Here is a 275,242-nt window from a genome sequence, read left to right on the forward strand (position 1 = left end):
CCATTGAATCAGGCCAAATCTCTGCCAAATCGAATCAGCAACCACAGCTTCGCACACAGCCCTAGTAAGCAGCCTTAAATATTAACATAATTGTGTCCGCACTTGGGCTTTTGGCAACTTAAACACTCTAGTATATAGGATATTCTACAAATATACTTCCCAACTGAAATAATTAAAGCTGTATAACAAATTCTGTGTAGGCCTGAGTTTGAATTCACCACTCCTTCATTCAAAACACAGGCATGTCACTGAAATGCCTAAGCTGGACACTTCACCCACAATCATAAACTCTCCTCATTGATTAGCTTGTCAGTCGGTACAGAGAACTGGGGCAGAATGAGCCCCATTAGCAGGGACTGAGAGTTGCTGCAGGGGAAGGAAATGCCATGCAAAGAAAAGAGGAGAAATGAAACAGGGAGAAATGGAGCACAGAGGAGGAGAAGCAAAGGACAGGAATACAGCCTAAGGTAGAACAGATTTTCCCACTGAGTGAAGTTGAAGGCAGTTGAATAAAGTTATTATAAAACGCAATGTCAGTTAACCCAGAAAGTCCCTATGCTCCTCTTGATTTTGTGTAGTACTTTCCTTGACACCATGGAGTTCATTACCCTGCACTGAGGTGATGCCCCATCCAAACTTCAGGCTTCGGCACGGAAACCATAGTTGAAAGCAGAATGCAGCCCTTTCCTGTGTCCCTTCCTCCTGCATTTATAAAAAAAGGAAAACTATTGATGCAAAAGATTGCGGTCCGTTTCTTGGAGGCCACTAAAATCACAGACACACACTCATTAGATGGCACAAAAGGTGTATTTGCAAATAGGGTCAGAGCAGAGTCAAAAACTCAGATTACTCTGAACCCACCAAGGAATTTTGCAGGCTGTATTTATCTTTTTCCTCCTGGGCACGTGTGCAGAAACAGGAACTCTTACAGCTCATTTCCGTTTCATACAAACATACATGTGGTTACATCACTACATCCATCGCATGTATATTATAATTAACTACTTAAGTATGCAGGGCGGAGAGGTAAATATGCATCAGCTAACTGAGCATGCTCAGAAAGTACTATAGGTCACCAAGAGTTTAAACCCCCCCCCTTTCAAGGACACAGTCAGTTGAATTCCAGCTTCTGTAATCTGCATGAGAAAGGCTAGGGAGAAGCTGGGGGAGAGTCTGCAATTTAGTATAAGAAGAGCTGTGGCAAGGCTGGCCAAGGAAAAAAGTCCTTGGCAGTGTTTCTTTCTTATCAGGTACAAGATGCAAGCTGTGCATTTCTAACAATACTCCATTTCTAACAATATTCCATTTCTAACACTATGACAGGTTTCTGACAGAAAGGATAAAATAACTGCAGAGCATTTTGTCCCCTCAATTTGGTATAATAACACTCCCAACTCTATAGTAGGTCCAATAAAAGATATTACCAGACAAATCTTTTGGCGTTTGTACACGCCACGGGGGTCTACTTTGGCTTAATTCTCCTAAATTGAAGCGGTGGGTCTTTAAAAACAATGCTTCAATTTAAGGCAAAGTAAACCCACGTGGCGTGTACACAGAGGTCAGGCCCGACCCTTACCTGCCCTCCAGTGGTGGGGAGGGAAGTGCGAGCTGCTAGCAGGACGAGCGGTCCCTGAGCGGAGAAGGAGCTCATGTTTCCCTCCATGGCAGCAGCAGCACCCCCAAAGTGGCATCCGCTTGCAAGCACCCAGCCTGAGCAGGCCTGGCGGGCACCACAGCTGTGGAGGGAAGCACCAGGCCTCCACACAGCTCAGGCAGGGGAGAAAAAAATTAAAAGATCAGGCTTGCCACTTTGTTTTTTTTTCCTCAAGTGGAGCCTGCCTGCAAAGGCTGCTGCCAGGCTGCCTACACAGACTGCCTGCACAGCCCCTGAGATGCACGGGGCCCAGTGCTTTCCTCCACAGCAAACTAAACCGCCTTGGAGAGCTTTCATTTTGCTGCGTCCAAAGTCATTATGCCCAGGTGCAAACAGCCCGCCATTAAAGCGCATTATGCCACCGACATGTGCAAACAGCTGCACCATCAAAGCAGTGCAAATGGCATTAAATCACTTTAAAGGCCAATTTTGTGGCATGTACAAACGGCCTTGCCTCTCACCTATTCTCTGGACCATCGCAGCTGTGACACCATCTGAGCAGTAATGGCATTCTGAGGAACATACAGCAGGTGGTGCTGTGGCACTATTCAAACCATCCTCTCAGTGCAATTACTGGTATTTTGAATTTACATTGATTTCTCTTGACAATGTAATTTTATATTAAGTCTTGAACAGCAAGAATTGTTTCCTTATGTGGAACTATAATGAGCTGATGACAGTTCCAACAGTACACCAATACTGACAAGCTACTATTATTGGCTAATGCTTCCTGTAATGCAGTAATAAGTGCAAATAATAAGGCCATGGGTTTATTTGAGGCTAGCCCCATGTGGTGCTTGGGTGTAAACCCCTTCCTTAATAGCCTGTGAAAAGGGGAATTCACCTGGGGTTCCTTGTATCTAATGGCCATAATTATCAAATGGTGACAATGCTGCTAGAAACCCCAAAGGAAGTCAGGCCATGGTAGGGCTCTCCCACTGCCTGCAGTAATTAGGCCTAAGTAATTTGTAATGTTCTCTGATGGGACATCTCTTTGCTCTGCCCATCAGTCTTGGTCTTGGCTGTAGAAGCATTTTGAGCATCTTCTAGAGGTAACTCTTACACAAGGAAACGTCTTTTGAACAGCATGTAGTCCAGAACAAGTTAGGCATATCCCTGTTCAGAACATGAGAAATGAATCATGGTAAAGTGCATTAGCAGTATTTCAGGCCTCTGTTATTCCTTAGGAAAAAAACAAACCTTTACAACCCTGTCGTATTTATACAATGCTTTGAGATCATTGGCAGAAAGGCTTCTAAAAAAACAAAGTATATTTCAATATGTATGTAAGCTTCATAATTCAAGAAGGGCAAAGGATGTCATTAAGTATGCTAAATTATTCATGGATTGATTTCAACCCTTTGCTTGCTATTGCATCACCTCTCTTGACTTGTGCATGCCAATTAATAAACAGGCAAACCCAACTGAAACTGACTGCAAGAAGGTCTGAATCCAAAGCTCTTGCAGAGACATGAAGTTTGGAACGTGTTGCATTTTCTGGGTAGGTACTCGTGTCTGAACAGTCCTGCCATGCCTTTAAACAATGAAAAATATACTTGAAGTCAAAAGGTGGTAACAATTTTGCAAGAGACAGCTCTTGAGATTCTAACTTTGGGTCCTCTCCAATTCATATTCAAATCAAAGGGAGCGCTTTCAGAATGGTTATGCAGGCATCATGCAGGTCAAAGCACAAGCTGTCAATCTCGGTTTAAGAGCTACTTACATTTTGGTGGCAGTTGTTCTTCTGTAATATATTGCCATTTCTATCTACCACAGGTTGTACTTCACAAGCTGTTTGGCTCCAAGGAGAAGCCAAATTTTTACAGTGAAGCTGTAGAGAGTACAGTATGTGATCAGGAGAAAATGTGATTAATAGGACCACACTGTAGTCTACAGCAGTGTCTGAGACAACATTTGGGATGCAGAGATTTGGCACTGACCTGGTTTACTGCATGTCAGCTGCAGAAGCAGAAGGTTGAATATAGTCTATGCAGTATCTATATGCTCCCAGCAAAAGGATATTTCCCACCATAAAATGCCCACAAATGGTGGGGAATTAGGCCTTCCTTGTACATGGACTACACAATTCAGACACTGAATGAAGCACACGTCTGTTGGACTCCGGCTCTGAATTAATACTGAACAACAAAGAGTGAACAGTAAGTAGTAACAGATCTTTCTTTGAAGACTGTACTAGTCCTAGCAAAGGTCCATCGTGACTGGAAAGAACTAAGTCGAACCTGAATTTAACAACAGTTTGTAGGAACATCAGTCATAGAGAATACTATGGTCCAATTTAGCTTTGTGACCTAGCATGTGATAAAGTCATTTGTATATACAATTGTAAACTCCAAACTTTGCCCAAAGCAAGCCCTCTGCCAAATAGAATCAGTAATTTCGCTTGCACTTGCACAAACATTCACAACAAACAAACACTACAAGTGTGGGTTGTCATCTCCACTTTACATGTGGGTGAATGGAGGCACAGAATACCAAAAGCAGCCTTGCCATAACTAGTACAACTCCAAATGAAGGCAATGGGAGTTAAATGGGTTTACAGCAGGGCTGAATTTACCCCACAAAAAGACACAAAGTGATATGACCAAGGTGATTCACTGACAGACCCAGGAATGGAGCCATGAATTCCTGGTTCCTAATCCCATACTAGTCAAACAACTGCCCCTTCCCGCAAAGACACAAAAACCTCCTGAGTTTCTGATAGGTTAGGTAGGAAAGACATTTTGAATGTAGTTAGGTACAGATTCCATACCCTTCATATTGAAGAGCTACTCAAGACTGCCTGCATCTTCAGTGAGTTCTGAATCAGTCCCAAAATATCGTGAGTCTTGAGACCACCTTGTGAATGATGCAGAAAAAGAACTGCTCATACAGAAGAGACATATGCAGTGCTTTTATTATTTTACCAGACAGAGCAACTTCAATATCAGTCTGAAAGGAGAATGATGCATTCCAAATGCAGTTAATGATGCAGGGCTTGCTCCAAAATGCCTTCATCTACCACGTGTGGGAGAGTCACCTTCAGTTTCCCATTTTCATCCATCGCTTGGCAGATGGTTTCATAAGCATAAGTATTGCCTGACCAACAGCGTCTGGCTACCTGTCAGAGCAAAGCAGCATTAAAATAAACAAGTGCCAGAATGGCAACTCTCTCCCCCCACACATCTGATCCCACATGTGTGTGTACATGCATATACACACACACATGCACACACAAACATGCATGTTATAACAACAACTTTGTCAAACTCATCTAGCTCCTAGTATTTTACTGTGGTAGGATGTTAGTTTTGTAACATCTAGCTCCTGCATCCCAAGCATATTTTTCAAATTGCTTTTGGATGAACTTGACACATTTGAGTCCTATAAAATATAATTAAGCTGACAGCGCTGGTTAGAGCCAGGTACACTATAAACAGGTGCTTTGCATATCTCCCTCATAAAGAAATCTTAATGCACCTCAGCCCAAATGCAGCTGCTGTTTCAGACGGAGGGTTGTTTTAAGCAATCACTGCATTTACAACGGGAGAAGGGAGGAGATTGACATCACTGCACATATTTTCAAACTGAAACTCTGGTAAAGTGCAAAAACCAAGGGCAAATGTCTCAGCTAGAAAAATTCATCTGAAGTCAAAGAAGCTGCATGCATCCATTTCCAATAGCAGAGGACTCAACTCATTGTCTCTAGAAGCAAAAGGCTAAGAGTGCCTACAGAACAGGTATGTCCAAAATAGAATACTAGCTCTGACTCCTGCTTAAAGATGTAAAAGAAATGCTACTACCATGGTGGATTCCCATTACAAAATAGGGCTGTGAAAAATGGCACTGTTCCACTTGCGTTTCAAGGTTTTGACAGAACAGCATTTCATTTCAAATTTTGTTTCGATTTGAAACTGCTGTTCCGTTTCATTTAATCCAAACAGTGATGCTGTTTCAGTACTGTTTTGACGTTTCACCCATAGGCTATAATGGGGAAGCTCGAAATAGCCTCTCTCACCTGGCAGGCAGATAAGGGCCCAACCCTGGGAGGGCTGCGGAGGTTGTGCCAGTCCTCCTGGGGTTGCAGGCCCCCATCTGAGGGAGGGATGCCACCTGGGATCGGGGAGCTGGGGAAGGGAACTGAGCCCCATCACTCAGTTCCCCTCCTCAGTGCTGGGATCAATCAGGGAAAGGGACGGTCTGAGCTGAGCACTAGCATCGGGCTGGGGAAAGGAACTCAGCCCAGCTGAGCTGAGTTCCCCTCCCCAGTGTGACCATCACCGGACTGAGTTAGTTTCCCCAGCCCAATGGTCGCGCTGGGGGGGAACTCAGCTCAGCTGGGCTAAGTTGCCTTCCCCAGCGTGATTGTAGGGCTGGGGAGGGGAACTGAACCATTGGACTCAGTTTCCTTCCCCAGCCCGATTGCAGCACTGGGGAGGGGAACTGAGCTGGGGCTCAGTTCTCTTCCCTTGTGCTGTTATTGGCTTCCTGCAGCCCAGCCACAGAAGATGGGGAGAGCCACAGCTGCGCTCCCCACCTGGCTGAACCTGGAGCCGCTGGGAGTGCAGCCCTAGTTTGTGCAAGGGACTGGGTTGTCATGGGCGGCTTCAATTACCCGGACATAGATTGGGAGGAACACTTGACTAGGTCAGATCAGTCATGTAGCTTCTTAACTATAATCAATGAGCTCTTTCTGACCCAGGAAGTGCAAGGGCCAACCAGAGGTACCACTCTCCTAGACTTGATCTTGGCTAAAGGAGATGGTTTGGTGTGTAGCTTGAACGTTGAGGGTAGCCTGAGTGACAGTGACCTTGAGCTCATCGGGTTCATTGTTTGCTGCAAGGTTGACAAAACAAGGAGCAGGATTGAAGTCCTGGACTTCGAAAATACTGACTTCAACTGGCTCAGGGCATTAGTAGGGGAGGCAATGGGGGACCAAGGATGTCCAGCAAATGGGGTGCATGAAAAGTGGTCATTCCTCAAGGACACACTCCTTCAAAGCACAAAAGAAAACCATTCCCATGATGAGGAAAGGTAGCAGAAGGCCTGGGAAGCCCTTCTGGCTTAATAGTGACATCGCAGTCCTCTTGAAAAAGAAAAAAGAGGTGTACACACAGTAGAAGCTAGGGATAGTCCTCAAGGAGGACTATACAACAGTCTTTGGTATTTCACCGGACCAAGGGGAAAGGCAAGCAAGATAAGGATTTCAGGGGGTATGGTGGGAATAATAGCCTTCCCACTGTGAGCTGGTGCAAAACCAACTAGAAAAGCTAGACATTTATAAGTCAGCAGGACCAGATGGACTCCATCTGAGAGTGCTGATGGAGCTGGCTGGGGTCATCGCGGAACCCCTGGCAAAGCTCTTTCAGAAATCATGGCATACAGGGGATGTCCCTGAGGACTGGAAGAGGGCCAACATCGTGCCCAACTTCAAGAAGGGGAAGAGGGAGGACCTGGGCAACTATAGGCCAATCAGCCTAACCTCTATCCCAGGGAATATCCTGGAAAAACTCATCAAAGAATCTATGTGCAATACGCTCGCTGAGGGTAAGATTCTGAATGACAGCCAGCACGGCTTCATCATGGGTACGTCTTGTCTTACCAATCTCATCTCCTTCTATGAACAGGTCTTACACGACCTGGACATGGGGGAGAAGGTTGACATTATATACTTAGACTTCCAAAAGGCTTTTGATATAGTATCCCATGATATCCTCATGGAAAAACTGGAAGATTGTGGGCTTAACTGTTCAACAGTTCAGTGGGTAGAAAACTGGCTGCAAGGTAAGACCCAAAGAGTTCTCATGAATGGATCTGTGCCATCCTGGCGAGAAGTGGCCATTGGTGTCCCTCAGGGGTCCATGCTTGGACTGGTGCTTTTCAACATCTTTATCAATGATTTGGATGTGGGAGTGAAAAGCTTGCCAAGTTTGTGGTTGACACCAAGTTATGAGGGAGCGTGGTCATGCCAGAAGATAGGTTGCAGATACAGGCATACCTGGACAGGTTGGAGAGTTGGGCAGACTGGAAGCAGATGAAGTTCAACACTCAGAAGTGTAAGGTGCTCCATCTGGGGGCAAACAATCCCCAACATACCTACAGGCTCGGTGGCAACAATTTGACTTGCACCATGACCAAAAGGGACCTAGGGGTAGCGATCGAACATCACATGAACATGAGACGGCAGTGCAATGCTGTGGCCAGCAGGACAAACAACACACTGGCATGCATTAACCATTGCACCTCATGCAAAACTAAGGAAGTGTACTCTGCACTGGTGAGACTGCAGCTGGAGTACTGCATCCAGTTCTGGGCGCTGCACTTCAACAAGGATGTGGAAAAACTTGAGAGGGTCTAGAGAAGAGCCACCCGTATGATCAGGGACTTGCAAGACAAGCCAGACTAGGAGAGGTGGAGGGACTTGGGCCTCTTCAGCCTACAGAAAAGAAGGCTGAGAGGGGACTTGGTAGCAGCTTACCACTACGTCAGGAGAGTACATCAAGAACTCGGTGAACAGCTGTTCACCAGGGCACCCCTGGGGAAGACCAGGAGCAATGGATACAAAGTCTTGGAAGGCCTCTTCAGGTTCAATTACGGGAAAAAACTCCATCACAGTCAGGGTGTCCAGACTGTGGAATAAACTCCCCCAAGTGGTGATGCAGTCACCTACCCCGGAAATCTTCAAAAGGAGAGTGGACAGTCACCTTGCTGGTGTCACTTGACCCCAGTTGTCTTTTCCTGCCTAGTGCAGGGGGACTGGACCGGATGATATACAAGGTCCCTTCCAGTCCCTAACAATCTATAAATCTATGAATCTGACTCAGACCTTAAATAGGCAAAACTCTCAGAGTGAGTATAGATCTCAGGTAATAAATACTTCCTTCTATTCAACAGGCTTGAAAGCTTGTTTTATTATGTGTTACAAATCTGTGTCTGTGGTATTTGCTCAAGCTTAAAGCTGTTAAAATAAGTGAATGTTTAAGGTCCCAATTTAACAAACTATTTGAGCTTCTGCTTAACATTGGAGTAATACATTTCTAGGATCATAGAAATAAAAGCTGGAAATGATCTATTAAGTCCGCTAGTTAATTTCCAATGCTACTCATGTATGATATTTCCAGGACTATATTTTCTAAAGTGTAGTCCAATTCCTCTCCATTCTTGGATGTAATATAGGTGACATTTTAAGACAATTTTTAAACACAGTGCACCAGGAATTGTGTTTTTCCTTGCAATAAATAACAGTGGCACAATTTTTAAACACAGTGCACCAGGAATTGTGTTTTCCCTTGCAATAAATAACAGTGGCACAAGTTTTACTTGCAGACTGTTGTTTTATAGGCTGTCTCAGAGAAATTATGCTTGTTAAGGGTCTGCCTCCAAGACACAAGCCTAGAAATTCATTTATTCTTCCTCCCTCTTCCCTGATAATTTACCTAGGTCTTCTGTTATATCTAGTACAGGGAATAAATATGAATAATTCTTCCCACTTCTTTTTTCTTTCCCTTTTTTTGCCGGGGGGAGTGGGGAGAGGAGAGTGGGACAGAGGGAGGGAGGTCCCAACCTCTCTGGAGATAAAGTAGTTTCAGTCCTAACGGAAGGCAACATAAATTGCCAAATTCTTATGAAAAGGAAAAGAAACCAGACCATATCCAAACTGGGAAGAAATAGCATAGGTCTGCATGAGACATCAAATCATTGTGAGCAGGACAAGTCTTCTTGAAGATCCATGAGTTTTGACCTTTATAATCATGCTGCATATAATTACACCCTGTAGCTGATTTGTCTGCAGGGTTTGAACAAGGACCTCTGGATCTAAAAAACACAAGCCACATCTGCTTGATCTAAATTAACAGAAATATTGACTCTGAGGCAGGAGCAGAGTCATAAATATGGTCTATGCAATAAAGGAAGACAAAGACATACAGTGTAATAGCCTGGGTAACACTCCCCCAAGCCAGGGAGTCTCAGCCCTAGCTTGCAGTCTGTGGCAATTCAGATCCCCATACAAACCAGTATTTCGTGATGCAGGTCAACATAAATAATGTGATCTCTGTTGCATCTCACAGGGTGTATCTACATGTGAAATTAGTGTGCTTGAATAAATTCTGGTGCAATTTGAAAAGGAGTTTATTTTTTCATGGGCACAGCATTTACACACACCATGTGTGCCCGGGAGTGCAGCACATTGAGCTGGGGTGGCACAGCCCCAGCTGTCAGAGGGTCCAGGAGGTCAGCCTGCCAGCCTGGAGCTGCTCCAACCAAGCTCAACATGCTCTGGAGGGGCTGGCTAGGGCACGAGGTATGGGGCTAGCCAGCAGGCACTGTAGCATCCTCGTGCCCCAGCCAGCCCTAGTCACCAGCTACACATACATTGTGATGAACTAAACTCCATTATAGGATAGTACTTGTGTCAGGCAGTACTATCCTACAGCAGAGTTAATTAGTTTACTGTGGCCTAATACTGCTGCACATGTAGACAGTGACACTTTACCGCAGAACGAATTAGTCAACTCCGCAGTAAAGCACATGTGCAGATGCACTCACAGAAGCTTAATAGTAACATCTGGATTGAAGGGTCTACAACATTTGAAAGGTATAAACCCTATTACATATTTGTGGCAGCAGATGCCAATTTTAACGGTAGCTTGGGCTTACTTCTCTTTCTGCAGTTAACGAAGGCAAAACACTCCTTGACAAACACAGTCCATGTTTAGGCACTTTATGCTTTTTGAGTGCAAGAGCAATTGCTGGTACTCCAGGCTAAATAAGATCCCCAAGTGCCTTGATTTATTGGGCCTCTCTTTTCAGCATGATCAAAGGCCCACTGAAGTGGATAGAAAGACTCGCTTGATTTCAGCAGGTTTTGGATCAAGCCCATAACCAGTACTTAACAGAAAAGCTGACAAGAATTTTCTTACTGCACACTTAGCTGTGTCTGCCTGCTCCTGGGACACCAAGCACTTCATATTATGAAGCAGAAAAGCTGCATTTAAAATAAATTCATAAAGGAAATTTTGCTTACTCCGTTGGAAACATCCCAGCTGAGCATCATCTTAGCTCGCTTCTCAGCCTCTGAAGATCCATCCAGAACAAGGCCAAATCCTCCATTTATCACTTCACCCCTTAAAAATACAAATATTTATATATTCAAGAAGAATAGCTAATCCAAATCTATCCAATAAACTCCCTCCTCAGTTTGATGGAGAAAAGGAAAAATCTATATTAGGCCTGGAAAATATTGTTGTAATGGGACAAAGGACACAATCAATGCCTTTTTATATTTAAAAGATGGGAAACTAGCAGTTCAGGAAGCCAAAGTCTTAGTCTGGAATAGGATAAGAAGCCCATGCTGTACTTTCCCACACTGCTTAGCCATGAAGCCCATATATGACTCATGTGGCAGTACCAGAAGTTAAGCCTACTAGAAGTCTCCTGAGTACAACAATATCTGTAGAGCATTTGCTTTAAACTTTCTTATATTTAAAGAAAGTTCAAGATCCTTGATGACTGAAAAATTAAAATGACTGGATTTCTTATGGATCAAGGCATTCATGTTTACTACATTCATTACTTCAGTGACAGAATCATAGAAAATTAGGGTTGGAAGGGACCTCAGGAGGTCATCTAGTTCATCCCCCCGCTCCAGGCAGGACCATCACCAAAGGGCCATACAGATAAGTAGACAGAGGGGTACACTACTTGTTCTCTGGAAACTAAAGAGAAAGAGTGTGTTTAAGAGATAAAAAGTATTCATGATTGATATTACATGCATTTGTCATTCCACAATCAGAAAATTATTTTTAAGTTAGGTACATAGATGTTCAAAGCCAACAGAGCTGAATTTTCAGGATGTGGCTTGAAATTGGCTAAAGGATGTCTTTGCAGAAGCACCAGTTTGGTTGTAATGAAATGGGAAAAAACAGTTTGCTGTTTTTTTGGTTTTTTCCCTGGAAAAAAGACTATAAAAGCACCCAGCAAAATTCCAATCTCAATCAAAACCCATTCAGGTTCAGCATCTAGCCTTTCATGGCTTGACACCAGATTCAGGCTCTTGTCTTGTCTGTTAGGCTTTTTTGTGAATCTATGCATGAGATAAAAGGTATAGTCTACTCTCAGTTACACCCATGTAACTTGAATGAGCATAATGGGCATGCTATGCTACTCGACTGTGGCCAAGAATCAAGCCCCAGTCCATCTTCCTTAGCCAGGGTAGTATTGTTCTTTACTCTAGATTTTCTAGTGCTTGGTCTAGTTTTAAATGTTCCAAGAAATAGAGCTTCCACAACAGTCCTGGGGAGACAATGTAATTGCCCTGTAGAGATCTAAAGTATTTGCCAGTAGTCTGTCTAAATTTTCTTACTTTTAATGTAATCTCATTACTTCTACTTATTTCCTTGTATCATCCTTAATAATTCCTCTTTTTCCTTGATATTTATTTATGCCCTTGAGGTATTTATATGTCAAGTTACCTTTTGTTATCATATATCTGAGGTAGGCATATTTAAATCTAATCTTTCCTGGTCAAATCAATCCCTCTACCCGCATCATCATTTTTCTTGCTGTTCTCTGAACACCCTCTAGTTTATCATTACTACAGGTGGTCAAACTTTGTTGATGAAAAAAGTTTCCTAAAGAGATAAGGGATTTCCGAGAAGTTGACATTTTCACAGGAAACTATCACTTGATAAAAATGTTCTGATCTTTTAATGGGAACCTTTCAAAAGAAATCTTGCTTTGAATTGTTATTTTAAAAATGCAAAAAGTATCAACCTTTCAAAATGAAGTATTTTGTTTCACTTGTTAGTGTCAGTATTTTGCTCATTTCCAAATAACTTTCTTCAGGATTTTTTATTCACTGAAGAATTCCAGTATTTCATCTTTCGGTTTCATCTGAGTCTAAAAATAAATCGCAAAAAATTATAATTCCCCAAAAAGGCATATTCTATTTTCTGAATAGCTGTAATCAATTTCTTCTCAGAATGAGGTGACCAGAACTGAATATGATGTTACAGGTGCCATTACAATTATCTCGCAACTTCACGATGCCTTTAGTAGTCCAAATTTGCACTGGTCATGTACATATGGTAATGTATTGCACTGAATAATCATGCCCAGTGTGTTGTCTGCCATATGATCTTTTAGGGAAGTCTTCTAGAACTAGGCACCCAGGCTTGAAGTTAAGCAAGACAAGTACCAGAGGTTAGCACTACTGTGAATTAACAGGTTTATGAAGGTTACTTGTTTAAATATACTTTTTTTAAATAAAAAGGGACAGGAAAGGTCTCAGTTAGGAATGAAGTTGTTCAGGATTCATACAAGTCCAGAAATAGGCCTCTGAACCTGGACCTCAGACTAAATTCTGGTGTCAGTTGTACAAATTTAAATAAGAAATAATTCCATTTGTTTCCATCTGGGTCAAATCCACCAGAGATGCAACTAGTAGTGAATGTGAAATTGGTAGAAGATGTAAATCCAGAATAATGGATAATTTGGCCCACTATCTAAAAAAATGTATAAATTAAACTCAAAACAAGTCAGATTTGTTAGGGTGGATTTTCTGACAAAACCTCTCACTTTTAAAGGGGAGCACCCTGCCTTCATTAGCATCAGGTCAGATTTTCAGGTAATTAAAGAAACGTGTGACATTTTGACCTACGCTACCTCCTATAATTTCCAGATGTCTCCTTCTAAGGTGATCAAAGAAAACAAGGCCCCTCTCACAATCAAGATGTCACACTGTCAACTGTGTAGTTCAATTCTTAAATTACCACTGCCTTTTTGTTACTATAGGTTACTCAGGCTTTGTGCTAATGCATATTCTCATGTAAATAAACAGGGTTAGAGAAACAAATGGCATTCAGTTGTGGTAGCTACGGTCAAGCCACATCTGAACCCACCTCAACACTGCATATGATGCAGATCCAGCTAAATAAATACTAATCTTGCTTTTCTGTTTGCATTATAAGGTTATAGCTCAATAAATCAAAACACATGAAATACATTTTTTAGCTTCATAAGGAAGAAGCAACAGATCTGTCAACAATTCAGCTGAAAATGAAACATCTGCAAATGAGTTTGGCTGCCAAACACAGTGCGATTGTCATTTTTTAATTCTCTAAATGGAAACATTCCAGCGTCAGCTTGAGTGCGTGTGTGTGTGTGTATGTGTAAAATAAATTATATGAACAAAAAAAAATCTACATTGAGATAGAGAAGATCTTCTCCATGCATAAGGAGACATCTCTGTTGCAAGGCCAGCTGACTTGCCTCTGCAGTGGTCTTTTGGCTTTTTAATTTTTAGAAAATCTTCAAATTATCCTTCCCTTTCTCCCAAGAAGCAATAGAGGAGCAAAGGAGGATATGGTTTTAACTAGCTTGGATGTTATCTATGATTAGTTAAATGGAACAAAGCCACCTGTAGTGTCATGAGCTTTGAGAAGGCTCTCCAGATGGCAACATCTAGTGATATTTCATTGTTACAACATCTGAGCCTCAGCACGGTAGCTTAATAAGCTTGGGCAGAGATGGACAGTTTTCAGTCTCAGCCTTCTATACTGAAGCCAGACTGTTTCATCACATAAGTCCAGGACTACCCAATATGGCTTAGCTGAGCAAGATTTAGCCCATCAAGTACTGGACCAAATGATACATGGCATCTGGTAGATATATTCTCAGATATATTCTGATATATCTCAGATATATTCTGATTTTCCACTTGCTTATTTTTGGTACATATTGCAAGTACTTTCTCTGTACTACCCATTCCGCTCCACTTAAGTGTATCCATCAGATTTATATACAGTAACTGACTTTACAACTCAACCCATGCGAGTTTTCCAAAAGAAGTAATGGAAGTTTCCTCACTTAATATATTTTTCTAGACTGATCAAAAATCTAAAAAGATACAATAGGCAACTGTTCTGCCCTGGCCTTGAAGAGATGATTGGGTCTACAGCTTTTATTTTGACTATTTATCATCAATACATTGAATCAACAATTCTTACAGATATTAATCGCATACCTTTGAATAACAAATACATGTGAGAAAGTCTAAAATGAGGCACAAGTCAGGGCAGAGACATTTTCAACCTTTTTAGACTCAAGGCATTCCTTGGAAAATGCCAGCTCTTAGCTTTCACTCATTTTTTGAGTACTGAAAAAAAAGAGCAATTCTGCTTCTGCAAAGACCTCAGAAGAACCACGACAGGTCAGAATGTTTGATTCCCACTTGAAGCCCTGAGTTTATCTTGTTTGCGTACTAACAGTGCTAATATTATATGACATACGTAAAAGGATCTCACATCACGAATCACTGCTATAGACTGAAATATGTTTGAGGTCATGCTTTTTCATGGATATTCCCTGAGCAAATAAGGCTAAATTCAGCACATAAATGGCCTATTATGAATTATTCACTTAGAGCTAGAATTTTTTCCACTTTTAACCTCTAAGATCGAGAAAACCAAAGCAGTTAAGAGGTTCAGGCATATCTCTTTTTTAAATGGATGGGAATTATGGATGAAATCCTGGATGCAATGTGAGTTTTTCCATTAGTTTCAACAGAACTAGGATTTTACCCTCAGTATCTGACTATTTCCTCTGCCTATGGGCCCGACTAGTTTCACGTAGGGTGGATTAATACTGCATCCATAAAAGTGACCACAGCATAGAGTAGAGATACCTGAATGAGCTTTAAATTAGCTCAGGCACCCATAACAGTCTAGCTGCAGCAGCCCAGAGCTCCTGCGAAGAATGTGCCTGAAGTGTAGGTTGTAGCCGTGTTGGTCTAAGGATATAGGCAGACAAGGTTCTTTGGGTAGATGTGATATCTTTAATTAGACATATTCAATATTTGTAAAAATTGTTCCTTGGGCACAAAAAAAGCTTTTGGGCGCAAACACCCTTCTTCAGGCAAAGGGAGAGTCAATACAACTGCAAACTCTCCTTCTGCCTGAAGAAGGGTATTTGTGCCTAAAAGCTTCCAAAGAACAATTTTTCTAACTATTGAATTGGTCTAATAAAAGCAATCAGATTTACCCAAAGAACCCTGTCTGCCTGAAGTGTAGACATTCCTTTCACTGCAGTCATCGGTAACTCCACTGAAATCCCTGGAGTCAGAATAAAGAGGAAAGAATGATCCATCTGACCAGGACAGGAAAACATTTTGGATCCAATTAACAGGGCCACGTTGTAGTCAGGATATCTCTGGATAATGTCTACTTGCAAATTCTTCAATTCTGGTTTGCTCCTTCTGAAGTATTTCAGAAAAGCTGTAGAAACAAGGATTCTTTATAGCATTTAACAGTTCTTTCACCCTGTTAACAACCAGCTGTTCCCAAGTTATACAGTAGGATGGGAGTAGCTACACAAGAAAATGAAGAACGAATGGTAGCAGATGTAGCCCTAGAACTGCTTTGAGGAGTAAGTCAAAAAGAACTTTATTACATGCAGGACAGAAAAAGGAGAACAAATTTTTACTAATGTGCAATGGTATAATTGAAAGCCCCTAAGTGTACTATAAAAGCTGTAAAAAATGCCATATCATAATGACACAATCTTTCTCTAAATAGTTAGGCAGGACCCATCTTTGCAGTAAGTAGGGCCCATCCAGCAAAGCATGTACTCAACTTTAAGTATTTCCACTGAAATCAACAGGAATTCTACCAAGCTTAAGCTGTCTACTATATCAAGACCCAGGTTGAAGAGCCGTGATGTGGTCTGGCCCTGTTTAATCCATCTTTTGCATCTTCAGAAGAAATGTAACTAACCAGTCTAGAAGAATTATTTTTGCACAGGTGGGTGGAAAGATCTCTTCCTAATACCCTGAAAAGTGAAAAATCAATAGTCCTTATCATTTTGCCCTTCCTTTTTCTTTTCTTGAAGTAGAAGTATGAGAAGCAAGTATACTGAATCATCTTTAGTACACTAAACAGCGAAATAAATACCTTTCCCTCCAAATATTTGATTAGTCTTCTTTTATCTATTTAGGCCTTTCTACCTGAGGCAAATAGATAACATGATGAAAAACACTGTGGACAGAATCAAAATCTTAGAAAAATGTTGATTCAGGGTGAACACTTTAAGTAGTTACTCTGGGCTTCCACTGTTATATCTAGGATCAGAATCTGATCTCTGAGAGTTAAATACTTCTACCATTGTGCATCTTCCTCTTCCCTTAGGACAATCACTTTTTCCTGCTCCTCACATTAAAAATGCCAGCTAGTTCAAATTTAATGTGAAGAAGGGTCCTGTTGTTTAAAGAAATGCTTTCACTGCTTCTACCTTTTATGCTGGCAGGCACAAGCATGGGAAGAATTCAAGGAAGGGCAGGGGGAGTTTATAGGCACCTGAGCTGTTTTGTATCAATAACCCCTTGCTGCACTTCAACACATGGGCATGTTATATTGGGGTCCTAAGGTCACTGATTTAAATGTAGCTTCGGGGAAAACCTAAACACAATCCATCCACTGACACTCTGATTGTGCTTGTGTGAGGACAACGCTGGAAGTGGGGTCTGTTCAAACAGACTAACATGGTTTGTCCTTGCCTGACTAATTTAGTTTCCCAAATAGTGCCACAGCCAATGTCTAAAACACTTTTTCTTAATCTATAGACAGTAATTAATAAAGCCCAACAACTTATACAATACCGTTCTTCAACCTATAAGATACCCTTTGAGCCTTCCCTGCCTACATTTAGCTCCATCCTTCCCATAGACACAGCCTTTTACTGCTGCCATTGTGCCGACTGAATTTTCTTCCCTCACATACACCAATATTAACTGGATAGGCTTTATTTTCCCTTCAGATAGAGCCAAGTTCTCCTTACCAGCCAACTCCACCACCATTGTGTAAGGCAACCCATGTGGCTCCTCTAAAGGCATCTCCCACAAAATTCTGTACTGCCATATCTAGGAAGAAAGGAGATGAGTTATTGCAGTGCTGAAATGTGTTATTTGGTCTATGTAATGCCTGTAATTACATCTCTGCTTTTTTTCCTCAGTCAGTAGCAAAACCATCTTTATTCCTGTGTCTTATATAATAATGACATTGTTGGGGACAGCAAGGGGAAGAGAGATTTTTTTTACTATCCCCTGTCTTTCTACAAAGGAAGCACATGCCAACCTCACAAGATGCTTTGACCTCTTGCGATTCTGATACCATCTATACATGTGGAAATTGGAGATTTTAAACGAGAGACCTGCCCAAGGACAACTGGAAAACTAAGAGGAAAAGAGGTAAGCATTCATTAGGATGGATAAGACTGCATAGATGGACTAAAAAGATGGACTAAAAGTAAAAAGATGATGTAATATAATTCTTAGTGGGCACATCTACATGAGATATTTACTGCAGAGCTGACTAATTAGCTCTGCAGTAAAGCATCAGCATCTACACGTGCAGTGCTATTAGGCTGACATAAACTAATTTACTCTGCCATAAGATAGTACTGCCCAACACAAATACTATGCTATGGTGGACTTATTTACTCCATTGCAACACATGTGTAGATGCTGACTGCAGCTATCTGGGGGCACAAGCGTGCTATAGTCAGTCCCTCCATAGCAGATTGAGCCGAGTTGGAGCAGCCCCAGGCTGGCAGGCTGACCTCTGGAATCCTTTGCCAACCACGGTGCTCTGCCACAACTCTTCCAAGGTTGCTAAAGAGCACTGCTGCTGGGAATGGTACATTTACCGCATAGATGTGGCCTTAGAATAAAATGTAGCCCTTGACATCACATCAAATTTGTTACAAGGTCATACATGGGACTTAAGTAGTGCAATCAGGTTTGCCTTGACTCTGCACAGGACTGAATTTTACCCTGAACACTTCCAAACCGCAGAATTTACTCCAGCTGTTTAAAAGGAGCAAGAACAAACAAAAAATATAAATCCGGGAGCCTGATTGTCTCTGCAGGACCTCCACTGAAATGCACATAACTATTGCATGCACACAGATGTACATTTATCTGTCCAACTGGGGGTACCAACACTGGCATGCTGCATACTTCTGAACTCTTAACCGTGTGCACAATCTTCAGACCATAAAAGTGCACATGAACTGGGTTCAAGTGGGAAAAATCGCATGCAGCAGAAGGTAATGGATTAGGCCCTGCAGCCAACCTTACTCAAGGTTTTAAGTCATTTGCTAAGGATTTACAAGCAAAAACAGAACCTACAGAAACAGATAAACACATCTGCAGAATTACATTTGAAGTGTGGCAAATACTGCATTTTCATATAAAAGCCAACTTATGATGCCACTGATCCATGTTAAAACCCTGTCAAAAAAGCTCTCATTATGGCATCATTTTGTCTGGCATTATGTCACTTTAATAGCCCAGTTAACATAATTATAACTCTATCAGGTGGCAATGAGGATAGAGGCAATAAAAGTGTACATACTAAAAATGTAAAATCTTCCTTCTCCTTCTCAGCCATTTGTTTCAGAAGTGTCAAGGTTAGAGGGATGTGTGGCAGGTGGATTAATGCTGTAATAACTAGCAAGACCTCTGCTTTGGAAAAGGTGACTAATTGAACAAATGTCTGTGCCACAATGCACTTTCCTCCACAACCTCTGCCTGGACAGAGATGACCCATTTTCTAAAGATCAAGCACTTTATGCAAAGCTACAACAGATGAGCTAAAGCTTTGGAACAATCTAATGTGCTGCAAGTGGTCGAATTAAAACAGGAGAGCTCTGCGCTTGCAATACTGGAATTGGTTAAAAAGAAAACAGCAAATAAGGAGCCCTAAAATTTCTCCATCCTCTCTCCAGAAACTCATCTTTAGGAGCATCTTTAGGGTTTGATTTACAGACCACTGAAATCAGGGAAAGGATTCCCCTTACATTCAGGGGATCTAGAGAAGGGCCCTGTTTTTCATACAATTCAAGAAAGGTTAAAGTAGTAGTAGAAATCACTTCCATTTTTTAAAATAAGCCAGGATTTGCCCACCGTATGAACTGCTGGATTTCCCTCTTATAATAAAAGTATTTTTTTTGAGATCTGGAAGTCTGCTAATAGTACTTCACAAACCGCAATAAGTGATACCTGGCAACACCACTGGGATATACACGTTGTTATGATTTATGTCCATTATATGGATGGGAAACTGAGGCATAGAGAGATTCATGTTAACATTTTCCAAAGTACTCACTGATTCTTACTGCCTCTGTTTTTGAGTGCTTAGTGCTGTGTCTACCAGTTCTGTATAGAGCACTTTCATACATACAGGATGTGATTTTGATCACGTTTAACCAGTTAATACTTCTGTAACTCAACTGAGATCATGCCTTTCATTTATACAGGTGCATTGCATACAATATACCATCCAGTGGGACACATGCTGTTCTTGAATTATACTGGATCTATTATTGAATTATACTTGAATTATACTGGATCTATATTTAAGGCTAGAATTAGACATTGCCAAATGAAGTGGATCAGGGATGTGTATGAGGAGAAAGATGAGCAGGTGCTCCAGGGTCTTAAGGGGCCCAATCCTGTATGGAAATTCCCAGGATGTGCAGGATTGCACCCCTCAATCCCCTGGAGTACCTGCTCAGGACAGCTGGAGAGTGTGGGCAGCTCTGGGCTGCTTGCGCTCTTCTGCCACAAAGGAAATAGATGTCTACTACTAAACAGTGGCACAAATGAATATAATCTTCATTGCAGCAACAAATTTTGGCCACAGATGGTGCAACAAGGGGCACAGTTATCTGTTGGCTTACTCTTTGTGCCACCATAAAAAATTTTGGGATAGCACAAAGGTGATGAAAGGCAACACCAGTTTCCACCCTGGATCTCCTCTGAATCTGCAGTGTTGCTCCAGATGGATAAATGTTATCAAGAGCCCATTTCTGTATCATAACTAATCATAAAGTCCTAGTGTCAAGTTAACAGGGAATCTGATTAATTGGAAGTAAAGAGTTAAACAAAACCATTTATTTTAAAAAAAGTCCTATTCAAGACATTTATCTTTTTAAGCAATTTCTTTGCCTGGACAAACAAGTCTGTGCTGCTCTGCTAACCTGCACAAAAGGCCGATCCATCATAAATGTTTGACGTCTCTCTGTAAGGACTGTCGGTCCCACTCACATCATGGTGATCTCGACTAAGGACAACAGGTGCCTGCAAAAGCCAAGGACAAGGAAGTGGAGTCCTACATGGACTGTCAGATCTGTCAGTCAAAGAATGTTTTCCACTGATTTTACCTCCACCTCATTGTTTTGTCTCTCTTTTCAAATCTCATCTGAAAATAACTTTTCTCTATAATTTTACCTTCTTGATTTCCTTCTCTTTCTGTTATTATTCTTATAACTGGTAAGAAACCCTAACTTGTGTGAAAATCACCATCATTTCAAAACCAAAAAATGACAAGGATTTTTTTTCTTAAATCCCTGAAATTGCTATTGTCACAGGGAAAAAAGAAAAGGAAAAGGAAAGAAATACAATTATTTTATGAAAATTGATTTTTCTCTAAAATTTCAGACTTTTACATTCTAAGGTAGTCTTCATTCAAAAATATCTCTGCTTCTGAACAACAAAAGCAAATACAGTCTTTTGTAAGGGATTTTTTCAAGAAGTAGGAATATTTTTGAAAATGTTAAATTAATTTGAAATCTGAGGCTTTAAATAGATTTTTAAATACATTCCTCTCTACAGTTTAACATTGTAACTTTGTCAGTCTTAGCATAACCAAATGAAACAGAATAAAACTGAAATTTTGTCTTTTCCCACAAAACAGAACAAAACAAAAAATCTTGCTTAGTGTCAAAGTAACATTTTATGTAGCCCTTTCCAAACTTTCTGAGTCTCCTGAGTTACTTGAGGCACCACCAATACACCTGCCAGGGGAACCTGGAAGTCCCGGGAACTCCAGCTCTGAGACAGTCAGATCCTGAAAACCCTGGAAAGAGGACAAACTAGTAGGCATCCTAATGGGAGCCCTCCTGGTAACCTGTGCTCTGTCAGAAATCTGGCTGGTTTCCATCAGAATTTCATCCAAATGGCCATGTTCCCATGGTTTCCTTCAAGTTATGAGGACTGGCATTTTTCTGACAGAAAACTATTCCATCAGAAAAGATCCAACCCATTCAAAGAGGTGACAATAAAAAATGAGGGATAAGGGAACACTGAATATTAATAATCATGGACAGCTAAAGCAAGTCGTTTTCTGACCTGCACATACCTCCATTAGCTGAAAAGGCCTGAATTTCCTTTTATTTGCACATGCTTTACCCCAAAGTATCTCCATTTTCTTAGAATCATTTAGAGCTGGGGTGTCAAACACATGCCTCACAGGTCAAATCCAGCCCATATTGCTGTTTCATTCAGCCTGCAGGGCTCTGAGAGGGGCTGGAAATTTGGGGTGGTGCAAGCAGGGGTGGGTCCTGCTGCAAAAAACTAGGGCCTAGAGCCCCAGTGCACATATTTGTCAGTGGATGAGCAAAGACTGTACTCAGGGGCAGAGCCTGGGGGGAGGTGGGGCATGATGCAATTGCACCTCACTTGGGGTCTTTAAAACAAACTTCCTGGCAGTGGCAGTGGCATTTCTATTCAGGCAGCAGTGAAGGAGTCACTTAACTTCACAGCTCACTATAATCTACTCTACAGGTGTTAATGACAATTTCTCCTTTTTAATGGTCTTAATGTTCCACTATTCAGACTACACTTTCTTCTACAATTTTGCTTTGTTAGACTTTGCCAGTAATGTTTCACTTCTGTTTGACAGCCCTGCAGACTGTTGTTAGCTCTAGCTAAAAACCTTAACTCAGGCATAGAAATGACTGACAGCAAAGTACTGGAGGCATGATGAAAGCACTCAAGAAGGCAAGATTTTTTTTTTTACAAATCTGAACAAGAAATGTACATTTCATATAATGAGTACAGGACTAATGAAACAATATCTTTTGACTATTTTTGCCTGGCTTATTGTGTTTTTTATGGATTGACTATATAATCTAGTAAATCAGTGCACGCTTTAATACATTTATATTTGTTTTTGCTTTTATCTTAAACCGAGCAATACAGTGCTAGAACCCCAGCATATTAATAATGCTTCCAGTTTCCATTTAATCACAGAAACAAATTTCTGTTGTTATATGACATGCTGCACCATCTGAACCACTTTTTCCAAAATCCTAGATCTGCCCATGGCTATGTTAACCCCCATACTGGCACTACTGAGCCCAGTTTTGACCTGGGAAGTTTGTTGCCATTCACACCCAGCCCAGGAAAGCCCTGCAGTCCAGGTCCAGCCTGGAAGCACAGGTGAGTTTGACACCTCTGATCCAGAGTCAATCTGCTCACTCTGCTTCGAATAGCTTGGAAAGGACCTTTGCTTCTCGCTTTCCCAAGTGGCTGAAGAGGGGGAAGTGAGACTCCAAACGGATGAAAAAGAGACAGAACAGCATCTGAAAAGTGTGGGAGCTGGACCGTGTCATTCATAGCGCTGAGGGTTAGCTCTGTCTGGTCGGGCTCATTTTTTAAGACTGGCTTGCAATGACATTCAGTTTGAATCCCAAGAAGATGGGAATTATGTGGACTTTTTTAATAAACATTTTCTCAGTAACACAACCCAGACATTCCTCAGTTGACAATCACATCACGTGAAATTGATTCTTTATAAAGATAATAATACAGCTCTGACAGTGGAAAGGGGGTGAATGATTTAACATGTTTCGGCCCAATTCTGATGCACTGACAGAAACAGGAATCCAGAGTAGTTCTAGTGGAAAACCTGCCCCTGTGAAAGAGGAATCAGGCCTTCTGATTCTCTGAACAGCAAAACCAGATAACAGGTTTGAATGAAAGGAATAAATCTGAGCAGCTGCCTTGCTGGGTGGATGTGGGGGGTTGGAAATTGAGCTGGAGATCTGACGCTTGAGGCTCAGATCTATTATAAGTACATGACCTGGTTTATCTTACTCTTGCACACAAAAGTGTGCACACGCAAGCCTGTCACACCAGAATACAGGAAAACAAATGCCACAATGTGTATCATTTAAATACTCATGAGAATAACATGGATGCATGTATTCATTCAGTTCAACCAAGCATTTGTCTTCTGCATAGTTTTAGCATGCTGGGAGAGTCTCTCATATATATGTGCCAGCTAAGCCCAACCTGAATAACACAAGAGATGCCAAACTGGGTCAAGCCATGGGTCCACCAAGCCCAGTATCCTAACTCTCACAGGGGAGAACAGATGCTAAGGGGAAGAGTATTTAAGCAGATCAAACTGATCCACCCTGATGAGATCAGGACTGGCGAAGCAGATCAGGCTGATCCAACTCTCCTTACATCAGTTCATCTTCATGGATGTCAATGGGTGTGTTCTGACATCACAAGGGAGCAGAGTTTGCCTCTACCTTGGACAACAGAATTTTGGATCTGCATTTTTATTAACATTAGTTGAATCTTTTTGCTTTTCCCATTCTACCCTCATGTTAAAACACAATTACCAAACTGTATTGAGGGGAAAAAGCCATACCTTAATCCTTCCTTCAGCAATAGCTTGATTAATAGCCACTGCTATAGACACACGACCCTTCTGATCAGAATACAAGATTCTGGCCTGAGAGCCAACAACCTAGAAAATGAAAATGTCAGAGTGATAAGGTTCCCTGTGCAAGTAGCTTATCTCTGGGGCCCAGATAAATGCAGCAGTAGAACTGTCCCCCTCCATAGGAGAAGGCAAGATTATTAATTTGCAAACATCCAGCTTCTATAAATAAGACCTTAAACCTCTGATTGAACTGAGTTTTATCTACACACAGCACAATCAATAAGATTTATTTTTGCATTTAGCTTCTACAGTCCAATAAATCCCACTTTTTAAATCAACCTCATTGCCAGGACACTATCCCATATCAACAATCCCTTTATTGACAGCTGAGGGACAGGGTGGGGAGCTGGCGATGGAAGGCTGCAGGAGAGGGGAAATCTGGAGACAAAGAATGGCAAATGCCATCTGTGTTGCAAAGCTGTACTCCCAGCCCTCCCTCACACTCCAGACTTCAGTCTGGCTTCCTGCTGCCTGTGCCAGGGTTGAGACTTGAAGTGCTGTTTGGTATTTATGTTCCATAGTATAAGCCTGATTGAAACAAACTGCCCAGTTTCACCTGGTGCAATAGGTTGAAAAATTCCTTTTGCTCTTCACTCATTCATTCCAAGCAGGGTGCAGGAACTGTATGGAATACCCACGGCAGGACAGCTCCTTCAAGGTGAGCTTTTTAGCTTGGTAATCAAGGAAAGCCAATTATGAATCTGGTGCACTAACACAGACTTAACCCACAAAAAATTGGGCCTAGATTCAGTTTTTGAACCCCTCAAATAGGGACATCAGGTTGTTGCTGAATGAGAGGTGGGATCTAACGCTACTAAGCACCTCTAGGTGGAAGAGGTGTTTAGAACCAGAGTCTTCATTCGGGCCCTTTCCTGCAGGGGGGCCGTCAGGAAGGCCAAGGCAGAGATGGGACTGGGACTAGCTTCCCAGATCAAGGACAACAAGAAGTCCTTTTTTAAATACACAGGGGGCAAAAAGAAGGTACCGGGTTACGTGGGGCCCCTGCAAGACATGATAGGAAATCTGGTCACCACACCAGATGACAAAGCTAACCTATTTAACGACTTCTTTGCCTCCTTTTCCTCAGCAGGGACCAGATCAACCCCCCCACCGGGACCCCCTTCGACCCCAGCGGAGGTGCACCCAGGCCAAGGGTCAGTGAGGATCTAGTCAGGGAACTTCTGGAAGGACTGGATGTATTCAAGTCAGCTGGTCTGAACAATCTCCACCCCAGAGCACTGAGGGAATTAGCTGGGGTCCTTGCGGGACCCCTGGCGTGGCTGTACGAGCACTCGTGGTACTCTGGTGGGGTGCCAGAGGGCTGGAAGAGGGCCAGCGTGATTCCTATCTTCAAAAAAGGGAGGAAGGAGGACCCAGGAAACTATAGGCCAGTTAGTCTTACCTCGATCCTGGGTAAGCTTTCTGAGAGAATTATTCTGGCACATGTCCACGAGGGACCAGCGGGGGAGGTCATGCTTAGGGGCAACCAACACGGGTTCATTAGAAGCAGGTCCTGTCAGACCAAGCTGGTGGCCTTCTATGACCAGGTCACCAAATCCTTAGATGCAGGGGTAGCAGTCGATGTCGTCTTCCTGGACTTTGGGAAGGCCTTCGACACTGTCTCTCACCCCGTTCTCATTAAGAAACTGGGGGGCTGTGGTGTCGACACCCACACAGTCAAATGGGTCACCAACTGGCTGGAGGGCCGCACCCAGAGGGTGGTGGTAGATGGGTCATTTTCAGCCTGGAGGGATGTGGGCAGTGGGGTCCCCCAGGGCTCGGTCCTCGGGCCCACACTGTTCAACATCTTCATCAGTGACTTGGATGAGGGGGTAAAAAGCACCCTGTTCAAATTTGCTGATGACACTAAGATGTGGGGGGATGTGGAGACGCTAGAAGGAAGGAATAGGCTACAATCGGACCGAGGCAAGTTACAGGGTGGGCAGACGAGAATAGGATGGGATTCAACACTGACAAGTGCAAGGTGCTGCACCTGGGGAGGAAGAACCAGCACCATACCTGCAGGCTGGGGAACTCCCCTCTTGTCAGTGCAGAGGCAGAAAAGGATCTTGGAGTCATCAATGATGCCAGGATGAACATGGGCCGGCAGTGTGGGGAGGCAGTCAGGAAGGCCAACCATACTTTGTCGTGCATCCACAGATGCATCTCAAGCAGGTCCAGGGAGGTGATCCTCCCCCTCTATGCGGCACTGGTCAGGCTGCAGCTGGAGTACTGCGTCCCGTTTTGGGCACCACACTTCAGGAGAGATGTGGACAACATGGAGAGGGTCCAGAGGAGGCCACTCGCATGATCAGGGGACAGCAGGGCAGGCCCTATGAGGAGAGGCTACGGGACCTGAACCTGTTCAGCCTCCACAAGAGAAGGCTGAGGGGGGATCTAGTGGCCTGTTACAAACTAGTCAGGGGGGACCAGCAGGCATTGGGGGAGTCCCTGTTCCCCCAAGCACTACTAGGAGTGACTAGGAATAATGGTCACAAGCTGGCAGAGGGTAAATTTAGGCTAGGTATCAGGAGGTGCTACTTCATGGTCAGGGCGGCTAGGATCTGGAACCAACTTCCAAGAGAAGTGGTGTTGGCTCCTGCCCTGGGGGTCTTTAAGACAAAGCTAGACAATCACCTTGCTGGGTTCATTTGACCCCATACTCTTTCCTGCCATGGCAGGGGGTCGGACTTGATGATCTGCTCAGGTCCCTTCCGACCCTACTAACTATGAAACTATGAAACCTTCTGAATGACAGAGCAGAAGGTGTAAGGTCATGAGTGAAGAAGGAGGCTGTGCATTTACCAAGCTATGCCTCCCAGCTTCCTGAATCCAGCGGATATTGTCATGATACTGCTGCTTTACAGATGTGCTCACTGCAAGAAAAAAAAAATAAAAGGGTTTAGAAAATGACGGCCTGTTTTGGTTTGCACTTTCCATTTAGGTGTTCCTACAGATACATCGTTCCTTCCATCCCTTCATTACATTTCAATTATTTGCATACTTGCTGAATGCCTAGACTGTCTAAAACATACAACTTTATGGTTCTCAAACATTTCCAGACCTATATTCCACTGAGCAGAGAGAAGGACTAAATATACTGCTAAAAAGAAATGTAAAAAATGTTCTTTCTTGCAAAGGAAGGATACAATACTTGGGCTCACATGAGTAGTCAGACAGCAGCAAGATGGTTTTTATGATCTCTGAGGAAGTTTCAGTGCTTTATGGGTTGGCTATGAGAGCATCTAAATTGTGCGGTGGGGATTAATATGTCAGCTCTTATAATCACACAGAGTAAAGGCTGAAACATCTGCTTTCACTCTCCATTCCTAGGAGGGATGTATGGCATTTCAAAACCCTCGTGGAAACATCTTATAGAAGTTAATAGGTATGGAACCTGTAGGGTGCTGTAGACATTTTATAGAGGTTTCTAGAAGTTATGCTAGAGAATTTGATGGAGAATGAGATTTTTTTTTACTTATTTAAAAGGATCATATAGAAGAACATTTTCTATTATGTTCAAGGGTTTATAAACTCATTGAAAAAAGCACATTCTCCAATTAATCCTAAAGGATTTTTCCATAGAAAATGCCAAATTAAAAAAATCCATTATTCAACAAGGCTGTAGGAACATATGGCAACTGAACAGACCCCACTGCACCAAACAACTCATTGTGTGATCAGGATCCCTGTCCTAAATCCGGTGTTTCCAAAGTTGATTTCATGCTGGGGAGATGCGGGATCCTCCCTGCTCATTTAGTCTGATCTCCTTGAATCAAAAGCTCCAGCTAAAAGAACTGCTACTCAGCCTTGGCTCAACTCCATGTGTCTCTCTAACCTGTTGCTGCCTCTAAACTGCTGCTTGTGGGGATATGTTAAAGTTTAGCATCAGACAAGCTACTGTCTTGCTCCTGGATTGACAAATCTCATCTTTATTTGGGCTTTAAAAGATACTAATGCACATTGTGAGCACACAAAAGTAATCCCCATGAGCAAGGAAGCTGACTCCCTCTCTTGTTGAGAGATTATTTTTTTCTGCCCAAGCCTACCAAACTAACTGTCACTAGGTGGGTGAGCACATTCCTCATCTAAACTCGTTAATGCTTCCTTACTCCCACTACGGCCCTGATCCAAAGAAGCTGGCATTCTCAGTGCATATCTCAAGCACTGAACAGTTCAAGAATGTAAGTGGAACACCGTGAAGCAAAGTCTTTAGAAGATTTTAAAACTCTCTCCCTCTTAGTTGTAAGTTTGGTGGGGTTTAAGCAGCAAGCCCATCCTCACAGAAAGGGAAGAAATAGTTAAAATTGGAAATACGCCCAGCCTGGAAGTCCTACTCAGGATTGGGAACACCCCAAAGTTCTGGCTCTGGAGTATACTTCAACTATGGCAATGTCAGAGTCCATTTGTAGAGGTCAAATTGGGCTTCAGCTTTTGAATACCCTCAAAGTGCAGGGATGTCCAAATCCAAGGATGCAGATCAAGTATGAATACAGTGACTCTGGCTAAACAGCAAGTGGAATAACAAGAATATGAAACCATGAGAGGCTGTGTTGATTAGATGCCTTTTTCCTCCAAGTTCAATTTTCATTTCTCTTTGAATTCCCCTGCCCATTGCTCTGCCAAGCACAACAGCAAATCCAATAATAGAGCTGCCCCTAAACCCACTCCACTCAAATCTGCTGACTTTTAAAATAACCACATACAAATGCAAAAATTTACATGTCCAGTGCCTTGGTTCCCTAAGAGATGTGCTTTCCCCAGACCTCTCCCGGCCTTAAGATAAATAGCCTGTACATTTTACATACATGCAACAAAGAACATTCAAATGCTACATGTCAGCTCATTCTTGAATAGAAAAAAAAAAGAATGGATCATATGCCAAAGTGCGCCAAATAAGTAGTTGTGTATTTATGCAGCCCCTGTACAAAATACAGTGCCAGACATCACTCTATTTTAACAAATATGATAGGTCACATTTTAAAAAAATGTAACCATTAAAAATAATTAGAGCTTCTGAATCACTGCACTACAAAATACTGAAAACAGCCCACCCTTACTCTGCTCCTCCAAGGTTCTGAGTCCTCTCAACTCCTACTGAAGTCAAAGTGTGTTGAGAGCACTTGGCATCATACAAAACATGCCCTAATCAATCATTCATGCCTACAAAGGCCGGATAGGGCTATAACATGGGGGGAGGGGGTGTTTAGGGGAGATAGTAATTGTTCTGTTCCTCTATCTAGGGTGCTTATGCTATGTTTAAACACACCTGAAATAAAAATGGTAGAAAGTTTGTAGATCCTTGCCCAGAAACCCTGCTCTAGAAAGGTAACCAAGTGAGAGGAGTTTTCTAATTATCCATTTTCTGATTATGTTTCATTGGTGGTTTGCATGCACAAAGCACAAAAGCTCCCTTTCTCCCTCCAACAGCCTAAGGCCTATAAAATATATGTTGAGTTTTTGAATGAGTTGCTGCCTGGATGCTAGTCTTGGCATTGTTCAGTGATAACAGCTTGCCCTTAAGCAAAGCAAAGCTGAAAGCAGGATTCTGAATCCAGTATCAGAAGAATGGTGTGGGCAGCACTTAGGCATTGGGGCCATTTTTATAATGACAAAGACAAATCAGCACTTAGCTGACCACTAGGTGCAGTAAGGTGGGTAGTGTGGAAACAGGAGAGCAGGGGATGCTGAAGCTTGCTGAAGCTTCAGTTGCCGACTCTGCACTTCCACAAGTGTCAACGGGCCTCATTCCCTATCTGGTAATAAAGAGGTACTTCCCACCACCAAAATCTCTTTACTTCAGTTTGAAAGGGCAAAACATGCCCATGCCCCAGAGCTCTGGGCTCCGTGACATTAATTGCATCACACACTATATAATTCATGTTCCACACAGTGCACTCGCCCTCCAGCCCAAAGCACTAGTCTTCCCCTCCTTACTGTGGTCCAGTTCACAGCCCCCCTCCAAATTTCTCCTATGGGAGAAATATGGATGCTGGAGTCTTCCCAGGGGTTTAGAAAGTCTGGGACCAAGCAGACCAAGAAGGGGCAGGGGAACTGCACAGCTGATGGGCGTCTATGGAGAACGCCCCAGAAGGAGCAACCTTCTTGATTAAATGGAGGGAGCTCTCAGTTTGAGCACAGCTGATGTCAGCTGTCACCTCAGCCAGGAGCTGAGCAATAGTCTCTGAAGCAAGTGCAACTAGGCTAGTTCGTGCTTTATAGCCAATACCCTGATTTCCACAGGCAGCCACTGCACCTTCCAAAGCTCGGAGACCCTTCCTAATAAGCAAAGTGAGTCACTGCACCAGCATTGCAGTGCATTACACAATTATTAGACTGAGCACGGGCCAGAGGAACCTGGGTTTGCTTACTTTGTTATTGGTCCGCTGAGTGACTTTGAGCAAATCATTTCATTGCTCTGTGCCTCAGTTTCCCCATCAGCAAAACTGGGACAATTATACTTACCTCCTTTGCAAAGCACAACTGTGAAAAGACAAAGGCTGGGCAGGTCCACAAAGATTTATACTGACTTCAGATGGAAGAAGCACTCTTAGTCACCGCTGTAATTTAGGCATCTAACAGCAGCCTTAAAAGGTGCCCTTGAGCCATAAATAGTGGTTGTGCTCCTTGTCTGGTGTGTAGAAGGGGATTTCTAATGCCCATATGGAGAAGATAGGAGCTTGGCTTTAAGGTCTCACCCAAAAGACATGATAATTTGCCTAGGTGCCAGTTTTTCTGCACTGTCCTTCACAAAGCCTGCACCTTTCATGATGGCAAATGGGATGACATCCTACCTCCCTGATGTATAGCATCTTCCAGCACAGATGCGGCGATTAAGTCAGTGGTAGAGAGATCCTGTGGGTCACCTGAGGTACACACCCAGCGGAATGGCCCAAATCCCAGGGAAAAAATGTCTCTGGGAAGAAAACATACTTCATTAAGGGATGGCTGAAATTCTTGCCCTATTTATCCTGGCTGTGAGCAATGCTTTTCTTTCATTAACTGAAGACGGAAGAATTCCAAACATTTTGAACTAATCTAAACAGAAAGGACTTGGGATCAGTATTTCAGAATTTAAACAATGCTGCCTCGTGAAGACGTCAGCCGGGGTGCGTGAAATCACTACCACACCTGCAGCCTTTGAAAGAAAAAACAAGGCCATTTAGTCAAACAAGCTAATGTACAAACTAATCCCAGATGGCTTGCGCTGGCTTTCACACAACAAGGCCACAGGTGCCCGATTCCCCTCTTCCTTGCAGCAAAGTAACTCAATGGGCATGAATGAAGTTATGCCTGATTTACACCACTGTCAGTGGAGCCTCATTTTTTACTGTTCCCAAAGGAACCTGCTTTTACAGACCGAGGGCCTGTTTCAGCCCTTCTCTCACATCTGTGGACAAGGAAAAGGAGGGCAAGGTGGGTATATATGCAAAGTAAGTGAATAGAGGATTCCCTTTTAGTAGTCCTTTATCCTACTATGCACTCACAGGGCCGGAGAATGCAGCTCCTTTGTCTTCTACTGAGGCACGACAGAATGAGTCTCCCTACAAAGTAGCGGCACTTGGCCAATCTGTCTGCAAATTGCTGCAGTGTCAGCTCTGCTTTCCATACACACAGACTTTCCAGAATTACCAAACTCTTTGGGAGCCAAGTCCTGCTTGTATTCATCAGGGCAGATGTACTTTTGGGTCTGATTTTGATCTCTCCTACACTGATATACATGAGGAATAACACCACTAAATTTAGAGCCAACAGGCCAGTTCTTCAGCCCTGTCTGGTTGTTTTGCATTGTTCCAGCCCCCGGACACCTTCTTAGCTACACTAGGTGCATATACATGTTCAATCCATGCCCGGGCAATGATAGTATACCCAAGGGTAGAACTGGGACCTGATGGTCCTAGAAATCCTGTGTAAATCCTAGCTTCCACACCATTGCCTTTTACTTGTCTATGGGATTATGCAGGAATTTCCCCAGAAAAGTGGAATCTCCTAACTATTTATTTTCTGATCCTTCTTTGAAGCAACCCAGTTTATGGGTCTGAATCTATAGTACACAAAAAGAGATTCTAGCTCCAAGTGCCCCGCTCTCTCCAACTTACCCCATGATGTGCTGAACGTAGGAAGGGTATCGGAATTCAGTTTTATTGGCTCCTCCTTTCCCAACATCAGCACCTGCAAAAGAAATTGAAATGCAGATTATTTGAGGAGAAAAGCTATAAGTTCAAGGCTAGACTGTGCCCTTAGCTCATATGCAAAGAGGTTCTTCCCTGCCCAGATCAATGCCTGCCACACAGACATCTACTTGACAGCCCCTTCCTTCTCCATGTTCCTTCTCACAGTATGCCACTTAGAGAGAGGAGCAGGGACTAGGCGGACCACGGGAGGGCAGCAGGTGGTCAAATAATGACAGAGAATGGGGCCAGCTGCACCCGCAGGGCTATACTACAGAGTTATGATCAAGACCATCCTTCCCTACTTCGTCAGAGAGCAGGAGACCTGAAACTCTCTCAAAGTCCACCAAACTGAATCACCTGAGAGAGAGATCAAACCTCTAGAGGCTCTCTCCTCTTCTCCTTTGCTATGGTATTTACCACAAAGCGAACAGTACAGGCTGATCACAGCCTAGAGCTGTGTTGCTCAACCTTTTGTAGACTCAGTGCACCCCTTGGAAAACACCAGCTCTTTCCTTTCGGTGATTCGAATCACTGTCCCAAATGGATTCAGCCAAATCTGATTCGGAGATTTGGCTGCTGCCAAATCAGCCAAATCTCTGAATCACATAGGCCCCATCCCCCGTCTGCTCTCAATGGCTGCCCCAACCTCCCCAGCTCCCGGCACTTTGGGAAAAAAAAGCCGGCACTCACCAGGTGCTACCAAGTGACGGGGGAGTGATCCCCACAGCCCCCCGCTGCCCAAAGCTGCATGGGGAACTCTGTCACAAGCCCCCTGAACCCCCCCATCATCCCCCCCCATGGCTGCCCCTCTTGCCCCAGCTCCCAGCCCTTTAAAAAAAAAAACAACAACAAAAAACTCTGAACTCACTGGCTTCTGCCAGGTGGGGGGGGCGATCCCCGCTGCCCCCCGCTACCCTGTGATGCATGGGGGGCTCTGCCGCATGCCCCCAGCAGCCCCAAGGCTGCTGCAGCAGCCGGTGAGTGCAGGGTTTTTGTTGTTGTTTTTTTAAAGGACTGGGAGCTAGGGCGGGCAAGGCAGCCATGGTGAGGCTCGGACAGTGGGCGGGAGTCGGGGGGAGCCACGGCAGAGCCTCCCATGCAGAATGGGGCAGTAGGGGGCAGTGGAGATCAACCCCCTCCCCCCGGCAGCAGCTGGTGAGTGGGGGCTTTTTTTAAAGCACCAGGAGCTGGGGTGGGCAGGGCAGCCATGGAGGGGGGAGGTGCTGGGGGAGCAGGCAGGGGTTGGGGTTTGGCAGGGGTTCCCCCATGCTCCCTCCTCCTCCAGCCCTCCCGTCCCCCAGCCCCTACTTACCAGCTCAGAGCCGGGTCCAGTTCCCTGCTGCAGCGGGCGGGGACTGCCTGAATCACCGAAGCTCTCCGAAACTTTCCCGAATCTGTTCGGAGAGCTTCAAATCGATTCATACCTTTTAACTGGTCCCCGGATTTGATTCAGATTCAGAGATTCAGCCACCAAATTGGGCCGCATCTCCTCTGAATTGAATCAGCACCCAAAGCTTTGCACAGCCCTGGTATTTTGGTTGAGAATCACTGCACTAAGGGACCGAACTGACACACTGCCAGAACCATCTTCCCCTCCTGAGAAATGCTGGGAAACCTTAAATGTAACACTGAGGGCTTTTACCATTGCTTTTATTTTTTTAAAATCACTCTTGTCAGAAGAACGAAAATTAGGAACAAAAGCATGGCAGCAACAGCTGAATTCAGCCAAACAAAGTCACAGCAGACAACAGGGGTGGTCACTGGGAGAAGCCATCTCAAGCCAACCTCCGCTCCTTCTTGTAAGCTGCTTTTTTGATCATTCTGTTCTGTAGATCTAAAATGTCAGCTGGTAAAAGAAAACAATCCTGCCTTTTCCAAGCCACACAAGGAAGTCCTAAACATGATCCAAAACCCAGATTGTGCTGCACAGCAAACTTCAGCCCCAGGAACAGGAGGGTAAGGATGGCTTTAAGCCACCATCCAGCTCTCCTAGTTCATTATCATGAGGCCAGAAGCTGTCCCTGCCCTCAGCAGGGAGGAAAAGGTGGGCTGGCCACATACCTACAATTTGTTCTGTAACCCAGAGCTGCCTTGCATGCTTGTTCCTCGGCCCCGATTCTGCAAACATCTTTCTGCAGGCCCCCCTGTGCCCACACACAGTTTTATGAACTAAAGGGATCCCCATGCACAGAGGAAGCTACAAGATCAGGACTTTATTTTGCAGAACAAAAGGTGAAGGTATCCAGATTGAATTCCAGTTCAGTTGCTGGTACAAGTTGTGCCAGCAGAAAGCTGCGTTCTCTGTGGAAAGCTTGGCCACTGGTGTTTACTGTTTGTGCTATGCACACAACTAAGTGCAAAGTGGCATTTAGCCCATGTCTAATATGCTTCACTCACAGAAGAAGAGAGAACTTGACACAGTTTAATCTAGGAAAGCCAGCATCTATCTACTCACCAGCTCTCTGAGCTTCCAAGAGGAAGGCATTGCCATAGTCCCAAAAAAACATGCCCTTATCAGACAGTTTGTTTATAGCAGCTACTTGTCTCCTCAAACTGAAAATAAAAAATGAAAAAAATAGCTTTGAAACGTACATAATGGGTTAATGGCATGACAATGCCATGCAAACACAGGGATTTGGGCTCTGAAATGGGTGGGGAGGAACAGCTGGATTTCAACCCATTGTCTAAATCCACCAGCCTTCACAAAACATCTTTCCATCTTTGTAGCTCATGTTTTCCCAGGTTCTCACAGCAGATTATAGACATGGAGCAAACTTCAGGGCATTGTTCTGAGCTAGGATAAGTAATCTACAGGGGTAAATTCCTCTCCCTAAAAATGTAGCCAGCTCTGTTTTGGAGCAGGACAGTGATTTAACATCAAATATCAACATTGCTCTCTGGCTTAGGAGAGGATGTAAAGAATAGCACCATAACTAACTGAAACTACAGAGGTGAATTCAGAGAAGGAAACGGTGGGTATTGCAGCTCATTAAAAATATGGCCATGGCAACATGACAAAAAAACTTGTAGGGCTTGTGGCTTTGCTCCCTCACTTAGATTTCTTTTTTTTTTCTCTTCCTTTGTCTTTTCACATGTCTGGCAACCTGGTTGTCAAGGCCTCCATGACCTATCTCAGGTAGGAGGGGGAGGATCGAACGTCTCCATTGTTCTCAGTTCTGGCCACACGACATGGGGGCTTGGCTTTAGCTAACGTCACTCCAATAGATAACGCTGATGCTTTTCAAATTGATTGGTCAACATCAAATAACCCCTGTCTCTGACTGGGTCCAGGTGATGAGGTCAGTAGGGCTATTTAAGAGGGTCCCTCTGTGTTGGGGGGGCAGACATCTTCTGGACTCAGAGAATCAAGCTATGTGCCTCCAGCCTCTTCTGGACGCTGCTGCGAATAACATATCTTTATTGTAGCCGGTAACATAAATACAAGTGTTCTAGACACATACAACAAGGACCAACAAGCCACTTACACTGTTTTGCTCAAGGCTGTTTTCTTTCAGAAGTCTTTTTAGTTTGTATTCCTTCCCTGTGCCTTCCCTCTCCAAGGAATAAAACTATCTATTATAGCAAGCCTGGCTGTAAATGTTTGAGAGGGATTGGGCAAGCCTTTTTGCTCCCTTTGCTCGGCTGACTAAGGGAGTCCACTTTCTATGCTTCAGGCTATAAGAAGCACCCAAATATATCCTGCTGGGGCTAAGCAACCCCTAGGTCTTCAGGGCCTGTGTACCCCAAGTGGCACAGAGCCCTAACAGAGACTGGAGCTTGGGTGGTGGCAACGGTTACCCTAGGCTTGTGGGTGTGCTCCAGGAAGGGGGTTAGCCAGGAGTTGGAGCCCCTGGGGAAGCATCCAAAACTTGGTTTTGGTTGGGCGCAGTGAGGTGGGCAGCTTGGCCCCTACTGGCCCACCATAGGCAACACCAAGACTATTATAAAAATTGCCAATGGATCTTCAATGACTGCAAGTGCATTTATCTGAAAAAAGACCTCCTGTAGCAGCACAACGGAACCTAGCAACAAGGTGAGGTACTGCTTAAATACTGGCCCAAAGAAGCATTACTTACTGAATTACTAACACAACTGCCCATAGGTTTCTCATCCCAATACAGAGTCAGCTCAGTTCCCTAAGATCTGAGACATAACCTCAAAGCTAGTACTGCTACTGCCTTCCTCTTGTAACACAGCTGGAAGCTCTCACTGGTGAAGATGCCAGGCATCTCTATACTGTCATCACACTTCCTTTCCCCTATTTTTGATCAGAGATCTGAAATCTTCACGAGAAGAGGAGCTAGCCCTGTCAATCTTTATAACATCATTCTGTAATTTCTAGTTCTGGTGATTATAGACTACAAAACCTTAGCTATTGGCTGAGGGTCAAAATCAATACAGCTGGGACTCTTACATTTGTAATGTACTCAAAAATAAAATCCACTTCTTGTAAAGCCATTTGCTAACTTGGTTCTAGATCAAAATTCAAAAAATTAATGAAACAGATTCTTCTCCCTCTGACTTCCCTCTTTCCTAGGACATCTTTGCAGGTTTCCACTCTGTTGCCTTTATGCTAAACCATGAAAACACACCTTTCTACTTTGAACTAGCTGCAATTTCCTCCTGTTTCTTGGATTAAAATACAGGTCTCACAGCAGATTTGCAACAGCAGGGTAGTTACAGTGTCTTATTAGAGTTCTAGAGGTGTGGGTACGTTCCTGGCTCTGGATTTATGCTAAAGGCCGTCCTCCAGCTGTAAATGGGTGGCTTGTGATTAGGCAGAGGAGTCAAATGCAATTCAGTGTGAGACTGGCCACATCACTCCCTTGTGCACTGCTGGCTACCAAAACTGGCATGCTTTACCCACATCAGCCTGATGAGCTGCTAAGCTTGAGTGGGCCTTTGACCTCACATGCTAGGTAATCTGTGTAACTGAATTACAGCAGATATGTTCAGACCTTAGTCTTTATACAACAGTGTGTCATGGTATAGTAGCAGAGAAAGGGACCAGGCTACATGATAGAATCCGTCCCACAGAATCTGAGTCTGAGTGTGAATGCACAGCTGCTCTACAGGAAATATCAGGATTACATCAGTGTAGATTAAATGACAGTACTCCAGATCTGCACTGACATCACTGACAGCAGAATCTGGCTACTGATGCTGTGCATCATATGGAAAAGACCAACCATCTGGTGACTCCAATAGGAAATAAGGTCCACCATTTACCTCTCCTGCACCAAGGCACGGAACGTCCCTGGATCAGCAGACATGAGCTGGTTTGCTTCCCCAAAGGAGAGCTGCACAGGGTAGTATCCTCCACTGAATGGATTGTGGCATGAGGTTTGGTCAGACCCTAGATCAACTAGCAGTTCTCCTGTTGTATCAAGTTCATAGACAAGCCTTTCCCTGTGTGTAGAAAAGATAAGACATAAAACACTTAGCTGGTGTCTGCCACTGCCAGACAGATCTACCTCTCCTCATTCTAGGTCTCAGAGGCACCGAAAGTACCAGTTAGGAGTTCCCACTAGTAGCTCTAAAGATTCCCTACATCATTATAAGTATGCCCCGAGAGTGGCCAAAGTCTTTTGTTTTATGGCTCTTGGCATGGCACTTGCCATATTAGCATCAATACCTGGGAGTCTCAAGCACTGAATCATCTTCAATGGCACCGTGATGCCTGGCAAGGCATCAGTCATTTCAAGCAAACTCACCTCACTATGGAGAAGGATAGATGAAAGAGATAATGGGAAAGAGCTGTGACCTGACATCACCAGGATCTACTCCCTCCCAGAACTATCTGCCACGGTCTGCAGTCAATTACAGGAATCTCAGATGAGTCTTCTCAATCATCTACGGACTCACCAATGACTTCCCTATTTAGTGGAAGACTGTCATCCTCGTATCAAGGGACTGCTGCCACCACTGACAACAAGAGCAGAAGAATTTTCTGTTTTCCAAAAACTAAGCATTCATCTTCTATTAAGACACTGGCTAATGTCATTTTTTAATTAGTTGTGTTCAAAACTAAAGCCATGTTCTTCATATAAGAACAGTAAAGGTTTAGAAGGGAAAAGGAAGAAATTCCTTATCCAGTGGTGGCTGCAGAGAGTATATTGTTTGGCAAAATGTAATTCTGTTATTTGTAATCTGGACACCAATGTTACTATGCCTCCTATGGCAAAACGAACAGTGGGATTTTTGATGATCAACAAGAGTAAAGGTCTTGATTTAACATCTGATTGGAAAGTCATGCCCTTTATGCTCCAGGTCTGGGAATTGATTCCATGCTAACTAGCCAGGAAAAATGCCATATACTAAAGTGTCTACCATTTGGTACTTACCAAAGATCTACCACATTCCCATGGTAACCCAGGCTAAGGGAGGTTTTGTTCTTTCGTGCATTTCTATAATTGAATAAAAATGGATGAGGTGAAGAAAATTCATCATCTGCATAGTTGTAGTTTACAAACCATATATACACAACCAAAGCAGTGGCTCAAATAACAGAGAAAATATATGTGGTCAAAATAAATTATGGACACTGCTGAACAGAAACTAAACAGGATTCTGATTTTAGAAGGGGGTTAATAACAATACTAGGAATTTATGTGCCGAATTTCTAAAATATGGGTCTGATTCTCCTTCATTTACCCTGGTACTAATCAGAACTCCAAATGGCAGCTTTGGAGTAACAAAGAGACTGGATATATTGAGTCAACAGGTAGTATACTGAAATTGCTCTGTTTTCCCTGCTGTAAGGGCACCAGTCTAGAAGGCTTGAGTAACTTCTCAAATTTAATGTTATTTGTAATTGCCTTATGCACAGTAATGAATCTAAATAAAGATCAGTTTCACATATTGCAATGCAGATTATAAGGGGCATTAGTGCAATTGTATTTACTACTGATGACAGCTGCTGGAACAAGTCATAGATGAAGGCATCACATATTTAACAGCAGAAGAAGGCTGAGGACAGATATCCTACAATTCTTCTCCATCCCCCTGCACACAGCTCATGAGCATTTAGAGAACCCAGAAGATCCCAACGGATCAGTAAAGTGCCATACCTGACCAGAGCAATGCAGTGGTCCAAGCTATCTGTGATTTCCATCAGCCATCCTTGCTTGTATCGCTTCAAAAGAGCAGCTTCATCAACCTGAGACAAATTGCAGAACGATTTAACACGGTTTGTTTGGTGCTCTTTTACTGAACCAACTGTATATCCTGGATTGGCCTCATCAGCCGTCTTTGGACCCACAGGTAAGACATTCATGGAAGACAATCATCCTCACCTGTGAGGGACTGCTGAAGAAGAAGTTAGGAGAGATGTTGGACAAGCTTTGGAGCACAAAGTGCCCTTCTTTTGTGCCCAGTAGTTTGTCTAACAATTTCCTAACTGTACAGCTGGTCCAATAAAAAATATTTCCACGCAAACATTCCTTCTCACATATCTCCTGGATCATCACAGTTACAACAGACTGACCCTTCTGCAAAGATTTAGGACTATTACATTCCCCAAAGAACTTCACCATTCCAGTTTTCCATTTAACACTAGTCAAGATGTACTAACACTAGCAAATCCACCTTGCAAAATAAGCCTGCATTAGCCTCAAGGAGAAAGACTGGATGACCCATGGTTGTTTCCACTTCTAACTTCCATGGTTTTATCAGTTCTGTTTTCTATTGCTTCAGACTCCGAATCGGACAAGAGAGGAATCCTTTGGCCCAATCACCTGCTCTCAAACCAGAACAGATTTTAGAAAGCAAACTCCTGATTAGAGTTAGTCAGGAAATAGTTCACCCCCCCACCCCTCAAGATTATTTGTATTAAAGCTGTTTCCCCATTTTTACTGAATGATTTATGATTTCATTGAAAATTATGAAAACCAAAAATGTCCCTGTTTTCAGATTTTTTAATGAAAACCCAAGCATGGAAAATTCTCATGGAAATTAAAGAAAAAAACAACAACAAACAAACTAGTGGTGGCAATTTTTCTGCCAGCTTCATATCTGAGTAATTGAGATTTGGTTAAAGCAAAACCAACACCAGATTTCCTCTTGTAGAACTGGCTGGGAATTAAAAAAAAAACTCAGCCAACGTTAATAAAAAAAATGAGCAAGGGCTCATTCCTGGCCTTCTTCTGCCTCCAAGAGAGAAAGAAATGGGTCAAACTTAGATCCATGTATCCTCATTTTGACATGGAGGTCCCGGTAAGCTGAATTCCAACTCTGAATGTTGCACCACTCATAGTTTTTTAACATATTTGTGTTGACATGCATGGGATGAAGGCACACACATGCAGATGGACAGTTACAAGCCCCGTCTTTCCCAATTATTTTAGTGCAGGAAACGTTCCATCAATTCCCATGGCGCTGATGAGAGATATTGTTCAAAAACCCCAGTCTGCAGTGACATCAATGGAATCACACAGCAAGATCTCAGGTACATAAAAGCCTGTTTCTTTTTGTGTCTTGTTTTGCAACTAAGGTAAATCAACACAGGTGAAGAAGAGAACATAGAGCGTCACCTAACAAATGGACTCGGCTATCACAATTAAGAGTCTGGGTGTAAATCCCCTGCATTACTTGCTTTGCACATCACCACACTTCAGATCTGCCTTGACAGGGTTACAGAACTTTCTCATCATCCCACCAGCACGCCTAAAGATATTAACTTCCTTTGTACCAGACTCTAGACAAACATTTATGCTCTTTGATCAGTGAGCCAGCAGTGTTTAAAATGGCATTACCATTAACAGACAAACATTACCTCGGGTGCAAGTCCAGTGACTCCGGGGAGTTACACCATGAATCACTTTATCCCCTCAGCAAGTGCAACTAAAAATAGGATTCTGCTTCATGTTACACTTAGGAGGAAAGAGAGCTTCCGCTTTAATTCCTCCTGTCTCAACTTCAGAAGCCAGGGCTGACAAAATGATGTCTCCTGTACAATCCGTCAATGTATCTGCATAAATAGTTCCTTAAAATATATAGAGAGATATATATAGCTGCTATTCATGTGCATTCCTGAAACTCATTTCTGACAGGGACCATCCCACAGCAGATAAAAAACAGGTGACAATTAGTCTTCTGAACAAAATCATCTGGAGCAGTAGAGATGAAAAGGACAAGGAAGTGATGTGGGTAGCATCCCCTCAAAACCATTCTTCACTGAGTAAAACTTAAACAATCAAGATGACAAAGTGGAGGTATGGATACAAAATAATTTATTAATTTAAGCTAGCTTTCCTCACCTAGAAAGCTACCTGAAGAGTTCATCGAATTGATCCAACGTTGCTAAGACTTTAGCATTAGGGATGGGACCCTGCAAGACTGATGACATTCTAGCCTTTTAAAACTGGATCTCAAATCCAGATGCAGTGGGTCAGATTTACTGTGTCCCATGTGGGCAGTTTGATTGACCTAGGCTTTCAGATTCAGAAGTGGCATGGCCTACTTTGTTCTCCAGAGAGCTTTGCATGCAAAAGACAGGTGACCTACTAAACGCCAGCCCTCTCCACTGCTTGATCCTGAAAATGTTTCACTGTTTAGGAGCAAAGGCTTCCTGAGTACTGGTAATTCACTGACAAAGTCACCTTGTGGTCACTCCTGCAACTAGATCATCAACAATGTGCAACTAGATCATCAACAATGTTTTTTCCACAAACAGAATTTAGTGTTATCCTCACGGAAGAGACTAATATACACCTACTAAAATTATCAAAAAGTTGCTAAGCAAAATTGGTGACTAATTGGGGGAGGGTGGAATTGTAATTTTTTTATTTGATCTTGCTTTGCTTGATTTGTTGCAATATGATATTTTTTGGTTGCACAGAATTTCAGGGGAATGAGTTTGACTGATGTGCAGCCAGATCTCGATATCCTTTAGCATCTTGGGTTGAGACTATACAAGTAATTCCATGGAAGTCATATACTAAGGCCCCTGATAGACGTTGTACTTAAGACATGATTAACCAGTTAATTATATCTTAAGTAGTAACCCAGCCGCACATGAATGTAATAAAGGTGTGATAAAACAGGCTATAAGCCATGACATTATTACACAAAAAACATGTAATAACTTTGGGACTGATTCCCACTGTGACTCAAATTGAATGTGTGGCCAGGCTGATCAGCTGATCAGCCTTGACTCCAGTGTGCTGCTGAGGTTGGAAGCACCAATCACCTGACTGTTTTGCTACTTGCTGATCCATGATTCTGGGCTTCCCCTGTGCTGGCAATATGGCACAATTGGGAATTGGTCCATGACCCTATAATCACATCTCCTGCCCTACACATGTAGCATGGCAAGCAGCACAATTGCTGGGGGTGTAGATCAGATCCCATCATGCCTTTAATTGAATGTCTGACAGGGGCCTAAAATACAACAGGTGCATCTACATGTGCAAATAATGCGACATGATAAATGCCGGCACACTTTGTGCCAGAGTCAGCTGCTCCCAGGTACAGTATCTACATGTGCACCTGGGACCACAGCACTTTGAGCCAGGGCAGAGCAGCACCGGGGTGGCAGAAGGCACAGGTGGGTCAGCCTCAGGCTCTGGATGGCAGCATTGAGTGGCATGGGGCAGGAGTGCTAAAGTGCATGGGGCTGGCTGGGGCAGGAGTGCTAAAGTGCAGGGTTAGGTGGCAGGTAGCCCCACACTGTAGCATCCTTGTGCCCCAGTCACCCCCTGTCACCACCTACATGCGCGTTTTGGCAGTTAAGTACTCTATCACAAGATAGTACTGTGCTGGACAGTCTATGTTATGGCACAGGTAATTATTTTACTGTGCCCTAATACTAGCGCATGTGTAGACTGTGACGCTTTACTGGGGAGCTACTTAGTCAACTCTGCAGTGAAGCGCACGTGTAGATGCACCCAGGATGAATAAGAGCATCAGAATCTGGTTCTTTTTAATTATTAAACTTCAGCATACTACAGAGCAAGCAGCCTTCATGCTGCCTAGCAAATCAGCATGAAACTAACTTGAAAGGTTGCAATTAGTGATATATTGTACAAGATGCTATTAAAAAACTTTAGGACACAGCATCCATAAAACACTGCAACTGCTACCAGGTCATAGTTCAAAACAACTCCCCAGGAATGTATTTTATTGGCCAAGCAAAATATAATGTGTTCTTAAACCATTTAAAACTTCAATTACAATCCCTTCAATGAACTGTAAAAATTTATCAAATATTTTCTGAATGGTTTCATCTGCTCCCTTGAATAATGTAATTATTTTTAAGTAGTGTTTAAAAGAAAAATCAGAACTTTTATCCACATTGTTTCTATTTAAATTGTTTCAAATCTTGTCTGAGCTAATCTGGTGGAGAAATATAATGAATTGGATTTATTTGGAAACTAGGCTTTAAACCTAATGTAGAGATGAGATGTCAGGGATCATCTTTTCAGAACAATAAGCCATGTTGGTAGGATTTAGAGAGCTAAGTCAAGAAGCTTTGTGATTGTTGGACTTTGGATTCAATATTGCTAAATCACTTATACCTACCAGAGCAACTCTCTAAAACCCTAATTCAGAAGAAGAATTAGACATTTCAATGGATCTTTAAACACATACTTGATACTAATCATGTGTTTAAGTGTTTTGCTGAATAAATTAAAAAGGAAAATCAATGGATCTTCAAAGTGTTCAATGGGGCCAGAACTGTGTTTATATTTTTTTAGCAAAAGAATAAATGAATGCTTGTCTAACAAAACAGCTCGAATAATCCCAGATGATGCCTAACATTACATTTTGCAACATAGAAAACATTAAAGTTACGCAATTTAAACAGCTGGGGATCCATTCTGGTCTGAAATCAAACAAAACTTTAGAAGAAGTGAACATATAAATAGCATTAGAACATGAAAAATGCAAGCATTAAAAGATCTAAATGTTTTAAAATTATATTTCAAATCAAGTGGATTTAATTTTGATCTTATGAGTACACAGGTTTGTATACAAGCTTGTTAAGGTACACATGTTTTAGTAGTGTATTTTGTCACATACAACACACCCTGGAATACTCACCTTGCTTTCAAAAGGCAGAATGAAGAAACAAAAGATTTTTCCAGCATTATGGATGCATAGAGCAGGGAGGAGGCCTAATGTTCAGGTAACTCACTCTCCTTTTCCTGTTTAACTAAAGCTGAAATCTTAGCTGTTTCTAAGACTGGTGTCTCAGGGTGGATCTATGATTTTGAAAACAACTAAAGTTATCTCCAAGGCTGTGAAACAGGAAAAGGGAGACCAGAAGCAGCTAGCAGACAACACAATTGCCATAAGAAAGTTTAACCTGATTAGTAAAATATCAAGACCATTGAAAAGAGAGACAATAGTTAACCCCTTTGGACTGAAGAATAAGTCATTTAGGTAACTGATACCCTCAGCTGCCTGACTTGGTAATATACCAGCTGTTGCATGGTGGAGCAGGAATCAGAACAAGGTACTTCTATCCTGGTCATCAAATCAGCTTCCCCTGCTTAATATATACACTCCAATTTTAGGAGGCTGAGTTTTGGGAAAAAGGTGCAAGAAAATATGGTACTAGCATTTAGTACTAGGTGTGTTGCTTATGTCTTACATAAACATGATGGTCCCCTAACAATTATACTGATTGCTGATACATTCATGGTACTTAGCTCAGAGAGAGAAAATGGCTAATAGTTAATAAGCTATCATTAAAACTGATTTAAGTGGGGCTATGGGGAAAGACTGTTGCCATACACTCATTTTTTTAAGAAGACTGCTGTTGAACTATTTTCCTGTAGGGCTCAAATGTATGGCTCATTTGGGCAGACTTTGAACAGGCAAATATCACACCGGATCAAAGAGCAAACCCCCAAATTCACAACACCTTGGTAATACATGGTGAGTAGACGAGAGAATGGTCCCACAGAAATTCCCCAGTCAGTATAATTTCTCCCTCAGGGTCATTTACAAATTGGTGTGATTTGGAGCAATTCTGAGGCTGCGCTAAGATATGTTTAGGGATGAAATTGCAGAGGACTGCCCCCAGGATCCATTCAGGTGCATAGGAAGGTGCATTGAAGCCTATTCTCTTCAGTGTAGGACCAGGCTCGGGCTGTTCAAAGTGCTGATGCAGAATGAAGTGCCTCAAAGCTTTGTGAACCTAAATTAGCTCTCCGGAAAAGAACTAAGCAGAACTTTCCTGGCTGGTCAATTATCATCGATCAGGAAAGCCAGGATAAATGGTCTTCATCTGATCTGATCTATGACTCTAAGGTCAATAGATGCTGAGGCCTTGTTGCTTAAGGGAAGACTTTTCCAAAGTGCTGGCCATTGGCTTAACTCTGCTGCCATTGCAGTCAGCAGTAAAACTCAGTGATTTCAACTTCCGATGACCTTAGTGAGAGCCCAGTTAGCCCAATGCTGAGTACTTATGAAAACCCCACCTAAATGACTAGTACATTCCAACATTTCCATTAGGCATGCTTATAATTTGATGAGGCTGCCAGAGGCATTAACCACTAATCCTATTAAAATCACCCCTGTTTGAACAGCATTGGTCAAAATCATTCCTGGCGTAAGACTGCACAATTTTTCCTGAAGTATGTAGGAGTTACAGCTATTTACAGCAATGCTGAATTCAGCCTACACAGTCAAACCTGCCCACTCCACTGTGCCACTCCACTGATTTATTACTTATATAGCACCACGCAAGTAGCTGGCACTTTACAAACACAGAAAGACATGGTCTATAGTTTGAGGTCTAATACAATGAACTGGTAACAGTCAGACCACAGTGCTGGAGGAAAAGAAGGAGAGATTATAATAAGCAATGACAAAGATGTACAGTTCTGTGGAGAAAATATTGTTAATGAGTTCCAATAAGCTGTATGTTTTATATACTTAATAGAGTTTTGAAGATTGTAAATGACCAAGCAAATGAGCAGGAGAAGATGCAGCCAGAGTGGGGTTTGGCAAGGGAAGGCCAACCAGACAGAGAAAACAAGACATGCCTCAGCAGAGCAGAGAAATCTGAGACAGGACACAGAGCAACAGAAAGATCAAGTGACAATAAGGAGGTGCTGGTCTTACCTCAGCAATGATCCCAACGCATCCAACAATAACTGCAGCTTTAGCCTGGGCCCCACTCATCCCACCAAGGCCAGAGGTGACAAACACTTTTCCAGCCAGGTCCTCCACACCCAAATAGCGACGACCTGCATTCAGCACAGTCAGCTAAAGCACAGCACGCAATAAAGTAATGATTAGAGGCTCCTTTTCTTAAAAATCCTCCAGTTACTTTTATTTAATATGTCCATAACACTACTGCACTCTCACATTTGCGTGGAAGCTACATGTGTTTGTAAGTGGAATTTGTTATGGTGCCATAAGGCATTGGTCATTTTAGAAGGACCAAATGGTCCACCCTTTACAAGAAGTTTGGAATACAATGAAATCAAATTATGAAATTATTAACGCTCAGTGTCAGGAGAAACTATTGGGAGTGTCAGACAAGACAGCAAGTTGCTGAGTTCCACTCCAGAGTCATCACTTCTGATTATACTTGGGCCCCGCTACAGTGGAGGCCACTTGGACAAGATGATCTTTGGAAGTCTCTTCCAGCCCTCCATTTCTACGCTTGTAAGATAGTCAAGGTCAAAGACACTCTCACCAACAGCTTAGAGATGCCTGAATCAACCCTGCTATGAAGCCAAAGCAGGGAATGTGTGTTGATAAATGTTTCTTTAAATCCAAAAGGACTCAGTGGATACACTTTTGTTTACAGAAATCATACACAGAAGTCTTGAGACAGGACTTAAAGATGCTATACAAGAAGCACCTGGTAAAAAAAAACCAGCTAGTTTGTAGCTCTCCTGTTTTACCTAGACATCAACCCAACAGTCTCAAACTTGGAATGGGGGCCAGAGCTGTAGCTTGGAGGAGAACCACACATTTATTAATGTGGCAGCCAAATTAATTTCCTTTTATAGTCAGGAGCACCCTGATAACAGCAAGTAGAACAGCCCCGGCTAGTGGCCATCTCTAGGAGGGAGAGTTGCTGCTCCAAAATCTCTTACCACTGTTCCATGAACTATTCCCTGTGGTCCAATGTAGCAATAGCTCCCTGCCGTCATCTGGCCATACCTGGCAATAACAGCAAACTCAATGATATCACTTTTACCCAACTCAAAATAAAATTGCAATAAGAGCATTTTATATGGCTATATAATCTGTTATTAGCAGGCATCGTATTATCCCCACTTAACTGAATTGTTTCTGAATTAAAATTAAAAAATTGCCCATAAACATAAAAAGCAGGTTGCCCTTTCAATACCCCACCATTGGTTCAAGTGCTGAACTCCCACATTAAGCAAAGGGAGTTTCACATATGTCACTTATAATAGCACAATTGTGGTGCAAACACATACAATGGAAGCATGTGTTTATTTGGCTCCCAGGCAGTCCCAACCATTATATCTGACTCAACAATGTGAATGTCCAACTTGAGCTGGAAGTCCAGGAGCACTGGACAGTAAGATTTTTAAAAGCACTCTGGTTAAATGGTTGCCCTTATCCAAATGGTTTAAAAAATGCTACCCTGAGTGCCTACCCATGTGAAGTTCTTGAAAAATCCCAGCCTCCATGTTCACCCTCTATATTTACTCTCTTCCACATGCTCACAGCTCCTTATTTATGAACCTCTAATTCTCCATGGCTTTTAACAACCCTACAGCCATTCATTCTCTCACCAGCATGAACACTCATATAACTGGGTGGACAATCCCCTGCTCCATAAACTAAATGAACATGAAAAAAAAAATCAACTGAATAATTAATTCCAGAAATATAGCAAAAATCATGACAACTTCAGTTCTGCTTCAAGGTCCATGATTATGACTTTAGGACTCAGTGGCAAAGCCCTTACCTAAATGCTTAACTTCAAATGCCAGCATCACTGAAATTCATACTTATGCGCTTTGCAGACTATGAATGGGATAATTCATGCTCTTAAAGTTAAGCTTGGATTTAATGCTTTACCGAATCAGGGCCTTGATTCAGCTATGAAACCCAGTTAAAAGAAATTCTAATCAAATGAAAACTAGTCCCTGACTCCGTTCTAGCTAAGGTAAGACTGCAAATCTATACATTTGCAAACCTGGATTAGTAGTGAATATATATCTTACATTGTGACTCCCATTGCAAACATTTTCTCATATTCATCTCTGGAGGAATAGTTGGGTACAACCTAAAGAAAAAAATATGGAATTTAACCATTCTTTTCCACAGGCTGAAACCTGGAATTCTATTCACACAAAGGTAGCAAATCAATGGAAATCAGTAAGGCGAGTAGGTTTAAATCCCTATGTTCTAAAAGCACGGGAGAAGTGCCTAATCTGCCATGTAACTGTCTTTCAAATCTTAGATAAGGTAACTATCTATCCACAAGAAATGAAGTGATGTGTACTGATGGCTCAGGGGACTAGCAATGACATCCTTAATTTTTAGGTTCGTTGATTGTAGCTGACATTTACCTGAAGAACTTTGCCTGCCTTTCATCTCTAAAGCATTCATTCGATCTTCCCTGGGTAGGTAATGACAAAAGATTACTAGCATTGCAGGCTCCTACTGTCAGTGATCCTAATGGAGGCTTAAAGATATAGAAGGGGTTGCACTAGAATAAATGTGGGAATTTGGACCGATACATGTGTTCTAGTTGTGTTGCAATAAATTCAAATGATGAGAAAGCTCTAAGAAGGAATACATTTAAAAGGTAGGGTGCAGACAACAGAATGTGATGTGAATACCTACCATACCATTAGTGATGACTAAGCGAGGTGCATGCAGATGGCTGGGGAACAGGCCCAAAGGATGCCCACTGTACATCACTAACGTTTGCTCTTCAGTCACCTCGGACAAATACTGCATCACCAACCAGAACTGAAGGTTAAAGCAAAGGAAAACTAGTGAAGCTGTTTCCATCTCACATCGATCTTTCTTCACAGAGCTTTCAAGTTCCTAGTACAAAAACAGCTACGTGGAAAAATAGCAGGTTTTTTATATAGAACAGCAACCAGAGCCTTCACCACATTCTTCCTTTTAATAAGGCCCATTAAAAGGACATTGCATAGCAGGAAATACATAAATTACTACTGAGCAAAAGCCTGAATGAGATCCAGAAAGCAAAGCAAAAACAAAAATGTGCCTTTTCTCCCCCACTACAAAACCCAGAAACAACTTGCTAGCATTTTAACGAATCATTTTTAGAATTGTTCTAATTTTAACTTGAACTGGCAGTTTTCTGGCAAATTTCCCAAAGCCAAATGCTAAAAATTCTTCTTTAGAGTAACAATGTTGAAACGCCCACATAAACTATTGATCCTAACCTGAAAAAGGATATTTTAGTGTGGTTTTTCAGCTTGGAAATACATGAAGGTTACAATTTGCACTTGAAAAGGAAAGAATTGTTTGTCACAAACAGAAATCATCTTCTTCATGGATGAAAGAAAATGCAAAGCTTGGTGCACCCAGAAACAGAAAATTCCCCAAAAAACTTATAAAATTCAATAGTGGTTTGGGATTTATACCAGGGAGTAGAACTGAGCTGTTAGTATCTAAATTGGCTGCAAAAGTTGACTCAAGTCCATTGTTTCTCAATAGAGAGGAGTCCATATTATTTTGCACACTTTATTACTGTCCTAATTATACATGGTGAGGAATTTTCTGACAAAATGTTTCATTTTTTGTTGTTGTAACATGTCCTATGGGAATGTACATGCTAGTTTCAACAGCTTGTTTCAACTGCTCTCAGACAGGAAAAAAAGCTTCACCCATTTAGAACAGCAAGCAGCCCAGAGGTTAAGAGTATTTACCTTGAATTTGGGAGCTGGCAAGAAAAGGTACTACATTTTTGGTCTCTCACATCCTGGGTGGGTGCCCCAACTACTGGACTATTGACTATTCTGATTGACTATTCTGGGTGGATAAGGTTCTCTTTTTCCCTGTTTCCCCACCTTATAAAGACCTTTGAAAGGCTACAATTTTATCCCAGTGCAGAACAGGAAAATATTTGAAACCCTCAAAACTTCCACGGAGTGGGAAAATTATTTCCCATGTATCTCTAGTACTAAAGAACTGAAAACTCTCTAAATAGTTAAATCTTACTGTATTTCATGTCTTGTATTTCGTATGTGTGTGTGCACGTCTTTAATTAGTCAGAAGGATCAATGTAGATATCAGTGTTAGACATATATATGTATATATACTTACATACATATACCTATATACATACATATACACGTACATACATACATACACACACACACACACACACACACACACACACACACCAGCAGCAGCAGCATTTTCAAGAGAAATTTCACAATGACTTTTTTAAAAATGCACTTTTTAGGACAACACTACAGAGAACAGAGTGTACCCATCATAGCTGGATCAGTTATGCAATTGCTACTCAGTAATAATCAGTAACAAAAAGTTATTGTTTGTTCTGCAATGAAGACTGGCAGACCACAGCTCTATCTAACTTGGACAAGACTGCTGGAACTGGAAATGTATCCACATTTTATCCATTTTTACCTTGTAGTTCAGCATCTGCCCCAAGGACTGTCAGCCTTCTAAAGCAAATGCATGCAGCTGATCTAATTGCAGGTGCTGTCCACATTAAATCTGCTGTATGATCTATATGGAACAGGGTCCTTAAATGTGCAGTGCATTTTCACAGCACCTTTCCTTCAAGGTCTCAAAGGATTTTACAAATGAATTATGGTTTTTAAAAAAGGTCCAAAAGAGAGGTAAGAATTACCACTGCTATTTTACAGAGTAGGAAATGGGGGGCATACAAATTGTCCCATAGCCACATGTGGCGCTTGTAGTAGGACTGGAAACAAAACTCCAGCCTGATATCTCTCAGCCTTGTGCTATAGTCACAAGACCATTCATCTTCTCTGATCAGGAGGGCAGTCGAAGAATTTCTTTTAAAACTAAGAAAAGGATAACTTCACCAAAGCTGAACAGGGATATCTGGTATAAAGCATGTTTGTCTGAAAAGCACTTTCTGGTATAAATGGCCTTAGAATAACATGTAGAATCATACCAGGCCAGGAGACGCTCTGGGAGGGAGGCAGAGAGCTAGGAGGCCTTTAGACTTCCTCAGCCCTGAGACTCTCTATCTTGAAGGGGGTCTAGCCCTTTTTTCCTCTGCACATCTGTCCTGCTCTGCCAGCAACAAACAAGGACCCCAGCCCTAATTCATCCTTTCACTGCTCTGCAGCCTTTGGCATGTCTTGTGCCTCAGAGGTTGGACGGAGGGATGAATTCCAATGCCTGAAAAGACTGCATCTGGACACAGCTGTCCAGAGGGCCCTAGAACAGCTTTTCCCTTTTGTCAGTGCTTCCCAGACCATAGACAATCTGGTTCTGAGTGAACAGAATAGAAAGCAATGGATTAACCCTATAATTAATGCCAGTGACTTCCTTGAAATGTTTTCTGAAGGTAAATTTTAGTGTTGTATAACATGAGACAGCTACATTGCAATAAATCTTATTTTTGGATGGAATAGGGAGAACATACAGCAGTGGTTTCCAAACTGTGGGTCGCAACTCCAAATGGGGCCGCAACATCAGTGGATGGGGTCGTGGCGTGGTGCTTTCTTCCACGCCAGGTCTCACCCACTGAGCTGCAGAGGCCCAGAGGAAGGGCAGCAGGGTGGGGAGCCCCAAGCCCACAGTGGGCAGCCCACAACCTTCCCCTCCCCCCAACCCCAGGCTCTGCTCTGGCCGTGCTGCCTGCAGGAGAGGGGACAGAGGCAGGGAGACAGGGAGCTGGGCTGTGGGCTCCAGCCTCAGCAGCTGCTGCTTCCTGTGGGTGGCAGCTGAGGCCCAGGTGTGCTGGGGTGGAGGAAAGGGGGCTGCGGGCCCTGGCCCTGGGGCACCTGGGGAGATTGGGGGACTGCAGATTGGGAGTGAAGGGCACTAGCAGTGTTGGGGACTGTGAGTTGGGAATGAGGGGCCATATTGAGGAAATGGGGTCATAAATGGGGTCATGCTGAGGAAAAGTTTGGGAAAGACTGACATACAATATGCAGAGGAAGTTGCATGAAAAAAGTTTATGATGTATTGAACATTCTGGCCCTGGGTTTACATTCAAATCTCTACTCACTCTTTGCCACTATAAGAAAATCTAAATAATATTAACCAAACTGAAATTACAGCCTACAAAGAGCTAGAAGGTCACCTGGTACTTAATACTTATGTCTTTGGCTAATCTTTAACTCAGTTGGAAACAAATTCAAGACCATGGTTTCTAAGTCAAGCCCAACACTGTTAATATGTTGCATTTTGTGCAAGCTACTGTGAAATCATTAGAAACAACAAAACAAATATATATTCTTGCTTCTTAGGATTCAGTTTGCCTCTAAAAATAGCTGTACATACCACAGGCGTATGCATATTTACAACAGGAAAATACAGAATTGGTTTTAAAATACACAATGGGTGTGTCTACACATGCATTTATGCCAGCTTAAATTTATTGTGCAGTAAATTACCATGCAGTAAGCAAGAATAGGCTGGCATCTACACATGCAGGAGTTAAAACATATTAACGATGTGTAGACTGTTCTCACACACAGTGTTACTGTGCAGTAAGGTATCTATATGTGCATTACTGTGCAGTAACTAATTGAGTGTAAATTTACTACCTGAATCATGCAGGTATCGAATTTATGCTCAAGTAGGCATAAGTTGCCATATTTACTGCATAGCACAGGCATGCACATATAGACATGTGTCCCTACTGTGCAGTAATTTTAGTTACTGTGCAGTAAATGCACACATGTAGATATGTCCAGTTATCCGCTGCTTGCCACTTTTATGTTGCAATACTCCTATTGGCAGCATTTGTTCTTTTCATTAAATAAAACTATGTATATCTTTGAAGTTTATAACTTAGCATTCATTGCTCCAGATAGGATGTTTTGAAATATTATGAGACCAAGACTGCCAAAAAATTGTCACCGTCTCTGTCTACACAGAATGGTTTTGGATGGCTGAAGTGTAAATCTGATCAATCTTTTCACAACAGTGAAGATGTACCAATGCCATACCTGAGCCCAGTTGCTGAAGACTTGTCCATTTCCTCCATAAGTTACAAGTTCCTGTGGAAACTGAGAAAGGTACATTTCAATAATTTTTAATGAAGTGTTTTCCTAAAACATTTTGGAATGGCTCCCTGCTACCTCTCAAAACTCTGTAGTCCCTCAACCCACCCCTAGACAGGAAATATAATCTCCATTGGTTCATCTTGCTGTGTTTGTTTGGACCATTGCCCTCTACCATAGTTGTCTCCTTGCCCAGGGACTATATTTTTTCTATATTTACTGACACAAAAAGAGACCTATTAAATTTGCACTACCAACACCCCAGGCTCAATAAAACTAAATAATTTGGGTCTTTATATACCCCTATTCCAGTCTTCATTAATAGCAGACCTCTGTAAGAAAGGCTGAGTAGCTAAAGGAATCTAGTAGTCACCATCTACACTTCAGAATGATTTAAAGGGTGTTGGACTTGTGACAGAAATGTCCTGGTTGGTACTGAAGCCTTCAACAAAAGCAAGGCAATGTCCTTTACCATATAAAAGAGCCCTCTAGCATGCATGACTCCCATCAAAGTCAATAGGAGTGAAGCAACTGGGACTGAAGAACTGAACCATACATAGGACATAGTCCTGAGAAACATGACATTCCCTCAACCCTTACTAAGACATAACACAACATAGATTTCCCTCAGTCCTCCAAAGATATCAGCTCCTTGGATACTATATGGATACCCTTCTGAAGATATTGAAAATTAACTGGTTGTGTGCTTTAATGCACATTAGCCTATTTTAATGCACATTAAAGCATCTTTAAAAAATGTACTTTTTAGTTAACATGCATTAAAATAGGCTAATGTGCCTTTTTCTAGTACCTCACAATGGAGGTACCAGATTTAATGCTCAATCCTAGAGCACATAAGTGAACATGCAGATGTGCCCAACCGATACATAGAGCAATTCACCTTTGTGCAAAGGGCCAGTGTAAGGCTCATGCACTAGTTAAAACCCATTTAACCATTATATTGAGCATCATCTGCGCAGAGATCCATTTCATTGTAAGTGTCTGCACTGCTCAGTTTATAGGTGAGCACATGCAGGAAGTGACCTGCAGAGCTGCTCCTGTTCTGTGAACAGTTTTGAGACCTTTATTTTCATTGTGCCATACCTGTGCTACTGAGGGATCCAAGTTATTCATGATCATGTGCATGATTGCAGCAGCTGATTTGATCTTGCAAGGATATTCCTCTATGGGGTAGGCTCTGAAACAAACAAACACCCAAAGGATTTTTCTTTCAAGCATGTTTTAAAAAAAAAGGGGTGGGGGACACTGAACAAAACCTGAATTGCCACCAAACTTCCTAGAATTGCACATTCGTAAGAGAAGAATAAAAAATAAAATAATGATTCCTGCTAATTAACAGACAAAGCCTTTTTTGATACGTATCAGAGCTAATTAAAGACTGTTTAGGAACACTCTTATTCAGCCCGTTTCTCCTGTCAATTGCTGAGGTCATGAATCATGAACGGGTACTAAGCTGAGTGACAAAAACAAGTTGTTCTTATTTCTCTTCCATCCTAGCTTTGCAAAGCCAATGCAATGAACTGACAGCTGGATTCTTCCTGGAGCACCATCACCTTGTTTGATTACTCAGTTCCAGCTATACTGGATGCAATGGGTATGTAGAGACTGGCTCCGCCCTGAACTGAAGAGCACCACTGAGAAACATGCCCTACCCATTCATTCCTACCCCATTCATTCCTACTCTGTGTAGGCCAAACCCTGGAAATGGTGCAATGTAGCTGCCTTACAGCAACTCTGAGAATGCACCCCAGTGCCAATCTCAGGCTCTCCATCTTGAGCTGCACTGCTCTAAGGTAGCTTTGTTGCCTTGGTGAACAGAGTAGGGGGTATGCTTCAGGGCAGCACTCTCAACGAAATGGTAGAAATGTCCGGTGGGGTTTCACAAATATCACTGAGGGCACAGTTTGACCTGCACAATGCTGGTTACTAATGATGATTCTTGAAAAGGAAAGAACCCAGTTTGATTCAAGGCAGTTTCATACACCAAGGCTAACTTGTGAAATAATCTCATTGTGACCTTGTGTTCCCCCATCTACTTGTCATATCAACATGTCCTATGACTTCTAGTCTTACAGTTATATCGCAGGCTCTTTAAGGCAGGGATGATCTCTTTGTTATGTGCCTGTACACAGCCCACCACAAAAGTGCTAGGGACTCTTTGGTCTATCATCATCATCTTCACAGTAGAGCATAACCATGTTAAAAAGATTTCACTATATTGCTTCCTCTATACTGAAAGCAGAAAAGTTATGGCCATTTAAAGTTACTTCAGGTAGACCAGACAATTCATGTTTCTTCATTAGCATGCACTCTCCCAAAAGTCAGAGATTTGTTTCATATGGAAGGACATTTCTGGAAAAGTGAGGATAAAGACTGACAATTGTAACAATTATTCATCTGCTGGCCCAGGATTTGAAATGTATATTGTATTGATTTAGCAGCTGGTCTCATCCCATAGGCACATATCCTTTAACTTATCTGTTTTCTGCAGGATAAAGATGAAAATGTATCATGGTCTTTGTCAAAGCAGGAGGAAATTCATTTTTAGTGGGCTTATCTACATCTTACCCTATGTGGCCGTAGCACGTTGCTACATCACCATGGCATGTCTCTATTTGCTGTAGTGCATTGCTATGGCAATGGAGGGCGATGTGGGTTTACACGTGAGTGGCAGCTACTTTACCAAAGCAGCACGCTTCCCCATTTTAGTGCACCACTATGGTAAAGTAGCAACGAAACCTATCCATGCGCCATGCGCATGGCGCAGTACAGGCAGTTACTGCGCTGTGCTTTAGTACTTCCTTTTGGTACTTCCAAAACAAAGTACTAAAGCACAGCACAGTAACAACAGCACCACAGGGTGACGTGTAGACACACCCAGTGGGATTTTTTATTTTTTATTGTTGTTTTGCTTTGTTTCATTTGCAGGGGTAACAAAATAACAATATATGGGAAAACTGATGCCAATTTATAGGACTAAGCAACTTTAGAATCTTAATTAAAATGTAAGATTAATGAAAGCAAAAGCAACTTTACAAAGCACATTCTTAGGTATCTCTTAGCACAAAGCATATTGACACATACATATTGATATTAATGGAACACAACCAAACTCGAATATGTTCCACAGGAAATACACAACAAACCACAATCAAATCTTAGAAGACGGAAAAGAAACATTTTGGGTTTTATTCCTGAGATTCTGAGAGAGTGTTAAAAATGTTGAAAAAGAAAAATACACAAACTTTTAGAAGTAGCAGTATAATCACAGATTCATTCACATCAGAGGTGACCTGCTGAGTCACCTACTCCAACCCAGTCAGTGGAAGTCTGTTCTCAACATATTACTCAAAGCTACATTCTACTGAAAACCCAACTTTTCTATTCAGACAACACTTCTGCTCTCTTTAAAGAAAGTGTTTGGTTTATCTAGGCCCCAATTTAATGTTGAGAGCTTAGAAACAGTTGTCTACACAAATCTGAGTGATTTATTGTTATTTGTCTTATTTATTTAGATTTCTATTCAGATATTAAACAGGCCCTTGTTTGATGCAAGAAGCAATTTATCAGACTCAAAAAAGAGCAGATAACACTCAACAAAACTGCTCTGCTCCAAAAACCTATGTGCCATCAGATCTGTCCCCCAAACCATAAGGAAAACCTTGAGGCATGCTCCAACAATCAATCAGCAGGCCCAGCATATTTCAGACTGGGGTCACAGTGGGTAGGCTACACAGATCAGAGCTGCTTATGGGGAATACTCTTTGTCCCTTTAAAATCGGTTCAAATGCCTCCCCTCTGTGACATGAAGACTGACTTTCTTAAACAGAAAGGTCTCGTGTCATTCAGGGCCTCTGAGCAATCCTTGATTTACCAATTGTGGGCCTCAATATTACAGCAGTGTATGGATATCTCAGACCCAGCGGCTGGGTCGAAATCTCAGGTCTATAAATACAACAGGGTAGTTATGACAGCACACAGAATAGAGGAGAGCAGCTTTCATTTGAGGAGAGCAGTGTAATGGTAGAAAGAAAAGGGAAGGGCCAATAGCCACCAACAAGGGTGTACAATATTTTCCTCATGGATCAGGTTACTAATGTCGAGGTAATAAGTAATTAGTAATAATTACTAATAATTAATAATAACTAATAATTAATTAGTAATTAGTATTAATGGTCACTAATGATGAGGAATTTCATGTGGCCAGAAAGCAGTAAAGAGACTGAAGCATGAAGAAATTCTGCTATGTGGCTTACGGACTTCCCAAAACTATACCCAGGACTCAGGACAATCAGGCACTGTTTTATAATCCCACACAAAAAACCACTATATTCACTCATTTCACTAATGAGTCTTGACACAATTTCCAGAAAAGCTAAAGTAGGGCTTTAGTGGTGCACAGGTCTCAAGCTACCTCTATATCCAGAGGTGATTTTCATGCCCAAAGTGGAATTAGTATGTAAGTGGTTGCTGCCTGGAAATTTTGAAGCACACATCCCAAACCTTACCTCATCTCAATGTGCGGATAGAATCTATACATGTAAATATGTCCATAGCGCCTAAGCTCATCTTCAAATTCGGATGCCAGCAGTTGGTGTAATTCAGGTGGGAAATAACGCAAGGAGTTCTGCAGAGCCAGCTGATGGGAAAAAAAAGGCATGAGTAAAATGAAGTGAGCAGCTACCACACCCATGATCTATACTGCACTCCATGGGAAACCTGCCCAGATTATGAGTATTCAAGGATGCTGACCTTAGAAGAGTAAGGACCCAGCAAGTGAGAGAGACAGCACTTCTGGTGAAACTTCTTTATCCTAATTCTTGCACAAGCCAAAGTACTCAAACCCAGTTTCTATGATGTACCTAATTTCCACTGTGCACAGCAAGAGAGGTCAAAAAAGGAGCCGGTGGAGGGTAACTGGAGTATGTTAGCACTCTGGCCACTCCTTTCATGCCTCCAACACGTTCCTCCAACTGGTTCAGGAGGGCAGTGATGAACAATTACGCCCTGGCCACGTCTACACAAGGTGCTGACTGCGCAGTAGCTCGTGACTACTGCACAGCAGCACCATGTGGCACGATGCATGATGCAACGCTACTGCGCAGTAGTATCGAGCTACGGCACAGTCAGCATCACTAAACAGCCATTTGGGGACGCTACTGCACACTGACTCTGGTTACTGCTCAGTCATTTAGCACTTGTGTATGCAGTAACAACTGCGCAGTCAGCACCTTGCATAGACCTGGCCCACCCCTGATGCCCCTAGCTATGGAGATATAGCCAGTTTATGGTCTCTCTGAAGCACTAAAATTGCACATGGGAGCTAAAGAGGACCAGAGAATCTGGCCTTCTGAGAAGTTTATTGAGCAATGCTCTGTGATAAAGAGTAACATGACTTTCTGCTCAAGCTTCAGGGCAGTGACCAAGTCTTCAGTGTTTCAATGAAGCACTGTGCATTAGGTGCTACCTCCTTACTAGTGTAATGCACAGTATGTCATTCATAGTCTGGGGTGATTTCTAGTGATTTTTTTATCTTCTTAATGTGCCTACATAATTCCTATTAATGCAAGTAAGATATGTGAATCTAGGATCAAGCATAAATGTGATGTGCCTGGTTATTTTTAAAAGTGTTTGCCTGTCATTTCTAATCCCTTGCAAAGAAATATTCTCCTAATCTTTGTTCTTAGTGAAGAATTTTTAGAAACAATCCTATGAAGGGAATTAAAATCAAGGAGACATGTGGCATTTGATTATGTGCAAAATTTGCTTATGTGCAAAAAGTTCACTCCAGATAGAATTTATATGGGATTTAAGTGATAGATAGGCCTTCTGGCTCTCTACCTCAGCATAAATTTTACTCAAAGAGTACACTCATAATATACGATGACACTTGGTAATCTGTGCTTGTCAGATCATTCCCATATAAAGTATTATTACAAGATTAAAATTCAAGGGTTTTTTTTTTATATTCCTTACAACTTGAAAAATCAATGAGTTTTTAAAGAAAATCTTGTTATCTTGCACATTATTCAGCCAAAACCAAGATGAATGTCAGCTAAAAATGGGTCAGCTTTTGAGAAAAGAAAAGAAAAAACAAGTCTATTTTCTAGTAGAGAAAAGCATGAAATACATAAAACAGGCAACATTTAAAAACTTTACAATTCTTGATTTGGATATTAAAAGCCATTTTTATCCAGTGTTGGCCACACCTAAATGTCTGCTTATGAGTGACCGACAGAAATAATAAAAATGCTGTTTATTTTACCTGAAATTTTTAATTGTCCAAATGGTCAGTAGTAGATATCATTTTGGGTAAAATATGTAGTTTTTCATGTATATATAATTGTTCTGCCAGCGGGGAACACAACTAGCATTTCTAAGATTATTTCAAGCGGTATAAAAATGTAAGCTATTTTACTAGCATCGCCAGCTCTTTCACCCAGGTCATGTTCTGCAGGAGATTTGGTAGGCAGTGGTCTTTCCTGCAAGCCAGCACTGAACCAGTTCCTTATTGCTGCAGTAAGGGGGCACTGTGCCTCCAAGGGTGATGCTATTCAGAACCACTAACGTGAGATTTCCTGAAACTTTCATTAAGATCAAAGGTTTTCACTGCTGTATCATAAGCAAGTATACACGACATGCTACCAGGCCAAACTTCTTCCAACCCAGGTTCAAGCTGGCTAAGAATACTTGTCCTTTTGTGTCCTACGCCATTGAATAGGGTATTGCTGTGCATCATTAGCAGTTATAGCGTTTCTCCCTTTCCGTATTAAAGTGATTATTGTGTACTGCAGGCTGCACTGGGCCACTGCTTTCAAAGATGCTGCCCACAGCATGCAAAGCATTTTGGTATCCTTTTGGATGAACAATGATATACATGTGTCATTAACTTTAGTCACTTTTTAAGTCATATACCAAAAACGTATTTCCCTTTCCACTCTATTAGCACCATACAAGAGTAAAGAGTGTACAACCTTTACAAAGCTAATTGCCTGCAAAGATCACCAAAAAGATTTTCCATTTGCATTATAAATGGCAGCACTATCCATGCTGCTTTCCACTGAAGATATTTCGAATAACTTCCTCTAGTTGTTTTGTGAGGTTTCGAGATATAGTTTGCTTTACTTTGAAGAGAGCCCAATAAGCCACCATGCAGGTTTGGAGAGGACTCAGTGCTGCAAATATACCCTGCGCTTGTAGCACCCTCTGGTGGCTGTACAGGGGAGCCACGGATGCAGTTATTTTGCAGAAAACTGGGATTAACGGCACCCAGAATACTGTGGGGAAAACACATGGCCCCCCTCATTCTTGATGAATTTAGCATAGGTCCTTCTCTGAAGAGAAACCACTTTAGCAAGAACCTTGAAAGCCATATAAAGCCCAAGTCCTGGCCCAGTCTAGTTGGCTTCAATGGGGCCACGGTTTGACTCTTATGGCTGGAATTTTTCAGCTATCTCATCATTTGTGCCCCCAAATTTTCCACATGCAAAACTCCCTCTGCCATCCGTAGGGTCTTCCAGAAGAGTCAAAATGAATGCAGTGCAGTTGTGAACAGATCACCTAACCATGAAAGGAAGTGGTACTGGCATAGCCATGCTTGGTATTGAGCCCAAGGGGTCAAATCTCCTTGAAGTCAATAGTCGTCCTGATTCACACCAGCTGAAGATCTGGCCAATAATCTGGAAGCTGGGACCCTCATTGAGAGTATGAAAAAGAAACAAGAAAACATCCATTTTGGGGGATGTTAGAAATGCAAATTCCTTTTCAACTGCCACCCATTTCTTCAGCATCTTGATAAGCGGTTGCTTCTCAAGAGCTTGTTAGCTAATGCAAAAGCCCAGCTATCATTAACATGGGATGGAATCTGAGGTTTTTTGTTATTGGACATCTCAGCTGCAATAAGGCATAAATACAACAATCAGGATCTGAAGAATATCTAAAAAGAGGATAAATCTGCCTCGCACTGCTTAAAAATAAAACATAGTCAGGGTTAAAAATCCATGTGGGAAAAAATTTTTGTGAAACACAAAAAGACAAAATGTTGCAATATTTGAAGTCATGGCTGTATTCTCCCATGGGAATTGGAATGCAGTAGGAATGAAAATATTATGTTTCTAACCTGCTTTGAGTGACCCCATGTTGTCCAATAAATACTCTGCATAATTTGTAGCATAATGGCATTGCTTGGGGATATTTTTAACTTCTTCTATAAATACAAACAGTAAAATGGGCAAGCTAGTATTACAGCTGGGTAAACAGTGCATGTGCTTTTTCTAAATATCGATTTGGATTTTTAAGTAAAATTCACTTGCACTGAGCTTATGCCCCATTTACTTTCCCTGCCACTGGGAGACCGAGCTTTGCTGATGCAAACATTCGTGGAAATGAATGTCAAAGTTTTATGAAGGTCTAGAAGAAGGGATACCAGAATGATCAGCAGAGCAAAAAACTTACCATATTAGAGGGCATCAAAGAAACTTGACTCATTTAGCCTAGCAAGTGCAGGATGACAAGAGATATAACTATGAATTTAGCAGAAGAGTAAATACCAGTTAAAAGAAGAGCTATTCAAGCTAAAAGACAACACTGATATGAGAACAAATGGATATAAACCAGCCGTGAATAAATCTAGGTTGGTGTTTAGAAAAAGGTTCCTCACCATCAGAGGAGTATGGTTCTGGGGGCCACCAGTAAAAGTTTTGGGGGCTAAAAAAACTAGCTAGTTTTAAGGTGGAGCTTGTTTAGTTCCTGACATGGTTGCCTGTAAGAACAGGGGACTGATGACCCGGAAAGTCCCTGCAAAACCTATGTCCATGTTCCTGGGAACCAAATTGAATTGAAAGGATTGATACCAATACCATAAGTTCACCAGTATGTTCAATCATGAACGAGAAACAAAACTATCAGGTGTGCCTGACCAATTGCTACAAAGGAGTGTAACTTTAATTTTGTATCTATTCACTATTGATTATTCAGCAAATCCTTTAGTATTAGTGATGGAATTCAGCCCCTTGTAGAGGGAAAATACAAGATCTATGTGACATCTAAGGTCTCATAAACTCATTAGAATACAGGGCCTTGTGCTGATCTTGGAGTAGGAGTAAGTTTTATCCCAAATGAACAGATCCCAGAGAAACAGTCTCCTTGTGGATACTCTGCAAGCAGAAGAAGAGAAGGTGACCCTCACAGCGCTTGTATTCTTTGAATGCTTTGTATTCATACCAACTATAGTTACGGGTGCTTAGCATTTCTAAAAATCAGGCTCTGACTACACTTGAGGGTAGAACTGGAAAGTTTACCCGAATCACTTAGGCTTTTGTGAAAATCCCACCTAGAAAGAACTATTCATGTGTTTTTCTCATTTCAACTTGTACTTGATACAAAATGCTTCTGGTGGATCAGAACTAACATTTCTCTACCATTTTTAGCATACTTCTTGTTTCTTGCTCAATAGAACTAGTAGGGCTGTTACATTCAAAGCAATGCTTGGCCCTGACTTCAGAGGGGAGCAGGATGCAGCCAAAAGAATGCAGTAAATCCCACTACACTTCATCAGCTACTTATATCTTTGTCATGGGACGCTTGAGAAACCAGAAATATCAGAGCTTTTGTTTCTTTAAATGAGTTTCCTTACCTCTCTCCTTAAAACCATTGACTGGGTCAGGATTCATATGAAAGGACTCAATTCCATTTTATAACAATGCTATCAGACCTTTCCATTTGAGGGTCTCAAAGCACTTTACAAACATAAAAAAGAAGCTTCACAGCCCTAATTTATTTGTAGGAAACTGAGGCACACACAGGGGAACTGACTGTCCCAAAGGCACAATGATTCCTTCAGTCCCTGTTTTGTACTTTTAACAACAAGATGAACATTTAATCTGTCCCATCTGTCTTCTTTTGTCTAGTGATTCTAAGGCTAAGAATTTTTAGTGGAACTGGTCTCCGAAAAGGGATTGTAAAAATGAAATTGTCTTTTTTTAAATGATCCTCCTTCAGTAACATTCAATTCAGATGATCTCAGTTTAGGAGTAAAAGAAGATCTTTCTGCCTGTCCATTGATGTACATGAGCTCTCAAAGTCTAACTGGGTTCTTTGTGGCCAGGACTTTCAAAGCCATCTGCCTAGAGTGAGCGTCCTCAATCCATATTAGGATGTAACATCAGAAGCCTGATTTTCAAAAGTGCCAGCAGCTACCAGAGCTACATGTCTTCCTTCTCCTGCCCTAGGCTCAATGAGAGCTGCTAGATACCCAGCAATTTTGCAAAGGTGTCCTTTAGGCTTCTATTCTTGACATTTTTGGCTCATGCCCTTTTATGTTGAAACCTCTAGCAAAAATAGCCCAGCTAGAAGTTAGCTGATGATGTCAAAGCATAACTCTGAATAGAAATCCATCTTGCTCTCCTCTAGCTGCATTAACACAATCACAAAAAGTTAGTATCACTTGTTCTTGTCAGCGGCCCGTGCACATGTGATTCAAGGGAACAGAAGGGCAAATTCCCTGAGTAAGAGGAAGAACGTGCCAGTTCATATATTCTCTCCTCTGATTCTAAGCAACACCGATGGGCATATTTTCTCCCCTGAGTGGATAGATATAGCCTCTCACAACTTAACTGGAATCTGTGAATGCCTTTAGCATGCAAAACACTTTTGAATACACACAATTAATGCAAGTTTTAGGGGCATCCTAATTTGCAAAATATTCAGGTCAAGAAATGGATGCTGAAAAACAGAAAGCTTGAGGTTCCTGAGATGGAGAGGAAAGACAGAGGATAAGGCTCTCTCAAGCCATAGGCAATGGAAGTGGAAGAAGAGAACTCAGGAAACTTACAGATGAAATAGGTTTTCAAAAATGGTTTGGTTGATCCAAGGAGATTAATGATGACATGGCATACAGAATTGCATATCTCTTCAGCAAGCCCCCAAATACCTGGATCTTTATAAATCTTACTTCATACATTTACATTATTACCAGAAACAGAGGCACAACAAAAACTAAACAATGAAATGGCTGAGAATTATTACTGCAAATACAGAAAAATTAGAGCAAAGGGATATGAACATACAAGACCAGATTCTCAGCTGGTGAAAATCAACAGAGTCCCACTAATTTTGCCCCAGCTGAGGATTTGGCATAACCTATTTTTTACTTCGCTCATTATCCATTTAAATTACATAATCCTATATACAGAAAAAAAATCTCCCAAAAGTTTTAGCATTATGCATTGCTGATCAAAGCCAAAACATAGTCTCAAGGTTTTGAAAACTCTGTGTAGACTTAGCATAGAAGGCATCTTAAAAAGAGATTTGGATTTTTAGATATAAAATAAATACCAGCTGGAACTTTAAACCTGCTAAGACTTTAAGGTGGAGGATTAAGAATAAAATAAAATCAGAAAGGAAGCTTTTAAGTCTTTAACAGGCCAATAAAAAAAATACCTTTACAACCAGCATGACCTTTTATTACATGTGGTTGATAAGGAGGGAAGAGTGGGCTGCTCAAAACCAAACAGGGTCTAAGACAGTTTCTACAACATGTCTGGTCTAGGAAAATGCTGTGGAGAACACAATTGATGTTCTTCTCCTTGTGGGATTATAGCGGGCAAGAAACTGCATGAGCAGTATATTCCTTACCGTTTCACAAGGAAGAAAGGGAGAGGACTCTCTCATGCTAGAGTGAGGGGGGTTAGCCCCTCTCTAGGTTCACACACTCATTTTAGAATAGCTGCAGATTGTTTATGTCTCTGCACAGCTGTGCTGTTGCTTTTCCCTTTACATGAAGCAGGGGTCTTTCAAGCAATACTGCCATTCACTTCCATAAGGCTGTGCTTTAATAGCCAGAGAGGACTCATCAGCAGTGGCTGATCCATAGAGCAACATTAAATCCTCATTGGCTATAGCTCATGGCAGTGCCCCTCTTGCTAAGCAAGTGCCCATGGAGTCCCAGTCTGTAAAAGTGGGGGTTCCCATCCCATGGAGTGGGGATGGGGACATGACAAAGAGTTTAGTTTTATGCACCCTCAGCCCTGAAGGGTTTAACTATTGTGGCTCCTCTTAGCTTGACTCCACATGCCAACTCATCACTGCCATAAGCACAATATGATTCCACTGGTGCCAATGGAGGGTGCCACCTAGTCATGAATATGTCCCTACACATCCCCATGTGGGGGGAAAAGTACCATCTTCTATTGTGATTGCTAACATTATCTGATGAAACACAGCTTTTCAAACCACTCAGGAACCTATCTTGCTGCCCTTGTCTTAGATTCCTAGTAACTTTGCCCTTTGACCCTTCATTTTTAATTTAACCTTTTGGTGTTAAAATTAAAAACAAAAATAAAAAATCTCAACGATGAACCAGGAGTCATGATTACTTAACAGTATAGCATGCCTGGTCAAACAATGGACATTGCCCAACCACAAACAAATAATTAACTCAAAGTCTTGAGGTCTGTGTCCCCATGCCATCCTGTTTCTGACTACATTTTCACAGGTATTTTCCCCTGTCAAGTCTTATAAGCAAAAAATAAAATATATCCATGGCAGAGATTTGTAGCAAGGTGTTGACTTTCCCTACTTTATGCTGGGCTAGCCTGTTCTTAACAGAGTGCTAGGTGAAAGGTGCTGGGTAGACAGTGATGGAGCCTAAAGTCCCAGTTTAGGCACCAAAGTGTCTGACCCGATCTTTGGGGAAGGATTCCTGGAATAAAAAGCAGAAGAGCCTCCATGGCTGTGTCCCTCTGCCATGTCAGAGATATTATATTTATTCAATTGCCAAGAGCTTAGGTAGCTCACACCTGGAGAAGCATTTGGGGCACCAGCTCTGCTGCTTTGACCAGAGAGGATCTGAGGGAGATGGGAGGCCTAGCCCTGCAGACAGCTGCATTACCTTCTCCTCCTGAGCGGTGAGGTTGGGGGTCCTCACAGGCGCATGTGGAATTCCTCTCTTTCGACCTCTGTTTTCAGGCACGGGGTGCAGTGGGAGGCCACTGCAGATTTCCTTCAGGCTGGACATACCTGCTGGGGAGACAAGAGATGGAGGAAAAGTGGGTTCAGGAGAGTGAGGAGGAAGCAGTACTTGGGAACAGCAGCAGCTCCGAGAGGATCTCCAACGAAACAACCCGCCTGCTGGCTTCTGCAAACAGGTCTCCCCAGCTGTGAGCACAGACAGGACAGGTGACACACCTCCTCACGCTGGGCTGTCCCATTGGCTCTTCCGTCCCCCCTGGAGATGAATCATTCACAGTTGTGCTGTTTATTCTCTGGATGCTTTTTCAGCTGCCTCTGGGCTGAAATATTGGGCTCAGGCCTCCATTACTTTCACACCCCAACTTCAGTGTCACCTGGGGCCCAAGACTTGTGTAGGAGTCTTGCATGAATAATGATTGCAAGCTCTGCCTTTTACAGTTCCAGGAGGTAATACCTGAACACTGGAGCTCTCTCTCTGACAGTCGGATAGGCACCATACCTCAATCCTGACCATCTTGCCTTTCCAATAGGAACTGTTGCCAAGGATAATGGTAAGAATAGCACCCCAAATACATTCTTGTTACTGTATGTACTGGCGTGCTATCTGATTTACACTGAGAGTATACCTGTTTGTTAGATACTGGCATCAGTTTGCTCTATTGTGCAAAAAAGAAAGCCTCCACACATTAATGGCTTTTGTCCACTGTGATTAACAGCAACCAAAATGTCTTAGGTTCCTCCCATTCAGGCAGTAGAAGCAAATAAATATGCTGACCTTGACATTCCACTTAAGTTGCAACATGAACTTTAATCTCAGGTTTGAGCCTCTGCATAAATTATGTAGGAGTTTTTCAATCCTTGATAGATACATGGTGCCACAGTCAGAGTCCAGGGGATTTTCTCCTGAAAGAAACGTAAGGCTGCTGAAGTCAATTGGGAGAATTATCTGCATTTGGACTCTGTTATTGAGTCCATAATCTGAGGAGAGAGGGGATGTAACAGTAATGTGAAATGCAAACCTCTCTATATCTAAGTCCAATAAATTTATTCTTTTAGAAAGGCCTATGTGATAAGAGGGAAGTCTACTGGATTGTAAAGAAATTTAATGCAATTCTATAGAAATTACTTTAAACATTTATGGAATGTCAAAAAAACTAGCAACATAAACCCGCAAGGGCCTTCCCAGGGCATTTAGCCCAGGGATTCCACAAGATCATCCAATCCAATGCCCCCAGCACACCACAGACACAAAATGAGTATAAAATAAGAGAGAGAAAAATCTACAGTGTGCCACAAGTAAAAGACAGGGAGATCAGGGCACTACCTATGGGGTACAAGGGCAGGGAATGTGTTAGGTTAACATTGATTCAGGTTATAGGTTAGGTTAACATAGGTCCAAGGAAGAGGCCCATGCCCCATGCTATAGGCAAAAAAGAAACAAACCCCACAATTGCCAATCTGACCTTGCAGGAAATTTCTTTCCTCGCCCCAAACCTGGCATCCCTTTCTCAAAGGTTTTCACAAGCAATCCTCCAGAATCCTATAGCAGGGATATCAAGGATGTATTTGGTAGCCATGTTGGTCTGAGACAAAAAGAAAGACAAAAAGCAAACTCTACAATTCTTGATTCAGAGATGATATCTTTTATTAGGCCAACTAACTAATCACACACACAAAAAATCTTTTTCTGCAAGCTTTCGGGCACACTCACCCATCCTCAGGCTCAGGGAAAATTAAAAGTGGCAAAAAGTCCCCATAGATAGAAAATAAACTTCATTTCTGCACAGAGGAAGCTTAAGGTGGACGTCTGTTTCTATGAAGATTGACAGGAGGGTTGTACATTTTCAAGACTGATAGGGCTGTTCCCTAAGGCAGCAATACACAAACACTGGCAACAGTAAAGAGCTCTTTGGTGCAGAGCTTCAGCATAGGAGTGTGACGTAATCTCAGCTTGCACAGAAGACACAGAATTGGAGTTGAGGATGCCCAGAGTCCCATAGGACTTGTACACTCTGCAGAGTCTGGCCTGAGGACAGTCCTTAACATGGCTTATAACAGCAGGATAGCGGCATGTTGCATAAGGATTATGCAATATTGGAATGGTTTTAAAATAAGCATGAAAAACAGAAATAAGACAACACCTTGTCTCCCTCTTCATTTACAGGTATTTATTAAGTTTTCTTTATTAGAAACAAGACAAGTGGCAGGTAAGGATCAAGAGAGGAAAATCCCCATTTGTGTGACAATCGTCTGTACACACACACGTGGCATATACAATTTGCTTCCTCCTGTCAGCTGTCTGGTGTGACCCATCTTCTTGTTTTTCTGCTTTTGGCCCTAGTCTTGCAAACACTGAAGCACAAGTGGCTTATGTCATGCTTCCATTCTCATTGAAGGGGCTTTAGTTTCACCTCCATTTAAAATCAAGAATATCTCTGGAGATGCTGATCCAGTTGCACAGCTGTAAAGCTGAAGTAAGAGAGATCAGAGCCAGGCCCACCGGGAGAGAAGGCTAGGCAAGAACAGTCATCCAAGAAGAGTCATTCATGCCTTTGTGTGTCCGATGGAGCCTTAAAGAGCAATGAGAGTCATAGTAAGACTTCCAGTTACCAGTGCAGAGTCCCAGTGAGGTCAGCAGAGCCCTGTGCTACCAGGCACCTACTGCAGGAAGGCGCCCGGAGCTTGTAGGCGCTTTGGGGTAGGGGCTGCCTCAGGTTGTGCCCGGTGCAACACAGAGTGGGCATGCTGCAACATCATCTTGTTTCAGACTCCTGGGAGCCCATAAGTCCCTTTGCAGCCTGAGTTGCCTCTACTCAGGAAAAGAAAGGGATCACCCAGCTGGGCTCCCAGGCTGGCTGCACTTCGATTTAAAAGCCCCTTTTAAACCAAACTTTCCAGCTGCAGAAAGACATGCATGCCGGTAGCAGAACACTTTAACCTCTCAGGATACTACGTCCTGGGATGGGGGCTTTATTGGACAGCAAGCTGTTCAGAATGGATCTGAATAGGAGAAATTGCAGAACAAGAAATTGCCCACAGACTGGATTGTGTTAAGCATGGTTTAAACAGGGACCAGGGATTCATAACACATTACTTGTGTTTCTAGGGGGTTACCGCTTGTTTGCTTGTCTCTCCCAGCACCACCCCCTTTCCCCTCTCATCTCTTTCTCCCCCATTCCTTGTCTTTTTTAGACAAATGCCCACCTCCTTCTTGCACTCTGCTTTCTGCTCCTCCTTTCACAGCATCTGATGAAGCCAGCTCCAGCTCAGGAAAGCTTGTGCCAAATCCTTGATCTTCAAGGCAAGTCTCCTTTCACCAGAAAGCTGGAGGTGTCTTATTCTAAACACATTAGGGCATTTGCCATGGGGGAACACCTCCCGGAGTTATTAATGTAATACACGACAGCCAGTGCCATGGCAAGGAAGTTTGGCACCGGGGCAAAGCCCCCAGTGGCAGCTCACCCTTGCCCCATGCACAGATCTGGGGGGCACATGTCCCTGGGAATGCCTGCAGTGCTGGGAGCCACCTTCCTCCCATCCCTGCGCCCCCTCCAACAAGTCACTCACGGCTCCATCCCTGGCTGGGCAGCGCCTGTTGGCACCCCTTCGCTTCGGCACCCGGGGCAGTCTCCCTGCACACCCCTCCCCCCCACCCTCCTCTGGCACTGGCGATGGCTTTCTAAATCACAGAAGGTCAGCATCATTTGCTCTCGTCAGCGGTCCATGCACGTGTGATTCAAAGGAACAGAAGGGCAAATTCCCTGAGTAAGAGGAGGAAGAACGTGCCTGTTCATGTATTCTCTCCTCTGACTCTAAGCAACACCGATGGGCATGTTTTCTCCCCTGAGTGGATCGATGGAGACTCTCACAACTTACCTGGAACCTGTGAATGCCTTTAGCATGCAAAAACCCACTTCTGAATATACACAATGGGTGCAAGATTTTATTTTCACAGCCTAAAACATAGGGCATCTCCATCCTTGGAGGTTTTTAAGAGCCTCGCGTGGGATGATCTCATCGGGGCAGGCCCTGCTTTGAGCAAGGGGGGTGGACTAGATGCGAGGCCCCTTCCAGCCCTAACTTTCTCCGGTTAGTCTACAAGGTGCAAACCTGCCCCGCCCCCTGCTGCACAGCGCCCCCAGCGGCAGGCCCGGCGGCAGGCGCCGCTTCCCCGCGGGCCGACAGAGGGCGCTGCACGCAGCCGGCTCCGGGCGGCGGCGCCGGGCATTTCACTTAAAGGGCCAGGACTGCAATTGAGCCGCCTGCCGCGCCCGGCCGGCGGCCCCCGGCTCCGGCGGCAGAGGGGGGAGCGCCTGGCAGCCCCACGTGCCCAGCTGCCAGGGGGTGCAAACTACCCCGCCTTTAAAAAAAAAAAAAAAAAGGAGCAGGGGCATGATCACATGTCACGCTCATCCCTGCCTGCAGCCAGCCTGGAGGGCAGCGAGCGCGGGGTGTGCCAGCCGCTGGCAGGGAGCGGGGCGTCGGGGGCCCCCGGGCCTGGCAGGGAAGGAGGGCGCTGACTGCCCCCCTTGCACTGCGGGCGGGAGGGGGTCCCTCCAGGCTCCCCCCTCCCACCCCACGCCCCAAGCCCCTCCCTGGTCCCGGCCCCAGCGCCTCGTGCCCGGGACGCGGCGAGTGGATCCGCTGCAGCCGGTGCGCGGAGCCGGAGCCGGAGCCTGCGCGGCCGGGCTGGGCTGTGCGGGGTCCCCGGTCCGCCCCCGCTAGCCGCGGAGGGAGGGCGAGGGGGCAAGACCTGGGGAAGGGGGGAGAAAAGGGCAAGCCCCCCCCCCCCCGAACAAAGTGCAAGAGAAAGTTTCTTTGTAAAACAAGAGCATCTAGCCCCAGCGCGGGGCAGAGAGGAGAAGCTGGGCCAGAGAGGTGAGCTTCACCTACTGAAGGGGGAAACGCCACTCGCTTCCCGGGGAGCGATGGGCGAGTGACTCCCACCCTGGAGCCAGCAGAGACCAGGAAAGAGGTCTGGATTTTTTTTTTTTTTAAACAAAAGCAAGCAACCAAAAAGCCTCCCCAACCAGATCAGAAGCATGAGGCACCAGCCGCTGCTCTTGCCCTAAGAAGAAGGTGAGAAAGAAGGCAGGAAACGGGAGCTATGCAGGCACCAGACCTGTAGATGCATGAGATTCTCCTTGCACCTTGAGGACGGGGGTGATTTGTTTGCCTGACAGCCATGCAGCATAAAGGCATCACGCTGATCGTCTTCTTGGAGTACATCGTTGCTGGCCAAGGTGAGGCAGGTAAGTCGAAATCAGTCAACCAATCAGTCAATATTGCCAGGCACCAGACAGCTAAACCTGACTCCTAAAACAGAGCAAGGGGAGGAAGGGTGGAAACCAGGTATTTGAAAGTCTCTTGCATGCTTTCTTTTCTTTCGGTATTTTATACTGTACAGTCAGAAGACTATGAGCTATATGAGATGCATATGTAGTCTTCCCCCAATACAGAGCTCTGCAGTACTACTCCCCTGTGAACACTACTCCCCTGTGAAATAAAACACTTTAGTAGGTTATGCTGTTAAAAGGACACAGCATCCTGTCAGTGTGCATTAATATAAAGGAAGAAGGACCAGCTGGTGGGAGGGCAAGAACTGAGATATTCAGAGAGTTTGTTTGGCTGGACAAGACTTTCTTTCTAGATAGGATAAGATTCAGAAGTCAGATTCGTGGGACAGTATTGCTGAAAATAATTGCCTCATCCTGGGCTGGGATTTATTTTTCTTCAGTGAAGGAAAGATTTTATGCAGGAACTTTCTGCCTCAGCTAGATTATCTATCCTATTGTATAAAGAGGACTTGTATTTATTGCACTGCCTAACTATCTTAATGGTCAGGATTTGATGGGCAAGGCTAAATGAAAATTATTCATCTTAGAGGATCAATAAGATGGGAAGTAGAGCGTAGAAAGTGGTTACTTGTAATGAATATTAGACTAAGCTGCAATGGTATTTATAGTGAATTCTAAAAAGCACCTTTTTATTATGACTGAGGTTGGCTCCCCTTCAGTGGTGGAAGTGGGGCAGTGGAGGAACAGGCTTAAATCATCTTTTAAGGTCAGAAAGGGAAAAGAAGAGGCTCATCTCTGAGGAACTTTAGTGACTGGGTCAGAAAAAAAAATGAAGACAGCATCAATAAACCAGGACTAGGTTACCAATGGGTTGATTCGTATGCTGTTTCTTATCAGAGTATAGGCTTGTGATCTCTTCCTTTAGATGGGAGGTTTAAATTTCACCTGCATGCGCAGAGTATTAGGATAACTTTCGCCTGACAGTGACTTGCAGGATACTCAAGTTTTCTGCCGCTGCACAATCTCTATTAAACACAGCAAAGTAGCTTCAGCTCAGGTTATTCCTTGGCTAGAATTGAATTTGGAACATAATTAGGCATTCAACATAGCTTCAGATATATTTTTCTTAAGTAAAAAGAACAAAATAAACTGAAATCAGAGTAAGCAGAAAGCTATCCCCCAGTGGTTTATCCTGAATCAAATCAAAATCACAGCATTATTGGGGAAAGTTATGAGGAGGGGCACTGTACCTCACTTGCCTGAAGTCATTTATCCCAAGCATTAGCTGGTTTCCCTGATTGAGACTATCTTGTCGGATAGGACCCATGTGGTTGATGTACAGTGCAGAAAATATATGGAGGTATCGCCAGTCATGTTCTTGATCCCAACTAGGAAAAATGTGATGCATCCAAAGTAGAATTTAAGTGTATACAATTTGCACAGCCAAGGTGCAACCGTATGGAGATGCACCTTGTAGCACTCTACTAAAAAATTCTGAAATTGTTTGCTTTTTCATGTATTGACTTATACACACTCAGAGTTAGGGTTTGAGACATAACAATTAAAGGACATCACAAGGATGGTGCATCCCCTGAAAGTTAAGCCTGATCAAGCTAAGGAGCTGCTAAATTTTATACAATTTCCCTGCTTTTATTTAAATAATAAAATACTGACCCAATAACCCACAAGAGCTGCATGCTCCTTCTTGATTTGTTTTCTTTTTAAGTGTTTTCTAATTTCAAATATCAAAGTAAGTTCAATTACAGCCTGAGTGCATAGTGACCTGAACATGATACCAACTGTTTGATGGCTACGGGATGTCCTCTGTAAAATGAGTTCCCAGGTTCAGCCTTCTTCAGAGATGGTGGGTGCTAATGTCAGAGGATTTTATATATATCTAACTTGGCCCATGCAATGAACTCCCTCTTGTCCCTGGAGCTGGTCTCTCCTGGTCTCTCTCATAGGGCATTGATGGGGCATGGTGGATGCATGAGATGTATCTGCTGGTGCCATGCTTGATCTGTGGTGAAAGCAATAGAGTCTCCAGGACTGTGAAGCCTGACTCCCTAGGCCATTACAAATAATATAAAGAATAACAGTAAAATAAAATAAAGCCAGGACGATGAATGGCAGGTGTCAGGTTGCTCTTGTGAAGCTCATGTTATCCAGCACTGCTGTCAGTTCGGACTCAGGGCCTTATTCTCTTTGCACATCAGCACTGGAAACTGCCGTGGACTTACGAGGCTGACAGCAGCTGGTGCTTTAATGTCAGCTTTCTGCCCTTTCTCCCTCCAGAGGGCATGGTTCTGCCTGGCTGTGCCTCTTAATGGCAGATCTCCAAAAAGGGGTGTGGTTTTGCCAAAAATAGCCATTTCTAACACCAAACTTAAAATCAGTTGTGAACTCTTCTTTCAAAAAATCATCAAAACCTGATGTTGGGTAATTATCTGCCAGTCCTTCACTGGGCAGTGCCCAGAACTATAGATTTTTCTGTGTTCTGTCTTTGACATTGGACACAACTGGCCTGAATTATTAGAGGGTGCCCAGCTTCTATGGGATCCAGTACCTCTGAAAATCAGGCCACAGGTGTGTGAACAAAGTGTGGCTACAGAAGAGATGCAGACAGATGGAATGCAATTAGCCAAGTTGGCATATAGCCAGGACACTGAGCCTGATTGATTCTCATGTGACTTCTTTTTTTTTGCCTGGGTTAGCGCACCTCTGATCTGAGGTGGAGTGGGATTGCCCAGAGGAGTTTGAAACAGTTTTTGGTTTCCACAATTCGTTCGATTTCAGCCTTTCTGATCAGAGACCGAAAGGAGGAACTGTTTGTACCAGCTGTAGAAAGGCTTTTGTGATGTGGGTGTGAAGGTGCTGGCAAATGGACCGAGACTTGCCAAACTCACTGCACATTGGCGAGTGACCACTTGAAAAATGCCATAACATTTTGACTACTAGTAATGCGAAAGAGTAAGAGGCGGTGTATCTCATTAATATACCCTTGAGCCCAATACCATACCTGGACAACAGAAAAAGCATTAAAAATTTTGGACCCCCTTTCTGTCCTGGCCCCAGGCAGCCACCCAGTTCACCCATACCTGTGTCCAGGTCTGCTTGAGCCCTCTACCTCCCAACCACAGTCATCGTTAAAACATGCACATTTAACATTTTTCAGTAAACAGATAAAACAAGTGAAATACACCCACACCTATACGCACTCCATGGACATTGGGTGGGACAGGCTTATTATAATGCCAGCTGAAGTGAAACACTACCATGGGGGTGAGGGGCCAAGACAACCCAAAAGCTTTTCAGGTGTCCAAAATATGGATCACTACCTCTTGCAGTGAAAGAGCCTGAAGATGCGGTTCCACGATCGTGTGCATCCAGAACAAGCAAAGGGCCTGGTCCAAATCTCATTACACTCAATGGGATTGTCTTTCTGTTGGCTGCACTGGGCTTTTAGATCAGGCCCCAGATGAACATCCCACTGCCATTCCTTCTGCTTCAGCCTCTAATGAGGGTGATAAATGGGCCTTTTAATATTTAATAAGGCTTTGGATAACATTTGTCAGGCCCTGGTGTGTAATGAGGATCTGAAATTAGCCATCACTTGTCTGAACAGTCATCCAGTGCAACCTTCCAGTTGCGTGACCCATCTCAAATTGAATGGGTCTCTAATCGACAGACAAGCCTGTCGTTGGCCAGCCGTGCACCGGGAAACTGCTGTCTCGCCACACAGCTCTGAAGGAGCCCTAAATAAATAAATATGTGGCTTCTTGGGCCGAGCCATCTATCATCAAGCCAAAGTTAATCAGCCTCAAGAACGTGCAGCCCCCTGTGCACCATTCCGATTGTTTAGCCCTTGATGAATTATTCAGCGAGCCCCTCCTGGCGTTCAGGGATAGTCGCTGGCTGCCTGGCTGGTGTTTTCTCTCCTCAGCGATGCCCTGCCGCTCCCATTCCACGTTGCGCGTTGTAGCCAAGAGATGGATCAGCTGTGTTATCTGGAGGCTGAGCCATCTTCTCCCGATTGATTCCTTTAAAGGCAAATCAACTGCAGATTCCCCCCTCCTTCCCTCAGCCACCCCACAGCTAATTTGCACATTGTTCTTCTCCCCTTTTCCTAATGACACAGCAGTTCAGACAGGAACTCTTTATTGATGTTGCTGCATTAGCAGGCTAGGCAGATAAACCTCCTTGTCAGGGCTGATCCTAAGGGCAACTGTGTCCTTCCTTGTTTAACATGTTCCATTAAATGCAGCTAGAAAATTTGATGGAAGACTGATTGCCCCTCCTTGGGGACCAAAAGGAACAGCTGTTTCCTTTAAAGTGTGTTGCTTATCTTAATTTTCTCTCTTACTTGTCTTGAGCGGCTTCTTCCCTGCCATTTTCTATGCTTACGTTTTCCCTCTCATCCTTTTCTTAGGTACCAGTTGACCTGGATCTGTTCCTTCAGTTCTTTCCTTCTATGTGATTTCTTTCCACGATGCAATGATATGTGCACAGCTTTATAAATGGACCTTCCTCTAGTCAGATGCTTCACTGTATGCTTCAGTGGTATTTTCAACTTAATGCTTGATTCTGCTCAGTAAGAAGGGACAGTCCCAAATCAACCTTCCAAGTGCCTAAATAGGAGTCAGAGTTAAGTTGCAAAGTGTGATCTAAATCCGTGCTATTCAGTGGGCACATCTACATGAGACATTTACTGCGGAGTAAACTAATTACCTCCACAGTAAATGGCTTGCATCTATATGTGCACCCTTATTAAGTTGGAGTAAACTAATTAATTCTAATTAATTCTACAGCAAGGTAGTATTTGTAAATACAAATACTAGCCCATTGCAGATTTTTTACTTTTGCATGTGGAGATGCTGATGCGGCTGGCTGGGGCATGAGGGCACATCAGTGTGAGGGTTACCTGCCAGCTAGCCCCACGCTGGAGCACCCTTGTGCCCCAGCCAGCCCCTCCACAGTATGCTGAGCCGGGTTGGAACAGCCCAGGAATGGCAGGCTGATCCCTGCCGGCCAGGGCTGTTCTGACCTGGCTCAATGTGCTACAGTCTTGGGTGCATGTGTAGATGTGGCACTTGGGAGCAATAAACTGTGGCGCAATAAGCACTGGACTTTATTGCGTCACCTTAATAAACACATGTAGATGCACCCAGTGGCTGCAAAACTACTTAGGTGCCTCCATTTTGGCTTGTAAAGATCCCAAAGTACGTAGACTTGTGCTTATTCTGCATCTTTTGGAGTGACCCAGAACAGCCACCTACACACTTAGCTCTTACCTTGCAGTCCAGTTTGCTGGTGGGAGGTGCCTGAACTGTGCTGAAGTCCTTGATTCCTTATGTCAGGTCAGAGCATGGTTAGCAACTGTATGATGCTAAGAGCAGACATGCTGCTCAATGCAAACACAGCTGCTGGAGGAGGGGCTCACATTTTGTCAAGCAGCAAAAGCACTGACGCAGAAAGTCAGAGACCTTGGTTCTAGGCCCTGACAGGATTCAAACCCTCAGCACCCTTTTCCCAAGAGAATGTGCCTCAACACCAGGCTATGGGCTAGCTTGGATAGAGTCCCCCCGCTTTCCCAGTGGCAGCACTTCATCAGGTAGCCAGGAATGTAATAGTCACCGGGCCAGAGGGAGAGCGTGTGATTTTGTAGCCCATTAGTTATAGCACGGGGAAGTGGGTGGAGATTATTTCCATGTTGTTTTTTTAGCTGATGACTGTAAAATGCTCAGGCAGTCCAAGAAGCCAGCAAGAGGCAGTGTGGCTCTGTGGCCCAGTGAGGAGGTTATTCCCAGGGGCAGCCCTAAGTTCTGTCCAGGACTGTTTCTGCATTATCCTGGGAACAGGAAGATGTGAATTTAAATCCTTCATGATAAGATGGGCCCGACACCTTCTGGGCAAATGTTCTTGCCATTGGGCTAATAGGCTAAGAGGCCCATCCCTAAGCCATTCAAGGTCAGACTCAAAGCTAAGACTGGACAAAGATCTACACAACTTTCTGTAGCCACAGCAGCCTATCAGCAGTAACCAAGAAGTATCAAGCAAGGCATGGGACAGAATCCCTCCTTCTGTCATGGTCAGAAATGACCATGCTAGCTGCAATCAGGGACTAGCAGGCAGGGTGAGAGCCCCTGTGCTGCGTGAAGGCGGTGCAGACAGATCTGACCACTGAGTTAAGAGCTAGTGGCCTAACCATGGCATCTTCTAGCTAATGGCAGGATGCAACCAGATTACCCTTCCAGCCAAGGGCAAGCAGCAATTCAGGGGCTAGCAACACAATCATAGTTCTCTACCCAATTTGGAACAAGGTGCAGACACAACAAGGTGCAGAGCCTCAGGAAGTTACTGGTTACCTGGACAATCTCCCAATGTTATTCCGTAGCCAGCCCAGACAGCAGTTCTTCAGATGTGTTCCATGCTCCAGCCTTATTAGCCTTGAGTTCTGATCATTAGGACATTTGCTGCTGGTTATGTAAATAATGTAATGAATATCAGTCAAAATGCAAATTAGGTTCAATCACACACATCAAACCACCCATGGGCACTATACGCAGCACAGACTGTGGATTGGCTGGAGCAGGCGCTGTGTGTGACATGTCCTGGACCAGCTGGGGCAGGGAAGGGGATGCTGTGCCCCCCATAATGTGGATCCTGGGGTGCATGCTATGTAGTCTGTCCTGGGCCCTGCATGGGGCTGGTGATCCGATGTGCACTGCATGAGTCAGCTCAGACCCAGCAGCACCACCAGGGGCTGGCTGACAGGACTTCATGGGGTGCACCTGGCCCATGGGCCATATATTTGACACCCCTGCTTTAAGCAGCTCTTGATTTTGAATTGGCAATGAAAAAATGCTAATTTTCTTTACTTTGCACTGTTGCACTCTGTCAGAAGTCCATCAGTACTAATTCTAACTTCATTTTAGTTAGAGGATTGGCTTGGTTCAGCATTAAGCAAAGATCCTACCTTTCACCTCATCCTTCATGAGCCTATCAGAAAAGAGGTCTGAGCTGGTTACAGGGCCCATATTAAGCCATGCACATGACTCTGACAATAGAGGTCACTTTGTTCCTCAGGACAAACAGTGAACATACACCTTGAAATGGCTTCAAAATCCATCAAACTTGTCTGCCTTTGAAGAATTGAGATATTAGGAAAACTCTTGAGAAAAAGACCTGACTTTTGGACTCTGAGGCATTAGAATGACAGTGGGCCTGGCATGTAGCTTCCTCTGTGGTACTAATAGGATATAATTTCATACTGTTTGGAGCAGGCTATGGAGCTGGGCTGACATCTTTTAAGCTGCCCTTGGTTAGTTTAATGTCAGGCAGGAGCTCAGCTCTCTGACACCTACAGCAGAGTATGATGCTGCACAGATGCGAGGCAAAATGTGGGACAAAGACGCACAGGGTCAGAACATGCGAGACCCTTTCTCAGCCAGGCCAAGATGGAAGGCTGCAGAAGAATCCTCCCATAAAACAGTCTGAAAAGAAGTGAGGGATCTTCTTCCTCACCCTGCAAGGTTATGATAGAGCATAGGCCCCACACCTTCTCTGCCCAATGGGGTTGAGACACTGAATAGGACAGGTTGCACATGTACATGGAGGAGCTCCAGACCGATTGTGCCTGCCCACGGGTTTGAGATGACCTGTCCAGGACACCTCCCAAAATATCCTAAGCACCCCTGCTCAGGGTTTCAGCCATGAAGTCACCATCTATCTCAAATGCAGGGCAGAAGAGAAAGAGGAACAAAGCTACACAAGCCAAGTGCATTTCTGTCACTGTAAATACTGGTCCAATTTTTTTAATGTCTTGGTGCAGTGTTTATGCTTGTGTTCATTTTACAAGGCCACATCATGAAGTCTTTTCTCAAGTCTCCCTTGGCTTCAAAGAAAGCTTTGCCTGAATGAAAACTGAAGGAAAAAAGACTTCAGATTTGGTCCTTGATTTGCTAAATTTTGAATGAATAGTAAGCTGCTGGACAGCTCCCAGACTAAGAATTGGTGGTCCTATCATGTGTTCCTGGAAGGGTCATTTCCTGTAGGACTTGCAAGTGAAATCCTAGGATCCTATACAACACTGTGGATTAGATCAGGGACCTTCTAAGGTCAACCTTTAGCACCTTCAAGACTTAAGAAATGACAGCCACGTTATATATCATTAGGACAGTGATTCTCCTCAGTTTGTTCATAAGGTCTTGAGGCTGACCTTTTACTCTGTCACAAGGCACAAATGATTTCAAAACAAATGCACATCTCAGGATTTTTAGGGCCCCCAAAATGTTTTTATCTTGTAAGGTGACACACGTATCAATAGAAGAACTTAACAATTTAAAAAAAAATATGAGTGGTTGCAAACTTGGCTGCCTTGAAGTTGCCTTTTGACTTTTTCTTTAAGTGCTTAGACAAGAGACCTGTTGAGTATCCACAGTTCCAGCTCATCTTAATCAGAGTGGTAGGTGCTCAACACATTTGGAAATCAGGCCAACAACATGATACCCAGATATGAACGTAAGTGCCTGACACTGAGATGTGAACATACTGATCTTAATTTGGGGGTCAGAAACTGTCTTTTTTAAAAATGTTTCTATAGCACTTGTGACAATGGGCCCAAATATGAGTGGAGTTTCTAACTACTGCAATGCAGTTGCATACTGTAAGTGTATCTGTCCTTAGATATGGAGATTCACTAGAGTATAATAAAAGCAAGAAAGCACAAGGTTTTCTATGGTTAAACACATATAAATGCACATGTAGAGGGACTCTAAATACATAAAGGATGGCTGTACATAGGACAGTGGTAGATTTTCTCTGTGGTGGCAGGGCACGGGACAAAAAGTAACAGTCTACAATTACAACAAGGGAAATTTAGGTTGGCTATTAGGAAGAACTTTCTGAATCTGAGGGTGGCTAAGCACTGGAATAGTGTATCTAGAGAGACAGTGGAATCTCTATCCCTTGACGTTTGTAAGAGCAGATTAGACCACTGATTCTCAACCAGAGTAATGTGGCATCCTGGGGTGCCTTAAGCTCCTTTCAAGTGTGCCACGGGTTGCTATTCAGTGTTAGCACTGTTAGGTGTGCAAATGTGGTTTACAAAATAAATCCAGAGAATTCCAATAGAAATCCATAGTGTTAAAAACATTCTGACCATTTGTGGTCTTTCAGAGTTCTTTGCAACAGAAGAATTGCTCTATTATTTTTCTGCAGTCAAAAAAAAAAAAAGAGTGAAAACGAAGAGGTGGAATTTTCCAAGGAGTGCCTTGAGTCTTTTGAAGAGTGCCTCAGGTCTTTCAAGGGGTACTTCAAGTCTAAAAAGGCTGAGAACCATTGGGTTAGACAGATACTTGAATAAAACTATTTAGTCAGGGATAATCCTTCCATGGACTGGATGACCTGAAAGCAGAGCTGCCTTTCTAAAAGATATCAGGGCTCGATCCACCCATAATTAGAGGCACATTTTCAAAAGATACCAGCTCCCAACAGGTACTCAAAATAAGGGCCAAATTCACTGAAAAATTCCCATTGGGACACTGAGCTCAAATTCTTAAGAAGGTTTATTACCCCACCTGCAGAGCTGAGCTTGCTTGACAATATGTATGTAACCTTCGGGGGCTGAGAGTACTAAAAGTTGCTAACAGGAGTGGGCAGGTAGCTGTCTCCATCATGGCGTAGGCTATGAGAAGTTTATCTTGCCTCATGTTGAGAATGGTCTGAGAAATCCTTGGTTCTGTTTCGCTTGCCCGTATTTCAGATCCGGTGAAGCTCCGATCCTTCCGCTGCGACGGCCATGCCTGCAATCCTCCTGTGGGGGATCTAGCAACAGGCAGGACTCCAGTCACTCTTACCACTTGCGGGCAGAACAGCACCGAACTTTACTGCTTCTATCCAGACCAGAACCTCCTCCATCAGGCTTCCCAAGGCTGCGGGCAGCCGAGATGCACGAAATGCAATGCCAATCAGCCCGACAATTCCCACCTTCCTGCTGATATGACAGACGATTTCTTTCTGAACCCTGTCTCCTGGTGGCAGTCTGCACAAGGAGTTCACAGAGAGGAAATTAGGCTGGACTTCGAAACGGAGGTCTACCTGACCCACGTCATAGTAGTGTTCAAGTCGCCTCGCCCGGCCGCGATGGTGCTGGAAAGGTCCCAGGACTACGGTCAGACTTGGAGGCCCTATAAATATTTTTCGGTCAACTGTACAGCCACTTTTGGGCTCCAAGATGACATCATTGAGGAGGGCTCAATGTGCACTTCCAGGTATTCAGACGCAGTTCCTTGCACCAGAGGTGAGGTAAGTGGTAACAGGTTTGGACAGTTAAAAAGTTATTTAAAACTGGGAACTAAGAGTTCAGATACATAAATAAATAATAAATAAACATGACAGGGAAATGGTGTTGTATTTAAGTCAAATGTTCTTGACTGTGTTCTGTATAGCTGCTCCTTTTGTACCTGTCAAAATGGTATGTAGGCATGTCTAGGCATTTTCTAGCACCTTCTGATCCAGTATCTTGAAATACATTCCACAGTCCAACAAGCTGCACTTCTCTGTAAGTCTTGCTATGACCATTTTACAGCTGGAGAAACTGAGGTACAGAAACATGAGGCGGTTTGCTTGTAGTCACACAGGAAGATTTTGGTGGAGTTAGGAACAAAATCCAGGTTTCCTGATCATAGGCTTCTGCCTTAACCACAAAACCATACTTCCTTCCCCAGTATAAAAACCTTTGCCTCTGTAGCATATTGGGTTATGCTTACGTTTGTATTTAACCTTGGGGAATATCATTAAGAACATGTGTTGCTGATTAAATAAATCTGGGACGTGGATGGCAGAAAATCAAAAAAATAAAACATTCGCTCAATACAAGCCTCCGCAGTTATAAATGTCGAAACAATTCTGTCAATTTGTACAGCAAATAAATTTGTTAGTATACAGTTCAGTGATATATAGTATGACAGTACATGCTAGAAGTAAGATAATTAAGAATGATATGCTTATAGATCAGACCTTTGAGTAAACCAAGTAGTTTTATACAATGATAAACAACCTAAATACCTACACTGTCTCCCACCACTGAAGTACGGCCATCTCAGCGATGCCATGCAGCAGCTTAGCAGAGAACAGTAACAATACTTTTCTGCAGCACTCTTAATCTCAAAGGAGCCTGGCATTCTAGACAGATTGACAGAGACCACTTAATATTTTGGTGACATGTAGTTATGGATGGAGTGCAAACACATGACCAATTTTGGACCAGCAATTCACAACACCGCTGATCTTGGTTCCAGTGAACCATAGGGAAGCAGCAGGTAGTTACCTAAAAGGTGAACTTTGAGCAGAATGCTTGAGCTAACACTATGGGGTCTTACTGGATCGGAAACTCCGTTTTACGTCTTATGCCAAAAATGCCACCTACATCGATTGGCAAAGTATCTTCTGGGCACAGATGCTATATTGATTCAGAAGGGAGCACATCGCCTACAGAATCCCCAGGGCCACCTCCTGCTACATCCTCTGCTTTTGGTCACCTCCCAGTTCATCCGACTGCTGAAGCTAAGTTTGTCGGGGCTCATGCTACAAGGTGGTAACCTTTCAGAAATGATCAAACTCATTTCCCATTGAAATGCTAATGATTGTTAGGATGGTTATGATGCTAGTACTACCTGTCCCAGTTGACCCACACAGTTAACTAGTATTGAAGGATTTGTAGGATCAGGATGTTTCTACTAGGAAGGGAAATCAATGACGTCAGTTTTTCCTCAGTGCAGTCTGGTTTATTTATGGAGCAAGTACAATTCCTATTTCCATGAACATAGGCAGGTGATACCAGGACTAAGCCTAAGATTATGCAAACAGACTGTTTGAGGAGGCTTCAGAAGGCAGGACCACGCCATAGCTTGTTCTGAGAATCTGTGAGCTTAGCTGGGAAAGCCTGAGGGTGGGAGAATAGCAACAGCAACAAGCCAGTTGTAGAGCAGTAGGGCTGGAAGGGACCTCCAGAGGTCTAGTCCAACCCTCTGCCTGAGGCTATCCACCCATCCCGTACACACCATAATCTAAACTCTACATGGGACTACCCTCAACCCTGACAAAACACAGACCTAACACCCTAACTTGTTACAGGTAAAACAGGGGAACAAGGGCAGCCAATGTCCTACTTCTATGAAACATTGTCAGTATATGTTCAAGAGGACCCAGGTAGAGGGTCCTGCTACAGAAGAAGACAACCCCCCACAGTCAGTGTTTCCTTTAAACTGTGTGGTGTGTGCAGGCATGCCTGGCAGCGCGGCATGAGCGAGCCTGCACGGCCACACATGACACACAGCTTAGAGGGAACGCTGCCCACTGTCCGCGCCAATCTGGCCATGGGGTAAAATTCCTTCTTGACCCCAAATATGGTGATGGGTCTGACCCCAAGTGGAGGGGCAAGACCCTCTAGCCAGGAACCTCTTTGTAGTAGTTTTATTCAGCTCACATTTTTCCAATTTGTTTATGAAACAATCACATGGGACCTTGTCAAAAGCCTTGCTGAAATCCAGGTACATTTTATCCACAACAATCTCTTCATTTTCCTGTCCAAGAAGGAGATAAAGTTGGTTTGACATTATTTGTTTGTCACAAATCCATGCTGGCTGCTTGCAATCAGCCCTTCTTCCTTCAGATGCTTGCAAATGGCCTTCTTTAGGGTATGTTCCAGTAACTTTCCAGGTATTGAGGTGGCAATAACTGGTCTATAGTTCCCTGGGTCCTCCTTCTTGCCTTTTTTAATGAGGGGTGCTATATTGGCCCTTTTCCAGTCATCTGCTACCTGGCCTGTCTCCCACAACTTCATGAAGGTCATTGCCAAGGGCTCTGAGACCTCCTCTGCCAGTTCCTTCAGGACCCTGGGATGCAGCTCATCCAGCCCTGCTAACTTGAATTCTTCCGACCTAACAGAAGCTCTCTGACCGTCTCTTTTGTTATCTCCCCCTGCAGCTTGCCCCCTTCCTTATCCAGATAATCCTTATTAAATGTCTGGCTGCAGCTTAATTTTTTTGTGAAGACTGAGGCAAAGTAGCTGTTGAATTAGCTCCCCCACCTTCTTTCTATCTTCAGTTAGGAGTTGCCCCCAGCTTGTTAATAGAGGGCCCACAGCTTCCTTGGTCCTTCTTTTCTCGCTGACATACTTATACAACTTCATCTTATTGTCCTTAACCTCCTTTGCCAGATGCAGCTCACTCTTTATCTTTGCCTTCCCGATTTTGGTCCTGCAGGTCAGAGACGACCCAAGCAGGGTGCGGGGCCCGAGGCAAATCAGCCATTGTGGGGCCCTGCCCCTTGATGCGAGGAAGCCAGCGGTGGATTTGGCAGCAAGGGCAGGGGGGTTGGATGTGAAGCTGGCAGCACCATGGATTTGCTGCGGCCATTCTGCCTGGGCCCGCGGGAGCCCCCTAAGCTTGGGGCCCAGGGCGGTCACCCCGATTGGGCCCTCACCCTAGGGATGGCCCTGCTGCAGGTTCTTGCTACTTCCTGGTATGCTTTCTTGGTGACCTTCCCATTCTTCTATTGCCTGTATGCTTTCCTTGTGTATCTGAGGCATTTTAGAAGCTCCTTGTGCAGCCGCATTCATCTCTTGCCATTCTTCTTGTGCTTCCATCAAGTCAGGACAGTTTCTTCTTGGGCTTAGAAGCTCCCAGCCCTCCTGGTGCCTTTATCCTTCAACCTATCCTCCCAAGACACTATGCCTATTAGATCCTTGAATCGGATTAAACTCAGCTTTTTAAAATCTAGCATCCTAATTTTGCTGGTCTCATGCTTTTCCCTGCCTCAGGATCTGGAATTCTATCATATGATCGCTTCCACCCAAGTTACCCATCACTTTCATATTCTCCACTAGTTTTTCCCTGTTGGTTAGGATAATAACTGAGATAAATGATCCCTTAGTTGTATCCTCCACTTTCTGGAGGAGAAAGTTGTCCTCCACACAATTTAGGAACTGGCCTGACATCTTATGGTTGGCTGGATTGTTCTTCCAGCAGATGTCTGGAAAACTAAAGACTCCCATCAGTACCATCCCATAGCCCTTGGATAGATTTGTCAACTGCCTGGAGAGTGCTTCATCCACCTTCTCTTCCTGATTTGGTGGCCTATAATAAATCCCCACCATTATATTGGAACTGCATTTCTCACTTTTCATCTTCTCCCAAACGCATTCTGATTTCCCATCCTCTTCCTCCTGAACCAAGGAACAAGTACCTGTGCTTCTGACATACAAGCCAAGACCACCACTTTTTCTCCCAATCCTGTCTGTCTGAAACAGAGTGTAGCCCTTCCTGTTGATGTTCCAGTCATAAGAGCTGTCCCACCAGGTCTTGGTGATGCCAGTCAGATTGTAGTTCTTTTCACAGGCTGCAACTTCTAGCTCATCTTGTTTATTCCTCATACTTCTTGCATTTGTCTCATGTATTGTATGTAGTTTGCATTTTGACCTTCTTGCTTCCTTTTTGTGCCACTTGTTGCAGTCCTGTAGCTCTGGGGCCCTTTTCCCAAGTTGAATTGCTTCTTTGAGTTATTTCCCCTCTGGACTGTGTGCTCTGTTGCTGGACAGTTTTGATCACCCTTCCTTGTGGCACCTAGTTTAAAGCCCTCCTTACTAGGCTGGCTGGATAATGCCCAAAAATGCTCTTTCTGTTCTTATCAGATGGATCCCATCTCACGGTAGCAGTCGTCCTCTCAAGAACATCTGTCCATTGTCAGAGAAGCGGAAGCCTTCATGTCAGTACCACTGCCTCAGACATGCGTTCACTTCCAGGATGTGAGGGTCTCTGTCTGGACCTTGGCCCTCCATAGGAAAAATCAATGAGAACAGCACTTGTGCTCCAAGGTCCTTAATCCTCCTTCCAAGACTCTCATAGTCACCTCTGATCTGCTCAGTGTCATTCCTGGCCATACCATTGGTGGAGAAGCAGGAAGGAGTACGGTGGTCCAAGGACGGATGAGCTTTGGTAGACTCTCTGTGACATCCTGCACTCAAGCTCCAGGCAGGCAGCACAGCTCCCAGGCCCCCAAATCTGGATGACAAATTGTCTCCCACAAAATGGAGTCACCAACCACCATCACTCTTCTCTTCCTTCTTGGCGCAGTGGTCCTGGAGCCCCTGTCCCTGAGGCCTTGCACTTCCTGCTCTCTTAGCTGCTGCCTCCTCTGCCTCGTGCCTGCAGCTGTCCTCTCCACTGCCTCCTTCTCAGCAGCTCCACGGCTGGGTGCTTGGAAGCAGTTGCTGACTTCAGTCAGCTCCTCTTCAATCCTGGGGGCCCTCCTTCTCTGAGTAGTCACATGCTGCCACTTCTCCTCATTGCCCTTTGGTCCCTCTAGCACCAGCTTCTCTTAACTCACCAAAAGCATCCGGGAATGTCTCCTAGCTAAAAGGGAGGCGCTCACCCAATGGGAAGGAGGGGCCAGCACCAGGGAGGACTATACTGTGGTTGCTCAGGGATGCAGGGGGCGGTCGGGAAGGCCAAGGCGGAGATGGGACTGGGCCTAGCTTCCCAGATCAAGGCCAACAAGAAGTCCTTTTTTAAATACACAGGGGGCAAAAAGAAGGTTCCGGGTAACGTGGGGCCCCTGCAGGCCACGCTAGGAAATTTGGTCGTCACACCAGACGACAAAGCCAACCTATTTAACGACTTCTTTGCCTCCATTTTCCTGAGCAGGGACTGGAACAGCCATCCCCCCACCCGGCCCCCCTCAGGCTGGGGAACTCCCTTCTCGTCAGGGCAGAGGCAGAAAAGGATCTCGGAGTCATCACTGATCCCAAGATGAGCATGGGCCAGCAGTGTGGGGAGGCAGTCAGGAAGGCCAACCGTACCCTGTCATGCATCCACAGATGCATCTCAGGCAGGTCCAGGGAGGTGATCCTCCCCCTCTGTGCGGCTCTGGTCAGGCCGCAGCTGGAGTACTGCGTCTGGTTTTGGGCACCGCACTTCAGGAGGGATGTGGACAACATGGAGAGGGTCCAGAGGAGGCCACTCACATGATCAGGGGTAGCAGGGCAGGCCCTACGAGGAGAGGCTACGGGACCTGAACCTGTTCAGCCTCCACAAGAGAAGACTGAGGGGGGGACTGAGTGGGGATCTAGTGGCCTGTTACAAACTAGTCAGGGGGGACCAGCAGGCATTGGGGGAGTCCCTGTTCCCCTGAGCACCGCCAGGAGTGACTAGATATAATGGTCACAAGCTGGCAGAGGGTAAATTTAGGTTAGACATCAGGAGGCGCTACTTCGCTGTCAGGGTGGCTAGGATCTGGACATCAGGTGCTGGCTCCTACCCTGGGGGTCTTTAAGAGGAGGTTGGATGAACACCTTGCTGGGGTCGTTTGACCCCAGTACTCTTTCCTGCCATGGCGGGGGGTCAGACTCGATGATCTGCTCAGGTCCCTTCCAACCCTAGAAACTATGAACTCTTGTCCTAGCAATCTTCCTGGTCCTGGATGCAATGCAGTATGGAGACCCATGCTTCCAATTTGTGAATCATCTCTTCCAAGGCAGATACCAGCTTACACTTCATAGATTCATAGATTCATAGATGCTAGGGTCGGAAGGGACCTCAATAGATCATCGAGTCCGACCCCCTGCATAAGCAGGAAAGAGTGCTGGGCCTACATTACCCCAGCTAGATACACATCCAACCTTCTCTTGAATACCCCCAGGGTAGGGGAGAGCACCACCTCCCTTGGGAGCCTGTTCCAGACCTTGGCCACTCGAACTGTGAAGAAGTTCCTCCTAATATCCAATCTAAATCTGCTCTCCTCTAGCTTGTGGCCATTATTTCTTGTAACCCCCGGGGGCGCCTTGGTGAATAAATACTCACCAATTCCCTTCTGTGCCCCCCTGACGAACTTATAGGCAGCCACCAGGTCGCCTCTCAACCTTCTCTTGCGGAGGCTGAAAAGGTCCAGTTTCTCTAATCTCTCCTCGTAGGGCTTGGCCTGCAGGCCCTTAACCATACGAGTGGCCCTTCTCTGGACCCTCTCCAGGTTATCCGCATCCTTCTTGAAGTGCGGCGCCCAGAATTGCACGCAGTACTCCAGCTGCGGTCTGACCAGCGCCCGATAGAGGGGAAGTATCACCTCCTTGGACCTATTTGTCATGCATCTGCTGATGCACGATAAAGTGCCATTGGCTTTTCTGATGGTTTCGTCACACTGCCGACTCATGTTCATCTTGGAGTCCACTAGGACTCCAAGATCCCTTTCCACTTCCGTGCCACCCAGCAGGTCATTTCCTAGGCTGTAGGTGTGCTGGACATTTTTCCTCCCTAGATGCAGCACTTTGCATTTCTCCTTGTTGAACTGCATTCTGTTGTTTTCTGCCCACTTGTCTAACCTGTCCAGGTCTGCTTGCAGCTGTTCCCTGCCCTCCGGCGTGTCCACTTCGCCCCATAGCTTAGTGTCATCTGCAAACTTGGACAGAGTACATTTCACCCCCTCGTCCAAGTCGCTGATGAAGACATTAAAGAGTATCGGTCCAAGCACCGAGCCCTGCGGGACCCCACTGCCCACACTCTTCCAGGTTGAAACCGACCCATCCACCACAACTCTCTGGGTTCGACCCTCCAGCCAATTCTCCACCCACCGGACTGTGCAGTAATCCAAGTCACAGCCCCTTAACTTGTTCACCAGTATGGGGTGGGATACCGTATCAAAGGCCTTCCTGAAGTCCAAGTATACGACATCCACCCCTCCTCCTGCGTCGAGGCGTTTTGTGACCTGGTCATAAAAAGAGACTAGATTGGTCAGGCACGATCTACCTGCCACGAACCCGTGCTGGTTTCCCCTCAGCATAATTTGTCCTGCCGGGCTCTCACAAATGTGAGCCTTGATGATTTTCTCAAAGATTTTGCCAAGGATGGAGGTGAGACTGACTGGCCTATAGTTACCCGGGTCCTCCTTCCTCCCCTTCTTGAAAATGGGAACCACATTGGCCCTTTTCCAGTCCTCCGGGACTTGACCCGTGCGCCACGAGCATTCAAATATTCCCGCCAGTGGCTCTGCAATGATGTCGGCCAGTGCCTTCAGTACCCTCGGATGGAGCTCATCCGGGCCTGCCGACTTAAAGGCATCCAGTTCCTCCAAGTGACCCTGCACCACCTCAGGGTCCACGCATGGAAGTCTGGTGCCTTGCTGCTGCCTCCCTACACTCCCAGTGAGAGACTTGTCATGCCTCTCACTTAGGAACACTGAGGCGAAGAACTCGTTGAGGAGTTCAGCCTTGTCCCCTCTGTCCGTCACCAATTGTTTCTGCCCATTTAGCAGGGGTCCTATTCCTCCCTGTGCCTTCCTTTTACTCCCTATATATCTAAAAAACAATTTCTTATTGTCTTTTACTTGGGTTGCCATCCTCAGCTCCATGGTAGCTTTGGCCTGTCTAACTGCCTCCCTACAAGCACGAGCAGAAGAGGTATATTCCTCTTTGGTGATCTCTCCCTGTTTCCACTTTTTATGTGCTCCCCTTTTGGCCCTTAGTCTGCCCTGGATTTCTCTGGTCAGCCAGGGAAGCCTCCTGGCCCCTTTCCCTCTTTTACCTCGCACGGGGATCGTCTCGCTTTGTGCGAGAAGGATAGCTTCCTTAAGGCACAGCCACCCTTCTTGGGCTCCCATCATTTCAAAACTACTACTCTGCAGTGCATCCTTCACTAATCGCCTGAGTTCGCTGAAATCAGCTTTCCTAAAGTCCAGCACGTTCACCCTACTGGTTACCTTACCCACTCGACGCCTTATGTTGAATTGTACTTTTAGGTGATCACTGTCCCCCAGATGGCTACCGATCTGTAGGTCCCCTACTATGTCATCCCCCGTTGCCAATACCAGATCCAGTAAGGCATTCCCCCTAGTGGGACCATGTACCTCCTGCGTCAGGTGGAGGTCCTGTACACAGGTTAGAAACCTGCGTGAGCGGTGGGACTTTGCTGTCTGTGTCTCCCAGCAGATGTCCGGGTAGTTTAGGTCCCCCATGACCACCGCCTCTTTAGCTTTTATGGTCTCTGAGAGTTGCCTCAGGAGCCCCAAATCTATTTCTTCCCCTTGATGTGGGGGTCTGTAGCAGACCCCTACCACCAAATCCTTTTCTCCTTGCCCTCCATGTAGCCTAACCCACAGTCCTTCTACTTCCTCATCCTTTGATTCTGTCTTGATGAGGGTTGATGTATATTGCTCCTTAACATAGAGCGCAACCCCTCCCCCCCTTTTCCCCACTCTGTCCTTTCTGTACAATCTATAGCCCTCAATATGTACCGCCCAGTCGTGGGATGGATCCCACCAGGTTTCCGTCAGCCCCACTAAGTCGTAGTCATTTAGTGCAACCAGGAGCGCTAGTTCATCCTGCTTGTTCCCCATGCTCCTAGCATTAGTATATAGGCACTTGAGCCCTGTGACTGGTGCTTTTGCTACCCCCTCGCTCCAAGTCCTAAAGGGCTTTTTGTCTCTAACCTTCCCGTTCCTTACCTGTGCCGTATTGCTGTCCACCCCCTGTCTTTCACGTTCCCAAAGCTCTCTTTCTTCAGGCTGGGCTGTCCTTGTGGGTGCCACCTGGTTTGGTGGTCCACAGCCTCCCCCACCCTCATCTTCCCCTCCCCCCGACGAGCCTAGTTTAAAGCCCGCCGGAGGAGATCCGCCAACCTGGAAGAAAACACACGCTTACCTTTGGGGGACAGGTGAAGCCCATCCCAGCTGAGCATGTCCCTCGTTGTAATGTGTGGGTCATTGTCCAGGAAGCCGAAGCCTGCCTTGAGACACCAATTCCGAAGCCGCCAGTTGGTCTCTCGGATGCAGTTCTCATGCCGTCTTCCGCGTCCGTTCACTGGTAGGATGGAAGAGAATACCACCTGTGCACCAAATTCCCTCAGCACGCCGCCCAGAGCCTGGTAGTCCGCCATAAGGTGATCGGGGGTTCTCCTGGCCGCATCATTAGTACCCACATGGACAAGGACCATGGGGTAGTAATCGGTGGGCTTGATCCTGGCCTGGATTACCTCCGTCACATCCTGAATCTTAGCTCCAGGCAGGCAGTAGACCTCTCGTGCTGAAGGGTCCTGGCGACAAATGGGCCCTTCCGTACCTCTCAGGATGGAATCACCTATGACGAGCACGCGTCTCCTCCTCTTCTGGGTCCTCTCGGATCTCTTGATCTGTTTGGAGTGTGAAGAATGTGGCATTTCCTCCTGCCCAAGGGTTTCCTCCTCCCTTTCCATCTCCTGCAGAGTCGCCAAGGCCTCGTACCTGTTCTCCAGTCGAACTGGAGAAGCTTGTACCTGCTCGCTGCGAGCCGCTCCGGTCCTGGCTGTGACCGTCTGCCACTCTGCTGTGGAGGTCCTTCCCTGGGCTGCTTCTTCCTTGATACAGGCAAAGTGCTTCTGCCCCTCCGGGAGGAACATAATCATGGCACATCGCGTTCAAGTCATAACAGCTGACTCAGACTCCATTTGTGCTCCCTTTGGTGCCTGGAGAGTGCCTATGCTATAAATAGGGAGAGGGGTAGAGGGAAAAGATACACCACAGGAACCTGCAGGGCAAGCACCTGCACTAGGGCCCTTGTCCACACACATGAACAGAGTCTCTTGCTACTGGCTCCCTCCTGGGTGAACTCCCTAAGCCAGCTCCCTCTCTGTTTGCTGCGCCCACGATTCGCTAGGAGCTGTCTTTTTTATAAGGCTGCCTAACCTAGCTGCACCCCTCAATTACCTAAACCAGCCCCAGCCAGAGCAAGCCCTGTTACTCCAGAAGGGGGAAGGGGAAAAAAAAGAGAGAGAGGGAGAGAGAGAGAGAGACAGTAGGGATGCACCAAAAAAGATTTTCTCAGCAGATACCAATAGCCAATTATTAACTGCCCATATCGGCAAATACTAATCTGATAGCTGATACTTAGTAATAAAGCTCATTGAACAAGCTTTAGTTCAAGTGCTCCCACCACCATACAGGAGACATGATGGCACTTTAATTAGAGCAGCTCTTGGAGCCATGCTAATTAAAGCGCTGCGCCTCCACTCCCAAATCACATGTAAAAGTGGCCCATGCCTGTTGCAGCCCCTGCCCTTCAACAACAGCCTAAGGGCAGCTGCCTGAGCCTGAGACTGCCAAGGGCTGGGGGTGTCTCTGGGCACTTTAATTAGAGCGACTCTTGGAATCGCTCTAATTAAAGCGCCGCCCCCTCCACTCTCAGAGGCTTTCTTCCCACCAGGAGCATGCAGCAGGAGGGAGCGGTTGTCCCAGCTCCTGGGCCACAGACCGTGCTGGGTCCCCCTGGGGTGTGTGATTGTTGTGTTGGGTTTTTTTCCTTTCTCTTTCTTCCCTGGGGAAACCCCCCAAATACACAGACCAGGCACTAAGCAAATGCTGTAACACCAAGCAGCCACCCCAAGTCACTAGTACAGAAAAAAGCCTCTTCAAGGCAGTCTCACACCTGAGCTGCTTATCCCAGAGCCACTGCTCTCTGCTTCCTGCTCAGCTTACTTCATTAAATCAAAGTAGGATCAGAAAGAACCGTGTGAATCCACAGCAATGCACTCACTTCACAGACATACTGCTGTGTAGTGCCCCTCTCATCTTAGGAGGACCTTTCTCTGCAACACAAGCATCACATTTCCTGCACCAGTTTTCTGCCTCCCACCTACATTATACCCAACAGCAATTTGCTCTCAGCATGGCTAAGGTTTTGGGAGCCAAGTGTCCAGCGCTTTTAAAATCATGACATAACCTCAGAAATTCCTTTTTCAGTGTATCCAGTAAAACCAGCCAATCCCCACAGGTGTCGCTGACTATTTTTTTCACCATCGCTTATACAAAATTTCATCCTTATGTTCCAAACTATCCAGAGAACTTTTAAAGTTGTACGTGATCGCTACACTTGAAGGTGGCTGTGTTTGCCAAATGATTTTCCAATTCTGATATCAAGATCCTCTCTTCTGGAAGCTGTTTAGCTGCTCTGGTGGCTATTCCTGCAACCCTACATTAGCTTTTCAAATGGATGAACTAGAACATTTGCAATGATACAAACTATGAGAAGAGAGAAGACATCTATCTTTTCCTTCGTGCAGTCAGTCTCCTGAGCAACTAATTCTTTGCTCTGCTGCTTAGGGCAGTGTTTGCAATTAGTGTCCTAACAAAGCCAACTGGACAAGGTATCAGCATTACCACATTGTGTGGCTGGGGAATCATAGCACTTTGTTTTTGCCAATGACTTGGCAAGCTGTTCCTCCTGGATCTAAAGAACTACTGCAGGGATATCCAGGCCCCATGTTCACACATATAGGTGATGGTGAAAGTGTCCTTTAGATTTAATCACTGCTAGAACCACTTGTCAGGAGCTGCAAAAAATCTGTCTGGAGAATTCAGACTTCTGATGTAATAAGCCGCCTTCCTCTCGAGTCCTTTGGATTCTTGTGTCAGTGTCCCAAATTCTGTTCGTGAACATCTGTGTCCAATCAGAAAGGGACTTTTAAATATGAGTAGATCAAGATAGGAGCTGTTACAAGAGCCTTTTTCAACTCTGAAAATGCTAAATCACATTCAGCTGATCACTGAAATGTTTTTCTTTTCTCACCCAACCTATGCGAGCAGTTTGCAATGTGACAAGCACACAAATAAATCTTCTCCAGTATGAGTGGAGTCTTACAATACTCTGCATATCTATGAGCCTCCGAGGATTTGGCCTATTCTGTACAGCCTTCGTTTCTTTTTTCTCAGTCAAAATCCTCCCTTCACTGATTGCCTGCCCGAGATAAATTATCTCTTTTTGGAACAGCTCACATTTCATTTGGGTTTGGCTTCAGACTGGCAGCCATGGGCTTATCACAGAACATTTCTAAATGCATCAGTTCCTGTTCAAAGTTTGAGCATGCCTGAGGGTATCCCCTGAGTGCAACAGAGAAGCTGATAGTGGCATCCCATGCAATACCGTGTCATTTAGCCTCTCAAATATGACTGGGGGGCTACAGGAGCCAAGAGCCATTTCTTTAAATTGCCACAGCCCTCGTTCTGCTCTGAAAGCATCTTTTCCCCCTGCCTTTTGGATCGTGCCTACAACCACTTTTAGGATCTAGGATGGAAAACTAGATTCAACTTACTACAGCATCCAGGTAATTGTCTCTTCACTGTAATAAATGAACTTATTTTAAAGGGTTTTTATTTCAGTTTTCTGTAGTCCACAAATACTCTTGTGCTGCATGCTTTTTTGTTCACCAAAATGAGAGATGAGGCCCAAGGACCAACTGAAGGCTCAATGATACCTTCCTGATGCATTTTCTCAACAGCCTATAAACAGCACTCCTGTCTTTGCTACTGGTGAGGCTGCAGTTTAAAGGGCTGACGTTCTCCCCATCTCAATTTTGTGGTGGACCACAGCAGTTCAATATGCATCATTGTTGGTCTGGGAAAACATCTTGTGGTTTCTAACCAAAGTCTTTTACGGTGCGTTTACACTAGAGAAGCAGCATGTTCCTGCAAGGATACCCTTGAACACATCCCACCTATCCACTCTTGCTTGCACCTGTCAATCCTAGAAATATGCCGGTGAGGCCACTGTGAGTTCTTCACATGTTGGAGACTGAGGTCTCCAAACCAGTGGATTACCTCTTTAGATTCTTGCCGCATCTCATCTCTGTTAGTGGGTTCCAAGTTGACCAGAACACTTCTTATCTTCCTTAGTTTGTGGAAAAGCTTCTGGTGTACGGCAGTTGAGTGGTCACTGATCACTCCTTTGATTTGTCCTGCCATTCCAGATGGGGAGTGTTGTCACTGGGCTTCCCAGTCTGCTTGGCCACATTCTAGGGGCTGCCTCAATGACTCCATCCTTCCTGCACATCATCCCTTATCCTTTCCCAGGAAACCTCTAGAGGCAGCTTTACTTCCTTTCCTATAGTCTCCAATTCTTGTTCTATTTTAATTCGATTGGGCCTTTCTTGATTCCAATCTTCGTTCCATTGTGGTACAGCACTAGTGTCACTTTCCTTGGTGACTGTGATCCCACTGCTAGGATCTGTACCACCCTTTTAGACTCAACTGTTTAGCCAATATTGAGTCATTTCTATTAGGAGAGGAAACTGATGAAGGAAACAGATTTTTCTTTGATGCAGCTCTATTTATTTACAAGAAACATCCTACTTCCCCTGAAAACAATAGGAATCAAACAACAAGAGCGATTTTTTTCTTGGTCAATAAACCAAGTTTCTTTTTCCAGCCAGCACTCTACTCAAAAGGCACTCTTTTTCTAAGCTTTCTCAAGGTCATACTACAAGTGTTTCTGTGGGCCTTGGCTTTCTTGCTACAGTGCCTGCCACTTAATAGAATGACACTGGGCAGAGCACTTTTGGTTCTAGTAAGCGGTGGCAAACACATGTTTAGTTGACACTGGGTGCGTCTACATGAGACACTTAATGTGCATTGGATTAATTCTACTGCACATCAGCACAGCTGGCAAAAACCGTGCTACTATGCTAATGCAAAGTAGATTAGTTCAGTGGGCATTAAGTGTCACACAAAAAGCATTCATCTGTGCTAATAAGTAGTAGGTTTACTCCAATGGGCATTAAGCATCACTTAAAAAGCATTCATCTGTACTAATGCACAGCAGCACCAATTACAGAACGCTAAGTTAGAAACTGTTACTATAGGTACTATAGGTACTAACTTAATGTGCTGTAATTACAATGCATTAATGAATGTGTAGACGTACCTACTGGCTGCTACATAGAACCTAAGTGTGCATCAAATGCAGGCACAAGATCTGATTCTAATAGCCAAAAGCTTGTATGCATATGGTGCAGTTTCAGCTTCTCATGCTAGTAAGTAGCTATTTCAATTAAATGAAAATCTAATAATAAGGAGAAAATGCCTATGGTGTAATGATTTTAGCATTTGGTTTCTGAGTTTTGATGCTAATATGTGGCTAGTTCTATTATGTGAAATTCTAATAACCAGTGTACACCATACCCTGTCTGGCCACTTCTGTGGTGTTTCTCTCTGTCACACATCTGTAACTGTACCATAACAGTATCCAGCCCCACGTGTTTGTATTCAGCCCTAAACAAAATCTCTCAATCCATGTAGCTCAGTTCCTTGCAAGTCTTGCATGGGCTTTATATATGGCACTTTTACATGTGCTCCGGAGGTGAAGGGGGCGGTGCTTTAATTAGAGTGGCTCCAAGAGCCTGTCTAATTAAAGTGCCACTGTGTCTTGTATATCTGTGTACCCGCGCTTAAAAATGGCCGCGAGGGTGCTTGAACTAAAGCTTGTTTGATGAGCTTTAGATAAAGTGCCCCCTCTGCCATTTTTAAGTGTAGGGAGGTCGATACATGAAATGCAGGAGGCTGCCAGAGCACAGCAATTGCCATGCTCCAGCAGACTTGATTAATTGAGTCTTAATCGAGTCTGCTCCGACACGCTGGAATTCCAGCACGTTGGAGCAGCCTCCGTGCTCGTGTATAGGCGCCCACATGTTTTGGGTGCTACTTGCTGTTGCTACAGCTCATTGTACTCAAAAGGAGTCTGCCCACGCCTTACACGTATCCTAAACGAAGGGCAGCTAGTATGATCACATGCTTTTAAAAGAAGTTCTGGTCAGTCACTGACATAACTCTATGGAATAGTTTTTTTATAAAGGTCTATTCAAAAACATTTTTCTACAATAAATGCTTCTCTCCAGCATTAAGCATTAGTTCTCATCTACCTGTCTACAGGTCTGTATTTCAAATGGGGCAATCACTATTGTATGTGGTCTTGAGGGTCAGCATTAACTTTAGGCCCAGACAGATTCAACTGAAGATAATGCCAAACCTTAAAGCTAAATTACTGCAACGTTGACTTAAGTTTGCCCAGAACTTGGGGCGCGAATCCTGTGTGGTGCAGATAAAGGTGGCAGTGTGAACATTTGCCTCTGGGCAGTGTGCATTTTTTGGAGCGCTTTCTTTGAGGTGAAGGACACCCTCTTAACAAATTAGAGTATCTGGAAATAAAAATGAATGTTGTTTGTCGAATAATACATTTGCATAAAAGCAAGGCATTGACATGCAGAATCTCTATCACAGCATCCCATGTATTGCCCCAGGGGCTAATGACCAGAAATAGGACCCTTCTAGTAATGGATCTGAATAGTGGAAGTGAGCTTTAAATCAAAGACCTGTTCATTTATGTGAGTGCCTGTGTGACAGATGACACCAGTGAAGTGTGATATAATAAGTCCATTACTGGAATTCACTGGGGGAGAGGAATTGTGTATGCCTGAATAAGGTAACTGGTTCCTATGGCAACATGCTAAATGTGTCTTGCTCAGAAGACCTGTTCCCGCTCCATTGTCTAGTCCAGGGTGACCTCTTTAGGGATGGATGTGCCCAGCTCTGCCTTTCTGTCAAAGATGAGTGGAGTCACTTTGTAGTTAAAGGACTTTTAATTATTCCTGTCAAAACTCCCCAAGCAGACCTGGAGTAATTAGATGGAGCACTGTGGACTCCAGGAGCGACCCATCTGCTCTAGTGGGAGCCATGGCCATCTCCATAGCAGCTATGTGAATGTGCTCAAAAGTTAAAGTCCTTTTGTGGGGAGCAATAGCTGGGACAGGGCTGTGTGCAATGACTCACAGAGGTCCCTGCTCAAAGTCCAGAGAAGAGGACAGTGCTGCAAAGATGTGGAAAAAGGGATAATCCATACACTCACATTTTTTGCCTGGTGCTCCCTTAGGCTAAATCCCAGTTAACTTCCTGCAAATGCCCTTTAAGAAAAGATATTTAGCAGCAATATACCTGTATAATTTGCAAGGATTTCACCAAGGTGCAAGTGCTTTCTGAAGGTCTGACTCGGCCAAACACTGCCAGATGAGCAGATTCAGCCTCTAATAGCTGTGACACAAGGACAGCATTCAGTCCTGGTGAAATGCCCAGCAGATCTGCAGCAGGCCTGGTAATAAGGCTCAGCACGATACATGGGTTATTCCAACTTTCAGCTGGAAAGGATTTGACGAGGGATTAATCACTCCTGAAGGCAGGCACCCAAATGTTATGACTAGGGCTGTCTGTTCAGCATTTAGTTTAACTTGAGCTGCAGAAGAGATAAAATACAGAGGCAGGTTGATGGAAAGCAGTTAGCACTGGCAGGATAAACAAGCGGAGAGCACTGCCAGGCCTGCTTCTCCAGCTGAAAAGCTCAGGGAGACACAAGGGTTTGTGTGTGAAGGTGACGAGCCTGGAAGAAACAGGCGGCATAGAGGGGGGACAGGGCTGGGGCCTTCCTTCCTGGCACATACACTGTAGGGGGGCACAGAAAGTCTTCTTCTGCCCATACTTACAAAGTAACAATCCAGGGACACTTTTCTGCCATCTCAACAACTTGGTAGGAAAACATACCTTTTTTTTCCTACACCATTATTTCTCCAATTCCTAGCATGCTGTGCAGCGGATTCCGAATAGAAATCTTATCTTTGCATTGCTATATAAAAAATTGGTGAAACTGCCCCTTAGCTTTTCATATGCAAATCTGCACGTGAAATTTTTAATCTGATGGACTCATGTTTGGCGTTTTTGAACTCCATGCAAAAGTTAGTGTGTTGGTTTTTCAGGGGTCATGTGTTTGTTACTGTTATAATGGGGCCTGTGGCAGCTTAGATTTTTCTTTTGTAGATTTGTTCTTCTGAAAACTTTCTACCATTTGGAAAATGGTGACAGGACAGGGAAGAAATGGAGTCAGTGAGGGGATATGGAGCCTTTCCCATCAGAATCCAGTCTAGATTATCAATTCCAATTTAGCCAGTGACTGGAAGTTGTTTGGTCGTGACTGGAAGTTACTTTTCAATGGCTGTTGAGCTACTGCCAGCGTGAAAAGAGATTGATTGTTCTCAGTCCAGTTTCTTCTAGCCAGGTGTCTGCATCATAAGGAGCCTACATGCTGCTATTTGTGATTTGTATTTCAGAACAAACTCAGTGCATTGAGTGGAAATAGGTTCTGTTGCAGTGTGATGGCACTTGGAAAAATGTTCTTGGGGCCTTGGGAATTACTGCAATCACATGATGATGCTTAAGCCTGATGGCAGTTGTGGGGGGGGAGGGTCAGTTGACCTGCCATCCTTGCCTGAAGGATGTGGGAATGAACTGAAGAAATTGGTGTGATGTGGCAAAACGTGAGACAAGTGCCAACTCAGCACTCGCTGGCATGCTCAGCAGAAGGACCAAAGATCCAACGGACTGTAGATGCTCAACATCACCTCTGCTTGTTCTTGTTACCCATTCCCGGCCTACCTCTACTTCTACTGCACCCTTCATGAGAAGGTGACTGAAACCAAATGCCCTATATCAGGGCAAGGCATGCCATTCAGGTCATAGAACAGAATGGTAATTTATCTGAACAACAGAAGTTCTGGGGGAGGCACAATAGACAAAGAGGAATTTTTTTAGGAGACACAGAAACTTGTGTTGGAGGGTAACTTGAATCTGGAGAAAACACCAGCAACAGAGGAAAGGAGAGAACAGTATACGACTTTTCAGTTTTGTCTCTCTCTAACCTTAATCACTTGGGGAGTTTTCCCATTATCTCCTAATCAGTAATTTATTCCTTCAAGATCTACCAGCAACCAGTGGAGAAAGTTGCTCTGACCAGTTATTTGAATTGCCCTACATGGGTATGCTTCATGGACTCCTGACAAATTGCTATTGTGGCCCAAATTTTGGATATTCTTTCTATAGTGCCTTATACATTATTTGCTTGTATACCACCTTTTCCTCAAAAATCAGCCCTCCAAAATGGGGATGCATGTCATGGGCAGGAAAGCTGATTTCTGCACCAGAACAGAAACATGCAGACACTGAAGTAGTTGCTATGCTTCTCACCTAGCCAGCTGCATGGAGGGAGGGACATAATCTACTTTTCAGCATCGCAGCCACAGATTAACCCTTTTATAGCTGCTGCTGAATTAGCAGCAGATTTGGCTGAGCAGAAAATGGAGGGTGCGTGAGTTAAAAACTATACTCTGCCTCTTCTCCATGTGGTCAGAATTGAGCCACGGCTCTGGAAAAGTCTTCTTTTCTTCATTCTGCCTTCCCAAAACAAGGTGTGTATCTATTTGGCAGTGCATGGCATGCAAGTATATATGGTCATTTTTTTCACCATATGGAACGTAACTCTTTGAAGGACTGGCATAACACCCTGTGGTTCTCAAGACTATTCCCCTGAATGAGAATTCTTGGATAATACAGGGATCATGGATATTTTATATCAAATTAGAGGGTCTATTCAGAGGACCAGATTGACGGCAGTGCCTAAATGTTGAATGCCAAATTTGGCCACTGAATTAGACCAAAGCAAATGTAAACTGTATCAACTCGTCTCTGTTGTGGAAAGACTGGAACTAATCCAATATGTCACTGTACTGATAATAGTAGCCATGTTTCCAAGTGTCGCTTACTGTGCAGTAGCTTGTTACTACTGCATAGTAGTGTTGTGGGGCACAAACCATAACACAAGACTACTGTGCAGTAGTAACAAGCTACTGTGCAGTCAGCGTCACCATAAAGCCATGCAGGGATGCTAGTGCGCAGTAATGCTGGTTACTGTGCAGTCATTTAGTACTTGGGTATGCAAGGAATAAATGACTCCACGGTAACAACTGCACAGTCAGCGCCTCGTGTAGACACAGCCAGTGGGTCTTAACCAGGTCAAGGATGAAAACTTGCATGGGTTTTTATTTAATAAACTGCCATATCCTGTACTAAAGTTGCTTCTCACTTTTACAGTCCATCATAAGAGGATTAAAATGCAGTGGTTTTGGAGCAAACTTTACAGTAAAACAGCAAGATGAATGTCCATAGGGCTAAGGGGGAAAAGTGGACATTATTTGTATTACTAACAATGTCCTGAAGCAGTAAAAACACTCTTCGTTCTTGTACTATAGGACAAAATATTTCTTTTAGCACTGCAGTTCCATCAGACTGATCAAACGGATAGGAAAATATGTGAGGTGAAAATGTTTAGCCACTCCCTTACGAACAAAATCAATTTAAAAGTAATCTATTATCAAAGGCAATGTTGGTCTGATATGATTTTTTTAGTATAGCTTTCTTTAAAGGGGTCCACCATGAGTACAAGGACATATCTGACTCCATTAACATGATCAGCATATCTTAGGGATGATTTGTAATATCAAATTCTTGTTATGCATCAGGATCTTCTTTTGTAGGAGGCCATGCATAGGAACTGCCCTGCATTCATGATTCATTCTCCTTGACCTGAGGCAATGAGCTTGCAATAGGGGGAGTCTTTGTTGTGTCCACATCTTTTCTGACTACTGCAGGCTGGGAGATCAGGTTAAAAAAACAGAATTATCTGCATCAAGGATGGAGAACCAAACATGGACCCAGTGAATGGCAGGAAATCAAAAATCTGAGACATTGTCTCTGGAATGAAGATGACCCTTTTGACTGGAAATAAAATAGCCAGTATGAAGTTACGCCAGCTGATGAACAGAAAAACACTTCCCTTAAGGGTGGTTTTTTTTAGTTGTTCAGTTACAGGGTTCTCCTACGTTTTTGCTGTTAGAAAGGTCAGAGCAGGTCAGGACAATGTCCATCTTTGTGAACCATAGCTGAGTGACTTTTGAAAATGAGAGTGGAAGGGGTGAAGTGACAAATATGCACTTGATAGCAGATATGCTGATAAGCATGAATGTCCTTACTAAGCATTCAGCCCCATTGTCAGCTTCTGATTATAAGGGTAAATCAGGACATAGGATGTACTGCTGCAAGGGGCTGGGAGCCTCTATGGAGATGCTGAATACTCTTAATTGCCACTGAATTCAGTGAAAATTGAAACCTTTTTTGTAGTGCTCTGGAGTTGCTCAGTACTAAGTAGAGGGCAATGTTTAATGAGCACTGGGAAGGAGACTTTCTTCTCTTGTTATTCACCTATAACTTCACCTAAAACTACACATTAATATTGGGGAAAGATATTCAGAATATTAGGGCAGGAGTATGGTAGCAGAAAGCCTCAAATACCACGTTATAAGGACTTAATAGAATAGCCATATGGTAAGTATCACCAGGAAGCCATCTTTGGATCATCCAGATCAAGAGTTGGCATCACAACAATAAGAACAATGCAATTACTTGTTCATTACATTTGATTGACCCTTTTGCAGGAACATAATTGGGAACAACAAATTTGCAACTGACCCATGGAAAACTAAGAAATTGGTATGATTTTTTTTCTTAAGCTAAACCAAAGGTAAAGGGCAAATGTCTATGTGTATGCCAAGAATCTGCCTTGTACGATTCAGAATGTGCAACACAGCCCATAAACTAACAAGTAGATCAGATCTCAGACCACCAGATAATTTAGTGAGAGCTGTAAGTGTAGAGTGTCTCTTTCCAGAGCTTATGACATTAGAAGTTTATTATGCCTTGGATCTATTTCTAATCATGATATCTCAAACCACCAACATAGAAGTGGTCTAGAGGGATGTCATTTTAATTTTAACTACTATCATTATTTTTAATAATGTGCACTTGTATAGCATATTCTATTTGGAATCCAAAGCCAGTAATGGATTCATACCCTTGTCCTTCAATGAAGTAGCTAAGTATTCACATCCCCACTTTACCAATGGGTAAACAGACACACACAATGATTGAGGATCTAATCCTGTTCTGGTTAAAAACACTGGAAAAATTCCTGCTGAAGTAACAGGAGCAGGACTTAAGTGACTTGTCCAGGGTCACTCTGAATATCTGGCAGGGCACTGAATAAACCCCAGACCTCCTAAATCAGATTTAACCACAATAACATCTCTCCCGTTTTTGATGTTCCTTGTACAATAATAAGTAAATAACTGAAGTTATTGTAATACCTTCCTTTGTCACAAAATGCGTATTTATACACCATGCGAATTTAGGTACAATCATCAAAAACATCTGGCTTCTGAGAGCTTAATTCCCTCCTACTGAATGAAGTAAACAAATTAAGGCATTAATTACTTTTTTTTATTAAAAAGGTTTTAGTAGACTGCTATAGTTAGGAATAAATATTTCAGGGACATTGTCACTGGCAGGTGTTGTAAGGCTTCGGCCTCTTCTTGCTGGGCGCCTTGCCCCCAGGCGACGTCAGGGTGAGGCTTAGGCTCGGGTGCCACATAGATTATATGGGTGCTGCTCCTACTCGCCTGCCACGTCTTCAGTGTTCTTTGTTGGGGAGGCAGGTCCCTTCAGGTGGCCCCCAAGGATGAAGAAGTCTCAATCCCCATTCTTTCTTCATGGGGCTCCAAACCTCCCCTTTATCCCACCCTTACCACTTCCACAGCCCGGATGAACTCTGCAGGTCTTCCCTTGGACGATTTTTCCTTTTCTCCCAGCTCATCCAGTTCAGAATAGGTTGGGCCTTCCCAGTCAATTCACCCTTCACCGCAGCTGGTTCCTTGACTTCAGGCCAGCTGGGACATGTAAGCTCCTGGCCTGTCTTCGGGCTAGCTAGGGTTTTCAATGACCTCAACCGAAAACAGCATCCGGGCCTCCACTGAAGGATCCCTGGGATCCCGTTTACTAGTGCCCCTTTTATAACTCAAAAAAAAATAAAACAGAAGGAAAGGACAAGGGACCTACTTGTCCCTGCACCCCGGCTGACTAAGCGGGCAGGCTACCGTCCCATGCCCCACCCTGGTCCGACTCCTTAGTTTGGCCCCGGCTGACCTAGAGTCACTCCCCATCTTCCCCCGACTGGTAGGGTGCATAGTTCCCACACCAGGTTGCTTGTGCCTCCCCACTGTGCCTCTTGTAGGGGGTAACCACTCCCTGCTGGCGCCTCCCGCCACCATACCTCAATTCCCTGAAGAGGTTGCAGTATCATTCCTGGGAGATTCTTGTTTCCCCTGGCTAGGGCTTCCTCCCTGCTGTGCCAGAGCCCTCTGCTTCCCCTCTCTTGTCTTTAGCTGGGCGATCTTCCTCCTTGCCGCCAGCGTTTCCAGGTCGGTGTCCTCTTCTCCCGCCGCCGGCACCTCTGGGTCGGTGTCCTCTTCTCCCACCACCGGCCCTGCAGCTGTTTTCCCAGCTGCTATTTGAGCAGCCTGCGGTTCTCAGAGGATCTGCCCATATCCCTCACCGATCCGCAGCTGCAGGCAGCTCCAGAACCGTGGAGCCGATGCCCACGATTCCTCCCGGCTGCCACTCATCAGGATCCCTGTGGTAAGTATCGGGGCGCATGGGTTGGGGGTCTGGGACCCCTTAGAGGGGCTTTTGCTGCCCCTCTCACGGACATTATCAGTGGGGAAGGCAGATCTCTTTTAAAAGCTCTCATTTGGGATCCAGTCCTGCAATTGTGTGAGTACATGCATGAGTAAGGCCTGTTTAGGTATCTTGTGGATTGAAAAACTGACAGGGAATAAATATTGTAAATGATGCCTATGGGCCTTCATTGTAACCTGTATAAAGCAATTGATTAGATAATGAAAAGCAAGAGAGCAACAATGACACCACACGTTCATTTGTGGCTAGTCAGTGTCATCAGCAGCACTTCAAGGACTGTGTTTCCTTGAGCAAGGAGGAAAAATTGCTGAAAAATTGAATTTCTGGTTCTGTTCTCATGAGGGAAGCCTGTACTGGGGCTGCTAAGCTGACTCAACCACCCAAGTAAGCACACTGGACTGGTGCAAAACAGGGCTTGCACTAATGCAACTTTCTCCGGACACTGGTACATGCCTACAGGACTCTGATAGAATATCAGACTTCCCTTTCAGCCTATCCCAGAGTAAGTCATATTAGTTCAAACCTTATTTTGCATCACAAAATGCTACACATCTATCTTAGCTATGGCAATATACATTTTCCTAGGGCAGTTAGGGCTTTGGTTTCTTTAATTCTTAGGATCATAAGAAAATATGACTGGAAGGGACCTCACAACGTCATCTGGCTTAGCCCCTTGCTCAAGGCAGGCCCATCCCTGACTAAATTATCCCAGCCAAGTGTTTGCTAACTTGTTCTTGAAAACATCCAAGGAGAGATTCCTTAACTTCTCTATTCTTGTACGATGAAGGCTTGATTCTTGTCAAGTTAAGGTTAACAAGAAACCAGAGGTTGCTGAGTTCAAGAAGAACATGAATACCCCAAAAGACTCCATCATTCTTATGTCACTGGAGCCACATTTTTAATGCTATACAAGTCTTGCTGTGGGAGAGACTAGGATAAACACACCAACCTCACCACTGAACTGATTCTAAGGAGCAGAAATGCATCATCAATTAATCATAAAAGGAAATCCTTGTGTCTCAAATGGCATGGAATATCACCTGTTCCATAAAAGGATGCCAGGATCCCTATGGGACTTGCAGCCTATTAACATCTCTGCTGATGGCTAGAGGCTCCGAGTTCTAAGAGGAACTGGAAATGTCAAAGCAACTCCCCTGAAGAGATGCAAGGCCTGAAATGGAAATATTTGCAAAACATTAAACCCACAGGAGGCCTGAGCATTTTCTAAGCTGTCAAGTGAAGAAAGGAAATCCAATACACCTTCATGATAGCAGATGGCGCTGTGCCAATAGCCAAACTCTGCAGCTGTTCTTTAAGCCTAAAGATCTCATTGCTAGTTGGGATACATGTAGAAAGGACAGGTAATTAACACGTCACAAACCCTACCTGAAAACGTTAGCTCACACTATCTATAATAGGCTTGTAATATTACTAGAGACAGGAGCTAATTCACTGGTAGCATAATCCAATGCAATTCCACTTATATCAGTTAGAAATACGATCCAAAGTACATAGTAAAAATACTAAAAATCTGGCTCCAGTGATATAATACTGGTGGAATCTTTTGGGGAACGTGTGTGTGTGCGTGTGTGTGTGTGTGTGCGCGCGCGCGCGCGCGCGCGCACGCAGGCACACAAAGGGAGGAAGACAGGAAGGCATCTAATCCAACCCCTTGCTCAAAGCAGTACCATCCTCAACTAGATCATCCCAACCAAGACTTCATCTAGCCAGGTCTTAAAAACCTCCAAGGATGGAAAGTCCACCACCTCTTTGGGTAACCTCTTCTAGTGCTGTTCTACCGTCTTAATGAGAAAGTTTTTCCTGATATTCAACCTAAACTTCCCTTGCTGCAACTTGAGACCATTGCTCCTTATTTCTGTCATCTGCCACCTCTGAGAACAGTCCAGCTCCATCCTCTTTGGAACCTCCCCTTAGGTAGTTGAAGACTTATTAAACCTACTGTCTTCTTTTCTCCAGACTAACTAAGCTCAGTTCCCTCCACCTTTCCTTATAAGTCATGTTCCCCAGCCGTCTAACCATTTTTGTTGCCCTTGCTGACTCGCTCCAATTTGTCCACATCCTTTCTGTAGTGGGGGCCCAAAACTGGACACAGTACTCCAGATGTGACCTCACCAGTGCTGGATAGAGGGGAATAATCATGTCCCTCATCTGCTGGCAACATTCCTACTAATGCATAGACAGACAGACAGATTCTTTTCTTCTGAAGATCTGCAAGCTTTCTACAAACATGAGTGAATTAAGTCTGTCCAACCCTCCTAGTGAAGTAGATCCATATTATGATCCCCCATTTTACAGCTGGGGAATCTGAGGCAAGGGAAATTAAATGCCGTGCTCAAATATGTACAGGATGGCAGAGGCACAAGTGGCACTAGAATCCAGGTCTGCACGGTTATAGACTCACACCTGTCATATTTTTCCAACTGACTTGGAGCAAAATGCTTCTAAGGCACCTTTTCTTCAAGTTTGTAGTGTCTCTGTGAAATTGGGAGTGAGTGTAAAAGACAGGGCATTCTTAGTGTACACTTTGTGGAGGCCTTGGACAGTAATTGCTAGTGGCTGGCTGGAGAGTATGAAAATCGAGCTTGTATAAGGAATACAAGAATGTGAATTAAATAGGCTGCGTTAACCTTTTGGTCTCTGTTATCCTGTGCCCTTTCTGCAAACCATGGAGGAATACTTTAAGGCTTAATTTCTTAGGTGTTTTTTTTTTTAACTTGCTTTGAAATCCTTTTGATTGAATGTCTTTGTGGAGTGCCCTGGATTATTTTTGCATATGGTATAATTGAGAAAGGGAGCTGGGAAGTGAAGAGGCCAGTCCTTACCCACATGGCTCTATCAGTCTAAAAGGGTTGATCTTTGGATCGATCAGACTCTTCTGACTGGCTTTGGCTCCATCAATAAGGGAATGTAGGCTCCTGGAGAGACTAGAATTGGTCATTGCTCCATTGGCCAGGGGAGCTGAGCACCTGTACTACATAGAATAGGTCATTTGCTTATGGTTGTATTGATATGGGGAATGTAGACATCTGGGCAGAAGGGACTAGGCTGTTTTCTCATGGGTCCCTCGGTCAGGGGAATGTAGGCACCTGGGTTGCCCTGGCTGGGCAATCTGCCCACAGCTCCACTGAACATGGGAATGTGGACACTTCTGGCCTGAACAGATGGGCCCACTTGCAACTGTGTGAATATCTGCCTGGATTAAGGAAAGGGAATAAAACAGGGAAATAGAAAAGGCTGTGGCAAGGCACAAAGTGTGCCGCCCGCTATGCAGCACTGCACTGTCAGGTGGAGGTCTGCTACTAAAGCTGGCAGCTGACGCTGTTATTTTAAGGGGTTTATCTCCCATGTGCCATCGACATGCAGCAGAGTTATCTGTCAGGCACCAACCACAGGCCCCTGCAAACAAAGAGGGGCAGAAGAAATGTTCTACACGCAGCAAGTATTTAAACTCGCCTGTCCATTAAAATTTTTACAAATCCAGAGACGGAGAGGGGGGAAAGGGAATCCCTATGGAAACAAAGCTTTCACTCCACTAATAGAGTTAGTCAGACAGAGACTGTCACTGCTCATAAAGCAGGGCCAAAGAACCCCGAGGGCAAGTACCTCTGCTATGATGGCAAAACTCAGCCAGAGGAGAAAATAGCTCTCAAATCAGAGTTAGCACATCCATAAAGGGAATCTAAGCCTGGGAACTAATGTGACCAGCTCTCTCATTTGCTGGCACAAAGTACAATGCGCCTCTCTATGACCACATCCCCCCCTCACCAGAAAAACAAACAAAGAGAAAATGAACAGTGGTTTACAAGGAAAAATAAAATATATTACTTCAGCCTTTGTTAAACACTGCACTGATACCAGAAAATAAATTATTATCCCATTGAGATACCGTAATCTGTCACAGGGACAGCCTCTGACCAACCCAGAAACTCCAAACAAATAACCCTGCCTCTTATGTCCAGTAAATATAAAGTGTGTCTTAACCATTTGGCCACTACAAGGAATCTCCACTCTCTCCATTTCTAATGAATAATTTGGCCCAGTTTTAAAAAAGATATGCTAATTCTAATCCCTAATAGCCCTCCAACAAGCTATCATTTGGAGCATTTAGTTTAGGTTACTGACTTAGTGCTCCTGAGTTTTATTTTAATCTCAGACCCATTGGAGCAGGCTGCTTCAGCACTCTGTGCCTCGGTTTACCTCATTCCAATATCTGTCTCGGTGGGGGGTAAGAAGCTTGCATTAATGTGCTTAGAATACTTTGCTCTCCTCAGATATTGAGGACTCAGTAGGGCAATGAACAATATGAATGTTGCATTTACTAATTTGATTTGTCTCACAGTGCCTTGTGCCTTACACTTGTCAGATGGTTTTTGAGGAGATTCCCAGATAGTGATGCTTTCCTGAGCATCGCCTGTTTGCTTGAGCTCTGCATGTCCATGCTACATCCAAGCTGCTTCTCCTCATGGAAGTGTTTTCTGTTTGCTCCCCAGGTGATTTATCGTGCTTTAACTCCAGCCAACAAGATTGAAGATCCATATAGTCCTGAGGCCCAGGACCTCCTGAAACTAACCAACCTGCGCCTCCTTTTATTAAAAAGGCAAGATTGTCCCTGCCCTGGTGTGGGGTTGCTGGAGAAACCTCAGAGATTTGCCCACTATGCTGTTTATGACCTGATTGTCCGAGGAAGCTGCTTTTGCAATGGGCATGCAGAAGACTGTGAGCTTGTCTACGGGAAGGGGAACATGGAAAATGTGGTGAGTTTCTGAAAACCAGTAGTTAGATTTGTACCTGAGGGCCCTTCTTAAGTCTAACAGAGACTTCCTCATAAGACCCTACATACCCAAAATAGTTTTACAAAGGGTAGCACTGTTAATCTGTCAGTGGACATGTCTACACATGCACTTTAATGTGCAGTAGCCTATTTTACTGTGCATTAAAGTGTCACATCAAAAACCATACGATCACACTAATGCACAGTAAAATAGGCTACTGCAAGCGTCACTTGAAAACTATGCACATTCATTACTGCACAGTAAGGCAGCCTAATGCGCATTTCTTTAGTACCTAATATTGGAGGTACTAAATTTAATGTGCATTAGAAAAAGTACCTTAATGCACATGTAAATGTGCCCAGTGAAACTTAAACCTGTGCAGCTTATTAGTGTGGAAAAGGTTTATATAACCGTAACAGCTGTTCTATAAATATTCAGTGTCAGAGTTTGGTCCAAACCCAAATTCTAGTATCTGAATAGGACTCCAACTCCAAATATAGCATGACTGATGCCCATCTATATCTCAACACAGCACTGAACTAAAACCTGGGATCTAAACATTTGCCATGAACCCTCCAGAACGTCAATCCAGATCTCTGAATCTGTTGTTATTACTTATCTTAAATCATGTAAGGAAATCTCTGTTCAAACATTTCAAAGGATCTGATCTGCCACAAGCTGGAACATGGAAAAGTATAGGTCAAAACACCACCATTTGCCCTCCACTGTTTTAAAAACCATAAAGTAGCTGAGCTCCTCATCCCCAGTGGAGGCTCCTGATTTGGCTAGGCATGAGCAACTGCGTCATGGTTAGGATTTCAGCCTTTTATTCTGAATTTCCTGGGTTTTGTTCATTTAATTAAATGCTAAGCATTATTGGTGGGAAAAAGGGATTGTGTGGGTGGCTTATACACAGAGTCCTACAGCCAAATTCAGAACCGTGCAGAATTCCAATGGAAATTCAGCTTGGTTATGTACTACAGAGCGTGACCCAGAGAGACCAGAGTAAGGATAAAGAGATATCATGGGTTCTGTAGTTCTTTCTCTTCTGTGCTTTTGGTTTTTTAAACAGTTTTAGGTTGACTCATTACTTCTAATCTTTCTTCTAAAATTTAATGGGCTTATGTACAAATAGTTGGTTACTCATTTAGGCTCTTAATAGAGAAGGCTCTCTATAAAAAAGGAACCAACAAGCTAAAAGAGGGGCTGATACGAAGATAACATTGTTGGCAGTACACATCCCTGTGTACACACATTTTATGGGCGAATTTTAGAAGCTGTTGATTCAAAATGTAGCCCTATAAAAGAGATTTGTTTGTAATGAACATCTATTACTGTTGAACAGCTGAGAAGAAGACTTATATCTCAACCTAAAACAAAGCAACAGACTGAGCACCTATTTACAGAGTTTCTGCTTTTTTTTGTTACCTATTTTGCTCTGTACATGTGAAACAGGCTTCAGGCCACAGAGCTAATTTTCTATCCTCTTCCAGGCTTTATACTTAGCTATGGTTAGGCTAAAAACAACTGTGCCGTGATAAGTACACTCTTGAATGCTATAAAGCTTTAATTCCCTTCCAAGTTTCCTAGTGCCTTTTATCTGGACATGATCCCAATTCACCGTAAGTTTTGGTTTATAGGAAACTAAATTAGTTTACATTACTGATATTCATGCCAGGTATAGCCAGCAGGGTGAACCGTCCATTTTACCAAACGTAGCAATTCAATTACCTCTTACTATGTTGGTGGCACATGAATTGATTGAGCAGTAAAAAGATTAATAGCTGCTTTAACCACATGCTTAAACTGAAATATACAAATTGCTTTCATAACATGGGACTTTAAAGCTCATTGATGGTGTTTGTACAGTGTTCAAATGCTGCTCTTTAGATTTAACCAGCAATGAGTGACGTTCACCAAATATAGCAAGTTCTTCAGGGCGTCTAAAAGGATGCATCCCAGACACAATCCAAAACATTTAATATGGAAAATTGATTCTAGTCAATAACTCTTTGGGGCCCCATAAAATTGTCTTTCTCTGTAATTAGATCTGAAAGCTGTATGAGGCCTAAACACTTTAGTAATAGGGTACTCAGATATTGCAGACTCAAGAAATGCTTCCTTAGCTAGTTTCCTGTTCCTTTAGATGATGATACATTTAGATTATGATACATTTGACATTTTTTCTTCTGGAATTGATCTTTCTTGCCTTAAGATATTTCTTGTTTTATGTTTGCAAAAGATACAAATTATTCAGTTAATAAAGATCACATGACTGTCACAATATTTTTAAATTTTTCTGAATAAGTTCCAGCCATAGTTTAACTCTAAGATTCCTTTACTGTATTCTGCCATTGGCTGATAGCATGGTCCACCCACTATAAATATGGACCTACTTAAGATATAACAATGGAGGAGAAGAGCTGTTTAAAGAATACATTTTCCCCCTTGCAAGCTATGAAGTATAATTGTGGCAAAACAGAATAGGGAAATAACATGTTAAATGAATGCAGCTGGTAGAAAAATAAACAGTCTGCCCATCAAAAGGGAAAACACGGTATTGTGCATGTCACTGGCACAATAATTGTAAACTATGACCGGATTTCTCTTCTTTACTTTTTCCATTAGTTGCAAAGAAACAGGAATTTTGTGCCATTAAATGACTTCACGGGGCAGAGGTGAAATAGTTCTGTGAAATAAAATTCATGCCCCAGGAGACAACCGGAAGTACGCAGCCCAATATTTATACAGAAACAGGTATCAGGGAGTGTTAGGGAACAAGGACTCATTTTCAGTAAGAATTGAGAAAGACCTTCAAAGGCAGTGAACAGCTGACCTCATAATTAGGGAATCACAGAAATGAAGGGCTGTAAATGATTTCAAAAGACTGTCCAGTCCAACCCCATGCACTGAGGCAGGATCAGCTACACCTAAAGCGTCCCCAACAGATATTTGTCTAACCATTTCTCAAAGTTTCCAATGAAGCAGTGCTCGTGACAAGCCTCGGCAGTTGATTCCAGGGTTTCAGAATCCTAACAGTTAGAAAGCTTTTCCTAATATCCAACTTGAATCATTCTTATTGCAAATTATGCTGAATTCTTCTTGTCCTTTCTCTAGTGGCTATGGAGGACAACTGATTACGATCTTCCCTGTAACAGTGTCACACACACACAAACACGCATGCACAAACACACCATCTATATATAAAGACAGTTATCAGGTCACCCCTTAGTCTTCTCTTTTGTAGACTAACCCAACGCAACTCCATCAACCTTTCCTCACAGGTCATGTTTTCTGAATCACTTATCATTCCAGGCATAGTGCATGTAATCAATACACTATGAGCAGTATGTAATCAATTAAGAAATAAGAGGTTATAAAATGGTTCAAATGACATCATCTGTTACAAGAACAGAGCTTAAGAGATTTGGTCACCACATTCCTACAAAAGAATCTTCTTGTACTAAATGCTAGAGGGGTAGCGTGAACGTGTTACAAGGTTCAGATCTTAACAAATAAAAGTTTTCCAAATTGGAAACACGTATGTAAAAATCCATCTCACTAGAGAGAACTCTTCAGTGCTGTAGATATTGTTTTATGGTACAGGTTTGCTTTTCAAATTGTAAATATACCTGCTGATTCTTAATTGTCCTTTTCCATAAGTGTTAGTTAGTATTTGTATTGCAAATCATATTACAGACATTACATTAGTATTACAAGGATTTGGGTCATTGCAGGCGCAATTATGCATGGATATTTTTGCATGTTTAGTTGCATGCACGCAATTATGAAAACTCTCCCCATTGTTACAAGATCTTGATACACACACACACACCTGCATCTATGTAAAGAAGATGGGTTCATCATCAAAATGTATACATTACAGACAATACTAACAGTGTTTTGCAGGATCATGGCATCAGAGATAACCACAGCTTTCTGGATCTGCTACAATATACAGTGAAATCAGTGCTATGTATTTCCCTGGTTTTAGTAAATACTTTCCGATTCTCTGGTATACTCCATCCAAGTACATCTGAAACATCTAATTAATGAAACACACCTTTGAGATCTGTAAGGTTATTATATGTGTTGTGCAGCACAATAATCAGCACAACAAATTATAATTAACAAATTCAAATTTAGAGATTTAAGATCAGGTACCAATATCCACATTTATAGCTACTTGTTTAGCTGTCTACAGATGGATTTTGGTGTACAAGCTTAGGTATTCCAGTTTGAAATGTTAGCTCATGTATTGAGTCCATATAACCGGTTATGGTGTCCTGATCCTCCCTGCTATGGTTTAAGCATTATAACATGACTGCACTTCCACTATGCTGAAAATTCATTTCTGCAAAAGCCAGTTCCTTTGGTTCTTTTCTAATTTTTTTATTGATCTTTACTTAGATTAAACTCTCATTGGTTTAAGTGGAGTGCATTTAGGTAAAGAGCTCAGGATTTATTCCCATGTGTTGGCATTGATGAACTTAGGTAAGTATATTATTTTGTGTTTTAGAATCGGGAAGCTTAGGGTCATGAAGAAGGGGAAGGCCTCCCTTGCTGGGTTGTAAGGTCCAATTCTGTTTCATGTTAGATGTGTTACATCTCAGTGCAAATCTTTTATAGTCTCACAAATCCTCTTTCTTGGCATCGACTCAGCTGTTACTCCATTTTCATTTACACCAAAGAATAGAGTATGTGTGTGAAGAGGGACATTAACAATGAGCCTACTATGTTCACAAATAATCTACTTCACTCTCTTGGCCACATCCAATAGTTAAGTGTACACATGTGTAGAGCAGATACCAAGATATGGAACTTTTCATGTAGACAATGTGGGTGTTATCAAGGCGTGATGACCAAAACAGTCTCGTATTTACTTTCAGGCAGTTAAACAAAATGCGGCAAGAATTCAGACAGTAAAGGGGGGAAAAAGAAAGAAAGAAAAAGAAAAGCTTAGAAATACATTAGAGGATTTTCAGTTTCTTTGGAATTCAGAGTGCTCACAAAGTGATATTCGTTCCTGTATCTAACAAAAACACACCCATGTAGAAAACAAGCAGAATTACTGGTATTTATAATGGGACTGGCCCAAAAAGTGAGATCATTCAGCACTTGAGACATGCAAGAGAAGGAATTTGTGCTAATTTGCAATGCTGCTCTTCTCATTCTTCTAGTTAGTCTGTTCCACATGTAACATTTTTTAAAGGTGTCAGATTGATATGATATGGGGATTGAAAAATAGAGAATGTCAGAGCAAGCCTCTTCACACCATTTCACCAGCATGTTTCAATCCTATTCTGGAGGGATTACCTCTAAAGTTTATCGGATAGTCATGAGTCATGCAGTTATTGGCATCTTTGCTAATAATAGAAAAAGGTGGTGCAGATTGTTGTGTGTGAAGGGATGTTACAGAGCCATAAAATCACAAAGGGTATCACTGAAAGGACCTCAAAAATCATTTAATCCACCCACCCACCCTGAGGCAGGATCAAGTATTCTCAAACCACTCCTAACAGATATTTATCTAACCTGTTCTTGTGAGTCTCCAATGAAGGAGAATTCACAGCTTCCCCTGGTACTTGCTTCTGCAGTTCACTTCCCTTATAGGCAGAACTTTTTCCCTTTAATAGATTACCTAAATCTTTGCTAGAAATTAAAGCAGTTTCTTCTTGTTCTACTCCCAGATTGCGTTCATATGAGTGCAGGTATGCAGTATGTGGCACCTCAGACCTGTCTGCGGCACTACACACTGCACATGCAGATGTTCACTATGCTGCTACCTTGCAGCGCGGGAGGGAGGAGGGGTGACCCTAGGAGATCCATGCCAAAAAAAAAGCAGGACAGTGCACACAGTGGCAGCACACATCACCCAAAACTGGGGACTGGCTGGCCAGAGCCATGCTCCAACTGCTGGCCAGGCTCCCAGCTGCAGGAGCACTGTGGCTGCAGCTCCCTGAGGCCCCAGGACCCCAGGTAAGGCTTCTGGGGCCAGCACAGTTGCTGGCTGCAGCCTTCCTTACCCCACCCAGGTAACCTGCCACTTGCCGGAGGGCATGTGACACAGGCATTCCCCAGGGACGAGTAGCAGCAGCACAAGGTGTGCCACTACTACCTGTCTCCAGGGAAAGAAGCATCCGTACTCGTGTGGACACGGCCCCAGTAGCCATGGAAAACAAGTAATCAAATCCTCCTTACTATAACTGTTACACATTACCTTTGCTTTACAATCTTTTAGGTCAACTTTTCTAAACCTCCTATAATTCATGTTTTATCTTCTCTTTGCCTGCATCTTTCTTGAAGTGCACTGCCAAAAACTAGACACATTACTCCACCTGGGGCCTCATCAGCACCAAGGAGAGCAGAATAATTACCTCCTATATTTTATATACAACCCTCCTATATTTTAAATACATCCCAGAATGAGATTTGTCTTTTTTGCCACAGTGTCACATTGTTGACTCATATTTGATTTGTGAGCTACTACAAGCTCCATACCATTTTCTGAACTATTTCATCTTGTTAATTATACTTAATTCCTCTAATTTATCATTTTGAATTTTGACCCTGCCCTTGAAAGTGCTTGCAACTACATCCCATTTGGTGTCATCTGAAATATTATAAGTATACTCTCTGTTCATTCATCTTGATCATAAGTGAAAATACCAGAAAGAATTGGGCCCAGAATAGGAACTATAAGTGCCTTCATAGTTTGACAGCAAGTCTTATGTAGCAATTTTTTTCAATTAGTTGTGCACCCACCTTATGGCAATTCCATCTAGGCTCTATTATCTAATTTGCTTATAAGAAAGTCAAGTGGGAGACTATATCAGAAGTTTTTATCATCTCATCCTGACAATGGATATTGCAGCTATTCTACTGAATGGTGGGGCATTACCTCTTGCGGCTGTAGAGACCAATGTTAGAATTACAGGTCCTGCCACAGTGGTCACAGGTGTACATGGCATTGGGTCAGGGCTACTAAGCCCATGACTGCCCCCTTCTGTGTTGTGCCCGTTCAAGGAGCAAAGATGGAGTATCCTCTCCATTGAATGTTGGCTGCAATAGCCTGGGCAGTTGATGTGGAGACACTTGAGTTGCCCATATATCAACGTCCCCCTCTTGACCTAGCTGGTTGATCAGAAAGGAAAGGCAGAAAAGCCAGTACATTTGGAGCCAGCTTGGCTGCAGGAGCTGCCAGTATGAAAAAGATCTTCAATCTGTCCACCTTTTGGGACTCCACTCCTAGACTGGTTGCCAATCAAGGCTGGAGAGCCCAGTCTACCATGGCATTCACCTTTTGGTGGCATTTCCTCCACCAGGAGTAAGGACTAGTACCCCACCTCTAGGTTGCTCCTCCACCCAAAGCCATTGGCACCTGAGAGGTTGCTAGGATATTTCCTGCCACTCAGCATCGACAGCTGCAGGTAGTACCATTTATTGTCATAGAGGTAGCAGACCTCACCTGGTGTGACCTGACCCTGCTTGTCCTCCAGAGGCTTATAAATTGATGATTTATTAATTTGCACATGTATCGTTTCAAGAATTACAGCCAACTAATCAATTATTCCTTCTTCCACTCTAAAGAAATGTGCTACTTGCTCTTCTTTAATTCCTGACCTCCATGTTTCTTGAAAACAATCACTAATGGTTCAGAGGTTCTTTTGACTAGTTCTTTAAGTACTCCAGGGTGAATTTCATCAAGCCTCCTCACTTGAATGCATATGTAAATATTCTTTAACCTTTTCTTTCCCTATTCTGGCCAACACTCCTGTTCTCTTTTTAAAAGAAGCCCGTTCCCTCTGTTGAAACCTGATCTTTTGAAGCCCATAATGATGCTGTTCTTTAGAATAGGAAAGTTTATAAGTGTATGATTGCTTTCATCTAAATTACTTTCCATCTTGTGTGATTTTTAACCATCATCAGAAGAGTAAATTCCTCAAAAAAGCTGTCCCCATTCCAAATTGTCCAACACATATCAAGAACTTGATGGACTCTCTATGTCCTGCTGCCAAATTAGTTTTTCAGCAGCTACCTGGGCAATTGAAGCTCACCACAATCACCAGGTCCTGTCTTTTGGATGCTTCTGTTAATTGTTCAAGAAGCCTTAGCCACCTCCTTTTAATTAGGTGGTCTCCAATAGACTGCTCTTTGGAACCCTTTCAGAGAATTATAGAAAATGAGGGTTGGAAGGGACCTCAGGAGGTCATCTAGTTTAACCCTCTGCTCAAAGTAGGCCCATCCCCAACTAGATCATCCCAGTCAAAGCTTTGTCTACCCAGGTCTTAAAAACCTTTAAGGATGGAGATTCCACAACTTCTCTGGGTAATGTATTCCAGTGCTTTTCTACCCTCCTAGTGAGAAAGACTTTCCTAATATCTAACCTAAACTTCCCTTGCTGCAACTTGATGTAAGGATAAAAAAGAGATAAGGGATAAGAGATAAGAAATCCTTGGGCAAACATGTTTCAAACGTGAGGGTTTCTTGCTGGTAGCAATGACTAGGATCTTGCTGTGAGGCCCTGTCTAGAAACAGCACTCAAATTTAGGTTGCAATTTGATAATATATGCTGGGTAAGCCCAGTCTTTTTTCCTCCAATACTTCTGGAACATGCAGCACTGCTTATAGAATATAGAGAACACCGTCTCTGAGAGAGAGAGAGAAAGTGAGTGAGTGAGAGTGTGTGTGTGTGTGCGTGCATGTGTGTGTATGTGTGCATGTGTGTGTGTGTGTGTACAAGATTTATAAAGCCCAGATCAAATCCATTGGCTGTTGCCAAGTTGGGGTGGGGAGAGTTATTTGTTTACTTGTTGGCTTTGGTCCCCTCATTCCTACTAAAGTCATACAAATTGCTTTGGAAATTTTCTCTTTTATTATCTTATTTATGGAGAAAATATGTAATCTTCTTTCTGGCCCTGATCTCACACAACTGAAGCAAATGCAAAAAAATGCTGTCAACTCAAACAGGAGCAGGCTCTGGCCATAAAAGCAGTTTCTTGTCTGGGGCATAGGAGAGTTGAGACATGGGTTACATAAGGTAAACCTTGTTTTCCTACAGCAGTCTTCTTGGTGACTTGGCTGTTGTTCCCTTTGCAAATATTATCTCCTGTCAAAATACCTTGTGCTGTTCCTCTGATAATCCCCCAACTAAGTTTCCACACTATCTGATCCAAGCTGTGCCAGTCTGTGTGACCTAGAAGGCTCAGAGCTGCCAGGAGCTGCTCTCTGTTGTAGTTGGCAATTCAAAGAGCAGGTTTTTGTTAGGAGAAAAAAAACTAGCTTGTCTGTATCAGCTAGGTGCCTAACATCAGAAAACTTAAAGCGATGTACAACAGTGGCTTGTCAATCCATGCTGAATAAAACTAGGACCAGATTTCCTTACTGTTTTTCCAAAGTAAGACTGGTATAAAGAATTCAGGATCTGGCCCTAGTGAGTTGGAAAGACAAGAAGGGATCACAGACACTGCAGAGCAATAAGGAGGTTGTTTCTGAGAATGTGGCCTCTGCAAGCCCTTGTTACACAGAAGTTTTTTTTTTTCCCCAGAATACTTTGCTGGGAAACTGGATAAGGAAGGATGGCAAAGTTTCAGTTACTGCCTGAGAAAGCAGCTCTTATCAGCTGCCACAGCTGACTACTCGGTTAGGCTCTCTTGGATTAGCTCAGGATAGATGGTGGGGAAGCAGAGGATTCCTTTTAAACACAGTCAGTTCCAACTACAGGTGAGAATGGCTTCTGTGATGCAGACCCAAGTGAGCCGAACTCAGTGGGAGAATAATGACTGAATAATAACCAAAATAGTGACCACATGATAGTGGAATAAGGGCCTCAGGACACAGACCGAGTTTTGCCATTGTCCCTTGTTGAGAAATATTCACATGTTAAGGTGACCTCTCTCTCGTTGCCAGGAGCTGAAGAGGGATACAAATGAAAACTCAGCCTTTATTATACGTACAGATTCAAGCACATCTCAGCTTTCAGGCTTGAATCCATCCCCAGTGCCACAGCAAGGGGGGGGCAAGTGGGGCGGGCACCCCGGCTGCCAAAGTGAAGAGGCACCAACAGGTGCCGCCCAGCGAGGGTGGGGTGTAGGACAGAGCCGTGCGCGGCTTGTTTGGGGGTGGGGTGCAGGAATGGGAGAAGGGCAGCTCCCACTGCTGTGTGCACTCCTGGGCCTGTGCCCCCCCAGATCTGTGTGCGGGGCGAGGGCAGGCTGATGCTGTGGGCTTTGCTCAGGCACCAGACTTTATTGCTATGGCACTGTCCATCGCTGTCCGGAACATGCACGGAAAAACTATGTGGATTTACTGTGGACTATTCCAATACTACATCCAGCAGCACTGGAAGGGCTTGTTTTCTGTAGACATAGGATAAGCAGATCACAAAGGTTTCAGAGGCTCACTTCAGTTCAGATAAGGATTCAAACCTTTGGGTGCTTCTCCAAAGATTTTCTGTAATCTCGGAAATTCCTTGTTCTCCAAAACTGAACTCAGAATCTCAAAAGAACCAGTGCATAGAATATGCACTACTTTCCATTCCTAGACAACACCATGAGAAGTATATCCTTCATGGTTTTTTCACACATAAGTCCCAGCTAGAATTTTACAGATATTTTAAAATCATAGCAAATGAGGGTTGGAAGGGACTTCAAGAGGTCATCTGGTCCAACCCCCTGCTCAAAACAGGCCCATCCCCAACGAGACCATCCCGGCCAAAATTCTGTCTACCCAGGTCTTAAAAACCTCCACGGATGGAGATGCCACAGCCTCTCTGGGTAAATTGTTGCAGTGCTTTTCTACCTCCCTAATGAGAGAGTTTTTTTCCTAATATCTAACCTAAACTTCCCTTGCAATCAACAGTAATGAATTAAGTAGTTGGCCAGACTTTTTAGACTCAACATTTGGGTTTGCATTCTGACTGAAGATTCAAGCTAATTCTTTATCCAAACTGGTTCTCATATACTCCAAAATGTTGGGACACAGCCAGTGCACTATTGAGGTCTGAAATGAAATAAAGTGTTAATGCTTTTCTTCTGATAAAAGAAAGCTAACTTGCTGTATTTGCTCTGATATCCTTCACTGTGCCTTTCTATGTGTGTATATGATCTTGTTATAATCAGAATGATTCAATCAGGACTCATGGGCCCTGACTACTACCATGCAGTGGATGTTCTCCAGTAGCTTTAGTATAAATCAGGAGCATCTGATTGCTATATATGATGTCAGTATGAAGTTCTGATTGGCTGTTGTGTGCAGCCTAGCAACAAACATGATCAGGCACTTGGTGACCATGTAATCATAAAAGGGAGCATAAATTCCAAACTTAGCAATGCACATAAATTGTACACTCAAGTAAATTGTACTATACATCATTGCTGTTTTATAAATCTCTTTTACTGAAGATTAAGGTCCGAACAGGAAAACATGCCCATTTAGAAATGGTGTTTAAGTACAGGCTTCACTGCCTTCTTAATATATATATATATACACACACACACACACATGACCACATATGAACATAAACACATCAACCATGGCGCGGTTGCCTTCTCTCTCAAAATATTGATTGCAGGAAGCAAAATGTATTTTCCATTATTTTGATTTGAAATTGTTTTGTGGGATGGGATAACAAACATACTTCCTATCTCAGACTATTAACTTTTAAACACAGCCTTTTATTAAAAGTAATGGTTATGAATGAAGGGTAAGCCATTTAAAAATAGTTTAATTTTATTCCTTAATTCCTTCATTAATGGTGTTCTTTTGTTACTTTAATCACTTAATTGCTGCTTTCTGCTACTTTCATCTTTTGTGAAAGAACCACACTAATCCTGGCAGTACAGACCATTGATTGGAAACACTTGTAAATGCACTTAGGGGTGGTGAAATGGTTTAATGTGCCTTGTACTTCCTTCAGGGGATTGTTTTTCATTTTAAAGATTAGGGAAGGAACAAAGAAAATAATCAACTCAGTTGAAAACTATCAAAGTCCATTTGATATCATGATCTCTCCAGTCTTAAGTACAGCAAATTTCAGAAGCTAACTTTTGGCTTCCAGCCAGTAAAAGCTGCCCTGCTTCCCTAAATTAGACTTGATTCAACCATTGATATACAATGAAATACAGGCTGTCCTTGACTTACACTGTTTTGAGTTACAACATTTTGCACTCACAACGTTTCTAAATTGACACCCTGTTTCAACTTTCTGATGTCACTTTTGACTTTACAATGCTTGATCTGATGCCAAGCCACGCCAGTGAACAAGTTCACTGTGTCACTCATGTCCCTGGAGAACATCTGTCCAAACTTCCTTGGACACTTTCTTCAAGAAAGCAGATGAGACTCCAGAAAAAACAGCTAAGACTCCTGAGAAGACTCCAGCCATGAACCTTTCAAAAAGCCCAACCAAGAGCCCTTCAAAACATCCAGCAAAATCTCCTCAAAGAAGTCCTTCCAAATCAGTATGATTGCTATTTACAATATAAATACATTAATGTAGCTATATTACTCATCTATAATTGACTGAGTACAAAATTCTGGGTTATTTTTGGTGAAAAAGGGGTATCGGGCCTTGGTTCAGGAGCCAATCTCCCATTTATAACATTGTTTCCTATGGGAAAATTGGTTCCAAGTTACAACATTTTGACTTAAGACATGGTTTTCAGGAACCAGTTGTGTCATAAGTAGGAGGACTGCCTGTATCAGTGTCCAGGTGTCTTAGCCCTGGTAGAGCTCCCCCTAATTGAACACTCTCCAACTGCTATGTTGGGTCTCGTACACTAGCCACCTGCGTTCTTAACCTTCTCTGTGAATGAATAAATTGTTGTACCATTTCTTACTTTATCTCCACTACATATTTCCTAGGTAGAGGCTAGGAACCAGGAAGGCCAGCTACCCTGGGCTTTGGAAACAGTGGTAACTCTACAGATTAAGCCCGCAACTTCACTTCTGTGCACTCTGGGTTTGCATTTGAGTCCTCCAAAGGGGTAGATGTATGTTCCCCATCTGAATTTTTCAAAGGAATCCAAAGCAAGCAACTCTTACATAGTCCAGAAAGTAAACAGACCCAAACAAAAAATAAAATCCCAGTTGCATTTTCCTGCACTAGTCTCTTCACAATTCTGGGACGATGCTGTGGGTTTAGCTTGGGGTCCTCTAAGGAGTCTAGAACCCTTTTCCTGCAGCGCATGAGTCTTGCCAAATCAAGGAGTCTCTCTCTCTCTCGTGCTCCAGTACAGCTGCTTCCTTTGACTTTGGCTGACCTTGCAGTTACATAGGACTTTGCTATGAGACCATGTCATTTTATTCTTCCCTGCCCAAGGCTTCCTGTGTGCCCCTGTAAGCCCCCTAGGCCATCCAGTCTTTGTGATTTTGAAAAGCTACCATCAGTACTTTGGTTCTCTGTTCTCAGTTTGCAAATGTTCTGCTCTCCAAAATCTATTCCTCAGAGAAGCTAAAGACAAATACTTTTCCCCTGGGTTCCTGCTACACCCATGTCCTAAGGTGCTTCCTCCTGAATGTAGGACCCAGTCATTCTGTCACTTTGGTGTCACCAAAAAATGCAAGTAAAAAAACTGCAGAAAAGGCAGCTAGCCCCACATTCAAAATGTAACCTGGGGTCGGACACACACACAAAGAGAGTTAGTCACTAATACCAGTCAGAACTACATAATGAGACTCCCAAATTTTCACCTGCAACAACTTTTCTTGACAGGTGAATATCTACATTAAGGAGATAGGTATTTAGGCCAGCTGGTGAGTTCTCTGTTCCCTGCTAAAGGAGTCTCAAACTGCAATTAAATATAGCAATATCACCTAGAACAGTGGTTTTCAGCCTGCGGTCTGTGGACTCCTGGGGGTCCACAGACTATGTTGAAGGGGTCTGCAAAAGTACATGAATACCCACATTTAGAATTCAAAGGGGTCTGAATCTCCATTTGCTATTTCCAAAGGGGTCTCACCTCCATTCAAAATTTTTAGGGGTCTGCAAATGCAAGAAGGTTGAAAACCCCTTACCTAGAATATATGTTAACTTTTACCTTTCCCATTAGTTAATATCAACACAGATCAACTAAAGAAATTATAGCTGCAAAAACTGGACTAACTATTGCAAATCCCAACTCGTTCTCTTATAGTCAGTGAAATTAGCTAAATATATATTAGTGTAAGTGACAGGAGAATCTGGCCCATCATTGAATAAATGATAGTCAAGCTTCTTTATTACAGAGATTATCCCATACACTTTAGTGCTAACCCACTGTGTCTGATCTGTAAAAGCAAAGAGATCTGTGGGCAAGTCTACATGTGTGCTTTAATGAATATTAGCTTATTTTAATGTGGATTAAAATGTCACAAAAACCATGCTCTTTAGCTAATGCACATTAAAATAGTCTAATGCATGTTTTTTAGTGCCTAGATACTAGATTTAATGTGCATTACCTAAAATGTATTAATGAATGTGTAGATGTGCCCAGTAGGGGTGTGCAAAATGGGCCTATTTGATTTGGATTCGGCCCAAATCATGGAGAGTGATTTGGTTCATTGATTTGGAACACTGTCCCTGATTCAATTCAGCCAAATCCAAATCCGAAGATTCGATGCTGATTCAAAGAATCAGCAATTCAGACATAGACACAGCTTTACATGTTTTTTCTACATACCTCGAGGTACCAGCATGGCTTGTGAATGCTGCAGTGCTGGGGCACATGGAGTGTCGGGGGCACCCTCCACGTGGTTAGTGGTAAATCCAGAAGTGAACCAGAAGTATTTCTGGTCTACTTCCAGGTCTGCTGCCGAGCACACTGGGGAGTCCCTCGTGCTCCTGTGGGAACACTCCATGCACCCCAGCACTGCAGCGTTCATAGATTTCATATACAGTAGGGGCTGGAAGGGACCTCATAAGATCATCAGCCTCCACCACCATAGGCAGGTATTTTAGATAAGACCAGTGGCTGTTCTGGGAACAGTTTGCATCTGTTTACAATCAGTTAATAAGAACAAATCTTTTTCCTCCTCATTTCCTTTTCTCATTACTCCCCGACTACTCTGTGGTCTCTGTGAAGTACAGGGCACATCTACACATGCCCCTGAATGCACACTTGGTATACGGCACAGTCATTTAGTATTTGCCTTAGCAGTTCTGGCAGTGCACAGTTATTTTTAGATGGTCAGTTGCCATAGCGATGAGCTAAGGTGACCTAGCTCATTGGTACAGCAATGTATCATCCGTATCACAGTTTGTGTCCACTGGTGCTATGTCATCATAGTGTCTCATGTAGATGTGCCCAAACAGTGTGTTCAGGTTGATGCCTGTGCCTGGAAAGAAGAATCTCACCACCTGTAAGGCAAACCCTGAATACTAAAACAGGGTGGCCAACCTGTACCACACCTGCCACCAGTGGCATGGGCGGTCTCTGCTGATACACTGGACCTCCCTTCTCTTCCTCCCTTGAAATAATAGGCTATCCACTATTCATTCCTGGAGCAATTATCAGCACCTGGTGAGCAGCTCCATGCCAGCAAGCTGTGAACTATAATGCCCTGTTTTCTTCAAGCTGTATGTCAACTCAGCAGCTCTTATTTATAAGCTACTTGTTATGTTCTGACAATATGCTTGGTGCTACAGAAGGCAAAAGAGTCCAGCCTGTCTTAAAAAACACAGAAAATGTACTGAGAGAGAAAGCAATAAGAAAACAACAGGAACAAGCAGCAGTCCTGCAAAATTCAGTATTGTGGGGTTGGAGTATTGGGGTTGGAGTGTTGTTGTAACCAGGATAGTTCAGGAAATGTACAGGAAGCAAGGATTTGTTGTGACACCTTGTATTGCACCAGCTGTATAATCAGGAGAGCTGTTGGACACATTTTCAGGCACCAAGTGCTCTTCTTCGGGCCTAAACTAGTTATTGGCATCTACCCCTGTGTTGGTCCCTCAATTCTGATTTACAGTAAAGGCAACCAGCTGTTAGAGGTTTTTGTAATGGGGGCTAAGACCAAGAACTTATTTCACTAGACTAACATATAACTCTAATAGCAACTTCAATGGCTTTCAATCATTCCCAAACTAATAAGGATTAAGACAACTAGCCTATATGTGGAAGGCACCCCAATTCATTACTAATCCCCTGCACCATCCTGGGACTCTGCAAGGTCAAAAACATTGAAATAGTCTTTTTATTTAACCACACAAAATGATTGAAGAAAGTCATAACATGTTCCTCTTAGGGCCAAATGTTGAAGTTCTTATCACAAATCACAGATATATGATATTTCTGCAAGTTGTCTTCTGGAACTACAGAACATACCTGATTATATGTACCCCAACGCTGCATTTGATGTCATCGAACAGGAGACAGCAAAGGGGTAGATGAGTCACTGTGTCCCACGAGAGCTGCTACAACAATCCATGAAGAGTCCCCTTCCAAGAAGCATGTCAGCAACTTGTTGCACATGTCATTTTAGACTGCTGCATCCAAAACAGCTCTGGCGACACTACAAAGCAAATACACAGCCTGAAGACAAACATTTTCTGCAAATCAGCAACAGTTGCTTAGTTCTGGAAGGCTTCCAGACTTAATCTTCCTTCAGTAGGAAAAAAACCCCCAAAACATGCTGACAGTAGCCAAGGAGAAGTAGTGGCAGCAGCAACAACAACAACAACAACAACAATTACTGAAAGGACACGGGATAAAGGCGCCCAACTGGACACAGGGCAAACAAAAGGAGTGAGGTATTCTGTGAAGTCAAATGGAAAGATGACGCATGTTCTGCTTTTTAAGCATTCCAGCCATTCAGAGAGTTCTTTCTTTTAAAGACTGCTTTGAATGCTTTATTAATCATTTGATCTGTTAACATCAGATATGTATGGCTGGGGCTCAGGAATCAAAGAATCACAGGAATCAGAGGTGGGTAGGATGTTCGGGTTTATATAGAATCGTAGAAAAGTAGGCATGGACAGGACCTCGTGAGGTCATCTAATCCAACCTCCTGCTCAAGGTAAGATCGTTCTTGACTTAAACCATCCCGCTCAAGATATGGTCAACCATTTCTCCTGAGAGCCTGTTCCAATGCTTGACCATCCTCGTAGTGAGATTTTTCCAAATCTCTAACCCACATTTCTTCTGCTGCAATGTGAGGATCCATTATAAAATTATTTTACATTTCAGTCGCTTATAACTATGCCAGACTTTAACAGTTTACAGTGAAATATTTTGAGCCAGTGCCGCACTTGATAAACCAGATTCTATCCCTGCTCCTGCCACAGCCTCCCTGAATTGAGCTACCCATATGCAGCCATTCTGGGTCCCTCATTTGAATCACCTGGCGGCAGACTGACAGATGCACTAAGCATTCGCTCCTGTATCTGAAGTCAGGGTGAGCTATGTGCTGGACAAAGAAAGTGCTGAACAGTACTAAATCCTCTGAACAATTGGGCCTCTGATATCTTAAACTGGGCACCAACAATTAACATACACTATTGGCATTAATGCCTACGTTCTCCATTTGTAAAACAGGAAAATTATGCTGGCACACATCCAGGAGGGGCCAGCAGGGGACTGCATGCTTAGGGGCAACCAACACTGGTTCATCAGTGGCAGGTCCTGTCAGACCAACCTGGTGGCCTTTTACGATCAGATCACCAGCTCATTAGACGCAGGGGTAGCAGTGGATATAATCTTCCTGGACTTCCGGAAGGCTTTTGACACTGTCTCTCACCCCGTTCTCATTAAGAAACTGGGGGGCTGTGGTGTAGACACTCACACAGTCAGATGGGTTGCCAACTGGCTGGAGGGCCGCACCCAGAGGGTGGTGGTGGATGGGTCCTTCTCAACCTGGAAGGACATGGGCAGTGGGGTCCCCCAGGGCTCGGTCCTCGGGCCCGCACTATTCAACATATTCATCAGTGATTTGGACAAGGGGGTAAAAAGCACCCTGTTCAAATTTGCTGATGACACTAAGATGTGGGGGGATGGGGGCACACTGGAAGGGTACAACAGGCTACAATCAGACCTAGACAGGTTACAAGGGTGGGCGGATGAGAGTAGGATGGGGTTTAACACTGATAAGTGCAAGGTGCTGCACCTGGGGAGGAAGAACCAGCACCATACCTACAGGTTGGGGAACTCCCCTCTTGTTAGCATGGAGGCGGAAAAGGATCTTGGGGTCGTCATTGACTCCAAGATGAACATGGGCCGGCACTGTGGGGATGCAGTCAGGAAGGCCAACCGTACCTTGTCATGCATCCACAGATATATCTCGAGCAGGTCCAAAGAGGTGATCCTCCCCCTCTATGCAGCACTGGTCAGGCTGTAGCTGGAGTACTGCATCCAGTTCTGGGCACCGCACTTCAGGAGGGATGTGGACAACATGGAGAGGGTCCAGAGGAGGCCACTCGCATGATCAGGGGGCAGCAGGGCAGGCCCTACGAGCAGAGGCTACGGGACCTGAACCTGTTCAGCCTCCAAAAGAGAAGGCTGAGGGGGGATCTTGTGGCCTGTTATAAACTAGTCAGGAGGATCAGCAAGCACTGGGGAAGTCCCTGTTCCCCCGAGCACCGCCAGGAGTGACCAGGAATAACGGTCACAAGCTGGCAGAGGGCAGGTTTAGGTTAGATATCAGGAGGCGCTACTTCACGGTCAGGGCGGCTAGGGTCTGGAACCAACTTCCAAGGGAAGTGGTGCTGGCTCCTACCCTGGGGGTCTTTAAGACAAGGCTAGATGTACACCTTGCTGGGATTGTTTGACCCCAGTACTCTTTCCTGCCATGGCAGCGGGTCGGACTTGATGATCTGCTCAGGTCCCTTCCGACCCTAGAAACTATGAAACTGTAAGAATAATAGTTATAATACCTTACTTCATAGAGACATTGTGAAGATAAAATGATTTAAATTTATGAAGCCCTCAGCTATCACAGTAATGGGCATCCTAGGAAAGCCCATAAGGAAATAAGAAATGTTGTAGCCAGCAAATGGTATGAAGGGTATATGGCAGGGATGGGCAATTAGTTTGGGCAGAGGGCCACTTACTAAGTTTTGGCGAGCCATTGAGGGCCACATGACAGGCAGCCCAGGGCAGATAAATATCAATTTTCTAAATTTTTAGGGGCCCTGTGGGCCAGATAGAATGGCCTGGTGGGCCACATCTGGCTCCCAGGCCGCATTTTGCCCTCCCTTGGTATATGGTAAGTAGTGCATAAGGCCACACACTCGACAATGGGAATAAAAAGAAATATTAGAGAACAAGACTGGATGAGACCTCCTTTGTCCTCAACATCATAAGCTGAAGGAGTTTCAAAAGTATTACTCCCAGTGGATGTTTGTTCCCAGCAACTGACTCCAATTATAGTTAAAAATCTTCTACTTTTCAGCATAAATAAATTCATTACTAGTTTATGTCCATTTGTTCTTGTTCTAATGTTATCCTGTAGCTTAAATAGTCATTTTCCCTTCTTGATTTTTATTTCCTTGATATATTTTTAGAGCTATCATACCATCTTTTGGCCGTTGTTTGGCAAAGCTAAATAAACCAAGCTCTTTTCATCTCCTCTCATAAGGTAGATTCACCGCTTTCTTGCTCACCCTCATAGCCCTTCCTTGTATCTGTTCTAATATAAATTTCTGTCTCTTGAACAAGGATGAGAGATCTACTGAGAATTCTATATGCAGTCTCATGCGAGTCTTTTCCAATGACATTAATATTTCCTTATCACTCCATCAAGTACCTTAGCTGCTAGGATGGCCTTTACCTTTTTCACTGCCGGTTGTTCATAGTTTTCCTGTGAGTAATTATTGGTAATACACCCGGTCTTTCTCTTCCTCTGTCCTTTTCTTCTAATGTGCTCTTCTGTAGTCCTATAATAACAATGTAGACTTTAGAGTTTTATTGAAAGTCCTTGCTACCAGGCCTGCAAGCTCACATGCTAATGTAGTTTAGATGAAAGCTCTACATATTAGTCTTCTTAGTCCTGCCAGTCTCAGTCTAAAAAATCCAGTGACTCCATCTGTCAAGAGAGTCCTCTTCTCTGAGATGCCTCCCAATGGTCAAATATCCCTAAGCCTTCCTCGTATCATCGACCCTTGAACCATCTATTCATCTTTGTCATCTTGTTTTGCCTTCATCATCCCCTCTTGGGAGCCAGAAAAGCTCTAGAGAAGATCACTTGTGCCTCCACCTTTTCCTAGCTTAGTGATCAAGAATAGATTCTTGATCTATTCCCAGGGAAATCTATAGTGTCATCTGTCTCAGCATGAATGATCAATGGATTCTTCCTCATGCCTGTTGGGATCCTTTGCAGCGTTATGTCCATATACTGGCTCCTGACAGACCACATACCTTCCCATTGTTTGGGCCTACTCTGGTGAGATGTCTGCTGAGTCCTCTTAAAATGGAGTTGCCAGTCACAGAAACCATGGGACCGGGGTGGCATGGTTGACAGCCCTGAGGTCACAAGTTTTTGTTCATGACGCAGGCCTGTTAGAGTCCAACAAAACTGCAAAATCTGCTACATACCTTGTCAAAAGGACATGAAAAGGAAGAAAGGGTCACACAGACCTGCTTCTTCCTGGCACTGCTGTGAATGACCAGTTCTTTCTTCTGTCTGGAGATCATCCTCTCTCATAATCTCCTAAATATCAGCCTTGTTCCTTCCTTTTGTTGGGATAGTTATTCCTTTTGTCTATGCTACCCATCTTCTGAATCTGTCTGTTTCTCCTCCTCATTCTCCAGTGAGCAAACCTGTTCCTCAACTCAATTTCTTCTCTACTAGACAGTTTTTTCCTCTGTTTTTTCTTTGTGGATAGCAGCTTCTATGAATCACCCTTTTTGTCTACTGGTTTACCATCCAGGTTCTCCTCTTCGGCAGGATCTGCAAATATTGAGTAATCTCTGTAGCCTCCTTTCTTCCAAAATGTCTTTAAAATCCTTGTCTGAAGTCCACAATCATTTCCAGATGCATCTCTAGTGCTGAGATCTTCACATGACACTTCTTGCATATACAGGCAGCTCTTGACTTACAACGCTTTGAGTTACAACGTCTTGCACTTACAGCATTTCTAAATTGACACCCCATTTTGACTTTCTGACTTCAGTTTCAACTTTACAACACTTGATCTGATGTGACGCCATGATGGTGAACAATTTGCCATGTCACCCATCTCCCTAGAGACCATCTGTCCAAACTTCCTTGGACACTTTCTTCAAGAAAGCAGATGAGACTCCAGAAAAACCTGCAGCCAAGACTCTTGAGAAGACTCCAGTCAAGGGCCCTTCAAAAAGTCCAACCAAGAGCCTTTCAAAACATCCAGCAAAGTCACCTCAAAGACTTCCAAATCAATATGATTGCTCTTTACAATAGAAATACATTAATGTAGCTATACTACTCATCTACAATTGATTGAGTACAAAATTTTGGGTTATTTTTGGTGAAAACAGGATATTGGGCCTTGGTTCAGGAACCAATCCCCCATTTATAACATTGTTTCCTATGGAAAAATCAGTTCTGAGTTACAACGTTTCAACTTAAGATGCCATTTTCAGGAACCAATTGTGTCATAAGTCCAAGAACTGCCTGTATAACATCCCACAGGTTCCCAGTCACGAATAAGGTATATCCTGAAACTTCAACCTTGAGCCATCTTCAGTGCTTCCTCCATGCTTAGCATCTCCTGCACTGCTGTTCCAACAACGTCTTCTCTTCATGGTCTCTATCCTTAAAGAAAAGATGGAAAATGCCCTTGCTCTCCAGATACCCTGTAAAAAATTTTATGCAAATTGTTTTCTGTTCACTGGCTCTGCTGGTCACTGGCTGCTCTCCTTTATAAGCCTTTTGGCTAGGTCGCTCCTGCCCCTGTGTTTAGGCTTAGCGGTTATAATGGCTCATTAGCCATGAACAATGACCGGAACCCTCTGTCATGCCCACCTCTATCCAACTTACAACACAACCACCAAGCAGTCTAAAAACAACAAATGGCAGTAAAATTACAGAACCCAAACACTAGCAATTGCAACCAAGCCTAATATCAAGAAACAGGTAACCAAATAAATGAACTTACCTCCCCCTTTCCTGAACAAGGACTTGCTTCCTCCACACCAAAGACAAATCCCATGCAGAATCCTCTCCTTACTCTTCTCTATTGGAATAACAGAGGATGCTTCTACATGTGCAATTAATGTGCCTGATTTTGTGCACAGAAAATTCCCAGTCCAGGGCTGCTCCTGCTGTGCCCTACCTCCTGCAGCCGCCGGGGGAGCTCCAGGCTCCCCTTAGGTGCAGGGCTTAGCCCCGAGCTCTGGTGGGTGGGAAGAGCTGACCCAGCTCAGTGGGTAGCTGTGTCCCAGATGGGGGCAGATTGGGTTGGCCCCAAATGGGGGAGCAGGGGATGTGGAGATGTCTCGCTGAGCAGGTAGCTGCCTCCCTGCCCCATGGAGATTGAGACCCAATCTGCACAGGGTAGGGAAGCAGCATCCCACCGAGCCAGAGTGGCTCTCACCACCCCCTGTGGCCCCCTGCTGCCTAGGCTGACTGGGAGCAAATTGCTCCCCGTCAGTGTCTACATGTGCAATACAGCACATTTGTTAATGCAGTGTTATTCTAGTACCTGTATCTACAAGTACTAGAAAATGGCACACTAGACTAATGTACTGTGCAGTAATTGTGTGTGCACATGTAGACAGTGATGCTTTACTGAACATTAGTAATGTGCAGTGAAGTGTCCCGTGTAGATGTACTTAGTGAGTATCATCCATCCTGTGTATTGAATGAGGCAGGAAAAACATAGTATGTGAGTATTTAACTGAAGTCCATAATATAATGGACCGCGGCTTTTTAGACTGGACATTAGGAAGAACTTCTTCACAGTTAGAGTGGCCAATATCTGGAATGGGCTCCCAAGGGAGGTGGTGCTCTCCTTTACACCAGGGGTCTTCAAGAGGAGGTTAAATAGGCTTCTGGCTGGGGTCATCTGAACCCAGCACACTTTCCTGCCTATGCAGGGGGTCGGACTCAATGATCTATTGAGGTCCCTTCCGACCCTAGCATCTATGAATCTATAATACATACCCACTATGAAGCCAAAGTTAATGTTGCCTGGACCAGATTAATTCTAGCAGTTTCTAACTTCTGTGCCCTAGACCTAGACAAATTAATAGTCTTTTAAGGTCATTTTCTACACATCATAAACATGGTGTCTTCAAAAATCTTACACCTGTTCAAAAAGGACATGGACCCAATATACATGGTTTGCATCTAGATCCAGTAGTATTTTCCCAAACTCCGGGAAGGACTAGTTTTAGGATTTGGGTTCAGAAAAGCTGGAAAAACTGGGGAAGGCCAGTGTGCGGTTTTGGGAACAGTTTGGATATGTTTACAATCAATTAATAAGAACAAACCTTTTTCCTCCTCCTTTTTTCTTCTCAATACTTCCCCACTACTGTGTGGTCTCTATGAAGTACAGATTGCACTTAGGTTGATGCCTGTGCCTGGAGACGAGAATCTCACCACCTGTAAGGCAAACCCTGAATACTAAAACAGGGCTGGCCAACCTGTACCACATCTGCCACCAGTGACACGGGCAGTCTCTGAATAGCATGTGTCAGACTGGGGAGGGAACAGGAAGCCTGGTGACAGATATGGCAGGGAGCAGAGAGCATAACAGCAGATTGGGCTGGAGAAGAGCTTAATTTGTGTCACTTCAGCCAAAAAGGCTGGCCCCCTCTGTACTAAAAGGACCTCATCCCCTGCAAAGTATTTAATTAACTCTTTCTGTATTTGTAGCTCTTTAATTTGTAATTAGGTAGTAAGGTTTGGAATATACATGGCTGCTGGTCCAGTGAGGCACCACATAATATGCTATGTAATGCAGCCCTCTGAGGTTTCCTGGTGCTGACTTTTGAGAGAGAAATGCATACCCTGAAGTCTGTGTTCATTCTTCCGTGAGGAGGCAGCCAACCGCTCTGTGCAGCAGCAATCTGCCAGCTGGCCAGAGAGGAGCAGTGGCATCAGTTGCAAGCTGGCCTCTTTGCTAGCTACGTGAAATATCTAGTGTGAGAGGATTAGCAACCTGAGCAGAGGGGAGCAAATTGGTGCAGAGAGTTGGGGTTGGGGTGGAGGAAAATGTTAAGGTACCTATTATTTATAACGTTCTTCTTCTGATCCCAGGTTGCCCATAATGAGGTGGGAGGAACTGGAAGTTCAAATACAAAGTCTGACTTGCAGAAAGGTCCATGGAGAAATATTACTTACATTACGGGGGAGAGTAAGGCTCAGCTTAGAGTCACACTCCAGTCAAAATGAAAATTGTAACTCCCCCCTGCGTCACATGCACTGGGTCTGAGTTGAGCAACTGCAGAGCTTGGCCTACTCAACGATGCATGTGAAGGGAGGGCAATCTTCAGTTCTTGTTTTCTTTGCACTGCCTGCTCGGCTGCTAAGAATCTGTCTTGTGATGTGCACGCTCCTGACCTGCAACCACTACTCTGATAGTCACCTGTGAGCTTTCCTTCCCCAAGGCTTGATATCAGGCAACTTCCTGCTAGAGATACATTCTTCCCAAGTAATTCTCTTCCTTTGCAAGACCTGTAGGCAAAGATTCTGGAAGTCCTTATGTAAAATATCCCCCTACGTCTGCTGGCATGAGAGGTTTAGCACATGCTCAGACACTACAGAAACTCATGCACTAAACAGCAACTTGTAATGCAGGGGTGTCAAACAGACGAGCCAGCCATATCATCCGCCCCCGTATTCGAACTGTGGCTCTTGGAATGACCCACAGGCAGCATACAGGATGTGCTGAATGACCCCCTGCAATGCTTGCTGAGTGGTGGAGCAGCTGCCATGTGCAGCACAGCCCTTCTGCACACAGCTCCAGGACTGTGTTGCACACAGTAGCCACTCCAGGGCCATGCAGCACAGCCCTGCAGCAGCCACAGCGCACCAGAATGTGGGGGTGGTCTGTGGGTTCAGTCCAGCCCATGGGCCAGCAGTCGTCTGGCCCATGGGGCCGGGTGACTTTGATACCTCTGCTGTAATGGAAACCTGTGGATCATCATCCTCATCCCCCTCAATATCCTGAAGTATGAAATACTTGGATTTCAAGGTTGCTACGTGTTTCTGGAAATACCCTACCATATTATTTAAAATCCATTCTTTCTGGAATTGTTTGTAACAGCAAAAGGTGAGCACAAAAATATTCTCAGGAAGGGACATAAACTTCTCTAAAGAGTCAGGTGAATAGTCACAGGAAAAACTTTGCAGTAACTCTACCCTCTTGCACCAGTAAATAATTTCTCTTCCATTCCAATGTTTACTCCATCAAATATTTTATGGGGTGTTATCACATTCCACCTTAGCAGTACTGAGTTTGCATACCTCCTTCTTGTAATGTGCCCTCATTCTTTGGTCCTGCCAGCCTTCTACCTGGTTTTGTTGAACATTCTCCAATTTCTCAATGTTTATCTCATAACAAGACGTTCAGAACTGAATACAGCATTACAGGTACAATATAATCCTCTCACCATCACATAGCATGAGACCCCCATCCCCCTACAGCATCTTTAGAAAGTGTTTCCTTGGAATAGATCTTTGAGTACTTCTGTGGCTGAGCAAAGCTGCTCAGGTACTCTCTAATCAGTTGGCACTTACGGGCTCTTTTACTTTCTGTTCACCTGATAGTTGTGAATCTTGTGATAACCTAGTAGTGAACCTGCCATCTCAGCAAAGAGAATGAGAGTTTTATTGACACCCCAGATTTGGCAAAATGACATGAAGACAGAAGAAGAACCCATTAGAGGTTGCACACAGAGATGAAGAGACTGTAGACTGTGTGGGTTTCTTGAAAGTGCTGGGTAACCGTGAGGAGGAGTTGTGTAGAAACACCCCCCTTCATTATGAGGTTGTTCTATGTTCAGTCTTCCTACTGATTCATTCATCTGCTTGAATGTATTCTCTTTCCCCTGACAGGTCCATGGGAAGTGTGTGTGCAGACACAACACAGCAGGGGACCACTGTGAGAGGTGTGCGCCATTATACAATGACCAGCTTTGGAAGCCAGGAGATGGAAAAACTGGTGCATCAAATGAATGCAGAAGTAAGTGGGAGGGAGTTTAATCATCCAAGGTCTCAGGACAATAAATCAGTGTTTAAGTAAAAGTTCTATAATACATAATTCATCCAGTCTAGATTTATGGTGCTCTTGCAACAGATGGGGAATGAACTGCTAAGCAACTGATTGAAAGTCCTTTCAATCAGTGCCGTTTTTTTAATATAATTGAACGATTTGATCTGAAATACTGAACTTACAAGACAGAATGCTGCTCTTCAAAGAAACACATCCCTTCATTCATTTCCCTACTCTACAGAACTGTAGTATGCTAATATGGCATAAGGAAATAAATGTCATGGTACAAAAGAAGATTCAGTGATCTGTCTTTAGTATGTGTGTAGGAACAAGGTTTCAACAACTTTTCAAATGAGTTGATTCCAAGTTCGTATTAATTATGACACAAAATTATCATTTGTCATTGTATGTATTTATTAACAAGTAAGTTATGTGGTCATAGAAGAGAGTCATAATCAAAAGCTAGATCTGGATTTAACAGATGACCCCTCTATCTGCAGTGGTCAGAAACAACACCCATGGTTGCCGATCTGAAATCGTAATTTCATGACATCCTTATATCTCTATAAAGGAATCAACTAAAAACATGGATCCAAATGCCCCATAGTTTGGAAGTATTCAAAATCTGTGTCCTTCTGTTTCTTACCACTTAGCAAAGTGCAAAACATAGCATAGAAAACTGCTGATTAAAACAATTCACAGTGGGTGCATCTACACCTGCATTGATGTCCCTTTGCTACTGTGTGTTGGGTGTTGTACCTCTAATATGAGGTACTACATAAACATGCAGGGGTGACGTGTAGGGTGTGCACACGGGTGCACATGTACCCCCTGCATGTGGCAGTGCACCCCCTACAAAAAGGCAGTGCCAACACTGTGGGCGGTGCCTGCTGGCAATCACTGCTCACCACCCCGCCGCCAGCACCACCGGCGCTGTCTGCAGGCGGTCCATTATCGCCCCTGGCCGCCACCAGTCACCGACCCGTGGTTGGCGCTCACCAACCCCCCCTGCAAAAAGTGCCGGCAGCATCTGCAGGAGCTCCCCACTGCCAGGGTCCTGCCACCATGCTCCTGCCACCGCTGGCGCAGCTGTGTCCCCCCCCGCCACTGGGGGCATGCACCATTCATGTAAAGGTGAATTAGCTCAGACTAATGTGCGGTAGCAAAGGCAAATTTTTTGTGATGCTTAATACGTGCTTGATTAATTCTACTGCACATTAGCATGATTTTTGCCACGATGTGCTAATGAAGTAGAATAGGTTAATGCGCATTACTGCATCTTGTAGACATGTGCCTGGTATGACTTAGGGAGAAAAAAAAATATCCAGTCTTTCATAGTATGAAGCTTAAATTGGGAGCAAAACAGTCAGCATTAATCAAGCTGAGCAAATGGTGTGCCCTTTTAAAGAAAGATCTGGAGAGGTTTGCCAATGATGGCGACAGCTTTGTTGTGGGATCAGCTTGCCTGCTTCAGGGTAGATTTTCAAGACACTGAAATGTCCCCAAAAATCTGTTTCTTTGTCATTATATCTGCTTTGCAAAAGCAACAGCTTAACAAATGACTAGAACTAGTTGGACTAGATGACCTCTTGGGATCCCTTCCAGCCCCAATTTTCTACAATTCTGTGAATGCAAATAATAATAGCAGGGGTTGTGCTGAGAAGTTTGATGGGCCACAAAAATAAATAAATAAATAACCCGTGAAATATATATTTTTCCAAAAAAACTCTCAGCCCAAATCAGAGGCTCATTTTGGATCTCTCATGACCCCTGTGTCCTCCTTGATCAAACTGTGTTTCCCCAGATGTAGTGGGATCTCCCCTTTTGTTGATGGATGGTGGTATATGCTGGGAGTCACAAGGCCACAGTACACTGGGAAATCTGATGCAACTGGAAACCAGCTGTAACCAGTGTATAGAGGGGAACAGGGGCAAGAGGTAACCAAACTGTACTGTCCACAAGGTGCTGAATTAAAGTTTGGGCCAACATATTATAGTTTTCAGGTGTGTCTGCTGAAAATATACGTATATAAGCAGACACTCTGAAAAAAACTGGTTGTATTGAAAATCAAAGCTGTCTGCCCAAAATCACTGTTGCCAAGAAATATCCCACCATCCCTAATGGAGGTTTATCTGGTATGACCCAAAAACTTATGTCTCACAGGTTATAAATAGGAGGACAATAGTGGAAGGAGACATGTTCTAGTGTTTAGATCTGGGCTTGAATATGAACTTTTACAAAATTAGACAGTTTTCAGATGCAGGGTTTTGGTTCAGGCTCATCTGTCAGTGGAATTTTGAGGCTAAGGTAATCTCTACAGTTTGGGACAACTGTTTTTTTCATTTGATCATCCAAGCCTGCTGGTCATTACCAGAAGCCTCCTTTGCTTTGAGATTTTTAGTTATTTTTCTGCACTGAGGAAGCTGGACAGAAGCAAAACATAGGAACAAATTAATTTATGGAAAAATTCCCTGCAGCAAAACTTTGTCACTTGAATGGGATCATACACTGTAAGCATTATAAAAGTGAATGAGCAGCGTGGTTTCTTGCTCCCTAACAGGGTGCCGCTGTCACAACCATACGGATAGCTGCCACTTTGACCTGAGTGTTTGGCTGGCATCAGGAAAACGCAGTGGTGGAGTCTGTGACAACTGCAAACATAACACAGAGGGGCATCGGTGTCAAAGGTGCAAACCTGGGTTTTACCGAGATAAGGAGAAACCTATGTCTTCTCCTGAAGCCTGCAGACGTAAGTAACTCCAGTACATGCACCATGGGCCCAATGAGTGGCAAAAGTTTTTTGGGGTTTGAACATTATATATTGAACTGAGCTGATCCAAACCATTAAAGTTAGCTACAGCTACCTGTGGAAACAGCTCATAAAACAGTTCCTTTCCTCCTGTTATCAAATGAATGCTCTGATTTTCTTAACTTGATTCTCTGAAGCCATTTAATCTTTAAGGAAGGTTTCACTCTTGCTACATTTGAATTTAAAATGCTGCTGCTCCTATCTTAGTGAGTCCAATTTTTCATTTAGCTCTACCCCAAAGAGGTTTACAATGTGTACTGTATATATAGATTCCAACTACTGTGAGGGTCCAGTAAGCCACAGTTTGATTTTACATCCTCTGTGCAAGCAAACGTAAAATATTGACTGTCAGGGGTGGGGAAAGAGTCTGAGGCTCTGGACTTCCTGCCAGATCTTAGACCTTTGATTCCATTTAATCTCAGGGTAGAAGATTTAAACATTTGGTAACAATTCATCTTTTTGTTTCCCCCTTTGGACAGTTTCCCTCCGGTGTTTCTAAGTGAAGCTCTTTTTCTCATCTCTGAAATTATTTTTCATCCCACTCCTGACATGGGTTGCTGACATAGAGGAACTTTCTCCTTTGTGACCTGTATTAATTCCTGTCATTATCCATTGTGCAATGTGTCCCTTTGATAGCTCTGGTCAAGCATACTCTAGACAAATTGGGTAGACCCCCTCTTGTTTCTGATCTTCAGTATCACATGTACCTTATTTATAATATTTTCTATGCATCTGCTCTTTCACATTCATGTTTCTTTGGATCTTACTGCCAGCTTACACCTTGACATTCCCTGCAGTTTTTCTCTCTGATAACATAACTGTGCCTCGAGACTCATTAGTTGTGAGAGATGGGGAAGGAAGCTTCCTGGCTGACCTACCATGTGCCCAATTCTCTTTTGTTATGATGAGCTTTCCAGATAACTCATTTAGCTCATTCCTGCTTTGAGAGGAAGTACTGTAAGCAAAGTTTTGTCATAAGCATGAATGGTTGTTCCAGTAGATTAGATTTCAGTCCCATGGTACCTGAAAGTATCTGGGTACAAACTCTGGTATTTGACAGCAGGGTGATGGTGAGGTAACTAGCATCATGTGTAATATTAGATAATCATTAAAGTCAAGGAGCACTGGAGAGTACAAGAAAATAAAAAATGTTGTTTAAAAATACAGCTCATCTTGGAAGAAACCCTAGAACAGGCTGCCAGGGTGAAATCAGAGCTTGGTCTTACCTCTGCTTCTTTTGTCTGGTCTGGTTACCATCCTCTCTGTACATCTTGCCAGTACTCTACAAAAGAAAAAAGAAAACATTTCAGTGGGATACAGTCTAATAAGCAAAAATATATCCTTTTCAAATAGTTGTGCTTCTTGTGCCAGCACTGTAAGGAATAGAAATTTTTTACCCAACATGATAGATGCTGCATAGAAAGGCTCCCAAAGGCAAACACAAAAGGTTTTTTTTTTCCTACCAGGTACAGCTTCCACACTAAGATTCAAATTCGACATAGCACTAAGTGTGGACTTGTCTTGAAGCATGGATGGGACCCCTTGCAGGCCTGAAGTCACACTTTGAGTTTGAGTATTTACTGGTATGAGGCCTAAGAAAAGGTCACACGTTTTTATTTAGAGAAAATAAATGGTAAATATGTGCCACCCTTTTAGTTGAATGGAACAGGGAGGGACATTCAGTGTTTGGTCAGCCTCTTCAGAGGGACATACTTTTAATGGGTATAATAGTTTATGCCTTTTTCCACCTTACTGACAGATGAGGAGGGCAATTCCCACCATGACATTTAGCTGATTACCTAAATAGGATGACTTCCTGTATATTGAGAAGACTGAGTTGCAGAAATTATCTTGAAAAAGAGAGAGAGAGAGAGAGAGAGAGTATGCACATATGTGCAATGCTGCATTTACATGGCAGGAAATCTCCCTGTGTTTTACTCTGTCTGGGGCAGCACCAGCAGTGATTGCAACCTCACAAGCACTAGGACAGGCAGGGCCTTGAAGCTCTAGGGTTGTGGGAAGGAAGAAATTATATTAAGTAGAGCAGGAATAGGTTTTTTGAGGGAAAGATTTCATCCCCTTGACCACCATAAAGCACCCTCATTCTTATGTCAAATGCATGCGCTCAATCTGGAAGATTGAGAATTTGTCCGTGAGTGACATTTAACCCATGCATGTGCGTTTTACCACACCTCAGTCTACTGATCACTGGAAGAACTGCTACGGCTGGGAGAATAAGTTTGTGGGGGTTTGGATATGGCAGGTGGTACACTTCAGCTTGGTTTGCCTAAGGAAAGCATGGAGATAGTACCAGATTATGAAAACTAAATACATAATCCCAGCATTTGATGATCCTGGCAAATGACAGAGAGCAATAGTGAATTGGACACAGCAGATCATACAGATGTTTTTGGTGTGAGCAACTTGTTTCTCAGCTTCATATTTGCAGGGAAAGGAGAAAAGCCCCCCCAGGGAATCCAAACTCATCCTGTGTGTACACTAGATGCTGAGTTAGGAAAGGGAACCTGATGAAAAAGCTGAATGAAATGCTGCATTAATCCTGTCGAGAAAGCACGCTTGAAGAGTGCTCTTCCATCCAGAGCAAAGTCTAGGTTTTGCTGTGACAGCCCCCTCGGGCTCCTGACGAGTTAACGGGACTCTGCCAGGCTCAGAAGGAATCTTTAGGCATTAGTCATAATAATCAGCAGCATTCTCTCTTAATCACAGCTAGGAAAAAAAGGGGGAGAGGGGGTTGTATAACAATGGGATACACTGGTACTATCCAAATCCCTTGTCACTGACTTTCCATTTATAAGACTGCAAAGACAGTCCCTTAAAAAAAATCCCAGCTGAGATTTAACACATAAATATGAGTCTGCCATTCCTTTTCATCTGGAGAGCTCGCCCGTCTCTGACCTCTTTGCTTCTCCTGTTCCTAGCAGCTGGGGATGAATGAGAGCCAGGTCATGCGCAGAGCTTTGTTTTGACACTGCTTAGATAAAAACAAAGTAAAGGACTTGAAAAGAGCCACAGAGCACAGCACACACCTGCTTGTTATTGGGGGTGACAATGCAGGATTAAACGGGCTGAATATAGACTTGTAAGGGAGCTTTGACTCGGAAGCCTTGCGAAGCCTAATTGTTTCCTAACCAATGGTTAGAAAAGCTGCTGTATCCTTGGCTCTTTCCTGTGGCTTATTTGGAGGCTTAAAGGATACTTCTAAATCGACACCATCTTTTGTACTTGCTCATTGCTTATGTAAAAAAATGCAGGCTTTTTCTAAGCCCAGAGTTTGAACATTAAAATGTGCACATGCGTGCATGTACACACACACTCAAGGAAGCTGTTCCTTTCCTTCCTCTTTACCCCACTTAAAGCAACAAAGCTTTTACTTGTAATATTTGGTGGGCTCAATGACATCTTTGTCAGAATCAGTCTCTTCTTCATCAGCCACCAATGTGGTGACCACCTACAACTGAATATCTGTTGTCCTTGTTGCAAGGGGCATTTGTGTAGGGCATTCAGCCCCAAACCTGACCTGCATCAAAAACCACTGTGATTTGCCAGGGAATATGCATCACACTCCAAGGACTTTGTTTTGTTTTTTAAAAAATGGCAGTTTTTCATGAAACTGTTTGAATCTGCACTTCACTGTGTCTTGCACAGTACTTTTAAGCAGCAGTGACAGGCTAGCTGTCTCTGAGTCCATTGCACAGGTGTGGAGCACCTGCTATTTTCCTATTGCTTGGGACCATCCTGTTGCAACCAATATTGTGCCTTCCACTTGTGTCTATTTAAGCCTGGAAACAGCTGTGCTGAGAGCAGACAGATTTATTTGGAAGCTGAGCAGCGGGGACTTTATTACTCACTCCCCACCCCTTTCATTACTTGGTTCTCTCTTTAACAGTAGCATCCTAACAAAAATCTTATGACAGCAGCTGTCAGGAAAAATCCATGTGGTTGCTTTGTGTTACTTCGGTGACTATCAGCATGTACCTCTAATACACAGCCATGTCATATTGTGCTGTGTTGCTGCTGCAGTGGGGGGAACCATCTCTGACTGGCCATCTCTGAGCCAGAACTGTCTGCACGCTGTGCCTAACATCACTGATGATGCCTTTGACAAATAAAGCCATTGTCGTGTTGGTTTGTGTTTTGTCAGAATGGGAAGCGGATGGGGAGAAAACTAGTGTTTGCCAAGAGGAAAAGAGCAAAAATCAGCAGGGAAAGACATTGTATTGTCAAATGCTGGGAGCTTAGCGGTTAGGAACTTGCTTATGTCCCTTTATTCATGAGATTTATCAGCAAATCTATGATTAGATAAAACCTGGGTCGTCAACAGCTGCCCTTTAGCGTGTGACATTCAGATTCATGTTTTGGGCATTACCTGGAGGTACATAATTAGAAGTTTGGATACAACAGCCTGGAAGCTAGACAGTGCATACACCCAAGCTGAAACATTAAGTAAATTCAGGCTGAGGAGAGCATTCGCAAGCCTCTTGTATAATTCATCTGAAAGTGTCAGGTATTTATTTGACTTTGCTTTTCAGCCCAGCAAGGGATGCCAAGACTTTTAATTGGGGGCAATGCCCACTTTCTGTTATGCAAATCCTCATCTTACAAGAAAACCTATGCACCTTTTCTTTACCTCCCTTCAGTTACCCATTGCAGCACTTTCCCCTTGGCTGGAATAATGGACCCCACACTTTATGACTCAGGGCTCCTGGTCTCAACTGGTGTTACCTAGTACAGCTGCATTGCTGCTACACAAATTTGCATCAGCGGATGTCTAACACCAGCTGTTACAACCTGGGAAGAGGAAAGGAGATGGAGCAATTTGCAAACTAGAGACATATCCAAGCTAGAACCCTGGATCCAAATGCTAGTGAATTTTGGCAAATGTCAGGTATGAACTGGGCAGCTGGATTCTAATTATACAGGTATTTAGGGGAAATAAAGAGCTTGGATTCAAATAATTCCAGGTTTGTGGCTCAGACATATCTGTAGTACAGTAAACGCTAACTTCCCATATTCCAAAGCCCATGACAGCATTGTCAAATACATCAGATTTTATCAGATGCTTCTGTTTTTGGCATGGTGAGTACTCAGGCCTCCTGAAAATCAGGGCCAGGATGTCTCAAGTTGAGCCCTAAAAAACAGAAGCCAGTTATGAAATTTCTGATCCATATGTGCACTGTGAGGTTACACAGGACCCCTATGTCCTGGGGAGCAAAAACCATGGGATGATTTCAAAACTCAAGACTCCTGCAGGGCAACAGCAGGAGAGACTGTTGCTACTGTACCACCAGCTAATTGGTTCATTGTGTCAAATACGCTGCTTATTATGGCACGCTTACTCTCTGGCCTGAGGCTATTGTGGTAGCATTCTCTTAAAAACAACTGAATCTACAGCACGGTATAATAATATTATTAAAAATACTGCATCGAAGAATACAGAGTGAAAAAATAATCTAATGGCAGATCACAAGAAAAATACCCGTTACACAAACCACATCAATGCTGCTTTTTCACTTATTAATGTTCCCAAAAGATATTTTCTTTTCTGAATGATAAATGTGATGATGTGCGTAAAAGTGAATCCATCACCCCAGCAGTTATCATTCCTCATCATCAGACTCCCCCACTCTTGGAAAGCAATGTGTGGAATCAGTGTGTTCATTAGGTCTCTTATCTGTGAACTCATGAAGAAAAGTAGTTTGATGAGAAGCATTGAGGAGAGAACTTCAAAAGCATTGGAGTTCATATTTGGTTGAGATAAGCATCCATAAGGCTGGCTCTTGATCCAAGCTGTTTGGACATCCTGGGTGTCCAACATTTGACTGGAAATTTCTGCTACGGCAGGTCTTGCCAATGGGATTTTTGTTCCTTTCTGCCTCCAGATGATGGAAATAATGATGTGTTGGCACTTAAGGTTCTGGTACCAGCACAAGCCAGAAGGTACCACAATTTTCAATGATGAAAAGGAGTAAAAATGTAGATGCTGAGCTTGAATTTTGGGCAGAGATTCAGCTTTGTTTGCCACATCTCCAAACCTGTTCTAGCAACACAAATCAATGGGCCAGAGTTTCTGTGCTCCAGTCCTGTAGGATCATTCTGGCAGCATAAAGAAGATGACAAGATGCCAGGCTGTCCCAGCTTAGAATCCCCCTCCTGGGGAGATGTCCAAGCTCTTATTCAGCCAGGCTAGTCAGCTTTGTATGGCCTTCTCCCAACTCCATAATGCCCCTAGGATAGGGAGCATGTTGCTAGCATGGCTAGCATTGTACTGGGCTCCAGATTGTGTCTGCTAGTGAAATGGTTCCTGAGAGCTGTAACAAGCTGGTCCAGTTTTCAGCAGTCCCCAAATTGTTCCTAAGTACCCCAGAGCTGGTGTTGAAATGGGAGCAGACTTTGGAAGCCGCACTTGGCTCTTCCACCCCATCTCCAGCTGTACAAAGAGAACAGCTGTTGTAGCTGAGAATATTTCTAGTGGGTTTGGAGATCTCTTCTCATTCTCTTCCTTCTTGTAATAAACCCACAGATGTAGCATGCTCAGTAACTCTACTGCATGTAAATAACATTGGAAAGAGAACATGGACTTCTACCACTCAAACTAAAAAAATCGTGGGCTAGAGAGATGGAAAACACATCTAGTCATCTTATCCATCTGCCATGAACATTTGCTAAAGAACTGTTTTCCTTGTTCTCCTTTTATTAACGTTTCACCCTGTTTAATTTTAATTCTACTAGGCAATAGGGATTCCATCATATTCCTGGGATATTATTCTACAGAATAATAGAGCTCATGGCTGGAATTTCTGTCCTGATGTTCAGCTGATTTTTTTCTCCTCCTTGTTTTCATTTCATTGCTTTGGGTAATTCTCCCCAAGTATTACACTGACAATCAAGGATTTCTTAGGGTGATATCTTTTATTGGACCAAGTGTGTAGTTGGGATTAAGTTAGATGAACAATCAAAAATTACACTAACAACTCCTCTCTGGGTGCATCTACACAAGATGCTTTAAGGCACATTAGCCTAAATTTAAGGTGCATTAGGGTGCACATCTACATGTCTGCACCCTTAATTCACTTAAAAAAATGGTGGTTTGGGGCTAACTGAGCTTAAATTTGATACCTGCAAATGCAGGTATCAAATTTAAGTGTGAATAGAGAAAGTGCATTAATGCAAATGTAGAGGATTTGGCTGTTAGTAGATGGGGTGAGCACACACGTGGGTCTCAGATAGATTCTGTTTTAATCTACTGCTCTGCTGAATGAGGGAAAAATGTCTCACCAGGATTGCAAAATACCACTTCCAGGTTGAACCACACCTGCGAATGCAATGCTTATCAGTACTGCTGAGTGTCAGGAGTGAGTGGAGTCCTGGGGTTTATCAGCCTTGCAGAAATATCACCTAAACAGCTAACCCTCTGGCACATAATCTCGGTTGTTTCTTATCATATCTCTTCAGCTTGCTCCTGTCAACCTACGGGCTCAGCCAATGCCACTGTCAGCAGAAGCTGGCGGTGCCACCCGAAGACTGGATTCTGTTACTGCAAGCCAGGCGTGGCAGGCCCGAACTGTGACAGATGCCTCATGGGATACTGGGGGTTTGGAGAAAATGGCTGTCGTCCTTGTGATTGTGCCAGAGACTGTGACCAGCACACTGGAAACTGTTTCAATGGGTAAAGGAGCTCCTTTTTATGGCAAGCTAATGTTTTGAGTTGCTTGGGAGTCTTTAAGATTAAGCTAATATTAACCTTTGGAGGCCTGCACACAGTTGAAGGTGTGGATAAAGCACTGGGGGAACAAAACAAGTTTCTGCATCCATAGTCCTTGTGGTAGGTCATACAGAAAGTTACAGAGTGGCTTCCTGGCCATTAGCATGGTTGGACATTCAAAGTACCATCTAAAAGCAGTTCTGAAAGGCAAAGCCCTCCAGGATTCTGTTCAGCTTCTTTGACTGCTTCACTTGCTTTCGAAATAAATTGAAGCACCTGAAGAACTTGTGTTGGTCTGTGTCTTTAGTGAAGCAAGGGGCAGAGTCTTATTTTAGTTCCTGGGTGGCATGAACCCATGTCACAAAAAGCACCCCCAGGGACTAAATGGCTCCTGTGGTGGCTGTTTCAAGAAAGCAGCGAAGGCCTGAAAAGGCCACTGAGGCTGAACTATTCCTTTGCCCAACATGATGGCCCCTTTAGATCAGGGGTGATGTGGGGAAGCTTCAACAGATGTGGTAGCTGTATGTTTCCTATGGAAAATTAGAAGACCTGAATCTCCAGAAAAACCACCAGTACCAATCCAGGGAGGTACTGAGTAGCTAAGCTCCCACTAATTTTGGTGGGTCTGATCTTGTGGGTACCTGCGGTCATCATGATTTTAGTAAGTGCTGAGTAAATTGCAAGTATTTAGTTCAGTCATTTTAAAGAAATTATAGATACTAAACTATTAAAGAAGCTAACCTCTTTGATAAACATTGCATACCCTAATGGGAGATGGTTCTTCTGTTTCTACCCCTAGTTATGACAGTAAGCCATTTTTCAATGTCCCCCTTGGTGGACGAATCCCAGACCTCATTCACACACCCGCCAATGAAAGTGAAGATGAATGGAAATGGAACGATCATGAGCAGGGATTTTCTGCATTGAGACATCCAGGTACCATTTAGAGTTCTACAAAACCTTGCACTCAGTGCTAATTATTGCTTGCTTAATTAATGTTAGGCCATAGGCAGTCTGGCCAAGTGGTTAAGCCATGGAGGAAAGGCAGGGGTCAGGGCCTGGGTCAGAGTTTGGAAGCCAAATTATCAGGTCTAAAGAGAAATCCAGGAGCAGAGTCCAAAACACAGACCAGGGTCAGAGTCCAGGAATCAGATGTCAAGTTACCACGTCCAAGGGATAATCCACAGGTCAAAGTTTGAGAACAGAGCCGAACCAGGGTCAGGAACCAGGAAAGCCAGAGAGCACAGGAACCAGGAGGCTTGCCAAAGCAGACCAGGGTCAAAGCTGTTGGCTAAGCTGGGGTTAAATGGAGAGGCAACACTTCCAGCAGCCACTCAGGAAGCTAGCCAGCTAATTAGCTAGGGGCCCGCCTGTCAAACAGATACTCAAGGCAAGTGTGGTTGCCTAGGCAATTAACTCAGGCCTGGCTGCCTGATTAGGTTCCCTGACATTTAATACCTGTAGAGTGCCATGAATACACCTGGCTTTTGCTAGGATATGCGAATTTAATTTCTACACTATTTATTTATTCAAATTTCTAGAATGCTATTACACGTATCTCTCCACTGAAGGTCTATCTCATAAACTAAAGATCATAACATGAATAAAGATGAGAAGGTCCATCCAAGCTTAACAGCCCACTGTGCCAGCATGATTAAGGCACATCATCACTTTCTCAGCCACTAGTACACAAGGGAGTGGTGCCAGTATTAGCATGATGCCCAGCCACTTATGCCCTTTGACTAGGTGCCCATTTGCAGCTCTGGCAACTCATGCCTCTAGTCACAGCAAGATATTTGCTCCATTTGACCACCGCACCACTCAATATAAACAAAGGACTGTCCATAAATATAAATTTATCCATCTTCTCAATAGCCTTAGTAAAGTGAGTAAAAAATGGACAGTCCATTCTCTGTCCCAGAGAGCTTCCAGTCTTAACACAGAAGAATACATAGGATATCAGCCCAGGATAGGATGGAGATACAGAAGGGCAAGACTACTGTTTCATCTTATGCTCTGCAGAGTCCTGCTACAGCTCCCCCCTACAGAAAGCTGGCAAGTAAAAAATCACATAGATTGTCCAGACTGATTCTTTACACTGTCACATAACTGCTCCCAGTCATGTCTTACCAAAACTTCTCCTGTATTACCGGGAAGGTATTTTGAAAACAGCACATGGTCACATTACACAATAGCTCAGGAGAAGTAAAGCATACTGCAAACAGATAAAGTAACAAGTATATTGGGCCAGCAGAATGATAGAGCTGTTGGTGTTTAGAAGTGGTCAAGGCCTCAGTTTTAGATACCATGTGAAAGACAGAACCTATTGGCATCCTTGGTTGTATAACAACTTGAAGGAAGGGGGGAAACTACTGAATCACCAGCACTTTTTCCAGGAAGCACCTTGAGAGGTTTCTTATCTGAGTACTGAAAAGGGTCAACACTCCTGAGCTCATGAGGTCTAACAAGAGCATGAGTCACACATTTATATCCAGATCTGATTCTGACCTATTTCTGTGTTGGCATCAGTTTATTAATGTGTGAGGAACTCCCATTTTGGAGCTCTTCCTACTCAGTTTTCAGATCCTTTTTGCTAGCAAGTTTGGCAAATAACTGAGCTCATTCTACTTTTACTTTTGCTTATCCATGTTACTGGAGTAACATGAACATATAACAGTATATATGAACATCACCTGATTTTCTTTCCTCTTTCCTGTTTTGGCCCTATTTCAACCCCTTGTGCTTTGTGGTCTCCCACTAGAAAAGTGCGTGTGCAAAGAAAAAGTGCTTGGAAGCGTTACCGATTTCTGCCAAATGAAATATGCGTATGGTAAGTGGCCGATGTTCCTTCAAGGTATGATAAATCCATAGTGTTGTCTACAAAGCTGCTAGATGGACCCTGTGAAGCGTGGGCTGGTTAAGTCGTGAAATCAGAGATAGATTTTTCTTCTTCCTCTTTTTGTCCAGAGACTCCTCTTAGTCCAGGGTCGCTCAGAGAACAACATCCTATAATGGCTTCTTCAGTGCTGAGCACAAGCAGCCTGGGCTTCTTGAGTTCAATGCATGTACTTCCACCTCTCTGTGTATGGGTGCATCCTGCAACAGTTCTTAGCTTTTTTCCATACTAGGAGTCCTTTTTTCTTCTGGAAACTCTCATTTAGCAAACCTCCCACTTAACAACAAGGGAAAAACATATTTATCCCCATGGTATATAAGCACCTGTATCCTGTCATCCCAAGATGGAAGGGACATGGCCACCAAAAACTGCTATGGGGTTTGACTTGGCACAACCATAACATAGCACAATACAGCTTGTTTGTGAGACCAGACTTTGATCCTGCAAAACCAAGAGGAATGCCAGCTCTGTCAGAGCAACCATATGTCAGGCCAAAAGGCTAAGTAGCTTCTTCCAGTTTCTTGTTATCATCACAGGATGGTTGTAGCCATGGGACACTCTTGCAGTCCTGTAGGAGATCTCCTGCCTTGGGGTGAATTCCACCATGTGACACTGAGTTCTTGTAGAGAAGCCTTGTTTCTACAGAAGAAGACAAATTTTAAGGGGTGAGGATGGTTGCTGTACAAATCCACTACAAGCCTTCTGATTTTCAAACACATCTGCCATGGCCCTGAATCAATGTGCTTAAGTTCAGACTGTTGGCTGTTGTGTTATCTTTTGGTTTTCTTTTTTATGGAAGTCCTATATACTCCCAGTTGTCTCCAAGCTGTTGGTGGAGACTAGCTGATAAATAACACAGAGAAGAGATTAGTTATTTACTTAAAATGAAGAAATCCAATTTTCCTTCCCCTGATTTGTTTAAACGGGAACAATGACTGAAGTGCACAAGCATGTGCATGCCCTTTTGTCCCTGTCCAAATGCCAAAATCCTGGCATCATCCTTCAGGTCTTGTCCAAAGGCCCTGATACTCTAGCCCTTCAGCAGTGTAAAAAAGGTATTACAGTATATGTGGAAATCATTTTTGATTTGTGTTGATGCATGTTTGTTTTCTGGCAGTGATAAAAGCACGAATTCTATCAGCTCATGACAAAGGAACCCATGCAGAAGTTGTTGTGAAGGTGAAGAAGATTTTGAAATCAGGCAAAGTGAAAATTGCTCGGAGTAACAGGAGTATCTACCCGGAGTCCTGGACCCATAGGGGATGCACATGTCCTATTCTCAATCCTGGTAAGTATTCCATGCTTAGGGCACCCATTCTATAGGAAACCAGCTGCTCGGGCTGCTATGGTATTAATGATGAAACAGCATCTTTATGTTGCTTGGGATGATATTAATCAGAAATAAGTCTATTGACGACAGTGAAATTGAGCGGATATGAAACTCATAAGAATAATCCTTTGTCGGAAAGCAGGTCCAGTTATTATAATGGATAGAATAGCAGGATAAACCTGGTTCTGTTACTTAAGTAGTAGAGAGAGATCATACATAACTAAGAAAGCCTTGATTCAGAGGTTGAAGCTTGATCCATATACTACTATGTGGTGAATGCCATAAAGAGGACTGAGCACAGAGAACCATTTTCTTTCTGTTGTCCAACCGTCTGTATGAAGACCAGCAAAATCTGTCTTCCACAGCTGGGCAGCACAAGAGTGACTACAATTCAAGTAAATTTTTCTTCAAGACGGATAATCAGGTATTGTCAAAAAGGATTTTTTTCCAGGAGAATTTTCATTTCCAATTGCATTATTTTCCAAAAAAGGAAAATATTCTTCTCAGATTTGGGGGAGGGGGATAACTCCTAGATATTGCATTTTAAAACAATATTCTCCTCCCACTGTACCATGCTTTCATACTGTTTTTGCAATTCAAAAACATTAAGAAACATTAAGAAGATATGACCTGATTTGTTATTATTTGGAATAACAGGTTTCTACCTGTTTTCCTACACTTTTTTCACTCCTTCTAATTGTAATGAGTAGTAAAATATAGGGAAAGGAGGAAAAACAACTAAATTTCTCATGCCTTTTTTACCCTTTCCTCCTCTGTTTCTAATGGTTTATAGAAACAAAGCAAAATGCTGCAGGTCTAAATGAAAAAAAAAAAGTTTCTAAATAGTACCTCTTGTAAAAAGTCTTGTGGGAAAACAAAATATTTGGACTCACAAATGTCAAAAAGATTTATTTTAACCAGCTCTACACATTATACTTCATTTCATATGGCCAGTATATCATATTTAAATATTTTTGTGAAACATGTTTTGCCCCAGTTTATTTTAATAGGACTTGTATTTTTTGGATACATGAACAAATACCTAGGTCTTTAACATGATTATAACATGTCTTTTCTTTTTGCTTAAATGGGCCTGAAGGAATCACAACAGAGTTAAAAAACAAATTGGCTTCAAGGCTGTTTATGGATGGTGTAGAGACAGGTTTAAATTTATTCTCAGACTGGTAACCTCAGTCTAATAGTTCCCCTACCTTTTGCCCATGAATCTGTAAATTATGTCATTGTATTTGTGAACACATGTATGTGCTGTCTGCTTATATGCATACTGGGCATGTACAGAGGACTTCTGTGATTCCATGGCTATTTTACAGAATTATGCTCCAGAATCTAAGTTTTCATTCTGTTTTAAAAACTATTTTTAGTCCTCATGGCTGCACTGACAGAGCCATAAGAATGTAAACCATATGTAAACTGTGACTTTCTGAATTTGTAAATAGCTTGAACAAAATAGCTGGGAGGTCTGAATTGCTCCATGCATCTTAATTGTTCCTTTGAAGCCTAAAGCTGACAACCAGCAATATGTGGAAGGCTGATAATGTATTTAAAAAATTTAATTTAATATCAAAAGAATAAGATGGGGACTTCTTTACAGATAAGATTCTTCATTTTTAGATTTAATTCAAAACAACCCTCTTTTTCAAATATTTATCTGTAACCAACACAGAATTCCCACCAGCCAGCCACAGACTCTAGGGTCATATTGATATGGTGTATTTGTTTTGTATATACCCCCATATAAAAAAATGGAAATGTAACCTCAAGTGTTAGCTATAATGTAGCTCTATAAATTACATCAATTCCATATAACATGTCGACTCATTACAGTTCTAAACTAGATTTATGCTTATGAGATATACAGTTCTGATAAGAGACAAACAGGGGAAGTGAGTGAGGCCAGAACACCTTGAGTCCTCATCCTCTCTCATCCCGAGACCCTCTGCAGCAGTGAGAAAACTGCCTCTCCTCCCTGGCACAGCTTTTCCATCTGTAAATGGGAGATAATATTTATTCGTTAGGGGACTTCAGTGATTAATTAATTGGGGCATAACTGTGAGCCTTCTGTGTATTGCAAAGGAGAGTTAGGGGGGCTCTTTATGCACCCAGGCTCCCTTGTGTGAATTACTCCTGCACTGTGAGGAGAGCAGCTACTGCCAAGCAACTCCTCTCTCTTCCAGGTAGGCAGAAACTTGGCTCCCATAGCCCTTCATTTAACCTGCTAGGAAGGGAGTGTAATGATCTGTACAAACAAAAAGGCTGGTATATATTACAGTACTTCAGCAGCACAAACAGGGAAAGAGGAACCAAGTCATGTCTTGGAGTTGCAGCTTTATTCCTTTCTTATTCCTAAGGCAGACAGTCAAATGCTACACCTTACCTGGCTTGGACTGGAAGGTTACAATCCAGTCCTCAGTGTTTGCCATACACTTTGAAAGTACCCAGGAACACATTGGTGCTATGTAATAATATATGAGTAGCTGGGTGGAGGGGTTTTTCACCACAGTCTTCACTATAGCTTTCTTTCTATCAGATAATTTAGCAGCCTGAAAATTGTATGTGGGTAATATGGAGAGATGTGCAATAAATCCAATGCAAACATGCTCTCAACTCAACTCTTGAGCTTGGAAGGGTCTTGTGAACTCTGCTCTTTCTTTCATCCCAGTGGGCGGTGAAGGCCTGATCCTGATAGGGATTAGCATCTGCAGCCTCCTTGTACCTGGGGATCAAGTTTCATTAGGATGATCCAACCCGTATCTCCAAGGATCACATTTCAGATTTAGTGCCATGCACCCTGCAGAACGGAGACTTACCCGCATCCTAAAAGCAACACTTGTTAGATAAGTTATGCCATGGTTTTTCCTCTGAATAGATTATATATACATCCGCACAGAGTGAAGGGAACTCCTTGTGCTTTGCTTGAAATCTAAGGCTTAGCCTAACCTCTAAGGCAAGTTCTCATCTCAAATCAGCCACACACAAAAGACAGAGTTGTTCTGGGATAGGCTGAATCACAGAAAATCAAATGTAAATTCTTCCTGTCAGTCCAAAACAAACTGCAAACGTTCAAAAATGAGGAATATGTTGCATCTTCTGCATCCCCGAGGGAGAAACTGAGTTTGAGTTTGCGGGGATGCAGGACTCAGTTCCTGAAAGCTGTATCTCAGCAGTGTAACTCTGGCTAGGGCCAAGTTATTCTACTGAAGGTAGTCCAAATGGATACGGCATTCTCCTTCTCTTCCTGTCTTGAACTTAGTAGGCAAACAACTTTCATGCTCTTTCCTCAGCAAGGTAGCTGTAGATTGGAGTGAGGTCAAGTATTTGTATAATACAGAGTTAGATTGTGTCTGGCTCTGTCTAACATCTGAAGCAGGACTTGGAATATAACCCCCCGCCCCCCGGTTGCCCTTTAGCAGACAGGAGTACAGGAGCTTTCAAACAGAGCTGGGCAGTTCTGATGCCAGCCAGAGGTGGGCAGTGGCACATCTGCACCCAAGCCAGTTCTTCATCCTGCAACAAGCTTTTAAAGGAGACCCACATCAAATCCTAAACTGGTGCAAATCGCTGGAGTGCTATCGATTTCAGTACCTCAGCTGAGATGAACCCACCGAGGGTCTCACTGTCTATGCTCTCTCATGACCATGCCTTTAGTCACAGCTTTTATGCACCCCTTCCTCCTTCTTCTCCATGCAGGTTAGCTACTGCTTCCCAGCACTTTGCGTTCTGCAAGGAGAGCGCTGATGGCGAGGGAAGGGAGAGCAGGAGGTAGCAAAGGGATATGCAGCAGCCACCAATGCCAGCCCAAACTGCCACTGTGATCAGCAGGGCTTTCTGCTGTGCAGGGTGATCTGGCTTCCTGCCCAACTGTCTCTGTAGCATTGTATTGTATGTTCTTCCCTGGCTGATGACAGGAAGTCCATCTTTAATCCCACGGCCTTTAGAGTTGAATCGTAAAACTTTACTTATGGAGCTGCAAATGGATTTTCTGTGTGGCTACCTTCCTGCTTTCCACATTAGTGACGCCCGCCAGGATACACTATTGAACTGCCCTCAGTTTTGCACATGAACTGGCATTAAAAAAAAAGAAAAAAACCCCCTAAGAAACTTCTGAATTTTAAAGCTTGAGAATTAAATGCTTTCCTCTCTTCCATCTCTGACTGCAGACAGCAATTCTTGCTGTGGTGCTGGTGGATTTGCATTGCAGATGGCACACAGCCAGATGTGGGAGCAAAGAGGAGGAAGGCAAGGACTGCTGCTACTAGCTAGAGTCCCTCTCCCACAGCAAGGATTCAGCCCCAGGAACTGGTAGTGCAGCAGGGGGGTGGCTGAATAGGCCGCCTAGAGCAGTGGTCTCCAAAGTGAGGTGCGCAAGACAATCCATTGGGGTGCGGGAAGAAAATATTAGAACTTCTATTTATATTTATTTTTTATCTAAAAAAATAAGAAAGCAATTAAGCTTTACTAATATTTAATATATGGATTGACACTGGCGCCCTCACTCGGTCCGCATGTCAGATGGTCACGTGTCACTAACAGTACATGAGTAGTGCATGTATATAATTTATAAATAAATAAATATACATATACTGGGGGTATGTGCTCAAAATTTTTTTACTGATAGGGGTGCGTGATCAAAAAAGTTTGGAGACCACTGGCCTAGAGAATGTGTAATGCTTCAGTCTCCTTGGGGTGGGTGTAGGGGGGTGAGGGGTCACGGCCCTGTGTTTTCAATGTCCTTTATAGCCTGTCTGCCTGCATAATAACTCATTAGCAGTATGTGCCTAGTGCTGATGAAGTGATCACACCCTAGGGTGTCGCATCCTGCAGGGATGAGGTGGTTACGTTTCCTGGAGTTGCCCGAGCTGCTGTAAAAGATCCTTATTGTGAGAGGGGGACGTGCATTGTTTGTAGCAGAAGAATACATGGTTGGCAGTTGTGTTCAGCAGCCATTTAGCTGAGCTGTGTGGCTCTCACAGATTAATCTGGCCCTTTACACTGCTCACCAGCCAATCAGCAGCTGACTCTGTTCAGGCCCTTTAATAAACTGTGTTTATTTTGTTCCTCACCAGAAAACACTGGCTGACAAAGTGGTCTTTCTTTTCGTGCAGGTTTCCGCTATGAGAGGGGAGGGAGGGCAAGATCCCTAACATTTTCCCTCCCTTGTCTCCGATCCAAAAGTTTCGTTCCACATATTGAACCCAAAGAATTAAACTGGGGAAGTTAGCAGGGTGCATATAAAAAGGCTGCCTGTCTCCCACCAGGATGGATGTGCAAGCTTCATTTGAATTAGAAGTCAAACAAACAAGTACACACAAATAATGCAAATGCATGTACAAGACATGGGATACACCAACACTAAGAGCCTGACAGCAGGCATATGCAAGATCAAACACAGACCTGTAAACATGGGCAAACCCTTCCCCTCCCCACTTGCTATGGAAAGTAAGTCAGTGTAAATTGTCAGTCACAAGTCTAGTCAACCTTTTTCATGTGGGAAACTGTGTTCCTTCATTGTGTTTCAATGGCAGTAGAATATGCATCTTCCATCTGTTTTCTGTGTTACTTAGGAAGCCAGCTAAATCAAAGAGAAGGTAAGGACCCAGAGCCCTGTTCATAACTTGCCCAATAAATGTCTGTCATGAGACTTAGAACAATGGAGTGATGTTACACTCCAGACTTATACTACAAAAATACCACATTGTTACGACAGATTAACCTCATTTTCAGTGAAGTTTCTGTCTCACCTTTACTAGTAGGTATACACTTTTTTGTGCACAAACACTTATGCATACATTTCGGTACAATCATTTTCAACACACTAACACCTGCATCTGCAAATGAAAATGTAAGAGTGGGTTGAAATTTTTCACATATAAAACCAGCTCCTGCATATCTTATGACCTGATTCTGCTGTCCCCAGAAACAGCCACAAGCAACTCTGCTGAAGCCTGGAAAAGCGCGGGCTCAGGCGTGACCTGGTAAAAGCCTATAAATACACTGGGGTGTGTATCAGGATCTGGGGGAACGCCTGTTCACCAGAGCACCCCAAGGGATGACAAGGACCAATGATCACGAACTCCTCCAAGACCATTTCAGGCTGGACATAAGGAAAAACTTCTTTACTGTCCAAACCCCCAAAGCCTGGAACAGGCTCCCTCCAGAGGTGGTGCAAGCACCTACTCTGGACTCCTTTAAGAAGCATTTGGATGCTTACTTTGCTGGGATCCTTTGACCCCAGCTGACTTCCTGCCCTTGGGGCAGGGGACTAGACTTGATGATCTCCTGAGGTCCCTTCCAGCCCTAATGTCTATGAAATGTATGACATGCATGTAATTACATTATCTAAAATGTCAGGGAAATGAAAAGCCAGCCCAACTACTTGTGTGTGCAAGTCTTAGAATTTGGGATATATGGGATTTGTGAGCGAAGGCGCATGCATATCTTACAAAGCACAACCTATATGCATAGGCATGAGTGTCCAGAAAGTGTACACACAAGTGTACATACACATGCAAGTGTGTGCACACAAACAGATCATTTAAACATTGCTAAAGCAGGCAAAAGAACTAGACTTTTGTTCGGTGGAGATGGAGGCACTTAGTGTTTAGTCCAGTATTTTATTTATTTATGCAATTATTATTTCTTTTTTTACCAGGTACAGACTACCTTATAGCAGGCCAAGAGGACTCAAGAACTGGCAAACTGCTTGTGAATATGAACAGCCTGGTAAAACCCTGGAAGGCATACTTAGGCAAACAAGCAGCAGACATTCTTCGAACTGGGTGTAGATAATTTTTCCTTCAGAAATTAAAGTGATGAACTTTACCTTTACATTACAATGCAGTGAAAGGCCTAGTTAGCTCATATATTACCATTCAGCACATTCTTAGCTCAAGGAAGGAAAATGGACGTAAACCTTCCTTTCCCCTACCTGCTTAAGCCAGGAACATTTGGGCATGACTTCAAAAAAATGCATCCCATCTTATTATATGGAATTAACCACTGCATCACATGTAGCTTACAAGTCACAGTTCTTAGCTTCAGCCCAATTCCACAGAACCCAAAGAATCTACAAGGCAAAAAGTTGAAACTATGGGTTATGTGTTTCCACAGTTCAGGACTGAGCCTGATATTAATAAGTATAAGCTGCTTCCATAGTGCATTCTTTACTTGGGTGTCATTTCCTTTATTTGAGTAACCATTAACTGGCAAAAATGTTCAGCTTTTACCGGTGGCAAAATACTAAACAATATGTCAAATGACACTTGATTTTGTTTTAGAAGAGCTCAGTTACTTTTATTCACCAGGCAAACTGCAGTTAGATCAATGTAAGACATGTTACTTTCTTCCGTAATATATTGTTGCTGCACAAAGACAAACTAACATTGGAATTATATCCAGTGAGGTCCTCTATAGATGTGCCTTGTCCATGTCAGTGCAGAAATGCTGTTGCAGACAGAACTTCTGGACCAATGTGAACTCTTGGTACCATGCCATTTTTCCTGTCACAGCTCTGTGCTGCAGCACTTCTGTCCATAATGTCATTTAACATCAGGTTTCAGAAGGATAGCTACCAAGGAGCCTTGTACCAGGAAAGTGTTGTGAGCCTTGTACCAGGAGAGTGTTATGTTAAGCCACAGCTCCTTTATGGAGGTGTTGGAAGCTGGTCCAGTTTTAGTACGTGACATTACAAAAGCAAAAAGGCAGAGGTATGAGGGAGCTTTCCTAATCTGTGGAGGTCTCATTAACTGCTGGGACAGTCATCTGGTTATTCTGTTCTTTGCTCTGTATGCCATACGCAGTATTTGATTGCAGGTAGCCTTTTTCATACCATTCTTTTATAGTAGCTCAACTTTTTTCAAGTTAAGTTGCCTTCCAATTGTGTTTGAGGTTTGTTCAGGGTGATGGGTATGGGTGATGGTATCTCCACTCTGAGTAAAGTACATCTCTTCTGCAGAAGGATTTCCTATGGATTAATTTTAGTTTGTTCTGTAGCAAGTAAGAAACCAGTGGGACTGAAAATTCCTCAGACTACTATGGGAGAAAGCAATGATTTCTTTGTTATCTGTGCCCAGGTGACAGGAAAATTATAACCAAACCAAGTTGGTTGAGGAGTACCATCTGTTCCATTAATAAGTAAAGCATAAATCAGAAGTCTGCTTCATATATGCTCCTTATGTACATCTTTGATTTATGCCCCAAGGACAGGAAAAGAAGGGGAAGGGATTTGCTGTGTATGCTGGTATCTCAGTGCCACATAAGGGGACCTAGAAAAACCCCAGGGCAATGAAAAGAGGCTGTAGGTCTGGGTTATAGAGTGTCTAATGTGAAATTGAGATAAGTGGTCAGACAGTCCAGATCCGTGACTGGTACCTGACCCCTGGGGATGCTGAAAAGCCTAGGCTTCTTGTTTTCATCCCATTGTGTGTCACCCTTTGTTTTGTTCAGGGGCTGATGCACATCAGAACATCCGAAGGTCACATTTCAGATCGTTTTCAGCCATTCACAGCTTTGGGTGAAATGCTGTATTGAAGATCAACTTGACTAAGTGATTGTTGTTTTTCATAAGCAACCCCCTCAAACTCCAAATGTATTATATTCTATTATATTGTCTCATCCCAATGTCCTCTATTTTGCTATGAACTTAAGGAATGTTCAGCTAGGTAAATGGTTGGACTGACCAAATGTTCACAAATCTATCACCGCTCCTAAGAGGTCTGATTGTTAGAAACTTTGTGCCTGCAATTTTGTGAGTACAAGTAAATTAAGGTATAGTCGATTTTGCCTAAATATCTTCTACTTGATTGCAGATAGCATTAATAGCACTTCTGAATTTGCAGGCACAAAAGAGGGAAGGAACAGAGTCTCTTTACAAAATTAGGTCCATATGGTATATTGGTTCATGTACCAATGGATCGAAGTGCCCTTGGATTGTTCCAATTAGCTATACCTCAGTTTTAGCTTTAAAATTGTCCTGTGGGAAAGGAAGCTTTCCATAGTTATTTTAACTGTTTATGTGCTGCTAAATAAATTTGCATGATGCCTCAAGGGTCCTTTTATTTGTATTAGAACTAGGATTTTTCAAAGGAGCCTAACGGAGTTCGGCACTCAGCTCCCTTTGAAATTCCTCGGGACATGCATGCCTAATCACTTCAGGACCCTTTGCAAATCCCAGCCAAGCAAGGTGTTTTATTCATGACTGAGCTAGCATAGAACCTCTCCTCTCTGCTTTATAGGTCACAACCAGAATTGTGCCCCAGACATATTATGATATATTGAGAGGTTCCCATCTGGATATGATATACATTTACAACAACACAGGCGATTTTCACCCTATCTAAAGCACATAAATACTGTGCTTGCTTGTTTCCTAATATGCCAGGAAAAACCCCACTATTATCTATTTGTTGCTATCGAAAGCAGTAACCAAGAATTTGGCATTTCCAACAAGAGATTTAATTAACATAGTAAAATACTTTGCACTGGTGAAATATCTTTCTTGAAAATGCCAGCTCATAAAATTAGGAGACAGCAATCAAGCAATACTGTGTTCATTGCTGCCTCTATAAATAGATGAAGTCATAGTCTTTTAAAGACCATAAAAAATAAAGCTGTGTTTAGGTAAATTTATAGCCTGTGAAATAATAAAATAAAATAAAGCCTGAGGTAAGAAAATATGCTAACGAATGCATTTTGACAAACCCATTCATAGGGACAGTTTTTTTGTGTGCTTCTAATCAACTGAGAGCCACAGGCCACCCCAGCTTGCAGGCAGTATTATCTCACTGAGGTTAGTGGGATTGCATGGGGGTGTCTGTCAGTCACTGGACTTAACATTATTTCTCAAATCTTCTGCTTTCCAAGAGAAACCTACTCTTTGGTGGAAGGCTGAGATGGAAACACCTTGTGAAACTATTTCAGGAATCATGCCTTCTGCCTTTCCACTCTGCAGATCCACCTAGTCCTAACATTTTTCTTCTCATCTCCTACCAATGCTTTCTTCTGTGCCACATTATTTGGAACCGGACAGAGTCCACTCACCCCGTGCGGTGCTGCTGAAGTACGTGGGGAATCCCAGCTCCCAGTGCTCTGTGCTGGTCTCCCCGAAGGGAATAGGAATTCCACCCCTAGACAGGGCTGATACATAGTTAAGACATACATCTTTGTAATTCACCTTAATGCCAACCTTCAACCAGGTGTTTCAATCACTTTTTCCAGACTGCCTGTTCTGTGATGTGAACAAAAGCCTATATGAAACCAGACTGGGACCAAAACATTTATTTCACTAATTTTCAAGTTAGCAAGTTCTTTTAACCAGATCTCTCTTTGCAGATCACTGTGAAAAGCATGCAGTTATGGTCCATCTCAGAGCAAACTGACTTTGTGTTGCCATTACTATTAGCTTCCAGGAAATCCTTTGCCTAAATAACCTGAGAAGAAAATAAAAAGTGAGGATGGCAAATGGGGAAGAAAGAAGAGAGAGGCCTTTTTTTTTGATATCTTAATGCCTCAGCAAAAATGAGTGACAGACAATGCAATACTGCATAAATGCTTCCCAGAAGTAACTGCTATGCATTTCCTATGAGTAGAACAAACAAGGCCCCCAAAACCTAAGAAAAGCTGCCAAAGATAGGCCTATTGAAAAGGCTCCTTGAGGAGAATCTGCCTTTTGTTTGTATTTGTAGAGCATCTAGCATAAGGGCATCCTGGTCCAGGACTAGGGCTCCCAGGGATTACAGTAATACAACCAATAACATGGGAAAATAGCTGAGTCCAAGGGTGACTGAATATGACAATCCAGGATTCCTAACATGGGCCCCATACTGAAAATGTTCAGATATCCAACCCTACTTATGTTGTACTTTACAAATTGGCTGATCAGAAGATGTTCTTAAACAGAAGCAAAGATACAACCATCTTGTAAGTGCAGTTGAAAGATGGAAAAATAGTGTTCTGTCCCCAAGACAAGACGACTGGAAAGTAGCAGGAGAGTAACAACGGGGCAGGCAAGTGAGCAGACAATTGTTATACGCAGCAGCATGTATAGAAGAGAGGCAGCAGTAACAATAGGAAAATTGCAGGCCAAAGCCTGCGTCTGTGCAGCTTAAGTGTTGGCTACAATATAGCTACTCCAGCCTAATCTTTGTAGAGACCTTTAACAGATCAAGTTAGTTCACTAAATAGCCATTGTGAGTGCTGAACCCTACTGACAGTGTAACACAACCTTGCATATCATTGCTCATGCTCCCACTCATACGCACAGGTACACCAAGCAGCTAGAAAGAAGCAGGCAGAAGGAAACTGAATCATGTACAACACTGTGTTGCTCTTGCAAGAGTGGCTCATTATTAGAACTGCTCCAAGAACAAGTTTTCTCAGTAGTGTTCTCCATCTGCATAGCTCATCACGTTTCCATGCCGCTTGATGTAAGCTTGCCTTGAGTTTATATAATTCACACAACATGCTCGCCAGAGTCCCTCAGACCTGGGAAAGTTATTGTGTTATTTGTTATGTGTTGTAGCACATTTTCTTTTTTGTACTTAAACTTCAATTAAAAATACTCAAAGACATTTGAATTGCTCCGTTGTCTAAAATCGACACTTTGCATTATAAACAACGTGGTCCCTACGCCACACTTGTACTAATTCTTTTAAAGTTGATAAACTGCAAACATTCGTAATTGGCAGATATTGGAAAGAGTCCAATGGAGAGCAACAAAAATGATTGGAAGCCTGGAAAGCAAGATGTACTGGGCAAGGCTGAAAGAACAAGAGTTATTTAGTTTGGAGAAGAGAAGACTGAAGGGAGGATTTGATAAGTCTTCAAATACCTGAAGGGTGATTATAGAAAACACAGAGATGGGCTTTTCTCTGTGGCCACAGGAGACAGGACTAGGAGCAATGACTTCAAGCAGCAGCAGAATAAATTTAGGTTGGAAACTAGGAGGAACGTTCTGACTATGTGGGTGGTCAAGCATTGGAACAGGCTATGTAGAGTAGTTGCAGAATCTCCATCCCTGCAATTTTTCAAGAGCAGGTTGGACAGACACTTGGCTGGAATAGCTAGTTGGCCTTGAGTCTGGATTAGATAACCTCATGAGGTCCTTTGCAGCCCTACTTTCCTATGATCCAAGTGCAAAGTGTGTGGGATTGAGAACTCAAGTTTCCCCACTACATTCCAAATATTACTCTATTAGGCTTTGATACCTTGCAGGACACCAGGCACAATAATAGGTGTTCAGAGTAAGGAAGAGAAGCCTTGACTGTAAAGGCCCAAAGCTTGCAAAAGTTTAAAATGACCATTTTTTAAAAACATAATTACTTCTGCTTTGAGAAGAATATATTAACACATCATAGAGATTCAGCCCTGTAACTTGGAGCAAATGGCATGGGAGTTCTTTGGGGCACCCATGAATCTTTAGCATTTTGTGTCGTTCCACTGAAATGGTTGCGCCTCCAAATTGGGAGTGGCTTACTCTGCAGGCAGATTTATTAACTTAATACATAATAGCACTGAGTCTTCAATCCACGACTTATTGCCATGCATTATTAGGATGTGTCAATTAGGTGAATTTTCAGTTCTAAGCTACAGTCCACATTTTTACCAGTGCAGAATTTAGCAGTAGGAGTTGTGCCTGCATCTCTGACACGAGTTCTTTATTGTCTATACTACCTTAAACTGAGTAGTGTTATAGGGTTCCTACCCTTTTAACTGCAGTAGTCCCTTACATCAGTTGTGCAAATTGATGACTTTCTTTCTTTGTTAGGTGAACTGCAATTACAAAAACAATGTGGTAAAGTGCACAGAAATTCATCATTATTTAAAAAAAAAAAAAAGGACCCAGTCTTCCTACTCTCAACATTCTTGAATTTGAGGAAACATCAGATCTGGCTCTGAACATTATAGCTCAAGCCCATCTCAGCTGGATATATTTGTAACGTGCTTTTTAAACTGAGAGTAAAGCTCAAAGACATTTCAATTTCTGACCAATATTTGTCACTAGCCCAGCTACAATAATAATAATGCTTATGTTTTGGGATGTAAAATGCTCATATAGGAGTGCAGGAATAAATATCTTCCTCCACATGCAACAATATTACAAAGGTTGAAGGGAATCAGTTGAGCTATTTTTCCCCCACACCTTTTAATGATGCCTGTCACTTTAGAATTAGGATATCAAACTTGCTGGACCAATGATCAGATGTGGCATAGCAAATCCTATGCCCACTTTCCCTTCACATCCCTGCTGTGGGATCTGAGTTAATCTGCAGTGTGCAGTCACTACAAATCTTCCTATGCTCTTTGTGTTGGCTGTGACAGGGCCTTCATGAGCTGTCTGCTCACTGATATATCAAAGCTGATCTGTAACATACTTTTCTTTTTTGCACATTTACTCTTTAGAGACTGCTCTCCCTTTGCTCTCTTTATGTGCTGCTTCTGAGCAGGGTTTATGTTAAAAGTATGGAATTCATGCCAGGGGGGAAAAAAAAAGAAAGGAAAAAAAAAGAAAGCCAATTCTAGAGGAAAATAAAGTTAATAACAGAAAGAAGATGCTGACAGTTCTCCAACAGGCCGCCACCACCACACGTTTCCCCCTTGACACCACTTGTGGAACGCTGCCAACTCCAAGTTTATTTTCTTTGAATAGCAAAAAGATTTAAAAAAAAAAGCCACAACACTGCACTCACCACAACTAACAGGACAAAAGGCCCTTTATTAACGATTTCAATTAAATCAGCAAATGACAGGAAATAAAGCAACATTCCAAGCATTTCAATGGGCTGCACGGGCTTCTTCCGTGGCTCAGAATGCAGGAAAGGGCTGCTCCAACTTGAACTGTTGTTGGCTAAACGCTTCTGCGATGGTGCAAGAAGCACCCACTGCAGCCTTTTACTGGTGTGCAACGTATAAACAGCAGCCGGAACGTTTAAAAGCCTCCTGGTAAAAAAAGAAACCAACAACCATGCTTCCTATGTGCTTACTTCACAGTATTCCAGAAGGAGGCTATACTCTCCCCTGCCCCATAACTTCCAACAATACAATAACATTCACATGAAGAAAGGTGGGCGCTCCTCTCTCTATTCCAGTAATGTAACTGGGATTGGGGGTGAGCGGGACACCAGCACCTGGTGCTAAGTTAGAGAGGGCACTAGTATGACCCCCTCCCTTCAGAAGTCCTTATCACAGCAGGGGTAGCTCTGCACTGCCCAGCCCTGTGCTTTTTAGTGTATCTCCGGGGGACACTTTGTCACGGGAAGCACAGACCTATGCCTGGAGAGGGGAAGGAAGCTAATGGGGCACATGGAGGAGCTCCAGAGAACCTGATTTCTGCCTAACCCCCCTGCTCTCTATGCACTGGTCAGTATAATTCACTCCTACTTCCACCTTTTTCCCAGGCATTTAAAGGGCTTGCTATACCCCTGCTTTATTCTAAGCATCAACCATAAATACATCTAGAAGCACCCAATTTCCAAGCAATCTTATTCCAAATAGCTATAAAAAAATAGCTCAGAGCAGGAGAGAGATCACTGTGGAATCAGCCAACGGAAGCTCCCAGCCTGCTGCTCCGTAGATCTAACACCTTATACTCTCAACGCATTAAAAATCACTCAAACTGAGGTGGAGGTAAAATCTGGCTGAGCTTCTTATAATCATTTTCCTCCAAAGACAGCACACCGCTAGTACACATTTTGGATGAGCTACGTGTTAAAGTGCCCAAGAGGATTTCAAAGCATTGAGGTTTTGATCTATTCAGCTTCATCTCTTGTACTTACATAAGGCTCCTTCTCAAAATTTCCCACCGTTAGCATAACTTCAGATCCAACGCTGGTCTCATCAGTGGAAACACTAGTGTGACAGGCTGCTGGTGTTTAGTGCAATGTGTTGCCTAGTCCTATTCAGAACAGGGAGAGAGGATTAAGATGCTGGCTGACTCTGCATGAGCAGTCTCCATCATTGCTAGGTGCTAAGACTGAAATGGCAGCTGAACTCTAGAGAAATTTTAAAGGGAAAAAGGTATAGCAGGACCAGAGTGAATGGCTCCAGATTATTTAGGCAACCAATCTCCTTCCCTAATTCTCTAATGGTTATGAGATGATGATGTATTTAAATCAGGGAGTCTTAGCTGCATCTGTATCTAATAGCCACCTTTCAGAACAAAATGTAGGTTTTTGTTTCCAACCTGAACATGCCAGTGCTCAGAGAGGATGGTCCTGAAGCTGAGCAAAATCTGCATGTCTTTACAGACTTTGCTGGGTAATTAGGGAAGCAGAGGGAGGAGACAGGAAATAAAAAGAGACTAAGATTAGGAACCATAGGGGTGGTCATATTTCTAGCAAAATTTATTTAATGCTACTCCATTTGAAGTCTCTGACATGCAGTTAAAGTACAGATTAAGTATGCAAGGGAAGGGAAAGTAACTCTGTATACTCAGATGTAATACTCTTCTTCCTAACATGGAGCTTTTAATCCAGTGGTGCCCAATCTTTTTGCCCAGTGGGCCAGATGGGCAGTGCCCAGTCCATCTGTGGGCTAGATCCAACAGGTAGTCCCAATCTGGTGCCCAGGGTGGATGTGGCAGGGCCCCAACCCATCCAGTCATACAGGAGAAGGGGGCATGGCCAAGCCTCAACCCCAACATGCAGAAGGGAGGGGTGTTTCATTTCATCAGAGTGCAACATACGCCATGGAGATGATAAGGGGTTTAAAACCCAAACACAAGTTTTTATTGAGTCCTATTTCTGCTGCATTGGCAGAGTCCACATACCATGATGACAAGGGCACTGTAAGGATTTAACTGGAAGACAGAATGAACTGGATTCTTTATTCTGGCTTGTAAAACAATCTAAGAAATTAAGACCACTTTTTAACAAGCTTTTGATAATGCATGAGGCAGGAGGAACACAGCTCAACTCTCAGATTTCAAGTGCAGTTTACACAGCTGGCAGAAACAGAAAAATGGAGTTCAACTGATCTGTAAGTCAGAAGCGTAAAAGTATCACTTAACAATTCTACTTTAAAAGTCACTTCAGAGTATGAGGGCTTTGAAAGAAATGGATGATGTCTCAATTATGAACTCCTAACAGAAAATTGAGAAGGGTGAAATGGTTTCTCGTTCTAGTTTCTAGCAGTTAGTATCTCTTAATGAGTGCATCAGCTCCTGCAACCCTGGAATTCCAGTTTTATAAAATACTCATGGTGTAGTTGACTTTCTAGACTTCTTCTCATGAGAGCATGTGATTATTTTTACGCATATATAAATAATAATATTTATGTAAAAAATTATGAAAGCTGCTTTATATACATCAAACATTTTGTATTTGTACAGCATCTACTTGGACTCCTGGTTTCGGACTGGGGCTATTAAGGCACTAAACACAACAGTAATTCTTTCCACAAATAAACGAACAGTGAATGAACTATAAGTTGTAGGTAAAGGAACCTCTTTCCTCCATCAGGGTATTGTAATTATTTCTTGGTAAAACATGGGAAGCTATTCAAGAAAAGAATCTGGGACAGAGAAGCAAAAATACTGTTTTCAGTTTATATCATAGGTAGCAATATACTTTAGTATAGAGTACCAATCTGGTACCAATAGCAGGACCAGAGTACCAATCTGGTCTTATATGGATATTTTATCATAGATGTGTGTCATTTTGAGTAGAACTCATCAAAACTAAGAAAATTTTTTAAAAAAGTAAGCTTTTTGGACAGGACTCTTTCTTTCCTGCATTTGGACAGCAAAAAGGAGGTATTGCCATTAGTAAATAATGATTTTTCCCAGTATGGACTACGCCGATCAAAGATTTAAGTACAGATTCAGGTCTTGCATAAATACATGACTAGCCCTCTTGCATTCTACAGTCAGTTCACAGATGTCAAAAAACACTCTCAGATAATAAATCCTAAAGCTTCAAAACAAGGCAGCGTGGGAAAGAAAAGCACAGAAGAAAAGCACAACAGGCAAGCAGTTCTTAGAACAGAGATCTCCTTCACCCTGTTTCTTCCTTTGACAGACATTAAGTTGGGTTTCCACCCAAAAAAGACAATGATTCAGGTAAATACAGGGATGTGTGTGTGTCTCTATTATATATACATATATTGGTGCCCAGCATTTATCTGATGGCCTGAGATTATTTCCCTGGCCCAACTGCCCAGGCGCCAAGGTTTTATCGCGCTGTCGCTTTTGTGCCCGCTTACTCAGGTTGTTAACTTGGCATTTGTTTTGTTCACTGCTTCATGCAAAGACTGAGAGGCTTTGTCACACTTGCTTCTTTGAAAACGTAAAGTCTGTTCTGAGTACCTGCCACCATCCCCCTAGAATTGAGCTAGTGCCAGTTACTTAATTCCATCTCCTTCCCCACTTTTCCACGAAGATCCAATCACTAGACTAAAATTCAAAGAGCTCATTTCTTAAAAGTCAACAGAAAAGAATAGAAGTGGGTTCCTTCAGATTTAAATAACTTAATAAGCATACACCAATATGCCAAAGTATGAATACAGAGCACTGGCAACGTTGAATGGTGGAGACAAAAGCCTGTGGATGCCAAGAAAGGTAAGAAGATAAATATTGCCACACACTCTAGGACAGTGGTCACCAACCAGTGGATTGAGATCCACCGGTAAATCTTGGGGCCTCTTGCAGTAGATCTCGGAGCCTCTTCGAGTCAATCTGAGGCTGGGGTGGGGGACTGAGTGCCCGCATGCGCTCACCCAGCCCAGCCCAGCCCAGCCTGTCAGTCCGTGGGGGGAGGGAACAGGCGGGGGACTAGATTGAGGCCCCCATGATGAGGAGAAGCGCTGCAGAAGCAGGAGCTTGGGTAAGTTGAGTGGTGCCCTGGCCGGGTTGGACTTACCTGTTGGGGAGGCGCAGCCCCAAATAATTTTTTCCCCCTCTGTCTAGATCTGCCCCCCACTTCCCTCCCCACAGACTTCCTTGCTGGGTGGAGGGGTGGGGGAGATGGCAGCAACACACAGTAGATCTAGGGTTGCTTTTAAATGCCAACTGTGATCTGCTTTAAAAAGTTTGGAGACCACTGCTCTAGGGTAAGTGATTATGCCATAATTTTACTTTGCTATATTTTGGAAACATCTGGCTAATATGCTAAAAAAACAGGCAATAATGGACAATTACTTACACCATGGTAACATACCAATCATGAAGCATGTTACAATGGCAGTCAGGGCTAGGTTTTTATTAATAGAAAGAACTCAAATGTAACATCCTCCTTGCCTGCAAGCAGTAATCCTATAATCCATAATTATGCTGAGGAATTTTGGTGCCTATATTTACCCACTCTTACCTCTGGTGGTGCTTTACATTGTCCATGGCTCCTCAAGGAGGACAGGAATAAATCCTGTACATAGAAGCTGAAAGCAGTTAATTGAACAGACATTTCAGATGAGTTCACAATCTCTTTACAATGCAAGAGAATGCCATGTGCCTCACACCAAGCAAGGAGAGGTAACCAAAAAGAGAGAGAGATAAGAGCTTTAAATCAAGGTAAAAAGATTTTCATTGTTTAATATGCACAAGTCACAGTATCTGCTCTGAGATTGTTACTCTGGGTAACACTTCAAGTTTATTGTCAAAACTATATTGTTAGAATATAACCATACAGGAGGAGCAGGCAGTAACAGAGGGACCTGAAAAGCAGTGCTTTCAGAAAAAACAAGTACCACAGTGATCACTATTTTTCCCATTCACTTAAAGCTTAAATCATAGGTTACTCAACAGAATTTTCAAAATGCAACAATAATTAAATTATAAAAAAAGCCAAATATTTTAGCATTTTTTTCAGAAAGTTTTTACCTGGGATCAGTAGCAAATGCAACCGGTATCTAACTGTGCCAGTAGAAATTAGAGTTTGCACTTTCTAAACGGATCATGTCAGCATTCTTGGACCACTCCAACAGAGAAGGTAAGGAAAAACAACTTACGCAATTTCTATCAACAGCACAGAATACATTAAACAGGAGCAACTACTGATCAAAATACAGTGAAATGGATATAGACCTGATATACTGGCTAAAGAATTTCTCAGTTTAAAGAAATGTTTTGTACATTTGGAGGCAAATTGAGTACTAGAGAGAAAAAAAATATATTGTTAAAGCAGTGGTGGTGTCCACCAACACATTACATGGTACATACATCTACTTGCTCTTTCTGCAGTGCTTACTATTAAGACCATAGGGCTGAGGTCTCCTCTCCTGTAATAAGTTAATTCATAGGATACAGTGTTTAGAACATTAATGGTAAAACGCTTCGTGAAGAATCAAAGACAGACTCTTTGCAAAAGTTCATTGTTCTAAATTCAGAGAGCGGAGACACTAGCCTCCTTGCATCTTCATTAGCTAGATCCCTTCACTTCTTCAGTTACAGTGGCCTCCGTAGAAACAGCTTCTAGATCTTTGCTTGGCTTTTCTTTCTCTTCATCATCATCTTCTTGGGGATAAAGGTCTGGAAACTTTTGCATGCACTCCTGCATGGCACGGAACTGGTCCACACAGTCTGATCCTTTTATTTCTTCTGTGCTATGGTGGAAACAGGAAAAGGCCAATTTGAACTGCTCTCCACAGGGACCACTAGCCATTCCACCAAGGCATGGACAATTCCAATTGATATCTCCATTAGGCAATATCAATCCTGAACAAACACAAGAGACAGAAGAAAAATTAGGTGTTCCATAGAGGTAATTTTGTTTTAAAGTTGCATCAAAGTTGCTGGGTCACAGCATCACAGACTGGACTCTGTTATAACCACAAAACCAGAACAGCATGGACAGTGGCAGAGCAAACCAGCCTCTTCAGTGTAGTTAGCGATCCTCAGCCCTGACCTGCCTGACCCATTACCATGGAAGAGATCCTAGTTTAATATGCATGGCCCATTTCAGCCTGTGAGGGAAGGAGAGAAGGCAATGTACAAAGCTGAAGATGAACAATTAAATCATCATAGGGAAAAGAAACTTGGATCTTGTCTGGGTATGACAACAAAGAGAGGGAAGGTAATCTGTACTATTAAATCTAACATTATTATTAATAATTAACACTATTATTTTAGCTCTTTAACTTGCAGGGACAGGAGTGGCACAAATATGGTACACAGCTTTAGCAGATGGAGTCCTTAGATGATTTTCTCATACTTACCTCATATTTTCTCGTATGTAAAAACTTATATTTAAATTGTTGCATGTGTAATATCTACAGCATACTAAGGTGGCCTATTCACTGTAACTCCAACATGAAAGTAATCACTGGCCAACCTAGAATAGCTTCTTTTGGCTTTCCTTAGTTTATCATAGGCTCCCCCTCACCTCTTAACAGCTAGAAATTTTCCCCACTTTGCCCTTCAGTGATAAGTTTGCTGTTCCATGCAGTGCTGGATGCTGGATGTGTATCACTGCAGTAGAAGTCCTTTCCTTTTGAAAGCAGCTTTTCTTACCAGTTATGAGATGACTAGCAACCATGGAAGAGATCAAATGCCGTCAATGCTGATTTCCAGAATTAAACTCTTTATGAGACTCTAAATCGCTCTGACCCAATTTAAATTCAACTGAAACACTCCTATTGTCTGCATGGGGTTTGGATCATGCTTGGTGTCTCCTGTGCCCTATGATCATGAAGGCACATCAAAGTGCCACTTTCCAACTAGTATCAGTTCAAGCTTCCAGGATGAAAATGGCTGTTTAGCTGAGTATTAAGAACTTCTATTGACATGGGACAGCAGCCTACTGAAGAATTTCATTGATTGGTGCCTCCAATTCATTTAAGCAAGAAAACAGCAGGAACAAGAAAAGCCAACTGTTGAGTGAAATACACACTCACTTTTTATATTCACACTTTTCCCCTCAGGAATCTCATGAATTTCCAGAACTCAGTTTAACTTACTCAAACCAGACGATGAAAAAAGGGTCTTAGAGGATGAAGCAAAGTGGGTGTAAAAAGCACTGAGTTATGACCATCTGCATTATAACACTATGCCTCATAGCAAGTTGAAGAATTGACGTTAATATCATTTGCATTTGAAGAACTTCTGTCCAGACTCAAATACCAAACTCAACTGAACAAAATGAGTTTTATAAGAGTTTACAAACCCCGTTTGTGACAGTATTTTATTGACAAAATATAACTAGTGGAGTGCATTGTGGCAATTCTGGCATAACTTGGCAGGTTCCCGAGAGAAAAACAAGAGGTACTGAGACAAGGATATGGATGGCCAATTTCAGGATCTTTATTACTAGGGATAACATGAAACAAAGTGCAAAAAGTTCACCTGCAGTGTAAAAGAAACATGCCTTTGCTTTGTAAATTGAGCAAACTAGATTCTAAGTCACCGAGGGAAACTATCAAACATCAACCAGGCATTTTAGCAGATGTTTTTCTAGCACTTAAAACCAACACAGGAAGTTTTGAAATACTAGAATGAGGGCACTATGGCACTGCAATTCCTTGCTGAATAATCCTCTTAAACCAGAGGTAATCAACCTGTGCCCCCAGGCCAGAACTGGCCCCCTGAGCTGTATCATCCAGCCTGCAGACTCCCCATGGGTCTGAAAGCCTGGCATCAGGGGAGCAGTGGCAGTGTTAATTGCCATTCCCCTACTGCTAAGTTTCTGGCATCCATGGGGAGCTGCATGGGCCTGGTAGCCCAGTCCTGTTAGCTAGGTCAGACATGCAGTGGGGAAGGGGGGCTGATTTCAGCATGTTGTGTGGTACAGCACGCTAGGGATCGCTTCCCATGTGCAGGGGCAGCAGAGCACCAGAGCCTAATCCAAGCATCAGGGCCAGGCGACGGCAGAGCAGGGCCCGACCCTGGGAGGTGGAGCCCAATCCAGCCAGCAGACCAGCCCTGTGGGGCCAAAAGGCTGAGCACTACCAAAGCAGAAGTTGCACTGATAGAGCTTTTTGGGGCCAATACTGATAGCTGATTTTTAACGATGCATATCAGCTGATACTGATCTGATTTCCGATACGCAGCCTGGCAGCTTGAAGAGTTGTGTCCAGCTGGTAAGTCTGTTGTGGTGGAAGGGGTGAGGGGGGCAGATCGAGGCCTGTGCAGTGAGAGAGGGAGTGGGGCAGGGGCTGGGGCAGGCACTGCCCAGGTGGGGCGTGGGGTGGAGCTGCGGGGAGTGGGGGGTGGCTCCCACTGCTGCGCACATCCCAGGAGGGTGTGTCCCCCAGATCTGCATGGGGCAGGGTGGCTACTTCTGGGGCTGGTTATGGGCTCTTCCTGGCACGGGCTGGGCTGCGCTTGGGGCAGGCAGTGGCGGTGCTGGAAGCGGGGCTACAGTGGGGTGCTGCAGCCACCCCAAAATTCGCTGTAACTCCCCCCAACCTCCCTCCCTGCACTGCTGCTGCCCACCCTTAGTGCAGCCTGGCCCAGCTCCTGCTGGGAAGAGCTCTGCACTGACCCCAGCCCACAGTGGCAGCTGCCCTGCCCCACCCTGTGCGGATCCAGGGGGTATGCGCCTCCCCATGTCCTCTTGGGGTATGCACAGCAGTGGGAGCCACTGCCCGCCCCCCGTGGCCCTCTGGATGAGCTGCGGCTCCATCCCGTGTCCCGCCCTGTCCTGCATGCTCCAGCCCCACTCACTCCCTCACTGTGGGGGACTCAACTCTGTGAAATGAGGGACTCAAAGACAGCACCTGGGTTACCTAGTTTATCATATGAAACAATGCAGGTAAGTAGAGTGCTCTTTTTAAAATCTCTGAACTACGCTGTGTATTGATTTTTTTTCAGGTGCACCCCAGGAATCCTTCCAGTCAAGCTATATTTTATATTGTACTTTGAAGTCACTTGCAATATGCATCAAGACAAATAAAGGGCCTAGATTGGTGAGTTATATAAACTGGTAAATTTATCAAGCGCCAGATTAAGTAGTAGTAGAAAAGAAGGTTGTTTTTTTTTTAAATCCGTGACTCCTACAGGCAGGCTTTTCCTTCCTTCTAGCCTAAATTTATCCATGACTTTTTATAACCAATTTGTTTTCAGAACACTAACAAGTTATCTTGCATGCACAACATCATGCAAATCCATTACATATAGTCAATATGTTTTTACATACATCACAAGTGATAGGACCCATTTCTCACTGAGGATTAAACCACCCTAAAAAATTTCCAAGTTCCTGAAATCCATCTGTTTGCACTGTGTAAACAAGAAGTAATGCTTCAAATAGGCAGAGTATCTGTCCATGTTTGTAATTCCAAACTGGATGAATGGATCCTAAACTTGCTTGCTGCCCCAGCTCCCAATGGAAAAGGGGCTTAAGGAAATAAAGAATCCCACTGTAAGTACAGCCTTTGTGATACCTAATGCAATAATTTAGATCCGTCCTCCCTTGTTTATCAACCCAATTAGTGTTGAATCATCTGGCAGCTTTCCCTATTGTATTTGTTTTACTACATCTAGATTGGAAAGCGGTGTCTAGATTTTCTCATTTGGACAACATAAACTGAAGCCTCACAACTGACAATACAGAAAGGGGAGGAAAATTAACATAGCTATATTCCCACACCCCCCTCGCCTCACAGTGAAGTGCAATAATTGGGGTTTTGCTAAACAAGCTAATCAATTAATGACTTAAATTCCTTTATTATGTAAAGGCTATCCTGAAAAAATAATTAAACTTCATTTTAATGCCAAGGATCAAGAAGGGCCCCAAAATAATCATATTTCGAATAAATTTGAAAAGTTTAAATTGTATAAAGACTTGATACAGATAATCACACATTTATATAATACTCTTCCTCATATATGTGAAAACTCTTTATATAACATAGCAAAAAGATCAAAGGGCTTTTTACTGAGAGTTATTATACAGCAGCTGAACACTGGAAACCTAAGTCTGCTACTTTAAGTAGAAGCTAAATTAAAATAGCCTGTATGTTACTTCATGAATGGCATGCCTTTTCCAATGTTCTTTTAAATACAAACCACACAAGGAACCAGAGCTCTGCCTGTACATCCTTCTCTGCCCACAAATTTCCCTCCCCTTAGATGCAGAAGTAATCTGTAATAAGTGGATTGTCTCTCTGTTTTGATTTACTGTGTTATAGCTTGAGATGACTGAAGTGAGAACCTTTTAAGTGAAACAGCATGTGAAGAAAAGCTTAACATGGTATTTAATGCAAAAGCAATCTTAATGTTGGATCATATACACCTTTAATAGAAATAAGGTCTCTTTTGCTTGGCAAAGTTTTCCCCAACCCATCTGGCCTCCTTATTCCACCCTTCACATCTCTCACTCCATAACAAGTCAAATCAAGCTTATAAATATAATGCTGATACCTAACTGGCGGCCTAAAGTGTTGGAATTACTGTACTGCAGAGAAGATGCTTGTCTTTCACCCTTTCACACTTAAACATAAGTATGTCATTGCTCTGGCCCTTCTAAAAGACTTTCTCTTGGCTGCCTTGAAATTTGGCTTGTGCTGCCCAATTGGAAAAGGAAACACTGCAAAACGCTGATCCCCTTTATGAAACCAATAAGACGACTGGCAGAGAAGAATCACAAAGCAACCCCTTCGTATATGTCCTAAGAGGAACTGGAAGGTTCATTATTCACATTCCAATTCCTTGCATGACTGCTCTGAGCCACACTAAAACCAAGACAGACATCCTTTTCTTCCCTCATTTTATATCATAACTAACTGATTTGCTTACTGGATTACAATTTTTTAATATTATCTGAAATATCAATAACCCTCTTGCTCAGTTGCAGGGAAATGACTGTTAATTAGTACATCAGCTATACATCCATGTTCCATCACTAGAAAAGTTCCTTTTGTTAAAGGTATAAGATGATTCCTAGAGCTGAAAACTAGACACATTCCAAGACTGTCTGTATAATTTAGAATGAAACATTTCTAAGACTTGAAGCAAGCTTACATAACCCAAGCCAGTATGAATATACAAATTTGCCAATGTAAGCAACAGTCCCAGCAGTCAGCTTTGTTCAGTTATATATTACACAAGGTGACTTACCATGCATTGAACTGTTAAATGTATTGTAAGATCTCCAAGGACATGTACGTTCTCCAGATGCAGCATTCTGCAATGCTACCTTTATTCCTTTTATTTTAAGGCACAGCCTCTAGTTTTGCAGAGGAAAAGAAAGAGCCCAGATTCCAGAGAAAGTCAGGCTCTCCATCATCTAATTAAAATGACTATACAAAGACTATTACTACTACATATTGGAAAAAAGCTGCTTTTATAAAATTTGGAAGACCTGATTTTGCTCTTAGTTTTCTAGGGGAAATTTTACATTAAACAGGTTACTCAGATTAAACAAAGTTTAAAAAACAACTGATAAATGCTGATAATGTGCCTGTATTAAGTATGAACTTTATTAAAATTATCTGTAGATTCTATTCTCTACACTTCTAACTATAGTTGGAAAGTTATAGATACAGACAAACTGGAAAAAAAATTCCATATGAATGCAGTTTGTATTGCACAGCCAGCAGAGGGCTCTATCTGAAGCATTTAGCAGCTGATGCATTGCTCACAGTGAGGATGCTGACAAATCCGAATGCGCAGACTGTTCTCACCAAATACACAGTCTGAGCACTGGCTCTTAGCTAGTAATGTTCTGCCGGAAAATACGAGAGGTAAAAGAACTGAGAGATACCAAATTTTAGATTTTGCTTCTCTGTTCTGCAATAAAACACAGACACCAGGAAGTTTGAGGGGTGGAACCAGACTGATTCTTTTCATCTCAGAACGGGGATAAGCTTAACATCCATTACCATTAAGTCAATCAGTAACAATTATTGGAAAGGCTAGCAAAACTTTTGTTTTTAAATTAAAGTAGCTGAGGAGCATTAGCAAATAGAGTACATTTCTAACTGCTAACTACAGTGAAGCCATTTATGTTTAGTCAACCTAGTTTTCATAAGAATTTCCCATCTTAGCTCTTAACTAATACTACTGCCTTGTGTTAGTAGATACTGTACCAATGTTAGCAACTTGTTGGGGCAAATAATTTCAGACATTTAAACCTCATGCTCTTTCTTGCACACAAATGCTTTCATAACATCAGGAAATGGCTCAGAAAAATACATCGCTTCATTTCTAGGATTTTAGTAGCCTTAAAGGGCAGGGGAGAGACAGGACTGTGAACAGAGTGTTCACCTAAAAACACAGCTATACAGACAACCTCACACCATACTGCCCTAAACTTCAAAAGTAACTTAGGAAGACAAATGAAGCTTGGAGAAGCTATGGATCTGAAAAATTACTGTACTATGAAAAAATTCATTACAGCTAACAAACACAGGCAACTAAAATTAAAGGATTTTTTTTTAAATCCTTCTTCACTCTTTTTATTTAGGTCACTGCAAAACCTAGAGGACGTGATGCTGTCCAGAGAAGTGCGTGTTCTGATACTTCTGCTGATTCTGCACGCTGCTGTAATCAGGCTCTGAATCTGATGCAAACAGCTAGTGCAAGCTCGTTTTAATATAAAACCACATATAAAACAAAGAAACTCATTTAAGAAAAGATACAGTTCAAATAAGACCACACACTGCAAATCTGTTAATACCCCAATGTACTTTTCTGGGTGTTAAATGACACATGAATACTGCCCCCTAGAGATTAAGAAGCCAGTTACATTTTAGCCAATTACCTGACCTTTAACAAATATTCTGCAGAGAAAGCAGAAGTGATTTTGAACTAGGTCACCAAAGTTCTGCAAACTGAAGTAAATACTAAAGCCAAGTTTTAAACCTGAATTCCTGAATGGAAGCACCTAAAAATGTCACTCAGTTTTCAGAGCTGCAGATCATCCTAAACTCTAATTAATTTCAGTAAGAGTTGCGAGTTACCAGCACCTCTAAAAAGAAAAAAAGTCATTTTTATTTAGAAGCCTAATTTCAGGCATTCACATTTGAAAATTCTGACTTATAGGTTTGGTGAATACAGAACTGAGCTAATAAATTCCTCATTTAGTCTTAAAAATCTTAATGAGAATTCATTAACATAGGCAAAAAAAAATCTACTCACTTAGCCTTTACTCTGATGATGAACTAGGATGCTTTAATTTACCCATTTAAAAAAAACTGTGCTAAGCAACCAGAACTTTTATGAGGCCTAATACCATACTATTCTGCCTCATAAAATATAATAAGTAGGAATAGTAAAAATGGAAAATTCATGCAATCAGTACTGTTCAGCATCAGTACTGCATGATAATGTGGCAAACGTAAATCCCAAATTGAAGCTCCTTGTCTCTTAAATCAGCAGGTGTGGCTGAGAACTGTATCTTTGTGAAGCTGGCACTATGCAAGGTTTAGGGGCAAGAAAGCAGTTTTAGATTCCCAATCCTTACTAAAAAGTTAGGTAGCCAACTCCCATTACCTTCCTTAGACTCTTTTAAAAATGCCAGACACTGGTATTAGGAGTGACTATACAGGAGACAAAAAAACAATACACAAATGCAAAACCTAAGGATTTCTGTGACTCAAGTTTTGACCATGTTAACACAGAGAATAAAGGTGGGGGGAAAGGGCGGAGCCTGGACTACAAGTGCAACACACAGCACACATAACAATGGCTTACAGAGTTTTACAGCAGTGTTGGACTGCTGTAGGTAAAAATCAAGATCATTAGGGAGCTTGCAGTACATAAAGTTAGAGATTTACTCTCCTCCTCTATGGGGTTCAGCAACATTAATCCCTCCTCTAACTGGTATCACAGACAGATCTAGAAGTCCTTGGTTTTTATGTTAAGCTTATAATATGGAGCTGCACAAAGCCCAGGACTTCATCAAATGGCAAGGACATGAAGGTGACACCTGAGTTATATGAAGTCCAATTTCCAGTGCTACTAACTGAGGTTTTAAGGATTCATTGAGGATGTGCTCTTGTTCTATCAACTTGAATAGAGATGGTAGCTATTAGACTTTTAAACATAAAAAAAATTCCTCCTCCCCCCAGCAATCTGTCAAAAAATACTGACCTTGGTCTTCATAGGGGTCATTGGGGTCATCTGCAACTAGCTCAGCGTTGCTTGGTGTCGCATGGTCCTCTTTGGTTGCAAATATAATTTTGTCTTTTCCTAATGTTAAAGAATAAAAAAAAGCAACTATTCAGAGAAAATATAAGCTGAGATAAATCATACCACTTATAAAACCACTGCCCTACACAATCCTTTGAACTGTTAAAATGAATGTATCCATTTACTGTCAGGGCGGCTAGGATCCGGAACCAACTTCCAAGCAAAGTGGTGCTGGCTCCCTACCCTGGGGGTCTTTAAGACAAGGCTTGACAATCACCTTGCTGGGGTCGTTTGACCCCAGTACTCTGTCCCGCCATGGCAGGGGGTCGGACTTGATGATCTGCTCAGGTCCCTTCCGACCCGACCAACTATGAAACATGCAAAAAAGCTAATGATTCTTCTCTACTCAGTTATGGTTGCCCTTTCAATTGGAACAGCAATTGGCCTGGGGGGCAGCACATTGAAAAGAGATTATGACAAATTGTTCAGAGGAAACTTATTAAAAATGATCAAAAAATTTGAAACCAAGGCTTGTAAGAGAAGGTTAAAAGAACCAGGCTGCTTAATCTAGAGAAAAAGATGACTGAGGCGAGACAGGAAAACTGTCTACAAATATATAAAAGAATGGTTTGAAGAGGACAGGGTTCAAATATGCTCATTAGTCAACAAGACAGAACAAGACATAATGAGCTGAAGATGCAGCAGGGCAATTTAGGATAAATGTTAACAACTTTAATAAGAGGAGTTGGGCCCTTGAACGAGATGCCAGGAAAGATGTGTAGGGATTCAGCATTACAATAGGTATTTCTCAGGGACACTGGAATCAACTGCCAAGATTCAAGTGCTTGGGATTGGAAAGGACTGTAGCCGTCTATTACTGTACTGCAACAGCTCTTAGGAAATTCTGTTATGAGAAAATACTTCAGGTTTAGTATTCAGATCACCGGGATCCAAGTTTTCCATTTGCTGTGGAAAAAACACGGATTTTCTCCTTTAAAGGACAAAAACTTGGGAAACTGCAGGTTTCCTCTTGCAGGCTGGCTGAGCTCCAGCCTGCACAGGGCTAGGACACAGGGGGCAGGGAGTGCCACATGCATGTGCAGAGGCATGTGGCAGCCAGGAAGAGCAGCTCCCTCTAGATAAGTGTGGGGGAGTGGGGTGGATATAGGCAATGCATGGGGAGGGATGTGTGCCCCCAGAACCCACAGCAGGCTACAGGGCTGCAGCCTGGCTGGACCAGCTCTGGGCAGAAGCTGCCTCCCTAGCCCAATGGTCAGGACCCGGAATGGGAGGGAGTGCTGCACCACCAGGGTAAGCCATCCCCTGCCCACCTGGCAGCAGTGGGGTGCACAACTTCATGCTGCCATGCCTCACCTTGGTGGCCATGGCAGCAGAGCACTCCCTCCTATGCCCAGTCATGCCCACTGGGCCATGGAGGCAGCTCCTGCCCAGAGCTGGTCCTGGCAGCTGTGGGCACAGAAGTCTGGAGGGGGCACATGCCCCTCCCACATCACCTGTGGTCCCCTACCCCAACACGTTGCCTGTGCTCACAACCCTCTTCACCACACCCCCTCCTTTATTCTCACACTCGGGGGCTGGGGGCAGTGGATTGGGAGTGAGGGACACCAACAGGGTTTGGGGGGTTGGGTTCTATGGGTTGGGAGTGAGGGGCAACAGGATGGGCAGGGGCAGCTTAGCATCAAAGCAGAGGGTGGGGAGGGAGACGGGATAGGCTCAGTTGGCCCCACATCCTGGCAATGGGAGCCATGATTTTCCATGATAAAAAAACCAAAATCAAAAGCCCTAATATACAGGTATTTATAATTTATTTTGTTTTAATAATGACTGAGGCATTGGTAGGCTTCCAAATTGCTTTAAAATTGTAAATATATCAATGAAACACTGTTTTCAAATGACAAACACACACAGTGGAAGAAATACAGATTTTGGGTGTTTAATGAGAGAATTTGGATTTTTTTTTAAATCAGACAATTTTGGATTCATAAACAGAGAAAAACAGGATTTGTGCAGATCAACAGGAAAGGCAAAGAAAACAATGTTCTACTGATGCTGCACACAGGCACAATTTCAGCTAGGATATGTTAAGATTAGAGGTGCGCCAATATATCAGTCCATATCAGATTAGCACCAATAAAAACAAAAATTTACATTTTTGGCAATTGGCTACACCGGCTTTTCTGGCTGGTGTCTCTAATAACGTCACCGAGAAATGCTGTGTGCATGTGTGCAGCTGCAGCCTGCACGCAGTCAGGAATGCAGCCAGGCAGCGTGGAGAGCAGCATCTGGCTTGTAAGCCTGTAGTGGGGAAGGGGTGTGTGTGGGGGGGAGGGGGACAGATCAAGGCCCCCCACAGTGAGGGAGGGAGTGGGGCTGGGGCAGGGTGGGGCACAGGGCAGGGCCACAGGTGGCTCGCTGTGGGGCACTGGAGGGGCAGCTCCCTGCTGCTGCATGCACCCCTGGGGGAAGCATGTGAGGCCTGTGCCCCACAGATTTGTGTGCAAGGTGAGGGCAGGCTGCCCGCTGCTGGCTCAGGGCCAGGGGCTGCCCCAACCTCTTCCTGGCAGGAGGCTGAGCCAGGGCTGTGCTCAGGGCAGGCTCAGTTGCACAAGGTGGGCAACAATGGTGGCGGGAGGGGTGGCTATGGAGAACTTTGGGGTAACCATAGCTCCTTGGGCCCAACACTGCCCCTCCCAATGCTGCTGCCCACGCTGTGCAGCTGAGTCCATCCTGCCACCACCCCTAGCCTCTCCTGCCCTGACCACAGCCCCGGCCCAGTCCTCCTACTGGAAAGTGGCCAGCATAGCCCTTAGCCCTGACCTTGCAGCCTGCCTTCACCCCGCACACAAACGCAGGGGGCACGCAGTACCCCAAACGGTACACGCCGGGTTGGGGAGCTGCTCCCTCCCCTGGATAAGCTGCTTGCAGCTCCACCCTGTGCCCTGCCCCGCCCCAGTTAGGCAATGCCTGCCCCTGCCCCACTTTCTCCCTCACCATGGGGGTGTCAATCTGCACCCCCCACTCCTTCCCCAGCACAGGCTTACCGGCCAGGCTGCACATTGACTATTGGATCAGTATCAGCCAATATAGCTGATTAATAATTGTCCATCAGTATGAGCCAAAAAAAATCTTTTTCGCTGCACCGCTAGGTAGGATAGCTAAAAGAAATTTAAAATTTCAAGTGTATTTACTTCAGTCAATTTAACGTGAATTTTAAAGGTTGAAGTCATATTAAAAACAGCATGTGCTCATTAAAACATCTATTGCTGATTACACCTACCAAGGGAACTCTACTCAAGGGAAGAGAACCAGGTTTCAGTGGCTGATCTTTCACATAAAAAAGTAAGTTGTTGATTTTTTTCTGAACTCTCTTCCAAAAAGTTAGCCAACATAGCGTAAAGTTTAGAATGCAAAACCCCACCCTCCCAAAACACACCTAACATTTCTTACAAATTAGCTGATGTATCACATCACATCATTTACCTTGTCCAATATTCTTTTGCAGGAGAAAGCTAAGTCCCATAACATATCTAATTGGTTGCAGCCGTGTTCCCACATCACAACAGACAAGTTACACAAATCCGAACACAGAAGCTAAGAACGCAAGTCCGGAGGGAGCATAATTTTGCAGTAAAGCATCTATTTGATTAACTTCATCATGCATGCCATTGTCAAGGTCATCTAAAGGAATTAGTGCCCTTCAAGGGACAACTGTCTTTTTTTAGCAAATATCTTCCCTATATGGTAATTAATCTAAAATACTTTTCAGCAGTCTTAACTGTTACTTGTCAAAACTGTAAAAATGATTTATTTTCATAGTTTAGCTATCTGTGGAACTAGAGCTGAAGTTCGGCCTCTAGTGCTCACAATAACATCCTGCTGTGACCCAAGGACAAAGCTCACATCACTGAGGAACAGGGATCTGAGGATGCAAACACTACACAGAAAGCAGAATTAAGATAGTTCAAGGCTATGTAAAGTGAAGAAATTCTCCTGATCTAAATGTAACATGCAATTCACTAGTTAATTGACCGATAGTTATTATAGCATGGCTGCTCTAAACTCATTGTGCGAGTCACCAATTAAATTATGCAATAATTACTAATCACTTGTGGCATGGGCAGTCTTACTTTCTGCATGGGGCCGGGCTACATTTATAGCACGATTCACCTACTAATGGTGTGATAACTGGTTGGCGCTCGGGGCTAGTCTTACCTTGTACGTGTGTCCGGGCTACATTTATAGCGCGAGTCCCCTATTAATGGTGTGATCATTACTTGACGCTCAGGGCTAGTCTTACTTTATACATGTGCCTGGGCTACGCTTATAGCGTGATTCACCAGCGAATCGTGCAATGTGGGTTACATGCAGTCGCAGCCCCCTGCTAGGCGGGCAAGCTAGACCTGGGGAGCCTCCAGCGATAAAGGCACCGTGTCTCCTCGAGCTCTCTCCGTCCGAGCCGGCGGCACCACTCACAGCGCCCTTGCGCGCGCAGCCGGGCCAGGACACACGTTACATGTAACGCGCCACGAAGGACCGCGAGAGCACGGACGGGAACGAGGCTGCCCCCGGCGCCTTCCCCCCACCGGGACTCACCTTCCTGCCGGCAGTAGGACATGGTGAGGGACTCGCGCGCCCGGCACCGCCTGACCCCGCCGGTGCCCAGTGCGCCCGGTCTCCACGCTGCGAGAGAAAGGCCCCCGGGCTGCCCCCGCACTGCCTGCTGGCAAGCAGCGAGAGTGGGGGGCACGAGGTGCTGCGGGGACACCCTGGGGAGCACCCCGCTCCTACCCGCTGAGCGCCGTTCCGGGGGAGTTCAGCCGGCAGCCAAGCGCAGGCACCTCCGTGGCCACCCTCGGCTGCAAACGGCCCTTCCCAGCATGCCTTGCGTGGGCCGCGCCTCTCCCCCGCCCGCGCCAGGATTCGATTTCCCGGCACGCCCCGCAGCCCGCCTGGCACCCGGCGTGCCTCGCGGCCACGAAACTACAATTCCCGGCATGCCCCGCGCCATCGTGCAGTGCCCGCGCCCGGGAGAATGTCGCGGAACGTAAGTGCTGCCCCGCGGCGAAGGCCCCGGGTGTCCGCCTCTCCCTGGGGGCGATACTGGGAGCGGAAAGCAGAGCGGCGGGTCGGGCTGGGGGCACAGGGCAGGAAGCAGAGCAGCAGGGCTGGGCCAGGCGCTGGGAGTGCAGGGCAGAGCTGCAGGGTCTGGCTGGGAGCAGAAAGAGCAGCAGGTCAAGTTGGAGGCGGGGAGCACAAGACAGAGGCAAGTTAGGTTGTGGGCTCAGGACTGAGGACACAGGGGCAGAGCAGCAGGTCGGACCCGTGTGGAAAGTGGAGCAGCAGGTCAGGGAGCAGAAAGCCGAGTGGCAGGTCAGGCTGGGAACACAGGGCAGAGCTGCAGAACAGGCAGAGGAAGGGGCTGGAGCGCTGCTTGGGGATGACTCGGTGGCCCTCGCCCTCCTGCCAGAAAGGTTGACCGCGCTGCTCCATTCACTGCAAAGTCAAATGTGATCTCTTGTCCACAGCTCCACTTATCTGCAGTACAGGCTCCAGGAGCACAACTTGCTCTAGGACTAGAGAAGGGCAGCAAGGATGATTAGCCATGTGGAGGGGCTTCCGTATGAGGAGAGACTAAAGAGATGACGTCTAGTCAGCTTAGAAAAGAGATGCTTATGAAATACTAGACAGTGAAGAGAAGGATTTATTATTTACTCTCTCTCAGTACAAGAGCTAGGGATCACAGAATGAAATTGGTCAGTAGTAAGTTGAAAACTAACAAAAGCTTTTTCACGGAGCGCATCATTAAAATGTGGAACTCGTTGCTATCTGATGTTGTGGAAGGTGACAGTTTAGCTACATTCAAAAAGGGATTGGACAGATCCTTAGAGGAAAGGGGCATCAGTAGCTACTGAGCATGGGACTGAGGGGCACAGCCTCTGAATCAGAACTTGCTGGACCTTAAATGCTGGAGGCTGCAAGTGAGGGGGGAACAGGGGGAAAAGACCTTTGTCAGGCCCAGTTCACTCTTCCTTTTAGTCTCCACTCTCTGCCACTATGCCACAGGAGACTGATATACGTTACTTCTGATATACATACAAAAATGTAACGAAAACAAGATAATGCAATAGTTAACAGAGAGAGTCTAAACCAGCGGGTGCCTCATTTTAAACTAAAAGTCTGATCCTTCCCCAAGTGCTTTTGTGGTGGTAGGAATTACAATATATCATGTTATACTGATAATCATTAGAAATTTCGTACATGTTTCTTGATGGATCATCCCATGTATACATGCCAGTTCGCTGTCTCTAACATTTCATTTTTGTTTTCCATTAACAGGTCTCTGACGCAAGCAGCAAAAAAGAACATGTTAAAATTACCAGTGAGCCCAAACCAGGGTTCCTGGAGCGGCTCAGTGAGACATCGGGGGGGATGCTGATTGGTTTTGTGTCATTTTCCCTTTCTTTCTACGTGCTTTTTACCAATGAGGTATGTGAAGCAGCGCTGGCATGCAAATTGCATGTCAAGTCAATGTTTTCCTGTATGTCTCGAGTCTATGGCACTTCAAGTCAAACTTTCTCTTACTTGAGTGTTTGTAATGTCAATTGCAAAGTATTCGGGCTGTCCCCTAAGCTTTGTTATTAATTCATATGCAAGAAAGGTGGAACATATGGGAAGAGCCTGAATCCTATTGCTGGTTGAGTTGGAGACATAATAGAAGACTAGGATTTTTGGATAGGAGAGCTGTTTGAGAGTTTTTCAGAACTGACTGTGAAGGGAAGTGACGGGAACATCCAGAGTAAGCAATGGAGTATGGGGAAGAAAGAATAAATACTAGGTGGCAAGTGGAACTGGAAGAGCATTACATGGACTTGCACATGCCTTTTTTGTACAAATGCCTCTTGTGTAAGTCATTTCCTCCTTTTGTACAACAAAGGGAGTTAATCATTCTGTTGTACTATTGCATAGGGGGAGGCTATAGACTTAGTACTCTAGTTGACTTGCTTCACTTGTATCAAAACAAACAATAGCCACAAGTAAGCAAGCAACCATATTCCTAAAACCTTGTTTTTACGTTCCCATCTTTCCCATACTTGCTCAGAAAACTTAGAACTTATCTGAACTATATTGTAAGTGTGTAAAACTAGTTTAATCTCCACAAAACTGAGTAATTAGCTATACTAGAGGTTATTTAATACTGTAGTCTCAAACTGTTTGTTTTAATTTGAGGCTAATTTTAGTTCTGATTCTGCAGATACTTGGGCGCTCAACTTTACTACTCGTAATACAGCTTCCAGAATTAAATGAGCTACTCATGTTAGTAAACCTAAGTATGTGCATAAGAGTTTGCAGGATTAAGGCCTTCTTTTATCTTGAAGGTATTTTTAGTCCGATCTGACTGGAAATCTTGGAGCGGAGGCAGAATTTGGTGAAATTTTAGAGCTTCATCCAGAAAACAAAAAGCTTCTAGCATGCTACATAAAGGAAGAAAAAGAATTCTTGTTATCTCAAACAAAAGTGTGTAGCATAAAGAGCAATAACCTGAAGTTAAGGAAGGGAATATTATCAACCAATCAAAATAATTGTATGGTAAAATAACACCACAGTAGCATCCATACTATCATTAGTAAGTATGGTGAAAAGGAAGAAAATAATTTTAGGGTATCATGGTAAGAAAAATGTGCTGGTGAGTATGTACATTAACTTTAGTTGTTAAGTTGCATGAAGAAGTATTGTTCTTTTGAGTAAAAATTGGGCATTAAGATTAAAACAACAAAGTACAGAAGTTTTATGCCATGTGCCTGATTGTGCTAGCATTTTGTGGAATCTGTTACATAGTCTCCTGGTTGGTTCATTGGTTAATTCAAGATTCTTCCTCATTTTTTTTCATTGTATTCTCTTTTAATTGACTGCAGGGACGAGCTTTGAAGACAGCCACCTCTCTTGAAGAGGGCTTGTCTCTTGTAATTCCTCTTGACAACATACACACCGTGTCTCAGCAGAATGAGGGGAAACTAGTGCATTTGTCTGGTGCCCTTGCAACATCAAAGGCAAGTAAAAAAAATAGTGGCCAAAAATTAGAGCATAAATTGAAGGAATGGAAAGCTCTTCTGCCAGTTAAAACCAGGCATACTTGATGTGCAGAAATACTTTGGAATCTAAACATGCCCTACCTGAGTGTGTTGATGTTTTCAGTTCTTCCTCACATCTGTACTGTATGTTTGGGAGTTGTCATTGCATTCAGAAAGATGCAAAGACTTGAGGATCTGATGTGGAAACTGCATCATCTTCTTGTTATATCAGATATAATTATCTTGTGGTCAGTGCTTTTTGCAAGGCATGTCATGATGAAATAATGACAAGCAGAGAAGACAAAGGGTTCATTTTAAATCTGTCCAAGCATGGTTGAATGCCTGGAGTAAGGGATGGTGAGCCAGAACACCTGGTGTCCTTTCCACAAACTGGTCACAGTTTCTTCAGGCCAAATTTATCACTGCGCTAAATAGATATCATGCACTCCCTCCTGTGCCAAGGCTTTTTATACCGCATCCATTGCTGGTATATCAGTAACTTCATGGTATTTCATCATTTGTACCAGAGTGAAATTTGATTACCTGCCCAATGTGCACATTTCCTTTTATTCACGTGGCTTTGGAAAGTATAATTAACATAAATAGAGGTCTTAAAAATTCTCTGAAAAAAGATACACAGCAGTAGTGTAGAATTATACTGTTTCTAATGCACTGCTTCCTTACTCCATTTTTTTAAAATTAACTTTGGGTCTTGAGAGTTTTGTTCTTTTTTCTTTTCTAACATTTTGAAGTGAAAACATTTCCATGAAATCCCTTTCGTGGCCTAATGAAGTATGATTTCCCCAACATAAATGTGAACAGATCAACTTTGCTAGCAAAAATATGCAGGTATTTTTTATGCTGAATTGTGTGTGTTTGTATTTTAACAGCCTTTGTTCGATCCCAGCTATGGGCTTTCTATCCAGGCTGTCAAGCTCAAACGTAATGTAGAAATGTACCAGTGGGTAGAATATGAAGACTCCAAGTAAGTCGCTGCTGCTTTAAGGCTCCGTTCTGAACTTTTTGACTTTACCAACATACTGCTTAAAATTAAGGAAGATAGACTGGTTGATGGATAAACTTTTTCATGGAACTTATTTGTTATGTGACAGTCTTGGGATTTAACCTTGGGATTTTGCTTTATTTGCTCTGTGACCCTTGGAATTTCACAACCTTTTGTTTAGTTTTCTGTGCAGGTTTCTTTTTGGGTTTTTTACTATGACCCCAGATTTGTGCAGGTGAATCCCCTTGCAGGGTCAGAACACAATGAACAAACCCTTCTAACATCACCCACCCACCCCCTGACCTCCAAGAGGATGTAAAAACTTACAGCCACTGCCTTACCTCATTTAGCTCTATTTCAGCCTGCTTAAAAGCCACAGCTGCAGCTCAGCCTTTACCTTTTGTCTCCATCACTGTTCTGTTACAGGCAGTGTCAAGAGAATCCAGAGCCTTAAATTTTCATAATAGTCCACAAATCTGTTGAATTGACTCCATCATATGCTGTGAGCTCTGCTCCATCTAAGTATTTTACTTTCTTTTTTTAATAAATAAAATATTTAAAATTTAAACAAAAACATAAATCCATGGGCCAGTCGCTTTCTTAGAAGACTAAATAAACTGTACAGTATAAAATGGGAAATCTATAATAAGTACCAGTATTAAATCCAAACTGTCCAGCTAGTAGTACCTGTTACCTAATAGAAATGGAAATGTTTTGAAGTAGTGTTTACACTGTTGCAGTTAATGACCTACAGCTTGGAACAGACGCATGGATTCTATTCTCAGATCTGCCAACAGCCAGTAAGTTGGTATGTGACTTTGGACAAATCTTTAATTTTCTCGGTATTTCTGCATTCATGTGTATAAAACTCCTGTACAATGGGGAGGGAAAAAGTACCTAATTTGTGGATAATCCATTAGCATTTTGTTTTGTTTTTTCCTTGCTTTCCCTTCCCCCACAAATAGTGTTAAAATAATTTCTAACAATTTCAGTTGCCTGGACGTTTTGGGGTACCCCAGCAACATTGAGCCAATTGAAGTTTACCTGTAGTCTTCCAAGTGCCTGTCTTCCTTCCTTGGGACCAAGAGTTTTAATCGACTCTTACTTGTTTGATTGACAGGTGTAATATAACAGCAAAATATTATTTGCCTTTACTGTTTGTTTTAAGTTAGTATAATTAGTAAACATGGATCCACAGGCATTCGCATAATTTTTAGAAGGTTATAGGTAAACTTCAGTGTTGCTGCCTCCAACTTTCAGACAGTTGGAATTGATGAAAATCAAAATTTTTTTTCTATTTTTTTGGAGGAGGATGAAGAGAAGAAAAATACCACATAATTGTTCTCTACACATGTAAGCAGAAGGACAAAGAAAATTAATTGATGGTTTTCTTTTTCTTGGAAGAGGTCACATCAAAATTCAGTTTTCCAAGCTGCATTGTATCCTAGTGCACACACAGACTTTCTCTGGCGAATAATAAAGATGCAGAAAACAGCTTTCCAATTTTTAATTTGCTTATGTTAATAGCAGGCTTCCTGGTTTAAAAAAAAATTTCTCCATCACTTTCACCCCAGTCTACTTCAGACTTGCCTTCTCTTCAGTAATATGGTACAAGAAAAGATGGTTGCCATCCAAAATGTTTGTAACCTTTCCCTCGTGCTCTTAGAACTACAACCTGTTCATTAAGAATTCAAGGCTTAGGGAAAGTTTAATTCCATTCAAGATATAACCATTTGCATTTTACTTGGTTTTCTCTGAGCTCTGTGCAAAGTTATTGACCTCTTTGCTATTTTTCTTCTCTCTTCTGCAGAGAATATGAGGAGAATGGTGAAATTAAGAAAGAAACAAGGTATTCATATAGTAAGTTAATCATTACTTGATACAAAATCAGTTGTTTCTTTTGAAGTGGAAACTGGGTTTCCATGCTGATTTGAAAGCGAGTTCTATGTTGGTCTGCCCAGAAGAGTGAAAACACATTTGGAGGAATGGGCAGTGCTGGAGCAAGGGGAGGGCGAGCAGGGCAACTGCCCCAGGCACTTAAGTGAAGGGGCACCAACAGGTGCTGCCCAGCTGGGGCGGGGCACAGGATGGGGAGCCACAAGCGGCTTGTCTGGGTGGCGTGGGGATGGAGGGAAGGCAGCTCCCATCACTGTGCACTCCCAGGCAATCATGGAAGGGTCCCCCAGATCTGTGTGCGGGGCAAGGGTGAGCTGCCACTGCAGGCTTTGCCCCAGGTACCAAACTTCCTTGCCATGGCACTGGGAATGGGAGAAGGGTTCTAAGCCATGCTCCCTTGGCAGGCCTTTGCTCCTTAAGACAGTTGAGATTGGAGCAGAACTAGCCCATTCAAGAGTAAATGCAAAATCAAATCTTTGTGTTAGGAATTCAAGATCACCCAAGGTCTTCAGTCTTGTATAATTGTAGGGAAGAGACCTGGGAGAAGTGGCATGTGTGCTTCCACCCATATGAGCAAGTAAATATTGTTCAGGTACCAGGATGAACAGTTGAAATACCAGTGTCTTGAATGCCTTTGTATTTTGATATGTGTTGTGCTTTTTGCCAAATGCTTTTCTGGCAGCAGCAGAAGAGAGGATTATTTTGATCTACCCAGTGGCAGAAAACAAATGCTCTGAGTCATCGCATCTCTGTAGATTAGCCTCTGGGCCTCACTTATCCCTGATTGCATGCCCACATTACATGCCTGTGTGCTTTAACAATCCATGGGTATAATTATAAAAATGCCATCAGCTCAATGGAATACAGGGCTCTGTAGCATGGAAATGTATTGGGAACAGAACTGGTGGCTGTGAGCTAACAGAGCAGTTCTGCAGTAAAAGCGAATACAAAAGCCCATAGGACTGATAGAGTATGCCCTGCTAGCATCATCGCTCTGCCCCTAAAAAAGATACCTGCCATTGTCTGTGTCTGTCCAGGGAAGCATGTACAGCTCTTACTTTGCAGGTGAACTGCATGAAGAGGATGTGTATCATAAAGAAGCTGCTGGAACCCATATTGAGAATCTCAAGAGGTTCCCCTGTGTGGTGAAGGCAGCAGTAAAACATTGCAGTACATACAGCAGCAAACATCTGTCTGCTGCTTCACCACATTGAGCCATCTGGTTTCAACAAAACTTGTATCTCACCCTCAGCCAGGTGTAACTCGTTCACTGAGGAGCACCAGCGGTAAAGTCCAAAACTCCCACTGAACTCAGTGCAGCCAGAATTTCACTCCATCATTCTTTCCCTAGACTCCCACCCCCCATGAGACAACAGTTGAAGTGTACTTTAAGCACCCTTTAAAACATGCATATGATATAAAGTGCATGTCTGCAAGTGTAAGTTCGGTTTAAAATGTCTCTCTCTCTTTCTGCTGGTTAAGTAGAACCTGTCTAATTCGGCATTCGTTTTTTCTTCTCTCCAACCTCTGTCTTTTCCTTAGACACTGAATGGAGATTGGAAGTCGTGAACAGTAAAAACTTTGATCGAGAGATTGGACATAAAAATCCAAGGTAATTCACCCCAAAACAAATTCAACCCAACTCCTGTAATACAATATCTTTGATCAGATAACGTGTGGGTGGGGGGTGATGGAGGCGCTAACTAATCCTTGTAGCATGGTGAGATAGAGAATACATTGTTTCTACAGGAGTTTCTTTCAGTTTTCACTCTGAGGAAGCACAAACGGGAAGTGCTCAGAAATGAACCAGTAATGCAGCCAAGATTAAGTTTGTATATTAATTACAGTTAGCAAGTGGCATCTTTCTCCCTTCTAGTCATAAATCTTGTGCTTCTGGACTGTACTGCCTCCAAGTGTGAAAACCAAGAAGTCCTTTTCTAACTTTCCTAATCCATCAGTGCGATTAGGAACTATTAAAAGTACAAAAACAGAATGGCACCCTTTGCAATTGTCACACCAGATGCATTGTGTGCTCATATCTCTTGACAAGAGTGTATGCCAGATCATGGATTTGAATGTGTTGGCCTCTCCAAAATGTAATTTAGTAACTTAATTACTCCCCACTGTTGTATTTTGACTACAATAGAATAATAATAGAAAAAATACAGATTTTTACTGCCACTCACCATAGTATTTGAGTATTTTACAGTGGCATGTCAAAGAATGCAATGAAGATTTGCCTTGTGTAAGTAAGATCAGTGGAAGGACAGAGATCAGGTTGTAGAACAAGAGAATTTTGGAATTTGCAGGACCTTTTAGATCCTTAGGTGTTTTTTTTGGGGGGGGGGTTCCCCTCAGGGCTTTAGGGCTTTCACATAACTAGAACTTTGTTTTAAAAAATGTTGTGTATTTCTAACTAATAATGCTCTGGGCAATAAAAATAATCAAATACCTGGTCAGAAAACAAGACAAAACAAATCAAAATGCATTTTTTCCCTTATTAGAGCTAATGTGTACAAGAGATCCCTAAAAGCTGGGTGACAGTTTGTGTGAAAGATAAGACCCTCTAAACTAATATATGCAAATATTAGTTTATCTTGCGATTTGATCCTGCAAATGTTTTTGCATGTGATTTACTGCTGTGTGTAATCAATAAGATTACTTGTGACAGTAAAATTTAAGTATGGGTTTAAAGTTTGCAGAACTAGGACTTTAGTAACTTGATCATGGGCTAGAAATGGCTTCATGGGGTAAAGATTTACAATGGAGAGCACTTTAATTTAGCAAAAGCAAACAAGTTCTAGTGTTTAACAGCTGACATTAAACACTTTGAGAACTAAAAGAAATATACAATTGTTTCTAGCAATGGGGATAATTTAGCCAGTGATGCAACTTACTTAGGAATGTGAGTGATTTTAATTATCATATGTGGTCTTTACATTGAGGTTGGATAACTTTCTGAACTCTAGCAGAACTAGATCTGTGACTCCTTCATGAAGCTTATAATAAAAATACTAGGCCAGTATTATGCAGAAGGCCAGACTAGATGTTTATAGTGGTCCTTTTTATTCATCCAAGTCCATTGCTGGCACCTTTAACATAGAATGCGAGTCCCTGGTATTTTTTACATTGCACCAGCTATTTAACTTTTTGGTACTCTTGCACTCAGATTTGCATCACTACTTCATTGATCTTTTATTATCTGTTATTGATCACAAATATGTCCATAATGCTAGAATTTTTATAGAAACCATTTCTGTCCCCCAGTGCTATGGCTGTGGAATCTTTCACTGTGACTGCTCCTGATGTCCAGATGGGCAAGTTCTTTCTTTCCAAAGGTAAGAAATGTGTGCATGGCTTTGTATGTGAATGATATGAGCAAGACTGGGTGGTCTCGGGTATAATAACTTTCATAGATGTTAGGGTTGGAAGGGACCTCAGTAGATCATTGAGTCTGACCCCCCTCCTCTGGACGCACTACTCCAACTCTGGCCTGACCAATGCCGCATAAAGGGGGAAGTATCACCTCCCTGGACCTGTTCATCATGCGCCTGCCAATGCATGATAAAGTGCGGTTAGCTTTACTGATCATTTTGTCGCACTGACAACTCATGTTTGTGAGTGCTTTGTGCTCACAGGTCCCGAATCGGGTGAGTTTTGCTCATTACCTTTTGGAATGGCAGTCCCTAAATTGGCCATGAAGAGAGAGTGAAATGGAATGTAGGTTAATGTGCTACTTGAGACTTAGTCTTGCTTCTTTATTCTGTTCAGGTCTTATTGACAAAATAGACAACTTCAAGCAGATGAGCCTGTCAAACCTGGAAGATCCACATGCAGATGTTACCCGAGGAGGCAATTACTTTTACCATAGCGAGAACCCCAGGCGTCCAGAAGTAAGATGAAGGGGTTTTGCCTTGGTTTTTCTTTGCTGCAATTGAAATCTGCTCGACAGACTTAAAATGAAAGGCATAGCCTTGCAAGTTTCCTAGAAATGTCATATCCATAAAAAGTAGAAGGTGGGAGAGCTGAGCAGTCGTACAGGATCCAACCTCTTGCTGAAAGGCTAATGCTGGTGATTCGTTTTTGTATAGCTAAGAAACTTATGGGCACTTTTATACATGCTCCAGGGTGGGGGGGTGCGCTGCACTTTAGAGTGGCTCTGAGAGCTGCTCTAATTAAGTGGCACTACAACTCGTGTATCAGCTTTCCCACGCTTAAAAAATGGCAGCAGGGGTGCTTGAACTGAGCCTTGTTTGAGCCTTAGTTCAAGTACCCCCGCTGCCATTTTTGAGCACAGAGATGCTGATATATGAAAGGCAGGAGGCTGCTGGAACACGGCAATTGCCATGCTCCAGCAGACTCAATGAAGTCTGCTCTGACGGGCTGGAATTCAAGCATGTCAGAGCAGCATCAGCGCTCGTGCACAGGCACCCTCTGATTCTTCCTTTACTGTCCTTGAGCATCTTTTTTTACATATTAGATTGGCAGGCTAGTAAATAAAAAGAAATGGGACTTGTGCTACTGCTGTTCTAGCAGAAGTGGGTTTCATCTGTGCCTCACTGGTCTGTGCAAGTTTCAAGGTCTGTTCCAAGCAGCTGAGTAGATTATAGCAGAAAAATAAGCCAAGGCTCTGTTAGCTCACGCAGTTCTCCTTAATGAAAGGGAAGTGAGGTGGAACACTCCTGGCATTGCTGGACTTCCATACTTATGGTGGGATTGCTGAAAAATGGGTCAGGGTGCACTCTCATTTTGAGACTTGTGCTGTGCTGTACACCCCTCAGCCTGGGGGGAAAAAACATTCAGGAATCCTATATAAACATCTCTTTTGGCAGTACAAAACTTTTAGGCAGTGTTGCAACCTGGAAATGCCTCATAAAGAATAGTTTCATAGGGAATCTTCTCAAAGTGATTCTGCTATTAACTTCTGGTGGTTTTTCCCTTGTTTCCAGGTGGGAGACCTTCGAGTTTCATTCTTCTATGCAGGTCTGAGTGGAGATGACCCTCACATGGGCCCAGCAGATACGGTAAAACTTCAGATTCTCCCCTAATTTGCCCATCGATGCCCTGGTGCTGGCACGCACAAAGCTCTTTAACTTTTTTTCTGCCTCTTTTATAAGGTAACTGTGATTGCTCGTCAGCGAGGGGAGCAGTTGGTTCCATATCAGACCAAGTCTGGAGATGTCCTGCAAATTCTATATGTTGGGGATCTCTCTGCTGAGGTGAGTTACTTATGACACTAGCTAACTCTGAAATAAGAGAGGACAGCAACAAGCTGGGCAGTAAGTTGCCTTTCCCTTAGTTTTTCATTGCACAGGAGAAATTGGGTAGCATGTATCTTCCTCCTTCAGTCCTCCCACTGGATGAGGAAATCTGGCCCGAGTACTGCCTCTCCTGCCTCTAATTTTATTGTTCAAGGGAAAGATGCTATAGCCTACCTTAAATTGTGAGCCTGTTACCCACCTTCTTAATCCCCAAGTGGTTGAATATGCCTATTATGTCTCAGCAGAATGTAAATCCTGTCTGTTTACATTTGCGGTACCCAGTTGGACTGTTTAATCCCTGCTCATTTTTTCATTAAAGCATGATTTGTAGCTAAAGTTACTATGCAAAATAACTTCCTTCTGCTACTGACTCTCATCTCTCTCTTGAGTATGAAAGACTTTTTTGGCAGGCTCTGATTGTGTCATGATCCCTCAAATACTTTCTAAAGGTTACATTTTAAAAAGTTAGTTTTTAATTAAGCAAAGCCTGGGATTCTTCTCTCTCCACCCTTTATTACAGACCTAAGGGTTTGAAATGCATTTATTGCTAGTCTAGCTGACTGGTGAACCCTAAGGCAACTTAAATGCACTCTAATATATCCTGCATGCTCTGACAACTTGGTGATTCATTTACTTTCTTGGCAAGTTGGTTGTCATTAGTGATTGTTTCATGCCCTGCTGTGAAGATTCTGGATGTCAGGAATTCACTTGAGTTCCCAAGAGCAGTTGAACTGGCTCTTGTTTGCAGGCTATACTGGAAAGAGAGGAGAAAAAGTATTGACTTTTGTTTTGGGGCAGGCTCTGAACCGTAAAATTTTTAATGTATGGAGTCCCAGTTTCCAATGGGGCAATGTAGTTTAGAGCAATTTTACCTAGACTTTAATTTGTGTAACTTGCAAGGGCAGTTTCTCATAAGACGTTTCACTGAGGCATTTTAACCAGACCCAGGCATCTAAACAATTTTGTGAATGTAATCTACTAATGGTGTACACACACAGATCTGTAAAATCTTCTTTACTTGAAAGCAAAATCTTTGCTTTATTTGGGTCCAAATGCAGATCCAGTAAAGCATACACACATCTTTATTATACAAAAAAGTTTGGCTTATCTGATCCCTGCTATAGCACTGCTGTTACTTACTGTACCACATTCATTCTGATAAGGAATGCGAACACAGCAACTTATTCATAGGTGTTACACTTATTTTTAAGGAAATAGTGTTTTCTTGAATCTGAAAAGTAAAGGTTTTGGAGTGTTTGCTCAGCAGCGAAACTGAGCACTTCCCACTTGTCCTTACATTGCAAAGGGTGACATAATGTTTTGTGATGAACAGAAGCACTCTTGACCTTTTTTGCTGCGTTTTGGATTCTTTGGTAACCTATTGGGCTGCTTGTGTGGTAACTGATAACCCATAGATCTGTGAATCACTGAAAGTGCTGTAAACATGCATGTAGCTGTTCAAAAGCATTGCATTCTGAACAGGAGAGGCACATTTAAGGCCCTAGAAACAGCAGGAGTGGAAACCTGAAGGAAAATTAGAAACTAGATATGTGTAACTATGTTTGTATTTCAGGAGGTCTTTCAGAAAGAACATGAGAGTAACATCATGAAGACCTGGGGCCTTCGTGCAGCAGGCTGGCTTGCCATGTTTGTTGGCATCAACCTCATGACCCGAATTCTTTATACCTTGGGTATGTTTTTTTTTTCAATTAACAATTGGTTTAAAGGTAAGACCTAAATCCAAACCCTTGGGGCCAAATGACGATCATTACATGGCAAATGGATTCTGGGGGGTTGGAATTTGGATCTGAATCTGAATTTTGCAGTTGGCCTCTACATCTACAGAGCTTAGGACCAAAATCGAGATCTGAATGCTTGCTTAATGGACAGGTGAATTCTGAGCGAAGTCTTGCAGTGTACACCCGTCTGCTTTTAAATTCTGGCCTAAGTCATGTTTCAGTCTAGCCCCCAGTGGACCCTGGCCACGCACTTACTAAAGCTAGAAACTGAGAGCACAGCTGGTGCAGATGATTAGAAGTCCTACCCCATGCTGCAAAGTCTGACTAGCTGCTATCTGCATACAGAGCTGCCATGTACCTTAAGTCTTTCATTATTTGTATTGCAGTGTCTAGAGCCCCCATTCCTGAACCACGTGGACCACAGGACTATTGTACTGGGTGGGTGCAGTACAGACAACAAAAACAGGACTTCCAAGTTGCTTTTAGCTTAGGCTGAGGAAAGTGATGCAATAAGTTTGGTGAAAGCTGGTTGTTGCATCAAATTTGCATCAACTTGAGTCCAAAGTTACTTGTTCTGAAATAGACTCTCTGGAAAAATATTACACTATGAGAGATGTCTGCAGAATTGGACTGAATTTTCCATAAAACAAATAGTTTCTGGTCTGGAGCGAAATGTGAACACTTTGAAACCTTTTCTTGCCTTCTGTAACCCTTTCATGCATGTTTATTGTCCATCAGCACAAGGGTTATCTTTAGTTATAATGGAACAGGCCTTGTGGAAATCACAGTTGGGTTCCAGCTCTCTTGCACAAGGCACTGAACTTGTCTTTGTCCCACTCTTCAGCTAGCAGGTGAGTCAGTGCTCCTTGCTTGCCTCCCTGAGAAGTGGAGTCTTGTTTCAGTAATGCCTGAAGTGATTTGAGATCTTATGTAGGCACTGTCTAGTATTAGCTGATGTTAATGGGAGTCTTTCCATCCACCTAGAATTGATAATTTTGGGTGTCATTTCCCAGTCTTTTGGCAATATAAAATCTTACAAATGATAGCATTGTCACATGCTTCTTTCTTTGTTTTCTTCCCTACCACAGTGGATTGGTTTCCTGTTGTCAGAGATCTGGTTAATATTGGCCTGAAAGCCTTTGCCTTCTGCGTAGCCACCTCTCTGTCCCTGCTGACCATCTCCGTGGGGTGGCTCTTCTACCGTCCTCTGTGGGCTTTGATGATTGCATTGCTGTCTGCAGTTCCTATTGTAATTGCCAAATCCCGAGTTCGAGCAAAAAAACACCAGTGAAGATGGAAGAGCTCCTTTTTGCTCTCTTTGCACTGGAGTCTGTAAAGCCTAGTGCAAGAAGTTTCAAGCTATTACAACTTGCTTAAGGCACATCACCAAAGAGCTCAGTTGGGTGTAATTGTTTATTCACTTAACACATAAGCACAAAAAAATGCAATTCTACAGGCTACTGCTTTGTAGTAAGCCAGTGAAATTGAATTAAAAAGTCTGGAGTGGGTGAGAAGCAGTATTTGCCTCTAAACAAGTGTTTGCTGGCCTCTTTAAATGAGGCAGAGGTGAGTATAATCTCCCAATGGACAAGTTTTATCATGTAATCTACAACTTGCAGTCTTTAGCGTGTTTGTGTACCTTCCTATCTCGCTTTCTCACGTAGGTCTATACATTGCAAAAAAAAGGTGTGTTAATATACAAAAGCAACTTTGCGTACATATGAAAGCTGTTAGACTCTTGGTTTTCAGTAATTAGAGAAAAAATAGGCATAAGGCTTGCTTGAACCAAGGGTTTTTAAAAAATATAAATTGGATCCTGGCCAGTCAGCTGAGAGAACTTTTAAAGGTACCTGATTTTCAGAACATGCTGGACAAGGTCCTTTCCAAAGTCAGGACCCTAGACAGACTAAATGGTCTCAGCTTTTGTACCCAAGATCACTAATATCTTTTTGTGGGGAGAGGATGGAGCTTGAAAGTAATTTTAAATTCCATCTGTTAATGTCCTCCACCTCTTTATTGGAGGAAGTGGGGAAAGGGTTAGAAACCTAAGATCCTGAAGCAAAACTTGTCAAACTTAGTATGTACTCCTACACGTTGTTTGCAACTTTATACAGTAAGCGCGTGCTGTGTATTTTACTTAGTGAAGGCAATGAAAACACTCCATTTCACTTTATGTTATGTCATGAAAGCCAAAATCTGGATTAAAGAGTTAAACACCTCACCACTGCATTTGTAAAGCAAACAGATAACTTCTTCCTTGAGATTTTAAATCCTTCAAAGTAATCCTGCTTAATCTTTAAATCTTGTAAACCTAAATAACTTAAATCACGAGTTTTATTTCATGGTGGGACACAAAATAACTCCATATTTAACCTCATGTTCATGTTTACAGTTTTCTGCTTTTAAAAGTACTTGTGATTAGAAACAATTCTATACTATTTTTAAAGAGGGTATAAAGCTCCAAATGGTTTGCCTGGCTTTTTGGCTGTGGCCATATCTGCTTCCTTCTTTGCACAAAAATGGTATTAAAAAGTAAAGGAAGAGTTTAGGAAATGGGCTTTCCCCAAGTGTCTTGAATAAATTTTAGTTAAGGAGCATCCTTCTATTTTTGTAGGCATTCAAACATTGTCAGTTCAATTTCAGATTCCCAGGGCCTTATTCTGTCCCAGTGAAAGAGGCATTTGTACATGTGCTCGGGGGTAGAGAAAGGAGGGGCACTTTAATTAGAGTGGCTCCAAGAGCCGCTTTAATTAAAGCATCCAGGGCACCACATGTATCAGCATCCCTGCACTGAAAAATGGTGGCTTTAGTTAAAGCATCCACTTCTTCCAGCATGATAATTACTACGCTCCAGCAGACTCAATCGATCAGATTCGCTCCAACACACTGTAACTGGAGTAGCTTCGCTGCATGTGTATAGGCACCCTTGGATGGGCAGCCTCTTGCTAAGGTTGTTGTTGATATGCAAATAGTCAAAGTAGAAACTATGGAGCTATAAAGAGACTTGAGGAATTCATGCCTGTCCCTGAACCTCTGGAGCATGTCTTTCAGTGTGTCTAATGGAGAGTTGTGTCTCTCTCTGGGGAAAAAATGTGTTTCTGCTTTCCAAACTTGAGAAAACACTAGCATTCATGTACTGTAAATCAGGGCCGGTGGGGGGGAGGGGAGTTGGAATCCTTTTTCTATGGAAGAATTGGTCTTTTGTATATGCCATTAAACTTTTTTCAAATGATTGTGGTTTTTTGTTCCAGCTTTGCCAGATCCTTTCCTTCACAGCTTTTATGAATTCCAGAGGTAGCATTTTTAATGCAATTGTTCAGAGCTTCTTAACCAACTTGTTACATCATTGCACTTTATATCTCTATAATAGCAAGTTTACAGTTACTATTATTTCAGTTCCTAGCAAGAGGTAAGGTCATAACAACTGATTTGCTAGAATGTGAGGTAATGTACTGTTGAAGAGGCAGTTTGGCAGTGCCTGAACTAGAAGTTGGGGTAGACATGCTGCATAAGCCTCACTGAGCAAGCCATTTATTTAACTCTTTTTTTTGCCCAAGTTACATTTTGACTAAAGGTAACATGCTGGTCTCCACAAAGTTTCTTGGAAAGCACTAAGACAGAATATTCACCCCCTGGTCAACTTACCAGATCCAGCCTCTAAGCTGTAGCCCTGCATGTTATATCAGGCATGTACGGTTGGCCCTTTTCCTGATATCAGTCTCATGCCCCTCATCTGATCCACAGGGCCAAAAGATTGTGCCCCACTACACTAAACCTTTGTTATTCTTCTTCCAGTAAGTACAGTATATTTTTTGAAAGAGGCCTCAAAGTTGTCGTGATTCCATAAAATGTAAGTAGCTGGCCTGTGGCTTGTTTTGAATATATAAATGGTTTGAAAGCGAAACTTCTTTCATACAAAAGAATTTCCACATCTCCCCAGTGTAGGCAATAGTCAGAATTCATAGTTTCCTACACACAAATGAAGTTTCTATAGTAACCACTGCAGCAGTAATATTTCTGTTATTTGGTCTGTATAGAATTGAGGCCTCCAGTGCCCTGCCAGACCCCAAAACTGCATAGGAGCTTGTTCTACAAACATGCACCTGACTGCACCAGAATGCCTCTCTTGACAGGGTGCTATCATTTTAGGGTTAGATCTACCACCCAGTTAAGTAAATGAAGACTTGATAACTTACGTAGGAGCCTGATTCAGGCTCTTAATTCAGATACGTACAAGGACAGAATTAACAGCAAGGCTGCTGTCATTACAGCAGTATTGATAACTCCTGCAAGTTTCCCTTGAAGCCTCACCTACAGCCCAATGTCAGAGCTGTGAAATAAAAAATACACCTTTGTTTCTTATAATAGTATTACCCTGGAAACAAATGCAAAAAAGCTAAATCAGCAAAGTGAAAATGGTGAACTTTTTTTTTTTAAAGTAGGGGCTTTCTGTTCAATACCAGGTCTTACAGTGTTTTGAAACATGAATTATTAATTATAAAACACAGATACGTCACTAAAAGTCATCCCTCTAAAAAAGAGGAATAACAGTACTTTATTTATTTATTCTACTTTATTTATTCCAAAGTCCAGTACAAAAATAATTACTTTTTTCCTATATTTCTAATCTTCCTTTTCCATATATTACAATGAAGATAAGAAAAAAATAAGGTTACTCTAAAGGGATACAGTCAGGTCAATATAGGTATTCCAAAAACAATTGTGAAAACCAGACTGAATATTTCCATTTAAAACTCTATGAAAACAGTTTCTGTGGATTTAAATTCCTTTACACTATTTGAAACACAAGTTTCAGTGCTGGGAAAGATCCAGAATGTGAAACTTGATAAAGATAACGAGAACATTCACCAAATTGCTAAAACCCTACACTTAATTTGATTCATGACAACAGCACTTAGCCTATCTTGCAAATCCTTAAGTAGCATACTCTAATCTACTTTCATTATCAAAACTGTGACCTGAACGAAGAGTGAATAAGCAGCAGAGGTACAGTTACTGTACTTCTGAATGAGTTAAAATGACATAACTCTTCCCTCCAAAACTTAAGAATTACAACATGATAGTATCCAAAAGTGAAGACAAGGCTCAAACATGAGGTACTTTTTCTTTTCCCACAAAAGATCTGAAGGAAGGGATGATTTATGACTTGAAAAATAAAATCAAATTCTCAAAAGGACAGAATTCACTAGGAAGTAAAAGTTAAGACTCCTCCAGGTTCTTAGGGACCTATAGAAGACATTTGCACTTTTGTGATGATGGAAGTAAAAATTCTATTGTACTGTTTGTTCATTTGAGAATCTACTAGGGGGTTGCCACCAGAACTGTAAGAATAGCATATCTGGTATCACTTAACAGCAGTTGCTTATGTTCTCTAACAAACAGAAACAAAACTAGGGGAAGGAGACAGGCCAAAAAAGATGCAACAATAAACTATTTTAACTGTGGTGACAATACACAGCTAAAGGGAAAAAACATCTGCAGTAGGTCACTCTTCTCAGAAGATAATCTACAGATCTGGTCTTCAAAGCTCCCTGGATGAAAAGGATAATGCACTGACCCACAACTCCAAAACAAATGGGGATAAAATGGATCCAGTTTGTTGTTTAGAGAGCTCTTGATGCTAGATTGGAGAGAAGGTCTTTGTATTATTTTTGTGTCTGCAGAAATGCAAACACAAGAGAGCTGAAGACTTACTGGACCATTAAGCTCTTGTGATATATTTTTTTACATGCAACCGTATCTCCTCACTGCTGTATTTATACAACTAAGACTCCTCATTCCAACCCAAGCTAGTGGAAAGTGTCAAACATACTTCCACACTTGGTAATTATTTACAAGGAAGAAAACAAGCACCTCCTCCTTGAATCTGGAAACCAAATGCAAAGAAAGGTCTGTTCTGTTCATAACTTCTCAAAGGGAAACAAATGTGCTGCTTCTCCTTTCTTTTCCCGCTTGCTCTTTCTGACTTTCTTCTCTTCATCCTGTTTCTCCACTTGTCGATTTAGAGGCCAAAAAGCAGCCACATCCTCTGCTGGAGTCTCTGAACTTGGCCCTTCCTCTTCATCAGAAGAAAATCCAGCTCCTTTTTCCATCCCAGAGGTCTCGCTCTGGAAAAGATATATATGAATGCTGTGAAATGCTCTAAACTTCACTCTAATCAGCACTTCCTAAGAAGCCTGCTCACTCTTGCCATACTCTAGTCTCATGATCATGGAAGGTACCGCAGTATGTAGCGGCACTGGTCTCAGAAGAGGAGGTAAGTAACTCCCTAAACAAGAGTATGACTCCATTTCCAGAATGTGCAGTATTAGTTCAACTCAAGGGAAAACGTTCATCAGTCAATAAAGTGTAAAAAATAAACTGGCCTAAATATTTAGACTTTCTACCTTGTGTGGTAGAAAAAAAGATAAAGGGACAAAATCATTTTACTTCATAATGCAAACAGACAAAGGCCACTCTGCCACTCCACACTGTTTGGCCTGTGTAAAAAGTCCACAAAGGGAATATGCAAAACAATATATAAAATCACAATGCATAGTTCAGAAGGGCTCATCATCTGTTTAACAGGGATGAAACTTCATCAGGTGATGTGGCTGAGTGAAGTCTTGCTCTAACCCTAGTACCAGTTACTATTCAAAAGTTAGTGAGAAGAGAAGGCAAGAAATCTTTGAGCAAAGAGATTTTGGAAGTCTATGACCTACTCATTGAACATGTATGACTTTTGAAATTATAGGATTCTAAGTTCAAATGCAGCTAAGGTTAAGTGAATCTTAAGTGGTTAAGCATGCAATGAAACACCACCTGCAGCAATCTCAAAAAAGATCGGAGCAGGATGTACTGAAGAGAGAAACATAACAGTGTTAACAAATGAAGTTAAAGTAGTCCTGTAGCTTCTTCACAGGCAGCAGTTAGCACATGGAACAGCTGACTAGCAAAACAACACTCTTTGGATGTATTTTCAGATGAACTGGGGAAGTGCTCAATTGCGCTGTGTAAAAGATGAACACATGCTCAGGTTACCCATTTGGGCCATCACAGGAGTGACATCAACAGCAGCTAAAATGAGAGTGTAGGAACTGAAAGAAAATGTTAACAATCCAGTGCAATAACTAAGCTCCTACTTCTACTAATATTTGCCTCCAGAAGAAAAATCCTCTCTGGGAAAGTACATCACTAATAAAAGAAATACACAATACCTTGTTGCAGTAGCGTTGCTTCAATCTCTCCCTTATGAGAAGTCCTTTCACCATCAGTTTCCAGTTCCCCAGTGCTCTCTTCTCTCGTTTCTATATGGAATTGTTATTTTAATTAAGAAACATTCTGAGGCAGGAATCAGGACCACAAGAGAGCTTTTTAATATTTAATCTAAATCAAGAATTGTTTATCTTAATTTAAATGCACTGCATTATTACTGAGGATCTACTATGCTTGATACCCTTTAAAAAGTAGTGACATGACAGGAGAAATGCAATAATTCCTATACAAAAACTAAATGTCACTGGCTCCTAGCGTATCCCAGTTTAAAGGATAGTAAAGCAACTCCTCAAAGTAACCCAGGACATGGATTCTTCATTTTTTGTTCTAAACAATTCTGCAGTATTGCTGTACCATGTTACATCACTTCTGTGTTCTGCTCCAGAGGTGTCGGCAGTGTTGCAGTGGATCAACCCCTACCCTGCAGGCTGGCTATCAGATTGAAACTTAAGTGGGGATCTTTCTGCCTGAGTGGTGTTATCAAAATGCAGAACTGCAATACCAATATTTGGCATGCCCTTGCCCTTCAAGTGAAGTCAACCTCTTACCACAAACATAAAGAATCTACTAAAACAATTCTCACCTCCTTCTCCTTCCTTTCCATCTCTGCTTGTTCATTCTCCCAGGCTGCAACAAGAACCTCTCTGTATTCCTCACAGACTATGTAGCCATCAGTGCTGGAAACAAGAACACAATCATACATCATTTTACGTACGAAAAGGACACTTCAGCTGCTCCAGGAAGAAAGAAATCCAGTAAACATAAATCAGTGGATCATAGATCAAAGGTTAGGGGGTATTCAGAAAACCAGCTGACATACAGGGCCTACAAGGGTGGTTTCCCTACCCTTCCAGAGCAGAAACGGATGCCAAAGGGCAACCATTTGAGCTGAATTCTGTAACCACAGAAAAAATAGAGTTGGAAGGGACTCGAGGAGGTCATCTAGTCCAACTACCTGCTCCAAGCAGGACCAGCCCCAACGAGATCATCCCAGCCAAGGTTTTGTCCAGCCTGGTCTTAAAAACCTCCAAGGATGGAGATTCCACCTCTCTGGGTAAGCTGTTCCAGTGCTTTACTACTCACCTCGTGAGAAAGTTTTTCCTAATATCCAACCTAAACTTCCCTTGCTGCAACTTGAGACCATTGCCCTGTGTTCTTGTAATGTCATGTGACAGAGTTTGCCCTGAGGTGTTCTGCCTTAACATTAACATAGCAGGACCTATTCATTTAGCCTAAAGTACACAACTCGTACAACATGCAAATATCCTCACAGCCCAAACGCAGCCCCTTAACGTACACCGGATGTGAATAGCCGCCATGAAAATCAAATCCAGTGACGGCTTGAACACAGTCAACGCCCAGTTTCCGTGCCACTCTATTCAAGTTAGGAAGCTTTAGCTGCACACAGCCTACTGGTAACATGCAGGGCAGGAAGAGGTAAACGTTCCCATATTCATTCCGGGGCACCTGTTCCAGGCAAAATTAAAAAGAAAAGTTAATACTCATGCTCTTCAGGGATGGACAGATTCCTGTGCTATTTGCTTGCATATTTGGAGAGATATGCAATATGTATTTGCTTAGCTGTTCCTTTTTGAATTCACCGCAACCCACAGTGACATTCTTTTAAAAGTCAAATTAGGTTAAAAAAAGATGCATTTTCAGAGGCTGACCTATATTTTGCACCTGCATTTTTGTCATGTTCACATAACATCCCTACATGTATTATTCATCATCTGGGCTTTGTTACTAAGACAATGGGTGTAGAAAGCCAAGCAGCTGATAGTTGTGAAAAGCCTTAACTGCAGACCTGTTTTATTCACAATCACAGGATTCCATTCACAATTATTTGCTCATCACAAAATGGAGGCCCATGTGAAGGAGGACTGAAAGTTGAAATGATAATTAACACAATCTATAAACCCCAGACCTGGGCACCCCTGAATTTTGAGAAAACTGGGACCAGGTGCTCAAAACAAATCTACTTCTTAACACAAAGCTATTTTGGAAATTATAAATCCTACATCTTCACTCCAAATTTCCACACTGTGTGTACATACAATCTTCTCCCCTCCTGGCTACCTTTCCATCCACGGCCACGGGAGGCTGGTACTCCTCTGTCTGCCATAAGCCAAACAGAGCCAAGTCGTCTTTATCTCGGTTGGCGGGCTCTGCCAATCGTGCCCTCCTCGCATGGTTGGAATATCCTTTCACCATCTGTGCAAAGACAGTGGCTACACGTTTATAACGTCTTAGGAACAAATCAATTTTTCTCGGAGACCAAAGGAGATGGGTATGGGAGGAAAGGGATGCCGGTTTCATAGTTTGTTATTATGACATCCATTAGTTCTTGCTGACGTTTCATGTGCTGAGGCACAGTGTGGCTAACTGGAGCCAAATCACTCCATCCCAGGTCCCAGAAGGCTCTGAATAAGCCAGGAATCCCCAAAGGGGATTGGAACCCTTTGGCAGTAAAGAGCAAACGATGATGCTTTGAGAAGAGTTGATACCCAGCTGATGGATCCTCAACTAAACCAGAAGTTACAGCATGGCAACCCCTGCTGCTTAAAGGGAAAAAAATCTATGACCACCCTCACTGCTGAACCCACCCTGCACATTGTGTTTGTGCAACTAATGGAAAGAAACTGTAAATGCAAAGGACTGTTCAATGTCAGAAGGCATACATGACATGCCAGCTTCGCTTACCTTGTAGGGCACTTCTCCAATCCGCACTACTCGCGCTTGCTTTAGCCAGGTGTCTCTTGAATGCAGTGTATGCACACAGTCCCTAAAGAGGTCAGAAGGAAGCAACTGTCTACAACTCTGTGGACCGCAAAGATACACAGGCCCATCCTGCCTGTCCAGTCCCCTTAGCTTCATATAATAATTATGCACAGGTGACCAACACGTACATCTCACCTGGAATACACAGCTTCTCCTCTGCAGTAGCCTAAAATAGCAGCTGTCTCGGGATAGATGGCCTCGTATTTCAGAAGATGCCTCTTTAGCGCATAAAGAGGGTGATTTTTGTACTCTCCAATGGCTGTCGGCAGGGGCTGATCTTGAAGCTTAACTTGAAACTGCATGAATCATGAAAATAACCCTCTTTCACGCTAGCATTTTAAAGAAGACAACAGACTGGCTTTCTACAAACTGGGTCAAAGAAAAAAATCACAAGCTCCAGCACACATGGGCAAGTCAAGGGAGCAAAGCATTCCTGACGTAACTAATGCCTTCAAGATTAATGGAATAACCCACAGGCAAATTTGTTCTTCAGGGTTCAGCAACGAAAATTCCTGTCTGTGCAACAAAGTACACAGGAATTCCTGTCTGTGCAACAAACTACACAGTCCTTGCTGAACAGCCCCCAACTTATTTATTTCCTGTGAGTAATGTTATATATTCCTTTTCAGTGAGCCCAGACTGAAAACACCGCACAGCAAATACTGTGGCATTTAAACCTCAACACCTTTAGGAAAGATCAATCAATGATTTTTGCCCAAGTCTGGACTCCTGGATTTGGCTCTTGGTATGAAATACCCCAAGGGGCTGATAACATTTACCTCCATTTCTTCCTTCTTGTCTCTTTCCACAAAGGGACTCTTATATGGCTCCAAAGTTTCTTCCCACCACTCAGGGTCCACGCGATATTTCCTTGTCAAGGTCATCCATGCAGGGTCATACCTTTGTGTGATGTCCTTTACGCACCCATCATTGTCAATCCCCACAATGTAGGACACTGGCTTTGTGGCATATCTGAAGCAGAGCTGGGGCTGATTGACAGTGCCACGAACACAGTCCACACAGACCCACTTGTCTTCCCGCTCCACAAAAACTTCAAGCCATTGGTCTGCGCTTGTCACTTTCACCATCTCCTGCTCCATATCATCCTCATCAGTAGAAATTATTTTACTTTTCTTGGGTGAATTAAAAGAGCCCAGGGCAGCCTTTTTTGCCAATGCATGCTCAGCTTCACCTGAATTCTTGGGTAGCTTTGATTCTAAAGGCCAAACTTTTCTGTTGCTTTTGACTGTGACCCCTGGTTTCTTGGGCCCTGATGACCTCCTCTGTTTTCTAGGGACAATTTCAAAATCCTCATCGGAGACACTACTCTCTTCCTCTGAAGCCTCAAACTCTGAATCACTGTCCCCACCACTTCCACTCTCCTCTTTGTAAGACACTTTTGAGGCTACACTTCTTCGGCGATTATTTTTAGTCCTTAGCACTTCTTTTTCTCCTGGGCTGCCTTCCTCAGCACTTGATTCCTTCTGTTCCTGGACATGCTTAGCCATTTTTGACTTACTCACCCTTTTAGTACCAGGGATATCCGATTTCTTGGGTTTCTTATCTGCTCTTGCATTGTCTAAGAGTGCTTCCTTTTTCTTGGCTCTTGGGCCAGAGCTTTTTTTAGGATTTCTAACAGAGCCCTCCTGCTCTTTTGTCACGCCACTTACAGAAGGCCTCTTGGAGGAGCTCTTTCCCTGAAAACAAAGGAGGCAACTTTCATTTTTGTACAAGAAATAAATGTGTTTAGTCACACTCCAACTTCAGCTAACTGGGCTATGTGGAGGCAGAACAAAATGTTGTCAGTTTAGTACTCCTGTTGATCTGGATGTCCCAGGGAACACTAAGTCTTCAGACAAATGGCTGAAAAAAAACATTTAATAGGCTTCAAAGAGACTGTGCTCAGTGTCCCTTACCAAGTGAAAGGAAGACTGTGTGAATGCAGAGATTGTCTGCCTTTAAAGGAGCGCAGCTTGTTACTTAGGCTCCATTTCAAGTGAGAGATGGAAAATAGGTTGGATATAAATCAATTACTTATATACAATTTAAGAATTTAAATTAGACTTTCTGACTTAAATACACTCTTATCTTTTTTTTAAATAATCCCATTTAAAATTAGATAGGAAACTAAGACAACCTATATTAATATCTAGTAACTTGTAATTTAGTATATCATTTAAAATAAATTAAGAAGTCAGGCAGTACATTAAAAAAAAAAATTAGAGAGCTCTGCGGCAAGTCACTGACTAAGCAACTGTAACCAGTTTACTGAAGTGATAAGCCATCTTCTGATAGCTGTATCCTCTTCTCCAGGTGCTGAAAGAGTATTTTCTCTATTTTATTTTATTCAGTTCAACAACTTCTTAATTCAAAGTTGAAATACCTCTTAAGAACATTTAAAAATAAGACAGAAATGCTGGGTTTTATTGGCTTATATATGTGTAGAGGCATGCAAAACTTCTGGCAACAAACAACAATCTTTGTTGATAAAACTCTGTAACATATACCAGGCCTTGGCCACCAAAGAGGAGTGGTGAAGGACATTCTACAGCCCAGGGGATTGTGTAAATCACACTGATTTAATTTCAGGCTTGATTTTAAACTGCTTTAAGTTACATCAGTGCAAAGGCCCTATTCCAGTTATAAGAAGGCTTCTTTCTATTTAGCATAAATTAATTAGCAACAAGATGCAATTGAACTGAAATAAAAACCATCTTAAACTGGAAACATTATTTTTTAGCTGAATTCATTTAAAATGGTATCTGAAGTTAAATAACTCAGAGCTTCCTAGACTTCAAATGCTGTAGGCTGCAAGTGAGACGAACAGTGGAAAAAACCCTGGTCATACCCAGTTCATTCTCCCTTTCAGCATCCACTCTTTGCCACCATGTGACACAGGAGACAGGGCAAGATGGACCTATGGTCTGACCCAGTAAATGGCACTTATGTTCTTATGACTGCAACTGTGCTCTAATTAGCTTTTTCTGGAGTATTTTTTGGTCCTTAGCCTACATGTTTGCTCCCCGTTTCCATCATGCAAATCTTCCTTATTATTTCAAAGGCCAGATCAAAGACCCCCACATAATAAATCCCTTTATGTTGCATACCAGTGAATCCTACCTTTCCTGCCACCTCCTTCAGAGGAATGGGCTGGAGAGATAGCACAAGTCGGCAGAGCAGCTGTAAAGCTCGGAGAATAATTAAAAATATCTGTTTAAGAAAAAAGAAAGGGCTTCAATTTTTTTCACATGTGAACAGCCATCTGAAAACCACCTTGGGATCCAAGTTCAGTCACAAATTAATTTTACCCACATCTTTTACCTTGTGCTGGGTGCAGAGGTGCCAAATAAGTGGGAGCCTGAGGACCCTGGCCACCCTCGGGAAGAGGGCTGTCACCTAAAATGGTAAAACTTTCTACATGTCCATCTTCTTAGGTCCTCTCAGGGGAAAAGTTGGCGTCTATGGCTGAGTGTGCTAAGAGTTGTGCTTATATGGCTCTCATTACCACAGAATCTGAGGGTCCCATGATACCTACTATATTTATCCTCAAAACACCTCTGTGAAAAGAACTGTTACTAGTGCAAAGATAAGGAACTGAGCCACAGAGAGATTAAATGACTGGGCCAAGGTGATACAGAAAGTCTGTGGTGAAGCAAGGGCACGCACTCAAGGACCAGTGCGTCAACTACTGGACAATTCTTCTTCTTGGTCATTCATTTCTGTGGTATATGGAAACAAAGACAAGGATGCACCTTGAAGTGGCTGACTCAGTTACATGTGATGATTCATATGAGCTTGTGCTTTTGCATCACCTTCCAACTCCTTGTTACATGAAAGCTGGCAAAAGTTGTCAGGAATAAATTCTAACTATCAGCGTTCAAACATATGTGGAGTTAACTGACATGACTCTACTTTGTCCTTGCTCTTAAGTCCAGCACCATGGAATGAATTCATCATCTAAAAGCGCTTGGATGTGGGCGTGAAGTGTACTCTGTCCAAGTTCGCATATGATACTAAATTGTGGGGTGAAGTGCACACTCCGGAGGGTAAGGAACAATTGCAGGCAGACCTGGACAGGTTGGAAAAGTGGGCAGAACACAATAGGATGCAGTTCAACAAGGACAAATGCAGAGTGCTGCACCTAGGGCATAAAAATATCCAGCACACCTACTGGCTAGGAAATGACTCCCTCAGCAGCACAGAAGCAGAAAGGGATCTCAGAGTCATAGTGGACTCCAAGATGAACATAAGTCATCAGTGTGACGAAATCATCAGCAAAGCTAACCACACTTTATCATGCATCAGCAGATGCATGACACATAGATCCAAGGTGATATTTTCCCTCTATGCAGCATTGGTCAGACTGCAGATAGAGTACTGCGTCCAGTTTTGGGCGCTGTACTTCAAGAAGGATATTGATAGACTTGGGAAGGTCCAGAGGAGGGCCAGCCCTATGAGAAGAGACTAAGGGACCTAGACCTCTTCAGCCTCCATAAGAGAAGGCTGAGAGGTGATCTTGTGGCCACCTACAAATTCATTAGAGGGACACAGCAAGGAATGGGAAATGCTCTGTTCACCAGGGTGTTTCTTCGGGTAACAAGGAACAATGATCACAAACTGACAGAGAGCAGATTTAGGCTAGATATCAGGAAAAACTTCTTACCAGTAAGGATGGCCAAAATTTGGAATGAGCTTCCAAGGAAGGTGGTGCTCTCCCCTACCTTGGGGGTCTTTAAGAGAAGGCTAGATAGGTATCTGGCTGGGGTCACCTGACCCCAGCATTCTTTCCTGCCCAGGCAGAGGGTTGGACTCTGATCTATTGAGGCCCCTTCCGACCCCAACATCTATGAATCATTTATAGGCATAGTTTACTTTGTCTCTGCTCCTCTCCTGCCATGCATACCAAAGTCATTCCTCAAATCCTAGCAGCAGCATTTCTACATCTCCAACCACAGCAAAAATATCTTAAAGCTGAGCATACCAAGCTGCAGCCTCCTAGTTCTCCAACGCTGAAGTGGAGGTGCAGATTGACTGCCTGTTAAGGGTCTGTTAACCTACTGAAAGCTGCAAAGATTTTTGCCAATTCTTTGTTTCTGAATGCTTATTCTTCTTTTTTTTAAACTGGCTGTTTCTATGTGGAGTTAACTGACGTGACTCTACTTTGTCTTTGCTCCTAATTCCAACACCATGGAATAAATTCATCGTCTAAAAGCCAACCCCCAAAAAAGAAAGATGCCATTTAATGCCTTCAAGTTGCTATAAATCAAATCTGGCTGCCTTTGTCCTTAAGAGGTCATTCTAACAAACAAGGTTTGCCTAAATATTCCTTGACTATACACTTACCCCTTCAGCAACACCCTTTAACGCGAGATCTAGAAGAGGCTACACTGGCTCTAAATGGTCATAGGAATTTCCTTATACAAAGGAAACCTACAGGGAGCTGGCTAAGTTAACTGTGCAAAGAACTGCAGTCAAGAGAGGTGCAAAGCAGCCAGAGTACACTTTAGACTAGATTGTTGAGCAAATGCATACGCTGTGTTTAACCCAACAAGCCACATTACACCAAGAATCTGACTAGATACTACCTAGAACAGAGGATCTAAACCATCCAGAGGTTCAGGTAAGGATAATCTAAAATGAGACTATCACGGAAGGACAGTATATACCTGTTCTGATTATGAAGTCATTCACAGCACATAGGCTACATTCTAAGCAATTTCAAAAATAAGGGAGAAAGCTAAGAACAAAAGATGGACACACTTTGGCCTGCAAGGTCTACAGCAGCAGTGTGGCATCCAAACCCAGTGAACAACCTCACGAGCTTCTGGACTTCAAGGCACTTACATGAATCAGCTCTTCATTATCTCGTGCAGCATAGATGGCAAAGCGCCTTTCTAAGATGCACTGCATGTTCTCCCCATCTTCAACAGAGAGCTCAGTGTTGATAGTGAAGGTTCCAACAAACCTTGGAAGATGAAACATTCGTTTATTGTCTGTCTTCCTGAGCATCTTCTTAAATAAAAGAAAGGATACTTCCCCATCCCAGTATTTTAAAAACATGTACACCACTTGAGCTTGGATGACTGTGTTCAACAACAACGATCTCCTCCTGCCACACCGAAGGCTCAGCGGCTAGCTTGGGAGAGTGAATTAGGAAGAAAGTTCTTACCATTTTACCAAGTTGGAGAGATAGAGAACATCCACCCGTCCGGCAGGTACTTTGGTAAAGTGGTTAGGAATGATGGAAAGGCCAATAGCTTGAAGATCAGGCTGGTTGCAGATTCTGGTTCTATAGAAACCATTGGCTATCAAGCACAGAAGATGAACCTGGAAGAGGGAGAAAGAAAGATTTCAGGCTGAAACCAAGAAGAGCCTTTCCTTGTTGGAGTATCCAACATTTTTGGTAAAATGAATTTCACTTTCAATAGCTAGACAGGGCAAATACAAAGTCCTGACACAATGAACCAAATTAATTCAAATGCAACCTCACTGAGGTTAATGTACCAACATGAGTCTGAACCAACTGTTAGAAGAAGAGGGAAAAGGCAAAGACAATTACTGATCCTGCAGCCACTTCTACCAGCACTGATTTTCTCTCAAACAGTCAAGTCCAAGATCTTTGTTTCGATTCTCACTCTGTGCTGCAATTACTGGCTCAGCCCATTGAAGACAGCTAAAACACTTGGAGGAGATTTTAAGATACACCTGAAAAGACTGTGACATGAAAAATCAAATCACGTTCCCTTTTTGATGGCCGTGTCCATCTACCTTCTGGAAACATGAACAGGTCTTGATTTAAGCACTGTTAATTGCCCACAAATTGCCTAGAGAATAGACACACAATTTACTGCCTGGTAATGCAAGACAGGCTTTACAGTGTGTCAGCAGCTCCCTAATAACTGCTGGTGTGTGTGTGTACATTCTTACCCTATGGTAAGAGGAATCTAAACCATAACAACATACCCCTCCTTCACTGAAGGCAAGTTTACTCTAAGTTTAGCTTCAGCTTGCAGGAGGGTAAAAGCAGGCACACAAGCGGAGCGGCTGACATGTGGTAAAGTCCTGCCCCTTTTATGCCACAGCAAGTTGTTCCTGTGTCTATGTTTTGAGCCCAGAAGCAGCTCCAAGCTCTGTTCCACCTCTTCACTCCCAACCCACAACCTTTTGAAAGCTTCCGTGACTGACATGCCCTCTCTGCTCTCACCTTGTGCGTATCCTCATGAACCTCCTTGTTGAAACGTTTCATCATTCTCCGCAGATAGGTCTCAAATTCTGTTTTCCTCTTCTCTCTGTAAGATGGTACCAAATAAAAGATTTCTGTAATTTTCTGTGCACCTGCCTTCCTAGATTCTTGACCCAAAAAATTGGTTTCACTTTTTATACTAAGCCCTACATGCATGCCAGGCAGGGTTCCATCAGTGCTATGTAAATACTAACATGGTGGGATTATAGTGAATTACCTATGTGCTCTTTGCACCCCACCACTGAAACATAAGCACCAGATCCTGTTCCACCGACCAGGCACCTGAATGGACATGGGCACCTAAGTACAACACTATCCCACCCTGCCTCAATCCTTGAGCACCTGTTAATGCAAAAGGTGCTCAACCCTTTGTATGACTCACCATTAAGGCTGAGATAATGGCATGTTACAAAAGTAGAAGTGTTACTGTTTTTTCAGGGATTTGAGCTGGGCGGAATTCAATCTGGCTTTACTGCCCTGACTTAAGCAGCATTCGGTGTAAGAGGATGCAATATCCAAATCATGAACAATGCTTGGTACTTATAGAAGCACATTTTGTTAAATGACTAACCACCCTCACAACACCCTTGTAAGCTAAATAATCTTTATAATAACCATTTTACAGAAGAGAAGAGTCAAGCCACAGTGGTCATGTTATTTGCTGAAGGCCAAAAAAAGCATCCTTGTCAGAGCCAAGATAAGAACCCTGGATTTCCTGCAGTATGAAAATCCTTCCCTACTGGAAGGCTCAGTCCAGAAAAGAAAAAAATGCCTTTTTTATCAAAGCCAGGAAAGAGGAAAAAACTGTTCCCATTTTAAAATGCTTTTAATAACATTCACTTAAAGACTTCCTAGCTATACAGTGTGCAGTACAGGGGTAGGTAATATTGTTAAGACTCCATTTCATTAATCATCTTTCAGCTGTTAACACCATGTGTAAACGGTGGGGTCAGCTAACCAAGCCTCTGACATGATTTCAGAGGAAGTGAGAAAGGAAGGAGATGCATGCATGCACAGAACTGTTGTTATTACGTATTTGAAGTCACACAGCACTGATCATCTACTGATTTTAAAACTCTTTACAAAGAACATACTAGGGATGTAAAAGGTTAAACAGCTGAACAGTAATTATATTTATACCGCTTAACATTTACCATTTCCCTCCTAACTCGGTGCTGCCCACGCTGCTCCCTTCCCTGTCCAGATGCAGCCACTACCCAGGCCAGCACCATGCTCCTCCCGCTCAGCTGAGGAGTGCATGCCCAGTGCAGCAGCTCCTAGCAGAGGGCACTCAGCCCAGAAGTGGATGCCCCGAGCACAGTCCTGTCTGGCACATCTGTCCACCACACGTCCCGAGGCAGGAGACACCATCTGGGCACAGCACAGCTGTCCCAGCAGGCGGAGCCCCTGTGGGTGCTATGCAGGGAGGGGAGGCCTGGTTCCATGCAGCCTGCTCCTGTAGCACAAAGCAGCCCTGCCACTGCACTCTGTCCTATTTAAGCCCTGCTGGCTCTGCTGCACAATTTTGCCCAGCTCAACCCCCCGCAGGTAACCACTAGTTACCTCTCTGCTGCAGCAGCCACATGATGCTACAACTTAAATCTGGGCCGCCTCCCAGGTAGCTCCTGCTGAGATGCTCCCCCAACAGCAGACAGCACTGAGACAACATTGGGCCAGATCTTCCACCCCGCACTGCTGCTGCTGGCACCACTGCTCACCCATGCCCATACACTCATTGCACAGAGCCTGGTGCAGCCACCAGCTTCAGTCCTGGATGGCAGTGGGACTCATCACAATCACATGCATCACCCTTGGCTCTGGTTCCCTGCCCTGCCCCGCCCCTCTGCCATGGGACCATCTAACCAATATAATTATAGGAGGTTAAACTGGTATTTTTAAAACGATATTTACATCCCTAGTACATACATTCTTACGTTGTAGATGGGGGCCCTAAGGCTCAACGAAGTTATAGGTTGGATTTTCAAAACAGCCATGCACCCTCAGTTTCACCAACTGGCATTCAAGGTTTTGGTGCTCAGCACATCTACAGATTAGGAAACGCATCCTCAGCTGGTATAAACAGCCATAGTCCAGAGGCACTGAATTACTTCAAGATGGCTATAAGAGGATCAACTGAGGATCTGCCCTTTGGGCTTTCTGGGATTTGCCCAAAATCACACAGCCAGTCAGTAACAGATGCAGAACAAGACAGGCTTCCAAATTCCTCTCCCACATGCTCTAGACCAGGGGTCAGCAACCCCCAGCACATATGCTGAGCACAGCACATGAAGCCATTTCACCCAGCACGCTACCGCTGGCCTGGGCTCTAGGCAGCTCCTGCTAGCCACGAAGCCTGAGCTACTCCCAGCAGGCAGCTGGGTGGCTACAAGCCCTGCCGTGGTTGGCAGCAGATGCCTAGAGCCGGGAGGCTGCGAACATCTTCTCCGGGCTCTGGCATTAGCTCCATACCAGCGGCTGCATGCATGCCTCAGAGTAAACTTCGTCCAGTCACCCAGGAGCCCGGCCCCGTGTGCCCACGCATCTGGTTCTTTGTGTTTGTCTGCCTCTGTCTGGTCCTATGTGTCTCTGTGCACACACGTCTGGTTCTGGTGTGTGTGCGCATGTGTCTGTCCTGGGTGTGTTCTGGTCGTCTGCGTTTGTGCACGTAGTTCTCTGTGTGCGTGTGTGTGTGTCTGGTTCTCTCTCTGCTCTCCTTTTTCTTTCTCTCTCCTCTTTCTCTTGTCTTTTTTCTTTCTCATTCTAACATGCTCAACAAAAAAGGAATACACAACAACAAAGAAAACATTTGTGATTATTAAATATACTAATATGCGGTGCATCCTGCCATGTGCTCCCCACCCCCCATTTTGTTTCTCTGGCATGCCGGCACTCCAGTACCTTCCTAGGTAGACATTGTGGCTTTTTGGCACTCCGGCCAAAACACGTTGCCTACCCCTGCTCTAGACATTGGTCCATGCTGTCTCCCCTATATAAATGATCCTACCTTCGCTCTCTTTTCTTTGCTTGTTGTGGAGTTTCAATCTCTATTTCAACTGGTTTGCCGGACAGCAACAGTGCAGGAAGACCAACAGCTTCTCCTGACTTATCCGGAATTGCCTCCTGGAGTTCTGGAAACATAAAACTAAAAATAATCCATCTAGAATAGATGGCTCAGTGGACTGAAAGTGGGAGAAGAAGCCTCTCACTTTCTACTCATCTGTTCAAATTCAGCCCAGCTAGGGAATGTGCCTAATATTTACCAAATTATTACCATTTGATGATGTTAAATAAGCAGTTATTCCATGTTTATTACATTTGCAGAGTGACAAGCATGCTATCATCAAGAAACTCATTTGTTCTAGTTTGACAGGTCAGTCTATAATAACCCTCTTCAGAAGACAGGCCAAGGAATGATGGGTCATTTCAGAGCTGACTGAAGGGACACCAGAAGAGCAGCATAGCAGAAGCTTACAATGGGCACTTGCCACGGTAGAACAACAGCCCAAGAACCATCTCCACAGCGTCTTACAGAAGTACTACATTTACAATCAGCACTTACAGAGTTGTGAAGCGGCAGCTTTTCTACAGCACTGCAGCGGTGTTTAGGATAATGGTCTGGGACTCTGCCATATTTTGTACATTAAAAGAAAATAATCATCGTTATATTACACAGCCATGATGTGCTTGACTTCAGCATGTTTGGTGATCCTCTTTGCCTGCTTTATCCTTGCATTTAGCTCCTTTTTCTCCATTATCAGTTCAAAAGGACAGCACAGACTCACAAGCATTTAAATAGGGAGATTGCATTAATAGGTATAGATTTAAAATGGCAGAAGTGAAAAGATTCTAGTTCTCATGGTCTGTTTTCATGGCCAATTGACTGGTATCTGGCCAAATGATTTAACTGATCTACTCTTTCTTGCTAGAATACATGTCTTTGTCTTCTCATTAGATTCATTCAACATTTCTTTACAGATAGAACAACTGACACTACATATTTACATACAATTCAAAGAATGCCATATATACAGTAGGGCTGTGCAAAGCTTCAGTCACTGATTCAATATGGAGATTTGGTCCAATTCGGTGGCCAAATCTCCGAATTGAATCAGGAGACCCGTTAATCACTCCGAATCGAATGGGAAACCTTCAGATTGATTCAGAGAGATTCAACAATTCGGCCATAGACACAGCTTTATACGTTTCTTCTACAAACCTCAAGGTATCAGGCGGCTTGTGAACACTGAGATGCTGGGGTAGATGAAGCATTCCATAGGAGTATGCAGGGGGTCTCCTGCACACTCAGCAGCAGACCCAGAAGCAGACCCAGCCCTGGCTCAGTGACTGGTGCCTCCTGGGGGTCCCCCTGCAGTCCCCTGTGTTCCTGTGGGATGCTCCACGCGCCCCAGCATTGCAACGTTCACGAGCCACACCTGGTACCTCAAGTTGTGTAGAAAAAAACCTATAAAGCTGGGTCTATGGTCAAATTACTGATTCTCTGAATCAGCATCAAATCTTCAGATTCGGATTCGGCTGAATAACTGACTCAGGATAGAGATCCGAATCAGTCAATCGAATCACTGTCCCCCAAATTGGGCCGAATCCGAACCTGAACTGAATACGGCCCACTTCAGACACCCCTAACTTACAGTATCAGCATTTTAACACATGCCATGCACTGTGACCATTTACTGGACCCTGCATAAAGATGGACAGGTTCCATTGAAAGCAGTCAGAATCAGTTAAACTATCCCAAAGAATATCTGATAGTTGATAAGGCCACATTAAAAGATTCTTACCTTCCACATCCTCCCATTCATCCTCACTTTCATCCTCATTGCTGTCATCACTGTTTTCATCCATCTCTTTTTTAACAGTGGATTCTCTCTTCAAACTCCTCCTGTTCCCAGAGGGGCTAGGTAAACCACTAAAGGTTACACAAAACGAAACGTCAAAGTTGTGGGTTATATCATCTTGTTTGTTTCAAGTGTGGAGGGAGGACAATGTCTGTACTAATTAGAGGAACACATGTAATATGACAACTTTATCAATAACAACAGCTGGAAAAGCTTAGAATATACTTAAAACCTAAACCACAAATACCAGCATGGACACAATCTTTGCAAGCAATACATGGATGATAAACACAAAATATTTCACTGGCATTTTTAAGTCTGTTTATGTTGCATTACAAAATGCCTCCAATTTAAAAATAATATAATTTGGGGGGTCTTAAGTCCTTGACAACTTCCTTCTGAAATTAAAATACACTACATTACACACTAAGCTTGGAAAAGCCTCAAACGTTTTCCACCCCCGTTCAGTTCCATACGCTTGATCCCATGAACATGCACACAAGTAATTTGGCTCATATGTGAAGCTTTGATGAACAGAATGGTACCATTAGCAGAAGTAAATTTCTCCTATATGTAGTTTGTTGAACTGGGTCTTAAGTAAACACATTTAGCAATGGACATATAATTGTTGTACTGATGCAGTCACTTAACTTACCTGCACATTTCCTCCTCTTTAGAATTTCCTTCATTTTTTATAGCTTTGTTATTTTCCCCCTTTCCTCTTGACTTTGATCCTTTTTGCCTTGTAGCTCTATTTGCTGGACTGTAAACTCCAGTGTCACCATCTTCTTTCTTCTTTTTCTTTCCACTGGGAGCTTTTGAGACACTCCTTTTCAAAATAGGCTTTTCCTCTTCAAAGTCATCTGCATTGGAACAGAGGGAAAGAAGCGTCATGGAGCAAAATCCCAGCTCTCTTGAAATCAACCGTAAAACACCTACTGACGTCAATGGGGCCGAGTTTCTATGGAGCAAAAAACCCAGGCTGAGAGTGAACAAACTGCCTTTAAGGATATCCTTAAAACAAATGGGTAGCTTTTAATCAAAAAGCACATGTGAAAGAAAATTATAATGAAAGTTTAGCTCAGAAGACAAAAGATTTATTCCTGGGTCCTTACCAGTGATGGCAAAAAAAAAAGCAAATACTCTTGTTTCAGTAGTGCATATTGAAGCACCCACTGCATAAAAAAAAATCTCTAGGTAAGTGGAATTTTTGCAAGTTTGATTTAAAGAACCCCTTTTCTCAAGAGTCTCCTGAAGCAACAGCAAGCTGCTTTCTTAACCTGCTGCATCTATGTTCTACTATGATGGATTGGATATATCGTACATGTATGAAATCAATCTGGCTTCATGCAACATAGCAGGCTTACCTAACTTTCAGACTATGACCTGATTTTGTTGAGATAAAGTTAGACAAGTTTTCACATGCAAGACCTATTTCTCAGGTCTTACATGTGAAAGCTTGCCTATTGTAATCCCAACTCCAAAGTTTGTCCAATCAAAGATCTCACCCTATAAAATCCTTCCCTCTTGCATAATTTCTGGACCATCATAGCTACATCACTCTTACACTACCATAGAAGGAGAAAGCATTCACCTAGATGGCTCTAGAGTGATCTACACCCCCCTGACATTCAATATCCTCCCTGGTATTCCTGGACAAATCTAGGATTTTGAACAGAAGGGTGCAGATGGTGTAGAACATCATATCATAGGATCACAGAAAATTAGGGCTGGAAGGGACCTCAGGAGGTTATCTAGTCCAATGGTTCTCAACCTTTTTTTGTACAAAGACCTATTTGTAAACATTGATGGCCAGTCCCAACCTGGTGCCCCTCACTCCTGACCCACTGCTTTCTGCCCCCAGCTCCCCAGTGTGTGGGGCAGAAGGGATATGTGTAGGGCATATGTGTGGGGCATGGGACATAAGTGTGGGGTATGCCCCAAGCAGCCCGTTGCACGCTGGAACTCTAACAGCCTGCAAGGGAAAAAACACCATTTCCCACTTTTTATTCCTTTAAAGGAGAATCCATTTTGTTGATCCATTTTTAAAGTTTGTTCATGACCCTCTCTTATATTCTTGCTACCCACTTTTGGGTGGCAACCCATATAGGCTGAGAAACACTGAGCTAGTCCATCCTCCTGCTCATAACAGGACCATCCCCAATTAGATCATCCTAGTCAGGGCTTTGTCTAGACTAGTGATCTTCTGAGGTCCCTTCCAGCCCTAATGTCTATGAAATCTATGAAAAATCTCCAAGAACAGAGACTGAAACTACAGCTACATCACTATCCTTCTACTTCTTTTTCTTCCATTATAACAAGGCAGGTTCCTCCTTCATTCGCAGCTTCTGTCATTTTACAGACAGATATAACCAAAGTATAATACAAATAACAGTAATTTGAATCAATAATACAAATAGCATTATTCCAAATAGGGGGCTGGACTCGATGATCTCCCGAGGTCCCTTCCAGCCCTAATGTCTATGAAATCTATGAAATGAGCGGAGGGGTGTAATAATGTAAATCCTTGCATGAAGAGCCGATGGGTCAGTTTATCCCACCGGTTGTCTGCGGTGCTTTCTTGGATGCTAGCACTCAGTTCCTTGATCTGTTTGTTTTTTGATCCATGAGCATCCCCACAACCTTCCCTTCTTCTTTTAGGAGAGACCAGTCTTTCCGTATTTACCAATTTTTTCCAGCTCTTTCCACAGTCAAATGTGCAAGTTAAGGCTAAAGCGCTGTACTACAGCTTCTAAGTCAATCTGTTGTGCAACACGATCCCAGCACTCGTTCCTGCCCAGGGCAGGGGGGCGGACTTCATGATCTGTTCAGGTCCTTTCAGACCCTAGAAACTATGAAATGGTCTGGATTCGGTGCCTGGAATCCAGGATCTCCTCGGGCCTCACCTGTCTGCGTGGAAACGTTACGGCACCACGTTCCCTCTTCACAACCGCTCTGGGTAACCTGTGCCAGTGTTTTTTTACCCTCCTTGTGAGACCTTTTCCTAATATCTAACCTAAACTTCCCTAAATGCAACTCACATTTTTTTTTATTGCCGGTCAAAAAAGAAACTTGAAGCTTTACTAATATGATAAGGGGTGGGGGGGCAGCTATACTATACTATACTACTAGAGCAAAAAACACGTATAACTACTGGAACGTGCATGAATTTTCTAGACCATATGTAAAACGTTCAAAAACGCAAAAAAATAGTCAAAGGGTATCGTATCGTTAGTGCTGTAGTCTTTAAGAGTGAAAGGTATGTCTGTACTCAGCGTGATATAACAACATCCAGCCGTGTCGCGCCTCGGATGCTTTGCCGTCAGTCATTTCCACACCCGAGTTAGTATGTCTCACGGCCCGGGCACCGAGCCCAACTTTCACGGTCCGCAATCCCGAGGCCTCCAACCCGCCCTGGTGTGGGGCTGCCGCCGCACTCACCGTCCGGGCTGCGCGGGGGCTTGGGCCTCTTGCTCGCGGCGTCCCGCGCCGGGGCTCCGCGGCGCTTTCGCCCCATGCTGCAGTACCTGCACCCGACCCCGCCCACCCGACGTCCCTTCCGGCCCCAGCACCCCAGCCCCCCTCCTGTGAGACACCCGCCCCCTTACGGTGACCGGTGCCCATTTGACAAGTGCGAACACTGAGGGCCCGCGTGGAGCCAAGCCACGCCCCCCTCTCCTCCCCTCCACTCGCGCGATGTGTGGCGTCATCACGCCCCCAGCCCCGCGGGATGGGGAAGGCGGGTTCGCGGGATCTCGCGAGAGTTCGTTTGAAAGATGGCGGACGAGGTGGATCAGGTGAGGCGCTGGCGGGTGGTGGGATGCTGGGCTTCTCCCATAACCCGTCTCTGCCCGCCCTGGGGCCCGACCCAGCGCGCTGCCCCTCTGCGCAGGACGGGCCCAGGCTCGCACTCGGGCCCTGCTCTGGGGGCTCGGCCGTGCCCCCCCATGCTGGCGGCTGCGAGCGTCCTGCTGCAAGCCCTCGAGCCATCTGTCTCGGCCTTGCTGACAAGGCCTGACCACTGTGATGCTAGTGGTGGTGAGGCGGGCTCAGGCTGCCAGGCCCTCAGGGGCTTATGCCCTGTTTGCTCGAGTTGCTGCTTCTGGTGGCCACCGGCTTGATCCAGGTGTTTGTGAGCATTGTAGATGACAGCAGTTTCCTCACCCTGTCTGCCTGCTAGTCCTGGGGATTAGGACACACAACTTTCAGGGGGTTTCATGCTTGTAATAGGAACTGCCTTGTTTTTTTCTTAGCAACAGACAACCAATACCGTAGAAGAGCCACTGGATCTCATCAGGCTCAGTCTAGATGAACGAATCTATGTGAAAATGAGGAACGATCGAGAGCTTAGGGGGAGATTACATGTAAGTAAGATCACAGAATCGTAAATTAGAGTTGGAAGGGAGCTCAGGAGGTCACATCTAGTTCAACCCCCTGCGCAAAGCAGGACCAGCCTCAACTAGATCATCCCAACCAAGGTTTTGTCTAGCCAGATCTTAAAAATCTCCAAGGATGGAGTTTCCACAACCTCTTGGTAATCTGTTCCTGTGCTTTACTGCCCTCCTAGTGAGAGAGTTTTACTTAATATCCAACCTAAATCTCCCTTGCTGCAACTTGAAACCATTGGGCATTTTTACACATGCATGTGCCACAGTGCCGGGTGCTTTGAAAAGCACCTCACGCTGCAATGTTGTATAAGTGGTGACGTGCACGTCAGCGCGTGGCAAACGGCGGCGGTCCACTTTAGAACTAAAACACGTCAAAGGTGTTTTCATTCAAATGCACACCACTGCCATTTTCTCCATGCTGATGCACATTTTGCCATTTATACAACTGCAGGTGACGCAGTGCAGTGTGCATCGGCTCGTGTGCAGAGCAGACTCAATTAATTCAGTCGATTAATCTGCTCTGATGCGCTGGATCTGCGGTGCTTGGCAGCATGAAAAAGTATGTGTATAAATGCCTGTTGCTTCTTGTTCTGTTGTCTGCCACCACTGAGAACAGTCCAGCTCCATCCTCTCTAGACCCACCTTCAGGGAGTTGAAGGCTGCTATTAAGTCGTCTCTCAGTCTCCTCTTCTCTAAATTAAATAAGCCCAGTTACTTCAGCTTTTCCTTGTAAATCATGTTCCCCAGCCCCCTAACCATTTTGTTGCCCTCCACTAGACTCTGCAATATGTCCATATCCTTTCTGCATTGGGGGCCCAAAACTGAACATGGTACTCCAGATGTGGCCTTACCAGTGCTGAATACAGGGGAATAATCACTTCTCTTGGTCTGCTGGCAGTGCTGCCACTACTGTTAGCATTCTTTTCAACAAGGGCATGCTGTTGGCTCATATTCAGCTTATTGTCTGCTATAATCCACAAGTCGTTTTTTGCAGAGCTGCTGCTTATCCAGTCAGCCCCTAACCTGTCCTGGGATTGTTCCATCCTAAGTGCAGGATTTTGCACTTGTCTTTATTGAACTTCATGAGATTTATTTTGGTCCAGTCCTCCAATTTGTCAAGGACTCTCTGAATCCTAGTCCTACCCTCTGGCATATCTACTACTCCCCCCCAGCTTGGTGTCATTTGCAGATTCACTGAGTCTGCAGTAGACAGCAGCTCCATCCCATTATCCAGATCTGTGGAAATGCTTAGAATCAGAGGTCATTTAGGCTGCAAGGAACCTCTTGAAGTTGTCTAGTCCAGCCCCTGCTCAAGGTAGGATTGCCCCTGACTAAACTATCCCAGCCAAGTGCCTGTCCAACCTTCTCTCAAAAACTTCTAAGGATGGAGATTCCACAGCTTCTCTAGGTAGCCTGTTCCAATGCTTGACCATCCTCAGAATCAGAATGTTCCTCCTAATCTCCAACCTAAACTTCCCTTGCTGTAGTTTGAAGTCCTTGCACCTAGTCTCTTTCCCCTACAGCTACAGAGAAAACCCCATCTCCATCCTTTCTATACCCAAGGCATGTCTATTTGAAGGCTGTTATCAATTTCCCCTTGGTCTTCTATTCTCCAGGCTGGTGAAGGCTGGTTCAGTAGGTGGTCTAAGAGACAAATAATGCCTTCATTTCTGTTGTAATGGTGGACTTGTCTGTAGTGCTGCATGCAGGTTACCATAAATTAAATTATGATCTCAATTTCGGGCTCGGCATTTTGTGACACACGTGCTGTAAATGGTACATGCTGCCTCTGTGTGTGACACAGCAGATCAGGGAGGCAAAAGAGAACACAACGGCAGATAGGGCAGAAAGTAGAGCAGGCAGAAGAAGGGAATTAGAGTGGCAGACTGGGAGGGTGCAGGGCTTACCATGTGACACTTCAGCCAAAAAGTTGGCTTCCCACTGATTTAAAGTTGTATGGCAACTTTTGCACCTGGCATACGGCACAATCGTATCTTGTGATTAGAAACATCTGAAAGGTGGGATATTTCCCCCCTTTGCAAAAGAACTTACTCTTGCCTTCCATACCAGATGTTCTAACAATGTGGTAATTCAGAGCAGTGATTCTCAACCAGGTTAGCACAGTTCCTCAGGCTGCCATGAGATTTTTTTCATGGGGTGCTGTAAAACAGGTGATCCAGTAAAACTGCCCTGCATGTAGGGCTGTGATGTGCACATTCCTCCTGCATTACGGTTCTCTAATAACTGTAAAGGAGACAGCAGGGCCAGCTTGTGCTATAGCCCATCCCAGTTAACCCCAGCCTCCATCCCCTGACATGCCTAGAACCAGAGGCATGCATGACAGTTCCACTGTCCCACCTGACTCTTCCTGGGAGATGTGGTGCAGTGGCAGACCTACAATGGCTGCAGCGCAAGCCATTAGGACTGTGCAGAGTTTTGGGTACTGATTTAATTCAGAGGAGATTCGGCCCAATTCGGTGGCCGAATCTCCGAATCAAATCGGGCCCAATTAAAAGTCGAAATCTATTCAAAGCTCTCCGAACTGATTTAGAGAGCTTCAGCAGTTCAGGCAGTTCCTGCCCTCTGCAGCAGGTATCTGGACCCAGGCTCCGTGCTGGTAAGTAGGGGCTGGGGGAGCAGGCGCCAGACAAGGTAGGAGGGAGCCATAGAGAGATCCCTGCCAGACCCCATCCCCTGCCTGCTCCCCCCACCCAGCCCCAGCGTTTCAAAAAAAGCCCCTACTCATTGGGTGCTGCCCAGCGGGGGGTGGGATTCCTGCTGCCCCCCCACTGCCCCATGCTGCATTGGAGGAGAGTTCTGCCACAAAGCCCCCTCTTGCTCCTCCAGCCCCTCCCATGGCTGCCCAACCCCCCCTTGCTCTGGCCCTTTAAGAGAAAAAAACAAAAAATAAACCCTCAGACTTACCAGCTCCTGCAGCAGCCTCGGGGCTTCTGGGAGCTTGTGCAGAGCCCCCCCCAGCACAGGGCAGTGGGGGACAGGGGGATCTCCCCCCTGCTGGACAGCACCTGGTGAGTCCAAGGTTTTGTTGTTTGGCTTTTTTTTCTTGAAGACCCAGGAGCTGAGGCAGTGGGGGAGGTTGGAGGAGTCATGGCAGAGCCCCCTATGCAGTGGGGATTCTCCCCCAGCAGCACACCATGAGCCAGGGCTTTTTTTTTTCCAAAGTGCTGGGAGCTGGGGTGGGCAGGGCAGCCATTAAGAGCAGGTGAGGGGTGGGCATGTGTGATCTGGCGATTGTGTGAATCACTGAATCGAATCGCTGTCCCCCAAATCTGAAGCTAATACTAGCCGCTTTGCACAGGCCTACAAGCCAGCTCTTCTGTCTGCTTTAGGATTATCTGAGAACACTAATGTAGAAGGTGTGTGCACACATGCCACAGCCTTTCTTGGTTTGGCTGTGCAGCAGGTGCACAGGGAAGTTATCTCAGCAGCTGCACCCAGTTGAGAACCACCATGCTGAGTTGCACATCAGTAGTGGTTTTCAGCTGGGGATAAAACCTGCCTCATCTGAAAAAAAATTAAATAAAAAAATAAAGAGAAACTGTGGAATGGTGCTCTGATTTGAAAAGTTGAGAGCCACTGATTTAGGGAAATCTAGTGCAAATTTCCTGTAAGAAGCATAGCATGATAGATAAAGTGCTAGATAGGAACTTAGGAAATATGGATCCCTTTCCTGGTCTTGGTATTAGCCAGCTGGGTAATTTTGAGGAAGTCACTTGACCTCTGCTTCGGTTTTTCACATGTGAAATGTAGGTAATGATGCAGTCATCTTTTGTAAAGCCGTTTGAAATGTATTGATGAGCTATGTAAAAGCTAAATATAATCAAGCAGGTGTGTTGGAAGCACTTATGGGATAGGGCCTTAGTGTAATCTTGCATAAATTTCTTTTACGTTTTCACTGATATTGATCTGTCCCTTAATGTCACATTTGTCTCTGGTTTCCATCTATCAGTGTTCCTTGCAAAGTTATGGGAAGCAAAGAGATGAGATAGCTGGCTTTAATTCATTTGGGACTTTGGAAACTGTAACAGTGACCTAGGAAAGGATGTCATGTGGTCAAAACAGTGGGTACTGTTAGGGTTGTCTGTGTGTAGACCATTTCATTGCTTCTACTTTTCCCTTGAATGTGCAGATTGTTGCTACTTATAATGACCAAATAGGAAATGTCATTGTTAAGTCCTTTTGATGTTCCTTTGGAAAGCATAAGCCTATTTGCTATAGGAATTCTTCCATGAATAAACATGTTGGTTTGTTCTCATGTTACTGAGTTGTGCCTTTCTGCTTTTCAGTGGAAAGAGTTCAGTAGTTGAAACATCATTAGTGTCTGAAATTAAATTGTTGGGGGGGTTTTTTTAGGATAGCAGAAATCAACACCATCTTGCTTTTAAAATACTGTGATGTATATGATGGTCAAAACAATATTAAATTAATTCACTGTTTGCATCCAGCCATAAAGACTTCTGGAAAAGATTCTTTGTGGGGTTTTTTGTGGTTTTTTTCTTTTTTCATTTGGTTTGTATTTGAACTTCAGCTAGGAACACAGTGCTTCTCTCTTCCCCATTTTCCCCACCCCTCTCACAGTAAGTACTGTATGGAGAGTAAGGAAACTACCTTAAACTGGTGTCCTTCCTACAGGCTTATGATCAGCACTTAAATATGATTTTGGGTGATGTGGAAGAGACTGTAACAACAATAGAGATTGATGAAGAAACGTATGAAGAAATTTATAAAGTAAGAATTTTTTTAATGTATTTGCTATTAATTTTAACCAAGTGTAAAGTGGAATATTTCATTTATTTAAATTTAAATTGAGGAGATGAAAATTGATTTTTGCAAACTATACTGGTGAAGGACTCCATTTGATAACAATTTGCCCAAAGTGACTTTAAAGTGAAAAAAACATCAAAGTTGCCTGATGCTTACATTGATCTTTTCCACATGCAAAATGTGTTCAGTTTACATTAATTTCCATTACACTTGTTTATCATGAACTCTTGGTGTCTATCTTATGAATTTATATTTAATTGTTTGTACAGCCCATCTGATTTAAAAAAAAGTAAACCATGCTCTTCTTTTCTTCCTCTTAGTCTACCAAGAGGAATATTCCAATGCTCTTTGTCAGAGGTGATGGCGTCGTGCTTGTAGCTCCTCCGTTGAGGGTTGGCTGAAACTGCAGAGGATTTACCATGTTGGACAGATTCAGGCATTGGGAGAATGGTTCCTCTTCAGTTCACACTTCCCTTTCAAACTGTTTATATTTTTATAGGATATTATCATTTTGTGGTTTGGGGGTTTTTTGTTGTTTTTTTGTGGGGGGGGAGGAGGAGAAGGGACCTATTTGTTGTGGGGTTTTTTGTTTGTTTTTTTTTCACCAGTGAAAATGGTACAAATTACTTTTACGTATTCCATAGTAAATTTGAAAACCATAACTCAAATCAGTAAGTCAAATCAGTGTTCACAGTCTTGGCTATGGCAGTGTCTTGATTTTTTTTTTTTAAACTAATAAATATGATTTATCTTTTGGATTTGACTTGTAACGTTTCATTTTTTGTATATAGAAATCATATTCAGTTGTAACATGCACGTACACTGGTTGAAGTGTGGAGGGGTGGGCGTTAATGTTTTTACATACATTACGACTCTGCCCCTATAATACTTGTATAGACTGCAAGTTATGAGTCTCTCTAAAGAGCAGTGCAGTTCCAGTGTTGCAGTCATGGTTAATTTGTTCCCAGGTTTGTAAACGTATGTTTTGGCTATGCGCAGATTGGATATGGTTTCTAAAGTACAGCCTTCTGGCAATCAATGTAGAAAATACTAGCCAAAAGCAGCTTGACAGAATTAGAGATATAAAGGCTTAATGGTATTTATGCCAATAGACTAACAGATAAGCAAAGCTTCTGGGAGGAAAGAAATAAAATTTGTCATCTAAATATCAACAGTTTGTGTTGACTGCTGGGTACAGCTGTTAGTCACTGTCTTGCACACTAAGAATGCACATAGGATCATTTGTGCATTAGCAGGATCCAGCAAGTGCTGGCATGTGGGAGTCATAGTATCTGTGGCTGACAGTGGTGTATAGCATATTATGCAGGATTCTTATTTTTCTTGTGGTCTGGGAAGAGAATTAAATGGCTGTGTCCTTTGAGGTTTGGAGCATAGAGTGCTTAATTGCATAAGCAGTGGGGTTATAAAATAGCAAGGGTGGTCTGGACTGTATTTCCCATTTTAATGAGCGTGGTTTTGGAAGTTGGAATAGAGCTGTTCATTACTGGACCCCTGTGTCTCTTAAGTACTCAGCTTTTTGGGTTTAGTTCATAACATGCCAGCAAAAGCTGCTGTTTTGAGTAACACTGTCCTAGAAGTACAACACCCTTCCTGGTCTACAGGAAGAGTACTAAAAGTGGAAGAATCTGTTTTTAGATTTACATTTTTTAAAAGACAGAAGACTACCTTTTGTGCCAGTAAAAAAAAAAATAAAAAAATCAAGAAATATTCCAAGTTATGTCCATGCTAGATGCTCCTTGAAGTAGAGAGAGAAGAAAACTTGGAAAGACAGCTGTAGTTTCAGTGGAATATCTCAGCTGAAATGTGGTTAGAAGACCATCATTGACTCGGAAAAATGGGGCTAGAAGGGACCTCAGAAGCTTGTGCATGTGTAGACCATTCCAGATAAGTGTTTGTCTATAGATTTTTCACCTATGATGTGATTGTTCTGCATTTTATATTAAGATCGGTGCTCATTCCATGTGCATTATGTTTGGGAACAACGACTGAAACTGACCATGTTCCCATTTCTGCAGATTGCTAAAGTGTGCTAAGTATTCATTGTTTAAAAACTAGCTTCTCTTGGTATAAGGTAATTTTGCCTTTCCTTACAACTCTGCTTAGTGTGATGCTTCAAATAAGGAGCAGCACTTTCTGCTGTTTACCCCTAGAAAAATTCCACTTCTTAGATGGCATGAGCTTCAGTTTTATTAATTCATTGTCCCTTCCATTTTTCCCCCCCACCCCACCCCACTTCTCCCCCATGTAGCTACATCTCTACCTGTGAAATCTGTAGAGCAAGGGCATCAAAACAAATAGGCCTGCTGCTGAATCTGTGGGTGTGTACCCCAGTGGACATGGCTATTAGTAGAGGGCGAGTGAATGCTGTGCCGTCACAGACCCACTTGCCCTGCCACCACGTAGCCTACTATTCACTTCTACTTGCCCTGTTGCCCCCAGGTCTGGATCCAACCTATGAGAAGCCTTGTGGGCTAAGTTTGACATTCCTGGTATAGACTAACCTGAAATTGATCTTTGAATCTTTAACTCCCATGAGGCACTAGGTGGCACTCTATTCCCTTGGGTTTAAGCGTGGTTTGCATTGTCCATCAGCAGTGTATGCAGTGTCGCAGGTCTTGCCCTCAAAAAATCAGTCATTTGTTTCTAATTTAGGACCACTGTGGGTGGCAGTCTTAATTACTGTGATATATGCATTGGCCCATGGAAGAATCCTGACTTGTTAAAGAAAGCTGGTTTGGCACATTTGCTTTGCATTTTGTCAAATGAAACTTCATGAAGCCCAGGCTAACTGCTTTGCTAATAGTATCAGTGGAATAGGGCAGCATTTTAGGGGACTGTGGTTAAACAGCTTGGCTGCTGTTGAATACTCCTTGGAGATCAGCAGTATAGAAACATGCACGTACCAGATATGCCTTTGTACCCTACTGATTCCAGAATGCTATTTGAAAGGCAGCACAGCAACTACAGCAAAGAATTACCACTGCAGTTAAAGCTCAGCTATAGAAACAGTCAACCATGGTTGGCAGTAATTATCCAGAGCTTGGGCCAGCTGCAGCCAGGAGGCTGCAAGCATCTGTTCCATGCTGTCACCAGCTCCATACCGGTGGGTGCACGCGTGCCTTGGAGTAGATGGTGGAGATAGGGCCTGAGGCAGCACAGCCCTCCCACTACCTGCTTTTGAGGTCCACGTGCAGTCGCTGCCAGCATGGAGCTGATGCTGGGGCTGTGAAGCCCGATGCAGGTGTTTGTAGTCTGTGTGCTGCAGCTGCCCAGAGCCCAGGCTGGCTACAAACAGCTGTGCCAGGCTCCAGAGTCCAGTCATCAGTTCTGTGTCAGCAGCAGGGGAGAGGCCAGGGTTGTGCTACCTCAGGCCCTGCCCTGCCCCGCCCCCCAATCTGCTCTGAGATGCACATGCACCCACTGGTATGGAGCTTATGCTGGAGCCTGGAGCAGATGTTTGCAGCCTCCTGGCTGCAACCGGCTCAGGCTCTGGGTAGCTACTGCTGACCATGGAGCCTGGGCTGCTTACAGCAGGGGTTGCAACTAACCAGCTGCCTGCTGAGAGCAGCCTGGGCTTCGTGGCTGGCAGCAGCTGCCTGAAGCCCTGGCTGGCGGTGACATGCAGAGCAAAATGGTCTTGTGTGCCATGCTCGACACATGTGCCAGGGGTTGCTGACCCCTGCTATATACTTTCAGTTCTATTTAACTGGCAAATAGGGCTGTGCGAAGCTTTAGTTGCTGATTTGATTCGGCCCAATTCGGCAGCCAAATCTCCAAATCCGAATTCAATCAGGAGACCCGTTAATCCCTCTGAATTGAATCGGAAGCCTCCAAATGGATTCAGATAGACACAGCTTTAAATGTTTTTTCTACATACCTGGAACAGTGGCTTGTGAATGCTGAGATGCTTGGGTGGATGGAGAGTCCCAGAAGAGCGTGGGAGGGGTAGTCCCCAGCGCGCTTGGGGTTTGACCTGGAAATGGACCAGAAGCACTTCCAGTCTGCCTCCGGATGTGCCACTGAGCAATCAGGGGGGCCTCCCCACACTCCTGTAGGATGCTTCATCTGCCCCACCATCACAGCATTCATGAGCTGCACCTGGTACCTCGAGGTATGTAGAAAAAACATTTTGAAGCTGTGTCTATGGCTGAATTGTTGATTCTCCAAATCAGCATCGAATCTTCAGATTCGGATTCGGCCGAATTGAATTGGGACGGTGATCCGAATCAACTAATAGAATCACTGTCCCCCACTTCGGGCTGAATCTGAATCAAATATGGCTCATTTCACGTACCCCTAGTGGCAAACACCTCAGCTTTTTCCAGTTATTTTTGCCATTTTCTTCTGAGTTCATGGAGTTGGCTTGGGTTAAATCTAGTTGTCTGAAAGAGCTTGAAAAGGCTGCATTAATGAATGAGCTTGTAATTCCTAGGTCAGACAATATATCTGCAGCTAGTTTTGGTTGACCAGCATTTTCATCATTCTGCATTTAAGGTTGAATCTGGTTCTCCACTATGCTTTAAACATTGGAATTGAGGGTGAAAAAGAGGCTATAAATGAGATACTTCTAGCTACTTAACCACCCTCTTGTCAAAACAGGATGCAATTATAGGTAGTATTAGTTGGGGTGGGTTTGATGTAAATTGAATAGATTTAAATCACTGGTCAGGAAGCCTGTGGTTTGAAGAAAACAATTTAATCATTCTCTTCTACAAAAAAAATGCATCTTTGTTGTTTGATATAACCATAATACCTATTATTCACAACTCGGAGATAGATGTAGGTTTCATGTTTAGAAGGTACACACTATACATTTTAAAGCAGTGATTTATTTTGATATTTTTTCAGATTAATTTTGCAGCTACATCAGAGAACTGAATTATGATTTGGTTATTTTATTTGTTACGGTTAATTGAAGCAGATACTTGTGAAGTCATTGGGAGGTGAACTATCTCCAATTCGCTAGATCAGTCATGGATATTTGGGGGATATTTTTGCCATGCGGTATTAGGAGAACATCAAAGGAGCACTGCAGCCACATGTTAGCTTGGGGCTTTCTTCTAGATTTCTTCTCGTCTTTGATTTCTTCTCTCTTTTACAGCCTCTCTTGGCAAGCCTGGTGCCATGATACGTTTTCCCTTTTACCATACCATTCCATCACTAGATCACAAATTAATGGAGAAGCTACACTCAAACATATCCCTCAATACTTCTGGAATATTCTGCTCAGAATGTTTCTCTTTTGTTACTAGTGTCCCTTCCTCCTTGCCTTTGTCTCCAGACTCTTCCTCCTTGCCCAGATCTACTCCACCCTGAATAATCCTCTGATCATTTAACTTCTTGAAACTTTGCACTTTTAGAGAGAGGTAAGGGCTTGGCTCTGTGTATACAAACTTGCAGAGAGACAATAAGGCTGATGGGTAGGTAATCAGGTCTGTTATCTCTTATCTCTGTATACTGCTATTAACAAGGATGTTATCTCTGGAGACACAAATCCACAATTTGAGAACTGAAACTAAGCATCACAGAGAAGCTTAGTGGGATCCTCTAGACTGAGTACTGAGTCCCATTGGGTAGAGTGGTTTTCTTTAGACCTTACTAATCTATAGAGGAACCTCTGGGAACCCCATAAAATTGGGCGTATAAAACTTCTCTAAAAAAGTTGCATTAATATATTGTCTCAAATAGTATAACACAAATTAAAACTATCTTTATATTGGGTTTAAAACAAATCTTAAAAATACAATTAAATAAAAAAAAATATTTTTTATTGTTGTTGTTAAATAGTTGATTTTTATCTGTCCTGGTATGAGCCCTGGTGGGCCTGTTAGCTTTCTGTCAGACTTGGTATTCCCTACAAAGGCTGAAAGAGAGACTTGAAAACTAGGAAGATTGGTATAGTTCAGTAGGTGCTTTGCAATGGCACAGCTTTGCACGGGCTTAGAGTTGGAATTGCAAAAGAGCAACATGTTTGAAACTACTCAAACCTGCACCAGAGCAATCTGCAAATCTTCTCTACAACACTATTCTTCCTTTGGTGCTGTTCTTGTTCTCATAAGAAGTAAAACGTGGCCTTTTCTTTTCTTTATGTTTCCCCTGTGGGGAGCAGGATAACCTTAGCTTTCTAACTGTAATTAGAATTTGAACATTGAGGAGGACATGATTCAGTGCAAGCTTACTTACGTTCTGTATTGTCTTTTTGGATTGATGATGACATGTTCTGAAAGTCCGTCAGGCTTGTTAACGTGCTAGGCACTCATGCCAAGTTCACTGATTCATTGCTGAGGGTGTGGAGATCCAAGATTCTAAACAGGATGTTACTTTCCCATTCTTTTGTGTTAAGTATGTACAAGGCAAATAGAAAGGTCAAACAGACAATCGAAGTTGACTGTTCAAGCCAGAATTTTTTAATTGAATGGATGAAAGAAGCAGCATAGATCATGTGGCCTGGAGAGGAAAACAACAGCAAGTAGAAGAAAGAGATTTAATTGTAAAGTCCTGCTTGCAAAGTGAATTTTTGTTACACGAGTGTTTAAAATGAGAGACGGATCCGCAATTTGGAAACCTAGGGAAAAAGTTTTGCATGGCTCCTTGACCCTTTCAAGGAAAGGGATTGTGTGATGTTGCTGGCTGTGAGATCGTGGAACTGGCCTGGGTGACCCAAGTTGTCCCTTCCAGCTCTCATTTCTTGTTGCTTGGAGTTGGGATGGGGACTGTGAAGAACAGAACAAGCATTTTTAAAAGGGCTATAAAAGCCCTTGAAAAAATTTATTACTAAGCAGATAAATACTTTCTTTAAAGCAAAATTGCTCTTTACTTTCCAGGAGGCTTATCTTGAAGTTTCCCAGTGTCATATCACATATGAAGGGGCACAGATTGTTGAATCAAAACCCAGTGTGTGATTTCAAAGGGTAAATTTCACTGTAAGTGCATACAGGGTTTTATAGTTGCATAATACACATCAGTATTTGCAGTTACTAACGTAACTGACAGCCATAAACTACAAAAAAAGAAAGAAAAAGATGATTAGACCTTGACTTATTTTTGAGGCATTTAAAATATTGATCCAGTGGGGCCAGATCTCCTAATATTAGAAAAATGCATAGCTATATTGCCTTCATTCAGCTAACCTAAATTATACCACCTGAAGCTTTGGCCTATAAAGCTTTATCTGTATGTTCCCTTGTTTATATATATATCAATTTATGGTCTTCTTGTCTCAGATAATCTTAAAGCCACCTAAATAATTGTGTGCTTCTTGTATCTTCAAGTTGATGACATTTATTCTAAGATACCTGTGGCAGGGGCTAGGCTGAGCCCTGTAGCTACCGGAACGATAGCCACCGACGCACTTTTTTCAGGTGGCAAACCCTTGGCCAGGCCCGCAGAGAAATGACAAGCCCACCTGCCAGTAGCGTGTCCCACTGCACTGCCAGACAGGCAGCCAGTGGACAGCAGACATTCCCCAGGCTCCACTCCCAGAGTGGGGTGAAGGTTGGCACCCCAGCCCCATGTGGGCACAGGCCACAGCCTGAGAGGAAGGCAGGCAGCTGGCACAAGTAGTGCCACCTATGGCATGGAGTCAGCAGGGCTCTCTGCACCTGTCAGCATCAGCAGGGCATGTGGGGCATGTAGGGATTTGGATTGGCATAGACCAACCCAGAACTCCTTAGGTAAAGCTTCACTGACCCCGGGGGGGGAACGCCAACACAGGCAAAGGGTCACCCAGCATTCCTCCATGGAAGCCAAAGACTGGGAGCCGGGTATCAGTATCGCTCTGACTCTCGACAGAATCCTGACCACTGCCCCATCGCAGGAGGTCAGGTACCTTTGCGGACTACTGAGGGCTTTATGATATCCTTGGCCCCACATTACCCAAGGGGTTTGGCCCCAGGATGGACTGGCCCACTCAGACTGGACTCATATAAAGGGGAAGCCCTGGGGGAAGGTGGCTGAGACCCTGCTTGGCCAAGGAAAGGCATAAAGCAGGCACAGACACAGCCCTTTAAGTTGTATTGGTTTATTAGTTTTTTTGCAAGCCATTGATCTCAGGACTGCAGCAAAGACTGGAGGACTCATAGAATCAATGAGTGGGAAGGGACCTAGACAGATCATCTAGTCCAACCCCCTGCCATGGGCAGAAAGGAGCCCTGGGGATGGGAGGGGTCATAAGACCCCAGCCAGGTGCCTATCCAGTCTCCTCTTGAAGATTTCCAGGGAAGATGAGAGCACCACCTCTCTGGGAAGCCTATTCCAGGCTCTGGCCACCCTTACAGTGAAGTAGTTCTTCCTAATATCTAACCTGAACCTATCCTCAACCATACGAGTGGCCTCCTCTGGACCCTCTCCAGGTTCTCCACGTCCTTCTTGAAGTGTGGCGCCCAGAACTGGACACAGTACTCCAGCTGCAGCCTGACCAGCACCGCATAGAGGGGGAGCAAGACCTCTCTGGACTTGTTAGTGATGCCCCTGTTGATGTATGACAGGGTGCGGTTGGCTCTGCCTATTGCTTTGTCGCATTGGTGACTCATTCATCCTGGAGTCAATCCTGACTCCAAGATCCCTCTCTGCCTCTGTGCTGCCGAGAGGGTCAGCCCCTAACCTATAACCATAATGCTGGTTGCCTCTCTCCAGGTGCAGCACTCTGCACTCGTCCTTGTTGAACCACATCCTGTTCAGATCTGCCCACTTCTCTAACCTATCCAGGCCTGCCTGGATGTGGTCCCTGCCTGCCGGTGTATTCACTTTACCCCACAGCTTGGTGTCATCAGCGAACTTGAACAGGGTGCTCTCCACCCCCTCGTCCAGCTCGCTAATGAAGATGTTGACCAGCACTGGCCCAAGGACCGAGCCCTGGGGCACTCTGAGGCCCACACCCTCCCAGGTCGACATCGACCCGTCCACCACCACTCTCTGGGTGCACCCCTGAAGCCAGTTTGCCAACTCATGTGACTGTGCATTTGTCGATGCTGCAGTCCCTCAGCTTGTCCACCAGATTTGGGTGGAACACTGTGTCGAAGACCTAGAAGTCCAAGAAGATAACATCGACTTCCTTCTTCCCATCTAAGCTCTTTGTTACTTGGTCATAAAAAGAAACCAGGTTAGTCAGGTAGGACCGGCTTTGCACGAACCCATGCTTGTTACCCCTCAACATCACTTCCCCTGCAGGGCTCTCACAAATGTGGCCCTTGATAATTTTTTCGAAGACCTTCTCAAGGATAGAAGTGAGGTTGACTGGCCTGCAGTTGCCAGGCTCTTCCTTCCTCCCCTTCTTGAAAATAGGGACCACATTGGCCCTTTTCCAGTCCTCAGGGACTTGACCCAAGCACCAGGAGTCTTCGAACAGCCATGCCAATGGCTCTGCAATGACACCAGCCAATTCCCTCAGCACCCGCGGATGAAGGTCATCTGGGCCCGCTGACTTGGACACATCTAAGCCCTTCAGGTAGTCCTTAAGTAGGTCTGAACTAACAGTTGGGGGACTTGCATCCTTCCTGGGCCTCTCTACGCTATCATCCGAGAGCATCCCATTGTCAGCAGGCAGGAACACGGAGGCAAAGAACTTGTTGAAGAGTTCTGCCTTCTCTCGCGCGTCTATCACCAGCTGCCCTGCCCTGCCTCGTAGGGGTCCAATGTTACTCCAAGAATTCTTCTTGCTACCTGTATACTTGAAGAAGGACTTTTTGTTATCCTAATCTAAGCTCTAGTGCTGCTTTCACCTTCCTCACCAAATCCCCACAAGCTCAGGTCAGGGAGGTGTACTCCTCCTTTGTCCCTGCCCCCTGCTTCCACCACCAGTATGCTTTTTTTCTTTGCCCTCAGGCCAGCCTGGATATCCACGCTCAGCCATGAAGGGTTCTTGGACCCTTTTCCCGCCTTCCTGCGCAGAGGAATTGCATCCTGCTGCACCCCAAGGATAGCCTCCTTGAGGAAGGACCACCTTTCCTGGACCCCCATACTAGCTACACCTTGGGCTCCAAGTGCCTCCCTGACTACTGCCCTGAGCCCATCAAAGTTGGCTTTCCTAAAGTCAGGCATTTGCGCTGTGCTAGTTACCCTCCCCACCTTTCTCTGAATAGCAAAATTTCATGGTCACTGTCCCCTAGCCTCCCTTGTACAAGCACATCCCCCACCAGGTCGTCCCCAAAGGCTAACACCAGATCCAGTATGGCATTTCCCCTAGTGGGGACAAGTACCTCCTGCACGAGGTGTAGGTCCTGTACACACATCAGGAAACTTCATTAGTGGCTATACCTGGCCGACTGCTCCTCCCAGTTGATGTCAGGGTAATTCATATCACCCATGACCACAACATCCTTTGCACACATGGCCTCCCCCAGCTGCCTGGAGAATTTCAGATCTAGCTCTTCCTCCTGATGTGGTGGCCTGTAGTAAACCCCTACCACCAGATCCCTCTCCCCCCACCCTCCTTGAAGTTTGATCCACAGGGTCTCAGTTAAGCCTTCCTCTGGTCCCATTTGGAAGGTAGAACTGGTATACTGTTCCCTAACATAGAGCACAACCCCCCAACTTTTTTCTCCTTCCTGTCAGCCAAGGCATGCTGACTCTGGGCAACACCGTTTCCTTCCATCATGGATTTCTTGGCCTGAACAACGGGCCCAGATGCCCAGTGTCAATGGGCATCTGCACCAACAAGAACACCCAAATGGGCAGGGGTGGGGTGTAGGGGAAGAGGAGCTCCATAGAAGACCTGTAGATGTCATGATCCATGCTGGTCTCTGCCAAACTCTCTCCATGAGATACCATCTCTTGATACCCCTTTTTGGTTATACCAAGTTGTGGGAGAGATGTGAAAACAAGACAGCGAGACATCTGCTGAGTGCACAACACATGGGCCCTGTCCCAGTATAGCCACTCCACCTGGGTCTCTACAATATGTTTAAAACTAGTATTTTCTCAGTAATGTGATTCTTTGTGCCTCTGATACCATAACAGCCCAATGCTTTGCAAGCTTATTTTTATTCATTTATATAATCCAGTTCCCCTGTCAATACATGAATGACTCTGACAGCATAATCTCTAGCACTCCATCCAGACCACTTAAATGATTCAAACAATGGGGCTCTCTGCTTTATTTGAATATGTTATGGTGTGTCTGTACTCATAAGTTTTATGCACAGAACTCCTCATTTAAAAGGACCCCTCTACAGCCCTGCATCCTTCCCGGTCTTTCAGAAGCAAGTCAGCACTCCCTTGTCACAGTCCCCATCTAGTGCAGAAAGGGGCAGGGGCAGTAATTCTTTTGATGGATCTCTAGTTTGGGGACAAAAGAGTGTCGTATCTTTTGCTGCCAAAAGTGCAGTGTTAAGGGGCCCATTGTTCTGTTTCCTTGTCTAATGGAGCTTACAGTTGAGATACTTTTCTTGCTGTATTAAATTCTCATTTCCTTTCACTTCATTTTGTGGACTGCTTTGGGCAACAATCTCCATAAAACCATTTCTCACAAATCATTACCTTAAATATGCATCTGTTGGATCACATTGGTCAATGCTGATCAGCATGAAATGCCTGTGTTGAAACTGTTGTAAATGGATCGCATAATCTTTCCCCCAATGTGCTCTATAGAAAATTCAGAGAACCTTTGGCAAAAAAACAGGACTTTACAGGTACTAACAATCTCCTTTAAATCCTCTACCCCCCCTGCTTTTTTAATGTATGAGGCGTATTGTTCTCTGCATTAGGTTTATGGTTGCTATAGCTGTGTATGGGATCTTTCTCCAGAGCTTTCATACTGCAGCTGCAGGGGATGCTCTAAATCTTGTTCAAATGTCTTTCTGCATCTGATGAGTCTGATTGCCACGTTCACCCTTGACAATTAATTGACGTGCTCTTTTCTAAAGTTATGGAGATGATGCAGTTCAAGCACAATTAAAGGAACGTCTTTTTGTGTTGTGCAGCAGGTAATTGCTGCGGCTTTTATCCTAGCCTGTGATCATCTAGGGCTTCCAAGTAAAATGAGTCCTTCCATGAGCTGTGCAGCTGTTGCATTCCCTGACTAACCAAATTGTAGGAAAGGAATGGGGTGTTGTCAGTTAATACGCACGAGAGCGAACTGATTTGTTTTTTAATGTTGTAATGTATTCCTTCAAGCTAAATTTTAGTTGACTGTCATGCTGCTTAATTAAGTCAAGAGAGAAAATGCAATCCAAGAAAGGATTTATATTTAAATTTAAACATAATAGAGTTTGTATAATATAGTGGTTGATCACCATTGCCCTGAGGGCACAGTCCAGTGTTTAAATGTTACATTGTTGTCTAGTGGCTGTTCTGTAGGTTAAGAGTCAATATCAGGAGCAGGTATTGGCAAGACTTTTAGCAATTATTTGCCTGGGTTCTGTACCTTAAAATGTGTCTTCATGTTGTAACTGAAAACCATTATGTTTGCATAAATGCAGCCCTCAGGTTTACCCTACAGGTGAAATGAGAAGACAGGCTGATGCTGGGGGCATCTACACGTGCGTTTTATTGCAGAGTTGACTAATTAGCTTCTCTGTAAAGCATCACCATCTACACATGTGGTACTGTTAGGCTTCAGTAAGCTAACCAGGATAGTACTTGCCCAATTCAAGTACTAGCCTATGGCAGAATTATTTACTCCTCCGCATTGCATATGTGTATTGTGACCAGGGACTGCTGGGACACAAGGGTGCTACAGTGCAGAGCTGCCTGCCAGCTGTCCCTGCTCTGTAGCACCCTTGTGCCCTAGCCAGCCCTTCTGCAGCACACCGAGTTGGGGTGCAGCACTTCTGGGCTAGCAGACTGACTCCCTGGACTCCCTGCCAGCCAGGGCTGTGCTGCTGTGGCTCAACATGCTGTGGTCCCAGGCGCATGTGTAAACATTATGCCCAGAAGCAATAAACTCTAGTGCAAACTGCACCACAGTTTATTACGTTGCATTAGTAATGCATGTAGATGTGCCCTTTTTGTATCGGCTTGTTGTTCCTTCCGTGCATCAGAGTGGCTTTCATACAGAAAACAGCTTCTTCCTACAGGTTATGGTCTCACCTACTAAGGTGGGGGCTGGGGTGGCACAAGCACTAAGGCACGTGGTTTGCAGCCCAGATGTCACAAGGTAGTCGCCACAGAAGTGCTCACGGTGCAGCCCTGTCAGATTCCAAGGAATCTGTGAATTCTGCTAAATACCTTGTCTTGTCACACAGAAAGTAGGACCAGTGAAGGAAGAGACTTTCTAGCTGCATCTTTTCAAGCATACAAGGCACGTTATGGTTTTGTGCGAGTGTCTTGTACTTCACATTCACCATTGGTAAAACGAATTTCACAACCTTACCTGCCTCTCAAAAAGGCATTTAGGCTTAATTACATTTGTAATCTTTATAAAATGCTATGAGATCTGTGGTTTGGATAGGCACAGAGCATAATGATTTTATGTATCTCTGCACGCTAGTGTTTGTGTGCAAGTATCAAAGTGCTTGTTAAAGGAGGGCAAACATGATTTTCCTTCTACAGATGGTGAAGCTCCAGCACAAGGAAATAAAGGGACTTGCCATATGTTTTACAGCCAGTTAGTGACAGACCTGATATAGAAAGCAGGTCTTCTGAGTCTTGGTTTAGTATCTTACCTACCCTCCTATACTCTAATACATCACTTTGAAGTTTTTCTAATTTCTGTCTGAAAAGGACACAAATCCTCTCCCACAGCCGATACAACGGGCTGTCTGATTTGATTAACGCAGAGGAGACTTTACGAAAGTAAACAAAAGCATTGAACTCATTTCCTCTTGCTCTTTCTATTGTAGCCAAGGGCTAGGAAGTTTGGGAGCAGCTGTATTTTCTTTATTGCAACTGATGCAGTTGTTTATTGCTCTTTTTGAGCAGAAAAGAAGTGAAATGGTAATCACAAGCATCAGTACACACTTGACAAATGTCTGCATTTTGATGAAGTTTCCGTAGACACTGTACTGACATCAAAAATGAAGTGATGCCTGATGGAGAGAGGATCATGGTTAGCCAAGTTCTGTCAAATTAAGCAAATCACTGAAGCTTTCATTAAGCTATGTATGTAAAATGCATCTGCTTTCTCAACCTGACTGCAATTCTTATTCCCTTCCATAGGAAATCCTAGACCATGAGACTGGCCTCATATTCCTGAAGCTCCAATCTAACTTAGTGGAGAGACATGGAGTTAGGCTAGAAATTGCTTGCTTCTCAGCCAGTAGATTTACTCCATGGTTTTTTTTCCAGTACTATAGTGAAAATGCAGAAGAGGGAGTGAGTTGTCTCTTATGATGACTGGACCTCCAAAGCCTTTGGAGTTCCAGTTCCAAAGAGCATCTGTGTGGTTGGGCAGGCTCTGAGCCCCTGGCTTGGAAATTTCAGAGATCTGGCATCCATGGAACGGGACTACTTTTGGAGCAGCATTTCTTGTTGCCTTTGCTCTCTGCAGCCCCGTTTGAGAAAATACATTTGATCTGGTATGCACTTACCCCATTACTGGTTCCAAGCAAGATCTATTCAGGTGTTGAGGTTCAGAGGTGGATGCACTCAAGTAGTCCTCTTTGTCTCCTTAGCACCAGGAGTACACCAGCAGAGAGATTTTTAAAGGTTTTCAGACATTGGTATTGACAACATAAATGAATTAGTTGATCATGGATACCACCTTCCCCTCCACCCCCATTGTTACACTAGAACATTAGGGAAATGTGATTCTTTTCAAAACAATGCAGAAATTACCAAATATGTTCAAGTTTTAAAAGAAGATGCTGTTCATTTGCCAGAGATAAAGTTTCAGATAGGCTTTTATTCCATCCAGATTTATTTATCCATTACTTGCTACAACAGAATTGAGAAAATCTTATAGCAAGATATTACAAGCAGAGCATGAAAGTATATGATGTAAATGGCTAATTTGCCTCAAGTACCTCTTTTCCATGAAGCCCTGTTGTATTACTGTTCCCTTCAGTCTGGTGCTTGTGTTTATAAATTGGCTGTTTATGTGAGGAATTAATCAGAATATTTTCCACCAGCACAGTTTGAGAGGTTTGAGTTTGAAGCTATCGAAGCAAGGGCTAGTTTCCATGGGGTCACTCTGGTGTTTCCTGCAAATAAATATTCTTTCAAGACATAGGGATGTACTGTGTGGTTTTCACAATTTCTAAGCTGTAACCTTGCTTGGGGCAAGAGGCCCTGAGACTGTCTCTCACCTATCAATTTACGATGATATTATTCTAGGGATATAGATGGAGTGATTGGTACTAGGTGAGGCATGTAAGGACAGTAAAGGCATTTACTGAAGGTCACCTTGTCCCTTGAATGGTTTCTTCTCAGTTTTAAATTGTTCAGAAGGGTGCTAGAGGAGAATGGCATGAGGTTTGCAGAGGAAGGTCTCTCATGTGAATAATAACACTAAGGAGGGAAGCAACGTATTGATAAGCTCTGAGAGCATTTTTTGAAGACAGCTAAGCCGCGTTATCTCCGTTTTTAATGATGAGGGAAATAAGACACAGAGATTAAATGTCTTAGCAAAGATCACACAGACAGTTGTCAGCAGACCTGGGAATTACGCCTGTGCGAAGTGGCTAGTATTCATTTCGGATTCAGGGAACAGTGATTCGATTTGGTGATTTGAATCGCTGCCTGAATCGATTCGGCCAAATCTGATTCACAGATTCGGCCGCTGCCAAATCGTCTGAATCTCCAAATTGGCCTCATTCCCTGCCCACTCTCCCAGACCTGCCAATGGCTGCTCCGCCTGGCCCAGCTCCCGGCTCTTTGAAAAAACAAAACAAAACCTGGCACTCACTGGTTCCTGTCCGACACGGGGGCAACGCTTGTGGCCCTGCCCACTGCCCCGCACTGCATGGGGGGCTCTGTCATGAGCTGCTATCGCCCACCCACTCTCCCAGCCCCAGCTCCCAATTTTTTTAAAGCCACCCACTCACCAGCTGCTGCCAGGCAGGGGGGCAATGCCACTGCCTCCCACTGCCACAACCCCCGCCTGCCCAAGTCCTGGCTCTTCAAGAAATAAATAAATAAATAAAAATAAAAAGCCCCCACTCACCAGCTCTTTCCCCCCACTGCCCTGTGCTGTGTGGGGGGCTCTGCCATGAGCCCCCAGAAGCCCTGAGGCTACCGCAGCAGCTGGTGAGTAGGGGACTTTCTTTTTTCTTTCTTTTTTTTCCCTAAAGAGCCAGGAGCTGGAGAGGGCAGGACACACATGGGGAGGCATTCAGAAGGGCTAGGGGGCCAGGCAGGGAATGAGGCCTGGCAGGGGTCCCCCCATGGTCCCCTCGCCCCCCCTCCCCTGCCCCCTGCTTACCAGCACAGAGTCCAGGCTCAGCTTCCTGCAGCAGCAAGCGGGGACCACCCAAATCTCTGAAGCTCTCCGAATCTTTTTCCGAATTGATTCGGAGAGCTTCAAATCCATTCAGACCTTTTAACCGGTCTCCTGATTCGATTTGGATTCAGTGATTCGACCGTCGAATCTCCTTCAGATCAAATCAGTACCCAAAGCTTTGCTCAGCCCTACTGGGACTAGAACTCTGTTCTTCTAACCAGTGCACCATGCTGTTTCTGTTGGTAAGAGTAGCCCTATCAAATATTATCTATAAGGGCCGCATTATCAGGTTTAGCATCTGTCATTCTGGGATTCTCTAGGCTCGAGTATTTTAGACTCCAAGTTGCATTCATATTGGATTCCACAATACTCAAAGTAAAGTCAAGTAAATCTGTGTTTGCAATTATGAATTGGAGAGACAAAGATTTCTGGTTTATTCTAATCCTCCCTCTGCCTATGGTTTTGGGTAAATCACTTGGGGCTTATTTATTTCACTACCTCAAAGAACTATTCATGTGAATAAATAACAAGTAATACTTCCCACAATCTTTCCATTAGAAACTAAAATATCTGAAGACCACATTTTGTATTATTTTGGCTTCCTCTTGTGTCTACTGAAGAATTACAACATTGTGATTTTTTTTTTGATTTTTTTTTGATTTTTTTTTTTTTTTTTTAGGCCCTAGAAAATGACTGTTTTATCTGTCCCTTTTGGTTCCACAGCAGCAGTAAGCTCTCAAACATTATTCCTATAGAAAAGAGGAAGTGATAGCATGGAAGAGGCCAGGGCAGAGAGACTTTGGCAAGATAAAACACTACAGGAATTGAAGTGGTTTTTAAACAAAACGTGCCATCAATTTCTGTTTAAACCACAAGGCAAATGCTTCACCTCTGACAAATGGAAGCAGGCAAATTAGCAGGCAATACATTTTATTTTGAAGGGAAGGAGGGTTAGATCAAATTGGAGACTTGAAAATATAAATGAAAACACTTGCCTGGTGCTTTAAAAATGGTCATAAATATCTGACTCCTTTTCTCTGCAGAGAGTTTATAGTAGTTGATCCAATTGTAAAGTTCAAGTTGTCAAGAAGTAGCTACATGAACAGAATAAAATATCTACCAAGATGTGTGGTCCTCAGATCTAAGCCTGAATTGGAGAGACAAGGATTTCTGGTTTATTCTAATCCTCCCTCTGCCTATGGTTTTGGGTAAATCACTTAGGGCTTATTTATACACAGTTTTGCACATGTTTATAAAGTTGTGGTGGCACGACAGTGACCACATTATTGAGTTCAATCAGTGCAGTCCTCTATTTGCACCAATGGGTACAAAAGCTACAGATAGAAAAGGCCTTCAACTCCTTACCTGTATTTACCCACTTGTACTTCCCTGACTCCTGGATAAGACTTCTTCATATTTTGAAATGATTTGATGGTGAAAGTTGTTGTATGTGGAACTAAGTATTATAATAATTCTCCATTGGAAAACCACGAAGGTAAGGCAGGTTACAAGGATATACTCATTTTTCAGTCATACTAGGAGTAATACCCTTTGGGGTTATACTCCTGGACCTTTAATTATTCAAATTTAGGTTTTCTAAAATGCCCTTTTATCTGGAATCAGATCATTACAATATCAGTACGATTTATAATAAAATTCCCTGTTTTCCAAAAACCTTCAGTCAGAACCAGTGCTCTCTTTCATTGTCATTGTCATGGGCATGCCATCAGGTTTGAGTGGTGAGGAAAAGTATTTGTGTGTGTGTTTTTTGCAGCTTTATCTTTTAGGAGAGAGACTGTTTTCATTATGAAGATAATTAATTTTGGAGATGAATGAGGAGTTTTAAGCCTTTGTAATGTATGATACATGCTATTGGGGTATGCAGCACATAGAGAATTAGTGGACTGATGGGTGAATATTTCTACAACAGGCTAACTAACCATACAACCGTGTTGAGTCTTTTTGTACACGGGTTCACATGTAAGACTTAATTCACATCAAAACTACATTTTCTGTGCCTCATGAGGGTGAGCAGGTTACAAATATCCTCTCCAGCAAGATCGTACGATACCTGGAGACAACACGTCCCAGCATGCAATGCCCCGTCACCTCTGCGCGGGATGGAACACTCTGTGCTTAGCTCTGTAGCCTCGCAGGCTGCAACCCCATACTGGAGATGAAAGCCACCACATTGTGAAACTCTGTGTGGGCTGTATCTGACATCCTTCATATACACTGGAATGTAAAACTTTCCAGCTGAAGACAAGATTTTATTTGTCTTTAATTGTCTAACAAATAGAAGATGTAATGAGATGACTGTAAGTAGGAGTCATTTAAAATGCATTAGCTAAGGCTAAAGGAATTTCCATTTCACCCAGGGCTTGTTCCAAACTGTGTAATCTTCATTTCTGAGAAAAACCACTACCTTGACTGCATGGTGACTAGTTCACCAGTATGGTCACGTGATAAACCAGATGGGACAAAGTGGGGAAGAATATGTTACGTGGAACAATTCTATAGGACAGAAGGGGGGGGGGGGTTGGGTTTGTTAATGTGATGGGTTTTTTCCCCATGATTTCTTGGATTAATAAACTATTCTAACAATCATGTGATGCCCTGATTAAACTAATCCTGATTTTTTTTTTTTAAGGCATGACCCCATTTGAGATGATAGGAAGTTTTGAAAAACTTAAGTTTCAGTAACTAAGGATGTACTGTTATGCTTTTGAAGGACCTTATTCCCAGTATGGCCTGATACCAAGGTTGATAAAGGAGCATTTCTTCTAAAGGAGCATTTAATGGATTCATCTTTTATCTTTTGTCTCATAACTGCATTAGACAAAGAAACAAAATAGATCATTGGGAGGGAATTTTAATAGAAAAAAGTAGGAAATGTATTTATTACCATGATGATGTCCTAACCTAACTTGTTTTAGGGTGGGACTGAAACTATGTAGCAAAAGCCATGAAAAAGAATTTTGAATGTTTGGGCAGGGAGGAAATAAAAATGTAATAGCAGGATTTCTTGTTAATCATAGATTATTATAATAAAAAAATAGGGTTGCCACAAGAGGTCATAAGCCTAGTCCTGACCCCCGAGGCAGGGTCATGTATGTGCAATGAACATTCATGGTCTTTCACATATTACAAAACACCAGTGTCCAGATCAAAGGGCCTATCTCTGTTTGATTTTTATTGGTTTAGTCCAGTGGGTCCCTGTCCTTGTCTTCTGCCAGATTCATACTCTGCCAATCATTAGAGGTCTAAAATATTCAGTTAGCCAGTATGAATAAGTTATCCTAACTACAACCTCCATTTTGGTGTCAGTATTAAAAAGCAATGCTCTTTAATTTTTTTAAGTCTCAGCAAACATCCTTTCTCTAATTTGAAAGAAGCAGCATTAATTGGCTTTTGTAGCAGGATGTCTCAGACACTGTATCACCAGTATCTATTTGCCTCAAATTCTTCCCTGAATGATCAGTATAAAAATTTTCTCTTCGAAGACAGATGCTAACACAAAATATCCTCTGTGAGCACAAGTGCAGATGCTGAAATATGCATTTACATTAGGTTCTGCTTTTCACTGTTTCTTCCCATGGCTTTCTGTTCCCTGCTAAGACTTTTACAGACAAGCAGTGCACTCCGCAGGTTTTCTCCCTCTTCATCTGAGATGGTTGTTAATTTGCTAGGCTGCTCTAGGCAGCAGCAGTAGCTAACATAGGCTGTGCTGCAGTCATTTTGCTTTGCTTGTATCTTTGACAGAATGAGAAAACTGTTGTGGTGACAGATTGCAGAGACTGCACTGGTGGGGCGGTAGCTTTATGCTTGCCACCATCTGCTGCAAACATTTCAACATAGCTTTATTCAGCAAGCTGTCCCCTTACTGTCAGTGTGGTGTCATGCAGCCCTTGGGAAGGTATTTTAGTGAGTTGGATGGTGAAGTGTGCTCAAAATATCTGGAAAATCCAGTATGATGGTCAAGGTTTGGATCCTTAAGCATCCTTAATGTAGACATTGAGCAGGCAATATTGTTGAAATAAGGGGGTTTGAAATAAGTGTTCCCAGCACTTCTTGCTCTTGAGGAGTGTTTTTTCCTCCCCAAGATTCCATGTAAGAATTATTTAAATGGTCAACTATATTATTAAAATGACCCCAGTTGTTGCAACTTATTATAGAATATATATTAGCAAGTACTTCTAGATAGTACAGATCAATTTTGTGTCTCAGGTTAATAGGAGCTCCTGGTTTTAGAATTAGACAACATCATTCATAGAGGCATGTTTTACTGATTCTAAATAGTTTGCTTTGACCTCCACCAGAGCCTCTCCCAGCATATTCTGGATCAAATATAAACCTGGGATGGGTTCTGAGGTTGCTTGATTTCTCGTTATAAAGTTCTGTTATGAAATTCTGATTTCCCTAAAGTCAGTGGGAAAACTCCCATTAATCTAGTGGCACCTAGATTTCGTCCCTGGTCAGGAATCCTCAGGAGAGCGTGTTTTCAGCACAACACAAATGTTGACTAATTCATCTTCACAAGCTTCTTTCAGATAGATAGGCATTAATATTCCTACAGCTAGTCCTAGGTTCCCTGGTAATGAGCACATTAGAGATACCCAAGAAAGCACTATATAAACCAGAGTTAGGATTATCCAGACATTCCTGGCAATTCAGTCCTGGTCTCAGGCCAGTGAGCAGTGCTGATTCCTGTTCGTGGTTTTAGCTGTGTTCTGGTAGCACAAAAAAGCCCCAGGTTCACTTTCAAGAGTCAGATCCACTGAGGCCAGAAACCCCTGCATAATTTCACCATGTGTGAATCGGTGCCACCCTCTGATACCTACTTTATCCAGTTCTGTCACTCAGAAGTAGCGAGGTAGCTAGAATGAGTGCTCAGGAACCTCTCAAGGATCCAGGACGCAAAGGGGCTGTTATGTTTGGGTCTAGATTTTTTTTTTTTTTAATGTATCACTCATTTAACTTTTAAAGAAAACTGTGTCCCAAGTCCCTCCCTAACTTGAAGGGAGACGCTGATCAGAATCGCTGCCTGTCATTGCCTGGAAAAAACCCCCAAAACAAGCACTGAAGAAATAATGATTCCCCCTTGACAGGACTTCAAGGAAAGAAGGAATATTTATGAGCTTAGTTAATAAACAGTACCATAAACGAGGAAATATCCAATACTTGTTAGTTCTCAAGGCAGGATGTCTGAATAGCTCCGCCACTTCACACCTACTTCTATTGTAGTAGTGGTGATGGGAAGGGAGAAGAAATAACATTTCCATTTTCTAGCAGATGTATAAAGTCCTAGGTAGGTGGGCGAGTAGTATTCTGTGGGACCATGGACAATTTTGGATCACAGTATTTTTTTTTTTCCACATCTCACTCCACATCAGTTTTCTTGCAGAGGGTACTAGGAGCTTCGAAACAGACCTTTGCTAGGTAAAGGCTACCAGAAAAAGAACAAAGCTTGTTCATTTGAGACTTTGCTGTTGTGCATCTCTGAAGGCTTCAGTCAGCAAGGTAAATGCATAAGGCCATTTTAAAATCATATAGGATGAAAGTGCTGGTTTTCAGGATGCCAACCAAGGTGCTCACCAAATGTTAACATAGTTACAATATGATGATTGATCTGTTTGAAAAGAGCATCCAAGTGTCCTCATCATGTATTCATACAAATTAGCCTGCCTACCATGAAAGATCTCAGCTGGCTCTAGTGGGCAACTTCTGCATGGAGGGCAGACAACAAAAGGTCCACTTTCAAACACTGATATATATGGTGGGGGATATAATAGTTAGTGAGTAAAGTATTCAAAGCACTACCAAAGCCCAGGCTGTACCTCTTCTGGAGTAAATAAAGGAATTCAATCTCTAGTACTGTTCCTACCAAGATAAAACCTTTATAAATGCTGATGCAAGGATGGTAGGATGGGAAGATGAAGGTGTGATGCATTACACGAGCACTAAATTCGCATAGACTGAAAAGTGAAGTGTAACTACCACCCAGATCAAATTCTTTCAAAAGTCAGAGCTGTGTCGACCACCAGCAGATATTTATTAGCAATGTCTCATGCGCTGGGGCGAGGGAGGGCAGGGCAAGGCAGAACACCAAATCCTCTTGAGCTTCCACTATTAAAACAAATGATTTAAAACCAATGGGAGGGTCCTTAATTCCAAGAACATGCTGTACAGTGTCAGCAATGTGTTTTTATTAAGTTCCTTCTTTGTTTCAGAATGCAATAACCACTGGTTTTAATTATTTATTGGCCTGATGGGCTTGTCCCAATATAATAAAATTGTGGCATTAGGATACGAATTATATGTTTGGAGAAAGATAATATTAGGCCTCCAGAGGACAATATGATGACCAAGTTTGATTTTTCTTCTAGAGTTAGAGACAAGCAGGTTAAATTAATCCCAAAGAGGCAGTAACTTTGTATTTGTAATGATGACTTTTAAACACCGATGTTTGCTAGTCAGATGCATCTCAGGCTTAATTCTATTAATTAACGTAGCAGAGAAGGCAGGCTTTGGGCAAATGCCATTAATGGCATCTCTAGGAGTTATTAACCATTTTCCAGGCACTGATTTGGGGTGTTTCAGTAGCTGTGTTTTCCCACTTCAGACACCCAGGGACAGATTTTTAAATATGCCAAGCATCTGTTGACTTCAGCTGAAGGTATGAGAATTGAGCTGTTTGGGAAATCAGTCTCTCTTTGATTTGGGGCACCTTATTTGAGTGTATGTGTTTAAAAAAAAATGCGTCTCCTTGTCCTGTCAAAAACAGATCTGCAGGAGGACCAAGAATGGGATCTAGATGCCTTGCTTCACCGTTTGACAACTGGTGCTAATGTCAGCCTAATTCCCAAGGAGGTTGTGAGCCTTGTTTAATGTCGCTAAACACCTCAAGTTCTTCACGTGAAATGGTACAAAACAAAAAAGGACTTAATACCGTGTTGTTATGAGTCAGCTGCATTGATCTATGTAGCTGGGATTTAGTAGCCATTTAGTACATAATGAACACATTGTACATATATAACACTGCCTTTTTCATAATGTTTTTGCAGTCTGAAAGCCACTCCCCAGGATTAGAAATGTTTAAATGACTGGTCCTGAGCATTTGCCGTGAAGGACCCTTCAGAGATGCATTTTCAGGCAGAAATCAAAACATCTTGAAAATAGGTTGATGCATAGATGCAGGGAAAACAAGGAGAATGAATGCCAGGGAATTCCTGGTTGGTATTAAATGCAGGCTATAAATAAGAATCAAAAGCATTTTCATGTGCAAGTGGGTGGCTGTTCTTACATTGTGTGACGCCCTCGCACAATATATATGAATGCTGTCGAGAATAAAAGCTCCTTTGCAGTAATTCACCCACGAGATGGCAGTGTTGCACAAAGTTAAAAAGTGGAAATTGTGTTTTCTGGGCCCACTCAAACCATGGCAGCCAAAGAGTTTTGCTACAGATTTTAATGGAAGCAGGAGCAGGCCCCTAAGGGCTGCTTTGTCCTGGGGATCAGCCAGGTAACGGAATGGGCAGAGGTTGGATGCAGCAACAGCCTGCAAGCTTTGAGGATAGGTCAGCTGTGTCTTTGAATGTAGCCAAAGGATTCACTTATTCTTTATCATTAAAGGGATGAACATAGAGCAACCTGAGAGACCTGAAGAGATTTGAAGTCCATTGTTATGCCTACACTAGCAACTTGTGGTATGCTGTACTGCAATAGCTTCTGTAATAAACCATGGTCTCCCACACACACAGAGTACAGTTGCTGTCTAATTGCTTATCTGGCTCTCAAAGACTGGAATTTATGATCTGCATTTGCAAAAATATAAAGCCTTGTACGATTGGGGAAAATGATAGATTTGAGCTGCTACAACATTTCAGGTAGTCAAAGAGAGCATGACACTGCGCACTTGGTTTGGGGAATTGCTGTCAGATGGCAAGATAAGAACAAAAAATTTCCTGGATCTCGATTGAGTGGTGAGAGAGTGCCAGTGATTAATTTTGCCTTTATTTCCTTCAATTCAACATTCCCCACCTTGTCTGGGTCAAAATCTGAAGGTTTTCTTTGGTAGTGAGAAGTACAGAGAAGGATGTTCTGTCTCAGGATGCAAAAACAAAGAAGTGCTTGGTGAAACTGATGTTCAGTATTGGTAAAAGAAAATCAATTGTCTTCTTTTAATTACTTTTTTAAAAACAAAAGGTCCTAATTACACTATAGAGAAAATGTTGTATAACCTTGGAAGGAAGCAGAGCAGCTATTACTAGGTGAAGATTATACTGTGGTCTTTTTTTTTTTAATCTACATGCATTAAAATATTGTATTATACAAAACGGGGAAGCTAGAAATTGATTTAAAATCATTTAAATGTTTCTCACAACTGGAAAAAATAAGACCGTAATGATGTATCAAGCAAACACTGAACTTAGGCAGGGCTTGAGTGCAACTGTAGCTATCAGGCAAGTAATCACTCCCACCCACAATAATTGCTCACTAGAGATTTAGTTGCAGGCAAAGCGTAGCACCTGCAATTTTAAAAATGTGAGACTCGAATGACAGGCTGACAGCACCAGACACACACAGGTAATTTCTCTTTTCCATGGCTGTCTTATGTTGGGTATTATAATGGGAAAGAGTATGATTAGGAAAACTGCTGCAATTCTATGCAAGCCTGGCCCATCTGAAGCAACTCCTATTGCCTCTCTAGATTTTCTAAGTCTCAAACTCGTTCTACTTATTCAGCCTCCTCTTTCCCCATGTTGCTCCCTGTGGGTATCAGCCAAGTGAGGTCCAATCTGAGGTCTTATTTTTTCTTTACAGATAAGCATGTGGTTCAAAGGGCTGAGCAGAACAAAGCCTTGTGCACTCGATTCTGTTCTTACCCCTTTGGATGTGACCTCACCCACTGCTTATATCCTTTCCTGTCACCCTGCCCTTCCTGCCACTGTTCATTGGTCCTCTTTCCATCATTGCCTCATTTCCTTGTACACCCTGCTTACTCCTAGTCCATTTCAATGTCTTACATTCTTATGGCTGGAAGTTACTCTTGGACTTCTAGCTTCCCATTCTCCAAAACGGGTTGCTACATATGGGCCACCATGGGCTGACTGGGGTCAGTGGTAACCATTGGCTGGAGCTGGCTTGTGCAGCCTTTTGGTCCAGCCCACGGGCCTGGGGCATTTGGAACGAGGAGGCTTCAGCAGTAATCATAGGCACTGACTTTGGTTTTTGCCAGTGGGTGCTTTGGCCCGACCTCCAGCCCTACTCACATTCACTACTTCACCGTGAATTGCAGTGCACTGGTTTGATTCTGCCTTTCTGCGTGGCCGCGTAATGTGCTTCTCCCACCTACTGGTACCAGCTTGTAAAAGCTCGGTTTCAGGACAGTTTTTAACCTAACAGATCTAACGTGTATCATGTAAAACTAAAATGACCGTGGCTCATGGGTGCTGAGCACCTGCTAATTTTTTTCAGTGGGTGCTTGAGCCCTGGAGTACCCATGGAGTTGGCACTTACAGTAGTAGTTGCTTCCCCTGTGGCAGCACAGGGAACAGGAACAGCAGTGGGTACAAGGAAAAGCAGAAATGGCTGGCATTTTCCCTGTGCAGGGGAAGGTGGCAATAGTGGGTGCTTTCCCCATACCAGCAGTGGATGCTTTCCCCATACCGGCAGCAGTGGCTGGTGGGTCCTAGCAGTCACCCTCCAGTCTGCCTCCAACCTGAAGTGGGTCAGTCTGGCCTGTGTTCTTCAAAGGTTGCTGACTCCTGCTCTGAAATAAGTTTCATTTTCCACTTTTTCCATTACACTAAGCTGGTCCTGCTGGGATGCTCACTCAGAATACCAGTATAGTTCCTCCTGCTTCCTGTCTCCTGGCTACAGCTTCCCATTGAGGAATGCATGTTCTTTTTTGAGTTATCCAAGTTCCTTGGGAAGACTTAAGCTTACTTTCAGACTCTTGTGCCACTTCTGTGAGGTTACCATACAGTGGGCACGTCTACACAAGACTCTAACTGTGCATTAATTGAATTAATTGAACTGCACAGTAGCACGTCACAGCACCAAGAGTGCTAATAAGCTACTGCACAGTATTATTAGGCTACTGTGCAGTAGTGTTACTAAAAAGTGTTCACCAGCACTGCTGCTCAGTGACTGTTTGTATAATCAAGTGCTAAGTAAATGCACAGTAACCGCTGCACAGTTAGTGCCTTGTGTAGACATGCCCGGTGTCATCTACCCAGACAGGGTAGATGTCTGCTGGTTTAACAATAGACTGTAAAAGTCAAGGCTATATAGACATCTTTATATATAAAAAAAATTAAAGATGGCCCCAAAATCAAATATAGTTTTGAGCTTCCCTAAAATCTGAGAAGATTTGGGCCCAATCCCATATTTGTGTCTGTTGGCCTTCTCAAAAATCAGGCAAACTGAAGCCCTAGATCCAAATGCCTTTGAAGCTGAGGGAGTACTGGTCCAGTTCTGAAACTCATTTGCCATCACTACTTATTCATTTTATGCAGATAGATTATGCGCAGAGCAATTGTATTAAAGAACTATTATTGAGGTTACAAAGTCAGGCATTTCAGAACTGGGAATTGCCAGAATGAAGGTTACTTGTATAAAAGCTACAGTTTGTAGGTGTACAAGGGGGCTGAATGAAGTCCCACCATTGTCTTTTAATTAAGTGATTACATGTTGTTTTTTCAACAGGACCCTTACCCTATTCATTGCACAGGATGGACTGTGTTCAATTAATATTGAGCACCTGTTTAATATTTGATTGTATCATCATTTGTCTCCTATGATCAGGTGACATATCACCTGGACAAGGGAGAAAAGATTGACATCGCATATCTTGACTTTAAAAAAGCCTTTGATCTGATCATGGAAAAATTGGCCAACTGTGGCCTCAGCTACATCACTGTCCGCTGGCTGGGGAATTGGCTCTAAGGTCAGGTCCAGAGAGTGGTAATTGATGGAGGTAAATCATTGTTGGGCACCGTGACCAGTGGGGTCAACCAAGGCTCTGTCCTTGGGCCTATATTCTTTAACATCTTTATTAACAATGTAGACATTGGTGTCAGAAGTGGACTGGCCAAGTTCACCAATGACACTAAACTTTGGGGTAAAGCGGTCACACCTGAGGATAGGCTGGTGATCCAGGCTGACCTCAACAGGCTCAAAAAATGGGCGGATGAAAACCTGGACATTCAACACTGAAAGATGCAAGGTACTCCATCTCAGGGGTAAGGGGAAACTCACAGCACGCGTATAGGCTTGACAGTGCTATGCTTGCTAGCACCACAGCTGAAAGGGACTTGGGGGTCATGTGTGACCACAAGGTAAACATGAGCCACCAGTGCAATGTCTCAGCTGGTAAAGCAAGCAAAACTCTGGCTTGCATCCATAAATGCTTCTCAAGCAAATCCCAGGATGTCATCCTCCCACTGTACTTGGCTTTGGTGAGGCCGCAGCTGGAGTACGCATCCAATTCTGGGCTCCACAGTCCAAAAAGAATGTGGAAAAGCTTGAGAGAGTCCAGAGGAAAGCCATGTGCATGATCAGAGGGCAGGAAAACAGGCCCTATGATGAGAGACTGAGAGCCATGGGACTCTTCAGCCTGGAAAAGCACAGGCTCAGGGGGGACCTGGTGGCTGCCTATAAATATATAAGGGGTGTACATCAGGAACTGGGGGAACGTTTGTTCACCAGAGCACCCCAAGGGATGACAAGGTCAAACGGTCACAAACTCCTCCAAGACCGTTTCAGGCTGGACATAAGGAAAACTTCTTTACTGTCCGAGCCCCCAAAGCCTGGAATAGACTGCCTCTAGAGGTGGTGCAAAGCACCTACTCTGGACTCTTTTCAGAAACATTTGGATGCCCATCTTACTGGAATCCTTTGACCCCAGCTGACTTCCTGCCCGTGGGGCAGGGGCTGGATTCGATCTTCCGAGGTCTCTTCCAGCCCTAATGTCTATGAAATCTATGAAATCATTGTTTAGTGTGCAGCTTTGTCGCTTTAGCTACTGCATGCTGTTCAAAAGCCTGCTCTGAAGGTAGAATTATTCATTTCCTCATGGGTTTTTCTATGGCATTCATCAGGATAGGATCCAAGTGCTTCAGAAACATTAAGTAATTAATCTTCACAACATTCCTGTCTGTAAAATGGAGGTAACAACACTCCCTTAACTGAAGTGGGGGGGCTGAAACCCAGATATGGAATCCAAAGGTTTCTGACCACCCAACCTGAGTTAACTTTAACCTGGTTTTTCAGAATACTTGACTTCAGCACTTTATATGTTTACAGCCCAGCTCACATTGATTTCAGTCGTGGCTGTGCTGCTGGCAGTAGTGGTGGTTGTAAAATACAGTGAACACATTTTCCAGTCTCTTGCTCTTTAAACGAAGAACAATAAACACTCTTACAAGCCAAATCCTCAGGTCTTATATTGGATCTCCAGAAAAATGATGATGACTTATTAAAAGACTGGTTTACTGATTTGCCTAGCTTCACACACAAACTGTCAGAGGGAAGGGGAAGAATTCAATTTCCTTAACTATGGGATTATCTTTTAGCTTGCTGCAGACCCCTGCCTTATTCATTCACACTCCAACTTCTGTAACAAAAGAGACAGGGTAACTACCCCCATTACTATACATGCGTAATTAATATCCAGAGCAAATCCCCCTGGTAGACAGGGAGGAGTCAGGGGTGCTATGGAAAAACACTATATGAGCACATAATTAAAGTTCACAAACGCAAAAAGGAGGCTGTATTAAGACTCTGCATATAACCAACTCTGACATTTCCTAACCTTTGAATGCTAGACTTGCTAGGCTTTTTAAAGAGCCAAACTGGATAAACACTCCAGAATGCTATTATGTGGGACCACGTGACACCCATGTATTCATTAGTAGGCCTGGAGCATCTCTACATCCATCACACAGGCCTTTGACACTTGTGTCAATGGAGGGACTGATGGCTCACGTAGGTTGTCACTGTATATATATGCACTAGCAATAGAGGGTAGTGCATTTACCAGCATATTTCACAGGTATTTGTTCATACCAGGGGAACAGAAAGACAGCAAAGTCTTGGATGTCCTTTCAGGATCTGTAGATGGGTGTTCTCCAAGCAGACCACATGTATTTCATATGACTATGGCCCCTTCTTCTTCCCTATCTCCTCCAATGTATCCCTCTCTCTTTCCCAACCCTGTCCACTTCCCTTCCCTGCCCATTAAGGACTAGGATGTGTCAAGCTATCTTTTTTAATACCATTAAGTAGTGTCACCAAATGCAATTATCACATCTTCCACTAAAATCATCCCTGTCCCAGAAAAGAGCATCATTTTACCACCACATCCTGCAGGCTTAATGCTTTTGTTACTACATGGGGCTTTGATTGCCAATTTCTAAGTGCTCAGAAAGAAATGTACCTAATTCCCATTTATAGTTGTTATTCATGACTAGTCTGAACCTTGAATGCACCTATGAAGGCAACACTGCTGCTGGCAATAGCGGTATCTGTAAAATCACCTCTTCCAGTCCCTTTTTAAAGTTGCTCTTTAAATGCAGAATGGTCAGGATGTTGAATGGTTAGTTGGAAAAGTTGGGTAGCCATTGAATATTGGCTCAACAGCCAATTTATAAGCCTTCTTTTAGAGAACACTTTGGAAAGATGCACAGGAGAGATATAAACACTTTCTGCATTCCTTGGTAGGCTACAGGCAAGTTACGTTGCCATGTCGCTAAGTCTTTAGATCCCAGCCACTTCTCCAGTTTGGGATGATAAATGACTAGTATGCCTTGATAGGCTTCCACCCATTTCCTTTAAGCTTAAGACAGAACTGTTCATACTATTTCAACCTTCTTTGCTGATTACAGCAAAGGTGTAATGAAGGCAAGTTGATCAGACAGATTGCACAAAGAAGGGTAGGATAGAACCGAGAAATCAAAATAAGAATGAAATAAGTGTGAGGGGAAGGGATGGCAGGAGTCAAAGAACTTACATCTTAGAAAGAAACTACCTGGTTTGGCCTTTCTGACTCCTGGATTGGGTTTCCTAATTTTCCTATGGCATATCTGTGGTGGGGAAGTGCATGAGAAAAGTCCTAACAAGTCTCCTGTTTCAAAAAAATATCCCCAAAACAAATTTTGGGTATGAGGTTTTTCAGAGAAAAATCTCTTCAAGACATGGACAAAAAATCATCAATCAGTGCCTAACCGGATACCCAGACTGGCTTCTACAGAGATATGCATCTCTTCTGAGTGATTAGATTTTTCAGTCATCATACTAATTCACAGCAATCCTTGAGGATATTGTTACCATGCATTTTTTATCTATGCAAGGATGACTGTACCAAGTCTTTGTTTGCTCCTTGTTTCCATCAGTAGATTAATAAAAATCCATTTCTGGGTCAAAATGATCTTCTGACCTATCTTAAATTACCATAGCAATTCTTCCTCTCTGTCCTTAAACAAATACTGTAGGTATTAACTCTATATAACTCTGAATTAAAACCCTACCTTCCAACATCCCTTTTCTACCAGTCTTTGGGAAGGTTAATTCCCTAAACTAGATCTCTCTCTGCACTCTGCATATACTAACTCCTCCATATATTCTGAATAGACTCAAATCCTAAGTCTAAGTATTCCTGAACTATAGGGAAATTTGGATCTAGATATGAAGTTCCAGCCCTGGTCCAGCACCACATTTAGGAAAAGTGCTTTATTTTATGTCCTAACTGATATAAGAGCTGTCAAATGAGGTAAGTGCATCTACTGCATTTGCTAGTGGATGACTTCTTTAGGCTCAGCTGGTAGCAACAGATAACAGAGGTCCTGGTTTAAGTTGCATTGCCAGAGACAGTTTAGCCACCAGATGGTTTTCTCCTCTAATTGATCATCTGTTCCCCTGACTATCATTTTGCATCATGTGACAGATGAAAATTAGTCTAAGCAAACAGTATCATAAAAGATTTACCTACAAGGATGGAAGTTTTGGTTTTTTCGCACTTAAAATTCATGTAATCTTAATACTACATTTACTTTCTCCACAATCTCTGTCCCCTACTGTGTGTGTTTCCTGGTTCTCGCTTAATGACATGTAGGGTATTTCCATGACCTAATTACAGTATCTCAGATCAGACCTCATTTTCTCACTACTTGGCATTCTAATGATGTTGTCAGCTTCTTACTTCAGGGGGGGATTCTGTTTGCCTAGCATAGGGTGGTACAAGGTTATGAGCACTCAAACATGTATTCAAGATTGCTTAGCCACCCGCCAGAAGGTTCTTTGCAGTTGGGGTGATTAGACCTTTATCCATGCTCCCATGCACCCTGGGGGGGTTTGTCATATACATCATTAATGTAATGAAAAACTTACCCCTGATGCAGCACTTTCCATCCACTGAGCTTTACCAAACTTTCCATCCACTGAGCTTGGCCAGATAAAAGTTATGATCTGTATATTGTGAGCAGGGTAACTGTGGTTCAGAAGGCTGAAAGGAGTCTAGGTCAAATGGCATGTCCAGGAGTACAATCTCAACTGTCTGACACCCAGCACAGTGCCCTTTCCATTAGGCTGCAGTGGCTGAAGGCCAATTTGTCAACAAACAAAGTCCAAACCTTGTATATTTTATCCTGCTCTAGGTCATAACAGCCTCTAAATTGCTTTGAAGTATTTACGGCCTGATTCTATTCCCAATGAAGGTAATATTAAAGTCATGTAGGGGCACTCATATATTACAGAGGTGAAAGCCATGTATACATGCACATATACTCCAGACTGGTCCCTAATGGATGTTCCCAATCCCATTGCTGCACTAAGTGAACTGTCTGTATCTTTCCCTTGAATGGGACACCGTGACATGTATAGTTTTATTAGACATCGCTCTTATAAATATGAGCCTGTTTCACTATACCAGATCGCCATCACCTTATTTTCTCTTCCTCCCTCAACAACCCTCTTAAGTGCCAAGTGTCCTACCAACTCTGGTTCTGCTTGATTAGTGTAAGATAGACCAATGTGGTCTGCAGTAACCTGCTGATGTTGCAAGGCCCATGTCTCCAATAGTCTGGTGTAAAAAAAAAATATCGAGCAGTTAAAACTTTTTGCCCATGAGCTAGGAGATGGACTAGGTAATTTAACAAGCCTCTCTCACCTTTTATTTATATGGTCTGGTAACAGCAAAATCCTTCTTGGTGTTAAAGATTAACAGAAATTGATTTGCAAGCTCTTAGCCTCAAAATCACAGAAAGAAAGCACCCATCACCCATCTCCTCTGCCTGATGGATTTGCTTCCTACACAGTAGCTATCACATGATACTCTTTAGCAACTTTTTTGTCCCTGCTTACCGGCTCAGATGCACCAGTCTTAAAAGCAAATTAAAAAAAAATCTTTTCTTTGTTTAATGAACCTTAAAATCACTTTGAAGCAGTCCTAGAGTCCTGCTGATTTGACATTTTGAATCTCTCCTTTGGCTACAAACCCCCCCAAAATTGTGATTCCCTCCTAACCTATTGTTTATCACACCCGTGCTTTCTGATGTTATCCCAGATCTATCACTAACACAAGTTAGAACTGGTCACTATCATTGGCTCCATTTCATCTGGCTTTACATAGTTCTGTTTTCAGTTGACTTTAAACTGTCCAGCCAGTATCACATGTCAGTAATCAATGTTTAAGGGAGGCAGGTGAAGATTTAAATATTCCCTGCAGAGGTCTGTGAATTCAAACCAAAGGTATAGAGTAACACTCAAGAAATAAGAAGGGAAATTAACCAGATTTTCCAATACAGGCACACCTGGCTAATATGCACTAATCAAATTATGTATGCACTAGAGTCAGCACATGTCCCTGCTCCCCCTACACACAGGCACCTATGATGTCCACATCTCAGCTGGGAGTGCACAGAAACATGCAGGGTGCCCTTATGGCTAAGTATAGACAGTCAAAATGCCAGAGGCTGAATTGATTCAGTCTTTCCAGGTTAGTCTAAGCTGCATACATTGAACTGATCAGCAAATGAAGAGACATTCGCTTCAATGCCGCTGCTATTTGTCCCTGGGGAATGCCCATGCCATGTGCACTCTGGCATGTGGCACATTGCCCTGGGTGCATTAGGGGAGGCTGGGGCCAGCAACTATGCCGGTCCCAGCAGCCTTACCTGAGGCCCTGGGGGCCTCCAGGTGCTGCAGCTGCTATGATCCTGCGGCAGGGGGCCTGGCTGGCAGCTGGAGTGTGCTTCTGGTCAACCAGGCTTTGGTTTTGGACAGCGCTCACTGCTGCAACATGTGCCACCCTGCTTTTTTTAGGTGTGGGTTTTTTTGATCCCAGGATCTCCCAGGATACAACCCACCCGCCCACCCCCGCGACACACACGCCCCACGCTGGAAAGTAGCAGGTGGAGAACAGCTGCATATGCAGCCTGTGGCACTGCAGACCCATGTGCAGTGCCGTATACTGCATGTCCCCACTCATCTGAATGTGTCTCTGTTGTGTTACAGTTTTGAACTGTTTTCCAATCACTTATACCAGTATATGTGACATTTCTGTCCCTAGCCTATGTGTTTATAGAAAGTTTGATCCAAATTCTCGGAGATAAACAACAGTGAATCTAGTTTAACCTTCTAAGCTGAAAGGAATTTAATGAGGCCACCCTAAACAAATAGTGCTTCTGAATTTGAAACCCCAGTTTAGCTAGTCTAGACCATCGTGCAAGCTTGTTTGTGTCCCTTAAAGCCTTCACTAAGTTTACATTTGCTTGAATCTGTAGTTTTTAAATGCTCGGCACAAAGTGACATTGAGAGATTTCATTTCACATGCTCTGTTTCTCCTGTTAATTCTAATTCCCAAGGGCTCTTCGCAGAACTTTAGATATCATTAGCTAATATGTTCATCTGCATAATTTCATCTTTAAGATTTTCTTCCTATTAAACACGTGATCAGTATGCATTCCTTGGGAGGTCATTATCACAGTTCTGATCTTAATGAAGGTGACTGGGTAGTCATGTGTGCTTCCAGAAGACCTCAGTTGTAACTGCCCGGTACATAAGAACTACCCACAGCACACTTTGTGCTAGCAGGAAGATTGAGTGACTACAAAAAACAATGGGTGAGAGCCTTGGGTCTGATATACGGAGAGCACAGGTCATGGTGATGTGCATAGCTGTGGCTTAGAGATTATTTAAAACATTTGTGAATCTTTTTTTGTGAATGGTTTTTTTTGGTGCATTTTTGTGAATGTCCAGATATACTGACTCATTAGCACTGCTGTCAAAAAATAAGACCTAATGCCAACTTTGCTAGCTTCCACCCTCAAGTTATACTTTTGCTGGAGTGCCTACCAACTAATGATGCTAGCTGAAGTAGAAATGGGCACAGATGGCCTTATGCAGAATCATTAGGTGGTGTAGTAGCTAATCTGTGTCACTACATGATCTCAGCAGTATTAGAGCTGCTGAGGACTATTTGGAGTGTTTTGTGTTTTTTCCCTTCAGAAAATGCTATTGTTGGGAAGATTTATTAGGGCCAAGATCAGGTGTATAGTGAACAACAATGAGCTGTATGCTGTGGTGATTAGGGGCCCAGTTAGGATAGGGGAAACCCACATCTTTTTCTGATTAGGACCAGAGACTTAAAACTGGGTTACCACCCCTCCCAATCAATGTCCTAAACCCCAGGTTACAGCAGCCATGGCTCTGGTACAATGGACATTTAATTACTTTTTAAACATAAGTCAGCTCTAGCACAGGAGATGGCGACAAAGGCTAATTCTAAAGTTCACTAGGTAGGGACCAACATCTCTGTTGTAGGAGACCCAGGTTCAAGACCTGGGCCCAAATCACAGAGTCTTACTTTCCAGCTAATGCTGGTCATTCCTGCCCTCCTCCTCCTTGTCAGAATTGCCACTTACATCTTGTTTTTAAATTAAATTATAAGCATTTGGGGGACATAGAATATGTTGCATTATGTCTGTATATTGCCTTGTACAATGAGATGCTGATCCTGCCTGACTGGTGCCTTCAGAAGATGCTATTGTAACACATTGGCAAAGTGTCGTTACCTTCTCCTCCTCAATCTGCTAATAGATAACACAACCTATTATAGATAATAGCCAAAGGGGATAACTACCACAGTAGCTGAAGTTTCTTCTATACATCTGAGAGCTCCAGGTGAAAATCCTGTTGATGACCCACCCCAATGTCATTGCCATACAAATAACAATAACAACACTAACTAAAATCCAGGATGAGGCTTTACTATCATTTGAATACAGCTCTAAGCTGCATTTCCAGCACCTCTCACTTCAACAGATGGAACAAAACACTGGATCTGGGTCTCCACCTATGCTTTGTGACTGGTGCACTTGGTGTAGTGGAAAATAAGCTAGCATTGCTACCAGCTGCTATGGGCTTCAGCAAGATTGTTTTTCTTTATGACTTACTAAGGAAGACAGCATTGTCCCCAGGGCTATGGTGAAACATAATGAAATATGTTCTGCATGACCTATGGATGTCTTATTTACCATGACATGAATTTGCTGAGCACAAATCATAGAGTTGGGTTTTATCAGATTTCCCACATATACAAGAGATTATCACTGACACCCCCATCCCATTGTTCCCTCTTTGTAGACCACATGGTACTGCGTTCAGTGGAAAGGATAAATAAATCCAGTATTTCTACAGCATCTCGATGAGAGGTGACAAAACTAGGATTAGTACAACCCTGCGTGAGCTTCGTGGGTATGAAAGGAATGGAGACGTGTAGTTTGTTCCTTTAGAGGAGCTGGGATGAGGTGGGGAGAAAGGGCAGTTGGAGCGTAGCAGTTACCATTGTTACTTGGTGTTCAGGGTGAAGCCCCAGCTCCTGGAGCCAGGTTATTTTGTGAGACCTCAGCTTTCATTAAAACCCCCCAACTTCTAGCTCTTTGACTGCCAGAAACCCAATCATTCACATTACATTAGGGATCCAATACCAATAATAAAAGCAAAGTCATGCTTTTTAGCCAGTGGCATGGGATTTTGAGGCCTGACTCCAGAGTTTCAACTGCTTGGAGTTGGTTAGACTGGGGCAAAGGCTGCTAAGTTGGACTTACTTTTGGAGGACATAAGAAGCAGCACAAGTAAAGAAGCCAGCAGTCACTAAAGGCTATATGAGGCCTTCGCAAGAGCGTTTCAGCAGCTGAACAGAGAACTTTTGTGTGGCAAAGAAGGAGCTATTAAGGAAGGTGTGTGTGTGTGTGACAGAGAGAAAACGTGGAGGAGGCTGAAAAGAGAACATGCATCAATGGAGGGGAAAACAGAGACTAGAGGGAGGGGAGAGAGTCAGAGAATGATGAAGATGGGAACATTTGAAGATACTGCCTGCCACATCTGCACTCTCTCTAGAGCAGCTGTTGCAGCCATGCTGTTTCAGCAAAGGTCAGGCACCACTTGTTATAAATTATATTTTCTAAGGATCAGTATTTTGTTCACTCAAGATCACTGAATTGGCACTTTTCACAAAATACATGAGATGTTTCCTGGAGTGGGAATTCCTATATACAGAAAAGCATAAATTGCCTACAACATTTACAGTGGCAGCAACAAAAATGTCCCCCTTGTAATGTTCTAATGTGAAACCTATATTAATGCAAGTCTCTAGGGACCGGGAATGATGCTGTTTAAATGTGAAGTTATATGGGAAAACTATTTCAATGCTGGCCTAGGAAGTCCAGAATTAAAATGTGAGATTGCAGAGAAAATTAATCCATAGCTATCTTTGGGGAACAACAACATTATAATTTAAGATATAATGGGAAAATGATTTCAGTGCAATTCTGTTGGGACACGTAGCAATGTCACTTCACGTAGAAAAAACTATTTCAATGCATGTCCATGGAGACCTGTAACAATACAGCTTGGGTGTGCAGTTCCACAGGAAAAGGATTTCAATACCAATATGATGAGGCTAAATAAGGTCATTAGATTATAATGAGAAAATTATTTGAAGCAAAGAAGGCTTAAACAATAGACACAGAACAGCTGCACTGAGTTTCACCCACTTCAGTTGTGGACAGTCAGTGAGGAAGCTGATCCTAATGTACCTTCCTCAATTTGAGGACAGCTGGGAGCTGAAACACTGTCCCCAGCCTAACTTAGAGCAGCCTGAAGACTGCAATAATTAACTGGATGCAGTGATCTTGGAGAGACCTTTATGTTGGCTGAAGAACAGTCAAAGTGCTGTGCATTCTGGCCTGCCCCCAGGGCCGGCCACAGGCATGGGTGAACCGGGTGGCCGCCAAGGACCTGGACAGGAAGGGGGTCTGAAAATGGTAAAAATAATGATTATCATTATTATTATCTCTGGTGAAGGGGGGCCCAATACTAAAAATTTGCTTGGGGCCACCAGGAGTCTAGGTATGGTGCTGCCCGCCCTGGTGTGCTTTCTTCACAACCCTTCACCTATATGAAGAAGGTGGGGAATGCTTGGCTCTGTCTAAGAAATTCTCAGCTATTGCCTTGCAGCAGTTGTTATATGGCTGCTTTGCTTTGTGGTATTTTAGAAGAATAGCCAGTTCTGGGGCTGAGATGGAGCACACAATGAGGGGAATACTTCCTTTTGTGAAGTCTCCTAAAGAGGTGGCCCTGGTCCAAACACTGCCCCATATGCCGAACTTTGCAGAGATTAAACTAAACTGCACAAGTTCAAATCTATTGCTTTGCCTATATCCAAATACATCCAACCTCTAGGAAAGCTGAGGTTCTGATTTGATAATGCTGATTAGCAATTCACATTTAAATGGACCCAAACAAAAAGCCAGTTTTGAATAACCTGTTGAGTACCTGGATTTGGAAATCTGGATTTCACAATCCAGACCAATCTGTCTCTGTACAGACTGCATTAAAGTAAGGATCTAATTTACCAAGAGAATAGCAATTTCCCTAAGCTTGTCTTCGCTTGAAATTCCACAGGCACAAATTCTATGAAGACACCATTACCCGGTGCCACGAAGATGCAATATTTTCACAGGGGAACTAAAATGTATTTCCATGTGTTTCCTGTTAGGTTTTACACAAGTGGTAGTTACTCATCAACACAATTAGCACTCTTGAAATTTCATATCTAGATAGATGGACATAGTAAGTGTATGGGTAAATGGATGAAATTGGTTTTGTCACTTTTAAGCACTACATGTATTGGTTTTAATAATTTATAACCAACATCTTCTGTAACATGACCTATAAGAAGCTGTTAAAGTCTTTGGCTGCATCCAGTACCTGTTTGGTTAGTAGGAAGACAGCAATTAACAATGCAACTGTAATTTAAAGTGTTATTTATTCGTTTACAACCACAGTTCAATTGAAGTACTACACACCCCAAAATAAAAGCGCAATGTGATCCTGCTTTTACTCAGCACGCGACACTTGGCCTCAGCAAGTCCAAAGCTTATAAGACTTCATTCATCCAGACTTTCACCTTTCGTTTGAGAGAGAGACCTGAACCGCAAATATATTCCTTAACTGTCCCCCATTTCACAGGGTGTTATTTGCTCTCATTACAAAATTGTTTCAATCAATCTGATGTATTCTCGCATTTATTGTTGCAGAGTGTCTATTTCAGAACCATTGTGCTGAGCTTCTGGAAGCAGTTACTTGCCTAGAAAGAAAGAATCAGGCAACATTTTAAGCGCCCTATTCTTTTTTTGCCCTTCGTTTTCCATCTTTGCTATATATTATGACTTACATTTAGGCCAGGCATACAGTGAGGTATGCTGCAGAGTTCAGGCAGATCCAAGTTTGGAGGCTGTTTGGATCCAAGCTCTTGTTTATGTCCAGTTCCACTTTCCAGTTGCTGCTGAAGTTGAATTTGGGGAAGGCATAGTAAGCTTGTTTGTATTTTGCCTTTAAAAATGGCAGAAGTGTAAATCATATTGAGAAGTATGTAGCCCTGTCAAGTGACTCACCTCTTTCTAGGAATGAAAGCAGACGTTTCAATCCCTTGGCTTTAGATGCCTTCCAGTTGATTTAAGATGTAAAGTATTCTCTTTCGGGCTTCTCAGTATCTGTTTGCAAATAGATTTGGAGTGCGAGCTGCTGAAACACAAAGAGCAGGCTCCAGATTCTGCTCTCACTTGCTTCTGAGATTTGTGAGATGTCCCGATTACTCAGTCCAAATGATGCATTAAATTTGGCCATGGCTGAGTTTTAAACGCTGTTCAAATGACTCATCTGTGTGTTCTTAAGCTTAATCATTTGGAGGGAATGCACAGCTTGAGCTACTTTGTCCCAAAACAACCCCCCTGCTTCAGGGCCCCTCTTGAAAGAGGCAGCAAGTCGCTAGGGGAGCTTGGTTCTGCAGTGTTATCAGTCATGCTGACAAGGAACCTGGGAACAGCACTAGAGGGCATCATAAGAGCTCAGCCCCGCATTTGAATTGGCCTTATCCTTGGTGGGATCCCCTGGGATACTGGAGAATTGGCAGGTTCTGAGGGATGGCATCTCTAACTCTTACTTGAGGACAAATGGGCAACAGATAATTTCAGAGGAAACTATATGTGAGGGACCACAAAGAATCTTCCCCCCCATCTGGTCCAAGACACCAGGCCTTGTTTTCACTTATGCCAAGGCCCAGCCTATGCACAGATTCAATTAAATGATTTCAAAATCAATTGGTATTGATGCAGCCCCCTGTTGTGGATGTGCTTAAATTGGTTTTAGAGTACCCTGCATTGATTTAACTTAATCCAATACCGAAGTAGTTGCATCTATAGAAGATTAAGCAAAGTCCTTTTGAATGACTAATGCTTCATGACATAAGGCTGCCTTACTTGGTATCACTGTTGGGAATATCATCCATATGTACCAGCTGTCAGACCTTCACCATGAATCTATTGATTGCAATCAATGAACTGATTCCTGATTTACACTGGAGGGAGCAAGAGGAGGATTTGGGCCCTTTTTAATTTCCTGTTTAATTTCCCAACCTTTGCAATTCATTACTATCAATCTTTTAATTCAATTGTGTGCAAGTCCTTCTTTTATTATCTACTTAGGCTATCATTTTGCAATAGGACATATTGGAAAACAATCTAGGCAACCTTCCATTGTTACAGAGAAAAATAAATGAAGTGTGAGATCAATTTATACAAGTTAGTAAAGAAAGATCAGAAGGTTGTAATTAAGCCGTAGCTAAGTAATTTAGGTTAAATGTTTGGTAAACCTTTCTTTTAGAACAATTGGCTATGGGACAGGCTGCCAAAAAAAGTTGGAGAATGAGGAAGATAGACTTAGAAGGGGCTTCCTGGACTATTAAATCCAGTCCTCTGCATTTACAGGCAACCATTTACTCAATGTATTCTCAAAGCTGCCACATCAAACCCTCATGTTCAACTAGAAGGCACATAGCCCAAATCATCCTATAACATGACATAGGTAAAAGCATGGGAGACAAGGGCATTGCCAATGACCTGCCACTACAATGACAAGGGAATAGTTATTATATATCCCAAGAAAAGGACTGAGGAAGGCAAAATCCTCTCAGTCTGTGCAAATCTGACCTAAGGGGAAAATGTCGCCCTCCTCTGCATGATTGGCAATGAAGTGTAGATTTGACACCTATCTCTCAAGAAGGTCTGTGGAAGAGGGATCAGTCCTGCTGCTTGGGACGTAGATGGCCCCTCTAATTGTTCTTTCAACCTCAGTGATTCTGTATCCATTCCTCTTTAAAAATATCTATGAGATTTTTTAAAGGGAGCTGTTACCTGAAGGAAATTGTCTTGATTCTCACTGTTAAAAATGTCCCTCTTTCCTCTCTTGCCCCAAATATACAAACCAAGTGGGCTTTTGAGCTTGCTGTCAGCAAAGCGGTGTCTTGGCAGGCACCACCAGCCCTGTTCTGTCCTGCTTATCCCTTGGTGTCTGACGTTCGTTCTCCTCTTTGTTGCATTTTTTTTCTTTCCTTGGTTGCTTTGAGATCACCATCTTCTCATTCCTTTGTTCTGCAGAACCTACTTGGCTGGGGAAGCTTGTGTAGTGGCTGCTTCACAGGACCAAATTCCCACTGAGGACAGTGAGGACGGAGAAGCTGGGATCCACCTAGAGTTATCCGAGCCTGCAGCTCTATATAACTTGAGAGGCTCCTTTAGCTCGATGCAGTGGAAGCCAGTCTTGGGAGGCGGCTTTCCAGTACAGCTTAACTCACAGGAGTGTATTTATAGAAGGACGGTGAGGCTGTACAGTTTTTCCCATACCCTATTTATGTCCCATGTGCCCCTGAACTAATCATAATCAGCACACCCCCAGCAAGCTCGAGTCTGTCTTTCTGGGCCAAAAAAGGAAAGGGAGAATGAAGAGAGAGATCTCTGTAGCAGGGCACTGAGGTGCCTGCTACTTGTGGAGCAGTAAGTGAGGCGCCCAGCTGCGGGTTGCCAGGGTAACCGGTGGGCGTCAGCTGACCGGAAGGGGCAGGGCCTGGCTCCCATATAACTGCCAGGCTGAAGCCAGGCAGGTAGTTGCCTGCCAGCAGCCATGGGGGTAGGAGCTCTGCCGGAGTGAGAAAAAGGAAGAGGCTAGAAAGCACAGGCAGTCATTCAGGTGAGAGATGCTTGACAGATGGCTTAGGTTTACGTTGTAGCCAAAGGGCTTGAATTTGCGTTGACGGTTTACGACCGGAAGACCGGGTAAGGCTATAAGGGGGTGGAGGAGGCCTCATAGGGGAGCCACAGCCACGTGGAGACCCCAGAGAAGCCCCGGAGCGGGGGCCACGAGAAGCCCTGGAGAGGGGGTGGCGAGAAGCCCCAGAAAGGGGGCTGTGGAAAGCCCGAGCGCCTGTGGGGCACGATTCTGAGAATGAGGGGGCGTTAACGCAAACTTGGCATGGTAGGGGGTGCTAGGGGAGAGCACGGCAACCCTAGGACGCTTCCCCCGCCTGGTACAATTTCATAGACATTAGGGCTGGAAGGGACCTTGGAAGATCATCGAGTCCAGCCCCCTGCCCCAAGGGCAGGAAGTCGGCTAGGGTCAAAGGATCCCAACAAGATAGGCATCCAAACATTTCTTAAAAGAGTCCTGAGTAGGTGTTTTCATTGCCTTTGGAGGCAGTCTATTCCAGGCCTTGGGGGCTTGAACAGTAAAGAAGTTTTTCCTTATGTCCAGCCTAAAAAGGTCTTGGAGGAGCTTGTGACCATTAGACCTTGTCATCCCTTGGGGCGCTTTGGTGAACAGGCATCCCCCCAGATCCTGATGCACACCCCTGATGTACTTACAGGCCTGAGCCTGTGCTTTTCCAAGCTGCAGAGTCCCATAGCTCTCAGCCTCTTTTCATAAGGCCTGTTCTCCTGCCCTCTGATTATGTGTGTGGCTCTCCTCTGGACTCTCTCAAGCTTCTCCACATCCTTCCTGAATTGTGGAGCCCAGAACTGGATGCAGAACTCCAGCTGATGCCTCACCAAGGCCGAGTAGAGTGGGAGGGTGACATCCTGAGATTTGCAAGAAGCTAGACAACATCCTGAGATTTAGAAGCTAAATGCACCTCAGTGCATGCAAAAAAGATTGCATCTGCTGTAGGCTTCACAGCCCCTGCTTCACTGAACAAGTTGTGAGCCAGTAGTATAACTATGTTAGGACGAGGGGGGCATCTTCCCCAGGCACCGTCTTGGAGTTTTTGCCATGGCAGGGTAAACTCCACACTTTCTCTGCCTGCCCACAGGAGCTGGACAAGGCAGTGCTGCCCTAAACAGTGTATCTGGGAGGTGGAGGGCAAGTGGGATAAGCAAAATGATGCCCCTCTTCTCCACCCTGGCTGCTCAATGAACATCCTACTCCACTGCTATGAGCACAGGGAAATTTGAAATTATTCCAAGTGGGTGCTAATGAAGCAAACGTGTGCGTTCCGTGTGTGTGTGTGTGTGTGTATGAATATGTACACGTGGGTGGATCTGGATCCTGGAACTAATCCTGCAGACCTTGCCCAGCACAAGTCCCCTTAGAAGTGAATGAGAATGTGGTAGTTTGTAAAGGATGCTGCAGGTGGGACTCTGATGATCTGTTATTTGAAAATGTTTGTATGCGTAAGTGTGAATGTGTGTGCAAGAGAGAGAGTAGGTCTAGAAGAGCTCTTCCCTTCTCATTCCTGATTCTGCCCAAAAAAAACCTGGGGCTTGCCTGGGTCACTGTGTATGAATGGATTAAGCATATCATTTACCCTTTATTCTGCCTGAAAAGAAGCACCTCCTAAATACTGTGGATGTAATAAGGTATCAGCCACTATCCCTTTCCTCTGTTCCCTTGCCGCAAACTTCCAACAACATTTAGCCTTTTCTGTGTTATCCTGTGTATGTGCAGGAAGACCAGAAGCAAAATAAATTTGTATGCCAAAGGCTAAGGCTGTAAGGAGCATTTTCTATTCCTGTGCAGGGCCAGATTAACACACAGGCAAACTAGGTCCCTAAGTGAAGAAGGGGCCCAGTTGTGCTTATTTTACAAATTATAATTATTGAGTGAAAAAAGTAGGGGCCTGCAAGTGTGTTTACACAGAGCCCACTAAAGGGTTAATCCAGTTGTGCAGTAATAAAGAGCAGAACAGGACTTTGAAACATTGTGCAGTGAAATGTTTAGACCACCCACTGACTTTTCAGGTATGTAAAAACACTACAGGCTGGGTGACTTGATAACCAAGAAGCACTTGAGCGTTCTGATATTGGAAAGATGTTCAGACAATGGACTTTGAAGTTTTTTCTTTTCTTTTTCCCGGAAAGAGTTTCTGGAAAGACTGCAATTTAATGTAGATGGGCCTCTTAGGGGTCAGAGTCAAGGTCAAATTCCTCCCTCTGCTACAGTTATTGTTAAGGAAGTTACTGGGTTTCAGGTTAGGATTTTTTTTTTTCTTTTTATTTAAATGTTTTCATTTTCCTTAACTCCCTCCTGCATCTTTTTACAGGTGTGACAATCTTGACCCCTCACTCAGGAAAATGTGACAGACACTCAAATCCTGAAGGGTATGGTAGATAGATACAGTATGATACCAACATGGCTATAGTGCTTTTGAAATCCCATCTAGCTCATTCAGAAGCTCAGATCTCTCTGCCTCACATAGCACTGAGCCACTTAAACACAGCCACTGGCACCTTCCATCTATTCATGTATAGAAAGACATGATAAAAATCTGAGGATCAGGCCAGATTGGTTTAATAAAAGATATAATCAAAACAATAAATATCCAGCCAATTTCCTATTCCCAGAACCTATTAAGTGCCCCAATGGACATAGATGCCTGAAGTGTGATCCTATTATACCCTGCTTCAGTTGCTGAAACACTATTAGTACAAAGTGTACATTGATCCTCTTCTTTTTACTGTTTTATTATTATGATCTTACATTTAAGATAATAATGTGCTGAAAAAGCAGAAGTGTTAATGTTTTTTCAAGGGTTTAAACTGGATAGAATAGGACTGTATTTAGGCACTTAAGCCTACTTAGGTGCCCAATACGTAGAATAGAATCTGGTCCTGGGCACCTATACATGTACCAGATGTCTGCTCCAACACCTGCTAATTAGCATGCGTTGGAGCAGACTAATTAGTGCCCTCCAGCAGCCTCTGCATCACGTTTATTCGGTATCCCCATGCTTCCAAATGGCGACAGGAGCACTTGAACTGAAGCTCATCAAACAAGATTTAGTTCAAGCACCCCACCACCGTTTTAAAGTGCAGGATGCTGAATACACATGGCATTGCAGGTGCTTTAATTAGAGTGGCTCTCGGACCCACTCCAATTAAAGTGTCCCCCACCCCAGAGTATAGGTAAAGTCTCCTCTTGAGTCTTCAGCTAAAATGTTCACAAATTACTTAAACTCAGTATCGTCCACCCCAATCATGAGGCCTAGAAAATCAGGAGACTGACTTTAAAATTAGTTTTTAAAAATACCATATTTATCTGAATCCAAGATGATCCCCAAATAATTAGATTATATACATTGAAATTGTAAATATGTTATAATTGTTCAGGTACAAAATCTAGTTATTGGAGGGTCATCTTAAATTCATCTCCCACACTGTTTCAGTGGGGAAAGCAGCAGCAGAGTGGCAGGCAGTGCATATCTTTATATGCATCCTGGTGACTTATCTTGTACTTTTTTATTATTAATCATCTTTTACATTTTAAAATGAAAGCTGAATTTCTCATGCAATCGCATGGAACTTTAGGAATACTGTGAAATACTGTGACATGAATGGAGAAATCATGAGAGAGTTGGCAGTCCTCTAAACTTCTGACATATACATCTTCGTATTACCATCATTACAAAATGTTGTGATGACCTGTGAGCTTCAATAATCCACCTCTTGTGGATCGGTAGAACAATGTCCTTTTTGTGGGAGTGATATGGAGCTGTGTAAAACACTTCCATGGAATTCACAGACCTTAGAATAAGAGGTTACTTCTCACATATTGTTCTGAACTCATAAAAATAGTCTGGTTTCATGAAAATCTTACAGAATTTGGTAGCGCTTTTTGGTTTTATGATAGAGTGACATTTTAGTGAAAAGAAATAAATATTCTAAACCAAGTACTCACATTTTATCACCTGGGAGTGGGTAAAATCCTTTGGGGGTTTTTTTAATGTCAGATTTTGAGACATGTTTATGGCAGATCAAGAAGCACTTTAAAATGTGTCAGACAAAAAATGAATTTCAAGTTCTGAGTTTCAACAGAATGAAATCATCACAGCTTTGTACCATGAAAAGGCCATTAAATAATTGTGAATACTTTATTATCACCAATGCCTATTCACGGGAAAGGTGCTTGCTCAGGTGTTACAGCAATAGGGGCTTATAAGAACCTAGCTAGCCCCTAAGCTAAGGTTGTCTTCAGTATGAAACAAATGTGTTCTTAATTCAATATAGCCGACACAAGATAAAATCTGACTGAAGACAAAAGGATTTGTAGCATTTACATATGTTAACAAACTGAGTAAGAAGTATGGCAGAGCATAGAATCTAACCTGACTGCCAAGTCAAGCAAAAACTGAAAACTGCCTCGTCTTCACTACTTCTTGTTAGTTAGCTGATATTAATAATATACCTTTCTTCCTAAGAAGAATTAAGCCATGGGGTTAAAAAGCACATTTATATGGGAAGTAGATAGTACAATATGATCATTGCACTCCCAGGGCATGTCCCAACGAGGGCGCACATGCAGGGGTGCAGGTTTGCCATGGGACAAATAACAGCAGCACATATTTGTCCCACTGCTATTTGTCCCTGGACACACCCCTGCACGCATGCTCTGGCCTGTGGAAAAGTGATTCAGATGGGGTCAGGGAGGCCTTACCTGGAGTTCCAGGGGAGTGTAACTCTGGCCAGCTAGGCTCTGGTTTCTGGCAGCGCACACTGCTACCATGTGTGCCACATTGCTTTTTTTTTTAATACCAGATCACCAGTGTCATCTAGGAAACCCCAGGTCTTTTTGCCAGTTTCCCAAATCTGCTGGGATCCTGCCTGCCCCTTTCTTCTCAAGGTTTGGACACTACTGTGGCTGGCAGCAGTACTCTCAAATATACCATATTCCTCATGAGCTAGAAGCAATGTAGCCATTTCAGAGCATGCCATTCAGGCTAATTAGCATGAGCCAGGCTAATTGGCAGTGTCACTCAGCACTACTAATTAACCTACCCCGAACCCCTTTCAGTTTAGGAAGAGCAGTGCAGCTTGCCTGAGGCCGCTGTTGCTCAACATTAAGTTTACAGCAACTTACCCTCCCCCACACGCACACCCGCATGCCTCTGGGGGGAGCCCTGCTTACTGCTATGCACACACACCCCACCACACAC

General features: G+C 43.3%; 6 protein-coding genes and 2 long non-coding RNA genes across 12 annotated transcripts; 3 read left to right on the top strand and 5 right to left on the bottom strand.

Annotated features, from left to right (window-relative positions):
* Positions 1–4,550: 4,550 nt before the first annotated feature.
* UROC1 (urocanate hydratase 1) lies at positions 4,551–66,733 on the bottom strand. Its single transcript, XM_090021923.1, has 20 exons — positions 66,468–66,733; positions 58,087–58,217; positions 54,662–54,755; positions 53,504–53,563; positions 49,191–49,319; positions 48,566–48,627; positions 47,459–47,525; positions 46,473–46,616; positions 39,470–39,558; positions 38,744–38,806; positions 37,629–37,808; positions 34,855–34,952; positions 32,325–32,397; positions 31,020–31,141; positions 27,031–27,101; positions 24,151–24,249; positions 20,687–20,786; positions 17,483–17,564; positions 10,677–10,776; positions 4,551–4,772 (listed from the first exon to the last, which is right to left on the bottom strand). The coding sequence occupies exons 1-20, from the start codon at positions 66,591–66,593 to the stop codon at positions 4,635–4,637; spliced, it is 2,028 nt and encodes a 675-aa protein (XP_089878049.1). The 5' UTR covers positions 66,594–66,733; the 3' UTR covers positions 4,551–4,634.
* Positions 66,734–70,836: 4,103 nt separating this feature from the next.
* LOC149855851 (netrin-4-like) lies at positions 70,837–162,333 on the top strand. Of its 2 annotated transcripts, none has more exons than XM_090022290.1 (10): positions 70,837–71,790; positions 81,608–82,149; positions 109,608–109,871; positions 135,840–135,966; positions 138,557–138,745; positions 146,279–146,492; positions 147,328–147,464; positions 149,290–149,358; positions 150,542–150,712; positions 157,425–162,333. In XM_090022290.1, the coding sequence occupies exons 1-10, from the start codon at positions 71,733–71,735 to the stop codon at positions 157,559–157,561; spliced, it is 1,908 nt and encodes a 635-aa protein (XP_089878416.1). In that variant the 5' UTR covers positions 70,837–71,732; the 3' UTR covers positions 157,562–162,333. The 2 variants fall into 2 exon arrangements, with proteins under 2 accessions (XP_089878416.1, XP_089878415.1); XM_090022289.1 differs by having other exon boundaries at positions 70,839–71,799.
* On the bottom strand, positions 88,969–92,226 carry LOC149855852 (uncharacterized). 2 transcript variants are annotated; one of them, XR_016438510.1, is made up of 4 exons: positions 92,110–92,226; positions 91,863–92,018; positions 91,532–91,690; positions 88,969–89,601 (listed from the first exon to the last, which is right to left on the bottom strand). It is a non-coding gene; the product is annotated as an uncharacterized LOC149855852 (long non-coding RNA). The 2 variants fall into 2 exon arrangements; XR_016438509.1 differs by lacking the exon at positions 88,969–89,601 and having other exon boundaries at positions 90,561–91,690.
* Positions 162,334–169,266: 6,933 nt separating the features above from the next.
* Positions 169,267–183,626, bottom strand: CHCHD4 (coiled-coil-helix-coiled-coil-helix domain containing 4). Its single transcript, XM_090022854.1, has 3 exons — positions 183,384–183,626; positions 178,731–178,829; positions 169,267–170,414 (listed from the first exon to the last, which is right to left on the bottom strand). Exons 1-3 carry the CDS (start codon positions 183,403–183,405, stop codon positions 170,119–170,121), a joined length of 417 nt encoding a protein of 138 aa, XP_089878980.1. The 5' UTR covers positions 183,406–183,626; the 3' UTR covers positions 169,267–170,118.
* A 63-nt stretch (positions 183,627–183,689) lies between these two features.
* TMEM43 (transmembrane protein 43) lies at positions 183,690–199,990 on the top strand. Of its 2 annotated transcripts, none has more exons than XM_090022853.1 (12): positions 183,690–183,834; positions 185,127–185,276; positions 186,704–186,838; positions 187,750–187,844; positions 189,673–189,722; positions 191,301–191,370; positions 193,026–193,096; positions 193,530–193,651; positions 194,708–194,782; positions 194,876–194,977; positions 196,593–196,710; positions 197,847–199,990. In XM_090022853.1, the coding sequence occupies exons 1-12, from the start codon at positions 183,823–183,825 to the stop codon at positions 198,047–198,049; spliced, it is 1,203 nt and encodes a 400-aa protein (XP_089878979.1). In that variant the 5' UTR covers positions 183,690–183,822; the 3' UTR covers positions 198,050–199,990. The 2 variants fall into 2 exon arrangements, with proteins under 2 accessions (XP_089878979.1, XP_089878977.1); XM_090022851.1 differs by lacking the exon at positions 183,690–183,834 and adding an exon at positions 184,520–184,543.
* Positions 199,991–201,322: 1,332 nt separating this feature from the next.
* Positions 201,323–222,459, bottom strand: XPC (XPC complex subunit, DNA damage recognition and repair factor). 2 transcript variants are annotated; one of them, XM_090022849.1, is made up of 16 exons: positions 222,355–222,459; positions 219,569–219,776; positions 218,857–218,984; positions 217,062–217,185; positions 214,019–214,103; positions 212,984–213,141; positions 212,659–212,779; positions 209,935–210,024; positions 207,594–208,511; positions 206,950–207,110; positions 206,737–206,818; positions 206,113–206,247; positions 205,331–205,500; positions 204,617–204,710; positions 203,976–204,065; positions 201,323–202,886 (listed from the first exon to the last, which is right to left on the bottom strand). In XM_090022849.1, the coding sequence occupies exons 1-16, from the start codon at positions 222,428–222,430 to the stop codon at positions 202,680–202,682; spliced, it is 2,847 nt and encodes a 948-aa protein (XP_089878975.1). In that variant the 5' UTR covers positions 222,431–222,459; the 3' UTR covers positions 201,323–202,679. The 2 variants fall into 2 exon arrangements, with proteins under 2 accessions (XP_089878975.1, XP_089878976.1); XM_090022850.1 differs by lacking the exon at positions 209,935–210,024.
* Positions 222,460–222,663: 204 nt separating this feature from the next.
* LSM3 (LSM3 homolog, U6 small nuclear RNA and mRNA degradation associated) lies at positions 222,664–228,844 on the top strand. Its single transcript, XM_090022638.1, has 4 exons — positions 222,664–222,710; positions 223,167–223,277; positions 227,955–228,050; positions 228,407–228,844. The coding sequence occupies exons 1-4, from the start codon at positions 222,690–222,692 to the stop codon at positions 228,485–228,487; spliced, it is 309 nt and encodes a 102-aa protein (XP_089878764.1). The 5' UTR covers positions 222,664–222,689; the 3' UTR covers positions 228,488–228,844.
* A 37,891-nt stretch (positions 228,845–266,735) lies between these two features.
* LOC149855857 (uncharacterized) lies at positions 266,736–267,768 on the bottom strand. The gene is made up of 3 exons (XR_016438511.1): positions 267,381–267,768; positions 267,161–267,271; positions 266,736–267,073 (listed from the first exon to the last, which is right to left on the bottom strand). It is a non-coding gene; the product is annotated as an uncharacterized LOC149855857 (long non-coding RNA).
* Positions 267,769–275,242: the final 7,474 nt, after the last annotated feature.

Source organism: Crocodylus siamensis, chromosome 11 (assembly GCF_052110815.1).
Source record: "Crocodylus siamensis isolate JL-2025a chromosome 11, ASM5211081v1, whole genome shotgun sequence".
NCBI classification, from domain to species: Eukaryota; Metazoa; Chordata; order Crocodylia; family Crocodylidae; genus Crocodylus; species Crocodylus siamensis.

Coding starts and splice junctions, on each gene's coding strand:
- UROC1 (XM_090021923.1), bottom strand. CDS start 66,593: ATGTCCAGCCTGAAGGAAATCTGCAGTGGCCTCCCACTGCACCCCGTG. Junction 37,809..38,743: donor GGGAATGTGGTAGATCTTTG/GTAAGTACCAAA, acceptor TTCTACACACAG/GGAAAGGCTTGTCTATGAAC. Junction 34,953..37,628: donor CGTGCCTTGGTGCAGGAGAG/GTAAATGGTGGA, acceptor TTTTATTTTCAG/TTTGAGGAGACAAGTAGCTG.
- LOC149855851 (XM_090022289.1), top strand. CDS start 71,733: ATGCAGCATAAAGGCATCACGCTGATCGTCTTCTTGGAGTACATCGTT. Junction 71,800..81,607: donor TGCTGGCCAAGGTGAGGCAG/GTAAGTCGAAAT, acceptor CCCGTATTTCAG/ATCCGGTGAAGCTCCGATCC. Junction 135,967..138,556: donor TGCATCAAATGAATGCAGAA/GTAAGTGGGAGG, acceptor GCTCCCTAACAG/GGTGCCGCTGTCACAACCAT.
- CHCHD4 (XM_090022854.1), bottom strand. CDS start 183,405: ATGTCCTACTGCCGGCAGGAAG. Junction 178,830..183,383: donor GTCCTACTGCCGGCAGGAAG/GTGAGTCCCGGT, acceptor CTTTAACATTAG/GAAAAGACAAAATTATATTT. Junction 170,415..178,730: donor TGACCCCTATGAAGACCAAG/GTCAGTATTTTT, acceptor GTGTTTGTTCAG/GATTGATATTGCCTAATGGA.
- TMEM43 (XM_090022853.1), top strand. Junction 189,723..191,300: donor AGAAACAAGGTATTCATATA/GTAAGTTAATCA, acceptor TCTTTTCCTTAG/ACACTGAATGGAGATTGGAA. Junction 194,978..196,592: donor TTGGGGATCTCTCTGCTGAG/GTGAGTTACTTA, acceptor TTTGTATTTCAG/GAGGTCTTTCAGAAAGAACA.
- XPC (XM_090022849.1), bottom strand. CDS start 222,430: ATGGGGCGAAAGCGCCGCGGAGCCCCGGCGCGGGACGCCGCGAGCAAG. Junction 214,104..217,061: donor GCAAAGAAAAGAGAGCGAAG/GTAGGATCATTT, acceptor ACCATCTTACAG/AGAGAAGAGGAAAACAGAAT. Junction 208,512..209,934: donor TGAAGGAGGTGGCAGGAAAG/GTAGGATTCACT, acceptor CTTTGTTTTCAG/GGAAAGAGCTCCTCCAAGAG.
- LSM3 (XM_090022638.1), top strand. CDS start 222,690: ATGGCGGACGAGGTGGATCAG. Junction 223,278..227,954: donor AGCTTAGGGGGAGATTACAT/GTAAGTAAGATC, acceptor TCCTTCCTACAG/GCTTATGATCAGCACTTAAA. Junction 228,051..228,406: donor CGTATGAAGAAATTTATAAA/GTAAGAATTTTT, acceptor TCTTCCTCTTAG/TCTACCAAGAGGAATATTCC.